Here is a 276,952-nt window from a genome sequence, read left to right as displayed (position 1 = left end):
GGCTGAAATCGGGATTTCTCGTAATTTATTATCCATCTGAGGCTCTCTAGTCTGGATTTAGCCTGCTCTATCTGGGATAGACAATGGTCCACTGAATTCCCCACAATCAAAAAATCATCTAAGTACGGGACAATCAGCCTCCCGCAAATGAGCCATGACTTCGGCCACTATCTTCGTAAATACCCGGGGCGCTGCTGAGAGACCAAAGGAAGAGCTCTAAACTGAAAATGATTGATTAGAAACTGCCACTCTCAGGTACTACTGGAAGTCTGCGTGGATAGGCACATGATAGTACACGTCTTTCAAATCCACGACTGCCATAAAACACCCTTCAAACAACATCTTTATTGCTGAACTGATGGAATCCATCTTAAAGATGCGATTAACCAAAAACTCATTGAGGGAATGTAAATTAATAATGGCTCTAAATGATTTATCTGGCTTTTGGATCAGGAACAGGGGAGAGTAGAAACCTCTACCTCTCTCAGATTCTGGAACCTCCACCAGGACCTTTTTCAGGCACAGACTCAAGATTTCTGCTTCTAAAGCAGTTTGTTCAAGTGGCGAAGATCTTAAGAGAGTTGGTTTAAAGGTATCCCGTGAAATATAACTAAACTCCAGCTTGAGACCGGTGGATATTACGTTCCGCACCCAGTCACTGTTGGTGATCTGCAACCAGGCTGGGAGGAAGGCTAACAGTCTACTCCCCACGGGAATTGCTAGTCATTGGCCCGTTTTCTTTCGTTCTCTTGACGAACGCCTGAACATGAAGCCCGTACCTCTTCTCCTTCTATCGTCCCATCTGGGACGGTCTCTATTAGGTGAAGGATTGCGCCTTCTCCCCTGACCGAATCGCCTTCAATTGAACGGACGTCTGTAGGATGCGGACCACAGATTAGGGAACTTTTTCTTATCGTCCCCGGCTTTCTCAAGCAACTCATCCAGGACTGCTCCGAACAAATATTCCTCTTCGCACGGGATAGTGCAGAGCTTTGACCTGGATTGAATGTCTCCCTGCCAGCACTTTAGCCACAGGGCTCTACGAGCCGCATTAGAGAGTCCTGCTGCCCTGGCGGCCATTCTCACCGCATCAGCAGAGGCGTCCACTAGGAAGGCTGCGGCCTCCTGTGTTAGGGGTGGCGGAACGCACCAAATTATAAATAATAGTAGGTGCTTTCGCAGCCCGGGGTCCACCGTGCAGAGGTGGTACACTGCTGCTAGGTAATGGTGGAAGAATAGAGCGGCGTGAAAACAGTCACACGTGGGTTGCGTCACCCAGTGTGAACAGGAGCGAACTCTGTTGACTCACAGATCCGCACAACCGCTGAACGCAAATACCGGAGCCTGTTTAGCTCACAGATCCCAGCCAAAAAGCGCACAGAAAGCGGCCACAGAACTCTACCCCAAGGACACGGGGTTAGAGTTCCTCTAGGCCCTCTGAGCGCACGGCGTCGCTGCCTCGAACGCCGCTATAGACGCTGGCTACGGAGTGTGGAGCACGTGCACTGTGGCGTGCCGAGTCACTGATGGGGACTAGTGCCTGACTCCGACTCTGCCCTACCTACACCTAAGCCTGGGCGCTAGCAGGCTATGCTGCAGAACACATGCGTACCAAGGGTAGGGGTTTCATAATGAGTCAGTCACCAGAGACATTCATACATCACTCACTCCTCATGGTCTGAAAATACAGAGTATCCTAGCGCATGGCCGAGCGGCCATGCAAACTTTTTATAGCCGCGAGCGTCCGGGACCTTCCTGGCTTCTCAGATGGGCCAATCCGAACAGGAACAGGACCTGAGCACGTGACTGTAATACTATTGTAGGAACTCGAGGATTCTGATAGCGTGGGGCAATGATCAGACAGAAGTGGGTTACTTTAGTGCAAATAGTGTATTTTTATAACAGCAGTGACACCCAAAAACAATATGCTGATAACCTGAAATGAGACAAGTCCTAAAGCTATATAGCCATTCAGTAAAGTTCCTAAGACAGAGTCCTCATAAACATGTGATCCAAAGGTGAGTGTAACACTCAGGTGACGTGGCGCAGTTCACACAGTAGTGATGCAGAGAGAGTCCAATCCAGGTATGTAGCAAGCACAGGGAAGTCCAGAACAAGTCTATAGGTAAGTCCCAGACGAGCAAAAGCACAGGACAGTCCAAAAGCTGATTTACAAGTTGATCCCAGGAGCGGCGTGAACACAGGTGAGTCCAGGAACAGGTTCACATTAAAGCATACGGTTGGTGACAGTTCCGACTGCTCTCACTGGGGAGAGTGAAGGGTTAAGAATAACACATAGTTCGGGAACACAGTTCTTACCAGATAAAGTGAACCAAGGGTTAAGTTCCAAAGATGAGTGCAGCTTTCCCTACAGAGAACAGGGAATGTCCAGAGCCACAGCAGAAGCACACTAAGAACCAAACAGCACAGCTAAAGGAAGCAGAATACTCCAGCAAGGAAAGCAGCACCTGAGCCGGGTTTTATACACATGAACAGGAAGTAGGGCACACAAGAACAGCAACCTCCATCTTGACAAAGGGCAAATTCATTCACAAGGTGATTTAGAAAACCCGGAATACTGACATTACTCCCCCCTAGAAACGGCCTCAGGACGATCCCGGACCAGGTTTGTCTGGGTATCTCCGATGAAACTGAGCAACCTTCAGGGGAGCATTGATGTTACTTACTGGTTCCCAGGAATCGTCTTCAGGAGAGTAACCCTGCCATCTAACTAGATACTGAAGCCAGTTTCGATGAAGTCTTGAATCAATAATGTCCTGGACCACAAATTGTTCTTCGCCATTAACCAACACTGGTGGAGGAGGAGGTTCCATACGTCCCTGAAACTTGTTAGGAGAAACCGGTTTTAATAAAGAAACATGAAATACTGGGTGTACCTTTAGAGTTCGTGGTAGCTTCAGCCGACAAGCGACGGAGCTCACAATCCCGGTAATTTTGAATGGACCGATCAACTTCTGTCCCAGTTTCTGCGAAGGAACACCCAACCTTAGATTCTTGGTAGACAACCAAACCGAGTCTCCTACCTTATACAAAGGTGCTGGTTTCCGGAACCTATCAGCTGACTTCTTGTAACGCTCCTGTGCTACAGTCAGGAAGTCCTTCAAAACTTCAAGATTACGTTGCAACAGTTCCACTCTGTCTTGAACCGCCGGTACCGAAGAGACAACCGGAGACCTAGGGAGAATATTTGGATGATATCCCAGATTGGCAAAAAAAGGAGTTACCTTCGTGGAACTGTTCTGTGAGTTGTTGTACGAAAACTCCGCTAAAGGAAGTAACTTCAGCCAGTCATCCTGCAAATGACTGACGTAGCAGCGTAGATATTGCTACAAGGTTTGATTGGTACGTTCGGTCTGCCCATTGGTTTGAGGATTGTATGCAGAAGACAAGCAAACATTAATGTGGAGCGCAGAGCAAAATTCTTTCCAAAACCTAGAGGTAAACTGTATTCCCCTGTCAGAGATGATCTCATCTGGTACCCCATGCAGCCGGAAAACATTTTGGATAACCAGATCCACTGTCTCTGTAGCCGAGGGGGGACCGGTACAAGGAATAAAATGGGCCGCCTTCATTAAACGGTCCACTACCACCAAAACAGTGTTTTTACCGCCAGAGGTAGGTAACTCCACAATAAAGTCCATCGAAATAGACCCCCAAGGGCGAGATGGTACGGGTAGTGGTTTGAGAAGACCAGTAGGTGAAACACGAGGAACTTTGTACCGGGCACAAACCTCACAAGAGCGGACATACTCATTCACATCTTTTAAGCAGGTAGGCCACCAGAAAAAACGACTTAAAAATTCCTGAGTCTTCTGTACCCCCTATGAACAGCCAATACGGAGTCATGGACCAATTTGAGGATTCGAAGTCTCACAGCCTCTGGGACGTAAATACGACGATCTCTAAGCCACACACCATTCTGAAAGACAAGATTCACGTTGTCAGTTGGAGCAGCAAGAAATACATCACAGTCATAGGCCAGCTTGATCTCCTCCCACAAGTCACGGTCCTGGAGCACTCCTATGAAATTGGCATCAGACAAGATGGTCTTAGACGGGGTCCCAGGCACAGAGTCCACCGTGTGGATTCGGGATAATGCTTCGGCCTTCCCATTACGTGAACCTGGGTGGTACGAGATAATAAAATCAAACTGGTTCAAGAACAAACTCCACCTAGCTTGTCGAGGAGAAAGACACCTGGCGGATTTAAGAAATTCCAAATTACGATGATCTGTAAGTACTACTACTTGTTGAGTAGCTCCCTGCAAATGGTGTCTCCATTCTTTAAAGGCGGAAATGATTGCCAAAAGTTCCTTATCTGCAATGTCATAATTTAGTTCAGCAGAAGATAACCTGCGTGAAAAGAAGGCACACGGGTGCAGCAAACCTTTGTCTCCGGTTCGTTGTGAGAGGATAGCTCCCAGTGCACAGTCAGAAGCGTCCACCTCCACGATGAAAGGCAGTGCAGGATCCGGATGCATTAATATCGGAGCCGTGGTAAAACAAACCTTGAGGCGGTCAAAGGCATCCTGGGCTTGCGAAGACCATACAAACTTCTTCCCCTTCTTAGTAAGGAGAGTGATGGGACGGACAATTTCCGAAAAATTCCGGATAAAACGTCTATAAAAATTAGCAAAACCAATAAATCGTTGTACCTCTTTGATGTTTCCTGGTACCGGCCAGTCTATGATCGCCTAGATCTTGTTCAATCCCTGGGGAGATATAACAAAGCCCAGAAATTGAATTTCGGAGCAATGAAACTCACATTTTTCGAGTTTAATGTATAAATGATTATCTCTTAAGCGTCTGAGCACGGTCTTTACATGTTCCTGATGTTCCTGTAAAGAATCAGAGAAAATTAAGATATCATCCAGGTAAATTACCACATAATGGTCCAATAAATCCCTGAAGATATCATTGGCCAAGTGTTGAAAAGCAGCAGGAGCGTTACACAGTCCGAATGGCATCACTAAATATTCAAAATGTCCATACCGGCATCTAAAAGCTGTATTCCATTCGTCTCCGGGACGTATACGGAGTAAATTATATGCCCCACGAAGGTCTAATTTGGTAAACACCTTGGCTTGACGAACTCTTTCCAACATTTCAGGAATTAGCGGCAACGGGTACCTGTTATGAATGGTTACCTTATTTAGCTCCCGGTAGTCAATGCAAGGTCTTAGAGTCCCATCTTTCTTCTTTACAAAGAATATGGGGGCTCCCGCTGGTGAAGAGGCTGGTCGGATAAACCCCTTGGCTAGGTTTTCATCTATATACTCTCGTAATGTTTTTAGTTCTGGAGCTGCCAGCGGGTAAACATGGCCGAAAGGGATCGCTGCCCCTGAAAGCAATTCTATGGGGCAGTCATATGGTCTATGTGGTGGGAGTTGGTCTGCCTTCCTTTTGTCACAAACATCCGCAAATTCCTGGTAAACCAGAGGGAGAGTAGGTACCTGTATTGCCTCTTCCACGTCCCGGGTAACTGGAACCGTGACCGTTGGACAGATGGTAGGACTACCCTTCGAGGAGAAGGATATCTCCTTGGTTTCCCAATTGATGTTTGGATTTTGCGACCGTAGCCAGGGAATTCCTAAAATTATAGGAAAATGAGGAGAAGATATTAGCATAAATGAAAGGGTTTCCTGATGGTCTGGTTCCATCTTACACTCCAGGAGCACCGTTTCCCGGTCTACTGGTCCAGAAGTTAATGGGGAACCATCCACAGTTTCCATGGTGACTGGCGAAGCTCTTAGTTGTGTCCTTATACCATGTTTCCTGGCAAAAGAAGAATCCATGAAATTCCCACCTGCTCCAGAGTCTATCATGGCAGAACTTGGTATCCATTGACCTTCCCACAGAATCTGAATAGGAAGAGAACAATGTGAATTTTTTTCCCCTTGATCTTTAGGGGAAGTCGACATCAATGATGGGGGAAACACAGCGTCTAGGTGTAGACTGGTCTCTGAAACCTCAGACTCAGCGTCCGTATTGTCATAATCCCCTACTGCCGCTAACACCTTGTTAGGTCGCCTGGGACATTTAGGACAATTAATGAGGAAATGGTCTGATTGACTGCAATAAAAACATAATCGTTCACGGAAACGGTATTCCCGGCGTTCATTATTCTCACGTCTTTGTAGCGAGTCCACTTGCATAGGCACCTCCTCGGTCTCCCGCGGGTTTTTGCCTGTAGTTTCCCTAGATGGAAGAGAAAAATTAGCAATGCGATTTAAAGCTGCCCATTTCTCTTGTCTGCGTTCAGTTAGGCGAATGTCAATACGCACACAGTGTTGTAAAAACAACTCGAACTCCTGTGGGGACTCGGAACGAGCTAGCTCATCCTTGATTGCACTGGATAAACCTTTCCTAAAAATTGGCAATAAAGCAATGTTGTCCCAGTTGGTTTCCACCACTAACCTCTTAAATTCGGTAACATATTCTATGACTGAGCGCTTCCCCTGGCGTAATGACAGCAGGGCAGATTCAGCGGTGGCACGGCGGTTGTGATCGTCGAACATTTGCGCCATAGATGTCAGAAAATCATCCAAATTATTCAGACGGGTATCATGACTTTCAACCATAGGATTTGCCCAAGCCAAAGCCCGTGATGTCAACAACATAATAATACATAAAACCTTAGATCTATCAGACCGGTAGTAAGAGGCATGTACATCAAAAAATAATATGCATTGATTAACAAACCCACAAATTTGACTTCGGTCACCATTAAACCAGAATGGGGGCAACTTGGGCATACTGGGGGACGGTATATGCTCAGTGGGTAAGGCCTCCTGGACCTCCGTCCTGGTACGTAGATCTTGAAGAGCCTGACCAAACACCTGTGCATTTTGGTCCACCCGGGACTCCAAGTCTCTGAGCTTATTTTGTATAGCCCCTACCTCCTGCTGCAAGGAGTTAGTCATAGAAAACATCTTATCTGCTTGTAACTGTGACATTGCCCCAGCAGAATCCTCTTTAGTGCTGGAGTATCCTGTAATACTATTGTAGGAACTCGAGGATTCTGATAGCGTGGGGCAATGATCAGACAGAAGCGGGTTACTTTAGTGCAAATAGTGTATTTTTATAACAGCAGTGACACCCAAAAACAATATGCTGATAACCTGAAATGAGACAAGTCCTAAAGCTATATAGCCATTCAGTAAAGTTCATAAGACAGAGTCCTCATAAACATGTGATCCAAAGGTGAGTGTAACACTCAGGTGACGTGGTGCAGTTCACACAGTAGTGATGCAGAGAGAGTCCAATCCAGGTATGTAGCAAGCACAGGGAAGTCCAGAACAAGTCTATAGGTAAGTCCCAGACGAGCAAAAGCACAGGACAGTCCAAAAGCTGATTTACAAGTTGATCCCAGGAGCGGCGTGAACACAGGTGAGTCCAGGAACAGGTTCACATTAAAGCATACGGTTGGTGACAGTTCCGACTGCTCTCACTGAGGAGAGTGAAGGGTTAAGAATAATACATAGTTCGGGAACACAGTTCTTACCAGATAAAGTGAACCAAGGGTTAAGTTCCAAAGATGAGTGCAGCTTTCCCTACAGAGAACAGGGAATGTCCAGAGCCACAGCAGAAGCACACTAAGAAACAAACAGCACAGCTAAAGGAAGCAGAATACTCCAGCAAGGAAAGCAGCACCTGAGCCGGGTTTTATACACATGAACAGGAAGTAGGGCACACAAGAACAGCAACCTCCATCTTGACAAAGGGCAAATTCATTCACAATGCGATTTAGAAAACCCGGAATACTGACAGTGACCTTCGATCTCCAATGGGAGATCACGCCACGGGTATGCTCAGTGGCCCGACATGTGGACTTAGTCCCTGGAGAATCTCGCTGCTGAGCAGCCTGCATTGCCATAGCTGTGCCAGAGGTGGCAGCAGCAAGCAAACCCACGGAGGTGGTCTGGGCAGAGTGTCGGGACTCACGAGTTTGCTGAGCAACCTCCTCTGCAGCTGGGGAGGAATGGGAGACCGCTGGGAGCAGGGCTCAGGATTCCTGCTGTGCAGCAACAGGAACCCGACACCTAACATCCTGGATTACTGGTAGGGAACTAAGAATTGTCTGTCTAGGCGTCCCTTGCTTCAACTGAGACTCCAACTGGTCTAACCAGATCATCATGGACCTGGCAGTACATGTTGAGGCTATTGCTGGTCTTAAAGAACTGGCTGCCATCTCCCAGGTACCTTTAAGGAAGGTATCTGCCTTCCTATCTAGAGGATCTTTAAGGGTCCTCATGTCCTCAAAAGGTAGTGAGGATCTTTTTGATGCCTTTGCGATTGCCGCATCTAATTTAGGGGCCTTGTCCCAAGTGTTCACTGCCAGATCAAGGGGTATCTACGTTTGAGGGCTGGTGGTAGCGAACCCCTCTTATCTGTTTTTTTCCATTCTCTACGGATTAGATCTTGAATCTTTTCGTTCAAGGGGAAGATCCTTCGCTTTCTCTGCTCCAGCCCCTCGAACATGATATCCTGCATGGATAATTGAGGTTTAGGCTCCTCCACTTCCATTGTTCCTCTCACCGCCTTTACCAGCTTGTCCACCCGGTCTAGCGGCAGACAAAACCGGCCAGAATCCTCTTCCTCCGAGAAGGATGAGGAGGATGAGACAGGGGAGTCCTTACTCCTCCTCCATTCTACCGAGGAATCTGATTCCACAGAGTCCCCTCCCCTTAAGCTCTCTGGTTGGGACAGGGATTTCAGGGTTTCTCTCATCTCTGCCCTGACTATGTCCTTTAACCCCTTCACCCCGAAGGGTGGTTTGCACGTTCATGACCGGGCCAATTTTTACAATTCTGACCACTGTACCTTTATGAGGTCATAACTCTGGAACGCTTCTATGGATCCCGGTGATTCTGACATTGTTTTCTCGTGACATATTGTACTTCATGTTAGTGGTAAAATTTCATTCAAATAACTTGCGTTTATTTGTGAAAAAAACGGAAATTTGGCAAAAATTTTAAAAAATTTCGCAATTTTCCAACTTTGAATTTTTATGCCCTTAAATCAGAGATACGGCACACAATAAACTTGATAACTAACATTTCCCACATGTTTACTTTACATCAGCACAATTTTGGAACCAAAATTTTTTTTTGTTAGGAAGTTATAAGGGTTAAAAGTTGACCAGCGATTTCTCATTTTCACAACACCAGTTTATTTTTAGGACCACATCACATTTGAAGCCACTTTGAGGGGTCTATATGATAGAAAATACCCAAAAGTGACACCATTCTAAAAACTGCACCCCTTAAGGTGCTCAAAACCACATTCAAGAAGTTTATTAACCCTTTAGGTGCGTCACAGGAATTTTTTTGAATATTTAAAAAAAAATGAACATCTAACTTTTTTTCACAAAAAAAATACTTCAGGTTCAATTTTTTTTATTTTACCAAGGGTAACAGGAGAAATTGGACTGCAAGAGTTATTGTGCAATTTGTCCTGAGTACGCTGATACCTGACTTGTGGGGGGGAACGACTGTTTCGGCGCATGGCAGAGCTCAGTATGGAAGGAGCGCCGTTTGACTTTTTCAATGCAAAATTGGCTGGAATTCAGATTGGACGCCATGTCACGTTTGGAGAGTCCCTGATGTACCTAAACAGTGGAAACCCCCTACAAGTGACCCGATTTTGGAAACTAGATCCCCCAAGGATCTTATCTAGATATGTGGTGAGAACTTTGAACCCACAAGGGCTTTACAGAAGTTTATAACATTCAGCGGTACAATTAAAAAATCATATTTTTTCCACAAAAATGATCTTTTCACCCCAATTTTTATTTTCCCAAGGGTAACAGGACCCTAAAAGTTATTGTGCAATTTGTCCTGAGTATGCTGATACCCCACATGTGGGGGTAAACCACTATTTGGGCGCATGGCAGAGCTCGGAAGGGAAGCAGCGCCATTTGACGTTTTTGGCTGGAATTGAGATCGGACACCATGTCGCGATTTGAAAACCCCTGATGTACCTAAACAGTGGAAACCCCCCACAAATGACACCATTTTGGAAACTAGACCCCCTAAGGAACTTATCTAGATGTGTGGTGAGAACTTTGAACCCCCAAGGGCTTCACAGAAGTTTATAACATAAAGCCGTACAATTAAAAAATCATATTTTTTCCACAAAAATGATCTTTTCACCCTCAATTCTTATTTTTCCAAGGGTAACAGCACCCTAAAAGTTATTGTGCAATTTGTCCTGAGTACGCTGATACCCCACATGTGGGGGTAAACCACTATTTGGGCGCATGGCAGAGCTCGGAAGGGAAGCAGCGCCATTTGACGTTTTTGGCTGGAATTGAGATCGGACACCATGTCGCGATTGGAAAACCCCTGATGTACCTAAACAGTGGAAACCCCCCACAAATGACACCATTTTGTAAACTAGACCCCCCAAGGAACTTATCTAGATGTGTGGTGAGCACTTTGAACCCCCCAGTGCTTCACAGAAGTTTATAATGCCCGGGCGTGAAAATAAAAAATTCGTATTTTTTCCACAAACATGATCTTTTAGTCACCATTTTTTTTATTTTCCCAAGGGTAACAGGAGAAATTGGACCCCAAAAGTTGTTGTCCAATTTGTCCTGAGTATGCTGATACCCCATATGTGGGAGAAAACTACTGTATGGGCACACATCGGGGATCGGAAGGGAAGTAGAGACGTTTTGGAATGCAGACTTTGATGGAATGGTCTGCGGGTGTCATGTGCGTTTGGAAAGCCCCTGATGTACCTAAACTAATGAAACTCCCCACAAGTGACCCCATTTTGGACACTAGACCCCCCCACGGAACTTATCTAGATGTGTGGTGAGCACTTTGAACCCCCAAGTGCTTTACAGAAGTTTATAACGCTCGGACGTGAAAATAAAAAAATCATTTTTTTTCCACAAAAATGATATTTTTGCCCCCAATTTTTTATTTTCCTAAGGGTAACAGGAGAAATTGGACCCCAAAAATTGTTTTGCAATTTGTCCTGAGTAGGCTGATACCCTACATGTGGGGGTAAAACACTGTTTGGGCGCATGGCAGAGCTTGGAAGGGAAGGAGCACCATATGACTTTTTCAACTCAGAATTGGCTGGAATTGAGATCAGACGTAATGTTGCATTTGGAGAGCCCCTGATGTGCCCAAACAGTGGAAACCCCCAATTCTAACTCCAACCCGAACCCCAACACACCCCTAACTCTAATCTCAGCCCTATCCCTAGCCCTAACCCTAGCCCTAACCCTAACCCTAGCCCTAACGGAAATAAATACATTTTTTTAATTTTATTATTTTTCCCTAACTATGGGGGTGATAACGGGGGGGGTTTGATTTACTATTTATGGCGGTTTTTATTTTTGGCAGCTGTCGCACGCTAAAAGACGCTTTTTATTGTAAAAATAGTTTTTGCATCACCACATATTGAGAGCTATAATTTTTCCGTATTTTGACCCACCGAGTCATGTGAGGTCTTATTTTTTGCGGGACGAGTTGATGTTTTTATTGGTACCTTTTCGGGCACGTGACATTTTTTGATCGCTTTTTATTCCGATTTTTGGGACGCAGAATGAACAAAAACCAGCGTTTCATGAATTTCTTTTGGGGGAGTGCGTTTACACCGTTCCGCGTGTGGTAAAATTGATAAAGCAGTTTTATTCTTCGGGTCAGTACGGTTACAGCGATACCTCATTTAGGTCGTTTTTTTATGTTTTGTCGGTTTTATGCAATGAAAACTATTTTATATAAAAAATAATTATTTTTGCATCGCTTTATTCTGCGAGCTATAACTTTTTTATTTTTTCGCTGATGATGCTGTGTCGTGGCTCGTTTTTTGCGGGACAAGATTACGTTTTCAGCGGTACCATGGATATTTACATGCGTCTTTTTGATCGCGCGTTATTTCACTTTTTGTTTGGCGGTATGATAATAAATCATTATTTTTTGCTTCGTTTTTTATTTTTATTTTTTAAGGGGTTCGCTAAAGGGGTTAACTAATGGGAGAGTTTTATAGGGCGGGTCGTTACGGACGCGGCGATACCTAATATGTGTACTTTTATTGTTTTGGTTTTTTTTTTATTTTCAAAAAATGAATTTATTGGGGAATATTTTTTTTTTTTTTTTTACTAATTTATTTGGCGATTTTTTTAAAATTATTTTTACACTTTTTTTTATTTTTTTTTTACTTTATTACATAGTCCCAGGTGGGACATCACTGTCCTGTGACAGATCGCTGATCTGTCACATCACAGATCACTGTGACAGATCAGCAATCTGTCACAGGCATTGAAGAAGACTTCCTCTTGCCTGCGCTTTGCTGGCACTGAGGAAGCCAGCTTCCTCCAGGCCCCCGAAGGCCCCCGTCGCCATCTTGGATTCGGGGGCCTGGAGGAAAGGAGTCCCCTGCAGCAGCGCTGCACATTGCGCTGCGGTGGGGGGCTCAGGGAAGCACGGAGGGAGCCCCCTCCCTGCCGATGCTTCCCTTTAACTCCCGGTACACCGCGATCATGTTTGATCACGGTGTGCAAGGGGTTAACGTGTCGGGGGCGGTCCGTGACTGCCCCTGACACATTGTGCCGGGTGTCAGCTGTGATAATCAGCTGACACCCGGCCGCGATCAGCGGCGCTCACCACGTGGGCGCCGCTGATCGCGGTAGACGTACTATCCCGTCCATGGGCATAGGGGCCCGGGTCCCATGGACGGGATAGTACGTCGGATGTCAGGAAGGGGTTAAGCTTGCAGCTATTACGGGCGATTCTTCCTCCACTGTCTGCTGGATACAGGGGGGACACAACCTTTTGGGGCATGAGTCCGGTAATGGGCATGCACAATGTGCACATTCTCTGTGTTTTGTTTTACTCGTGGATTTCTTCCCCTGAAGATAAAACATAGAGGGAGGCCCCGTCACTGAGTGAACATTCACGTAGATCACTTACCATTGCAGCAATTAAGTACCGGAGAATGAGGGGGATCTTTCTCAGTCGATGCTCCTGTCTGTCTGGAGGAGCTTTTATGACTGGATTGGTCACTTTGCCCCGCACGCTCCTTACTATCCCGGGACTCTTTTTTCTTTAGTTTGACCTGCCGAAGGTCCTCTAGGGGCGGCAGTGATGATTGTCGCTACTGCCGCTCTCGTTCACTCTCCATTACTGCGTGCAATAATGTGGCCAAAAGCATGTTACCCCTTTTGGGCTCTGCTTATATACCCCTCCTCCGGACAGCAGATATGCCGCGCCCTCCCCCTTTGATTGGGCCCCCCTCCCCAGCTGGCGCCGCTATCGGCCGGTGACTCGGCGCTTACCAGCGCCTATTCCGATGGGCGCCGCCATCTTGGAGTCTTCGCGCCTGCGCAGTGGCGCCGCTGACCCGGAAGCGCCCCCAGGCTCCGCCCCCGACATCACAGCGACCCCGCAACGCTTCCTGCGTAACCGCAAGTCCCACGGGACGCTCGGGCGTTCCTTCCACATCGCTCCCCGGTCCCTGGCACCATGCAGCTGCGCCGGCCCCCAACCACAGCAACCACGCCGCCGGAGCAGGGAGACCTCCGGGGGCATACTCACCGGCAGCGGCTGATCTCTTCCCTGGAGGCGGACATCCTCCGGACACCGCTCCCTGCTGTACACGTCACCGCCGTGCAGCCCATCCAGGACCACCGTGGCGTCTTCCAGGAGCTCCGCACCTGGCCGAGGTAGGAGACTCCCCCGCTACCTGTACCGGCCGGTCAGCCTGGGATCCATCCGGATTCCATCTGTAGGATCCCGTCCCCTCAGCAGCAGGAAACCAAACTGATGCGTGGGAGAGGTGCCGCCCTTTTGTATCTGTAGGTTTCCTGTTCCTGAAGGGCGGATCCCCTCTGTCGTGGTGCTGTCATGGGAGTCCGAATAAATGTTTTTTTTTAATTAAAAAAACATGTCAGCTTTACAAAAAGACAGATAAAAAGGAGCAATTCTTGAGGTGTCTTGTGCTTTAAAAAAAAAAAAAAGAAGATTTTTGACCACCGAAAAAAAGATGCAAAGAGTCTAAGGCTAAGTTCACAAGTGTTTTCTGTCCAACAATCTTAAAAAAATCAAAACATTCAAAACCACTTGGATAACTCTTCCTATTAACTACTTCCCACTAATTTCTATGGGGAATCCACTTTGCTGTTCATTTGAGTTTTTTTTTTTTTTCCTGGAAAAACAACTGATAATAAAGCGTATGCCATTGCTTTACAGCGTATCCTGATGCAATCTGCTCCAGATGAGGCAATGTCTAATAGAAAAAATACTTTAGAATAGAAATGGCCCCCCCAAAAGCAGTGTTTCCTGCACACACCAGTCTTAATGAAGGGCTCGCTGGAGTAACAATGCACCAAAGTCATTACGAGGCATACACCACTTACCGAATTAGTCACATCTTATTAGTGGTGTTCACCTCAGGGCGCCGTGCTATAAATGCTAGCACATTTACTGAATTTGACTGGCGCGTGCTCCTCCCAGTATTCTGCTGTAAAAGGTTTGATGAATCAGGGCCAATGTGTTCAGAAAAAAACCAACATGTCCTTTTTGGTTCTGTCACGGATCAAACTTGAAGCATCCTTGGAAAACTCGAACCACACAGGGACATGGATGGTATTTTTGTTGCATGTTCGTGTTCTTTGGTTTTCACTGACTGCTAAGAGACACTTGGGATATCTACATCATTCTTTCAGTAGTTTTACTTGTATTAAACATAAAAAGAAACACTGATGGTTAAGGCTCAGTGTCAGACAACTGTGTGAAAAATCACCCAGTTTTCATCCAGAAAATTCAAACGATTTTCATCTGTATTTATAGATCATCAGTTTAGTGTACATGATCAAACACAGTTTCCCTGGTTAAATGGGTTTTCCACTACTATGACAACCCCGTCTTAAACTAAATGTTTGGCCCCGAAAAAATATTAAAGCCTATACTTTCCTCCCGTGCCAGCTCTGTTCCAGCTGTGTAGACACTCGCGGTCCCCAGGACTGTTATGCAATGAAATGACACGTGATGCCCAACGCTTAATCAGTGCTGACGTCAGTCTCCTCCTTCGGACAAACTGAACATGAAGAGGAAGTCCGGGATCAGCTGCAGCCCTGGCTTCCTCGTCATGTTCAGTTCAAAGGCACAGTGACATCAGTGCTGATTGGGTGCCGGGCATCACGTGTCACAACACCGCATCACAGTCCCGGGAAGAGCGAGTTCAGACACCGCTGGACCAGCGCCGTCATGGGAGGCGAGTATAGGCTTTATTATTTTATCAGGGCATAGTGGACAACCCCTTTAAGGTAACTGTAAAAATTGGATGCAATATGGATGTTCCTTATAGGAACTGTGTCAGATCTGCAGCATGTCAATTTTTTGCAGCGTTTTTCACCCATGCTAATGAATGAGAAAAAAAATGTATGCTTATTTTCTGCAGTGTTTTACTTGCAGAAATGTCTGCAACAAAAACTTTAGTAGTAGAGCACGACACTCCTCACAACAGGTGTACAAGTAGGAGCCCAATCTGTATTATAATATCTGTGAAGAACTTGGCACTCAGTTGACGTAGAACGAAAGGTGATTTATTTGCAATCTACAGCTAACATACATGCATTGGCAGGGCCGGTTTTAGGCAAAGTGGGGCCCTAGGCAAAGTTTAAAATGGGGCCCCAAATGCTAACATATTGCACATCACACAGAAGCATTTCGATTGTATTTACATGTGCTGAGTTCAGGCCGCTAAATGAGTGTGATCGACAATATTGAAATCATTCAACACTTGTTTCCTGGCCTCTTTCCACTGGCTGAGAAAGAATGATGGGGACAGAATCACTAATGGATCAATCTGTCCCCATACAGTATCATGTTATCAGCAGCACATCTACAGTTTACACCCCATAGTCCTCCATATAATATAATGTGCCCCATAGTCCACCATATAGTATAATACACTCCCCATATATTAAAATACACTGCTCAGTCATCCATATAGTATAATACACCGCCAGTCATCCATGTAGTACAATTCACTTTCCATAGTATAATGCACCCCATAGTTCTTCATATAGTATAATGTATTCCCCATAGTCCTTGATACAGTATAATGCAGCCCACATATAGTATAATGCAGCCACCCCATAGAGCATAATGCAGCCACCCCATACAATATAATGTATCCCCCATAGAATATAATGCAGCCCCCTCTTATAGTATAATGAAGCCACCCCACAGACTATAAGGTAACCCCCCATAGAATATAATGCAGCCCCCCTTATATAGTATAATGCAGCCCCGCCATAGAATATAATGCAGCCCCTTATATAGTATAATGTAGCCCCTCCATAGAATATAATATAGCCCTCATAAAGTATAATGAAGCCCCCATACAATATAATCTAGCCTCCTAAAGAATATAATGCTGCCCCCTAAGAATACAATGTAGCCTCCTCATATAGTATAAGATAGCCCCCTCATAGAGTATGATGCGGTCACCCCCCATAGAATATAATAAATATAATACAGCCACCCATAGAATATAATGTAGCCCCCTAATAGAATACCTAAACCCAATTGAGCATTTCTGTAGAGACCTGAATATGGCTGTCCACCAACTTTCACCATCTAACCTGACAGAACTGTAGAGAATCTGCAAAGAAGAATGGCAAAGGATCCCCAAATTCAGGTGTGAAAAACTTGTTGCATCATTCCCAAGAAGACTCATGGCTGTACTAGCTCAAAAGGGTGCTTCTTCTCAATACTGAGCAAAGGATCTGAATACTTATGACCATGTGATGTTTCAGTTTTCTTTTTTAATAAATTTGCAAAAATGTCTACATTTCTGTTTTTTTCAGTCAAGATGGGGTGCAGAGTGAACATTAATGAGAAAAAAAATGAACTTTTTTGAATTTACCAAATGACTGCAATGAAACAAAGAGTGAAAAATTTAAAGGGGTCTGAATTCTTTCCATACCCACTGTATATGACATTTCAGTCTGAGTTTAGACCATTAGATATACTGTGTAAGGCTATGTGCACACGTGCAGAATTGCCGCGGAAATTCTGCAACTTCTTGCCATGGGAAAATCGCAGGAAATTCGCATACGGAATTCCCGCAAAAAACTAGCATTTTGCAAGCGTAATTAGCATTGCTTGGAAAACTGATTGACAGGTTGGTCTCACTTATCAAACATAGTGTTTGACAAGTGTGACCAACGTTTTACTATTGATGCTGCCTATGCAGCATCAGTAGTAAAAGACAGTATGTAAAAAATACTAAAAAAAATAAAAAATAATGTTATTCTCACCTTCCGACGGCCCAAATCTGCTCTGCGGCGCTCCCGCCACCTTCCGGTCCCAGTAATACTTTGCGAGAAGGACCTGCAATGACTTCACTCTCGTGAGAGCGCGATGTCATCGAGGTCATTCGCGCAAAGCATTACTGGGACTGGAAGATCCCGGGAGCGTGGTGAGAGGCGGGCCGTCGGAAGGTGAGAATAACATGATTTTTTATTTTTTTTAACAAGGATATGGTAACCAGAGCCTGGAGGAGAATCTCCTCTCCTCCAGACCCTGGGTACCATCTGCAAATGTTTCGCTTACTTTTCGCATGGTGGGCATAGCCACATGCAAAGTAAGCGGAACAATTTTTCCCCCGATTCTGCAGAAAGAATGAATGCGCTGCTTATTTTTCCGCAATGCAATTCCACCGTGGAAAAATATGCAGCATTAGCACAGCATGTGCGGAATGCCATAAGATTGCATGGGATGCTTTTTTTGCGTTATTGCGGCAAAATAGTGTGTTTAAAAACGCAGCGAAAACGCAAAAAAAAGCTACGTGTGAACTCAGCTGCAGGGGCGCACACATCGGCGCTGGGACCGGGGAGCTTTGTCGGAGCTGTGTACGCCGTCTTACCTTTATGGCTGCGCAGCTCCGGGTCCCACCCTCTGTCTTCTGTGTACTGTGTCTTCTGTCTTCAAGTGATGGCGGCGGCGCGTACGCAATGACATTCTCGCGTAATCGTCAATATGAACCGGACGCTGGAAGCTGAGCCGCGCTGTTGAGGAACGTCTGTGAGGTAAGTATACAAAACATTTTTGTTTTCTTTTATAAAATGAATTAAATGGGTGAGGGGAGGAGGGGGAACTGCAAATGATGAAGTGGGGGGTTAAAAGGGATTGCACACGTTGAAGTAGTGGGGTTAAATGGGACTGCACATGGTGAAGTGGGTGGGTTAAAGGGGACTGCACATGATGAAGTGGAGGGTTAAATTGGACCGCACATGATGATGTGGGGGGTTAAAGGGGACCGCACATGATGATGTGGGGGGTTAAAGGGGACCGCACATGATGAAGTTGGGGGGTTAAAGGGGACCGCACATGATGAAGTTGGGGGGTTAAAGGGGACTGCACATAATGAAGTGGGGGGTTAAAGGGGACTACACATGATGAAGTTGGGGGAGGGGACGGTAGACTGCAAATGATTGAGAGTGAGGGATGGGGACAGCAATTGAATTAAAGGTCGGGGATGGTGAAGCAAATGATGATCTAGGGAGAGCAAAAAAATGAATTTTGAGGGGGGTAGTAAATGATATATTGAATATAGGGGATAGCTGTTGATAATGAATAGAGGGTGGGAGAGAGAGAAGACATGACAATGAATTGGGGTGGAAGGGGCATGTAAATATGAATCGAGGGAGCAAGAGGTACATAGTGGGGGGCATTGAGTATGCTGTCACTGGTATTGAATTGATGAACGAGTACAGGTGCTAATTAATTTATTAATCCTGTGTATAATGTTACCGGTGATCACTAGATTACCTATACACTGACACTATATACAGCACTCCTTTGATTAACCCCTTCCTGACATGAGACGTACTATCCCGTCCACGGTACCCGGGCCCGTATGACCGGGGACGGGATAGTACGTCTACCGCGATCAGCGGCGCCCACGTGGTGAGCGCCGCTGATCGCGGCCGGGTGTCAGCTGATTATCACAGCTGACACCCGGCACTACATGTCAGGGGCGGTCACGGACCGCCCCCGACACGTTAACCCCTTGCACACCGCGATCAAACATGATCGCGGTGTACCGGGGGTTAAAGGGAAGCATCGGCAGGGAGGGGGCTCCCTCCGTGCTTCCCTGAGCCCCCCACGGCAGCGCAATGTGCAGCGCTGCTGCGGGGGGCTCCTTTCCTCCAGGCCCCCGAATCCAAGATGGCGACGGGGGCCTTCGGGGGCCTGGGGAAGCTGGCTTCCTCAGTGCCTGCAAAGCGCAGGCATGAGGAAGCCTTGTGCACTGCCTGTGACAGATTGCTGATCTGTCACAGTGATCTGTGATGTGACAGATCAGCGATCTGTCACAGGACAGTGATGTCCCACCTGGGACTATGTAATAAAGTAAAAAAAAAATTAAAAAAAAGTGTAAAAATAAATTTAAAAAAAATCGCCAAATAAATTAGTAAAAAAAAAAAAAATAGTCCCCAATAAATTCATTTTTTGAAAATAATAAAAAAAAAAAACAATAAAAGCACACATATTAGGTATCGCCGCGTCCGTAACGACCCGCCCTATAAAACTGTCCCATTAGTTAACCCCTTTAGCGAACCCCTTAAAAAATAAAAATAAAAAACGAAGCAAAAAATAATGATTTATTAGCATACCGCCAAACAAAAAGTGCAATAACGCGCGATCAAAAAGACGCATATAAATATCCATGGTACCGCTGAAAACGTCATCTTGTCCCGCAAAAAACAAGCCGCCACACAGCATCATCAGCGAAAAAATAAAAAAGTTATAACTCGCAGAATAAAGCGATGCAAAAATAATTATTTTTTATATAAAATAGTTTTCATTGCATAAAACCGACAAAAACATAAAAAAAACGACCTAAATGAGGTATCGCTGTAACCGTACTGACCCGAAGAATAAAACCGCTTTATCAATTTTACCGCACGCGGAACGGTGTAAACGCACCCCCCCCAAAAGAAATTCATAAAACGCTGGTTTTTGTTCATTCTGCGTCCCAAAAATCGGAATAAAAAGCGATCAAAAAATTTCACGTGCCCGAAAATGGTACCAATAAAAACGTCAACTCGTCCCGCAAAAAATAAGACCTCACATGACTCGGTGGGTCAAAATAAGGAAAAATTATAGCTCTCAATATGTGGTGATGCAAAAACTATTTTTACAATAAAAAGCGTCTTTTAGCGTGCGACAGCCGCCAAACATAAAAACCGCCATAAATAGTAAATCAAACCCCCCGTTATCACCCCCTTAGTTAGGGAAAAATAATAAAATAAAAATTTTTTATTTATTTCCATTTTTCCATTAGGGTTAGGGCTAGGGTTAGGGCTAGGGGTGTGTTGGGGTAGGGTTGGGGTAGGGTTAGGGCTAGGGTTAGGGCTAGGGTTAGGGGCGTGTTGGGGTTCGGGTTGGAGTTAGAATTGGGGGTTTCCACTGTTTGGGCACATCAGGGGCTCTCCAAATGCAACATGGCGTCTGATCTCAATTCCAGCCAATTCTGAGTTGAAAAAGTCAAATGGTGCTCCTTCCCTTCCAAGCTCTGCTATGCGCCCAAACAGTGTTTTACCCCCACATGTAGGGTAGCAGCCTACTCAGGACAAATTGCAAAACAATTTTTGGGGTCCAATTTCTCCTGTTACCCTTAGGAAAATAAAAAATTGGGGGCAAAAATATCATTTTTGTGGAAAAAAATGATTTTTTTATTTTCACATCCGAGTGTTATAAACTTCTGTGAAGCACTTGGGGGTTCAAAGTGCTCACCACACATCTAGATAAGTTCCGTGGGGGGGTCTAGTGTCCAAAATGGGGTCACTTGTGGGGAGTTTCAATAGTTTAGGTACATCAGGGGCTCTCCAAACGCACATGACACCCGCAGACCATTCCATCAAAGTCTGCATTCCAAAACGTCACTGCTTCCCTTCCGAGCCCCGACGTGTGTCCATACAGTAGTTTTCTCCCACATATGGGGTGTCAGCGTACTCAGGACAAATTGGACAACAACTTTTGGGGTCCAATTTCTCCTGGTACCCTTGGGAAAATAAAAAAATGGTGACTAAAAGATCATGTTTGTGGAAAAAATACGAATTTTTTATTTTCACGCCCGGGAGTTGTAAACTTCTGTGAAGCACTGGGGGGTCAAAGTGCTCACCTCACATATAGATAAGTTCCTTAGGGGGTCTAGTTTACAAAATGGTGTCATTTGTGGGGGGTTTCCACTGTTTAGGTACATTAGGGGCTCTCCAAAGGCAACATGACACCCGCAGACCATTCCATCAAAGTCTGCATTCCAAAACGTCACTACTTCCCTTCCGAGCCCCGACGTGTGCCCATACAGTAGTTTTCTCCCACATATGGGGTAGCAGCGTACTCAGGACAAATTGGACAACAACTTTTGGGGTCCAATTTCTCCTGGTACCCTTGGGAAAATAAAAAAATGGTGACTAAAAGATCATGTTTGTGGAAAAAATACGAATTTTTTATTTTCACGCCCGGGCGTTGTAAACTTCTGTGAAGCACTGGGGGGGGTCAAAGTGCTCACCACACATCTAGATAAGTTCCTTGGGGGGTCTAGTTTACAAAATGGTGTCATTTGTGGGGGGTTTCCACTGTTTAGGTACATTAGGGGCTCTCCAAAGGCAACATGACACCCGCAGACCATTCCATCAAAGTCTGCATTCCAAAACGTCACTACTTCCCTTCCGAGCCCCGACGTGTGCCCATACAGTAGTTTTCTCCCACATATGGGGTATCAGCATACTCAGGACAAATTGGACCCCAAAAGTTGTTGTCCAATTTCTCCTGGTACCCTTGGGAAAATAAAAAAATGGTGACTAAAAGATCATGTTTGTGGAAAAAATACGAATTTTTTATTTTCACGCCCGGGCGTTGTAAACTTCTGTGAAGCACTGGGGGGGTCAAAGTGCTCACCACACATCTAGATAAGTTCCTTAGGGGGTCTAGTTTCCAAAATGGTGTCATTTGTGGGGGGGTTCCACTGTTTTGGTACATCAGGAGTTTTCCAAACGCGACATGGTGTCCGATCTCAATTCCAGCCAAAAACGTCAAATGGCGCTGCTTCCCTTCCGAGCTCTGCCATGCGCCCAAATAGTGGTTTACCCCCACATGTGGGGTATCAGCGTACTCAGGACAAATTGCACAATAACTTTTAGGGTCCTGTTACCCTTGGAAAAATAAGAATTGAGGGTGAAAAGATCATTTTTGTGGAAAAAATATGATTTTTTAATTGTATGGCTTTATGTTATAAACTTCTGTGAAGCCCATGGGGGTTCAAAGTTCTCACCACACATCTAGATAAGTTCCTTAGGGGGTCTAGTTTCCAAAATGGTGTCATTTGTGGGGGGTTTCCACTGTTTTGGTACATCAGGGGTTTTCCAAACGCGACATGGTGTCCGATCTCAATTCCAGCCAAAAACGTCAAATGGCGCTGCTTCCCTTCCGAGCTCTGCCATGCGCCCAAATAGTGGTTTACCCCCACATGTGGGGTATCAGCGTACTCAGGACAAATTGCACAATAACTTTTAGGGTCCTGCTACCCTTGGGAAAATAAAAATTGGGGTGAAAAGATCATTTTTGTGGAAAAAATATGATTTTTTAATTGTACCGCTGTACGTTATAAACTTCTGTAAAGCCCTTGTGGGTTCAAAGTTCTCACCACATATCTAGATAAGTTCCTTGGGGGGTCTAGTTTCCAAAATGGGGTCACTTGTAGGGGGTTTCCACTGTTTAGGTACATCAGGGACTCTCCAAACGTGACATGGCGTCCAATCTGAATTCCAGCCAATTTTGCATTGAAAAAGTCAAACGGCGCTCCTTCCATTCTGAGCTCTGCCATGCGCCGAAACAGTCGTTCCCCCCCACATATCAGGTATCTGCGTACTCAGGACAAATTGCACAATAACTTTTGCAGTTCAATTTCTCCTGTTACCCTTGGTAAAATAAAAAAAATTGAACCTGAAGTATTTTTTTTATGAAAAAAAGTTAGATGTTCATTTTTTTTTAAATATTCAAAAAAATTCCTGTGACGCACCTAAAGGGTTAATAAACTTCTTGAATGTGGTTTTGAGCACCTTAAGGGGTGCAGTTTTTAGAATGGTGTCACTTTTGGGTATTTTCTATCATATAGACCCCTCAAAGTGGCTTCAAATGTGATGTGGTCCTAAAAATAAAATGGTGTTGTAAAAATGAGAAATCGCTGGTCAACTTTTAACCCTTATAACTTCCTAACAAAAAAAAATTTTGGTTCCAAAATTGTGCTGATGTAAAGTAAACATGTGGGAAATGTTAGTTATCAAGTTTTTTGTGTGCCGTATCTCTGTGATTTAAGGGCATAAAAATTCAAAGTTGGAAAATTGCGAAATTTTCAAAATTTTCGCCAAATTTCCGTTTTTCTCACAAATAAACGCAAGTTATTTGAACGAAATGTTACCACAAACATGAAGTACAATATGTCACGAGAAAACAATGTCAGAATCACCGGTATCCATGGAAGCGTTCGAGAGTTATGACCTCATAAAGGTACAGTGGTCAGAATTGTAAAAATTGGCCCGGTCATGAACGTGCAAACCACCCTTGGGGGTGAAGGGGTTAATGTTACTGGTGATCACTGTATTACCTGTACTCAGACACTATATACAGAGCTCCTGTGTATGTCACTGTTGATCACTGTATTACCTGTACACAGACAGTAAATGCAGGGTTCCTGTGTATAATGTCCGTTAGTATTGTTGTTTTTTTAAATAATGATCTGTATTGTAGTATTCAGTCACTAGCTGGTGACAATGTGTGATTTGGTCATAGTGTGGTGGTATTTGTTCCTTGTATATGGTATTATTCAGTCACTATGTGATGGTAATATGTGGTCTGGTCATGGTGTGACAGTATTTGTCTCTTGTATGTGGTATTAATGGTCATTTTAAAAAAATGTATGTGACTCATTGCCTTAAAGAAAAATACATAAAAATGTATGTATATTTAATAGGATAGGGTAGAGTAGGGCCCGGCCAAAAGAGTCTACCGTGTCATGGTTGTGGCTTAAAAATTATTTTGGCCAGAACAAAAGCTGCTGGTTATGAATGTGATCTGGTGTTTGATGGGAACTGTTAATATCTGATTGGTGAGGACGTGATGGAGAAGTGGAGTTTTTCCAAGAGTGGGTGGTGGGACTGTGGAAGGTTCAAAGGGTGGAGGTGGAGTCGGGGTGGAGCCTGGGCAGAGTCTCAAGGGGCCTCGAAATTCCTAGTGACAGAGATGCTATACTATATATCTTACAAAAACTGCAAAAGACAAAATGAAAAAACCCTGCTGCAATTAAATAAGTAATAAGCAAAAGTGCATTTAAATCATACAGAGTTCTTAGTAATACTGTATTTGATCAAACATAGCATAAAAGCCGTCCCACCATCGACAAGGTGACTCTGTGGTCGGGGCGGTCCTACACTGTCTAATATTAAAAACCTTATCATGTGTCAAAGTTGACATCTGTGTGAATAAGGGCAGACAAGGACTGGGTCCCAACCATTGGACACCAGTCAGGGGAAGCCTTTAAATACAATTTCCAGCTCAGGAGAGGGAGGCCACACCCCAGCTTGCAAAAGAATGCAAAAATACAAAGAAAAAACACAAAAATTGAGCTTGGTTTGAGTTGGTACACATACAGCATATGATTGCATGTTCACATGGCCAAAAAGCATACAAAGCCTACAAAAGACAATATGAAAAAACCCCTGCTGTAATTAAATAAGTAAAAAGCAAAAGTGCATTTAAATCATACAGAGTTCTTAGTAATACTGTATTTGATCAAACATAGCATAAAAGCCGTCCCACCATCGACAAGGTGACTCTGTGGTCGGGGTGGTCCTACACTGTCTAATATTAAAAACCTTATCATGTGTCAAAGTTGACGTCTGTGTGAATAAGGGCAGACAAGAACCGGGTCCCAACCATTGGTTTTTAATATTAAACAGTGTAGGACCGCCCCGACCACAGAGTCACCTTGTCGATGGTGGGACGGCTTTTATGCTATGTTTGATCAAATACAGTATTACTAAGGACTCTGTATGAGTTAAATGCACTTTTGCTTTTTACTTATTTAATTACAGCAGGGTTTTTTTCATTTTGTCTTTTGTAGGTTTTGTATGCTTTTTTGGCCATGTGAACATGCAATCATATGCTGCATGTGTACCAACTCAAACCAAGCTCAATTTTTGTGTTTTTTTCTTTATATATCTTACAAGAAGCAAAATACACAGCTAAAAAAGGGAACACTCAATTAACACATCCTTGATCTGAATGATTGAAATATTCTCATTGAATACTTTGTTCTGTACAAAGTTGAATGTGCTGACAACAAAATCACACAAAAATCATCAATGGAAATCAAATTCATTAACCAATGGAGACCTGGATTTGGAGTCACACAGAATTAAAGTCGAATGTAATGCCCTTAAAACAAGTCAAAATGAAGCTCAGTATTGTGTGTGGCCTCCACGTGCTTGTATGACCTCCCTAAAACACCTGGGCATCCTCCTGATGAGGTTACGGATGGTCTCCTGGGGGGATCTCCTCCCACACCTGGACTAAAGCTTCCACCAACTCCTGCACAGTCTGTGGTGCAACGTGACGTTGGTGGATGGAGCAAGGCATGATGTCCCAGATGTGCTCAATCGGATTCAGGTTTGAGGAACGGGTGGGCCAGTCCATAGCTTCAATGGCTTCATCTTGCAGGAACTGCTGACACACGCTAGCCCCATGAGGTCTGTCATTGTCCTGCATTAGGAGGAACCCAGGGCCATCTGCACCAGCATATGGTCTCACAAGGGGTCTGAGGATCTCATCTCGGTATCTAATTGCAGTCTGGCTACCTCTGGCGAGCACATGGAGGGCTGTGTGGCCCTCCAAAGAAATGTCACCCCACACCATTACTGACCCACTGCCAAACCGGTCATGCTGAACAATGTTGCAGGCAGATCGCTCTCCACTGCGTCTCCAGACTCCGTCACGTCTGTCACATGTGCGAAGTGTGAACCTGCTTTCATCTGTGAAGAGCACAGGGCCCCAGTGGCAAATTTGCCAATCCTGGTGTTCTGTGGCAATTGCCAAGCATCCTGCATTGTGTTGGGCTGTGAGCACAACCCCCATCTGTGGATGTCAGGGTCACAAACCATGCTCATGGCGTTGGTTTCTAACCGTTTGTGCAGACACATGCACATTTGGAGGTCATTTTGCAGGGCTCTGGCAGTGCTCATCCTGTTCCTCCTTACACAAAGGCAGAGGTCCTGCTCCTGGGTTTTTGCCCTCCTATGGCCCTCTCCACATTTTCTGGTGTACTGGCCTGTCTCCTGGTAGCACCTCCAGCCTCTGGACACTATGCTGACAGACACAGCAAACCTTCTTGCTGCAGCTCACATTGATGTGCCATCCTGAATGAGCTGCACTACCTGAGCAACTTGTGTGAGTTGTAGAGTCCGTCTCATGCTACCACGAGTGTGAAAGCACAACCAACATTCAAAAAGAGACCAAAACATTAGCCATAAAGCATTGGTACTGAGATGTGGTCTGTGGTCCCTACCTGCAGAACCGCTCCTTTATTGTGTTTTGATAATTGCCAATAATTTCCATCTTTTGTCTATTCCATTTGCATAACAGCATGTGAAATTGATTGTCAATCAGTGTTGCTTCCTAAGTGGACAGTTTGATTTCACAGTAGTTTGAATTACTTGGAGTTATATTCCGTTGTTTGTGTTCCCTTTATTTTTTTGAGCAGTTTATATGCATTTACTTGAGTAAGTCTGTGCAATGATACAGCTGGAGTGATGCTAAGAAAAAAAAACAGCAGACACTTTCTAATCCATGACAGTAAGTACTCCATAATTAATAAGGAAACATATCAATCAATCAGAAATACAAGCTGAGTGATAAGAATAGCTTTTCTCTCCATGACCACCAGCATAGCTTCTAATCATAATGGAGCTATGATAAGTCAGTTTTATAAACAGATCCCATTCCCAACCAGTCCTATTTTAGACTAATGATTTATAATGAGATCTGTCAGCTTCCAGATGAGAAACATTATTTTTGACAGCAGACGTATCATAGTATGCTCCACTATCCTTGCTGTCAATACTGGAACCCCAAATTAAAAGCAAAAAGTTTATATGTGAACCTAACGCTTGTCAAATACACAATCTCTAACTTTTCAATGACAATAGAACATTTTCAGATGGTAAAAAACACCACCATCCTGATGAAGAGTTAGGTAATTATTAAAATATATTTATTAATATGTATATGTTTAAAACTCCTTTAAAGGGTTTGTCCACCCTAAAGTTAAATGTCTGTAGTCATTCTGTGTGACTGCAGACTTGTGGATCCTCCCAGGGCACAACACTATGTGCTGCCCTGCTCTGGGAATGGATGGAGGTCAGGTATGCGATATGCACACTCCTTGGCAGAACCAGTCTAGTGGGCACGAACTCGCTTCATACAAGTGTATGTAGTGAGGCCGTGCCCAGTCTAGTTGGCACGGCCGAATAGTGGGCACGACCTCGCCAATACAACTGTACTGAGCAAGGCAGCACTCATTAGACGGGTTCTGCCCAGTAGTATGCATGTCACATACCTGACTTCCGTTCCCGGGGCAGAGAATGGCGAATCCTCATAGCACACAGTGTGCGCTACTGTAGGATTGACAAGTCTTCGGTCACCCAGAGGGAGTGCAGACTTAAGCAGGACAACCCCCTTAACATGTCTCTGGTTCAGGCAGGCTTCTTCTAAAAAAAAATGAAGAAAAAAAAAAAAAAAAATCAAGAATAAAACATTTGATAGCTTTTTAAAGAGGACCTGTCAGCAGTTTAAATAGTTGCACTCATTTTATTCCCACTGCTCCCCTGAGTAATCATTTTTTTTGCTTCTTTCAGATCTGACATTTGATTTCAGAGATAGGGGCTTCTTTATTTAGTGCTACTTTTTATGGTCTTTAACCCCTTCCTGACATCCGACGTACTATCCCGTCCATGGGACCCGGGCCCCTATGCCCATGGACGGGATAGTACGTCTACCGCGATCAGCGGCGCCCAAGTGGTGAGCGCCGCTGATAGCGGCCGGGTGTCAGCTGATTATCACAGCTGACACCCGGCACAATGTGTCAGGGGCGGTCACGGACCGCCCCGACACGTTAACCCCTTGCACACCGCGATCAAACATGATCGCGGTGTACCGGGGGTTAAAGGGAAGCATCGGCAGGGAGGGGGCTCCCTCCGTGCTTCCCTGAGCCCCCCACGGCAGCGCAATGTGCAGCGCTGCTGCCGGGGGCTCCTTTCCTGCAGGCCCCCGAATCCAAGATGGCGACGGGGGCCTTCGGGGGCCTGCAGGAAGCTGGCTTCCTCAGTGCCTGCAAAGCGCAGGCATGAGGAAGCCTTCTGCACTGCCTGTGACAGATCGCTGATCTGTCACAGTGATCTGTGATGTGACAGATCAGCGATCTGTCACAGAACAGTAAGGTCCCACATGGGACTATTTAAAAAAGTAAAAAAAAAATAAAAATAAAGTGTTAAAATAATTTAAAAAAAAAAAAAAAAAAAAAAAAAAAAAAAAAAATCGCCAAATAAATTACAAAAAAAAAAAAAAAATATTCCCCCCAAATAAATCCATTTTTTGAAAATAAAAAAAAACCAAAACAATAAAAGTACACATATTAGGTATCGCCGCGTCCGTAACGACCCGCCCTATAAAACTGTCCCAGTAGTTAACCCCTTTAGCGAACCCCTTAAAAAATAAAAAACGAAGCAAAAAATAATGATTTATTATCATACCGCCAAACAAAAAGTGTAATAACGCGCGATCAAAAAGACGCATATAAATATCCATGGTACCGCTGAAAACGTCATCTTGTCCCGCAAAAAATGAGCTGCCACACAGCATCATCAGCGAAAAATTAAAAAAGTTATAGCTCGCAGAATAAAGCGATGCAAAAATAATTATTTTTTATATAAAATAGTTTTCATTGCATAAAACCGACAAAACATAAAAAAACGACCTAAATGAGGTATCGCTGTAACCGTACTGACCCTAAGAATAAAACCGCTTTATCAATTTTACCGCACGCGGAACGGTGTAAACGCACCTCCCCCAAAAGAAATTCATGAAACGCTGGTTTTTGTTCATTCTGCGTCCCAAAAATCGGAATAAAAAGCGATCAAAAAATGTCATGTGCCCGAAAATGGTACCAATAAAAACGTCAACTCGTCCCGCAAAAAATAAGACCTCACATGACTCGGTGGGTCAAAATACGGAAAAATTATAGCTCTCAATATGTGGTGATGCAGGGGGCGTGGCCTGGAAGCTCATGGTGCAGGCTGCATAGTCAGGGAGCTCCTGCAGACACTCGGCTTCAAGCGGCTCAAACAGGCTGATTTTGTCACCTTTGTCTACTAGAGGACCCAGGGAGCACATAGCATGCCGCGAGGACCCCCGAAACTGCGCAGTAACCCGGCAAAGCTTACAGATTTCTACAGCAGGGAAGGGCTGCAGCAATCCAAGATGGCACCGGCATCTCACTCAGGCTCTGCATCCTCCCATCCCTCCTCTAGGGACATCAGAGAGACAGTGGCGATGGAAACAGAAGATATTCCTCTTACCCAGGCCACAATGCAGCGCCTCTTGTCCTCCCTCAGGAAGGCTCTCCATGACGATATGAAAGGTATGATTGGGGAGCTTAGGCAAGACATTGTTTCCCTGGGTGACCGCACAGACCATATTGAGCAGAAAATGGTGGAATATGCGACTGCTCATAATGTCTTGGCTGATGATTACTCTGCCCTAGAGGAACGTTTTTCGACCCAGCAACTTAAACTATGGGATTTGGAGGACAGATCCCGCAGATGTAACATAAGACTTCGTGGTATTCCTGAGACTGTTATAGAGGCTGATCTGTCTGATCACTTTACGGCCTTTCTCAAAGAGGTTCTCCCTGATGCTCAATCCAGGCCCCTGGGAATAGAAAAGATTCACCGGGTGCCCAAACCCTCCCACATTAATCAATCTCTTCCCAGGGATGTGCTTGCCTGTCTCCACTCTTTTAGGGTAAAGGAAGATTTCATGCATGCAATGAGAGATCAGAGAACCCTTCCGGAGCCCTTTTCAAAAATTGCTGTTTTTCCGGATCTCTCGGCAGGGACCTTAGCCAGAAGAAGAGAGTTTGCGCCCCTGTGTAAGGTGTTAAGAGAAAATAGCATTCCTTATAACTGGGGTTTTCCGGTGAAGATCCGATTTGTGCATATGGAGACAAGATATGTTTTTCATTCACCTAAAAAGCTGGAACAAGCGCTTCGTGATTGGAACCTACTGGTCTCCCCAAAGAGGGGTAGTCCACAACCTGGCCGAGTACAGCCTTCGAGAAGAGTAAGAGCGGACTGGGAGACGGCAGGTTGACCTTCCTAAAACTACTCTAGGTGGCACACAGCCTTAAATTCTTCTTGTGGCCTCTGTCTGCAGATGGCTTTTCTTTCCCTGATGCAGCGTGGGAGAATGGTGTATTCAAAGGGACCTGGTTTTCCCTTTTTTCCCTCTCCTGATGCTGTTTATCTGCCCCATTGCAGTATTCATACTGCCTGTTACGTTTACATAGATGTTCTTTTTATTGTCTGTTTACTTGTTTCCCTCATTTTGATGTGTATCCCTTTTTGTCGTCCCTGGGTGTGTCTGGTGAGACGTGTTCTCCACAGTTTCGAAACCTTTTTTACACATGACAGTGAAACTTGTTTCTTTAAATGTCAGGGGGCTTAACTCGCCGTTTAAACGCTCTATGCTGTGGGAGGAGGCTCGCCGAAATAAAGCAGATGTATTGTGGAGTCCCATATGCTTGAAGGGGACAACCACCGGGTCCGTAGTCTCATGTATCCCACGGCCTTCTTTGCCAATAATACTTCAAAAAAAGCTGGTGTCTGTATCTTTGTTAAAAAGGATACTCCTTTTCAATTCCTCAATGAGATTGCGGACCCGGGAGGGAGATTTATTATTCTGAATTGTGTTATAGATGGTTCAGCATATTCTATTGTTAATGTGTATGCCCCTAACCTCTCCCCTGTGAAATTTATGAGAGAATTGTTAAAAGTTGTGGAGGTGGAGGCTAGAGGCGGAGTTATTATATGTGGTGACTTTAATGTTGTCCCTTCAAGGGCTTTAGACTGTTCACCGCGCTCAAAAGTGGGTCGAGGTGAACTGAGCTCTCTCTGTTTGGAAAAACATTTACATGATGTCTGGAGATACTTACATGCTACAGAGAGGGATTTTTCTTTCTTTTGCCATAGACACAGCTCCTACTCCAGAATTGACTACTTCCTAGTTGACAGCGGAACTCTCCCGGCATGTGTTTCGGCGGAGGTGGGAACAATCTCCTGGTCAGACCATGCTCCTGTCAGTTTGGAAATATCTGTGGGGTTTCGGCCACGGACTCCCTGGCAATGGAAACTAAATCCTGCTCTTTTAACTAGGCAGGAGGTGGGGACGGATGTGGAGGCGCAGCTGGCGGAATACTTCTCCATCAATGATAATCAGTCAGTTTCTGATGAAACTATATGGGAAGCCCACAAGGCTTTTGTTAGAGGCCTTTTTATACAAAGAGCATCCCAACTTAAAAGAGAGCACACTAGAGCGACCTTAGTGGCTGATTTGCAACAGTTGGAACGCATTAACAAGCTTAACCCGTCCCCTTTGGTCTCTAAACAACTGGCCTTAACCCGTTCACAACTCAGGTCCTTTCTATTAGATCAGCATGAGAAGTATTTGAGGAAAATGAAAACTTCTTTTTATGCAATGGGGGACAGAACGGGTTCATTACTTGCTAAACGTATCAAAAAGAGGGAAAGGTTAGCTCATATTGAGGCCTTGCGAGATCATTCCGGAACCCTTATACGTAACCCCATCGCTATAGCTGAGGTATTTGCACAATTTTATTCTAAATTATATAACTTAGAGGGAGATGTGAATACCCCGCTTCCATCACAGACAGATATCCAAACCTATCTAGATTCCATCTTTCTCTCAAAATTGTCGCAGACCCAACTTGAGGCCCTCAACTCTCCTTTCTCTTTATCTGAAATAAAGCAGGTTATAAAAACTACTAAACTTCATTCCGCCCCAGGTCCAGATGGACTTCCTAACGATTATTATAGACGTTTTTCTTCTGTTCTTGCTCCATACCTCCTCCGTACTTTCTCCTCGTGGCAAAGGTCTGGGTTGGTCTCTGCTATCTCCCTTCAGGCTACCATTGTCACTATACCCAAGCCAGGTAAATCTACAGAGGACCCGGGAAATTATCGTCCCATCTCATTACTGAACTGTGATGTAAAATTTTTCTAAATTATTGGCATCTAGATTGAATGTAATTACCCCGTCCCTGGTTCATCCAGACCAGGTGGGTTTTGTGGCCGGTAGGAGGGCTGGAGATGGCACTAGACGTATGATTGACGTTATTGATGTGGCTGAAAAGATGGGTGTCCCCGGTGTGCTTCTCTCATTGGACGCAGAGAAGGCTTTTGACAGGGTACATTGGGGATACCTTAGCTCTGTCCTTAAAAAGTTCGGTTTTGATGGCCCAATATTGTCGGCTATTCTGTCGTTATACTCTAACCCTAATGCTAGGGTGCTATCTTCAGGTTTTTTGTCCTCCCCCTTCCAGATCACTAACGGAACCCGTCAGAGTTGCCCCCTGTCACCGATTATATTTTCTTTGGCTATAGAACCCCTGGCTGAGTCCATAAGATCTAACAAAAATATTTCAGGTTATCATATAGGTTCACACCACCATTTGATTGGCTTATATGCAGATGACATTATTATCACTTGTACTGACTTGCATAAATCTTTACCGGCTGTTATGACTTCTCTGTCCTTATTCTCAGCAATTTCCTTTTATAAACTTAATGCGACTAAGTCTCTTATTTTTCCCATAGCAGTCCCTTCGCCGCTTCAAGAGAGACTGAAAACAGAACTCCCCTTTACATGGCGGGATGACGGAATTCCATACTTAGGTATAACCCTTACCCGCTCAAAATATATCGCCTCAACTAACATGGGAAACTTGGTCTCAGCTCTAAATTCCGAAATCTCTAGACACCCTTTACATGGTTTTTCGTGGATAGCCCGAGTCCAAGCCTTTAAAATGTTTCTTCTCCCTAAAATTCTTTATTATTTTAGTTCCCTCCCTATTGTAATTCCTTCCAAATTCCTCACTAAACTCCAAAATATTACTAACCGATATACCTGGGCTAATAAAAAACCTAGAGTAGCGGGTAAAATTATGTATCTTCCATATACGGAAGGTGGCATGGGAGTTCCCTACATAGCCGGGTATTATAAGGCTGCTGTTTTAGAAGCGGTGAAAAAGTGGTGGTCAACCCCGCTTGAGAATTTGGGCTGGATACAGATAGAATCGAGCTTTGTCGAAGGGTCCTCATTACGGTGCCTACTAGAGGCAGAATCGCTCCGGCCGACGCCTTATTCCCCTCCGCTAATTACAATGCAGGCCACCCTTGTAGGTTGGAGACGAGTGGTGGGAGATTGGATCTCACTGCCGCCGAGCCTGATAAATATCAAGGCCCTGTCCTTTCACATACCCTATATTGATCTCCTTCCCTGGATGAAGGCTGGTATCCACTCACTGGGAGATATGTTGTGGGAGGGTACCTTCTCGTCCTTTTCCAAATTATGCTCGAACTTCTCTGGTATAGAGAAAACGGTTTTCCAACACTTCCAAGTGAAACATTTATTATCATCAATACACCGCCTCTCCTTCCCCTTATTACCTGTATGCCCCTCTTCTTTTCAAAAATTTCTCCTATCCAACCCTCACCAGTACAAGGGCTTATCTGCTATATATAAAGCTTGTAATAACCTTTTATTTCCTATAAGACCAACTTATATGTCGCGTTGGGAGGAGGATTTATCTTTTCACGCCTCGGATGAAGAGTGGAGAGCGGGAATAAAAGCAATACAGCGGGCATCTAAATGTATCAACCACCTTGAGACACTAAAAAAAGATTCATCTTAGATGGTACTATCCCCCGATTACTTTATCTAAATTTGGAAAGAATTTCTCCCCTTTGTGCTGGAGACAGTGTGGAGGAAGAGGTACTTTGGCTCACATGTGGTGGAAATGTCCTAGTTTGACTCCCTTTTGGTTAGTTGTCTCAAACTTACTTAAATCTGTGACGGGTATTGATTTCCCTCTATCTCCTCAACTGGCAGTTCTAAACATTGGGATCGAAACACTTCCCCTAGAATTCGTACCCTTGGTCTCGAATATATTGATGGCTGCTAGGATTAGCCTTGCTGCTAAATGGAAGGCCCCGCTCCCGCCTACCCTCGCCGAGTTGGTGGTCAGACTTAACTCAACATTTCATCATGAGTACTTTCTTTCACTAGATGCAGGGGTCAGAGACAGGGTAATGAAGAACTGGGCGGGTTGGGTTTCCCACCCCTTGGCATCTCCCATAAAGTTTAGTACTTAGTCTATACATCGGATCGGATTAGGATTTCTTGAGTCTTACCGGATCCCCCCCCCCTCCCTTCCTTTTCCTACGGTCTCATTGTCTGATATTGTTATTATTGTTGTTTGCATTTTTGTCTGTCTATATTATGATCTTTGGTTTTCTTTCTGTAAGATCATTTCTGTCTTTGAAAATTTCAATAAAAATTTATTGGATAAAAAAAAAAAAAAATGTGGTGATGCAAAAACTATTTTTACAATAAAAAGCGTCTTTTAGCGTGCGACAGCCGCCAAACATAAAAACCGCCATAAATAGTAAATCAAACCCCCCCATTATCACCCCCTTAGTTAGGGAAAAATAATAAAAAAAATGTATTTATTTCCATTTTTCCATTACGGTTAGGGTTAGGGTAGGGTTAGGGCTAGGGTTAGGGATGAGATTAGGGTTAGGGGTGTGTTGGGGTTCGGGTTGGAGTTAGAATTGGGGGTTTCCACTGTTTGGGCACATCAGGGGCTCCAAATGCAACATGGCGTCTGATCTCAATTCCAGCCAATTCTGAGTTGAAAACGTCAAATGGTGCTCCTTCCCTTCCAAGCTCTGCCATGCGCCCAAAGTGTTTTACCCCCACATGTAGGGTATCAGCCTACTCAGGACAAATTGCAAAACAATTTTTGGGGTCCAATTTCTCCTGTTACCCTTAGGAAAATAAAAAAATTGGGGGCAAAAATACCATTTTTGTGGAAAAAAATGATTTTTTTATTTTCATGCCCGGGCATTATAAACTTCTGTGAAGCCCTTGGGGGTTCAAAGTGCTCACCTCACATCTAGATAAGTTCCTTAGGGGGTCTAGTTTTCAAAATGGGGTCATTTGTGGGGGGTTTCCACTGTTTAGGTACATTAGGGGCTCTCCAAAGGCAACATGACACCCGCAGACCATTCCATCAAAGTCTGCATTCCAAAACGTCACTACTTCCCTTCCGAGCCCCGACGTGTGCTCATACAGTAGTTTTCTCCCACATATGGGGTATCAGCATACTCAGGACAAATTGAACAACAACTTTCGGGGTCCAATTTCTCCTGGTACCCTTGGGAAAATAAAAAAATGGTGACTAAAAGATCATGTTTGTGGAAAAAATACGAATTTTTTATTTTCACGCCCGGGCGTTATAAACTTCTGTGAAGCGCTGGGGGGTTCAAAGTTCTCACCACACATCTAGATAAGTTCCTTGGGGGGGTCTAGTTTACAAAATGGTGTCATTTGTGGGGGGTTTCCACTGTTTTGGTACATCAGGGGTTTTCCAATCGCGACATGGTGTCCGATCTCAATTCCAGCCAAAAACGTCAAATGGCGCTGCTTCCCTTCCGAGCTCTGCCATGCGCCCAAATAGTGGTTTACCCCCACATGTGGGGTATCAGCGTACTCAGGACAAATTGCACAATAACTTTTAGGGTCCTGTTACCCTTGGAAAAATAAGAATTGAGGGTGAAACGATCATTTTTGTGGAAAAAATATGATTTTTTAATTGTACGGCTTTATGTTATAAACTTCTGTAAAGCCCTTGTGGGTTCAAAGTTCTCACCACATATCTAGATAAGTTCCTTGGGGGGTCTAGTTTCCAAAATGGGGTCACTTGTAGGGGGTTTCCACTGTTTAGGTACATCAAGGACTCTCCAAACGTGACATGGCGTCCGATCTGAATTCCAGACAATTTTGCATTGAAAAAGTCAAACGGCGCTCCTTCCATTCTGAGCTCTGCCATGCGCCGAAACAGTCGTTCCCCCCCCACATATCAGGTATCAGCGTACTCAGGACAAATTGCACAATAACTTTTGCAGTCCAATTTCTCCTGTTACCCTTGGTAAAATAAAAAAAATTTAACCTGAAGTACTTTTTTGTGAAAAAAAGTTAAATGTTCATTTTTTTTTTAAATATTCAAAAAAATTCCTGTGACGCACCTAAAGGGTTAATAAACTTCTTGAATGTGGTTTTGAGCACCTTAAGGGGTGCAGTTTTTAGAATGGTGTCACTTTTGGGTATTTTCTATCATATAGACCCCTCAAAGTGGCTTCAAATGTGATGTGGTCCGTAAAAATAAAATGGTGTTGTAAAAATGAGAAATCAATGGTCAACTTTTAACCCTTATAACTTCCGAACAAAAAAAAATTTTGGTTCCAAAATTGTGCTGATGTAAAGTAAACATGTGGGAAATGTTAGTTATCAAGTTTTTTGGGTGCCATATCTCTGTGATTTAAGGGCATAAAAATTCAAAGTTGGAAAATTGCGAAATTTTCAAAATTTTCGACAAATTTCCGTTTTTCTCACAAATAAACGCAAGTTATTTGAATGAAATTTTACCACTATCATGAAGTACAATATGTCACGAGAAAACAGTGTCAGAATCACTGGGATCCATGGAAGCGTTCCAGAGTTATGACCTCATAAAGGTACAGTGGTCAGAATTGTAAAAATTGGCCCGGTCATGAACGTGCAAACCACACTTGGGGGGTGAAGGGGTTAATAAAGAGGAAAGTAGCTCACAGGGTAATTATGTAGAAGAACCTCAAGACATGCCCCAAGAGAATCTTTTGAGTTGCATGTCCTTGCTAAGGACCTTAAAAATTAGCACTAAATAAAAAGTCCATAGCTTTAGAACCATACAGCAGAATAATAATAAAGAAAAGGAATACACAGGGGAGCAGTGGGAATAAGGAGCAAAAACTGGCCACTTTTTACCTGGTGACATCTCAGTCCATACCGGTACCTTATGGTAACCGTATCCATTAATTTTACAGTACACAGTAAATAACCAGACCATGTATTTGGATATTTTGGCTGGCCTAATGTTTCACAAATTAAAAACAGATGCATACTGTTTTGCACCACAAGAAAAAAAATAACATGTCAAAACAATAGATGACTTGTAATATTGTCAGTTTGACTTGCAAACAGTAGAAGAGTTTTACAATAACCCAACATATATACACAGAGCCACAAAAGAAAGACTGTTCGATAAACACAATGGTGAAACTATATTAAAAGAGCAAGAGCAGTGTTGGAAAAGTTGCCCTTATCCACCAAAGTCCAGTCTAATTTTTCTAAAGCTCATTGGAAAATTAAGTCATAAACCTGCCTGGCAACTGTGGGCAACTCTATTTGTGAGATTAGTTCTGCTTGTTCACGACACTGCTCCGGTGACAGATGAGACACATTTTGAGTGGTGTTTATTCAGTCTGCAACACATCATGACACGTGACTAGGATGGTTTGCAGCTTGAAATATGTGACATGTGTTATCACATTCTCTGTGAAACCCTTTAGGGTGACTTTCTGTTGTGTGTGCATATGAGTAATGTTTCTAGCAATTTCTTAAATTGAATCCTGCATTTTCATTACATTGGCACAAGAGAAAGCTATTCTACGTCTTGCATACTGATAGGACTGGTAGAAATTTTAATTGACACTTGAACACTATATAAAAGGTGCCCCAAAACACACCTTTATCTTTTTTTTGTCTTATTGAGCTCAACAGGGCAGATGGTAAGAGCAGACTAACATTTATTTTGCAGATCTTTTTACAGTAAGATGTTAGTTATAATTTAAGAATTAATAAGACTAGGTTTCCTGTAGACTGTGGCTCAGATACAACAACAGCTTTGACCTTGTTAAAGCGAGATTGGCTTCCTATACCATTAAAATTCTTTCAGCATGTTCTGGGAGCAGTGATGCAGGCTTCCCAAGAGAGTCCATGTACCTAAGGCTACTTTCACACTTGCGTTAGGAGGCGCAGCGCACGGCTGCCGTGCAGCTTCACCCCCTGCCGCGCCCCCTCCGGTCAGCTCCTCCTATGGGGGCATGACGCTGCATGCGACCTACGAACCCTATCGTTAGCATTGGGTACGCAGGCCGTGTGCTGGTATGATTTTGACGGCGCATGTGCCCTTTTGACAGTGCGCCGAGCGCACCAAAATGCAACACGGTGCGTTTGGCGGCCGTGTGCTGCGCCTCCTATCGCAAGTGTGAAAGTAGCCTTATCATTGTTTTGCAGTCAGAACTTTCTAGAATGACAGAATTTCTCTGTCTTCAACGCAGACTGCAAAGACTTAACTTTTGCTATGGCTCACGTACATGAAATATAGTGTAAGCAATGTGGAGTTCATCTGTAGCCCTTGTCTTCTAAGGTCATTGACCATTATGAATGTAATATAAATATCTGCTTAGCCTCTTTAGAGGAGCTTTACTCTGGCCTCTGACAGCAAAGTCAGAGAGTATCCACTACATCAGACTCTAGTTTCCTCTGAGCACCAGGCCGACAACTCTCAGCAAAGCTGGAGAGCACATCTGGACATCATTAATGTTCTAGGTTCATCCAAAGAACATGCAATGAGTTTCAGCCTCAATATCCGGAAGGGAATTTGGCTTATGTTCTGTCTTCTTATCCTATTGGTTTGGGACATGAAGGCATTGCATATCAAGTGCTCATAAAACTTCCCATTAATGTTAATACCATGGATTTTGTTTCCTCCAGATAATAAAGTTTGGCAGGGCCACATACCCCATCGGTATGATTATGTATTGACTGAATAATGATGAATTAGTCTCAAAGAAGCCAAACTTATCAACTTCCTAGTGCAGTTTGCACTGCTCTACTGACATCTAAGGGCGTTGTCTCAAATTTTTGAATGTGTGTGGTTCTATCTTTGAGCACTTGCGAGAAACCTCTGCAAAGACGGGAAAAATGATAATTACTTACCGGTAATTTGATTTTCCAGAGCCATGACAGCACCGCACATGAGAGAAGGTACCCGCCCCCAGGAAACAGGAAACCTGTAGCAGAGACATAAGGGGGCGGCACCTCTCCCCTCAGTTTGTTTCAGAGTATGCAAGGTAACCGCCTTATTAGTTTACATACATGTTATATGACAGCGCTACTAATATTCCCCTTTTCCTTTAAATCCATGTCTATATACATATATCTACACATCCAGATATAATTAAAAACCTCTGGTGCACCACACAACCATCACCAAGATAGGGCGGGAACAATGCGGTGCTGTCATGGCTCTGGAAAATCAAATTACCGGTAAGTAATTATCATTTTTTCCCTTCCCCATGACAGCACCGCACATGAGAGGAAAGATAGAATAGACTCCTAGGGTGGGACAACAGCAGACAACACTTTTCTCCCAAAGGCCAGATTTGAGGGCCCTAGGTCTAGTCTATAGTGTCGGAAGAAAGTAGATGGTGATGACCATACTGCTGCCTTACAGATCTGCTCAACTAAAGCATTTGCCCTTTCAGCCCAGGACGTGGCTATGGCTCTTGTAGAGTGAGCTGTTACACCTAGTGGGGGAGTCTGTTTTGAAGAAGAGTAAGCTAGTGCAATACCCATACGAAGCCATCGTGCAATCGTTGAATTTGAAGCTTTTTTACCCCTGTTTGTCCCCTGAAAGGAGACAAAAAGGGCTGAAGACTGTCACCATGGTTTTGAGGCTTCTATATATTGAAGCAGGCAACGTCTGACATCTAAACAATGGAAGGTTTCCTCTCCCTGGGATTTGGGTTTCGAACAAAACGAGGGCAAAATTATCTCACGCATGTGGGGGTGCACGCATCACAGAAGCAAAGCGTCACGAAGATAAGCGTCGGGATACAGCAGTTATTACATGGCACAGAACTAAAGTCCATCTTCTCTCTTCATACAGGTAAAAATTCCCTCTGCTTGCTGTCTTCTACAACATATTCAAATGGTACAACTTCCCACCTCTGATTGCTGTCTCATCTGCTGCAATAGACTCTAATGGTAAAAATTCCCTCTGCTTGCTGTCTTCTACAACATATTCAAATGGTACAACTTCCCACCTCTGATTGCTGTCTCATCTGCTGCAATAGACTCTAATGGTAAAAATTCCCTCTGCTTGCTGTCTTCTACAACATATTCAAATGGTACAACTTCCCACCTCTGATTGCTGTCTCATCTGCTGCAATAGACTCTAATGGTAAAAATTCCCTCTGCTTGCTGTCTGCTGTCATCTGCTGCTTTACCATCTAGAAACATATTTTAATGTGTCTGCTAATTCATTGTTATAAATCATTTGGTGCATTGTACTTAAAACTCACTGTTGCATTTCCATGACTGGGATCAGTGTAGATCTTATCTGGTGGAGGTGTTAAAATAGATGTTGCCTGGCTGAATGTCTTTGATCATCCCAAAAAAAAAAAAACAACAACCCTGGTGTGCTGAGCCCAGCTGCCAAATTATCCTCAACCAGTTCCCACAATCCATCTCTTCTGACCCAGCAGTCTGGACTATAAATGTGAACCATTCTTAGGGGTGCACGCATGTGGGGGTGCACGCATCACAGAAGCAAAGCGTCACGAAGATAAGCGTCGGGATACAGCAGTTATTACATGGCAGTTAGTCAGGACAGGAGTCAGGTAACCCTCACTCTGCTGTCCCTTTTATCCATGTGCTTTATTCCTATCCTCCTATGTTCTCTTGCAATCCACTTTCACCGACCAATCCCCCCTCCATCTCAACTCATATACATCAGCTCCTCTCTCTTTTCTTCTCCCATGTACAGCTCCCATGCACTTCTCACCTTCTTAAAAAACCTCAGCCCATCTTGCCCAAACACACTGCACAAAAAATCTTCATACAATTCCAAAAACTACTTGCTCTTTATCTTCCTGCTCCTACTGATTTCAGGGGACATCTCCCCCAACCCCGGTCCACCATCCCCCAACCTCAACCCCTACCCTACCTCACATCGAAACCTTAATAATCTTACTAATATTATTTGCACTCCTTCATCTCCTTCTTTCAATTGTGCCCTTTGGAATCCACGGTCTGTATGCAACAAGCTTCCTTTCCTACACAATTACTTTCTGAAAAACTCTCTGAATCTGTTGGCCCTCACGGAAACCTGGATTCAGGATTCTGACACTGTCTCTCCTGCTGCCATTTCCCATGGTGGCTTACAATTCTCCCATTCCCCAAGACCGACAAACAGACCTGGTGGTGGAGTCGGCATACTCCTGTCCCCACAATGCACTTTCCAGGTCATCCCCCCAGTTCCATCACTCTCATTCCCTTCTTTTGAAGTCCACACCATCAGGCTCTTTCGTCCCCTCTCCCTCAGAGTAGCGGTCATATACCGGCCCCCAGGCTCACCCACCCACTTCCTGGACCATTTCTCTGCCTGGCTGCCGCACTTCATGTCCTCAGAACTACCAACCCTTATCCTGGGAGACTTCAACATCCCCATTAACAGCCCCACTTCCACATCTGCATCCCAGCTTCTATCACTAACCACTTCTCTAGGCCTCTCTCAGCTCTCAACCTCTGAAACACACAAAGACGGTAACACCCTGGACCTGGTTTTCGCCCGGCTCTGCTCAATCTCCTACATAGATAACTCACCGCTTCCCCTCTCTGACCACAACATTCTCTCCTTTACACTCACAAATCCTCGCTCACCCCAGCACCCTCCTACCTACCATTCAGTCAGAAATCTACAAGCCATTAACCCTCATACACTTTCAGACTCCCTACACTCATCACTGTCCCCAATCTCTTCTTTGTCCTGTCCTGATCTGGCTGTACATCACTTCAATGACACTCTTAGAAGCACCCTTGACCAAGTAGCTCCCCTCACCCTCAGAACCTCCAAACACAGAGTGAAACAGCCCTGGCTCACATCGCAAACCCGATTTCTCCAGCGATGCTCTAGGTGTGCTGAACGCTTATCGAGGAAAACACGCACACCAGAAGACTTCATACACTTCAAATTTATGTTAAGGACATATAACTCTGCCCTTCACCTCGCCAAACAGACCTACTTCACCACCCTGATCTCCTCACTAGCCAACAACCCCAAGAAACTTTTTGACACCTTTCACTCCCTCCTCAGGCCAAAAGCACAAGCCCCTATCACAGACATTTGCGCTGATGACCTGGCCTCCCACTTTATAGAGAAAATAGACAATATCCATCAGGAAATCCGCTCCCAATCACCAAATTCAGTGACTCCCATCCCTCCCTGCATTCCCCCTGGCTCACTCTCCACATTCGATCCCATCACAGAAGAAGTCTCCAGGCTCCTCTCCTCTTCTCGTCCGACTACATGCACAACCGACCCCATTCCCTCACATCTCCTCCAGTCTCTCTCCCCAGTCGTCACAACTCACCTAACTACAATCTTTAATCTCTCCCTCTCCTCTGGCATTTTCCCCTCCTCCTTCAAACACTCTATCATTACTCCATTACTAAAGAAACCCACCCTCGACCCATCCTGCACAAACAACTACAGACCAGTCTCCAATCTCCCATTCATCTCTAAACTCTTGGAGCGCCTGATATACTCACGCCTTACCCGTTACCTCTCCACTCACTCCCTCCTAGACCCTTCACAGTCCGGTTTCCGCCCCCTATATTCGACAGAAACTACACTCATCAAAGTGACCAATGACCTTCTGACAGCAAAACGTAATGGTGACCACTCTCTGCTCATTCTTCTCAACCTTTCTGCAGCTTTCGACACTGTTGACCATCCTCTCCTACTCTCTAGGCTCCAGTCACTAGGCATTAAGGACACTGCTCTTTCCTGGTTCTCCTCCTATCTTTCCGACCGCTCCTTCAGTGTTCTGTTTTCTGGCTCCACTTCATCTCCTCTTCCTCTCACTGTTGGGGTACCTCAGGGCTCAGTCCTTGGCCCCCTTCTCTTCTCTCTCTATACGGCCCCAATTGGAAAGACCATCAGCAGATTTGGCTTTCAGTACCATCTTTATGCTGATGACACACAACTGTACACATCATCCCCTGACCTTACCTCCGCTGTACTACAGAACGCCACTGACTGTCTGTCTGCAGTCTCCAACATCATGTCTGCTCTCTATCTGAAACTCAACCTCTCCAAAACTGAACTTCTTCTGCTCCCACCATCTACTAACCTCCCTAAATCTGACATTTAGGTGGCACCATAATAACACCCCGACAGCAGGCACGCTGTCTGGGTGTTATGTTCGACTCCGATCTCTCCTTCACCTCCCATATACAATCTCTAGCCCGCTCATGCCGCTTACACCTAAAGAACATCTCTAGAATCCGCCCTTTTCTCACCATGGAAACAACAAAAACTCTCACTGTCGCCCTGATCCACTCCCGCCTGGACTACTGTAATGCTCTATTAATTGGCCTCCCTCTCACTCGACTCTCCCGTCTATCCTTAATGCAGCAGCCAGGGTTGTCCATCTGGCTAATCGTTACTCAGACGCGTCTGCTCTTCGCCAGTCGTTACACTGGCTGCCAATTCATTACAGGGTACAATTCAAAGTACTTGTTCTCACCCACAAAGCTCTCCACAGTGCGGCACCCCCTTACATCTCCTCCCTCATTTCTGTCTATCGGCCTAACCGACCGCTGCGCTCTGCAAATGACTTTCGACTAACCTCTGCCCTAATCCGTACCTCCCACTCCCGACTCCAAGACTTCTCCCGTGCTGCGCCAATCCTCTGGAATGCTCTACCCCAAGATATTAGGATCATCCACAATTTGCATAGTTTTAGGCGCTCGCTCAAAACGCATTTGTTCAGAGCGGCCTATCACATTCAGTAATCAAAGTCATGTTATGTTTGTGTGTGTGTGTAGCCCATTCACTATCTCCATCTAACCCCCACCCCCTGAAGATGGCTGGACCGTCATTGTAAATACATCATTGTAAATACAAACCTATGCTTTGTATCTCCCCCACCTCATTGTAGATTGTAAGCTCCACAAGCAGGGTCGTCTTATTTTGCTTTAATTATTGTATTGTTAACGTTGTTACTTATGACTGTTGTGTTTGAAACTGTTCAACTGTAAAGCGCTGCGGAATATGTTGGCGCTATATAAATAAAGATTATTATTATTATTATCTCCTGCTCCCTGTGGAATTTACCTTTGGTAGGAAGGCTGGATCAGTTTTTATGATCACTCCATCATCCAAAAAGGTGGTATATGGTGGATTTACAGATATCGCCTGCAGCTCGCAAACACGACGAGCTGAGGTTAGGGCCACCAGGAGTACTGTTTTTAGTGTCAGCGCCTTTATTGGGATGGAAGCAATCGGTTCGAATGGAGATGCTGTCAGTGCCCTTAATACTAAATTTAGATCCCAGGGAGCTACCTTAGGTGTTAATTTTGTGGGCCTGGATGTGAAGGAGGCCCGAATGAATCTATAGATCCATGGGTGATCTGCCAGTTTTTGATCAAACAATGCACCCAGGGCCGATACCTGCACTTTTAAGGTGCTTGTGGATAGTCCTTTTTCCAGCCCTTTCTGGAGGAACTCTAGGATCTCCTTTATTGGTATTTTCTGGGCTGTTCTAGTCAATTGTCGGCCCGTGAACTGTAAGAATTTTTCCCAAATTTTTTGGTATTTTTGTGAAGTTACCTCCTTCCTGCTAGCGAGCAGGGTGGTTACTAACGGGACTGAGAACCCTTTTGCTAGAAGGAGTCCCCTCTCAAGTTCCACGCAGTGAGGTGCAGCCCGTGAACTCTGGGGTGTTCCACTGGGCCCTGGTATAGCGGGGTATCTGGGAGGATCCATGGGTCCGAGATAGACATGCGTCTGAGCCATGTGAACCATGCCCTTTTCGGCCAGAAGGGCGCAATCAGGATTATTCGAGCTTTTTCCTGCCGGATCTTTTTTAAGACTACTGGAATCAATGCCAACGGGGGGGAACGCATATGCCAGGTGAAATTTCCACCGGTGTAGTAGCGAATCCACCCCCTCTGGCCGCTCTCTTGGATTTAGGGAGTAGAACCTGTCTACTTTCCGATTTTGCCTGGTGGCAAACAAGTCTACTTCTGGTGTGCCCCAGGCAGCGCAGATTTCCCCAAATATTTTTTGACTTGGGGACCATTCTCCCTGGTGTAGTACATGACGGCTTAAATAATCGGCCAGATAATTGTCTGCACCCTTTAAATGTGTACCCGATAAGGATAGAATATTGTTTTCTGCCCAAGCGAATAATTCCCTGGCCTCTGCCATAAGGGTTGCCGACCTTGTACCCCCTTGTCTGTTTATGTATGCTATGACCGTGCTGTTGTCGGATAATATGGTGACATGTTTCTCTTGTACTTTTCGCTTTACCAGGGGAAGGGCTCGCCTTACGGCTGCCAGTTCGTTTAGATTCTAGGATGCCTCCCTCATTCCGGGTTCTCACTGGCCCTGTAGGGTTTGTTTCCCTATGTGTGCCCCCCAACCACTCGGACTTGCATCCGTGGTCAATACCACCGAGTTTTGAGTCGTCCAGGGCACTGCTCTGTTTAGATTTTCGGTGCTCTACCACCATTTTAGGGACTCCTGCACTTGAGGGGAGAGGATAATCTCCCGATCTAGATTGGAAGGACTCTTCTCCTGCTCGGACAGGATCTGCCATTGTAGTTCTCTCGTATGGCTTTGTGCCCACCGGACCGCTGGAATTGTCGCTGTTAACGTGCCCAGGAGCGACATTGCCTCTCTTACTGGTATGGCTCGACCAGACTGTATCCGTTGTATTTTTTTGTGGATAGCTCCAATTTTCCTTCCTGGAAGGCTGCACTGTTGTTTTAATGAGTCCAACTGAATTCCCAGGAATTCTTGTGACTGTACTGGAGTTAATTTGGATTTTTTCAGATTGATCATCCAGCCTAACCTGGTTAATATCTCCAGGACCCTTGTAACCGCATTTTCGCAGTTTTCCCTGCTGTTTGCTATAACCAGGAAATCGTCCAGATAAGGTACTAACAGGATATTTTCCCTTCTTATAAAGGACGCTACTTCCCCGATGATTTTCGTAAATATACGCGGGGCTACTGATACCCCTAAGGGTAGGCACCGGTACTGTAGATGAGTGGGGATTTGAGCACTCTACACTACCAGTCTCAGATATTGTTGGTGTTCTTCCCATATTGGGACATGGTAATAGGCATCGGTAAAATCTATTACTGCCATGTAGCAACCTGGGTCGAGTAGTTTTACTGCTGACCCCAAGGTCTCCATTTTGAATTTTTCTGTTCTGATGTATTGGTTCAGGGCTTTGAGATTGAATATTGTTCTTAGTGACCCATCTGGTTTTGGCGTGAGGAACAGAGTACTGTAAAACCCTTTCCCTTTCTGATGAGATGGTACTTTTATAAGTACCTCTTTTTAAATGAGGAGCTGGATCTCCTTTTCTAATGTAGCCTGATTCTTCTTGGCTACCCAGGTCACTTTTAGTCTCTGAGGAGGAAGGGTTAGAAAACTGAGTCGTAGGCCCTCGGCCAACAGGTTGGTTACCCACTTTGAGGTGGGCAATGCTACCCACTGATGGACAAAGAATCGAAGCCTTCCCCCAACCGCCCTGGCGTCATTGCTTGGTATCGGGTCTCGGGGTGGTTCTACTAAAGAGGAAACCTCTCTCCTTCCTTCCCCCCCAATGTCCTCAGATAGAAAATATGGACGCCCCTTTTCCTCGTCCGAGGAGTCTAGGTCTGAATCCGAGGCCCCCATCTCCCCTTGCTCTTCCTCAGACTCAATATCAGTAGTTATCTCTGTGGGAGGCAGTGGGGGCAGGGGTGAGGCAGGCGTTATATCGGTGCTATGTGTGGCCTGCTCTTTTATTTCCTCTTTCACCGTCGACTTTACTTGATCCCGGATCATAGCTTTAATGCTTTGGAGCAGGGATGGTGACTCTTCGGCCACTGTCTTTTTAATGCACGAGCGACAGAGTCGCTTGTCATACGTTTTAGCTAGGGCCTTTTTACATAACGCACATTCTTTGTTCTTTTGTTTGGATGTGGCCTTTCCCTACAGAAAACATACACAGGGCCTTTGTTAATATATTGTGCTGCCTTACAAAGGCACTCACCCGGCCCTCTGGGTACCCCGGCAGCTGGTGGCTTTTCCTCCTGGACTTGCTCTCCAACTTCATGATCCATTTCGTTCTGCTGCTGGCTATAGTGGAGCCTGTGTGCAGCCTCTCTGGGACAAGTGGCGTCTTCCGCGACTCCCTTCTTATGGAGGAGCGGTGCGCGCTTCTGGGACTGCTCCCGCCCGGAAGTGCCCAGTACACCGCTCCCCCGGCGTGCGACGTCACTTCCGGTGCGACTCCGGAAGCCGTCGCCACTCAATCGGCGCCAGCGTCATGGTGGCCACGCCTCCCCCGGCCCTGCCTCCCTCTGGAACGGCCGCCGGGGAGTCACAGGAGGACGCCATTTGCAGCGCCCACAAGCTGGGCTGACAGGCGCGCGCGACTGCTCCCCCTGCCGCTCTCTCCCCCCGGACCTCGGCCTCCCGACCGGATCATCAGAGGGGGATCCCTCCAAGGTACCGCTCTGCCCCAGGCACCTGCCCGCAAGAAACAGGAAACCAAACTGAGGGGAGAGGTGCCGCCCCCCTTCTTATGTCTCTGCTACAGGTTTCCTGTTTCCTGGGGGCGGGTACCTTCTCTCATGTGCGGTGCTGTCATGGGGAAGGGAAAATAATCTTCCTGCTCTGGGTCATTCAGCACCTTTCATGCTATCCAGAATAGGACGTGCTGAGGTTTTATCATTGCTTAAACCAAAGATCTCTCCTGCTTATCAATATTAGTCATCTTTCTTCTCTTTTCCAGTTCACCAGCAGACTTTGCAATGACAGTACCTTTGTGTCATCTAGGGTCAATACCTTTCTAGCAAGGGAGAAAACCTCCTAAAATATCAGCCACACCAGTAAAACAAAGCTGTAGTAGGCTGCCTGTAGTAGGCAGTGGAGCAAATATGTAATGTGGTCTCTCGGCCACTCCTAATAGTTTTCCTTACTTAGGGTATGTGCACACGTAAGCGTTTTTTTTCCGCGTTTTTACCAAATAAAACGCTTAAAAAATGCTTAAAAGCATCCCATTCATTTTAATGAATTCCGCATTTTGTCCATATTGATGCGTTTTTTTCCACGAAAAAACGCATCGCGGTAAAAAACGCAGCATGCTCATTAATTTTGCAGAAAATTCCACATTTCTAACTATTTTCTATGAGACTGGGGACGCTCCGGGAAAAAAAACGCATAAAAAACGCGCAGTTTTTGCACAAAAAAAGCGCAGAAAACGCGGGGAAAAAACCTTCCTGCTGCACCGCTGCCCTGCTTAGCTCCGCCCCTACTGTTCACATGGTGCTGACGTCATCACAGGCCCTGCTGGCACCACTGCTTGCCGAGCTCCGCCCCTACTGGTCACATGGTGCTGACGTCATCACAGGTCCTGCTGCACCACTGAAAGAATATTACAGCGCAGGTGTGAGAAAAAGAAATGAACGCTGAGGAGGCGGTACCAAATTCAAAAGCTGGACATAACTGACGTATGTGAGGCTATGTGTCCAGGGGGGAAAGCCCTGCCCCCCTTACAAATATCAGGTATGTCTGACCAATTTTAAAAACGATTATTTCTGCGGTGGAAGGGACGCTAAATAAAAGAGACACCTTGACAGAATGCAGCATTAGTGTTGCACAAGGTGGCTCTTTTACTTAAAAACGCCTGGAGGGGTGACAGGTTCCCTTTAAGGAGCTGAAACTCCTAAACCCTTCATCCAATTTTAATGTGGATATCCTCAAATGAAAGCTGAAAATCTGAACTTCAACTGCATCTGAGTTGTTTTGTTTAAAATTCATTGTGGTAATGTCTAGAACCAAAATTAGAAAAATGTTGTCTCTGTCCAAATATATATGGACCTAACTGTACATAATGTTCAGTTAGAAATATTTTAATGATGCATGTCTTATCAACTCTCAGGGCAGATAATATCCCCATCTGTTTTGAGGCCAATGGCAGTAAGGGAAAACAGATTTATATACTAAATTATTGCTATTCACCAGCATTCCCTCTGCCACCTCTCACTATCATTTTCAGTTTTGAACTTCTTAATTCATGAACTAGTGGTTGGAGACTAGCTGCAAAGAAACACAGCATACACAGATGAATTCCCTTATTTTTTTCTCTGCTTAAGACATGTTCAAAACAAGCAGCGGTATGCAGATTATACAGAGTGCTGAGTTGTGTTGCTGTGATACAGCTCTATCATAAGCTAAATCACTCACTAACTTTAGCACAATTTGCCTTTACTTGTTTTTTTTTTCCACTCTGCTCCTCCTCCTCTCCATAGGGTATATCCTCAAACCTCACTGTGCTAGCTGTAGAAGGGAAGTGCCCCATAATGTATTAAATATATATTGAATGTTAGCCCATGTATGCAAATATACATCTATATATATATATTAAATCACAAAACTCAAGATAAAAAGCGGACAGCACCGCTGTTACCGTGTGACTTCAAATGATGTGCGGCATACAGAAGCCCAGCAGCTGGGAATCTCGGGTGCCAGAGAGAAGAGGTCGCACTCATCGAGATGGAAGTTTCACTGATTTATTGACATATCATGAACATGTCAAGTCGGGGGAGTGACATAAGGAGTGCAAGAAAGGCTGACAACGGCCGACTTGACATGTTTATGATATGTCAATAAATCAGTGAAACTTCCATCTCGATGAGTGCGACCTTTTCGCTTTGCATGGATTATATATATAATACCCCCTCATGTATTCCACATGCGTAATGCCCCCACTGATATTGTATAATTCCCCTCATGTATAGTGCCACAGTGCGGATGCTGAGGAGGGGAGACAAAAGGAATGTCCAGTCAATTGCTGAAAAACATGTTCAGCTAGGAATGAACCTTAGCTAGTGGGTGGGGAATAATACAATAGCCTTACATCATTTCCTTTCACCTGAAACTGGACACTTCCTCTTGGCTTCTGAACTTAAAACCCCAGCCTTGCCCACATGTTCTCTCTTATTCTACTACCATCATGAGGAGCAGATCTGGCTGAGCATCAATTTACCACCTGATCCCCTGAAATCCCTCACTTACTCAACCCTGCATACCCTTGTGTTAATCCCCCTAGATATTTATATCTGCACCGTTATTAATCCCTTGATTTATATATACGCACGTGGTCAAAATTGTTAGTACCTCTCGCTTAATGACAGAAAAACCCACAATGGTGACAGAAATAACTTGAATCTGACAAAAGTAATAAATAAAAAATCCATGAAAATTAACAAATGAAAGTCAGACATTGCTTTTCAACCATGCTTCCATAGAATGTAATTATTTCTGTCGCTATTGTGGGTTTTTCTGTCATTAAACGAGGGGTACCAACAATTTTTGACCAAGTGTGTAGGGACAGTTAGGTGGGTGGACTGCTTATTGGATGTGTGAGAGATTAGGTAAGGTGGGTGGTATATTATTAGGTAGTTGTGGGTTTGAATGTGTGATATCGTTTTGCTATTACTGTATTAGTGTTGTAGTATCAATTATATATATTTCTAGTCGTCAGTTTGGGTACAAATATATGTATGTAATAGACTGTAGACTTGTGAGTGTAATAAATATTCTTTATTGATACACGGTTTTGTCTCCGTTAGTATATAGTATAAGGAACAGATAACAGTAAGGCATAACTAATTTGTATATTAATTATTAATAGTCTAAGTTAACCTTAATATTGGACCCAAAAGAGGTTTAGAAGTCCCGTGTAATATTTTGGAGGAAAAGTGTCACCCTATTACACTAGCAGTCCTTCACCAAGACACACTTAGGTGACGTTCACATGTCCAGTAATCATCAGCTAGAACGGATCCAGCAGCAATCTGCTGGCAAAACGTTATGCTGACATGTTAAAAAAAAAAAAAAAAAAATTCAGCTTGATGAGTTTTTTTTTTTTTAATGATATTTAAGTCTTTGGATCATGGATCCAATAAACAGCCATCCGTTATCCATTTGAAACTGATCCAGTAAGCAAAAATTGATCTTTTTCAAATAAAAGAACGGATGGTAATCTAACGGATCCATTTTTCATAGACTTCAATCTTAAAAAAAAAATGGATCCAGCTGAAATCAGTTTTTTAAAAACCAGACAAAAAAGTTGTGATGATGATTACTGGATATGTGGACATAACAGTTTAAAAGGCTTTCTTTTTTTGAGTGGAGGAGGGGAATCACTGGCTTGGGTGATATATTACAAAGTTTCTTCTATTTGCTTGTACTATAGATTTATGAAAAGTTTATTGAAACCACAGTGACCATTTAAATTCATCTACCTTATTAAACATTCACAAAATGTCTCGTACAGCATGAGTTAGTTGTACGCAGGGTATATGAGTGTACGTATCATTTCATACGTTTTTTCCTAAATTCTAGAGGCTGTATTGGTATGCCTATTGGTGGGTAATAGGGGTCAGAGACCCCCTAAGTGTTCGCTAAAACCGCCACTCTGAAGTGAATAGCTGCTGCAGGAGGGCATGCGCATAGCAGTGTACAGGCGCAATAGTAAGTCTTTGGGTCCAAACACCACTGTGTTACTAAAGAGAGAAGTCAGACAAATAACTTATGAAAAGCTAGACTTATTTTTTCAGATTTGGACTGTATACAACATGGTCATCGGCTTCTTTTGAATGTCTGAACTTGTCCGTGGACTCATAAATGTGGAATAATTTTGATCCTTGCTCAAGAGGAGTCTTCGACGGTGATCATTTCTGACTTTCCAGTGTCTTTGTCAGTGCAAGTTACATGTAATGAGCCATCCCTGTAGAAATAAAAACAATATTGATGAACCAAATGGGTGTAAACCCTGCAGAACATGGAAGCAAGATCACTCAGTCTTACAGGAGGCTGAATAACTCAATCCTGAGTTTGGCAAAAAAAAAACAAAAAAACTACTATTAAAATCACAAGTTTACAAGTTATAGTAATATTTCATCTTAGACAATGAGCTTTCATACCATATGCAGGGAAGTAATGTTACTCCATACACTAATCAATCAGAAATCTGACAACAGCGCACCATGATAGTGGGTGTATTCTGCTGAAATGCAAGTCTACTGATAACCACATAGATGCTGCATTTATTGGATGAGTAACTTCAAAGGGTGTAGGAAAGTTGAGTCAATTAAATTATGTTACCTCTTCATTGTAAGTACAGTTACTATGTCATGAACACCATCTTTCTTCTGCAGATCGTTAAGTACAATCTGTGAAAACAAATGAAAAGTTATCTAGCTATTCACGTTAGCATTAGTGCCCCTGCTGGGTATTCATTCTAGTATTATTCATTCTGATTTATTAAAGGGTGTTAACTTCCAAATTTATGGCACATGTATAGCATTGAAGGAAGAAAGATGGAGGAATAGAGACAGATGGCACAATTTAATTGGCTATATAATGTATTGCAGGGTTAAGAGTCCTAAGTTGACAAGCCGAGGGTTGCTCATTAGGCCCTAGGCTAGAGAGAGAGAGACAGAGGGCTATAGAAAGAGAGACTGAGGACTAGAGAAAGAAAGACGGAGGGATAGAGAAAGAAAGACGGAGGAATAGAGAGAGACAACGGGATACAGAAAGAGAAACTAGAACTATATTAGGAAGTTGTATGTATTTATATGTAAATGTTTAATAATAATAATAATAATAATAATAATAATAATAATAATACTACTACATTTTATTTTTATAGCGCCGACATATTCCGCAGCACTTTACATTTCAGTGGGGATTTGTACAGACAATAGACATTACAGCATAACAATAATCACATACAGTAGATTATAACAAATACCAAGAGGAAAGAGGGCCCTGCTCGCAAGCTTACAGTCTATGAGGAAAGAGGTAGACACGAAAGGTGGGTGGTAACAGTTGCCCTGATTGTATTGACCAGCCATAATGTTAAGTGTGTAACAGTACAGACACAGAGGGCTAATGGATGCATAAAGCATGTGGGAACATGATGCGGGAAATCTGGTTATGGATGGAGTATAGAGAGTTAATGCCAGGGCGGTGGATGTGTGTGAATGCAGCGGCCAGGATATAAATTACACAAATGCATATGGTATATATTTGTTGTACTCCTAATGTACAGGGAGTAGATGTATATAAATGTCTTACCTGTCTCCTGCCCTGTCTAACTGCCATGTTATAACTGCCAGTAGACATTTATATACATCTACTCCCTGTACATTAGGAGTACAACAAATATATACCATATGCATTTGTGTAATTTATATCCTGGCCGCTGCATTCACACACATCCACCGCCCTGGCATTAACTCTCTACACTCCATCCATATCGGCCCCTCGCTCCTTTCCTCTCCTATGTATAGCACTCACGCTCTTTTCACATTGTTAAATTGCACAGATCCAGTCAGTCCCACCATTCAACATCAGAGACGCTCTCACAAATCACTTAACCATCTGCTCACTCTTTCTATCCTCCTTCTCCTTGTCGCAGGAGACATTGCTCCCAACCCTGGTCCCCCATGTTATAGAAAGTCAAAGTAAATGAGATAATTCATATCTTACTTGTGCAAATTTTAAGTTTTCTGGTGTGCTTGACTTTCGAACTGACTCATACAGTTCCAAGCAAACTGAGGTAAAGTAACCAGGCGCTTGTAAGGAATGCTGTCTACGGGCAGGAAGCGGGGTACCCGACGGCAGTAAAATGGAGAACTTTTCAGCGCCTGACTCATCAGCCTCCTGTAACGATACAAGTGGAAAATACAGTAAATACTAAAGTAGTCACATTTGGGCACTGACCCCTGCCACCAGTTTTATTTTTCTCAACCAAGCCTACCACCAAGAATCATAACTGTATTTTTTTATCATCACAGCCATATGAAAGCTGGGAGTTCCATTTTTTCATGGCACCATTTAATTGGCTATATAATGTATTGCAGGGCTAAGGCCTCTTTCACACATCAGGTTTTCGCCGTCAGGCGCGATCCGGCGCTTTTGACAGAAACCGGATCCGGCGAAATGCAATGCCGGATCCGGTTTCACCCCCATTGACTTGCATTTGCGCCGGATCGCGCCGGATGGCCATGCGTTTCATCCGGTTTTCGCCGGATCCGGCAATGTGTCGCAATGTGTCGCGATCCGGCGTCTGGAAAAAACGTCTACTGTAACGTTTTTTTGTCTCCGGCGAAAAAGCCGGACACTCCGGATCCGGCGCGTCCGGCTTTTTCACACAATGAAAGCCTATGAGCGCCGCAATGCGCCGGATCCGGCCAAAGCCGGATCCGGTTTTTTGGTCTGAGCATGCTCAGTAGCTCTGCCCACAAGACATATATAAAAGCAAGACAGTGGGACCCACAGCCACACCCAACATGCCACCCAAGAAAGCAACCAAGCGAAGCAGAAGGCAGGAGACCACTGCAGCACCATCAGCACCACCACCACCCCAAATGGAGCAGCAAATAGAACATGCTGAGGAGGGGAGGCCAGCAGCAGATGAGAGACGGTAATTATCAAATCCCCCATTCCTCCAAACTAGGGCCATGGAATATCAAGATATTCATTGGCCCTTTGTTTCTCTTTATTCAACAGCCGCCAAAGAGATGCAGCAGCAGCACCATCAGCACCACCCCAAATGGAGCAGCATGCTGAACGGGAGGGGAGTCCAGAAGCAGATGAGAGACGGTAATTATCAAATCCCCCATTCCTCCAAACTAGGGCCATGGAATATCAAGATATTCATTGGCCCTTTGTTTCTCTTTATTCAACAGCCGCCAAAGAGATGCAGCAGCAGCAGCAGAAATGGCATCACTGGCAGCAGCAATACCCACAGCCATGGAGTCTGGCCATCAACAGGACAGCACATCTTCTTCTGGGAGCCCTCCCTCGCATCGTCAGCGTTTGACGGTAAGTTTTTATTTCCAAAATCCATCATCTCTGTAATATATGTCTATTCATTGCCTTTTATTTCAAAACAGGAATCACAAGATGAAGAGGAGCTCCCAGAAGAAGAAGGAAGGGGTGGACAGACGCTTGGAGTGCGCTCACAATTCGTAAGTTTTTTGCATCAAACGCAGAAACACAACATCACACTACACACAACACATAGAAAACAATGTTCTGCAGACCACACACAGCAAACAAATGCCTACATCCAAACTCATAACATTTTTTGTTTTCTTCTCTAGTCTTCCCAATCTGGTGCTCGGCCAAGAGGTCCTCGCAGTGCCTCCCAGGGTCGTCGGCGACAGCAACGCGGCGGTCACCAGCGTGTAAGTATAAATATTTTTGCTTTGTTTTTTTGCACTTTTTATTTCATTTCTTTTGTGGAGGCTAATTATGTTATTTTTGTCTTTTTCTTTAACAGCCTTCACAGCGTGCTCCCGACTCTGACGGTGAGGATGGAGGGATTGATGTGGACCGCCTCATCGATCTCGTCAGAGAAAGGGAGCCGCTCTGGAATATGGATGACCGCCGCCACGCTGACCTGATCATTACCCGACGACTCTGGGAGGAAATCTGTTCTCTCCTTGTGGGCCGCTGGGAGGACCTCGAAGCTCGGGACCAGATTAAAGAGCGTAAGTATATACAGTAACGGTTGCTTGATGTAAACCAGTGTTTCCCGAACTCCAGTCCTCGTGGTCCCCACGGATCATGTGTTCAGGATTTCTATTTACTATTGAAATCCTGAAAACATGACCCCTGGGGACCATGAGGACTGGAGTTTGTGAAACACTGATGTTGTATACTAACCACTCCTTTCTCGTTTCAGGGAACAGAATTGTGAATCGGTGGCGGTCTGTGAGGGATCGTTTCAAGAAGGAGTTCAATAAAGAGATGCGGGCCCCGAGTGGATCTGGAGGACGCAGGAGCAAGTACAAGTACGCACAAGCCCTGTCGTTCCTCCGGGAAACAATGCTCACCAGAAGGTAAATATTACACACCACATGTGAAAAAAATGTTAGATGTAACTTTTTTTTTTCAGCCAGGGCCATACCATGTCAGTATTTTAATTGTTTTTTTTTCTCTTTATTCCACAGCACGGTGAGCAGCACTCGGGAGCCTGCACGATTGGACCCTTCTGAGGCGATCCCTGAGGAGACCGGCACCGAGGGACACTTCGACCGCCCCGGTACATCTGCACCTTCCCTGCCTTCCCACACATTCGACCCATCTGTCCCATCCACCAGCACAGGAGCATCGTGGCCGCCTACATTACATGAAGCTGCTGGTGAGGAGATCGCTTTCCCTTTACCCCACCCTTCTGCCCCTGCCGCCTCTAGTACACCTGCGGGTACTGGGCGACAGCGGCAGAGGGGTCAGGAAAAGAGTTATGCGCAAGAGTTATTGCATCTGAATGCATCTTTCCAGAACTGTCTCAAAGTCTTGTCAGAGCAAATCTCCGCAGGCTTTCAGCAGATCAACTCCAGCATTCTGGAGGTGAAGACACTTCTGCAAACCATGCATTCAGAAGCAAGATCTTCGCCAAACCACACCTTTTTCAGGTCTGTTGTGGAGCGCATGGAAACGCTCTCTCCTGCCCAGCAGATGCATGTAATGCATTCGTGCCACGGTGCTCTACAGCAGGTTACCTCCCAACCTCCACCTCCCACCACTGTAGTTCCTCCACCTGCACCCCCCTCCAGCCACTTTCCATCCTCCCCCTCCTATTACATCTGCACCCCCTCCAGCCACTTTTCATCCTCCCCCTCCTACTACATACCAGCAACCTGCCCAGTACCAGCAACCTCCCCAGTACCAGCAACCTCCCCAGTACCAGTCATCTCCCCACTTCCAGCAACCTGCCCCGTACCAAACTCCTTCCCCGTACCAAACTCCTTCCCCATACAACTTTCCATCAACATCATCTGCTCCTACAGTCCCTGCCCAACCCTCCACTCCACCACCCACCACCTCTTCTGCTTCCCACATGTCCACCCATTCTGTAGTTTTTTCCACACCTTCACCTCTAACTGTTCCTTCCCCACCAAGATCCCAGTCCTCTCTCCACACACCCAGTGTCGAAGTGTCCCGCAGCCCCTCCAGCAGTATTTCCACCCCACAGTACACAGAATTGTAATGTGTGTTTTTTGTAATAAAAATGCCCATTGGGTTTAAAACCTTTCTAAAAAAGTTTTTTTGCACTTTAAAAACATTTTACAAAAAAAAAAAAAATTTTTAAATAAAAGTTAAATTATCGTTTCACAATGGTTGTCTGTCATTTCTTTCTGCGGCGAACTATGTTTTAAAAAAAGGTTAAATACAGGGTATTTCAAAGGTAAAAAGGTATTCAAAACCAGGTACAACTGTGGGTAAATTTTAGCTTTTTGCCACAGTTGTGTTCCTGGTTGTGTTTGAAGCAAAGTATTTCACTTAAAAAGTTGTGTTTATTGTTGGTGATTTCCTACCAATGTACACAACTTTTGTTAAAAGGTGAAATACTTTGCATAAAACACAACCAGGTACACACCTGTGGCCTAAAGGTTAAAATAGTAAGACCATGACAAGATAGCCAACTTTGGTTGGCAAAGGTATATACTGTTGGTCCAGAAGGTACACAAGTTTAGGGCAAAAATCTCTCACACTCTGTCATCCCAGTGTACTCTGCCTTGAGGTGACATAAAGTATAGTGGAAAATTGTCCCTGAAACCGTCACAGAACTTCTAGTGGTAATATTTCCAATGACAACATCCATCTTCGCCAGTAACTTGCTCTTCTCTCCAACCTGCACTTTCTTCTCTACAACCTGTCAAAGAAGGGCTGTAGGAACATGCTATATCTAGTTTTCCAGTAGCCAATCCCGTTCGGAAGGCCACAAGGGTCAATTTTAAAAACCGGATCCGGCGTAATCCGTCGAAAAACGGATAGAAAAACGGATGAACCGGATGAGACGGATCCGGTTTTGTCTGTCAAGAAAAAGACGGATCCGGCAGAAAACCGGATCCGTCACATCCGGTTTTACTAAACATTTGCCGGATCCGGCGTTCCGGCACGACGCCGGATCGCACCTGACGCCGAAAACCTGATGTGTGAAAGTAGCCTAAGAGTCCTAAGTTGGCAAGCCAGGGGTTGCTCATTAGGCCCTAGGCAGCTTGCAGCTGCATTTTGGGTAATCCATCTGCTTCACTACTTCACTGCCGTGGCCACTATTCATCGCAGGGACGGATGTGTAAACTCCAATCCTGGAATTTGCAGGGAGGTGTCTGCTGTATAAATACGGCTGGCATCTGCTCCATAATGCCCCAACTGACATGTGACATACATGGTATAATATAGCAAGCCTTGCTTAGCTCTCTACGTCTTCTCAATATATTTATGATATTTTGGCAATTTTGCTTTGTTATATAACTACAGTCATGGCCAAAAGTTTTGAGAATGACACAAATATTAATTTTTACAAAGTCTACTGCTTCATTTTTTCTAATGGCAATTTGCATATACTCCAGAATGTTATAAAGAGTGATCAGCTTAACAGCAATTACTTGCAAAGTCAATATTTGCCTAGAAAATGAACTTTTTCCCCCAAAACACATTTCAACATCATTGCAGCCCTGCCTTAAAAGGACCAGCTAACATCGTTTCAGTGATTGCTCCATTAACACAGGCGTGCGTGTTGATGAGGACAGGGCTGGAGATCAATCTGTCATGATTAAGTAAGAATGACACCACTGGACACTTTAAAAGGAGGCTGGTGCTTGGCATCATTGTTTTTCTTCTGTTAACCATGGTTATCTTTAAAGAAACACGTGCAGTCATCATTGCACTGCACAAAAATGGCCTAACAGGGAAGAGTATCGCAGCTAGAAAGATTGCACCTCAGTCAACAATCTATCGCATCATCAAGAACTTCAAGGAGAGAGGTTCCCTTGTTGCCAAAAAGGCTCCAGGGCGCCCAAGAAAGACCAGCAAGCGCCAGGACCGTCTCTTAAAAGTGTTTCAGCTGTGGGATCGGGCTACCAGCAGTGCAGAGCTTGCTCAGGAATGGCAGCAGGCAGGTGTGAGTGCATCTGCACGCACTGTGAGGCGGAGACTCTTAGAGCAAGGCCTGGTCTCAAGGAGGGCAGCAAAGAAGCCACTTCTCTCCAGGAAAAACATCATGGACAGACTGATATTCTGCAAGAGGTACAGGGAGTGGACTGCTGAGGACTGGGGTAAAGTCATTTTCTCTGATGAATCCCCTTTTCGATTGTTTGGGACATCTGGGAAAACGGCTTATTCGGAGAAGACCAGGTGAGCGCTACCACCAGTCTTGTCTCATGCCAACTGTCAAGCATCCTGAAACCATTCATGTGTGGGGTTGCTTCTCAGCCAAGGGAAAGGGCTCTCTCTCAGTCTTGCCTAAAAACACAGCCATGAATAAAGAATGGTACCAGAATGTCCTCTAAGAGCAACTTCTCCCAACCGTCCAAGAGCAGTTTGGCGATCAACAATGCCTTTTTCAACATGATGGAGCACCTTGCCATAAAGCAAAGGTGATAACTAAATGGCTCAGGGAACAAAACATAGAGATTTTGGGACCATGGCCTAGAAACTCCCCAGATCTTAATCCCATTGAGAACTTGTGGTCAATCATCAAGAGACGGGTGGACAAACAAAAACCTTCAAATTCAGACAAAATAAAAGAATTGATTTTGCAAGAATGGACTGCTATCAGTCAGGATTTGATCCAGAAGTTGATTGAGAGCATGCCAGGGAGAATTGCTGAGGTCCTGAAGAAGAAGGGTCAACACTGCAAATATTGACTTGCTGCATTAACTCATTCTAACTGTCAATATAATCTTTTGTTACTCATAATATGATTGCAATTATATTTCTGTATGTGATAAAAACATCTGACAAACACACATAAAAACCAGAGGCCAGCAGATCATGTGAAAATATAATATTTGTGTCATTCTCAAAACTTTTGGCCATGACTGTACTATAGCAAAGACCTTCTGCTGTGAACGCGCTACACTCCTGTTTGGGAGGGTCCCCAGCGTGCACAGCTGGAAGTCAAGAAGATCTAAACAGACTACAAACCAATAAAAACAGACAGACAATTTTTATCCAACAACTAGGACAAATCTGCATGTAGAGAATTTCTCTGTGCATGTTCATATTTGATCACAAGTTTCTTTCTCATGTATCTTATTATATACCGCCATGAAAGCTTTTTTTTTTTTTATTTTCCCCATTTTCTGGAATACAAACCTTAACCATTATGTCACTGGCAGAGCACTCAATAGTAATGGTGTCTAATTCCATAGATGGATTTTCTTTGCCCAGTAGAATTCCAGCTTCTATAGCAGCTCCTATAGGAATCACCTCATCTGGTGGTATGCTATTGAGCAGTTCCACGTCATGGAATAAATCACGTATCAACTGCTGCAGTTTGGGCATGCGAGCTGACCCACCACATAAAACTACCTACGATGCCAAGGGAAAATTAGCATTTAGAAAACAGCAAAGAATGCCTCAAAAACTATCAAAATATACAATACATATTCATTTTGCTACACATTGCACTATGCAATTGTATGCAAGGTGTTGGTATGTTCTCCCCATGTTTGTGTGGGTTTCCTCTGGGTACTCCGGTTTCCTCCCAAACTCCAAAGACATACTGCTAGGGAATTTAGATTGTGAGCCCCGATGGAGACAGTGCCAATATTGTCTGTAAAGCGCTGTGGAATTAATGGTGCTATATAAATGAGTAAAATGTGTACACATCTGGCTGCAGCCAAAGCAAGTAACAGTCCATCAATGGGTGCCACAGGTGTTGGACACCCACTGATCTCATATTGATGACCTACCTTATCTAAAATTTATCTATATGGTGGTTTAAGTAGCTTGTATTATGAACTATAGAGGAAAACAAGCATAACTTTTACATTAAAGCACCATTCCAGCATTTGTTTTTTTAAGCACTGGAGTGGCACTTTAAACGTACGTCCCCTTCCTCTGGTCACACACTCACCCCCTCCGGCATCTTCACCGTTTTTCGGTGCTACTCCAATCCTGCGGTGCCATCATGTAACAGTAGCTTCTGACTGTCCAAAAGTCAGAAACTACGTCACAAGCTCTCAATACAAGTCTATGAGAGTCAGAACAAGGCTCTCATAGACTTTTATTGAAAAATGACATCTGCGCCACTGCACCAAACAGTGGAGCTGCAGGCAGGTCAGTTTTTGCCGGAGACTGACTGGAGCGGCGGTGAAAAACAGATAGAAACGTTGGAAGGTGGTATACATTTAAAGCACCACTACAGCAGTGCAACTAAAAAAAACAAACAAACGCTAGGGTGGTGCTTTAAAAAAAATGTAGAGAACTCACATTCGGAATGGTGCCGGAAATTTTTTCACTTTTATCACCTGCCAATTTGGTAAGACACATAAGATACCGATTGAGATGGTCATTGCAAACACGTTACATGTGAGCTGTACAATGGTTCAGCCAGCAGCTTTCATGCCAAACTCTCCCATACACAGAAGCACTCAATCTGCTGAGTACAACTATAGTCTCTGAGAGAGAGCTGCTGACAGACTTCTGACAGTGGTTTACCTCTTAAAGAACAAAAGCATCGGCCTACCAAGATCAGACATTCCAGATCCTAATCTACCATGACATCATGTATTGGGGGAGAGTCGGGGCCCCCCATACACAATAGGCTGTCAACCAAACTGACATCAGTCTAATGTATATAATGTCTGCAAGAAGTATATATGTTCCCCTGGTGTTTACATGGATTTCCTCCAGCTTTCCTTTCTTCATAGTTCTAGGGAATTTAGATGGGAGCCCCAGTATGGACACTGATGATAATGTATGTGAAACGTCGTGGAATATGATGGTGCCAGAGAAGTCAATTGAAAAAATATATGGGAGGCGGATAACTGCAGGTATTAGGCAGTACTCTCGCTCCTGTGCAGTGGCCACAAACCGCTGGTATGGCCAATTGAATAGGATTTATACCATCTCTAACACTGAGAAATTACAATAGTGCCACAAATTCTACGGCAGTGCTGGCAAAGAAACCAGACGTCTTTAGGAAACCAACAATACTGTGCCTCCAACGTTGTTTATTTAAAATAATAAGACATTACATAATAGTGACAAAATGCATACCTGATTCACATCTGTCGCCTTCACACCAACCTGATCAAGTAGGACTTTTATTGGATCAATGCACTGATTGAACAGAGATGAACAGATGAGCTCAAATCGAGCCCTGCAAGAAAAAGTTGCATAAATAGAAAAAAAAGGAAGGGGAGGCGGTAAGAGGGGTAAACCAGTTTTAAAGACAAAACAATTAAAACTAACATACTAAAATCATTAACTACCATATATGACATATTACTACTATATGCCAATTCTTTATAATATGCAGAATATCTCCGATCTGTCTGCTCATGGCCTAAAGAGTAAATGCGATTTCTAAAATGTCATTCACACTGAATAATAACTGTATTGAAATTGACCTGCATTATAGACGTTTTAAGTCTGAAGCATGGCAAATTATTCTACGAATTTCCACAATAGATTGTGCCCTTTGCAATGTAGAGAGTGTGGATTTTATTGCAGATTTCAATCTACAACAGATTCTTTACACCAAATGTTTATCTACCCATCGACCACAGAATCTACATTCACATTCCACAATAGAGCAAAACCCAGAGGATAAACATTACCTAGAAACATTGCACTCAAAATCAATGCCATCATACAATGAATCCACAAAGCAATTGGCACTTCCTAAATTGGACAAAGAATGCTTGGCCAGATCAGCACTATTCATTAGTTTCATCATTGCTCGGGCATTTCCATTGATGTCTTGTTTGTATGACCTAGTGAGAAAAAAAACATTATAAAACTTCCCTACCATTCACCTTCCCAGTATATTTTATTTAGTAAATGTAAAGTTCACCAAAACTAAGTGTTGGGGCAGTTTTAGTCTAGGTTTACACATATGAGGCACGTTCTTGTTATAATGTCAGCTTGTAGGATTACATCCTAACTAAATTAAATGAATTCTTACGGCGATAAGCCATGTAGAAGGACATTACTGTACATTACCCACTATAAAGTTAGCTGAATAGCAGATAATCACCTCGGCAATCACTGGAGCTGGGCAAGGTCTTATTTTTTTCATGTCGATTACTATTCTCTTTACAGCGTTTACTGTAATTAATTTTACAATACTGTGCTAAAGTTTTAGGCAGAGTAAGAATATGGGATAAAAAAGTGGATTAACTCCGCGCTGCTTGAAAGATAGAAGTCCAAATGGATATTCAGATAAAAAAGTGGCTTTATTCAACGTGTTTCGGAGTACTATGACTCCATCAGGAAAAAACAAAAGTATACTTTTGTGGTTTCCTGATGAAGGAGTCATAGTACTCCGAAAAGCATTGAATAAAGCCACTCCTGACACAGACTTAATCAGTCAGACTCTAACCTCCAAAACATGGGCAAGACCAAATAGCTATCTACAGATGTCAGGGACAAGATCATAGACCTGCACAAAGCTGGAATGTGCTACAAAACCATAAGTAAGATGCTGGGTGAGAAGGAGACAACTATTGGTGCAATAGTAAGAAAATTGAAGAAATACAAAATGACTGTCAATCGACATCGATCTGGGGCACCATGCAAAATCTCACCTGGTGGGATATCCTTGATCATGAGGAAGGTGAGAGATCAGCCTAAAACTACAAGGGGTGGGGAACTTGTTAATGATCCCAAGGCAGCTGGGACCACAGTCACCAAGAAAACCACTGGTAACACATTACACTGTGGTGTAATGACTACTGTGTCCGCTAGGGGGTGTTGTGTGGATGTCCCAAGAGAGAGGATGAGTGGCAGAATACCGAGTGGCCGTTGTGTATCTCAAAGTGGGTGGCTTTGAGATGAAGGCTTGGTTATGTGCTGATCAGCAGAGCTGATCTTTCGTGCCTATGTGTTAGGGAGAAGCCTTCAGGCAGCTGGAGAGATGGGCGGGTTCTAGCTGCCTACAAATCCACCCAGGGGTGTGTCTGATAACACCTATAGTAAAAGGCTATGTGAGTATGTGAAGGACATAGCCATGTGACCTGGTGGGCGTGGCTACAGACCATATATGGTGGCCAGGGTAGGTCACATGTTGTGAATGCTGGGACCTGATTGGTCCAGTTTGGAAGGTCCCGTGAGGAGAAGGATCTCCTGGCTAACAGCCTGTGGAGCGGCTGTGTAAGCATTGGCGATGTGTGCCTGAGCGCTCCCTGGAGGGAACTAACGTATACGATGGTGAAGCCGCATAAGGAACCCTGACGGGTGAGATAATGATGAGGCTGAATAGCCTATATAATGGACACTATGCTGATATGAACTTTGTGGTGCTTCCTTTGGTTTATGCTGAGTAATAAACCGCACGGACTGTTATAGTTATGGAAATCCTGGTGCCGGATGTGATTTATTTGCTGCCAAGCGAGTGTCCCCCAACCATGAATGACAGCGCTACCTCACAACGCCATAAATGTTTAAAATCCTGCAGTGACCGTAAGGTCCCCCTGCTCAAGAAGCCACATGTGCAGGCCCGTCTGAAGTTTGCCAATGAACACCTGGATGATTCTGTGGGTCATTGGGAGAAGGTGTTGTGGGCAGATGAGACATAGAATCGTAGAGTTGGAAGGGACCTCCTGGGCCATCTGGTCCCACCCCTGCTCAAAGCAGGATTCGCTAAATCATCCCAGACAGATGTCTGTCCAGCCTCTGTTTGAAGACTTCCATTGATGGAGAACTCACACCTCTCGTGGCAGCCTGTTCCACTCATTGATCACTCTGTTAAAAAGTTTTTTCTAATATCTAATCTGTGTCTCCTCCCATTCAGTTTCATCCCATTGCTTCTAGTCTTTCCTTGTGCAAATGAGAATAAAGATGATCCTTCTGCAATGTGACAGCCCTTGAGATATTTGTAGACAGCTATTAAGTCTCCTCTGTCTTCTCTTTTGAAAGCTAAACATTCCCAAATCATGCAATCTTTCCTCATAAGACAGGATTTGCAGACCAGTCACCATTCTGGTCGCTCTTTTCTGAACTTGCTCCAGTTTGTTGATGTCTTTTTTAAAATGTGGTGCCCAAAACTGGACACAGTATTCTAGATGAGGTCTGATCAAAGAGGAGTAGAGGGAAATAATGACTTCACGTGATCTAGACTGTATGCTTCTGTTAATACATCCTAGAATTGCATTTGCCTTTTTTCTGCTGCATCACACTGTTGACTCATATTCTGTCTGTGATCTATTAGTATACCCAAGTCTTTTTAACATGTGGTGTTGCTTAGCCCTATTCCTCCCATTGTGTATATGCTTTTTTCATTTTTATTGCCCAGATGTAGTACTTTGCATTTTCCCTGTTAAAAACCATTCTGTTAGTTGCTGTCTACTGCTCCAGTTTATTTATATCTTTTTGAATCCTCTCTCTTCTCTAGTATTAGCTATCCCTCCTAGCTTTGTGTCATCAGCAAATTTAATCAGTTTACCCTCAATTCCTTCATCTAAATCGTTGATAAAGATGTTGAACAATACAGGGCCTAGGACAGAACCCTGTGGTACCCCACTTGAGACATTCTTCCAACTGGATGTGCAGCCATTTACGACCACTCTTTCGGTCCTATCACTAAGCCAGTTATGAATCCACCTAACAGTTGCCTTGTCCATTCCATACCTAGTCATTTTTTCAATAAGGATTGTGTGAGATACTTTGTGTGGTGTAGTAACCACTGTGTCCGCTAGGGGGCGCTGTGTGGAGATCCCAGGAGAAGGGATGAATGGCAGAGTGTTGAGTGGCCGTTATGTATCTCAAAGTGGGTGGCTTTGAGATGACACTTAGTTATGCGTATTGATCAGCAATGATATTGCTGAGGTGTTGTTTTCAAGGTATAAGGGAGATGTCTCCAGGTAACTAGAGAGTTGGGTGGGCCAGTTACCTACAAACCCACCCAGGGGGTATGTTTAAAGCACGGTTGTAAAGAGTGTGAAAATGCCTGAAGGACCTGTGATGAGGTCAGAGTCATGTGACCCAGTGGGCGTGGCTATGAACGATATAATGTGGCCAGGGCGAGTCACAAGGGGTGAATGCAGGGACCTGGTTGGTCCCGTGGGGATAGTTGTCTCCTGGCTAACAGCCTGTGTGTGGCTGGGTGTAATGGCTGCCAGCATCTGAGAGTCCCAGAGGAGAGAGTGGATGTCTGCAGCGTGGAGCAACAGCCATGAGAGAACCCTGACGTGGGGGAGATAATTATGAGGCTGAAGAGCCTGTGTATGCTGGACATTGCTACCAGTGAAGTTATAATGGACGCTATGCTGCTATATGCTGTTTATGTTGTTTCTGTGGGTTTATGATGGAGGAATAAACCGCATGGACTATGCTATGATTTATGAAAACACGGTGCCGGATGTGTTTTGTTCGCTGCCTAGCGAGGATCCCCCATCTGAAAGACAGCACTGCCTCACATTTGTCAAATGCTTTGCTGAAGTCAAGATATACTATATCTACAGCATTTCCCTGATCCACCCAATCAGTGATTCAGTCATAGAAGGAAATTAAGTTAGTCTGACATGACTTATTAGTTACAAACCCATGCTGACTCTGTTTAATCACTTCATTCTTACCCAGGTTCTGACAAAACATTGAGCTTGTTGACATTAACGCAACTCGCCGTGTTTGGAGGAAGAGAAATGCAGCCTATTACACAAAGAAAACCGTCCCCACTGTCAAGTATGGAGGTGTGTTATGAATGAGTCACCGAGGAAGAAAAACAAAAACAAGCTAAGCCACAGAAAACCAGAGAGGTTGGTAACTAAGCGGATTGCAGACCCCTGATCCTATCCACACAACTAGCAGAAGCCGTGGAGCGTACCTACAATGATCCTAGATGCCTCGTCACAGTCGGAGAACTAAATAAGCCTATAGCAAGAAAAGGGGAAATCTAAACTGCCCCAGAGCAGACCCCAAAGCAATAGACAGCCCCCAAACATGTATTGTCGGTGAGACAAGATGAAAACACAAACACAGATAGAAAAATAGGCTGAGCAAACGATGGGGCCCACACTAACTAGGAAGGACAGGAAAGGAAAGATGCTGTCTGCAATCACGCATAAAAACCCTGCCAAAAAATGTCCAACACTTTCTGATAACAAAAACCCTGAAGTCGCTAGACTTCAATTCCCTATATCAGCACTCTGGTATATTCTGAATACAGAGCAAAAAGAGTCGAATCTGATCAGGGACAAAAAGCAAACTGGCATAAACAGAGACATAAGAATGGAAATTCAGCACAGCCCCAGCAGGGGCTGGCTGACCACAAAAACTGAGTAAACCAGACCAAATCTCATGTGAAAAAATAGCAGAACACACTTAGCTTGAGAAGGCAGGAACAGAACTGAAAACCAGAACCTCAGGGCAGGAAAAAAAAAAATCACCAGCACAAAATTAGGGAGTCGGCTGTCTTAAATCCAGTCAGAGACTCCTGATGTCCACTCACAGTCCTCCTCCTCAGGTGGCAGGTCTCTGCCATTTAGATCAGCTTCATTACCTGCTGTCACCACCAGAGGGAGCCCGGATGGATGGAGGACTCACGACTCCTCTGTCAACACAGCCAGCTCCACCACCCTCACCAGAAGCCAGAGGTAAACCAGAAAATGAGTTCACAACAGAGGTGTAAACATTATGTTTTGGGGGTGTTTCTCTGCTAAGGGCACAGGACTACTTCACCACAAAATAGGAGAATGGATGGAGCCATTTACTGTAAAATCCTGAGTGACAACCTCCTTCCCTCCACCAAGACATTAAAAATGACTCGTAGCTGGGTCTTCCAGCAAGACGACCCAAAACATACAGCCAAGGCAACAAAGGAGTGGCTCATAAAGAAGCACATTAACCCCTTAACGTCCAATGATGGGCAGAGTCCGATTGGACACCTCCCGTTTGGTGCGGGATCCGGCGATGAGCCCACACCTTTTCCGGCACATGACAGTTGATCTGATCAGCTGACGTGTGCCCCTAACAGCAGGAGACCCCATGGTTGTCATAGCTGGATAGCTATGAGCGCCGCCCAGCAGCCGGCACTCATAACAAGTGAGCATATCTGCTACATAGAGCTGCAGCCCTGTTCTATGTAGCACAAGCGATCGGATGATCGCAGCTTCTAGTCTCCCATTGAGGCAAGTAAAAAGTTTAAAAAATATGAAAAAAAAATAAAAGTTCAAATCACCCTCCTTTGGCCCCATTCAAAACAAAACAAAAATTCAAACATACACATATTTGATATCGCCTCGCTCAGAATCGCCATATATAGCTGGCATTTCGGTTTTTTATATATATATCGGATACTATATATATATATATATATATATATATATTTATATATATATAGTAAAAAAAAAAACCGAAATGCCAGAATTTTTGGTCGCTGCAACATTGCAAGAAAATGCAATAACAGGGGATCAAAAGACTGTATATACACCAAAATTATATCAATAAAAACGTCAAATCAGCAAGCAAAAAATAAGCCCTCACCCAACCCCAGATCCCGAAAAATGGAGACACTACAGGTCATGGAAAATGGCAACTTTTTTTTTTTTTTTTTTTTATAAACTTTGGAATTTTTTTTACCACTTAAATAAAAAAGAACCTATACAGGTTTGGTGTCCGTGAACTCGTAATGACCTGGAGAATCACAATGACAGGTCAGTTTTTGCATTTAGTGAACATGGTAAAAAAAAAAATCCAAAAAACAATTGTGGAATTGCATTTTTTTTTGCAATTTCACAGCATTTGGGATTTTTTTTTCCAGTTTTCCAGTACATGATATGGTAAAATCAATGGTGCCATTCGAAGGCACAGCTTGTCCCACAAAAAAACAATCCCTCACATGGCCATATTGAAAAATAAAATGGTTATGGCCGTAGGAAGGGGAGCAAAAAAACGGAAATGCAATAACAGAAATACCTCTGTTCCTTAAGGGGTTAATGTCCTGGAGTGGAGTCTCCAGACCTTAATCCCATAGAAAACTTATGGAGGGAGTTGAAGCTCCGAGTTGCCAAGCTACAGCCTCAAAATCTCAATGAATTAGAGATGATCTGCAAAGTGGAGTGGACCAAAATTCCTCCTGACACGTCCACAAACCTCATCATCAACTACACAAAAGTATGGCTGCTGTGCTTGCCAACAAGGGTTTTGCCACTAAGTATTAATTCTTGTTTGCCAGAGGGATCAAATATTTATTTCTCACTGCAAAATGCAAATAAATTCATATAATTTATACAATGTGAATTTCTGGATTTTGTTTTTGATATTCTATCTCTCAATGTTAAAATTAACCTACCCCTAAAATTATAGACTGTTCATGTCTTTGTCAGTGGGCAAACTTACAAAATCAGCAAGGGATCAAATACTTATTTCCCCCATTGTAATATTCATTATGTAAAATAGGGGGCAGCCATACAGATGAATACCTAACCAAAGCACCACATCAAGCCCCCCCACAGGCCGCCCTGAGGCACGGGCATATCATACAGTAACTCAAAGCTGAAAAGAAAGATTAAAGAACAACTACAAGACGTATTTCATCAACCAAGGTATCATTTTAATCAGTATAAAGACGCCAATCTGACACTGTCATTAGGTTATTGTGCACAATCCTGCTGACAGATTCCCTTTAAGTTACTGATTTTTGTAATTTAAAAAAAAACAAACAAAAAAAACAAAAACTGTCCAATTGCCTCATACTGGAAATTAACCCCTTCACCCCCAAGGGTGGTTTGCACGTTCATGACCGGGCCAATTTTTACAATTCTGACCACTGTACCTTTATGAGGTCATAACTCTCGAACGCTTCCATGGATCCCGGTGATTCTGACATTGTTTTCTCGTGACATATTGTACTTCATGTTAGTGGTAAAATTTCATTCAAATAACTTGCGTTTATTTGTGAGAAAAACGGAAATTTGGCAAAAATTTTGAAAATTTCGCAATTTTCCAACTTTGAATTTTTATGCCCTTAAATCACAGAGATAAGGCACACAAAAAACTTGATAACTAACATTTCCCACATGTTTACTTTACATCAGCACAATTTTGGAACCAAAATTTTTTTTTGTTAGGAAGTTATAAGGGTTAAAAGTTGACCAGCGATTTCTCATTTTTACAACACCATTTTATTTTTAGGACCACATCACATTTGAAGCCACTTTGAGGGGTCTATATGATAGAAAATACCCAAAAGTGACACCATTCTAAAAACTGCACCCCTTAAGGTGCTCAAAACCACATTCAAGAAGTTTATTAACCCTTTAGGTGCGTCACAGGAATTTTTTTGAATATTTAAAAAAAAATGAACATCTAACTTTTTTTCATAAAAAAAATACTTCAGGTTCAATTTTTTTTATTTTACCAAGGGTAACAGGAGAAATTGAACTGCAAAAGTTATTGTGCAATTTGTCCTGAGTACGCAGATACCTGATATGTGGGGGGGAACGACTGTTTCGGCGCATGGCAGAGCTCAGAATGGAAGGAGCGCCGTTTGACTTTTTCAATGCAAAATTGGCTGGAATTCAGATTGGACGCCATGTCACGTTTGGAGAGTCCCTGATGTACCTAAACAGTGGAAACCCCCTACAAGTGACCCCATTTTGGAAACTAGACCCCCCAAGGAACTTATCTAGATATGTGGTGAGAACTTTGAACCCACAAGGGCTTTACAGAAGTTTATAACGTACAGCGGTACAATTAAAAAATCATATTTTTTCCACAAAAATGATCTTTTCACCCCAATTTTTATTTTCCCAAGGGTAACAGGACCCTAAAAGTTATTGTGCAATTTGTCCTGAGTACGCTGATACCCCACATGTGGGGGTAAACCACTATTTGGGCGCATGGCAGAGCTCGGAAGGGAAGCAGCGCCATTTGACGTTTTTGGCTGGAATTGAGATCGGACACCATGTCGCGTTTGGAAAACCCCTGATGTACCAAAACAGTGGAAACCCCCCACAAATGACACCATTTTGGAAACTAGACCCCCTAAGGAACTTATCTAGATGTGTGGTGAGAACTTTGAACCCCCATGGGCTTCACAGAAGTTTATAACATAAAGCCATACTATTAAAAAATCATATTTTTTAAACAAAAATGATCTTTTCACCCTCAATTCTTATTTTTCCAAGGGTAACAGGACCCTAAAAGTTATTGTGCAATTTGTCCTGAGTACGCTGATACCCCACATGTGGGGGTAAACCACTATTTGGGCGCATGGCAGAGCTCGGAAGGGAAGCAGCGCCATTTGACGTTTTTGGCTGGAATTGAGATCGGACACCATGTCTCGTTTGGAAAACCCCTGATGTACCAAAACAGTGGAAACCCCCCACAAATGACACCATTTTGGAAACTAGACACCCTAAGGAACTTATCTAGATGTGTGGTGAGAACTTTGAACCCCCATGGGCTTCACAGAAGTTTATAACATAAAGCCATACAATTAAAAAATAATATTTTTTCCACAAAAATGATCTTTTCACCCTCAATTCTTATTTTTCCAAGGGTAACAGGACCCTAAAAGTTATTGTGCAATTTGTCCTGAGTACGCTGATACCCCACATGTGGGGGTAAACCACTATTTGGGGGCATGGCAGAGCTCGGAAGGGAAGCAGCGCCATTTGACGTTTTTGGCTGGAATTGAGATCGGACACCATGTCGCGTTTGGAAAACTCCTGATGTACCAAAACAGTGGAACCCCCCACAAATGACACCATTTTGGAAACTAGACCCCCTAAGGAACTTATCTAGATGTGTGGTGAGCACTTTGACCCCCCCAGTGCTTCACAGAAGTTTACAACGCCCGGGCGTGAAAATAAAAAATTCGTATTTTTTCCACAAACATGATCTTTTAGTCACCATTTTTTTATTTTCCCAAGGGTACCAGGAGAAATTGGACCCCAAAAGTTGTTGTCCAATTTGTCCTGAGTATGCTGATACCCCATATGTGGGAGAAAACTACTGTATGGGCACACGTCGGGGCTCGGAAGGGAAGTAGTGACGTTTTGGAATGCAGACTTTGATGGAATGGTCTGCGGGTGTGATATTGCCTTTGGAGAGCCCCTAATGTACCTAAACAGTGGAAACCCCCCACAAATGACACCATTTTGTAAACTAGACCCCCCAAGGAACTTATCTAGATGTGTGGTGAGCACTTTGACCCCCCCAGTGCTTCACAGAAGTTTACAACGCCCGGGCGTGAAAATAAAAAATTCGTATTTTTTCCACAAACATGATCTTTTAGTCACCATTTTTTTATTTTCCCAAGGGTACCAGGAGAAATTGGACCCCAAAAGTTGTTTTCCAATTTGTCCTGAGTACGCTGCTACCCCATATGTGGGAGAAAACTACTGTATGGGCACACGTCAGGGCTCGGAAGGGAAGTAGTGACGTTTTGGAATGCAGACTTTGATGGAATGGTCTGCGGGTGTCATGTTGCCTTTGGAGAGCCCCTAATGTACCTAAACAGTGGAAACCCCCCACAAATGACACCATTTTGTAAACTAGACCCCCCAAGGAACTTATCTAGATGTGTGGTGAGCACTTTGACCCCCCCAGTGCTTCACAGAAGTTTACAACGCCCGGGCGTGAAAATAAAAAATTCGTATTTTTTCCACAAACATGATCTTTTAGTCACCATTTTTTTTATTTTCCCAAGGGTACCAGGAGAAATTGGACCCCAAAAGTTGTTTTCCAATTTGTCCTGAGTACGCTGCTACCCCATATGTGGGAGAAAACTACTGTATGGGCACACGTCAGGGCTCGGAAGGGAAGTAGTGACGTTTTGGAATGCAGACTTTGATGGAATGGTCTGCGGGTGTCATGTTGCCTTTGGAGAGCCCCTAATGTACCTAAACAGTGGAAACCCCCCACAAATGACACCATTTTGTAAACTAGACCCCCCAAGGAACTTATCTAGATGTGTGGTGAGCACTTTGACCCCCCCAGTGCTTCACAGAAGTTTACAACGCCCGGGCGTGAAAATAAAAAATTCGTATTTTTTCCACAAACATGATCTTTTAGTCACCATTTTTTTTATTTTCCCAAGGGTACCAGGAGAAATTGGACCCCAAAAGTTGTTGTCCAATTTGTCCTGAGTACGCTGACACCCCATATGTGGGAGAAAACTACTGTATGGACACACGTCGGGGCTCGGAAGGGAAGCAGTGACGTTTTGGAACGCAGACTTTGATGGAATGGTCTGCGGTTGTCATGTGCGTTTGGAGAGCCCCTGATGTACCTAAACTATTGAAACTCCCCACAAGTGACCCCATTTTGGACAGTAGACCCCCCACGGAACTTATCTAGATGTGTGGTGAGCACTTTGAACCCCCAAGTGCTTCACAGAAGTTTATAACACTCGGACGTGAAAATAAAAAAATCATTTTTTTTCCACAAAAATGATATTTTTGCCCCCAATTTTTTATTTTCCTAAGGGTAACAGGAGAAATTGGACCCCAAAAATTGTTTTGCAATTTGTCCTGAGTAGGCTGATACCCTACATGAGGGGGTAAAACACTGTTTGGGCGCATAGCAGAGCTTGGAAGGGAAGGAGCACCATTTGACTTTTTCAACTCAGAATTGGCTGGAATTGAGATCAGACGCCATGTTGCATTTGGAGAGCCCCTGATGTGCCCAAACAGTGGAAACCCCCAATTCTAACTCCAACCCGAACCCCAACACGCCCCTAACCCTAGCCCTAACCCTAGCCCTAACCCTAGCCCTAACCCTAGCCCTAGCCCTAACCCTAGCCCTAGCCCTAACCCTAGCCCTAACCCTACCCCAACACACCCCTAGCCCTAACCCTAGCCCTAACCCTAATGGAAAAATGGAAATAAATACATTTTTTTTATTTTATTATTTTTCCCTAACTAAAGGGGTGATAACGGGGGGTTTGATTTACTATTTATGGCGGTTTTTATGTTTGGCGGCTGTCGCACGCTAAAAGACGCTTTTTATTGTAAAAATAGTTTTTGCATCACCACATATTGAGAGCTATAATTTTTCCGTATTTTGACCCACCGAGTCATGTGAGGTCTTATTTTTTGCGGGACGAGTTGACGTTTTTATTGGTACCATTTTCGGGCACGTGAAATTTTTTGATCGCTTTTTATTCCGATTTTTGGGACGCAGAATGAACAAAAACCAGCGTTTCATGAATTTCTTTTGGGGGGGGTGCGTTTACACCGTTCCGCGTGCGGTAAAATTGATAAAGCGCTTTTATTCTTCGGGTCAGTACGGTTACAGCGATACCTCATTTAGGTCTTTTTTTATGTTTTTGTCGGTTTTATGCAATGAAAACTATTTTATATAAAAAATAATTATTTTTGCATCGCTTTATTCTGCGAGTTATAACTTTTTTATTTTTTTGCTGATGATGCTGTGTGGCGGCTTGTTTTTTGCGGGACAAGATGACGTTTTCAGCGGTACCATGGATATTTATATGCGTCTTTTTGATCGCGCGTTATTGCACTTTTTGTTTGGCGGTATGATAATAAATCATTATTTTTTGCTTCGTTTTTTATTTTTATTTTTTAAGGGGTTCGCTAAAGGGGTTAACTAATGGGACAGTTTTATAGGGCAGGTCGTTACGGACGCGGCGATACCTAATATGTGTACATTTATTGTTTTTTTTTTTTTATTATTTTAAAAAAATGAATTTATTGGGGAATATTTTTTTTTTTTTTTACTAATTTATTTGGCGATTTTTTTTAATTTATTTTTACACTTTTTTTTTAATTTTTTTTTACTTTATTACATAGTCCCAGGTGGGACATCACTGTCCTGTGACAGATCGCTGATCTGTCACATCACAGATCACTGTGACAGATCAGCAATCTGTCACAGGCAGTGCACAAGGCTTCCTCATGCCTGCGCTTTGCAGGCACTGAGGAAGCCAGCTTCCCCAGGCCCCCGAAGGCCCCCGTCGCCATCTTGGATTCGGGGGCCTGGGGGATAGGAGTCCCCCGCAGCAGCGCTGCACATTGCGCTGCCGTGGGGGGCTCAGGGAAGCACGGAGGGAGCCCCCTCCCTGCCGATGCTTCCCTTTAACTCCCGGTACACCGCGATCGCGTTTGATCGCGGTGTGCAAGGGGTTAATGTGTCGGGGGCGGTCCGTGACCGCCCCTGACACATTGTGCCGGGTGTCAGCTGTGATAATCAGCTGACACCCGGCCGCGATCAGCGGCGCTCACCACGTGGGCGCCGCTGATCGCGGTAGACGTACTATCCCGTCCCCGGTCATACGGGCCCGGGTACCGTGGACGGGATAGTACGTCTCATGTCAGGAAGGGGTTAAAGCAGTGACCCAGTTTTACATAAAAACTTATCATTAGCTGGAGAATGCACAGTAAATGTACCTGGTGCCTGCTGTTGAATTCTTATATGCAGAAGCTAGTCTGAGGTCAAAAAGAGGGAATAGGAATCAATGGAATAAAAGGTGGATTTGCTATGATTTTGCCAGCTAATGTTGAATACTTATGCATAACAAGTTGGGCGCTGCAAGTACTAAAAAGCAGAGTGCCTCCCAGATTTGTCAGTGGAGTACAGAGCCTTGCTCAGCTGCTCCTGTCAAAAAAATAAATGAATTAATGCCCATTGGGGACAGTGATGGTAATATCTGTAAAGCGCCGTTGAATTAATGGCACTATATAAATGAGTAAAATAAATACCTGAAACCGTACTCATATTTATGTGAGGATATCTGAATCTGCACCAATCTGAAGCTATTTAGAAAGAGGGATGGAAGACATCTAAAAGAGAACCTTCTCCATAATTTACTTATAGTAAAAGAAAGAAAAGCTTTAGAATAAAGTATAAATAATAGAACTTACCTCTGAAATTCAGATGCAAGGTACTGAGCTAAGGCTTCTGTAAAACACACTCCTCCAATAGTATCATAAGTCTTTGTGGCAAGGACTCGGTATATTCCGCTGTTCACTTCTATCATAGTGACAGACAGGGATGTACCTCCCAGTTTGTAAACCAAAACATTGCTGGAAACAAGGAAAGCACATAGACACATGAGCACCTTACAGCCACACTTCTACAAACTAAAGCTGGGGGGCAAGAAACGCCATGGACCTCGATGGGCAGAGGTTCTGCATAGATAAGTGCACCAGGAGGAATAAAAAACAACATGTGTAATAAGTACATAAAAACATTATCACTTAAATAGCATAGTAATACCCAAATGGAATCTGGTAATATAGGGTAAGCTACTGTACCTTTTCCCCATGGGTGAATCTTGTCCAATTCCATAGGCCAACAGGGCCGCAGATGGTTCATGAACCATACGCAGTATATTAAATCCAGCAGCTGCTGCTGCTTCCCTGGATTACAGATAAAAAAAACAGTAATTAAATGGTTTTGCACTCGCATTGCTGCTGATTGGTCACAATATTGAGCTCACAGGTTGCCAGTGGGTTATTAAGTGGCCTCCGCTACTTCAGAGAACGAATATCTTCCAACTGTTCCAATGTGTGTGACCGAAGTAGTACACACTCGGATACCAGATATAGATGCGAAGAAGGAGTGTTTGTGCATGTCATGTCTGTCTGCATGACTACATGATACCGCCGTCCTCCCTTCTAACTCTGCGGGCTGAAGTACAAACTGCTGCCTCAGCTATAGAAATGTGCAGAGGACAATCAGGAGTCATGTGTAAGGCAGCATTCACATTCAGCAGCAGTGAAGCACGTGAAAAGCGCAGTAGCTCTGAATGGCTGCAGTCTTTTTATGGCTTCATGCACAATCTCGATACTACTGGAAAAGTGCTGATCCACCTGCAAACCGCACAGCCCTAAGTATCAGCCTAAGCATTCGCATCTTGTACGTACATAACATGGATCGCTGTCTTACCCAAGAGCTTTTTTCTGATTTTCACCAAAATCAAACGGTACAGTGATGACTACATCGTTGACATCAGATCCCAAAGCAGATTGGGCCGTCTCTAAGGAGCAACACCAAGTTTTGGTCAGTGTGAAACCGACGATAAGGGACATAACTGTGAAAATGGTTCATGGGTACCTTTCATTTTACTGAAGATTAATTTGGCAACATCTTCAGGACTCACAAGTTTCACAATGTCCCCTGTGTCGATTTCATATCGGAGTTTCCCTCCTTTTTCAATCACCTGCAATTATAAAATACAGATTTTTACTGCCAATGTATAGGAGGCAAACATCAGAAATTGCAACCTAAAGGGATTGTCCAGGTCTAACGCTTAACGGTTATTTTATGGAACTGTTCCTACGTCATGGTCATGTCAGAGGTTCTGATCAGTGGTGATGCAAGTGTCAAGAGCCTCACTAAAATGAAGGTATTCTTGCTACTGCAATCCAATGCATGTGATTCACGTCTGCTGGGCAATAGAATTAATTTATGCCATGAGCAGGATAGAATTTGATGCAACGTCATCTAAACAGAAGCTCTTACATGTGCCCCTAGTCCGCAGTGCCTGGTAACCTCTCAATGATGCAGTCAATTTTGTGCCCATTTTCTCCCCCCATAATACTTTTTGGCAACCTGACTGTGTGAGAGCTTGATTATTTTGAAAGACAAATCATGGTTTAACCCCTTAACGACCAAGCCATTTTGCAGGTTAAAGACCAGGCCTTAATTTTGAAATCGGACCACTGTCACTTTATGTGGTTATAACTCAGGAACGCTTCAACGTATCCTGCTGATTCTGAGACTGTTTTTTGTGACATGTTGTACTTCATGTTAGTGGTAAAATTTCTTCGATATGACTGGGCGTTTATTTATAAAAAAAATGGAGATATGGCGAAAATTTTTAAAATTTTGCAATTTTCAAACTTTTAATTTTTATGCCCTTAGATCAGAGAGATATGTCACAAAAAATAGTTAATAAATAACATTTCCCACATGTCTACTTTACATCAGCACAATTTTGGAACCAAAAGAAAATACCCAAAAGTGACACCATTCTAAAAACTGCACCCCTCAAGGTGTTCAAAACCACATTCAAGAAGTTTATTAACCCTTTAGGTACTTCACAAGAATTGAAGCAATGTGGAAGGAAAAAAACAGGATTTTTTGGTTGCTTACCGTAAAATCTGGTTCTCGGAGCCTTCATTGGGGGACACAGAGACCATGGGTGTACGCTGCTGCCACTAGGAGGCTGACACTATGCACAAAAAAAGGGTTAGCTCCTCCTCCGCAGCGTACACCCCACCGACCGGCAGGAAATTCCTCAGTTAGTGAGAAAGCAGTAGGAGAAGTAACAGAATAGATTGAAAAACAGAACAGACAACTCAACTGTAAATAACCAACAAACATAAGAACAGGAGTTGCAGAACATGGGAGGGTGCTGTGTCCCCCAATGAAGGCTCCGAGAAACAGATTTTACGGTAAGCAACCCAAAAATCCTGTTTTCTCGTTCGCCTTATTGGGGGACACAGAGACCATGGGACATCCCAAAGCAGTCCCTGGGGCGGGAAAGCAAACTCCCATCAGGCCTGCGGACTCACCACCGCTACCTGCAGAATCCTTCTACCTAGGCTGGCATCCGCCGGAGCGTAGGTATGGACCTTGTAGAATTTCACAAATGTGTGAACCGATGACCAGGTTGCAGCTTTGCAAGCTGCAGCGCGGAAGCTCTGTGGTGCACCGTCCAGGAGGTACCCACTGCCCGGGTAGAGTGAGCTCTAATTCCCGGAGGGGTCAATCGATGTTTGACCCGGTAGGCCTCCAAAATTGCCGATCTGATCCAGCGAGCAATGGTAGCCTTAGAGGACGGCTGACCTTTCCGCGCTCCATCTGGAATGATGAAGAGAGAGTCTGTCTTCCGCAAAGAAGTCGTCCTAGCTAGACCTTCATCGCCCTGACCAAGTCCAGCTTGTTCAAGGAGCGCTCCCGAGGATGAGTTGGACCCGGACAAAAGGACGGGAGAACAATATCTTCATTCATGTGGAAAGTGGACACCACTTTAGGAAAGAAAGAGGGCGGAGGCCGCAGAACTACCTTGTCCTGGTGGAGTAGTAAGAAAGGAGAGCGGCAAGAGAGGGCCGCCAATTCCGACACGCGCTGGATGGAGGTGACGGCTACTAGGAAGGCTACTTTCCATGAAAGGAGGGTTAGGGAAACTTCCCTGAGAGGTTCAAAGGGAGGACCTTGCAGAGCCTCAAGAACCAGATTAAGATCCCAAGGATCTACGGGCGCTCGGCACGGAGGAGCCGTATGAGCCACTCCTTGAAGGAAGGTCTTGACCTGAGGACGGGAGGTCAACGTCTTCTGAAATAAAATGGACAGCGCCGAAACTTGACTGTCATGGTCACGTGTGTCAGGACGCAGATGTTTCCGCAAGGCGGACCCATAACACACGTGACCCTGGATACACCGCCTCCAGTGGGGCGCATTTAAATAATAACACGTGCAGGTGGATACGCCGCCTCCACCTGGCGAATTTAGGTATTACACGTTATACATACAATATCTGGAAACACCGCCTCCAGTAAGGCGCATTTAAATAATAAAGGGGGGAACCTGGGTAACTTTAACAATGGTGGGCCCTGCAATAGGGAAAAGGGAATTGGAGACCTCCTGAGCTCCCCTGAGCCAGTGTCCCTGCACTCCTAACGTTCCCTATGCCGGTTTCGCACCGGGCGCCGCACGCGTACCTCAACGCCCTAGCTCGCCCTGACCCTAAACCCTCACTAGGGAATAGGTCGGTGCGGAAACTAATCCCACCACTGCACTAATAACACACATGAGGAAAGAGACAATACAGGGGAAACACCACTTAGCTTTGCTCTGTTGCGTGCGCTCCTAGCAACAGAGCCCTCCACCTGAGTGCATCTTCTCCTCCACCTGGATCCATCACCATAACAGGATCCTTCACCTTAGTGCAGCCTTGGAGCAGAGTCCAACACCAGTTGCAGCTGCTTAGTACCAGAGTCCCAAGGAAGTGTTCAGCTTCTGCCACGAAGTCAAGCATGCTTGAGTCCAGCTCAGCGGCCAAGTCCCACATGGTGAGTGCGACTCTCCATAGTAGCCACTCCACCAGACCATGCAGACACTTCCCGCTGACTCCATCACTGCGACCCCACCACGCCATGCCAGCCCTTCGTCCAGACACCATAGCTGCAACACGTCCCCCCTGGCTAAGCTGCGCAGGACTCCTCACCAGCTCCATCCTTCATCCAGGCTCTCCAACTCAAAGTGAACAATCTCACAATATCACAGGCAGTGATTGCACACCTCTAGCACACCTTTATAGGGTGTAACACCTGATACATGATTAAGTGCACAAAACCTAAAGTGCAATATCAAAACCACCACCGGGGACAGTCAAGACACCTTGGAACTTTCCAAAGTAAAAAAAGTTCACCCAGTGATTTAAAACTGTCAGATCACTTCAGATCATGACATTGACCTTTTAAAGAGCTGAGGGCAAGGCCTGCATCAAGCCCTGCCTGAAGAAACGCCAGGACAGAAGGGAGCGAAAAATGCATGGGCGGAATGTCGTTGGACTCGCACCAAGTGAAATAGGCCTTCCAGGTATGGCAATAAATTTTGGAAGACGATGGCTTTCTGGCCCGGATCATAGTATGAATAACTCGATCCGAAAAGCCTGATCGCTTCAAAACCTCGGTTTCAACAGCCACGCCGTTAAATTGAGTGGCCGAGAATTGGAGTGGCAAATCGGACCTTGAGACAGCAGATCTGCCCTGTCTGGAAGCTTCCAGGGGGCGTCCGCGAGAAGGTTGACGATGTCCGTGAACCAAGCCCTTCTGGGCCAATTCGGGGCGATGAGTGACTGGAATTCCATCCGCCTTGATTTTCTTCAACAGCCTGGGAAGAAGAGGCAGAGGAGGGAATAGGTAGGGGAGCTTGAACTGCGACCAAGGAATGGCCAGAGCGCTGGCGCCAACTGCGAGAGGATCTCGAGCCCTGGATACAAACTGTGGGACTTTCCTGTTGAGGCGAGAAGCTAGCAGGTCTACGTCCGGGGTTCCCCAACGACGGCAAAGCTGAAGAAATACCTCCGGACGTAGGGACCACTCTCCCGCCACGAGACCCTCGCGGCTGAGAAAATCGGCAGCCCAGTTGTCCACGCCGGGAATGTGCACAGCGGATATTGCTGGGACTGAAAGCTCTGCCCAATGAAGAATCTTGGACACTTCTGCCAGGGCTGAGACACTCCGTGTCCCCCCCTGGCGGTTGACATATGCCACCGCTGTGGCATTGTCTGTCTGAATCCGGATAGGCAGGCCCTTGAGAAGCCTCTCCCAGTGAACAAGAGACAGATAAATCGCTCGTATCTCGAGGACGTTGATCGGCAGAGCTGACTCCTGAATCAACCATCGACCGTGAACAGTGTGACTGCGGAACACTGCCCCCAGCCGAGGAGGCTGGCATCCGTTGTCACAATCTGCCAGTGAATGGGAAGGAATGACCGTCCTAGGGAGATGAGAGGAGACATCAGCCACCAATTGAGGGACTGCTTGACCCGGTATGAAAGACGAAATGGGCGGTCCAGGGAAAGAACAGACCTGTTCCCCCGAGACAGTATGGCGTTGGAGGGGTCTGGAGTGAAATTGGGCAAAGGGAACCGCCTCTGTCGCGCCACCATCTTTCCCAGGACTTTCATGGTTGTCCGGAGAGATGGAAGTCGTAAGATATGCAGCGCTCGCACATCCCGCTGCAGGGAGCAAATCTTTTCTTGTGGGAGAAAACCTTCGATAGACGAGTGCCGAACAATAGACCCAGAAACACAAGACGTTGTGTCGGAAAAAGGCAGGACTTCCTTTTGTTGATGAGCCACCCGAAATTGGACAGGGTGTCGAGGACGATGGTAAGACTTTGGCGAGCTTGATGAAAGGATGGAGCTTCGATCAGAATGTCGTCGAGGTACGGAAAAAGAACGAGACCTTTGATTCTCAACAAGGCCATCAACGCTGCCATGATCTTCGTAAATACTCTGGGTGCGGTGGCGAGATCGAACGGCAGTGCAACGAATTGGTAATGTTCCTGGCGAATCACAGGAATTTCTGATGGCCGGAGAATATGGGAACATGTAGATAGGCATCTTGAATGTCTATTTAACACATGAACTCCTGCGTCTCCATGGAAGCGATTACCGACCAAAGACTCCATTCGGAAATGACGCAGTCGGACTGTCTTGTTGAGTAACTTGAGGTCCAAGATGGGGCGAACTGTACCGTTTTTTTTTTTTTTTTTGGTACCACAAACTGGTTTGAGTAAAACCCTGTGAACCGTTCTGACTCGGGGACGGGCACGATCACTCCGGAAGTGAAGTTGTCTGCCGTATTGAAACGGTGGAATGTCCGAAAGGGCCGAAACTGACGTTTTAGCGGAGGTCTGCGAGGCTTGGACTGAGGGAGGAGGGAACTCGTGCCTCCAGTGGCGTCCTTAATAATCTGATCCATCTGGGATCCGAAGAGACGCGCTCCCTGAAAAGGCAGATTGGTAAGAGACTTATTTGAATTCAAATCCGCCTGCCAAGCCTTGAGCCAAATTGCACGTCGGATTGCCACAACGCTGCTTGACGCCTGAACTGCGCAAGACGCGGCATCCAAGGAGGCAGAGAGCAGATAATCCCCTGCATGGGAGATCTGGTTGGCCAGTTCGGCCAATTGCTCTGGTTGAGCCTTACCTAGGATGCCCTTGCAGAGATCCTCTGCCCAAGTGGTTATGGCCTTCGCTACCCAAGAGGAAGCGAAGGCTGAGCTTAGCACCGCTGCAGCCGCTTCGTATGCTTTGCTAAGGATTCTATAATCCTATCATTCGAATCCTTTAGTGACGCCACACCTGAAATCGGGAGGACCGTGCCGTTAGACAGTCTGGACACGGGTGCGTCTACAGAGGGGGAAGCAGACCAGTTGTTGGTGAGCTCCTTGGCAAACGGGTACAGCACGCCGAGGCGCTTCCCTCTTTGAAGGCGCCTGGTCGGATTTTCTCTTTCCCTGGTAAGGATCTTGCCAAACTCAGAGTGGGAGGCGAAGACCCTGGAAGGTGTTTCTGCTCGTCTGAACGAAACCTCCTGTTCTGAGGATTTCGCAGGGGAGTCTGAGATTTCGAAGGTGTGGTTAATCGCAGCAATGAGGTTCTGTGCCGTAACCTTCATGTCCGCGTCCAGCTCTAAGATCCCTTCGGATGACACATCCGAGAACGCTTCACCTGACTCGGGTCAGGAGGCACGGGAGGGCGACTGCTGGGAAGGACTATGTGGGGATGTGAGGCAAGGAGGGGATCCCGGCCGGAGATCCTGTCTGGGCCTTTTGCGGCTTTTGCTGGCTGGCTCAGATGGAGCTTCATGTGACCTGCTGGACCCTGCAGAAGTGTCCAGGGGCAACTTATCAAGGACGGCTACTATGGACTGAGACACCCTGGTGAGGCCTGCCACAGATTGTGAAAGAGACAAGGCCCAACCAGGAATGGGGGGTTCGCTTTCACGTGGCCCAATAGGCGGCTCCTGGACGGAGTCATGCTGAATGGGATTGCTGCAGTCCAGGCAGAGGGGTGGGGGCAGGCGGACGGCCACGCTCAGCCTTAGAGTTAGGATAATGAAGGAGAAAAGAAGAAACCTGCGGAAATGCTGGAAGGTTGGGGGACAGAAGGCAGAGAAGGGTGTCAGTCTGCAGTTGCAGAGCTACTCACGATGCGGTGTCCCCAACGGTGCTGATACACGGCTCGTCTGAAGATGCAGGGCCCCAGCAGAGGAGAACGTGGAATCCCTCTGTGTCCGGCTGACAGGCTGATAAAATGGCGGCAGCCTGAGGGAACCAGGATAAACGCGCGCCTTCAAACGAAGATGGGCGGAGCTAGCTGCTGAGGCAAAGAGGGTACCGCCCGCTGCCCACCGCAGGCTCTGAGAGGCGGTGGGTGGTCCTAGAACGGGCGGGAGAGAAGCCCGCCTATGAGAGAGAGAGCGGGGGGCGTGGCCGCGACGTCAGAGAAGGCCCGAAATGAAGCCGGGGACTAAATTAATGGCGACGGCCGCCTGTCAGCGCGGGGCGGCGCGGAGGTCTCGCAGCGGCCACCTCCCTACCTATCACCTGGATCCCCTGCCGAACGCCAAAGAAAGGAGGTGGAAAGGCATAGAACAAGGCCCGCGCAACAGCCGGGGCCCGTACGAATGCGGCGGCCGCCGGGAGGCGCGGGCGGCGCAGAGACTCCACAGTACTCCCTCGGCGACCGCTCCCAAGAATCCTGAAACCGCCAGGGGGCCGCGTCTTGGACTGCATACTCACCTCCGTTTGCAATAAATGTACCTGATATATCCCACGCTGTCTGCGTCTCTGTGGTATCCGCGCCTCATCCGACCGACAAGCTCTGGTAGGCGAGTGGGTGGAAGGCGGGGGGCGAGGACTCTCCTGATCGCTGGCACGCACCCGTGCTAAGCTGTGGTCCCGCCACTGAGAGCTATGAGGATACGGGGTGGCAGTACACGCCGTACTCAGTCTCTTGTGGGAGTACAGTAGTGACCATTCACACTGTATCCCTCCGGAAACCTGAAAAGGAACGACGCACATCGAGGTAGATATGGGTCTAATTAAAGACCCGTGTCTACCTCCTACTGACACTAAGCTAAACTGGGGAATTTCCTGCCGGTCGGTGGGGTGTACACTGCGGAGGAGGAGCTAACCCTTTTTTTGTGCATAGTGTCAGCCTCCTAGTGGCAGCAGCGTACACCCATGGTCTCTGTGTCCCCCAATAAGGCGAACGAGAAATGAACATTTAACTTTTTTTCCCCACAATTTTTTTTTTATTTTGTCAAGGGTATCAGGAGAAAATGAACCACAATATTTGTTGTGCAATTTCACCTGAGTACACCGATACCCCATGTGTGGAGGAAGGCCAATCTTTAGGCGCACGGCAGTGCTCAGAAGGGAAGGAGCATCATTTGAGATTTTGAATGTCAAATTGGCTGGAATCGAGAGTGGACACCATGTCGCGTTTGGAGAGCCCCTGATGTACCTAAACAGTGGAAACCCCCCACAAGTGACCCCATTTTGGAAACTAGACCCCCTAAGGAACTTATCTAAATGTGTGTTGAGCACTTTGAACCCCCAATGGCTTCACAGAAGGTTATAACGTAGAGCCGTAAAATTAAAACCTATTTTTTCCACAAAAATGATCTTCAATGAGCTTTAATTTTTCCATATTTCAGCCGACAGTCATGTGCAAGCTTGATTTTTGTGGGAAGAGCTGATGTTTTTATTTGTACCATTTTCAGGCACAAAGTTTTTTGATCGCTTTCTATTCTGATTTTTCTGTTCATTTTTTGAATGAACAAAAACCAGCACTTTAGGAATGCTTTTTTTTTTTCCCCCTCCGTTCCGCATGTGGTAAAATTAGTATGGCAGCTTTATTCTTCGGGTCACTACGATCACAGCGATACCTCATTTATATCTTTTTTTATGTTTTGGTGTTTTTTACACAATAAAAACTTTTATAGAAAAAATATTTTTGCATCACTTTATTCTGCGAGCTATAACTTTTTTTTATTTTTTTGCTGATGATGCTGTATGGCGGCTCGTTTTTTGCGGGACAAGATGACGCTTTCAGCGGTACAATGGTTATTTATATCAGTCTCTTTGATCGCGTGTTATTGCACTTTTTCCAAGCGGTATGATGATACTGCTTGGAAAAAGTATAATTTGCTTTTTTTTTTTTACGGCGTTCACTGAACGGGTTAATTAGGGTGACATTTTTATAGATGGGATTTTTACGGACGTGGCGATACCAAACGTGTATCTTTTTGTTTATTTTATTTTTTTACATAAAAATGTGTAATTTTTAGGGGATTTTTTAGGGAATTTTTTATATTATTTTATAATAATTTTTTTTTTTTAAAAATGTTGTTTTTTTTACCTTGTCCCTTTATGGGACTTTCACTTTCGCTTTAGGTATAATACATTACAATGCTGCAGCATTGTAATGCATTATACCAATGCTGAGAGCTCAATTATACCAATGCTGAGAGCTGCTGATCTCACCAGCTCTCCGTAGGTAAATGACCCGGAGGTTGTCATGACACCTCCGGGTCATCATGGCACAGGTCGGGCCCCGCGATTACATCGCAGGGACGCCGACCTAAGGCAGAGGGAGCCCCCTACCCTCTGAACGCTGCGATCATGCTCGATCGCAGCAGTGAGGGGGTTAACAGCCAGGGGCGGTGGGGGCTCCACTCCTAGCTGTCAGTGCAGGACGCTCATCCACTGCAGAGTTGGGCTCCTACACTGATCAGGCAAGCAGAAGCTCAAATTCCAGCTTCTCCTGCTGTGATTGGTCGGTCAATCTGACAGACCAATCACAGCGCTGTGGGTGTAGGGACCGAGTGCAAGGGTCCCTGCCCCCCCTTCCTGTGCCTCTCAGCTGTCATAGACAGCTGTCGGAACTGAACTGAAACTGCGTGTTTACACGCAGTGACAGTTCAAAGGCAGGACGTGCAGAGTTCGTCATGGTGCTGAAAGTTACCTCCTGCCATGACGGACTGTGCACGTCCATAGACATTAAGGGGTTAATAAAGATTTTGTGTTTTCAAGCTATGACGACGGTACCCTGAATTTCGTAGGTTTCACCTCTAATAATATCACTTGATGTTTAGAAATGAAGTTCCCTGTTTGAGTTTCTTTTCAAATTCATAATTAATGTTAAATTAGTAAGTAATTCACCACTCATGCAGGAAATGTATGCCCTAATGGTATTGGAAACCATAACGGCCATCTACTTACTGAACATTTGCTTTCAGAGATGTGTTTCTGGGCGTATGGGTCTTCAGAGCTGGAATGGTATAAAAATGGGAGTTTTACAACACAAAACAGATCATTCATATAACCAGAAAACAAATACTTTCACCCATTAAGGCCCTGTCAACTCATTACACTGTAACTCGTAACAAGATCTTCACTTTGTCTACAAGCATAAGGGTTACAAGCCCACCACTGACCACCAGTTAACAGTTTATATAGAATTTAACGAGTGGAGTACATATGGAAATACAATGCTTTTATCTGATACTGACCAGAGTCTGAACATAGGTCAGAGCTGCCATCACAATTCTGTAGTCTTTATAGCTGGACATTATTTCCAGCTCATTGCACACAGTTTGCTCCTGAGATCTTTATTGCTGCTGATGCATAATAGGAGCTCAGATAAATTGGTTGGGATAGGTCTTCGGCTAAGTTCACATGTCCAGTAATCATCTGTTAGAACGGATCCAGCAGCAATCCGACGAAAAAAAAGTTCCACAAACAACTTTGTTTGGTCAGTTTTTTTCCATTGAAGTCTGTGGAAAGTTGATCTGTTGATTAGCCATCAGTTTTTCTCCTATTTGAAAAGGATGTTTTTTTCTTACTGGATCAGTTTCAAATAAATAGAGTCATTACAAACAGCATGATCTATTTCAAGTGTTTATTTCTGTTAATGATGATTATGGCTTACAACCAATGAATACCCAAAAGTCATTATCTCAGTAAATTAGAATATTTTACAAAAAAACCCTACAAAGGTTTCCTAAGCATTTAAAAGGTCCCTTAGTCTGTTTCCATAGGCTCCACAATCATGAGGAAGACTACTGACTTGACAGATGTCCAGAAGGCATTGACACACTCCACAAGGTAGGTAAATTTTGCATTTCATTTGGAAATCAAGGTCCCAGAGTCTGGAGGAAGAGTTGAGAGACAGACAATCCAAGCTGCTTGAGGTCTAGTGTAAAGTCTCCACAATCGGTGATGGTTTGGGGAGCCATGTCATCTGCTGGTGTAGGTCCACTGTGTTTTATCAAGACCAAAGTCAGCGCAGCCATCTGCCAGGAAATTTTAGAGCACTTCATGCTTTCCTCTGTCGACAAGCTTTTTGGAGATGAACATTTAATTCTCCAGCAGGACTTTGGCACCTGTCCACACTGCCAAAAGTACCAATACCTGGTTTAAAAACAACAGTATAACTGTGCTTGATTGGCCTAGGAAACTCGCCTGAGCTTAACCTCACAGAGACCCAAAAATGCAGACGAGCTGAAGGCTGCTATCAAAGCAAACTGGGCTTCCATAACACCTCAGAAGTGCCACAGGCTGATCGCCTCCATGCCATTCCGCATTGATGCAGTAATTGAGGCAATAGGAGCCCCGACCAAGTATTGAGTGCATTTACTGAACATACATTTCAGTAGGCCAACATTTCAGATTTTAAAATAATTTTTTTCAAGCTGGTGTTATAAACTATTCTAATTTACTGAGATAATGACTTTTGGGTTTTCATTGGCTGTAAGCCATAATCATCAACATTAACAGAAATAAACACTTGAAAGAGATCACTCTGTAATGACTGTATATAATATATGAGTTTCACTTTTTGCATTGAAGAACTGAAATAAATTAACTTTTTGCTGATATTCTAATTTTGTGAGAAGCACCTGTATATGTTAAATATTTATTTTTCTATCTCCAGAAAGCAATAAACAGATGCAAATGGGAGAAAAATAGATGGCTATTTAACAGATTCAATTTACACAGACTTCAATGGTAAGTAAACACAAAAAGAAAAAAATAGATTTTTTTTATGCGGAGAAAAAAAGCTAGGTCTACACAACTCTTAAGGGCCTGTCACACCAAGCGATATCTCTAGCAATATCGCTATAACTTGTGACGTTATAGCGATATTGCTAGCGATATCGCTGTGTGTGATACTTACCTACAACCCGCTCCCCCGCTGGTTATCACTGATCGCGCGAGAACGTCCTGGACCGTTTCTCGTCGTCAGCTTCCTGCAGCGCTTTCTGCTGCGACGACGAGCGTCACGTGGAGCCGGGCGGGAGGACGCAGGATCGCCTGGTGTGACAGGTAAGTAGCGACCCCCGTCCCCAGCGATGTCGCTGGTGAGATCTGCCTGTGTGGCAGCTCACTAGCGACCACTTAGCGATGCACCAGCGATCCTGACAGCGTCATATCGCTGGTCGGGATCGCTGGTGCATCGGTAAGTGTGACAGTACCTTTAGGCTATGTGCACACGCTGCGGATTCTGCTGTGGATCCGCAGCGTTTTTGGCCCTGCGGATCCGCAGCAGAATTAGTTGCGTTGTACAGTACCATTATATCCTATGGAAAATGGAAACCACAGTGCAGACGGTGCGGAATTCTCCACGCGGTTTTTGCTGCGGTTTCCAATCAGCAGAAAGAACTGACATGTCATTCTTTTCTGCGGATTCCGCTGCGGTTTGCCATCTCCTCCATTGTAGAGATGATTAACCGCAGGGCAAAACCGCAGAGCAATCCACAGATTACCTGCAGATTTTGAAAAATCCGCAGCGAGTGTACATACCCTTAGAATGGCTCCAGCAGCAATCCATTGTTATAACGGATGATTACTGGATATGTGAACTTACCCTTAGCCGACAACTGTTTCCACTGACAACCAGGAAAACTGAACACAAGTCTGAAACACAACAGAGGCTGAAACCCTGTATAAGATAAGGGAAGCAATGTATCTGCACAGTAATTCACCTCTTAAATGGGTTCTCTCATCTTCATTAGTAGATAATATTGCTAGCATAAGAACATTTGCAATTTACTTATTAAAAATCAACTCCTTTCTCAAGAACAGAAGGATTTTTCCTGTTATACAGTACAGCTTGTTGCCTGTAATCTTAGTGTGGCTGCTTTACTATGGGGAGCTCCAGAGCAGTTATCCATGATTTAGAGCCTACTCATGTAGCCTCGGAGCTTATTTCATACTTCACAGGATAAACGTTCTCCGCAAGCAGAATGGGAGAACGCTCAGTTCAGACCAGTGGTGCCACCATGCTGCAGGACCGACCAGTCTATCGTCAGGAGCACACTACCCCCGCCAAACATGAAGCTGGGAGGCAGAGAAGCAGTGCGTTCCTGAAGAAAGAAGGCGAGTCTACGCTTTTAAGCAAAGCTTTATATGAACCTGCTTTCAGATTTCTGTACGTGAGACAATAAATGTGCACATAATTACATCTAACTCTTCTAGGGAGCAATAATAACAGTTTCCTTACCTCCTCCCCAAAATCTGTTTTACTTTTACCACAGTATTTGTTGCATTTCTTACTCGACTTTGTTTTGCTGCTAGACCGACGATCTGTAAAAATAAGAAAAATGGCATCAAACACAATAAAGAATGTCCAAAAGATGAGCCGGCAATATCCCAGAGGTGCAGCCTTACCACTTCATTCTCCAAGTACCCAACCACTGCAGGTGTAACTCTGTCACCGGCATCATTGGCCACCACGTCAGCACGGCCATCCTGGAGGAGGAGAAGAGGGCTACACGTAATACCCGTGTATTGTAAAATCCTAAATGCTCAGCTAATACATCCTGAAACTGGGGGCTCTAGTCAGGCTTCACTCACACGACAGCTGTATTAACGGAGCCAAAAAGAGAATGAAAGGCTAAACGTATGGCTTTCAGATAAGGTCACAATAGATCTGAGTGTGGGAACCTAAAAAAGGAACCAGTCACCTCAAGAAGTGCGATTAGCCTGTAGATATAGCGATAATCTTCAGTTCAATGGCATTTAAACTAATGGCTACCTGGAAGAGCAGCTACAGGGAGAAAATTCACTTATTTCTCCCCTGTAGCCACTGATAGGGGCAGCGGAGGGAACGGCTAGTCACCACTCGCTACACGGTGAGCGTGACTATAATCACTCCTCAGCACTGTGATTGACAGCCTGCTCTGCAGCGTATGTATGAAGAGCTGGCTGTGAAAGTGTCGGGGAGTGACCACGGCCATGCTCACCGAGTGGTGACTGCACCTCTCCTTGCATCGTCCCGATGACAAAGTGAGTGGCTGCAGGGAGATTAAAAGTCATTTTCTCCCTGTAACCGCTCTTCCAGTATAGAATCATAGAATGGTGGAGTGTGAAGGGACCTCCTGGGGCATCTGGTCCAACCCCCTGCTCAATGCAGGATTCACTAAATCATCCCAGACAGATGTCAGCCTCTGTTTGAAGACTTCTATTGAAAGAGAACTCACCAGCTCCAATGGAAGTCTTCAAACAGAGGCAGAACAGACATCTGTAAGCTGCTACTAAGGCTTTAAACGTGATTAACTGCAGATTAGCGAGGATGGCCACAATTTTTCATTGATGAGCTATGCTTAGGAGAGCTCATCAATGTCAGGTAGGGTGGGATCATGCAGACTGCAGAGTGAGCACAACTCCTAGTGTTAGTGACTGGGGTGGTCTCAGCACATCCTGGTCCCACAATGCAGCGATCTCCTAGAGGACAGAGCTAGCCCTGGGACACAGGCTCTGTAGATGGCACCGAGGCCAGGATCCCACACGCCTCTGCCCCGTGGGAATGGCTCCTTTGTGCAGTCAGTGCCGGCATCGGTGCGGCGGGGTCCTGGTCCTAATATTCCTATCTGCTAACAGTGACGAATGAGGGAAGATCTACTGCACCTTATACACAGCAGCACAGGCACACGTGCAGCCCAAGTGCACCCCGATCGCCGCCATGCCAGTCTCTGGCACTACAGCCAATGCGGGCACGACTGTGTGTACAACTGCCAGATGTAGCAGCCAATGGAGGATCGGATAAGGATCACATGGGTGATTACGGCTCTAGAGTCCAACCAATCAGAAGGTGACATAGAAGGGGCGGAGCGACACTCCCCGTTACTTGACGTGTTTCCATCGTGACGTCACTGTCTGTGTAGGAGGGACGCTGTGCCGGCCGGTAGTGGCTCTGAAGGCTGAACCGGAAGGAGAGCGGTCGGCCAGTATGGTGCGTGTGACACGCGTGTCTGTGAGGACTGTGTGGAGATGGCTGGGCCTGTTCTGGGCCCTGTCAGTGAGAGCGGCTCCTCAGGCTGAGTGTGAAGGTGAGGCAGGGTTGCTGCATGGCCTGCTGACCCGTGTGCTGCGTGTAGTGCCGGCATGACTGCTCAGTGAGAGACCCTCGTCCCATCAGACGTCTGGCCTGGGTCACATGACACACACTGCTAAGAAAGGACACCTGGGACCTAGGCCTGAGCATGGACGCGCGGCCCTGTGACTAGTGGCCGTGACCCACTGGCTGCCCATTAGCCCCTGCTCAGAAATGACATCAAAGACCCGCAGACTACGCTTCTATCCTGAGCTGCCCCATAAAGGGGCTCGTGCATGGGCAAGATTGCGGTGTTAGTAAAAACAAGCAGCCTCGCCGTTTGCTCCTTGTTAAAAGTTGTCAAGAAAGGAGATATTTTATATGTTCTCGTGTACCGCTTGTTGCCTAGGTTACCGACCACCCTGCACTCTCATCCTGGATGCAGTTTATGCGTTACAGCCTGCTCACCCCACTGTGAGACTGACCAGATTGCTGTGTTGGGAAGCTTTCAGATGTCCATGATCACCAGTCCGATCTAAGATCATAATATGTGGACTGGCCACTTCTCTTGTCTCTGAACGCGAAAGCCTCATAGAAACATAGGAGGCTGCCACGCTGAGGGTCAGGAGACGCGGCCAGTCTGTGCACTGCAGTCTGAGATCGGACTGATGATCACGGACATCTGACAGCAGCCCTAGAGTTGTAGTCGTCTTCTCTGAAGAGACAATTTGCATATTTCCCAGAGGAGCACTGCGGTTTAAAAGTCTCATCTTAGCAGGCTTAACATGTCGCTAAAATCCATCAGGAGAAACGTTATCCTTTGCATCCTGGTCAGATGCCTCTCACACTTTGCACTGATGAGGGGCAGTACCATGAAACATAGTGTCTGCAAATTGAGATTCTAGTTAAGTTAAATGCCAAAGTTATGTGTCAAGATTCGTTAAAGGGTTGACATTGATTTGTAGGATTGCTAGTTTCGCACTATCATCCAAAAAGAAGAATCTATGCTTAAAAGTAATAATCTTTATTGGGACATAGTTAAAACCATGAATATAAAATTCACCATAATTAGAAAAGTGAGGGCACTACAAAAAAATGCCACATCAAAGATAATGAGCACAAAAAGTACAAGATGTATATGCAAGAAATACTGAAACCAATGCTGAGGAACAAATATAAATGCATAAAAGAGGAAGTAAATATTTAAGTAGATGCCAGTGCATTCCTTATTTAGTATAAAGCAAGATAAATGTGCATATAAGGTATTTAAGGCATAATGCAATTAACATGCAGATAATAAAATCCCCTTAAGCATTGTACAGAAGTGTGTTAGTATAAACAGATCACTTAGCATGGGCAGAAGTAAATGAATAGGGAGCTACATAGCCAGTGTATGCTAATGCTAAATAAGGCGGCAGCAAACCCTGAAAGACGTGTGCAAATAAGAAATAGACAAAGGTGGTCAGTGCATATTACCTCAAGATGTGGGTGGAAGGACCCCAACGCGCGTTTCGCGGCAGCTTTTTCGAGGGGCGCCCCTTTATTTCTTATTTGCACACGTCTTTCAGGGTTTGCTGCCGCCTTATTTAGCATTAGCATACACTGGCTATGTAGCTCCCTATTCATTTACATCTGCCCATGCTAAGTGATCTGTTTATACTAACACACTTCTGTGCAATGCTTAAGGGGATTTTATTATCTGCATGTTAATTGCATTATGCCTTAAATACCTTATATGCACATTTATCTTGCTTTATACTAAATAAGGAATGCACTGGCATCTACTTAAATATTTACTTCCTCTTTTATGCATTTATATTTGTTCCTCAGCATTGGTTTCAGTATTTCTTGCATATACATCTTGTACTTTTTGTGCTCATTATCTTTGATGTGGCATTTTTTTGTAGTGCCCTCACTTTTATAATTATGGTGAATTTTATATTCATGGTTTTAACTATGTCCCAATAAAGATTACGTTTAAGCATAGCTTCTTTCTTTTTGGATGATTTTTTATTGAAGCTGTTTGCTCTCTAGGCTGACCATTTTTGAATAGTTTCACACTAGCGTTTGGAGGCGCAGCGCACGCTTGGAGTGAAGCTCCGCCCCCTGCCGTGCCTCCGGTCAGCTCCGCCTATGGGCGCATGACCCTGTATGCGACCTGCGTAACCTATCTTTAGCATTGGGTACACAGGCCGTGCGCAGGATGTCTTTGCCGGCGCATGCGTCCTTTTGAAGCTGCGCCAGGCGCACCAAATTACAAGATGGTGCGTTTGGCGCTGGTCGGCGCAGCGTCAAAACGGCGCATGCACCGGCAAAAACATCCTGCGCACGGCCTTTGTACCCAATGCTAAAGAGAGGTTACTCAGGTCGCATACAGGGTCATGCGCCCATAGGCGGAGCTGACCGGAGGAGGTGTGGCAGGGGGCGGAGCTTCACACCGAATGTGCGCTGCACCTCCAAACGCTAGTGTGAAACTAGCCTTAGATATGGCAAGATAAAGTTCATCATCTCACCTGGCATTACATAGACACATGAATGATCGCAGAGCCAGAGTTGACAAGACAGGGAAGCAAGGCCAGCTTCAAGAAGATTGTAAAATTGTTTAAACTTTTTCTTCATGGTAAATATGACACATTGGATCCATTTCACAAACAGGAGCTATGATCAAGGGCCACTAACGCCTGAAGCACGTTGGCACTACTACTGCTGCTGTATGTGGAACTGATCCATTTTGGTATTTTGGCATGTAGAAATAAAGTTTGAACACTTTACAATATACTGGACGCTGACCCCGCTTCCTTTCATATGGTAATCTTCATTTTTAGCAGCCTGAAGGCTTTAGACCTCTCTTAGACTCCACAAGACACACTGATGGGTATTTTAACTTAACTAAAAATTTTAAAGGGGTTGCCTGATCTTCTGTAAAAGTCTGCAGTGACTGCAGATCTCGGAATTCTGACAGTGTGTGCTGTGCATGCTGTCAGGATTCACAATCCTTGCTGGTGAGAGAAGGTGGTCACATGACCAAAAGTATTTAATGTCCATACATGCGGAATATGTCTGCTAGATTTGCTTAGTTCCTCTCATTCGTAGTGAGAGAAGCCACCAGGGCTGTGGGGTCGGAGTCTGTGTCCATTTTGTTGGAGTTGGTAAAAAATGGACCGATTCTGACTACTAAAATATATACAGTAGTTCACTGCAAGATGTGCTAAATGTTTTCATAAGAATTTGGGAAAGTTATGAAATGTCCTATAATTGTTCTGTTCCTGAATCTGTGCTGCACTTTATGTATATGCTTAGTAATGAGGCAATGTTGTGAAGTCTGGGGGTTGTGGTCGGAGGTTTGGCTTACCGACTCCACAGCCCTGGAAGCAGGTACGTTTATTTGTAATGTGGCCAGGAGTATGCAAATCATATACTTGGGTTAAAGGTGTTGTCTGGTCCATATTCCCAGCCAGTGGGTGAGGCCTCACTTCCATAAACTCAATACAAATGTATGGAGTGAGGCCACCCCCACTTGCTGGGAGTATGTCTAAGGCCGGGGTCGCACTGGCGAGGAATACGGCCGAGTGAGAGGCGCTAAAAGCACGCATTAGACACGGACCAATGATTCTCTATGGGGTCCCTCGCACCAGGCGTATATTTCTCATCTGTATTCTACGTTCCGTGCCAATCGCAGCATGCTGCGATTGTCAGCGTACTACGGCCGTAGTACGCCAATGCAAGTCTATGGGTGCGCAAAAAATACGGATTACACACGGACCACACGTGTGACTTGCAAGAAATACGCACCCGGTGTCTTATAGCAAAGCCGGCAATTCAGTGCGCGATACAGTAAACTCACACTGACAGGTTTAATAAAGAAACGAAAGAAATAGATATAGACACATAGAATACATATATATATATATGCGCGCATTCTATGTGTCTATATCTATTCTTTGGTTTCTGTTAGAAACCCTGTCATAGGGCTCCATTATATGTCCATTTTGCAAGCCTGCGAGAAAATCTCGCCATACGGATGCTTACATGCGCAAAATACGCGACCACACCTTGATTACGGATGACATACGGAGCACTGTTTAGGGGCCATTCATCCATATTGCGCATGTAAAATACTGACCTTATTTTGCGTCGGTTAGTGTGACCCCAGCCTTACGCATACATACCCGTCGGTTCTGACTCAGAAACCGGCGAATCCCCAAAGTGCGTGCACTAGCGGGATTCTTTGATCTGCAGTCACACTTATCAGTTTGGACCGGGCAACCCCTTTAACTTTGTATCTGCAAGCTATAACAGGTAATACCGGTGAATCCTTCTGTCATGATTCTGGAGTCTGCAGTCACATAGTAACTGCAGACTCTTATCGACCTGAGAACCCCTTTAAATCACATGTTTCCATTTTACGTATAAAGTGTGCATGTATTTATTAGATGTGAAATAAATTGCAACATGTTAAATGTTTTGAATAAACAAGTAATATATTTGTGTGTATTAATATTGTGACGCTAACATGCATTTTGCTAACAAAATATAAAAGCTCTTGTTTTTAAAATCTTTCTATACATTGTATGAGGTTAGATCAACCTTGCTCTATTAGGATGAATTCAGACATCTGTTTTTTTTTTCCTTTTTTTATTTCTTTTTAATATATGAAAACACAGATTTTTTTTTAGAGTTCTATAGCTGATATTTTGGTCTGTTTGCAAAATAATACGGATATGTGCTTGGCCTTAAAGACTATAAAGGGTATATATTCTATCCATCAGAAATGCAGCTAAGACACTTACTTAAATAATGAATGTGTGAACTGGGCATTATAGTAGAGAGACCCTAAAAATAATACTTCAAAAAGTAGGAGTAGAAATGCAGCAATCGCCCGTATCCATTGAATTAAACGTCCTTTATTCCACACACACGGACATCATTCTTTGCGGCGAGCAGGTAAAAACGGCTTAAAGCAGGGGAGAGGAAAAACCGGACTACCGGCTTAACTGACGCTTCTACGGGACGCGAAACTGCCGTAGTCCATGGTTTCTCCTCTAACATAGTAACCTTGTTAGCAAGGCCGAAAAAAGACATTTGTCCATCCAATTCAGCCTATATTCCGTCAGAATAAATCCCCAGATCTACGTCCTTGTAAACAACCCAATAACTGTAAGGCTACTTTTACACTTACCGTGTTTTCTGCGGGCCGTATCGCCGCAAAAAAGGCGGTCTGCCGCAATATCGGACCGCAGAAAACTTGCGGATCGCCGTTTTTCATGTTTCCAATACTATGGAAATGGCGTTCTACAAAACCGGAAGTAACGGTGCAACACAAAAACAAACTTCCTTTTGCTGCCCCATTGATTTTCAATGGGTTCCATGTCCGTACACTGTGAAAAAGATTGAGCAGGCTCGATCGTTTTTCACAGCCGCAAATAGGGGCCTCACGGCCGTATGGCACGCGGTGGACTGTGGCATTTTTGCGGCCCCATTGGAATCTATTGGGGCCGCAAAAACACGGTAAGTGTACATTGTGTTCCAAATTATTATGCAAAAAATATTTCCTCATATTTTCTCTAAATTACCTATATGAATTGCAGTCATTGTTATTTTCCAGTTATCTAATATTCTAGTATAATTGCAATGTTTTTGAACAAACTGCCTATGAAAACTGTATATTTTTAAAAATAAACACTCAAAATGCATGTTCCAAATTATTATGCACAGCAGAGTTCTCAACCTTTTTGAACAAAAAAGGTCAATTGTGAAATGATAAGCATTATCCGCTTATTACAAAATGAAATCAAACAGTTTTCAAGTCAAAACTTTATTGTAGGTGATGTTACATTTGCACATATGACCCCTTGTTCGAAAGAAGCTTCTGAACTCTCTCGTCCATTGAATTTGTCAGTTTTTGGATGGTTTGTGCTTCAATTGTTTTGCATGTGGACAGAATACCCTCCCAGAGCTGTTGCTTAGATGTGAACTGCCTCCCGCCATCTTGGACACTCCTTTTGATGATGCTCCAGAGGTTCTCAATGGGGTTGAGGTCAGGGGAAGATGGTGGCCACACCATAAGTTTGTCCTCTTTTTTGCCCATAGCAGCCAGAGATGCAGATGTGTTATTTGCAGCATGAGACGGTCCATTATCATGCATGAAAATGATCTTGCTGCGGAAAGCACGGTTTTTCCTCTTGAACCATGGCAGGAAGTGCTGTTTTAGAAACTCCACATAGATTATGGAGTTCATCTTTACCCCTTCAGGGATACTTAAGGGGCCGACAACCTCTCTCCCCATGATTCCAGCCCAAAACATTACTCCACCTCCTCCTTGTTGGCGCCTTAGCCGTGTTTTCATGGGGTGTCCATCAACCAGCCATCCTCCACTCTATCCATCTGGACCATCGAGCGTTGCACGGCACTCATCGGTGAACAAAACAGTTTGGAAGTCAGTCTTCATGTATCGTTTGGCCCACTGGAGCGGTTTCTGCTTGTGTGCAGTGGATAGAGGTGGTCGACAGGATGGCTTAAGCACAGCTGCAAACCTCTGAAGGACCCTGCATCTTGTTGTTCGGGGGACGTTGGAGGCACCAGCAGCTTCAAAAAACTTGTCTGCTGCTATGACAAGGCATTTTTGCAGCTGCTCTTTTAACCTGACGCAATTGCCTGTTGGAAAGAGTCCTCAATTTTTCCTTATTAGCACACACACGTGTGTGCTGGGAATCAGCTACATACTTCTTGATTGTGCGGTGGTCACGATGAAGTGTCTTGGCAATGTTGATTGTAGTCATGCCTTGACCTAAATACTCCACAATTTGTTGCTTCTCAGCAGCCGACACATCCTTTTTTCTTTCCCATTTTGGCAAAAAATGTAGGCTGCTTAATAATGTGGAACAGCCTTCTTAAGTAGTCTTGCTTTTATTTGGACACACCTGCCAAACTAATTTGCACACGTATCTGCAATTGCTTTCAGTGATATAAAGAGCCCTGACACACATCACCATCAATGAGTTTAAATGACAAACAAAAAATTCTAACCATATCACTCCTAAACTCTTTTTGCATAATTTGGAACACAGTTTAAAAGAAGCCTAAGATACAATATTGTTATGCTCCAGGAAGACATCCAGGCCTCTCTTGAACCCCTTTACTGAGTTCGCCATCAACACCCTCCTCACGCAAGGAATTCCAGATTCTCACTGCCCTACCAGTAAGGGTATGTGCACATGGTGCGGCTTCGTGTGCGGATTTGGCCCTGCGGATCCGCTGAAGATTCGCTAGTGATGTACAGTACTATGTTATCCTATGCAAAAAAAAAACAAAAACGCTGTCCACATGCTGCAGAAAAATCCGCACTGAAAAGCAGCAGTTTATTTTCTGCAGCATGTCAATTCTTTCTGCTGATTCCGCAGCGTTTTTAGACCCATTCCATTATAGGAATCTGCAGGTGTGAAAACACGACAAATCCACACAAAATTCACATTAAAAATGCGGGTATTTTGACCTGCAGATTCTGCACGGAAAAATCCACACATGAATCTGCAACGTGTGCAAATACCCTAAAGAATCCTCTTTTATGTTGGAAAAACATTCTCTCCAGACGCAGGGAATGCCCCCTTGTGACCGTCACAGTCCTTGGTATAAACAGATCCTTGGAGAGATATTTGTATTGTCCCCTTATACACTTAAACATGGTTATTAGATCGCCCCTCAGTCGTCTTTTTTTCTAGACTAAATAATCCTAATTTTGCTAATCCCTTTGGGTATTGTAGTTCCTCCATCACCTTTATTAATTTTGTTGCCCTAACTTTGTACTCGCTCTAGTTCCATTATATCCTTCCTGACACGGCTGTGGAGTCTGAGTTGGTGCTCATTTTGGTGGAGTCGGTATAAAATGGAACCGACTCCTAAAATATATAATAAATTGGGTACAGTAATTCAATGCAGAATGTGCTGAATATTTTTTTATAGGGATTTGGGAAAGTTATGAAATGTCCTATAAGTGGCTGTTCTATTCCTGATCTAAGGCTACATTCACACACAGTGCTTTTTCTGCAGTTTTTGAGGATACGTTTTTCAGCTGCAAAAGCAGATCAGCTTTTAAAAAAACCGCATCACCTGAAAGGTTTTTGAACCCATAGATAATGTTTTCAATAGCAAAAGCAGATTAGAAATCTTATCTATCTATCCCAAAAAGTATGAAAGCCGGGTCGCACACAGACTAAGGCTGTGTGCACACGCTGCGGATTTTGCTGCGGTTCCGGCCGCTGCGGACCCGCAGCAGTTTCTACTGCGGTGCACAGTACCATGATTCCCTATGGGAATCAAAAACCGCAATGCAGACGGTGCAGAATTTTCCGCGCGGATTATCTGCGGTTTTCAATCCGCAGAAAGAATTGACATGTCAATTCTTTCTGCGGATTCTCCTGCGGTTTGCCATCTCCTCCATTGAGGAGATGAAAAACCGCAGGGCAAAACCGCAGAGCAATCCGCAGGTAAAACCGCAGGTATTTTGACCTGCGGATTTTACAAAATCTGCGCGGATGAATCCGCACCTAATCCGCAGCGTGTGCACACAGCCTTACACTCGGATCCGGCATAACGGATCCGGCATAAATTTTGAAGAACTGTAGAAACGGATCCGTTTTTTTGCTGGATCTGTCTAGCAGGTTATATCTGTTCCTGGGGGCTGGCCAATTGGATCTGAGCATGCGCAGACTTAAAAAAACCGGATCCTGTGGCTGGATCCGTCTTTTTCTGGATCCGGCGCATTCCGGCGCCCATAGACTTTCATTGTAGCAAAAAGCTGGAAGCGCCGGATCCGGCGCTTCCGGCTTTTTCGCCGGAGACAAAAAACGTTACAGTAGCTGTTTTTTCCAGACGCCGGAATGAGACAAGTTGCCGGATCCGGCAAAAAACGGATGAAACGCAATGCGTCCGGCGCTAATGCAAGTCAATGGGGAAAAACTGGATCCGACATTGCATTTTGCCGGATCCGGTTTTACAAAAAAAAGCCGGATCGCGCCTGAAGGCAAAAAACTGATGTGTGAAAGAGGCCTTAACCCGTAGAATTATATAATTAACAAAAAAGTGTGAAACAACTGAAAATACTGTGTGTGTTATATTCTAGGTTCTTCAAAGTAGCCACCTTTTGCTTTGATTACTGCTTTGCTCACTCTTGGCATTCTCTTGATGAGCTTCAAGTGGTAGTCACCGGAAATGGTTTTCACTTCACAGGTGTGCCCTGTCAGGTTTAATAAGTGGGATTTCTTGCCTTATAAATGGGGTTGGGACCATCAGTTGTGTTGTGCAGAAGTCTGGTGGATACACAGCGGATAGTTCTACTGAATAGACTGTTAGTACAAATTCTATGGCAAGAAAAAAGCAGCTGAGTAAAGAAAAACAAGTGGCCATTATTACTTTAAGAAATGAAGGTCAGTCAGTTCGAAAAATTGGGAAAACTTTGAAAGTGTCCCCACGTGCAGTGGCAAAAACCAATGTGCAGCAGTCTAAGATGTGCCACATGTCCATCTCCGCAGGGAAGCCGTGACTGCACGCATAGTGGGCATGGGATTTCTTGAAATCCAATCCACTATACTGTAACATCTGGCTGCAGCGGATGTAAGCAGCATTTATCCCACAGCATTTACTGAACATGGGAACATACCCTAAGGCTCCTATACACAGTAGACTGTCAGCTGAAGCCGTCGTTATCGACAAGTTCAGTCAAGTCTTTATGTATGAGGGCACCGACTGATGGTAGTGGGCACTTGTTGATTGCATGTCTGATTTTTGACTGATCACATTGTTCTCCCAGTGATAAGCTGCTGGCCAAGGTATCAGCCTGTGACTTTTTCATGGAGCACTCAGTAGAACGAACGCTCCTGTGTATATAGGAGAATCAGCTTAAGTGGCTGTCAGCCAATCACCCTAAGCATCGTTTGACCGGCAACCATCTGTGTATGGCCTTTAGACTGCTTGAGCTTGGTGATAATAGCATTTCTGTTCGGCACAGCTCTCTTCCATTGTGAACAAAGAATAACTTGTCAACCAAAGCTGCTATTCATATATATTATATTCTCTAACTGGGTCGCTGTGACCAGTGGGGTACCGCAGGGGTCGGTGTGTTGGGACCTATTCTCTTCAAAATATTTATTAACGATCTGGTAGAAGGTTCACACAGTAAAATATCGGTTATTTGCAGATGATACGAAACTATGTAAAGCAGTCAATACAAAAGATAGTATTTTGCTACAGATGGATCTTGATAAGTTGGAAACTTGGGCTGAAATGTGGCAGATGCGGTTTAACAATGATAAATGTAAGGTTATACACGTGGGAAGAAGGAATCTATATCACCATTACACACTGAACGGGAAACCACTGGGTACATCTGACATGGAGAAGGACTTGGGGATCCTGGTTAATGATAAACTTACCTGGCGCAGCCAGTGCCAGGCAGCGGCTGCCAAGGCAAACAGGATCATGGGATGCATTAAAAGAGGTCAGGATACACATGATGAGAGCATTATACTGCCTCTGTACAAATCCCTGGTTAGACCGCACATGGAGTACTGTGTACAGTTTTGAGCACCGGTACTCAGGAAGCAGGGCTGTGGAGTCGATAAGCCAAACCTGCGACACCGACTCCATGACTCCGTGTAACAACCTTGCTGGCATCACTGCATGGCCTTCCATCCCCCGCACACCAACTTACTTTCTGCTTCAAGCCATGCTGTGAATTCTGTCTGTTGCCAGCCCTGTGTTCCGTACTCTGTGCCTCTGCTCTCCTGTATGTTTCCTGGCTATGTGTATAGGGGGGCGGCGCCAGAACTCTCTGGTTCTTATGCAGTCAGGGTGCACCTGGGTAATCTGTCCCTGACCAATCACCTTGAGCCCTTGACTATTTAGCTCCGACACACCCACTGAAACATTGCCTGTGCAATGTCTAAACTCAGTTAGCTCCTTGCTGCTGAGCCAGCCAGGCCCTGTTCTGTGTCTTCCCTTCTCTGAAGGCTCTTACTGTGTACTCTTGTGTCTTGGTACCTTGCCTACCATTTCTCTGTCTGCCTGCCAGGAGGCAGAATATCCTGGCCCTTGAGTCTTGTTCCCAGTCCCTTGTCTGTTCTCTGTCCGCCTGCCAGGAGGCTGAATATCCTGGTCCTTGTGTCTTTGTCTGTGTCTCTGTCTGAACTCAGTCTTACCTTTGTCTATCAGTCTCCCTTTCTCCTTGTCCGTGGCTCCCTTCCTTGCTGTGTCTTTCCTTGTGTCCTCCCTGTCTGTGCATCTGCACTCTCGCAGCTTTATCTGTGCATCTGCACTCTAGCCGCTCTGTTTGCTCCATTCCTGTTGCCACTGCAGAACCTCTTGCTGCAGCTTCTCTCCACAGACCTTGTGGTTCAGCTTTGCTCCATTCCTGCTGCTGCAGAACCCCTTGCTGCAGCTTCTCTCCACAGACCTTGTGGTTCTGCTTTGCTCCAGTCCTGCTGTCGCTGCAGAACCTCTCGCTGCAGCTTCTCTCCACAGACCTTGTGGTTCAGCTTTGCTCCACTCCTGCTGTCGCTGCAGAACCTCTTGCTGCAGCTTCTCTCCACAGACCTTGTGGTTCAGCTTTGCTCCACTCCTGCTGCCGCTGCAGAACCTCTTTCTGCAGCTTCTCTCTCCTCTCCTGCCTTCACCTGCACCTCCTGTGTGAACAGGTCCAAACCTGTTCCTTCATATTCCACTCTTGCCTGCCTGCATCCATACCTGCACCTCCTGTGTGAACAGGTCCAAACCCGTTCCTTCATATTCCACTCCTGCCTGCCTGCATCCATACCTGCACCTGCTGTGTGAACAGGTCCCTACCTGTTCCTTCTCAAGCCGTGCCCGCCTGTCCTGTGTCTCCAAGCCGTGCCCGCCTGTCCTGTGTCTCCAAGCCGTGCCCGCCTGTCCTGTGTCTCCAAGCCGTGCCCGCCTGCTTGCCCTGTGTCTCCAAGCCGTGCCCGCCTGCTTGCCCTGTGTCTCCAAGCTGTGCACGCCTGCTTGCCCAGTGTCTCCAAGCTGTGCACGCCTGCTTGCCCAGTGTCTCCAAGCTGTGCACGCCTGCTTGCCCTGTGTCTCCAAGCTGTGCACGCCTGCTTGCCCTGTGTCTCCAAGCTGTGCACGCCTGCTTGCCCAGTGTCTCCAAGCTGTGCACGCCTGCTTGCCCAGTGTCTGTCATACCTTCTTGCCCTGTGTCTCAGCCTGCCTGTCAGTCACACCTGTCCAAGTGACTTGTCTCCAAGTGGGATCAGCAGCCACAGCCAGACACCACCCTGGAGTGGCACCCGACAGCTATCTGCCGCACAAGCCTGACCTCACCATCAGAGGCTCCAGTGAAGACCAAGGTAGCTGTCGCAGTCACGCCCCTTCCAGGGTAGTCTGGTCTGTGGCACAGTGGGGCCACAACCCCCCGGCTTGCGCCATTCAGCCAAGGCGCGAGCGTGACAGTTTGCACAGGCCATGGTCCCCGCTGAGTCCCATGTCCTTCCGCTCTCAGAGCATAATGAACTCTCTCCCTGCCAGTGTGAGCCACTGGAAGAGTTTGTTCCGCCTTGCGTGGTTCCAATTGTTGAGACTCCTGAACCACTCATAGTCTCCAAGGCCATCTATGAGCAGCTCCTGGCCTATGAAGAGCACGACCCAGCAGATCCACCTAGGTTCTATGAGGACCCCAAAGAGTGCCAAGGGTTCCTGAAAAAGTGCCTGCACTACATCCTGCAGAATGCAGCTTGTTTCCCCTCTGACCGAGTCAAGGTGGGATACATCATGTCCTACCTAGCTGGTGATGCCTTGATATGGATCTGTCCCCTTTGAGAAGCAGGGGACCCTGTCGTCATGAGCCTGGGGGCCTTCCTGGTGGCCTTCCGTAAAGTGTTCGACATGCCTCGTCCAGCTGCTCTTGCAATGTCTTCCCCTTGAAGCTTCCACATACAGCCCAGACAAGAGGAACCTATGGGTGAATCCTCTCATCCGTCTGTGACCGTCCCTGACATTCCTGTTCCTCAGCCTGCCAAGGCGGTCTCCCGTGTAAGGTCCAAGAGGTCTAAGAAAAAGCGGCTGGCAAGCTTACAGCCGCAATCTGGTCTCGTGAAGGAACATCCTGACGGTCTCTGTCCTGTGAAGCCAATGACTTTCTCTGCCTTCAGGGAGCTTTGGTGTGTATAAACCGACAGCCATACGGAGTCAGTGTGTGGTCTCTGTCATACAGCTCCCGAAGCTGACGTGGGCGTTGTCTCGAGGTGGCCGAGCCCTGTTGGAAAACAGTCTAGTCCTGCAAGGACAACTACAGCTCCAGGTCGGAGCTTTGTATACGAAGAAGTTCGTCTTCCATTGGCTGTCTGGTATACTCATGGATCATTCTGAACCTGAGATCCTGATGCCCATTTATGTTTGGAGACCCAGCAAGGCACCACACTTGAAACAACCAAGTGACAAGAGGTGTCTGGTTCCAGTGCTTCACATTCAGTCAGCAAGGTCGTCTTCTTCACCTGGTTTGCTAGTCGCCGAGTCAAGGTGTGAGGATGCCTCTGAAGAGGGGGAGGCGGTCTCAGTCTCCTCACACGTCCCCAGCGACTATACCAGTGTTCTGTTCCCAAGAGCACCCCTGCCTCTTGATTGTCTTCCCCAGGATAAAGGGCTGAAGATGGATCCTGAGTGTATGCCTTCTGCTCCCCTTTGGCCCAGGGGTGAGGGTCCCAAGACAGAGCTTCACCCATCCTCTAACCAGGAAGATGTGGTCCAGTTTTTTCAGGGTAACAGGCTGAAGTGGCTCCCTGTATATATGCCTCCAGCTTCCATTTGGCAGGTGGGTGAAGATGTTGGAACAGTGACCTATGTATCTCCGTTTCTCACCAACCGGGAGGAGGAGGTCCAATTTTTCTGGCACATCGGGCGAAGGTCGGACTCAGTGAAGGTGTTTCTTGTTTCTAGCTGGCCGGCTGATGTAAGGGTCAAGTCTGAAGCTTCCAGGTCCCTGCCCTCTGCCAATCAGGAGGAGGAAGTCTTTGTACCCTCTGTGTTGGAAACTGACTCCCTTAGGCACCAAGAAACCGGGCAATCTGGGATTCCTGATGGCACACATACTCCACCCTACCTGAAGGATGTTGTGTCAACCTGGACTGTGTGTGGCCCCATACTCCTTCAGGTCATTCTGGCAGGCTTGAGGAAGAGGGGCCGTAAAGGGGGGGACTGTAACAACATTGCTGGCATCACTGCATGGCCTCCCATCCCCCGCACACCAACTTACTTTCTGCTTCAAACCATGCTGTGAATTCTGTCTGTTGCCAGCCCTGTGTTCCGTACTCTGTGCCTCTGCTCTCCTGTATGTTTCCTGGCTATGTGTATAGGGGGGCGGCGCCAGAACTCTCTGGTTCTTATGCAGTCAGGGTGCACCTGGGTAATCTGTCCCTGACCAATCACCTTGAGCCCTTGACTATTTAGCTCCGACACACCCACTGAAACATTGCCTGTGCAATGTCTAAACTCAGTTAGCTCCTTGCTGCTGAGCCAGCCAGGCCCTGTTCTGTGTCTTGCCTTCTCTGAAGGCTCTTACTGCGTACTCTTGTGTCTTGGTACCTTGCCTAGCATTTCTCTGTCCGCCTGCCAGGAGGCTGAATATCCTGGTCCTTGTGTCTTTGTGTCTCTGTCTGAACTCAGTCTTACCTTTGTCTATCAGTCTCCCTTTCTCCTTGTCCGTGGCTCCCTTCCTTGCTGTGTCTTTCCTTGTGTCCTCCATGTCTGTGCATCTGCACTCTAGCCGCTCTGTTTGCTCCATTCCTGCTGCCACTGCAGAACCTCTTGCTGCAGCTTCTCTCCACAGACCTTGTGGTTCAGCTTTGCTCCATTCCTGCTGCTGCAGAACCCCTTGCTGCAGCTTCTCTCCACAGACCTTGTGGTTCTGCTTTGCTCCAGTCCTGGTGCCGCTGCAGAACCTCTTGCTGCAGCTTCTCTCCACAGACCTTGTGGTTCTGCTTTGCTCCATTCCTGCTGCCGCTGCGGAACCTTTTGATGCAGCTTCTCTCCACAGACCTTGTGGTTCAGCTTTGCTCCACTCCTGCTGCCGCTGCAGAACCTCTTTCTGCAGCTTCTCTCCACTCCTGCCTTCACCTGCACCTCCTGTGTGAACAGGTCCAAACCTGTTCCTTCTTATTTCACTCTTGCCTGCCTGCATCCATACCTGCACCTCCTGTGTGAACAGGTCCAAACCTGTTCTTTCATATTCCACTCCTGCCTTCCTGCATCCATACCTGCACCTCCTGTGTGAACAGGTCCAAACCCGTTCCTTCATATTCCACTCCTGCCTGCCTGCATCCATACCTGCACCTGCTGTGTGAACAGGTCCCTACCTGTTCCTTCTCAAGCCGTGCCCGCCTAACCAGTGTCTCCAAGCCGTGCCCGCCTAACCAGTGTCTCCAAGCTGTGCCCGCCTAACCAGTGTCTCCAAGCCACGCCTGCTTGCCCAGTGTCTCCAAGCCACGCCTGCTTGCCCAGTGTCTCCAAGCCACGCCTGCTTGCCCAGTGTCTCCAAGCCACGCCTGCTTGCCCAGTGTCTCCAAGCCACGCCTGCTTGCCCAGTGTCTCCAAGCCACGCCTGCTTGCCCAGTGTCTCCAAGCCACGCCTGCTTGCCCAGTGTCTCCAAGCCACGCCTGCTTGCCCAGTGTCTCCAAGCCACGCCTGCTTGCCCAGTGTCTCAGCCTGCCTGTCAGTCACACCTGTCCAAGTGACTTGTCTCCAAGTGGGATCAGCAGCCACAGCCAGACACCACCCTGGAGTGGCACCCGACAGCTATCTGCCGCACAAGCCTGACCTCACCATCAGAGGCTCCAGTGAAGACCAAGGTAGCTGTCGCAGTCACGCCCCTTCCAGGGTAGTCTGGTCTGTGGCACAGTGGGGCCACAACCCCCCGGCTCGCGCCATTCAGCCAAGGCGCGAGCGTGACACTCCGACTCCCACATATATTGCTTATATTTAAGTGAAAAATTTATTGTAGTACAATGTGAACATCAGACATTTAATCATTTTTATGATACAATAAACAAGTTATTTAGATAGAACATAATATATATTTATTGGAATACAACTTTAGAACACAAACTGTAATAAATTGTAAATATGTAATATCGATTACATATATACAGTACAGACCAAAAGTTTGGACACACCTCATTCAAAGAATTTTCTTTATTTTCATGACTATGAAAATTGTAGATTCTCTCTGAAGGCATCAAAACTATGAATTAACACATGTGGAATTATATAATTAACAAAAAAGCGTGAAACAACTGAAAATATGTCTTATTTTCTAGGTTCTTCAAAGTAGCAACCTTTTGCTTTGATTACTGCTTTGCACACTCTTGGCATTCTCTTGAGGAGCTTCAAGAGGTAGTCACCGGATATGGTCTTCCAACAGTCTTGAAGGAGTTCCCAGACATGCTTAGCACTTGTTGGCTCTTTTGCCTTCACTGTGTGGTCCAGCTCACCCCAAACCATCTGGATTGGGTTCAGGTCTGGTGACTGTGAAGGCCAGGTCATCTGGCGTAGCCCCCCATCACTCTCCTTCTTGGTCAAATAGCCCTTACACAGCCTGGAGGTGTTTGGGGTCATTGTCCTGTTGAAAAATAAATGATGGTCCAACTAAACGCAAACCGGATGGAATAGCATGCCGCTGCAAGATGCTGTGGTAGCCATGCTGGTTCAGTATGCCTTCAATTTTGAATAAATCCCCAAGTGTCACCAACAAAGCACCCCCACACCATCACACCTCCTCCTCCATGCTTCGCGGTGGGAACCAGGCATGTAGATTCCATCCGTTCACCTTTTCTGCATCGCACAAAGACATGGTGCTTGGAACCAAACATCTCAAATTTGGATTCATGAGACCAAAGCACAGATTTCCACTGGTCTAATGTCCGTTCCTTGTGTTCTTTAGCCCGAACAAGTCTCTTCTGCTTGTTGCCTGTCCTTAGCAGTGGTTTCCTAGCAGCTATTTTACCATGAAGACCTGCTGCACAAAGTCTCCTCTTAACAGTTGTAGAGATGTCTGCTGCTAGAACTCTGTGTGGCACTGACCTGGTGTCTAATCTGAGCTGCGATTAACCTGCGATTTCTGAGGCTGTTGACTCGGATGAACTTATCCTCCGCAGCAGAGGTGACTCTTGTCTTCCTTTCCTGGGGCGGTCCTCATGTGAGCCAGTTTCTTTGTAAATCTCACCCATACAATGTTTGCAGCGTTTGCTAGATATCCGCTCTTGCTTGTAATGAAAACGTCCAGGGGGTGTGTGTTCTGGCATTGAAATGAGAACTGCAAACTGGCCACAGAAGGTAAATTACTTATTGTCAACATTCTGCAGTGCAGATATGCACTGAGATTATGTGAAAAGCCCGGACAACCCCTTTAAGTTTGCAGCGCTGAGGTCATGGTTTCAGAACCCACCAAGAACATCATCTGCAAGGAGTTTATATGGTCGCCCCGTGTTTGTGTAGGTTTCCTCTAAATACTCTGGTTGTTACCCACACTCCAAAGACATAGTGATAGGCAATAATGATGATCAGATTAATGGATATTCGTGTTCGACGAACATACAGTAAAAAGTTTGGTTTGGGTCTGAACATGAACTTGATTGTGGACCCGAATCCAACAGAAGTCAATGAGGACCCGAATGTCGATGCTTTAAAAAGGCTGTAAAATAGTCATTTTCAGGGCTAGGGGGCTGCAAAAGAAAGCTTGAACAAGTATGCGAAGGAGGACGTGGCGGTGTAGGTGGAAGAGGCAGGGGAAGAAGGATCCATCACTGCTTTTGTGAGGTTTTTTATGTTAGTGAACCGTCTTATATTAGCGTAGAATTAATAAAAATAATCTAGAACCAGGAGGCAGAGGTCCAAGTGCAGGACAAGATTGGGGTGTAGAGGAGGAGGAGGAGGTAGCCAACACTGATTTTGTGGGTTTTTGTGTGTGAAGTCGGGATTACTCTGAAATCTGCTGGCCATTGTCTCTGTATAGGCCGTGTAAAACTGCATTTTTTTGGGTTGAAAACAATGAGAAGAGTAGGGGATGTGGCTATGTTGGTGCTGGTAGTTGTGTAGCTGCTGCTGGGAGAGAGGACGTTCTTGATTTGTGCCTGCTACTCTCCCAAATGACACAACTCCCTTTGGTGCATGCACAGGACAGGACATTCTGTGTAATTTCATAGGCACAAGTACTGCTGGATAAATGGTGAGAGCATAACAAGTAGAGGTGGTTTTAGATTGGATGGCTGAGAGTACCTTCAGTTTCTTTGTCTTTCACCCAGTCCCTGGTGAAAGCGCAGATTCAACCCATGTCTTTCAACTCCTTTGCAAAATCAGCCCCAAGTCATGCAGCAGTCACTTCTGTTTTTTGATGATGGTTCAGTGGCCATCCACCTGGTCATGCTCCCCATTTCAAACAGAGTGCAATAATGCCCTTCTGTTGGAGGAGTACGTGGGAGGAGTAGTTCAAACAGTCAGTGGACCACAGCAGCACATCTCTGATGATACTGATGATGAAACACAGGTCTCTAAGAAACAGGTTTGGGCATTTTTAGGAAAGGTGGGAAACAATCAGCAGGGTATCCTGAATTTCGCCATGACAGCCGCTACCCCTGACCGACCTTAAGGTAAGGAAGACGTCAGTGGCCAAATGGTCTCTTGAAGCAGAGATGGTGTTCCAAGAGTTGAAACTCAAGGCTACGAGACTTCAAAACTTTCATGTGGCACACAGTCCTGGGAAGCTGCATGGCAATCCAGATGCTCTGTCTAGACTTCCCTGTTTGGTGAATGAAGGTGCCAAAACCCCTGGCTTTTTGCCAAAGGGGGGGCATGTGACAAAGTCACTGGCAAAGTACTAAAGGGAAGTTATGTAGCACTGAAGTTGTTAGCTTCAGTAATATAAACCTAGGAAAAATCATTCAGCACACTAAGCGATGAGAGGGGTTAATCAGCCATGTTTACTGCTAGGATGATCAAACGCTATAGAGTGGGAGGTGTCCAGAGAATAAATTAACAGCTTTCTAGAACATTTGAGTGTGGGTGGGTCTGGAGGTGCAAGTAATGGAGATGTTAAGGAAAGCTGGATGAATGGAGATTACATGTCTCCTGGATTGAATGTCCTCTGCTAAAGGACATGGAAGCTGGAATCTAAGCCAGGTGGCCTAACCAGCACTATTGTATGGACTTGCTACTTTATGTTTTACCTTCTGCTGGGCAAAGGCTGTATTTACATTTTCTGGCAATTTGATTTATGAGGATTGTGATAAGCCAGGCGGCCTACCACGGCGGATATAACCGCATGATCCATGCTGCCGGTGTTTTCTCTTATTTGTTTTACAATAATTTATTGCACACACTACTCACAAAATAATGCTGCAGAGTACAATACATTTTTACACATGCTATTCGTATAGATAAATGGTACAGTAACATTTTTGGTGTGGCCTATAAATGGCAACGAGACAGATGATGACATTAGTTTATTTCCCAGACTATAAAAAAAAATATTGGTCCACAAAAATTATTTCTTTGGCCTATAAAAGGCTACGAGATGACTGATGCCAATTATTTATTTGCCACACTACTAAAAAAGACACAGTGGTACTGAAAAATTATTTGTCTGGCTCACAAATGGCAACTAGATAGCTGATGCCAATTATTTATTTCCAGTTCACCACCTGACAGCACCATGGAGGACGTCCTTATCCTCATTGGGACAGGAATCAACAAGAGGTTAAAAGGACCCTCCCCTTAGCACCCGTCATTGTTTTTCCTGTCCCACAGATGATAGGAACGACGAGAGGAACTCCTATCCCTGACCATACCAGGCAGATCGGCTAGGATTGGGGGGCCCAGCTCTTCCCTTCCTGCCACCAAGCGATCTGCAGCTGACACCCCCCGAAGGGGTCCCTCAGCCTACCTCAGTGTAGTGCTGCTCCTGGGGTTGGAGCTGTTTCCCCCCTGCCTGGGGGCTCTCGGCTCAGGATGTGCTGCCTCCAGGTCCTTCCCGCGGTCGCGGGTGGCAAGTGTCCCAGCGGGGAACTTCCGGCCGCGTCCCCCTGGTGCTTCAGGGTTGCGTCCGGTAACCATAGGCCGCCTCCAGCATGCAGCAGCCCGGGACAATCTTTCGGCCGTCTCCCCGCGGGCGGCGTGCGTTCCAGTGTGTGCTTCAGCATGGGATCCCCACTTTCGATGATGTTCCCCCTGTACTTTCGAGTCACGGGCCGGGCAGCAGCACACCATAGCAGCGTCTCCTCTAAGGCTGGCAGAGGACTTCCGGGTCGTGGTCAGCGGTGCAGCGTTCCAGGAGGTCGGCGCTTCAGGAGGGTATCGTATAAATAGGATAATTTGCATTGTGCAGGGTGCCCTACTGTTATACATGGATTGTTCTGTTAGAATGGAGGATCCCACTAAAACAGGTGGGCTCAGAACGAAGCTAGGGGCATGTGAGTAAGCTCCTAAAAGCATTACCACCTTAACCCCTTCACTACCTTTAGAAACACATAGCGGGTACTTTGTGTTTTCTAGGGGGAAAAACCGGCTGTGACAGCTACTAAAAAGGATAGCAAGGAATTGTAGGAAAAATAAATGTCCCATCTGTACGGCCAAGCTGCCCAAGACCTGGCAGAACAACCTCTGTGAGGCCTGTACAGTGAAAATTGTCAGAGAGGAACAAGCGTCCCTAATGGCCAATATGAGGTCCATCATAAGGCAGGAAGTCCAGGCTTCTATCTCGGGCCTAGGATATCCCCAGACCTCACAGAACCTCAAGGGTCTCTGAAGAGACAAAGAGAGGGTTCTGACCAGGAAGAGGGGGAAACCCTTATTGAGCCACCTGAAGGGGGAAAATGGTACCTATTTTCATCCGAGGACACGGATGAACTCCGTGCAGTTCGAGATACGATGCAAGTAGAGGAAATCGCAAAGGCCCGCTTTATTCAGGACGAAATGTTCGGCGGCCTACGTTCTCAAAGGAGTAGAGTGCTCCCACTAAATGACCACATCCGCTCCATGATCCTGGAGTAATGAGAAGATGCCGAAAAGAGACTGGAGATCCCGAGAGACTTCAGACTGCATCTACCCTTTGATTCAGAAGATGTCAAGACCTGGGAGGATGTTCCCAAAATTGATGTTCCTGTCGCCAAGGTGGCGAAAAGGACTTCTATCCCATTTGAGGACTGCTCCAGCCTGAAAGAGCCTATGGATCGCAATGCAGATCAGTGGCCTGCTCTTTGCACCTTTGGGTGGATGACTTGGAAGTGCATTTAAGAGCCAAGACTCCCAGAGACACTATTCTTAAATCCCTGCCTCTCTTAAAGCTAGTGACCGGGTTCATGGCTGACGCTTCGGCTGAGTCAGTATGATTCGCATCCAGGAATGGGTTATCCAATGCAGCTAGGAGGGCTATCTGGCTTAAATGCTGGTCGGGGGACACCCAATCTAAGAATAAGATGTGTGCCATCCCCTTATCAGGGGGGTAAGGTGTTTGGGCCCATTCTAGACCACATCCTAGAAAAGGCTTCAGATAAAAAGAAAGGGTTTCCGGAAGAGAAGCCAAAGAACTACTAGCCCTTTCGTAGGCCCTGGCCTAGTCAGAGGTCAGACTACAAGGGAAAGGGGAAAACGGGTAGATGGAGTTACCCCAAAGGAGGGAAGGGTAGAGTCTCCATCTTTTCAGGCTCAAGCTCTCGTAGGAAATGACACCGTCAGAATAGGGTTGGCTGTGGGGTTTCCTGGGAGCCTGGGAAAAGGTAGCTCAAAATCCATGTGTCTTGCAGACCGTTTCCCAGGGTTACAAAATTGAGTTTGCCCGTCTACCTCTAGAAAGGTTTGTAATAACCAACCCCTGCCTTCCCTCAACCTCCTCAATGTGGTCGTACGTCGAGGACCTCCTGAGAATTGGAGCTATAGTCCCATTTCCCACTCAGGAGAAGGGCAGAGGCCTTTACTCAAGCCTCTTCTCGATTTAAAAAAAAGCCTTCCGGAGAAACCAGTGTTTCCCAAACTCCAGTCCTTGCGGCCCCCACGGGTCATGTTTTCAGGATTTCCTTAGTATTACACAGATGGTGGAAGTATCATCAAGTCATCAGGAATTGTCCCACCTGTGCAATACTATGGAAATCCTGAAAACATGACCCGTGGGGGCCGTGAAGACTGGAGTTTGAGAAACACTGCTCTAAACAAACACGTCATGTACAAGAGGTTCAAGATGGAGTCCAGAAGATCCACAATACCCCTAATAGACAGGGACATGGTGATGTGCACTTTGGATTTGAAAACTGCATACTATCACATCCCGATTCACGAATCCTACCAGAAATATCTGAGGTTTGCCATGAGAGGTCAGTCACTTCCAGTTTCGGTGCCTTCCCTTCAGCCTAGCCTCAGCTCCCAGAGTATTTACCAAAATAATGGTAATGGTAGAAGTGGTCACCTATCTGAGAAGTCGCGACATCACAATTATACCTTATTTAGACGACTTCTTAATAGGCCAATTCCAAAGAACAGCTCAAGGACAATTGTCAGATGTCAATCTCCACACTGCAGAACCTAGGATGGGTCATAAACTGGAAAAAGTCAAACTTGGTCCTAGAACCAAGGACAAAATTCCTGGGGTCTTGCTAGACTCCCACCTAAGAACATCCTTTTTACAAAAAGACAAACAGTGGGGGATAGTAGAAAGGATTCACTGCTTCACAAGAAGCCGCTGCTCTATCAGAGAAGCGATGAAGATTCTGGGACTGATGACATCCAGCATCCTCTGTGTGAGATGGAGTCCGTTCCTCTCTCGGGAACTGCAGAGGGAGGTCCTCGCAACATGGGACAGAAGTCAGTTCTCGCTGGACAAAGGAATGCCCCTATCCCAGCGGGTGAAGAAGTCTGAGTTGGTGGACTGTCCCGGGAAACCTCCAGACCGGCGTTTTGTGGATTCTCTCCCCGTGCATCATCATCAGCACTGAAGCAAGTCAGCTAGGCTGGGGCGGGCACGTGGAAGGGAGATACTTCCAAGGAGAATGGAGCCCAGTGATAAGAGCCAAGTCATTGAATTTCAGAGAATTATATGCAGTGTGGAAAGTGCTTCTCCAGGTTCGGTCCCTGGTCAAAGGCAAGCTCATAAAGATCTTATCGGACAACACAAAGGCGGTAGCATTTCTGCATCACCAAGGAGTTTGAAGGCATCCGGCACTTCAGCACCTGGCAAAGCGGATCTTCGCATGGGCAGAAAAATCTGTCCTATCTGTTTCGGCAGTACATCTAGAGCGAGCCAACAACCAGGTGGCGGGTTTTTCTGAGCAGGAAGAAAGTATCCGCCACAGAATGGGAATTGAACAACAAGCTGTGCCAATGCTGGGGAAGACCAGACATGGATTTGTTCGCCACCAGAGGAAATACAAGTCAGGACGTTTTTCTCTTTAGATTCTCTGGACGGGTCAGAAGGGCTCGATGCTCTGTCCTAGTCATGGGAAGAGCACCTCCTATATGCATTCCCACTTCCTGATCCCAAGCAAGTAGGAAACCAGTGACCTCCGCCATCTGTAACAAAATCTGGAAACGATTCTGCAGTTATTGTGGAGGAACATCATAGATACTGCTCATCCAAGCATCCCTAAAATTCCCTGAGTACCCTGAGAGTGCAGATCTCGGCCCTTAGCATATTCTTTGACTCGGCCTAGTCCTTACATCCCTGGATAGCTAGGATCTCCAAAGCCATACAGAGGCTGAAGCTTTTGATACGGAGGTCGGTGCCACCATGGGATCTTAATCTGGTCCTTAATACTCTGTGTAGGTTGTATGGACGCTTATCAGAGGACATGGAGATTGGCAAGCTCTCTTTGAAAACTGTATTCTTAGTGGCTATTATGTCATCAAAGAGGCTAGGCGAACTACAAGCCCTAACCATTTAGGACCCATACCTGCGAGTGTTTGAAGACCGTTTAGGTTTGAGACTCGACCCAGCTTTTCTCCCTAAGGTCGTTTCAAACTTAAATATAAATCAGGAAGTTGTTCTTCACTCATTTTGCCAATACCCTAAAAAACTGAAAGAGAGAACTTATCAGAACCTAGATGTTAGGGAGACGTTTCTCAAATACTTAAAAGCAATGGGCGGTTGGAGGCAATACAAAAATCTATTCGTACAGTGCGGGAGTCCAAATAAAGGTAGGAAGGCAGCGAAATCCACAATCGCCCGGTGGATTAGATCCACGATAAGTTTAGCCTACGAGGCCCAGGTGAGATCTCCTCTGGATATCCTCAGAGCCCACTCTACTAGAGCTATGGCCACCTCGTGGGCAGAAAAGGGGGAGCCTCAGCAGACCAAATCTGCAGGGCCACAACCTGGTCTAACTTTAGTACCTTTTCTAAACACTATAAATTGGACTTAGTCTCAGGGCAGTTAGCCTTCGGTAGGAAGGTTCTTCACGCAGTAGTCCCGCCCTAGACTGTCACTCTTTGGTACTTCTCCATGGTGCTGTCAGGTGGTGAACTGGAAAACGGTAATTAGACCTACCGGAAACTGTATTTCCAGGAATCCATCCTGACAGCACTACTAGTTCCCTCCCTACTGCAAATATTCTATACCAATGTGACGTAATGTTTCTATAAGATTGTTTAATACAATTTTGTTGCATCCAGCCAGATGTGGTACTTTGAGAAAACACTGAAGGGTGGTAAGGGGAGGGTCCTTTTAACCTCTCGTTTCCTGTCCCAATGAGGATAAGGACATCCTCCATGGTGCTGTCAGGATGGATTCCTGGAACTACAATTACCGGTAGGTCTAATTATCGTTTTCACAGACTACTAAAAAACATAAAAGTCCAGAAAAAATATTTTTGCAGCCTGGAGATGGCAACGAGATGGTTGATGTGAAAACACACAGCGGTCCTGAATAATTCTTTCTTTGGACTACTAATGGTAATGAGACGGCTGATGCTAATTATTTATTTCTTAAGCTATTAGAAAACACAGCGGATTAAAGGACAATGCTCCCACAGGTGGGGGGGGTGCAGAGTACACCCAGAAAATTAAAGGACAGTCGTCCTACAGGAAAGGGGGTGCAGAGTACACACAGTGGATTTTAGCACAGTACTCACACATGGGTGTGCAGAGTACACACAGCGGCTTAAAGGACAGTACTCCCAGAGGCAGGGTGTGCAGACTACACACTGCGGCTTAAAGGACAGTACTCCCACAAGCAATGGTTGCAGAGTGCACACAGCGACTTAAAGTACAGTACTCCAACAGACAGAGGGGTGCATAGTACACACAGTGGATTTTAGCACTATACCAGCACAGACGGGTTTGCAGAGTACACACAGCGGCTTAAAGGACAGTACGTCCACAGACAGGGTTAAAGGACTACTCCCACAGGCGGGGATTGCAGAGTACACAGCATCTTAAAGGACAGTACTCCCACAGGCAATGGTTGCCGAGTACACACAGCAACTTAAAGGACAGTACTCCTACTGGCAGAGGGGTGCAGAGTATACACAGCGGATTTTAGCACAGAGCTAGCAGACGGGTTTGCAGAGTACATACAGCGGTTTAAAGGACAGACGAGGGGTTAAAGGACTACTTTTACAGACGATAGTTGTAGAGTACACACAGAGTGTGCAGTGAGAATCTGTCCCTCACTCTAGCTGCAACCTAGCCTTACACTAATGAGAACATAATGGCGGCAGCACTCGTCATCCGCTCTTTATACAGTCCGGGTCACATGCTGGGCCAGCCGATCACACCCATGAATATATATTTGATGGCTCTAGAAGTGTTCACAGTCTAAAAGCATCTTGTTTGGTTGTGTTGAAGCCTTTCAACACGCTTTATTAGACAAGCTAACCTGAACAGGAAAATGGATGTACAGTAAAAAGTCAGTTTTTGGGGGTTTGGTAACGGACGCTATGTGTGGAATTATTGGTACTATATAAGTAAAATAAATTAAATTGAATAGGCGATAAAGTGCAGTACTCAGTCATATATGATTGCCCAATACCAAATGCCTGGCCCAATCATAGTATAAAGAAAATTTGAGATCTCTATGATGGCATACAGTTGTGGCCAAAAGTATTGACACCCCTGCAATTCTGTCAGATAATACTCAGTTTCTTCCTGAAAATGATTGCAAACACAAATTCTTTGGTATTATTATCTTCATTTAATTTGTCTTAAATGAAAAAACACAAAAAGAATTGTCCTAAAGCCAAATTGGATATAATTCCACACCAAACATAAAAAAGAGGGTGGACAAAAGTATTGGCACTGTTCGAAAAATCATGTGATGCTTCTCTAATTTGTGTAATTAACAGCATCTGTAACTTACCTGTGGCACCTAACAGGTGTTGGCAATAACTAAATCACACTTGCAGCCAGTTGACATGGATTAACGTTGACTCAACCTCTGTCCTGTGTCCTTGTGTGTAACACATTGAGCATGGAGAAAAGAAAGAAGACCTAAGAACTGTCTGAGGACTTGAGAAACCAAATTGTGAGGAAGCATGAGCAATCTCAAAGCTACAAGTCCATCTCCAAAGACCTGAATGTTCCTGTGTCTACCGTGCGCAGTGTCATCAAGAAGTTTAAAGCCCATGGCACTGTGGCTAACCTCCCTAGATGTGGCCGAAAAAGAAAAATTGACGAGATTTCAACGCTAGATTGTGCGGATGTTGGATAAAGAACATCGACTAACATCCAAACAAGTTCAAGCTGCCCTGCAGTCCAAGGGTACAACAGTGTCAACCCGTACTATCCATTGGCATCTGAATGAAAAGGGACTGTATGGTAGGAGACCCAGGAAGACCCCACTTCTTACCCCGAGACATAAAAAAGCCAAGCTGGAGTTTGCCAAAACTTACCTGAAAAAGCCTAAAATGTTTTGGAAGAATGTTCTCTGGTCAGATGAGACAAAAGTAGAGCTATTTGAGCAAAGACATCAACATAGTTTACAGGAGAAAAAAAGGCATTCAAAGAAAAGAACACGGTCCCTACAGTCAAACATGGCAGAGGTTTCCTGATGTTTTGGGGTTGCTTTGCTGCCTCTGGACTGCTTGACTGTGTGCATGGCATTATGAAGTCTGAAGACTACCAACAAATTTTGCAGCATAACGTAGGGCCCAGTGTGAGAAAGCTGGGTCTCCCTCAGAGGTCATGGGTCTTCCAGCAGGACAATGACCCAAAACACACTTCAAAAAGCACTAGAAAATTGTTTGAGAGAAAGCACTGGAGACTTCTAAGGTGGCCAGCAATGAGTCCAGACTTGAATCCCATAGAACACCCATGGAGAGATCTAAAAATGGCAGTTTGGAGAAGGCACCCTTCAAATATCATGGACTTGGAGCAGTTTGCCAAAGAAGAATGGTCTAAAATTCCAGCAGAGCATTGTAAGAAACTCATAGATGGTTACCGGAAGCAGTTGGTCAGTTATTTTGGCTAAAGGTTGTGCAACCAAGTATTAGGCTGAGAGTGCCAATACTCTTGTCTGGCCCATTTTTGGAGTTTTGTGTGAAATGATCAATGTTTTGCTTTTTGCTTCATTCTCTTTTGTGTTTTTTCATTTAAGACAAATTAAATGAAGATAATACCAAAGAATTTGTGTTTGCAATCATTTTCAGGAAGAAACTGAGTATTATCTGACAGAATTGCAGGGGTGTCAATACTTTTGGCCACAACTGTATGTATCAAGTCTTTCTCTTCTCTTAAGGACAGCTTTCATTTGCCCTCAGGTGAATTCATGTCTTATTTGCTGATTAGAGATAACCTTCAAAAGTTAATAAGCAGTAGAAAGTTAAATTTAGACGTGATTCTCTCATTAGTGGGCAACCCTGCTCTTGAAAGTAGATGGACTCTTATTCATATTTATCATTGTTTCAATAGAGATACAGTATTTTCAATGACCAGTTATATGAAAAAATGGGAGTTAGATCTTAGATCACCCTGTGATGTCATGGGTGACTGGATACTCCGTCTCCAGCAGGGCAAATTTAAACAATGTAATGTGCAGCCGGATACACCGCCTCCAGCAGGCGAATTTCAATAGTTACACGTGTATCTGGATACACCGCCTCCAGCAGGGTGAATTTACAGAGATAAGGGAAACCCCAGGGAAACCGATACAATGGAGGGCCCTGCAATAGGGAATGGTCATGCACGCTTTTCATAGCCGTGTGGGACCTTCCAGATCTCCAAGATGGACCAATGAGATCTGGAGCAGGACCTGGGCACATGACTCCTGATCTCCAATGGGAGATCGTCTCGTGAGCATGCCCAGTAGGAGCACAGAGGAACTTAGTCTCTCGAGTGGTCTGCTGCAAAGTAAACTCCTCTGCAGTAGATAGACAGCAGGAGACCGCAGAATGTGAGGCTCTGGATTCCTGCAGAGCAGACGCAGAAACCTGACGCCTAACATTACCCCCCTCCTAGGGCCCCCTCTCTGAGCCTTCCAATCCACCACCCTGTGCCCATCACAGGCATAGGCCTCAGACTCTTCCGAAGGCAAGTCTGATGTCCCGGTAGATGACACGGAAAACTGGGACACGTGGAAGGTATCAGAGGCGGTAAGATCGTCAGGTTTAAGAAGGGACACATGGGAGACAACGGGAGCGGCAAAACCGCCCGGAGCATAAGTTGAAGTGGGACGCCGCGGTGTGTCGGCGGACGTCTCCACTCTCTGTTTAAGGAAGCTTACCCGAGCACACGAGGCGCATGCCTGAATATATTTTTTAATGTTCCAAGCCCTGTGCGGCCACCAATACGACCCCGCCAGGAGTTTTGTGGTCTGCATGTAGCCACAGTGACCACCCGCCCTGGACGCGTGTGCCCACGCGAGAACCTTCGGCCGAAGGCGAGGGGGGACAAAGGTCTTGCCCGGCGGCAGAGAGTTTGGCCATTGTGGGGCCCCGTTATCCTGGTGAACAGAGCGCTGACAGTGGCAGCCGCAAGTGGAGCTTAATGAGATCTGGAGCAGGACCTGGGCACATGACTCCCGATTTCCAATGGGAGATTGTCTCGTGAGCATGCCCAGTAGGAGCACAGAGGAACTTAGTCTCTGGAGCAGTCTGCTGCAAAGTAATCTTCTCTGCAGTAGATAGCAGGAGACCGCAGAATGTGAGGCTCTGGATTCCTGCAGAGCAGACGCAGAAACCTGATGCCTAACAGGTTGCAGTAAGGTGTATAGAAGGACCTTCTAATAGCTCACAAGGTCGCTATGGACCAATAACAGCGGCACAATCGGCGTATGTGCACTGCGCCCGGCAGCTACAGTGCAGAACGTCAGGCGTCATTGCGCACCCTCGGGGAGGGGAGAAGTCCCTAGGCATGCGCAGGAGGCATAAAGCCTTCCAGCTGTGTGCGGGACTTGGAGGGCAGCAGTGTGCACACAAACGGCCACAGGGGAAAAGGTACACAATATGAGCCTTAAAACAGGACAAAAGTAGAAGAGCACATTAAATACATATCTCCAATGGTACAAAAGCAGAAGCCCAGACATAGTATAGCATATCAAAATAGAATATAGCATTATATCTCGGGCCCATTGGTAGGATGCAGTATAGAAAAGTGTATTGATGACTGTGCTGATGAAGAAGACGGAACAGAAAGTCACTGTAAACAACGTGGGTCGATAGTTGGCACTAAATAATATGAATAACAAGAACAAAAAAGTAACAATGAAACAAAAATAGACAACAATGTTAAAATCAAAGACACCCGGACGGTGGGGATATTACGATGGGCAGTACCTACATGGTGTCAGAGACACCTCACTACACGCGCTCACAGAGCCAGTGCGCGTGTCCTGAGTACAGAAACAGTGCTAAAAGATACCTGTGGAGTAGGGCAGCAGAGGTGACAATGCGTGCTTCAAACTATTAGTGTCAGGGTCCTGTCAGCGCTGGAAAGTAAAGAGGCACAGGACCTGCGGACACTGAAGTTAGCAAGCTGGCACAGGACCTATGGTCAGGTGACTGCAAGGGGGCGGGGCTTAGCGTCCTGCTTTTAAATATGACATGCCACCATACAACAACTCAGAGTCAGGCAAAAACGGAGGTCACAACAGTACGGGCAAACGAGGCACAGGAGGGACAAACAGACGGGTAGTCAGACAAAGCCAAAGGTCATACACAAGAGGGTGACGTGGTACCAAGGGGACGAGCAGAGAGAAGTCGGGTCACAAGCAGAGAGTCATACACGAGAGGTAGCGCAGTACAAGAGGGGCAAGCAGAACTCGTAACAGGGACAGAACCGGATCAAAACCAAACAAACAAGATATCAGGCACATGGCACACGTACGCACAAGGTCAACTAACTCAGCCGAGGGCAGGAGTATAACTGACACCGGACCTAGGTCCAGTGAGCATTAAATAGCCGCCCTCTGCCAGGGAGAGGCAGAACAATTTACCCCCAGTCTGATCAGGACGGGCCAAAGCGAAACCCCGTCCTGGATCATGACACATGGTACCTAACGTTGCAGGGAGGAAGGAAGTGGGGAGAGCACCCGATCGTTGCGCACGCCTGTGCAGAAGAACGCTGAAGCCAATGCCCATAGTAGGGTGGAATAGGTATTGTATAATCACGCTGTTGCAGGACGCAGGTGTGGGATTCTGGGGCCACCATTACATGTCACAGGACACTAATGCTGATGGGAGGGGGGTGGTATGATAACAAAGACACTAGGCAGCGATTTCTTCCAGGCACCGCACACCCAAGAGCCTGCAAAAAATCATTAGCATACAGAAATAAAATATGATTTCTTAACAACACCATTAATATGTGGCATTCAGGTAGGGCTAGTTTAACATTTCTATCACTTGTATGACCATGGTAATAGGTTATACACGTCTCAGGGGGGTGACATATTCCTTTTAAACTTGAAATCTTATTTTTTGTTTTATTGTTAGAATCATTCATATTGTTACAATTATTGTAGCTAGTTATTTTACATATTACATACTTCATATTAGTATGTACTCTTTCTTTTTCTAGCACACCAATTGAAATGTACAGTGAAATCTGTCCACCAGATGGCGGTGGTACATTAAAATACTTCTTGATTCCTAAAGCCGCTATCCTCGGAAAAATTCAACCTCCGTATGCTTATATAACTAATAAGCACCTAAAGACTGATATACAGTATAGGACACATGACCAGCGAATATTTTCATTACTTTTATTCTTTACCTTTAATAGTGCTATTAGAGACTAAAATCTATCTCTGTGTGCACACTCAGAAAGGGTTATACAACATGGAAAAAATAAATAAAATGACTAGGTGTAGGAGAGTAATGGGCAATTGATAGTAATGACATACCTACTGCTAACTGGGTGTAATTTACTCATTTAATGAATGGGGAGTTCTAATTAATAGCAGTGCAGAGTTTGATTAGTGAGATCATTCATTCTGTAAGTAAAGAGGTGTCACTTATGACCCTTATTGAAAAAAGGGGGGCAGCAAATGTACCTGCTGGTTTTAGCACTTGCTCATTGAGAAAAATGGGTCGTTCCAGACATTGTACCAAAAGAGAGAGAACTTTGATCAAGAAGTTGATCAGAGTGGGGAAAACGTAAAAAGAAATGCAGAAAATAATTGGCTAAAATGATTTCTAATGCTTTAAAATGGCAAACAAAATCCGAAACACGTGGTAGGAAAATAAATACTACCATCCAAATAGATCATAGAATTACAAGAATGGCAGAAAAACATCCAATGATCATCTCCAGGGAGGTCACAGAAGATCTCCAGTTACCTTTGAGTCCTGTAACCATCAGAATGTGCCCATGTGAACCCAAACTATTTGCAAGAAACCCTTGTAAAGTAAAATTGTTAAAAAAGACGTGTTGAAAAGGATACAATTTGTTCAAGAACACATTCAAGGGCCTAAAGAGAAGTGGCGCAACATTCTATGGACAGATGAGAGCAAGATGGTTCTTATTGGGCCTAAAGGCCGCAGACAGTTTGTGAGAAGACCCATAAACATTTGATTCAAGCCACAGTATACCGTGAAAAAGCAAGACGTGGTCGGCACACCATATTCCGGTGTGGTGCTTGTGGAGGAAGTATAAAGGGAAAGGCAAAAAATCCCCGCACTCACGTATTGAGTAGTAGCTGTTTTATTGCAATCAAAGCAAATTCATAGATGTTTCACTCCATTCTGGGCTTTTATCAATAATTATTATTGATGAAAGCCCGGGATAGACTGAAACGTCTATGAATTTGCTTTGATTGCAATAAAACAGCTACTACTCAATACGTGAGTGTGGGAATTCTTTGCCTTTCCACAGTATACTGTAAAGACTGTAAAACATGAAATTACAAGTATTATGCTTTGGGAATGTTTCTCATACTATGGAGTTGGGCCCATTTATCGTATGTGTGGCGCCCCTGAGGGTCCAGTCGCCACAGAGGTACTGCACCTCACCCAGAGATGTGGTACCCCATTCTCAGGTAAGGAGGGAGCACCACCCAGGACGCTATGTGCCCACGTTGCAGAAATACTGTGGAATTGTCCGCAGCATTTCCACAACTCCCCATCGTGGAATTCGCATGCGTTTTCCCGCAAAACACAAGCGTTTTGCAAGTGTTTTTACCTTGCAGAATGCTAGCGCTTTCCAAACGATTTGAAGCTTTGCTTGGAAAAGTGATTGACAGGTTGGTCACACTTTTCAAGCACAGTGCTTGACAAGTGTGACCAACTTTTTACTATTGATGCTGACTATGCAGCATCAATAGTAAAAGACAAAATGTTAAAAATAATAAAAAAATCGGGATATACTTACCCTCTGTCGGCCCCTGGAGCCCTCATTGGAGCTGGCGGCAACTTCTGTTCCCAGGGGTGCATTGCGCGGATGACTGGTGATGACGTAGTGGTCTCACGAGACTGCTACGTCATCAGCGCCAGCGCCAATGAGGACCGGGAATACTCCGGGGGGCAACAGAGGGTAAGTATATCCCTATTTTTTATTTTAATTCTATTTTTTACAGGAATATGGTACCCAGGTCATGGAGGAGAGTTTCCTCTCCTCCAGACCCTGGGTACCATCCGCACATGAAGCGCTCATTTTACGCATGGTGGGCATAGCCACATGCGTAAAGTGAGCGTTTCAATGCAATCCGCAGCATGGGCACAGCAATTGCGGAATACCATAGGATTGCATGGGAATGTGTTTTTAAGCATTTCCGCAGAGGCAAAAACACTTAAAAAATGCAATGTGGGCACACAGCCTTACACCTGCACCCAGCACACACTACAATAGCAGGGCTCCCTGGATGTACCCTAAGGGAGGATGGTCTCATCCCTGGCTGGGTAGTGAAGGGTGTTGGGGGTGGATGGAGATGGTAGGAAGAGAGAGGAGGAGTTTAGAGAGCGGGAAGGAGAGTTCAGAGTGTGGAAGGAAAGGGAGCAGATTTGCTGACAAGCAGCTCCCTGGGAGGCTTAAAGAAACAGACAAAAAGAACCTCCCGTAGTGCAGAAGGATTCTTAGGGGCACAGGATGTGCAAGAGCCACCCGTGGGGCCTGATCCAGTATTGGAGAGACCAGGTCGCAGTGGGGTACCGGCCCCCCGAGCCTAGTGAGAAATCACCAGACTCAACTACAAGCCGGAGTCAGAGGCACCTATAGGTGCTTCAGCCACAAGCCACAGTTATCTTCGCAAAAAGGCAGCCATAAGGGAGCAAGGGAATGCAAAGAGGACGTTACCCAGCAAGGTCCGCAGCTGCTGCTGGCTTGGGACACTGAATGTGAGGTGTTGGATAGGAGAGGCGGAAAGCCAGCACAGTGAGACGGCCAGGAGAGGCATATACTGAAGGGAGTCCTGGAAAGGTGTATCCTGATCTACCTGGGAGTTTGCTGGACCCCTCACCTGGAGGATATGGCACCAAGAAGGCATCTGTGCATGCCAGAACAGTGAGTAAACCTTTGGAACTGCACCCAGCTGTGTCCTCTAATTATTCCTGCATCACCTGCCCTGCACCACATCCAACAACATCACCTTTTACATCTACATTCAAGCTGCCCTGGGATACAGTTCTACCTGTGGAGAGCTAAACCATCACTGCTGCCCTGTTATCATCCCAGAGGTTCTGCATAAGCAGCGTTGGTCCCCTGACCGAATACCACATGTGGCGTCACAAACACTTTATCATAAACTTTATTCCCTTGTAAATATCCATTTTATTGGATGCCCAGGGCCACGGACAGGGTCACTGCCGCTGTGACACTTCCCCTTTAAGAAGCGTCCCGTTAACGAGTATCCCCACTGCCCTGGAGGGTGATCCACATGCCAGGCAGCATGGATCAGTTTGAATATATGCAAATACTGGAAGAGGTCAAATTTTTTGAAAGATGTTAAGCTATGAGTAAGGACCCTCTAGTCCGAAACGCGTAAGCGTCTGTCACATTGGTGAACCATATGTTTTTTATGCATCTATTCTGTTTTTAATCATTTTTTTGGAATAAAGTCTTTTGATTTTAACCATCCTTTGGTCGAAGTTGCTGGAACATCTCCCAAGTATTGTGCCTACAAGATTTTCCGGAATCCAAGTTCCCTGCACCTCCCAGGATTGATTGCATTCCTCCAGACTTCGCATTTGCTACGGTTTGGTGAGCTGACAAAAAACTTTTTCCTTTGTGGAAGAGGTCAAATGTATGTTATAAATATTTTACTGTACTAAAATAAAACTAGCGTACCACACCATGTCACGGGGTCCTTCTCTGGTATCACACAATCAACAGAGCGAGCGAAGAGTGAACAATTCCAAGACCTTTATTCAGGCAAAAATACGAAAAGGTCCATATTCAGTTCACCACACAAAGGATAAGATAGTCCAGAATAAGAATGCAGTCCAGTATCAGGATAAAATGTCCAGGGAAACGAGATTCCAAAACACTCTAGCACCAGAGGATAATAATGGATCCTTGTCTCTGAAATGCAGCCTTTTCACCATCTTGTCTCTACCGGAACTGACTTGTTGTCCAGCTGCTGTTCTTTCCCCCAGGGGTAGGTCGGCCTGGGGAGCCTATGGTTCTTCTTGTCGAGACAGTCCATCGGCGTTCTGGTGTTGGCTTCCCCGCTTGTATTGGATGGAGAAGCTGTAGGGTTGTAAGGACAAGCTCCCCCGCAGCAATCTTCCATTGTCCCCTGATACGCGATTCAGCCATGTGAGGGGGTTGTGGTCTGTAACAATCGTAAAGTCTCTGCCATAAAAGTAGGGCTGCAATTTTTTTAGCGCCCATACGATGGCAAGGCACTCCTTTTCAATAGTGGCATAGGCAACTTCCCGATCCAGTAGTTTCCGACTGGCAAAAGCAACAGGATGTTCTTCTCCGGCGGCGTTCACTTGGCTAAGTACTGCTCCAATCCCAAAGGTGGATGCATCTGTCTGCACGAGGAACCTGCGTTTATAATCCGGGGCAGCCAAGACAGGAGCAGTGACGAGTGCAGTCTTTAATGCTGAAAAGGCATCCTCGCATGCAGGCGTCCATGTCACATTTCTAGGCATGTTCTTGCGGGTCAGGTCGGTTAGGGGCTTGGCCAAGGTGCTGAAGTTAGAAACAAATTTGCGATAGTAACCAGCAGTTCCTAAAAACGCAAGTACCTGCTTTTTAGTCTGGGGTCTACACCAGTTGCTAATGGCTTCCACCTTGGCAGGCTCTGGCCTTAGTGTCCCACCCCTTACTCTATGCCCGAGGTACTGCACCTCAGCCATCCCTATTTGGCACTTATCAGGGCGAATGGTCAGTCCTGCAGTAAGGATACAGTCCAGCACTATGCCCAAGTCTTTAAGATGTTCCTCCCAGGTTGTGCTAAAAATGGCGATGTCGTCTAAGTAAGCACAGGCAAAGTCCTGACATTGTTGTAACAGTCGATCCACCAGTCTCTGGAAAGTAGCGGGGGCAGTTTTCATCCCAAAGGGCATTCCCAGGAACTCATAAAGCCCAAATGGAGTAATGAAGGCTGAGCGCTCCCGAGCGTCCTCCGTTAGGGGTATCTGCCAGTACCCCTTGCTCAAGTCTAACGTAGTCACAAATTGGGCACTGGCCAGACGATCCAATAGATCATCAATCCTGGGCATGGGATAAGCATCACTCTTGGTGGCATCATTTAGTCATCTGTAATCAACACAGAATCGTGTTGTACCATCCTTCTTGGGGACCAGGACGACAGGAGAGGCCCAAGAACTGTGAGATGGCTGAATAACTCCCAGTTGTTTCATCTCCTCCAGTTCGTTCTTTATCATGCCTTGAACAGCCTCTGGAACCCGGTAGGCAGCCTGCTGGATGGGGCATTGTCCGGGGGTTTCCACATGGTGACTGGTGAGAGTAGTCTTCCCCAGCTTTGAGGAGAAAGCAGCAGCCCTCGGCCTTAGTACGGCGACAATATCGTCCTTTTGTATATCCGATAAATGGGAACCCAGGGGCACTTGTTCCAGTGATCCTCCCGCTTGGGCAACATGGAGGAGATCTGGGAGATACTCGTCGTCGGCGGTATCACTAGGGGGGTGGCAGACAGCTAGAACAGGCAGAGATCGGTCGTGGTAGTCTTTCAGCATGTTAATGTGGACGGTTTTCTGTCGTCGACCACTAGAGTCCAGGGCAATAACATAGTTGGTGTCATTAATTTTCTTGACAACCTGATAAGGGCCTTCCCACACTGCTTGAAGCTTGTTGGCAGGGGAAGCAGTAATCATGAGCACTTGCTGTCCTTCCATAAATTCCCGGTTCCTGGCATTACGGTCATACCAGGTTTTTTGTCTGGACTGGGCCATTTGCTGATGTTCTTTAGCGAAGGTAGCTAGCTGGGCGAGACGGTCTCTGAGCTCTAGAACATAGGGAACGATGGGCATTCCGGTATCGGAGATGTCTCCCTCCAAAAGTTCTTTCAGAAGCGTGAGAGGCCCATGGACCTTCCGGCTAAACAGTAGTTCGAAGGGAGAGAACCCTGTGGACTCTTGGGGAACCTCCCGATAGGCGAAGAGGAGATGTGGCAGGTACTTTTCCCAGTCTTTTTCAACGTCAACAAAAGCCCTCAGCATATTTTTTAGGGTTCCATTAAAGCGTTCACATAGTCCGTTGGTCTGCGGGTGGTATGGGGTGGTGCGAATGGCTCGAACACCACAGGTATGCCATAGGGACTGGACCAGATCTGACATGAACTGAGTGCCTTGATCCGACAATATTTCACTAGGAAACCCTACCCGGGTAAAGATGGTAACAAGGGCCTCGGCTACCTTTACTGCTGTAATACTGGACAGGGCCACAGCTTCAGGATACCTAGTGGCATAATCCACCACGGTCAGGATATATTTTTTCCCTGACCTGCTGGGGTGGGCCAGAGGACCTATGATGTCAACAGCTACACATTGAAATGGTGGTTCAATTATGGGTAGGGATTGTAAGGGTACCTTATGTCGAGCTCCTGGATGCCGCATTCGCTGGCACACATCGCAGGTGCGGCAATAATGGGCTACCGACTGCGAGACGCCAGGCCAGTAAAAACTTTGGGTGAGTCTCTTTTCAGTCCTTTTTCTGCCTTGATGCCCAGCCAAGGGGATGTCATGGGCCAGTTGAAGTAGCTGTGCCCTGTACTTCTGAGGGACAATGAGTTGCCTGGTCGTTGCGTCAGGGTTGCCCTGGTCACTGCCCTTTGTTACACGATAATACAGTCGGTTTTCTCGAATGAAGCCATCCCCATTATCTCCCATGTGCCCAGTTTCTGCCTTTTGCCTGAGGGCTGCTAAGGTAGTGTCACCCTCTATTTCTCTCCTAAACTCCTCTCTGTCCCAAGACTCTCCCAATGTAGTAGCAGCGAAAGTATTGCTTACTGACTCTGATGCGTTTCGTGGTGGTTGCTCCCCGGTGGGGTCCGGATGACGTAGGGCTTGAAGAGCCTGTAGTCGGGTGACTGCTCCCACAAATTGGCACTGTAACTCCCCAATGTCGTTCCCAAGGAGGATATCTGCAGGAAGTCCTTCCATAACTCCAATCCAACACAGTTTTTCTCCACAACCATAATCCAAACGCACAGAAGCTCGCTGTATATATTTGCGGGCACCGCCCGCCAGGACAATGGGAATTCCCGGACCCTGGTAAATTGCCTCGGGTCGAACCACACGGGGGTCAGCGATAGTCAAGAATGCCCCAGTGTCTCTAAATCCTGACACTTTGTTCCCATCAATAAAGACATCCTGCAGGTGGCGTTGCCGTTGCTCTGAGTAGCTAAAGGACAGAGCCCGGAGTCCGTACACTCCAGGAGGGGTATCTATGGTGCTGTGGTCGGTGGTCCACTCTGGTGGGGGTGGTGGTAGCTCTTCCTCAGGTGTGGTGGAATGTACAAGATGCACTGGACGAGGTGGGGCTGCCTGGGGCTCCCTCCGAATCCTGGAGGGACAGCCAGACTGCAAATGTCCAGGTTGCCCACACCCATAACACCTCCTCTCTGTGATACCCCCAGGTCGTGGTCGGAACTGTTGGGGCCTAGGATTGTGAGGTGTGATTGTCATCGCCTTGCGACTAGGTGGAAGGGCAGATATAATTGGAGGGGGACGGGGCGTGGGAGCAGGCCGTGGTTCATTGTCCAGAAGCCTCCTCCATTGCGGCCGGATAGTAAGGGCTTCATCGGCCAGGGCTGCAGCTCTATCCACGGTACACGGCGTGCGCTCCCGGACCCATTCCCGTACCTCTGCAGGGCACTTGGCAAGAAATTGTTCTATAAGGAACGCCTGTATAGCATCTTCCACAGTAAAGGCGTTTTCTGCTTCCAGCCATCTCCGACAAGCCTCGGACATCTTATGTGCATACTTCCTAAACGATCCCCCCGTAGTGCATGGGAGGTCTCGGAACTTGGCCCTATGTGAGTCTGGGGTGATAGCATGGTAATCCAGGATAGTCCGCTTTACAATGTTATAATCCCGATTCCGCAGTGCATCAATGGTTCGGTAAGCCTCCGCCATGCTTCCGTTCAGGAGCCCCACTAACAAACGCATCCAGCTAGAGTGGGGCACCTCCATCACAGCACACTGCTGCTCAAAGTCTTTGAAGAACCCCTCCACATCTCCAGAAGCCTCATCAAACGGCTTAAACTCTGTCCGGGTGATCCGTACAGGCTCCCGGATTGTTGGGGTTACACTCCACATTGCGTAACTCCCTCTTTCAAGCTCCATTGCTTCCTGTCTCCGCTGTGCCCGGCGGGCAGCCTCCTCCTTGTACTCCTGAGAGACGCCGGGGCCCAGAACCGCCATCTCTTCTTCATACCACACCAACCACTGGCTTTTCTGGATGGGGATCCCTGTCTCCAGTGCTCGTCCTTCAGACATCTGGGAGGAGGTGGCCAGGCTAGCGCCCACCAGTAGGTCAATTAAGGCCTCTTTAGTCAGTCCCTGGTAGTTCAGGCCCAGGTCTCTGGCTCTCTCCTGTAAACTGCATACAGTCCAATTTCTGTACTCACTCTGTGGGTGGTTCTCCATTGGGTGATGCTCTGTTGGTCCCACCGCTGCCACCAGTTGTCACGGGGTCCTTCTCTGGTATCACACAATCAACAGAGCGAGCGAAGAGTGAACAATTCCAAGACCTTTATTCAGGCAAAAATACGAAAAGGTCCATATTCAGTCCACCACACAAAGGATAAGATAGTCCAGAATAAGAATGCAGTCCAGTATCAGGATAAAATGTCCAGGGAAACGAGATTCCAAAACACTCTAGCACCAGAGGATAATAATGGATCCTTGTCTCTGAAATGCAGCCTTTTCACCATCTTGTCTCTACCGGAACTGACTTGTTGTCCAGCTGCTGTTCTTTCCCCCACCCCCTTCCTTGTCCAGGGGTAGTCAAACAAGTTACCTCCCAGAGGAGAACAAAAGGCCTTAGGGATTAATGCACTACAGGGGGTCATCAAGAGACAGATACAGTGAGGCTGTAGACTTACAATGTAATAAGAAAAACACTATGAAAATAACTGGAATTGTTAAAAATAGGAATATACAAAAAATGACATCCACATAACATATCACACCATCACACACCACATGGGGTGTATTTCTATAATGATGGGCAGCCCGCCTAATCTATTAGTATGGGCATCACTAATTGGCTGTAAGCCGGACACTGCGCTACATCTGTGTGACTGGCGCCCTATACGAGCCTTATCCATGTGCAATTCTAATACTAGGTGACCGCGGCACCGCCCCCTCCATGAATTGGTAGGTGAGTGAGTGGTTGTTTCATCAGTATTTTGCACCTATGTTGCCTCTGCCTTTATCATGGGGGCTGCTGCTTTAGTATTGTCACATGTGTTGGTGAATACGGCTGCCTTTTTTCTGTGTTATTGAATTTTTTATGTCCTTTTGCTGTGTTTTTGCTTTAGTGAAAATCTAACATTTAGGCCAGTGAGTTGAGAAACCTATGGTAGCAACCACTGCACCATTCTAATATTAGACTACAAAGAATATATAGTAAATCACTGAAGAGTTTTCACAACTCAGTTTTCACATCTTGCAAAGTGGATGTTCCTCTGAAGCTCTGCAGATGTCCGTGATAAACTCTCAGTGCCAGCTCTTATGTGTATAACAGATCGCTGCCATCTTTGATTAGAGGAAAGTCTATTACAAATCTTTGCTGTGATGTCACAATGTCATGTGAAAAGGGTTTGGGCATCCATCAGCGTGATCCAGTGACACACAGTGGGAACTGGAAAATAGTTTGCTGGTCACATGTGAGTTTGCAGCTGTGGGAAAGCTGCACACATGATGTGCTATGGGGTTTCCTGTATAACAAGGATCACATTTCTACAAACTTCATACTCTGATATTGTTAGATCTGTCATGTCGTGTGACATCAACTTTTTGGTCTCGACTAAATTGCAGCAAATTGTCAAGCCATTTATTCCATCAACCTCCGATGCATTTTCTATAGATTTTAAAGATACATATAAAACCAGAAATAAGTGATTTCAGATATAGTGATGTGATCTATTGAAATGAAACATATACTCATAGCTCCTTATTAGGGCTTGCTCACACTGGCGAATAGCAGCCGTTGGTTCTTTCATGTGAGAGAATCGGGTGCTATGTGCAATGACCTTTGACTCAACTCTGCTGCAAAAATAAGACATGAGTCATTTTACTGTGACCCGATTTATCTTGCATGGGAGAATTTGGAGAAGATGGAGAACGTAATTTCTCTGTCTTCTCCTGTTCTGTTAATCGGCATACATTGGCATAGATTGGCATGCACTTGGATGACATTGGAGTGCAGTCCGATGTGACACAACCCAATGGGAGGTCGGTCAGCAGACAGCGCAACACACACACAACGGAATGGAAATGGGGAGAGGAAGGCCCTACTGATAGGGAAATGTGGGATGGTCACCACCTGAGCTCAAACCTGAGCCTGTCTATGCACTCCCCTAATGCCCTAAGTGGGTCCTTCACCCCCACCGCCATCAGGAACCTCGTCCCTCCCTGTCACCTAGTACTGCCCTGGCTAGTGCACTGCCCAGAAAGGGGCGATAGCCTCACCACTGCAGTTAGTACCAGACGGGGATAGTGACAAACATGAATGGGACGAGGAAAATACACCACACTTAGCTTTCAGACACCGCTGCCAAGTTCCATACCGCAGATGACACAGAAACACGACTCTAAACACCAGAAGTAGCTGATGCGAGAGAGCTGCAACGGCACAGCTGTTCTCCATAGAGAAACTATCACCAACAGTCAGCTGATGCATCAGGTGACCATTTAAAGGATGGTGGGAGTGGTCACCACCCACATCAGCTGACTCAGCAACACTGCAGTTGCAGCAGATTGCCAGCAAGGGAAAATCTGACATTAACCCTCGCTGGTCCTGAAAGGAAAAAAGCTATATTTAAAACAGAGTGGAACCAGAGCTGCCACAAACCCAAAAATGGATCGTGACATATATTGAGTGGTGCCAATCTCTCTTGGCAATTACTATGTCATGCCTTCCCTTTGATCCAAATAAGAACATAACTGCAAAGAGTGTCTTACAATTGAGTCAACCCAATTGTATTATCATTCATGAAGAATGAGTAGATCCACTGATTTTCCCCTCTCGAGAAAATCGGATTAACAGGGATTAGAAAACTCAGACCCACAGCAATTGGTTGAATCCTGAGGAAGTGGCGGTGTAACATCTAAGGGTATGTTCACACAGAGTTTTTTTATGTGTTTTTTGCAGTGAATCCCCTCAAATCCACATAAAAAAATCCACATTCTATTGCTGATCATACAGCACGATGTTTTTTTACAAGTTTAAGAAAAGCACAGTACAAAAAAACATGTAATTTCTTTGATGCAGCTTCCTTGTAAAATTCAAACAAAACCTGATATTGAATTGTAAAAGGCTGCAATAAAGCATTGAAAAAAACCTTCAAAAATGATTTTGAAAACCTCATCAGAACTAGAATTCTTGTAGAATAACCACATGGATTTCTGATGTGGATTTCTTTTCAAAACGACTTTGCATTTTTATATTTTAAAAAAAGAAAGCTTCATGGACAACCTTAGCAGATCATGTTTTCTAATTCAAAAAAGGGGGTTAAACCAGCTTCCAAAAAATTCCAAAATGTATTAGTTAACATGCTGCAGCAGGTGAGCTGTTTTTTTTTTTTTTTCATTTTGCATGCCTGTTTTCTAATCTCCTTTAAATAATTGAATAAGTTCAAATTCTGCTTGTGCTTTGGTTCGTATATTTTGCAAGTCTCAATTTATTGCCATATTATTACTTATTACCAGCCAAATTACATTTGACATGGGCTGAATTTGCACACCACTAAGTAACACAAATTCAAGTGTCAAACATAATTATTGCAATTGAAGTCAACCTAAGACCGGCTTCAGTCAAGTGCATGAAAAATAGTTTGTCCATTTTAACAATGCTACTTGGGAGCAACCTGAGATATCACAGGAACCATTTATATTTAAAGTCCAGCTGGTTTAATTCAGTCTTCGTAAACCACATCACAGGAAAGTCAAACTCAGCCATTGTCCGCCATAAAATTAAAACATAAAACAGCAATTTCATACAATAGTGCTGATTAGCCCACCTGTCTTAGAGTCCAACTTCTTAAACATTTAGCAAAGGCACTCAATCCAGGAAATGTGCACACCTTGATACACACAGCCATGTGTGAGACAAACAGCTCTCATATTACAAAGTGAACCCCTCAGAGGTGGAGATACTGTGAGCAGCTGTCTCTCCAAATTCTTCAGCTGCTCACAATCAATCTGTCATGGCCGATTAACCCCTTTTAGTCCTATATGTACTAAAGCATTACTCCAAGTCTTTCTCCCAAACACTAGGTGTCCGGCAGTCACCTTACATACCTCCCCCTTGGCCTAAAGCCGTGGGCTTGGAACCTTCTTCTACTAGACCTGGGATTCTCGAGGGCATCGGCATTACCATGTAACTCCCAGCTCTATGTTCCACATGGAAGTGGAAATTGTTCAGGGCTATAAACCAGCTGGTAGCATGTGCAAGCATATTTTGCCTTTTCCTCCCTCATTCACCTCAGTGGGGAATAGTCTGACACTAATTAAAATTTCTGCCTTAAGAGATAGTGTGGACTTTATGGCCAAGCATTCCATTTCTACAATGGAATAATTTCTCTCACATGCTGACAGTTTCCTGCCCAGGTAGAGAACAGGATGCTCCTCCCCGTGTATCTCCTGAGAAAAAATTGCTCCTAATCTGACTTCTGAGGCATCTGCTTGAAGTACAGATTTCTTCTTAAAGTTGTCAGCAACCAGGACTGGCTGTTTACACAGGGCTACATTCAGTTTTTGAAAGGCCATCTCCGCCTCCAACATCCATTTAGCCATGACTGATTTTGTCTCCTTAACCCCTTACCTACATTGGATGTACTATTCCGTCCATGTGACCTGGGACCTAATTCCCAAGGACGGAATAGTACGTCTAGTGAGATCAGCGGCGATCACGTGGTGAGCGCTGCTGATCGCGGCCGGGTGTCAGCTGATTATCACAGCTGACACCCGGCACAATGTGTCAGGGGCGGTCACGGAACGCCCCCCACCACGTTAACCCCTTGCACACCGCGATCAAACACGATCGCGGTGTACCGGGGGTTAAAGGGAAGCATCGGCAGGGAGGGGGCTCCCGTGCTTCCCTGAGCCCCCCGGAGCTGCTGCGGGGGTCTCTTCCCTTCAGGTCCCCGGATCCAAGATGGCGACGGGGACCTTCGGGGGCCTGTAGGGAGCTGACTTCCTCAGTGCCTGCACAGCGCAGGCATGAGGAAGTCTGCAGCACTGCCTGTGACAGATTGCTGATATGTCACAGTGATCTGTGTTGTGACAGATCAGTGATCTGTCACAGGATAGTGATGTCCCCCCTGGGACAACCTAATAAAGTTAAGAAAAAAAAACAAGTGTAAAATTAACTTTAAAAAAAATCGCTAAATAAATTAGAAAAAAAAAATATTCCCAAATAAATTCATTTTTTGGAAATAAAAAAAAACAAACAATAAAAGTGCGCATATTTGGTATCGCCGTGTCCGTACCGACCTGCCCTGTAAAACTGTCCCATTAGGCTACTTTCACACATCAGGTTTTCTGCGTCAGGCGCGATCCGGCGTCGTGCCGGAACGCCGGATCCGGCAAATGTTTCTGAAAACCGGATGTGACGGATCCGGTTTTCTGCCGGATCCGTCTTTTTCTGGACAGACAAAACCGGATCCGTCTCATCCGGTTCATCCGTTTTTCTATCCGTTTTTTCGACGGATTATGCCGGATCCGGTTTTTAAAATTGACCCTTGTGGCCTTCCGAACGGGATTGGCTACTGGAAAACTATATATAGCGTGTTCCTACAGCCCTTCTTTGACAGGTTGTAGAGGAGAAAGTGCAGGTTGGAGAGAAGAGCAAGTTACTGGCGAAGATGGATGTTGTGATTGGAAATATTTTGAAGAATTTGGCGGATTTTACAGCGGAGGCGAATCGTTTGAGGGTGATTGTTCTGGAGAAGGAGAGAGCGAGACAGCAGCGCATCAGGCATCGTAGACAAGGTTTGTGGATCCACCCCATCACAGCCAAGAGAATGACGCGTGGGGTCTATTCTACACTATGCATGGACCTTCGACGAAACCCGGATAAATTTTTTGGATATGTTAGGATGAAAATGGAGAATTTTGATTACTTGGTGGAGCGCATTGCACACCTCATAAGAAAAGCGGACACCTATTGCCGCTTCTCTGTTTCACCCGCAGAGCGTCTGATGGTGACTTTAAGGTAAGCCACATTTATTGGATATGATCGCATCAGAGCACACTTTCACTGCAATCTTGTTGGTGGTAATTTGTATCTCCAAGTGTTATAGGTCAGTTTTGGTATGTAATGCTGTGATTTAAAACTAATTTATTGTTTTTTAATTCCCCACAGATTTCTTGCAACTGGAGAATCCCTTTCGTCACTGCATTTCCAGTACAGACTCGGGATTTCCACCATATCTGGAATTGTGAAGTACACATGCCGTGCACTGTGGGACTCCTTAGCTGAAGAGTTTTTACCAGAGCCCACAACAGAGAGGTGGATTGAAATTGCTGACAAGTTTCAACAGATATGTCAGTTTCCAAACTGCTTGGGCGCTGTGGACGGGAAACATATCCGCATTGTAAAGCCAGCTGGATCGGGATCGGAATATTTCAATTACAAGAAATATTTTTCAATTGTCCTCATGGCCATCGCTGACGCGGAATACAAATTTATTGCGGTTGATATTGGGGCCTATGGCCGCTCCAATGACTCTCAAGTTTTCAAACTGTCTGCCATGGGGCGTAAACTGTATGGAAACACCTTCCAGTTCCCACCACCTAGACCGCTGCCGCAAACATCTGGTCCACCTATGCCATTTGTCTGTGTAGGGGATGAAGCCTTCCAGCTGTCAGAACACCTTTTGAAACTGTACTCTAGCAGAGGATTGACAAGACCAAAACGCATTTTTAATTACCGCCTCACAAGAGCAAGAAGAATGGTTGAATGTACCTTTGGTATTCTGACAGCCAAATGGCGGGTCCTATTGACTGCGATCAACCTCAAGACAGAAACTGTGGACGAGGTGATCAAAGCGTGCGTGGTACTCCACAATTTTGTTATCTGCAAGGAACCCATTTCCATTGAGGACACCTCTGAAGAAACCACCTTGCAAGATTACCATGACATTACCACTAGAAGTTCTGTGACGGTTTCAGTAATGAGGGACAATTTTGCACTATACTTTGTCACCTCAAGGCAGAGTACACTGGCAGGATGACAGAGTGTGAAAGATTTGTGCCCTAACCAAACTTGTGTACCTTCTGGACCAACAGTATATACCTTTGCCAAGGTTAGGAAATCACCAACAATAAACACAACTTTTTAGGTGAAATACTTTGCTTCAAACACAACCAGGAACACAACTGTGGCAAAAAGCTAAAATTTACCCACAGTTATATACCTAGTTTTGAATACCATTTCACCTTTTAAATACCCTGTATTTAACCTTTTTCGCCGCAGAAAGAAATGACAGACAACCAGTGTAAAATAATTTAACTTTTATTGAAAAATGTTTTTTTTAGTAAACTTTTTTAAAATTTTAATAAACTTGTTTAATAAAACTTTGAAACTATAAAACTGAAACCATAAAACTGGTCATTTTTATTTAAATACACACATTATAATTCTGTGTAGTGTGTGGTGGAAATACTGCTGTAGGGGCTGCGGGACACTTCGACACTGGGAGTGTGGAGAGAGGACTGGGATCGTGGTGGGGAAGGAACAGTTAGAGGTGAAGGTGTGGAAAAAACTACAGAATGGGTGGACATGTGGGAAGCAGAAGAGGTGGTGGGTGGTGGAGTGGAGGGTTGGGCAGGGACTGTAGGAGCAGATGATGTTGATGGCAAGTTGTATGGGGAAGGAGTTTGGTACGGGGCAGGTTGCTGGAAGTGGGGAGATGTCTGGTACGGGGCAGGTTGCTGGAAGTGGGGAGATGTCTGGTACGGGGCAGGTTGCTGGAAGTGGGGAGATGTCTGGTACTGGGGAGGTTGCTGGTACTGGGGAGTTTGCAGGTACTGTGGAGGTTGCTGGTACTGGTGAGGTTGCTGGTGCTGGTGAGGTTGCTGGTGCTGGGGAGGTTGCTGGTGCTGGGGAGGTTGCTGGTGCTGGGGAGGTGGATGGTGCTGGGGAGGTGGATGGTGCTGGGGAGGTGGATGGTGCTGGGGAGGTGGATGGTATGTAATAGGAGGGGGAGGATGGAAAGTGGCTGGAGGTGGATGGTATGTAATAGGAGGGGGAGGATGGAAAGTGGCTGGAGGGGGTGTAGATGTAATAGGAGGGGGAGGATGGAAAGTGGCTGGAGGGGGTGCAGGTGGAGGAACTACTGTGGTGGGAGGAGGAGGAGGTTGGGAGGTAACTTGCTGGAGAGCAGCGTGGCATGAATGCATTACATGCATCTGCTGGGCAGGAGAGAGCGTTTCCATGCGCTCCACAACAGACCTGAAAAAGGTGTGGTTTGGCGAAGATCTTGCTTCTGAATGCATGGTTTGCAGAAGTGTCTTCACCTCCAGAATGCTGGAGTTGATCTGCTGATAGCCTGCGGATATTTGCTCTGACAAGACTTTTAGACAGTTCTGGAAAGATGCATTCAGATGCAAGAACTCTGGCGCATAAGTCTTTTCCTGACCCCTCTGCCGCTGCCGCCCAGTACCCGCAGGTGTACTAGAGGTGGCAGGGGCAGAAGGGTGGGGTAAAGGGAAAGCGATCTCCTCACCAGCAGCTTCATGTAATGTAGGCGGCCACGATGCTCCTGTGCTGGTGGATGGGACAGATGGGTCGAATGTGTGGGAAGGCTGGGAAGGTGCAGATGTACCGGGGCGGTCGAAGTGTCCCTCGGTGCCGGTCTCCTCAGGGATCGCCTCAGAAGGGTCCAATCGTGCTGGCTCCCGAGTGCTGCTCACCGTGCTGTGGAATAAAGAGAAAAAAAAACAATTAAAATACTGACATGGTATGGCCCTGGCTGAAAAATTTTTTTACATCTAACATTTTTTTTCACATGTGGTGTGTAATATTTACCTTCTGGTGACCATTGTTTCCCGGAGGAACGACAGGGCTTCTGCGTACTTGTACTTGCTCCTGCGTCCTCCAGATCCACTCGGGGCCCGCATCTCTTTATTGAACTCCTTCTTGAAACGATCCCTCACAGACCGCCACCGATTCACAATTCTGTTCCCTGAAACGAGAAAGGAGTGGTTAGTATACAACATCAGTGTTTCCCAAACTCCAGTCCTCATGGTCCCCAGGGGTCATGTTTTCATGATTTCTATAGTAAATAGAAATCCTGAACACATGATCCGTGGGGACCACGAGGACTGGAGTTCGGGAAACACTGGTTTACATCAAGCAACCGGTACTGTATATACTTACGCTCTTTAATCTGGGCCCGAGCTTCGAGGTCCTCCCAGCGGCCCACAAGGAGAGAACAGATTTCCTCCCAGAGTCGTCGGGTAACAATCAGGTCAGCGTGGCGGCGGTCAGCCATATTCCAGAGCGGCTCCCTTTCTCTGACGAGATCGATGAGGCGGTCCACATCAATCCCTCCATCCTCACCGTCAGAGTCGGGAGCACGCTGTGAAGGCTGTTAAAGAAAAAGACAAAAATAACATAATTAGCCTCCACAAAAGAAATGAAATAAAAAGTGCAAAAAAACAAAGCAAAAATATTTATACTAACACGCTGGTGACCGCCGCGTTGCTGTCGCCGACGACCCTGGGAGGCACTGCGAGGACCTCTTGGCCAAGCACCAGATTGGCAAGACTAGAGAAGAAAACAAAAAAAGTTATGTCTTTGGATGTAGGCATTTGTTTGCTGTGTGTGGTCTGCAGAACATTGTTTTCTATGTGTTGTGTGTAGTGTGATGTTGTGTTTCTGCGTTTGATGCAAAAAACTTACGAATTGTGAGCCCACTCCAGGTGTCTGTCCACCCCTTCCTTCTTCTGGGAGCTCCTCTTCATCTTGTGATTCCTGTTTTGAAATAAAAGGCCATGAATAGACATATATTACAGAGAAGATGGATTTTGGAAATAAAAACTTACCGTCAAACGCTGACGATGCGAGGGAGGGCTCCCAGAAGATGTGCTGTCCTCTTGCTGGCCAGACTCCATGGCTGTGGGTGGTGTTACAGCTGCTGCCAGTGAAGCCAGTGCTGCTGCTGCTGCTGCTGCTGCATCTCTTGGGCGGCTGTTGAATAAAGAGAAACAAAGGGCCAATGAATATCTTGATATTCAATAGCCCTAGTTTGGAGGAATGGGGGATTTGATAATTACCGTCTCTCATCTGCTGCTGGCCTCCCCTCCTCAGCATGTTCTATTTGCTGCTCCATTTGGGGTGGTGGTGGTGCGGATGGTGCTGCAGTGGTCTCCTGCCTTCTCCTGCGCCTGGTTGCTGTCTTGGGTGGCATGTTGGGTGTGGCTGTGGGTCCCACTGTCTTGCTTTTATATATGTCTTGTGGGCAGAGCTACTGAGCATGCTCAGACCAAAAAACCGGATCCGGCCGACGGATCCGGCTTTAGCCGGATCCGGCGCATTGCGGCGCTCATAGGCTTTCGTTGTGTGAAAAAGCCGGACGCGCCGGATCCGGCGTGTCCGGCTTTTTCGACGGAGACAAAAAACGTTACAGTCACCGTTTTTTCCAGACGCCGGATCGCGACACATTGCCGGATCCGGCGAAAACCGGAGGAAACGCATGGCTATCCGGCGCGATCCGGCGCAAATGCAAGTCAATGGGGGGGAAAACGGATCCGGCATTGCATTTCGCCGGATCCGGTTTCTGTCAAAAGCGCCGGATCGCGCCTGACGGCGAAAACCTGATGTGTGAAAGAGGCCTTAGTTAACACCTTTAGCGAACCCCTTAAAAATTAAAAATAAAAAACGAAGCAAAAAATAATTTATTATCATACCGCCGAACAAAAAGTGCAATAACGCGTGATCAAAAAGACGCATATAAATATCCATGGTACCACTGAAAACATCATCTTGTCCCGCAAAAAACGAGCTGCCATACAGTGTCATCAGCGAAAAAATAAAAAAGTTATTGCTCAAAGAATAAAGCGATGCAAAAATAATTATTTTTTATATAAAATAGTTTTCATTGCATAAAACCGCCAAAACATAAAAAAAGACATAAATGAGGTATCGCTGTAACCGTACTGACCCGAAGAATAAAACTGTTTTATCAATTTTACCGCACGCGGAACGGTGTAAACGCACCGCTCAAAAGAAATTCACGAAACGCTGGTTTTCGTTCATTCTGCGTCCCAAAAATCGGAATAAAAAGCGATCAAAAAATGTCACGTGCCCGAAAATGATACCAATAAAAACATCAACTCGTCCCGCAAAAAATAAGACCTCACATGAATCAGTGGGTCAAAATACGGAAAAATTATAGCTCTCAATATGTGGTGATGCAAAAACTATTTTTACAATAAAAAGCGTCTCTTAGCCTATGACAGCTGCCAAATATAAAAACCGCCATAAATAGTAAATCAAACCCCCCGTTATCACCCCCTTAGCAAAAAATAATAAAATTAAAAGAAAATGTATTTATTTCCATTTTCCCATTAGGGTTAGGGCTTGGGTTGGGGCTAGGGTTAGGGATAGAGTTAGGGTTAGGGGTGTGTTGGGGTTAGGGTTGGAGTTATAATTGGGGAGTTTCCACTGTTTGGGCACATCAGGTGCTCTCCAAATGCAACTTGGCGTCGGATCTCAATTCCTGCCAATTCTGCGTTGAAAAAGTCAAATGATGCTCCTTCCCTTCCAAGCTCTGCCATGAGCCCAAACAGTGTTTTACCCCACATATAGGGTATCGGCCTACTCAGGACAAATTGGAACAACAACTTTTGGGGTCCAATTTCTCCTGTTACCCTTAGGAAAATAAAAAATTGGGGGCAAAAATATCATTTTTGTGGAAAAAAATGATTTTTTTATTTTCACGCCCAGGCGACATAAACTTCTGTGAATCACTTGGGGGTTCAAAGTGCTCATCATGCCTCTAGATAAGTTCCGTGGGGGGTCTAGTTTCCAAAATGGGGTCACTTGTGGGTAGTTTCAATAGTTTAGGTACATCAGGGGCTCTCCAAACGCACATGACACCCGCAGACCATTCCATCAAAGTCTGCATTCCAAAACGTCACTACTTCCCTTCCAAGCCCCGACGTGTGTCCATACAGTAGTTTTCTCCCACATATGAGGTATCAGCGTACTCAGGACAAATTGGACAACAACTTTTGGGGTCCAATTTCACCTGGTACCCTTGAGCAAATAAAAAAATGGAGACTAATTGATCATGTTTGTGGAAAAAATACGATTTTTTTATTTTCATGCCCGGGCATTATAAATTTCTGTGAAGCCCTTGGGGGTTCAAAGTGCTCACCACACATCTAGATAAGTTCCTTAGGGGGTCTAGTTTCCAAAATGGGGTCACTTGTGGGGGGTTTCCTCTGTTTAGGTACATCAGGGGCTCTCCAAAAGCAACATGACACCCGCAGACCATTCCACATTCCATCAAAGTCTGCATTTCAAAACGTCACTACTTCCTTCCGAGCCCCGACGTGTGCCCATACAGTAGTTTTCTCCCACATATGAGGTATCAGCGTACTCAGGGCAAATTGGACAACAACTTTTGGGGTCCAATTTCTCCTGGTACCCTTGGGAAAATAAAAAAATTGGTGACTAAAAGATTATGTTTGTGGAAAAAATACAATTTTTTTTATTTTCACGCCCAGGCATTATAAACTTCTGTGAAGCACTGGGGAGTTCAAAGTTCTCACCACACATCTAGATAAGTTCCTTGGGGGGTCTAGTTTCCAAAATGGTGTCATTTATGGGGGGTTTCCACTGTTTTGGTACATCAGGGGCTTTCCAAACGCGACATGGTGTCCGATCTCAATTCCAGCCAAAAACGTCAGATGGCGCTGCTTCCCTTCCGAGCTCTGCCATGCGCCCAAATAGTGGTTTACCCCCACAAGTGGGGTATCAGCGTACTCAGGACAAATTGCACAATAACTTTTAGGGTCCTGTTACCCTTGGGAAAATAAAAATTGGGGGTGAAAGATCATTTTTGTGGAAAAAATATGATTTTTTAATTGTACCGCTGTACGTTATAAACTTCTGTGAAGCCCTTGTGGTTTGAAAGTTCTCACCACATATCTAGATAAGTTCCTTGGGGGGTCTAGTTTCCAAAATGGGGTCACTTGTGGGGGGTTTCCACTGTTTAGGTACATCAGGGGCTCTCCAAACGCGACATGGCGTCCAATCTGAATTTCAGCCAATTTAGCATTGAAAAAGTCAAACGGCGCTCCTTCACTTCTGAGCTCTGCCATGCGCCGAAACAGTGGTTCCCCCCCATATATCAGGTATCAGCGTATTCAGGACAAATTGCACAATAACTTTTGCAGTCCAATTTCTCCTGTTACCCTTATTAAAATAAAAAAAATTGAACCTGAAGTATTTTTTTTGTGAAAAAAAGTTAAATGTTCATTTTTTTTTTAAATATTCAAAAAATTCCTGTGACGCACCTAAAGGGTTAATAAACTTCTTGAATGTAGTTTTGAGCACTTTAAGGGGTGCAGTTTTTAGAATGGTGTCTCTTTTGGGTATTTTCTATCATATAGACCCCGCAAAGTGGCTTCAAATGTGATGTGGTCCGTAAAAAAAAATGGTGTTGCAAAAATGAGAAATCGCTTGTCAATTTTTAACCCTTATAACTTCCTAACAAAAAAAAATTTTGGTTCCAAAATTGTGCTGATGTAAAGTAAACATGTGGGAAATGTTACTTATCAAGTTTTTTGTGTGCTGTATCTCTGTGATTTAATGTCAGAATCACCGGGATCCATGGAAGCGTTTCAGAGTTATTACCTCATAAAGGGACAGTGGTCAGAATTGTAAAAATTGGCCCGGGAGTTAACATGCAAACCACCCTTGGTAGTGAAGGGGTTAAAGGGAATCTGTCACCCTATTTTTTGCCTATCAGCTGCCAGCACCGACATCAGGGGCTTATCTACAGCATTCTGTAATGCTGTCGATAAGCCCCCCGATGTAACCTGGAAGATAAGAAAAAAAAGTTAGATTATACTCACCCAGGCGTTCGGTCCGGTCAGATGGGTGTTGCCGTCCTGTCCGGTGCCTCCCATCTTCTAACGGAGACGTCTTCTTCTTTGCTGCCTGTCGTGGCTCCTGCACAGGTGCACTGCTCTGCCCTGTTGAGAGCAGAGCAGAGTCCTGCAGTGCGCAGGCGCCAGGAGAGGTCCGGCGCCTGCGCACTGCAGTATTCTGCTCTGCCCTCAACAGCTCAGAGCAGTGCACTTGCACAGGCTCCACGACAGGCAGCAAAGAAGAAGACCGGAAGACCGGACCGCCCCCCGGTGAGTATAATCTAACTCTTTTTTTCTTATCTTTCAGGTTACATCGTGCGCTTATCTACAGCATTACAGAATGCTGTAGATAAGCCCCTGATGTCGGTGCCGGCAGCTGATAGGCGAAAAATAGGGTGACAGATTTCCTTTAAGGAGGTCAGCAAAGTTTGGAATTAACATCGTGTAGTACCCGACGATTACCAGAAAGGCCGTAACTTGTTTTTTTGAGAGTGGTTTCGGCCAATTCTGAATTGCGTCCATTTTATTCATCTAGGGTTTAATTTTGCTTTTCCCTACTACATATCCAAGGTATTTGGCCTCCTCTTTCCCCATGACATATTTTTCTGGATTTATAGAGAACCCCGCCTGCCTGAGAGCATCACACACCTCTTGGACCTTTCCTAGATAACTTCCCCAATCCGGGCTGAAGATTACGAAATAGTTCAGGTATGCCACATTGTAATTCTTATAGGGTGCCAGAATCCGGTCTGCTGCCCTCTGGAAGGTGGCCGGAGCTCCCTTCAGTCCAAACAGCATCCTGCTCTGTTGAAAGCAACCATCGGGTGTAGAGAAAGCCGTCTTTTCCTTGGCTTCTTGTGACATGGGGATTTACCAATATCATTTTGTTATACATAAGGTGGTTTTGTGCCTTGCGTGCCCAAATCTCTTGCTCAGCTCATTGACACATAATTATGCATCTAACTTGGAGACTTTGTTCAGCTTCCAATAATCATTACCAAATCTATATTCTCCATTGGGATCTGGAATAAGGACATCCGGGTTAGACCATCCTCTCTTAGCTTTTTCAATGACTCCGAGATTCAGCATATTCTTCATTTCCTGTTAGGCGTCGGATTCCTGTAGCTACACAGCAGGAGTCCAGAGCCTCGCTTACTGCTCTTCAGCAAGTCATTCCTGAGGCTAAGTCCCGCTGCCGCTCCACTGAGCATGCTCATGAGACGATCTCCGATTGGAGCTCGGGAGTCACGTGCTCAGGTCCTTCCCTTGATCTGATTGGTCCATCTCAGAGATCTGGAAGGTCCTGGCAGCGCATGGCTATAAAAGGACTGCATGGCCGTTCGGCCATGCGCTGGTATAGACATTACTTGCTAGATGTGTGAATGGTGACAGATGTATGATTCTGGTGACTGACTAATTTGAAACCCGTTCCCTCTGATATTACGCATGTGGATAGGGAATTAGTTCAGCAGTCAGCGCCAGTCAGTGGCAAGCCTTAGGCCACTGTGCACACCGTGCCTCTACACTAGCATCCGATTGTGCTACTCCTCACGACACTATCGTCTCACGGCAGTGTCCTACGCCGCGCTGCAGTTGCAGCTCTCTTTGGCGCCTGCAATAGCGACGCCACACACACGGTAGGTCTAGATGGACGCATTTCCTTCTGCCTTTGGTCCTGCACCTGTGACCTGATACCGTGTGTGCATATATCTGAGACCTGTGACGCTAATGGAGCTCCCCCAGGGATTCGCCAGTGCGGCGGAGGTACTTGGTACCGGGCCGGTGGATTTCAATGGGAGTTGTCACGGTAGCTGTGACCTGGTCCGTGGCCCTGGGCGTCCATTGTAAAAAAGGGGGAAAGGTTGAGTGTGCGGATGATGATTAAAGTTTATTAGTGAATGATTCGTGACACCACCCGTGGTGTTTGGCAATGAAGATGTTAAGCCAACACTGCAGACAGATCCTCTGGGACAGATGGTGTGGTGCAGCAATGATGGTGTAGCCCTCCACAGGCAGGGCTGTAGTCCCAGGGCAGTGTAGATGGAGAGATAGTGAGGAGAGGAGAGCAGTGTGGTGTTAAGCACAGAAATGTAGCAGTGCTGAGTGGGTTGGCGCAGGAATAAGCGGAGGACACCAGGGCATGTAGTTCCAAAGCTTTACTCACAGTGTGTTGTGCATACAGGTGCCCACCTCAGTGCCGTGTCCTCCAGGTCAGGGGCTCAGCCAACCTCCAGGCAAGATGAAGTACTCCGTTTCAACACTCCGCCAACATAGGTGCTTTTTCTGAACGTCTCCCTATTGCGCCTATAGTGAAGTACTCTCAGTACTGAGTTACATTGGAGTTCCTCTAGTCAGATGTTCTTAAGAACTCTACTTGTACAGCAGACAGCTGTAGCCTGCTTCGGGGACTCCTTCTTACTAAGTCCCGGCTCACTCTCGTTGCTGCTGTGCCCCCCAAGTCTTGTGTGGGAATAAAGTGGTGACAACTTCTATTCCTCCGGTGTCTGTCGCAGGACCATTAGTATCCATACAACCTCGGGGACCTGACCCCGGCCATGCGCTGTGAACTTGGGAAGGGTTCTGCTCTAACCCTAATCCTTAGTCCTCCTCTCCTTACATTCCGTACTAATCCTTCTTTCTTATCGAGAGAGTCAGGCTTTCCATCAATGTCTCTTTCCTGTGCCAGCGGACCCAGGTCACTGAGGTCGGCTGCAGCACTTCCTTCATCTATCCCACTCAGGGGATCTTCACTCTTCCACTGGCTCTGTCAGACTGACTAAATCCTAAACGCTTCCCGCTCCTTTGGTGCAAACTTACTCCACCCGCCTCCCAGCACGCTTCGTGTTCCAAGCAGGGAGCCACCAAAGGGTGCTTTGCTACACTATTATGTTGTGTGGGATGCAGGTGTTGGAGTGTGGTCAGGAGTCTCCACCTTACCTGAATGGTGGGGTACCACACCTCAGGAGGAGATGCAGTACCTCTGTGGCAACTGAACCCTCAGGGGTGCCACACTAACAGGCTCAGCCCTTTTGTGTTTACCCTTACTGGCATCTCTGTGATTAAACAGTGATTGCTCTGCGCACCTGGGTGACGTTTAACCCCGTGCGCATTATACCACCATATTGTGTGTCTGCCATTACTCAGCAGCAGTTATAAAACCTTCTGCATGGTGGACCCCGAGCGGCGAACACACTTTATCATTTATTTTATTTAGTGCGTTCCGCCGTTCCTAACATTATACTAGCGCCAGGGTCTGGCTGGTATTACAGAACAGCAGCAATTACTACAGTACATTCGGCAGCTGGAGGGCCGGTTGGCTACTCTTGAGAGTCCTATCTCTGCTGCGAAGTCCACTGAGGCTGCCGTTCAGGCAATCGCAGAGGCAGTTTCTCATGGGTCCACGTCCTCCCCTGCGCCGACAGTTTCCCGCCTTCCGTTGCCTGATAAATTTTCTGGTGATAGCGCCTCCTGTAGGGGTTTCGTGAGCCAGTGCTCTGTCCAGCTGGTATTACTGGCTGCGCAATTCCCTACGGAACGGGCTAAGGTGGGGTTTATTGTTTCCCTTCTGTCGGGCAGGGCGTTGGAGTGGGCCACACCGCTTTGGAAGCATGGCGACCCAGAGGTTCGGAACGCTGCTCAGTTCTTAACGCCTATCAAGCAGGTCTTCCTGGAACCACGAGTCATGCACGACACCTCTCTTCAGCTATTGGCATTAACTCAGGGATCGCACTCAGTCAGTCAGTATGCCGTACGTTTCCTGATTCTGGCTTCCGAGCTGGAGTGGTCTGATAGAGCTCTCATCCCTGTGTTTTGGAGAGGTTTAGCAGAGCATGTTAAGGATGCTCTATCTACCAGAGAGGTTCCGGTAAGTCTGGAAGAGCTGATTGCCATCTCCACCCGCACTGATCTCCGTTTTTCGGAGCGCGGGCTGGAGCGTGCTCAATCCAGACGGAAGGTTACTCTGGCTCCAAACCTCTTTGAACCTCTGGAGTCACCCAAGCCAGAGTGTTCACTTCCAGAGCCCATGGAGGTGTCTCGCGCCAGTCTTGAGGCGCGTCCGGCACTAAGCTCCACTTGCGGTTACCACTGTCAACATTCTGTTCCCCACGATAACAGGGCCCCGCAGTGGCCAACCTCTGTGCCGCCGGGCAAGACCTTTGTTCCCCCTCCCCTTCGGCCGAAGGTTCTCGCGTGGGCACATGCGTCCAGGGTGGGTGGTCACTGTGGCTACATGCAGACCACAAAACTCCTGGCAAGGTCTTATTGGTGGCCGCACAGGGCTCGGGACACTAAAAAATTAATTCGGGCATGTGCCTCTTGTGCTCGGAATGCCTCCCCTACACAGAGAGTGAAGATGCCTGCCGATACTCTGCGGCATTCTACTCCAACTTCGGTTTCTGGCCTTTGTGCCGCTCCCGTTGTCTCTCAGGTGTCCCTTCTCCAACCTGGAGATTTTGCCGCCTCTGATGCCCTCCATGTGTCCCGGTTTTCTGTGTCACCTGCCGGGATATCAGACTCGCCTTCGGACGAGTCTGAGACCTATGCCTCTGATGGGCACAGGGTTGTGGATTGGAGGGCTCAGGAGAGGGGGGCCCTAGGAGGGGGGGTAATGTTAGGCGTTGGATTCCTGTAGCTACACAGCAGGAGTCCAGAGCCTCACATACTGCTTTTCAGCAAGTCATTCCTGAGGCTAAGTCCCGCTGCCGCTCCACTGAGCATGCTCATGAGACGATCTCCCATTGGAGCTCGGGAGTCACATGCTCAGGTCCTTCCTCTGATCTGATTGGTTCATCTCAGAGATCTGGAAGGTCCCGGCAGCGCATGGCTATAAAAGGACCGCATGGCCGTTCGGCCATGTGCTAGTATAGACATTACTTGCTAGATGTGTGAATGGTGACGGATGTATGATTCTGGTGACTGACTCATTTGAAACCCTTCCCTCTGATTTTACGCATGTGGATAGGGAATTAGTTCAGCATTCAGCGCCAGTCAGTGGCAAGCCTTAGGCCACTGTGCACACCACGCCTCTACACTAGCGTCCGATTGTGCTACTCCTCACAGCACTATCGTCTTGCGGCAGTGTCCTACACCGCGTTGCAGTTGCAGCTCTTTTTGGTGCCCGCAGTAGTGACGCCGCACACACGGTAGGTCTAGACGGACTCAGTTCCTTCTGCCTTTGGTCCTGCACCTGTGACTTGATACCGTGTGTGCATATATCTGAGACCTGTGACGCTAACAGGCTCAGCCCTTTTGTGTTTACCCTTCTGCATGGTGGACCCCGAGATGTGAAGGCACTTTATTATTTATTTTATTTAGTGCGTTCTGCCGTTCCTAACACTTCCTTTGAGATCAATTCTCAGTGGGACTCTGGAATTTGGTATGGCTTTGAATTCACCTGCACTTGGGGATCCGTCACAATTTTGTGTTCTATGACATCGGTACTCTGCAGCAAATCTGAGAACAGGTACTGGTTCTGCTGCAGCAATTCCCGACATTGCTGTCTTTTGGCCTCGACAGCGTCTCAGTTATTGTGATGTCTTCAATGTCCCCTTCTGGTTTAACCTCAAGCATGGAGTTTCAATGGGGTCCCTGTCTTGCCATGCCTCAATGGATAGTGGCGCAAGGGGATTTCCGAAGTGAGAGGTGGGAGTGGTTAACTGGTGGCGGGGGATAGGACTTGCCAATAGAACTAATGCATGACCCATTCTTGAGTTTTGTTAACTCCCAGATGGCCCAAGACATGTGAATGTGCCATGTCCAACATTCTTCATCTATAGGGTCCTGTGTTGTGAGTTCATTTTCCCCTTCACCATTGAGGTCTGATGAACTCCCTCTTCTGGTGAAGGAAGGTAGTGAGGCTGATCACCAAGCACCTGAGCTGGATGATGATGACTGGGTGACAGGAATTTCTGACTGGATATAAGGCAGCCGATGCCCTTCTGCCTTGCTGGTGATCTCTCTGAGGGATTCTAGGAGACCAGTCTGATTCCTGCTCCTCAAAAGCTAAGTTCTCTGCTCTGTTTTTTGCATTTGTGTTTTGGTTTTGTTTTTCCTTGTTTTTCTGGATTTCTGCCATTCCCTGCTGGGGTGTGCTGAATTCCTTTTTTCTCTGTCTTCAGAAAATACCTGAGTACTGATATAGTCTTTTTGAAGCCTAGCGTCTTCAGGGCTTTTTTCCCTATCAGCTGTTGGCTCTTTTGATAGGGTTTTGGCGGATTACAGACAGCAGCTTTTCTATCCTGTCCTTTGTAGTTAGCTTGGGCCCCATCGTTTGCTCAGCCTATCTTTCTATCTGTGTGTTTTTTCATCTTGCTTCACCGTCATTATATGTTGGGGGCTGCCTATTGCTTTGGGGTTTGCTCTGGGGCAGTTTAGATTTTCCTTTCTGTCTTTAGGCTATGTAGTTCTCCGGATGTGATCGAGGGGTCTAGGGCACCGTAGGAACCCCCCACGGCTACTGCTAGTTGTTGTTGATAGGTTCAGGGGTCTGTAATCCGATAGCTGCCAACTTCTCTGGTTTTCTGGACTTAGCTAGTATTTCTGTTTTTGCCTCCTACGGTGACTCATTCATAACAGTCCTGGTACTAACAATTGTTCTACTATCTTCTCCCTCACCTTAGTAACCCGATACTATAAGTACCCACTCAACATGAAATAGGGAAACCTGGTATTAGCCCCCGGATTCTGCGTTATGCCATTTATAATGGTTACCTTATTGAACGCTTCTTTTTGAGTTAGTTCTCTATGTTGGGAGGACCAAAATTTTCTCTGGTCACTCCTATCTCAGGAACATCGGCATCCGGGGATACTACCTCCTCATCTCCCACCATTACAAAGAAGGGAAATCCATCAGGCTTCTTTAGGGCCAACCTGTTTCTTACCCAAGCAATCAAGGTCTCCGCCACTCCCCCATAAGTCCCAAAACAACACAAAGTCTTGGCCTATGGTAATTGGGTGCAATAAATCCTAGACCACATCGACCTCATGGGACTAAGTATCTCGGGCTGTCTCAATTACCTCTCTGGCCACCAGATAGTCTTTATCATTCCCTTGAATGCAGTGGATGCCCATCTTCTTCCCAGGAATCAATTGGAGAGAAAGTGTGGCCCTCACAATGGTCACCAAACTCTCTGAGTCTAGTAGTTCAGTCATTTGCAGAACATTCGCTTTTACTGGACAAGCTTGTGGCCCCTCGCCCGGAAGACAGTCTACATTGCAAGCCGGATATGCATAGAAAGAACACTGGCATCCCATGCTACAGTCCATTGGCTTGGTGGTCAGGGGACAATGGGCAGCTATATGACCTGGGTCGTGACATCTCCAGCAAATTACATTCCCTTATGAGACCCTCGGCCTGACCTCTGCCGCTCCCCTGGACATTGGACACCCCACCCCTCTTTTTAGCCTCTTGATGGGACCACCAGTATAGAGTGGGTTGCCTCCCCAAGGAACCGTCGACCCCATGATACCTTTCAACTATTCCAACCAAGTCATCAGCATTACAGGAATCTCCCTGAGCTTCCCAAGTCAGCATTGGGCTCAAAAAGGAGTGCAAAAATCGGTCCATTACAACTTGCTCTACCATCTACGCTGGGGTAGAAGAATCTGGCTGGAACCACTTTAGGACAAGGTGCAGCAGGTCAAACATTTGAGAGTGAGGGGGTTTGTCATGGTAATATGCCCAGAGGTGGACTCGTTGTGCCCCGACAGACATTGTCATCCCCAAACGCGCCAAAATTTCCGTTTTCAATTTTGCATATACTTTGGTGTCCTGTAAGGCTAAATTATAGTAGGCCTTTTTTGGCTCCCCCGTTAAGTGTGGTGTCAGTACTTCCGACCACTGCTCTTGTGGGAGTTTCTCCCTATCGTCGACCCTTTGCAAAAAAGGCCTCTATATTGTCACTCGGGATCATTTTCTGCAAGGCTCTCTTCACCACCTTCCAGATAAAAATTCATCCACTGACCTTGGAGTTGGAGCTGCTGCTGTGCCTCAAATCACCTGTGTGAGTAATTCATTCTTCTGCTGCTGTTGTTGGTGCTGTTGCTTCTGCTGCTTGAGCTGTTGAATAATCAGCTTACTTGTTCTCCTGTTATGCCAACTTTTGCTGCTGTAGCTGTTTCTGTTGTAGCTGTTGCTGGTACTGCAGCTGTTGCTGGGGCTGCTGCTCTGTTCTTGCACCAGGTGTTTAATCAGCTCTTCTATGCTCCCTGGCCTATAGCTGCCTTCACCTACGGACATGCAGTACTTCTGTAGCAGTCACACATGTTCCCTAGAAACCCTGCCCACACTTCTAACACCAAATGTAACAATGCTACTCATTTAGGATTGTCGAGAGGGCATCGTAATTGCCATGTAACTTCTGGCACCTTACACCATCAAGAAAAAAGTGGACAACACTTTTCACATGGTGTACATTTTCTGTTTGGTGTTTTTCATATTTGTGTGCCATCCATGTATCTGTTCATATGATCCTTTTAATATATCCACAAATGAGAAAAAATTCTGAAAGGTCCAATACAGTATCCTATATTATTGCAATGGATCCATTAAAAATGGATGTAGTATAAAACCTTGGCACTCAAAAAAAATAATAATTTGACAGTTCCTTTATTGTAAAAAGCATCCAGTTCAATATACTCCTTTGAACGTTTTCGGTCATACAATTGACCTTCATCAGAAACAGAATTTTTTCACAGTTGGTTTTAACTGAGAGGAGCTGTAATGGAAAATTCCATATATTATTACTAAAGAACCGCTGTCGTGAGTAGGCACTATTTAGTACTGGGTATATTCATTAATAATGTGGAGAAACAGACTTCTGAGAAGCACGTTCAAAGGAGTATATTGAACTGGATGCTTTTTACAATAAAGGAACTGTCAAATCATTTTTTCTTTTGAGTGCCAAGTTTTTGTACTACATTGTTAGTTGGCTGGATACCCAACTTGTGCACCTCTCTCCTCGAATTGAGTGCCGTGATTTTTCTATTTTACATTAAAAATGGATGTCATTCAGATGGTGTCTGTTTCTCATCCTTTTTTTCTTTTTTTTATGCATCTCTTAAGTTTAATGGGCAAGTCTGATTCGAAAAACTGATCAGTATTGTGTGTGATGTAGTTGTTATATGTATAGATCATTGATTAATGTGTAAAAACATGTTAGCTATCTTATTCACTTGCATTGGTTTGTTTGGCACGCAGGCATTGCATTGTCTGAAAAAGTCCTATGGTCATCTTCACAAATCCTAGTTTCACAGTCTGTATTCAAGCCACAATTGCCCAGACCAACTGCATATAGCATAATTCAGGTCAGGGGAACTACGGTTGGTCCAAGAATTGCCGTCCTACATAGGCCAGGACGCGCTGGTACGTGAATCTTCCCTAAAGCAGCTGAAAATTTCGATTTTGGAAAAATAAATGAATTTATGAATAAAGATACAGAGAAAATACATGCATGTTATAGATATATTGTGTTATTGCATATATTTCTTTTATTTCTCTCTTCAGTCTGTAAAGAATAGCTGCACAGATTTTACCAGTCTTTAATCGAAAGAAATATTGACTTTACTCCAGCTGCCATAGAGAGAGAGTTAATCGACACATGCAGAGATTCTACAGGAAAAGAAAACCGCCTGGTAAGAATCAACATGAACACATCTATCTGAGAGGCTGGAGATCAAAGCATGCTTGGCCCAGTGACAAAATTCACATAAAAAACACATTGATCAGCAGTGGAATATGCAAACTGGTATCATGCCTTGTAAAGATAGGGTAAAGGAAACTAAATATTTCTAAGAACTACCTATATGGAAAATTCAATCGCGTCACAATGGACGGGTTGTCATAATGACACAAGGAAGCAGATTTTTCATAGATTAAAAGCAATAAACATTATTCAGTCAAATATTGTCAGTAATTGCATTGAAAACATTCAATGATTATCTGTTTCACTGGATGTAATAGAATGCTGTAGATCTTCCATAATTCATGTATTGATGACATGTATGGTAATCTAGAGAAGAAAAGATCAACACCACCTAGGTGATGTGGTAATGGGCCGTATATCAAAAAACAAAATATAGAAAAAAGAATAGTGCACTAAAGCACTAGCACCCATAGACAGGTGCATCTCATAAAATTAGAATATCATCAAAAAGTTAATTTATTTCAGTTCTTCAATACAAAAAGTGAAACTCATATATTATATACAGTCATTACAGAGTGATCTCTTTCAAGTGTTTATTTCTGTTAATGTTGATGATTATGGCTTACAGCCAATAAAAACCCAAAAGTCATTATCTCAGTAAATTAGAATAGTTTATAACACCAGCTTGAAAAAATTATTTTAAAATCCGAAATGTTGGCCTACTGAAATATATATTCAGTAAATGCACTCAATACTTGGTCGGGGCTCCTTTGGCATTAATTACTGCATCAATGCGGTGTGGCATGGAGGCGATCAGCCTGTGGCACTGCTGAGGTGTTATGGAAGCCCAGGCTGGTTTGATAGCAGCTTTCAGCTCCTCTGCTTTGTTGTGTCTGATGTCTCTCATTTACCAGGAAACTTTAGAGCACTTCATGCTTTCCTCTGCCGACAAGCTTTTTGGAGATGGAAATTTAATTCTGCAGCAGGACTTGGCACCTGTACACACTGCCAAAACTACCAATACCTGGTTTAAAAACAACAGTATCACTTTGCTTGATTGACCAGCAAACTCGTCTGAACTTAACCCCATAGAGAATCTATGGGGTATTGTCAAGAGGAAGATGAGAGACACGAGACCCAACAATGCAGATGAGCTGAAGGCTGCTATCAAAGCAACCTGGGCTTCCATAACACCTCAGCGGTGCCACAGGCTGATCGCCTCCATACCACGCCGCATTGATGCAGTAACTGATGGTAAAGGAGCCCGGACCAAGTATTGAGTGCATTTACTCAATATACATTTCAGTATGTCATTTCAGAATTTAAAATCATTTTTTCAACCTGGTGTTATAAAGTATTCTAATTTAATGGGATAATGACTTTTGGGTTTTTATTGGCTATAAACCATAATCATTAACATTAGCAGAAATAAATACTTGAAATAGATCATTCTGTTTGTAATGACTATAAAATATGAATTTCACTTTTTGTATTGAAGAACCGAAATAAATGAACTTTTTGATGATATTCTAATTTTGTGAGATGCACCTGTAATATGACAAACAATCTGAATATAATAAAGTGAACAAAAAACAAACACATTAAAACCAACAAAAAGGCAAAAACAAACATTGCTGCAAAAATACAGAATTACATTTTAATTAATATACAGTATATGATTGATAGTTTTTTCTATTTTTGCACCCTAAATGGGTATACAGCTCTTCTATACAGTATTATATTATATATTCCCCCCTTTTTTGGTATTTTTGTATTTTGTGCCTTATTGAATGGCTCATTCTTCTTTAGCAATTGGTAGTATACTCCTTCCCTATGTGCACAATGTTCTTTTGATACTGTATCCATTGATTCTTCTGTATAGATTATTCACCACGACCATTTTCGATCTTGTGTTCCATTGTGACACGCATGCTATATTTTAGCATTTATGGGCATCTTCTTCCATCAGCAACATTTTTTGGCTTTGTATGTTGTTTGCGCAAGTAGGCAGGGCGGTTCACACTGACATGCAAGCCGTGACTATATCCTGTGTGGATGTATCTATACACATGTCCTTGTTATGCCATTTCTGGTTACATTGCTTGCCATTCTTGGCAATATGGTCCATACTGATGTGCTTTAGGACTGCTACGCCCTTGTATTATACTTGTCCTTGTTTATTGACATCTCTTCCAGTAGGTACGGAAAGTATTCAGACCCCTTTAAATTTTTCATTCTTTGTTTCATTGCAGTCATTTGGTAAATTCAAAAAAGTTCATTTTTTCTCATTAATGTACACTCTGCACCCCATCTTGACTAAAAAAAATAGAAATGTAGAAATGTCTGCAAATTTATTAAAGAAAAACTGAATATCATATGGTCATAATTATTCAGACCCTTTGCTCAGACACTCATATTTAAGTCAAATGCTGTCCATTTCCTTGTGATCCTCCTTGAGATGGTTCTACCCCTTCTTTGGAGTCCAGCTGTGTTTGTTTAAACTGATAGGACTTGATTTGGAAAGCACACACCTGTCTATATAAGACCTCACAGCTCACAGTGCATGTCAGACCAAATGAGAATCATGAGGTCAGAGGAACTGGCCAAGGCTCTCAGAGACAGAATTGTGGCAAGGCACAGATCTGGCCAAGGTTTTTCTGCTGTACTCAAGATTCCTAAGTGCACAGTGTCCTCAGTAATCCTTAAATGAAAGACATTTGTGAAGTCTTCCTAGACCTGGCAGTCCAGGCAAACTGAGCAATTGTGGGAGAAGAGCCTTGGTGAGAGAGGTAAAGAAGAACCCCAAGATCACTGTGGCTGAACTCAACAGATACAGTAAAGAGAAGGGAGAAAGTTCCACAAAGTCAACTATCACTGGTGCCCTCCACCAGTCGGACCTCTATGGCAGAGTGGCCCGACAGAAGCCTCTCCTCAGTGCCAGACATATGAAATCCCGCATGGAGTTTGCTAAAAAACACATGAAGGACTGCCAGACTATGAGAAATAAGATCCTGTGGTCTTATGAGTAGTGTTGAGCATTCCGATACCGCAAGTATCGGGTATCGGCCGATACTTGCTGTATCGGAATTCCGATACCGACTTCCGATATTTTTTCAATATCGGAATTCGGCATCGGAATCGGAAGTTCAAAGTTGATTGACAGACTGACGTCATCATGATGCGCGGTGTGTGCGCATCATGATGCGCCGTCATTTCGGGCCTTCCGGGGGTCTCTGCCGGCCTGCCGGGGGTCTCTGCCGGCCTGCCGGGGGGCTGTGTGGACTGCCCGGGGTCTGTACCGGCCTGCCGGGGGGCTGTGCCGGCCTGCCGGTGGTCTGTGCACCCTGTGGGGGTCTGTACCGGCCTGCCGGGGGGCTGTGCCGGCCTGCCGGTGGTCTGTGCACCCTGTGGGGGTCTGTACCGGCCTGCCGGGGGGCTGTGCCGGCCTGCCGGGGGGCTGTGCTGATGTCCGGGGGTCTGTGCAAGCATCGTCCGATGGGACTACAAGTCCCATCGGGCGATGCCTGCTACCATGACAGTGATTGACACATTAGCCAATGATGGGACAGTAGTAGTCCCATCATCCGGCTAATGTGTTAAATGTTTAAAAAAAAAAAAAAAAAAAAAAAATACTACATACATACTACATGCTACATACATACTACATATATACTACATACATACTACATACATGCTACATACATACTACATGCATGCTACATACATACTACATGCTACATGCATGCTACATACATACTACATGCTACATACATACTACATATATACTACATACATACTACATACATGCTACATACATACTGCATGCTACATACATACTACATACATACTACATACATACTACATGCATGCTACATGCATGCTACATACATACTACATGCATGCTACATGCATGCTACATACATACTACATGCTACATACATACCACATACATACTACATACATACTACATACTACATATATACTACATGCATGCTACATACATACTACATGCTACATACATACCACATACATACTACATACATGCTACATACTACATACATACTACATGCATGCTACATACATACTACATGCATACTACATACATACTACATGCCACATACATACTACATGCTACATACATACTACATATATACTACATGCATGCTACATACATACTACATGCTACATACATACCACATACATACTACATACATGCTACATACATACTACATGCATGCTACATACATACTACATATATACTACATGCATGCTACATACATACTACATGCTACATGCATGCTACATACATACTACATACATACTACATGCTACATACATACCACATATATACTACATACATACAATACATTCATACAATACATACATAGACATACAGTACATATAACATAGAGTAACATACTTACCAATACTTGTCACATTGTTCCCCGAAGCCATTGTCTTTTCCGGAATAAATATTAACATAACAAACCACAAAAATACTCACCCACGATCCGAAGCAGTCCACGAGTGTGTCCCACGACGATCTTGGGTAGAGAACTGCAGCATCAGCTGTTGCTGCCATTCTCTACGGGCTGCAGGAATCCAATGACGGAAGGTAGGTATCCTTCCGCACTGTATTCCTCCGCCACTTAAAAAAAAAAAAAGTCCCTAGTCTCACTTTATGCCATTGCTGCGTGGGAAATTCCCACACAGCAATGGCATAAAGTGAGACTAGGGACTTTTTTTTTTTTTAAGTGGCGGAGGAATACAGTGCGGAAGGATACCTACCTTCCGTCATTGGATTCCTGCAGCCCGTAGAGAACGGCAGCAACAGCTGATGCTGCAGTTCTCTACCCAAGATCGTCGTGGGACACACTCGTGGACTGCTTCGGATCGTGGGTGAGTATTTTTGTGGTTTGTTATGTTAATATTTATTCCGGAAAAGACAATGGCTTCGGGGAACAATGTGACAAGTATTGGTAAGTATGTTACTCTATGTTATATGTACTGTATGTCTATGTATGTATTGTATGAATGTATTGTATGTATGTAGTATATATGTGGTATGTATGTAGCATGTGGTATGTATGTAGTATGTATGTAGTATATATGTAGTATGTATGTAGCATGCATGTAGTATATATGTAGTATGTATGTAGCATGTAGTATGTATGTAGCATGCATGTAGTATATATGTAGTATGTATGTAGCATGTAGTATGTATGTAGCATGCATGTAGTATGTATGTAGCATGCATGTAGTATGTATATGGTATGTATGTAGCATGTAGTATGTATGTAGCATGCATGTAGTATATATGTGTTATGTATGTGGTATGTATGTAGCATGTAGTATGTATGTAGTATATATGTAGTATGTATGTAGCATGTAGTATGTATGTAGCATGCATGTAGTATATATGTAGTATGTATGTAGTATATATGTAGTATGTAGCATGTAGTATGTATGTAGCATGCATGTAGTATATATGTAGTATGTAGCATGTAGTATGTATGTAGCATGCATGTAGTATATATGTTATGTATGTAGCATGTAGCATGCATGTAGCATGCATGTATGTAGCATGCATGTAGTATGTATGTAGTATATATGTGGTATGTATGTAGCATGCAGTATGTATGTAGCATGCATGTAGTATATATGTAGTATGTATGTTGCATGTAGTATTTATGTAGTATGAATGTAGCATGTATGTAGTATGTAGTATGAATGTAGCATGTATGTAGTATGCATGTTGTATGTATGTAGCATGTAATTTTTTTTTTTTTTTTTTACATTTAACACATTAGCCGGATGATGGGACTACTACTGTCCCATCATTGGCTAATGTGTCAATCACTGTCATGGTAGCAGGCATCGCCCGATGGGACTTGTAGTCCCATCGGACGATGCCTGCACAGATCCCCGGAGCCGGCACAGACCACCGGCAGGCCGGCACAGACCACCGGCAGGCCGGCACAGCCCCCCGGAGCCTGCACAGACCACCGGCAGGCCGGCACAGACCACCGGAGCCTGCACAGACCCCCTGGCAGGCCGGCACAGCCCCCCGAAAGGCCCGTACAGACCCCAGAGAGGCTGTACAAGGGCAGGAAAGGGTTTTTCTTATTCCGATACCGGAAGTCCCATAGACTTGAATGGGACTTCCGGTATTGGAATCGGCGATACCGATACTTTTTTTAAAGATCGGCCGATACCATCCGATACGATACTTTGAAGTATCGGACGGTATCGCTCAACTCTACTTATGAGACCAAGATAGAACTTTTTGGTGATAATCTTAACAGTATGTGTGGAGAAAACCAGGCACTGCTCATCACCTGCCCAATACAATCCCAACAGTGAAACATGGTGGTGGCAGCATCATGCTATGGGGGTGTTTTTCAGCTGCAGGGACAGGATGACTGGTTGCAATTGAAGGAAACTTGAATGCAGCCAAGTACACAGATATCCTGAATGAAAATCTCTTCCAGAGTGCTGTGGACCTCAGACTTGGCCAAAGGTTCACCTTCCAACAAGACAATGACCCTAAGTACACAGCAAAAATAACAAAGGAGTGGCTTCAGAACAACTCTGTGACCATTCTTGACTGGCCCAGCCAGAGCCCTGACCTAAACCCAATTGAGCATTTCTGGAGAGACCTGAAAATGGCTGTCCACCAACGTTCACCATCCAACCTAATGGAACTGGAAAGGATCTGCAAGGAAGAATGGCAGAGGATCCCCAAATCCAGGTGTGAAAAACTTGTTGCATCAATCCCAAGAAGACTCATGGCTGTATTGGCTCAAAAGAGTGCTTCTACTCAATACTAAGCAAAGGGTCTGAATACTTATGACCATGTGATATTTCAATTTTTCTTTTTTAATAAATTTGCAAAAATTTCTACATTTCTGTTTTTTTCAGTCAAGATGGGGTGCAGAGTATACATTAATGAGAAAAAAATTTACTTTTTTGAATTTACCAAATGGCTGCAATGAAACAAGGAGTGAAAAATTTAAAGGGGTCTGAATTCTTTCTGTACCCTCTGTAGCCTCCTATATACAGTATGAGCCTGCACATAGCTGCCTATATACAGTATTAGTCTGCAAATAGCTCCCTAGATGCTGTATGAGCCCCCACATAACCTATATACAGTATTAGCCTGCACATAGCTCGATAGATACAGTATGAGCCCCCATACAGCCTCTTATTTACAGTATGAACGCACACATAGCATCCTACATAAAGTAAGAGCTCGCACAGAACTCCCTAGATACTGTATGAGCACCCACATAGCCTCCTATATATTCAGTATGAGCTTGCACATAGCTCGTTAGATACAGTATGAGCCCCCATACAGCCTCTTATATACAGTATGAACCCACACATAGCTCATTATATAAAGTATGAACTCGCACATAGCTCCCTAGATACAGTATGAGCCCCCACATAGCCTCCTATATACAGTATGAGCCCTCACATAGCCTCCTATATACAGTACGAGCCCGCACATAACTCACTAGATCCAGTATGAGCCCCCATACAGCCCTCACTTAGCCTCCTATATACAGTATGAGCCCGCACATAACTCACTAGATGTAGTATGAGCCCCCATACAGTCTCTTATATACTGTATGAACCCACACATAGCTCCCTATATAAAATATGAGCTCGCACATAGCTCCCTAGATACAATCTGAGCCCCCACATAGCCACCTATATACAGTATGAACCCCATATAGCCTCCTATATACAATACGGACCAGCACATAGCCTCCTATATACAGTATAAGCCCCACATAGCTCCTTATATACAGTATGAGCCCTACATAGCCTCCATATATGCAGTACGAGCCCCAGATAGCATCCTATATACAGTATGATCCCTTATATAGGCTCCTATATACATTACGAGCTTTCACATAGCCAAATACATATGCATATTATTAAAAAAAACACCACATATGCACCTGGCTTCTGTTTCCCTGGTACTGTGCTCTGGTCCCTGAGGCTCCACTTGTACTTGTGATGCGTACATGCTGGTGTGCGTCGTTATAAAACATTAGTAAGGGCAATCTGGGTATGGGTCCCCCTGGAGCCTTGGCCCCTAAGCAGTAGCCCAAATTGCCCTTATTATAATCCGCCTATGTGTGCATGTGTTTTAAGTTCACTGTGATCACTTAATTAAGTTTTCTATTTTTCAGTATTCAGATTGTATGTTACATTATATGGGTGCTAGTGCCTTTGCACAACATTTTTCCTCTTTTTTTCTGCATATAGTAATCTGGCACACATTATTTTAGTTCCAATAATTCCTGTGTCTGATTTGTGACTGCACATGATTGTGTTGGTCTATCATGATAACCATGCGGCTTGCCAGAAATATGAGTGTAGGTCTAAACAATGATATGTGTTGAGCAAAACTGAGATTGCATTTATCATTTTCTATATTGTCACATGGCAACAACACAGAGTCACAAATGTTTCCAAATGTGTTGGATCTTTGTCGCTTGTTGTCACTTGTCAGTCATTCACAAGTCACTTGCCATAGGTTTCAATGTACAGCGAATGCAACTTTGACTTGCATGCAGCTTGTTGGCGATTTTACTTTGTATTCCTTTACTTCACAATCTGCTCAAGTTCTCAAAACCCTGCCAATCACTAGAAGAAAGTAGATAGTAAATGTGGCTGAGTTGAAGTTCTCTATGCATTGTTGTCTAGGAAGGTCTAAGTAGGAACCTCAGCGATTATCTAGCATTCCTCCATACACTCAGAGGATTGGTAGGGGTCCTTCAGTCATAATTTCACTGATCAGAAAACAATTATATATGATAAAGACCACTTGGCTTATATATCTTGGTTTTCTTAGTTTTGAATTTCAGAATTTCCAATATCCACAGTTTTCCATTATTTTATAAGTACACAGTTAATAGTAACTGAAAAAATAAGCAACCAAATATTTCTTAAAATGTTTATTTTATCACATTGCTCAGACCAATGTTCCTAAAGTAGTTAATTACATACTTGTTACTTAAAGTAAAGATTATTTCTTCACAATGTTTTATCTCATTGCACAGCTTTTAGTGCCATATATTATACTAGAGGGATAAGTACAGACTTAGGTAAAAATTAGTTTATGAGTTTAATGAGCGTAATCTTGTCCTATAACAACTTACATATTATAGCGGTTGAAATAAGTATTAAACACGTCTCCAATTTTCTAAATATTTCTAAAGGTGCTATTGACATGAAATTCTCACCAGATTGTCTGTAACAGCCCATCCAAGTCACACAGGCAAAGAAATCAAACCATAGATGTCCATAAATTAAGTTATGTCTAATAATTAGAAATGACACAGGGAAAAAGTTTTGAACACGTGAAGAAAGAGAGGTGCAAAAAGCCACGAGAAGTCATGACACCAGTTGAAATCTATCAGTAATTAAAAAGCAGTCCTGCCACTTAGTGAAAAATATCAGCTGGTTCAATTGATGGCCTATAAAAAGGTGTCTCATTACCAAGGTGTCACACAAGAAACATCTCATGATGGATAGAACCAGTGAGCTGTCTCTAGATCTCCGCAACCTTTTAAAACCTTCACACTATATATAATAAATTTAATTTATTATACAAGATATTTAATTAGAAATGTTTTAAATATATTTATTTTTGTATCTTTCAGGAAATTTCCAATCATTACAGTGAACATAAACTTATTTGCAAAAGGAGTACAATATTAGACTTGTATCTTTACTATGCTCCATTTATAACTTACTTTTTTATTGCCCTATTGTAAAATGTCCTGTTTCTATATTTAGTGCAATATATTGCCTCTGCTGAGCCACCTTTATCTGTATAAGCCTTCACGCTGTGGTTCTTGAACTTTGGCTTCTTTTAATAGACCATGCAACTTATCAATTTCCATGTCTTATTTGAAAGTATTACTCTTATCTAAGGATTATAAAGATAATCGCACATATAAGAATTCTCGATAATTGTCGGTAATGAGGTGTTTGACTCGAAAAAGTTCCGACATATCATTTTGTATTCATAATATACATATTTGTTTACATATGTAATTATGTGAATAATACAAGTTTTGTTTTCCAAGTGTTATTATTTAGGGGCCACAAGCGATGCAGCTACAAAAATTCTCGGTGAAGTTACTCGTCCGATGAGTGCCCATGTTCCGACACACAAAATTTGTGACAAGCTAAAGAAAATCGACATTCAGATTTGTGAACTAAAATATGGTATGTATCAGGTCAAGCACTCAATGCAATGTGTCTTAGCACTTTCTTGATACGTGTTGGTACATTTATAAAGCAAATATTTAAAATTATTGCAAAATTGTAGAGAAGAATGCAAAAGCATTTGCAATGAAAGTAATTAACCAATGTTTTAGCTTTGGATCCAGATTTCGATCACGATTTGACATTAAAGAGGTTGTCCACTACCATAACTCAATCACTGATTTTGCCATAAATTCTTAAAGAATAATGTCCTTAAATATCCCCATATACTTCACGTAGTATCTTGACTGCGGTATTGTAGAAGCTTCCTTCCAACTGGCCCCGCTCCCATGGATCACCCCTGTCCCCAAATGAACACTCGTAACAAATTTTTCTTACAAACTTATCAAGAAGGCAAGCGCGGCTGTTGGCCTCCATCTTGACTCTTTTGAGAAGGTAGTGGAAGATAGGATTCAGAAGAAGTGTAGAGCTATAATGAACAATAATACACACCCACTATACGAGCTGTTCTTGAAGCAGAAGAGCACATTCAGCAGCCATCTAATCCTTCTTGGGTGCAAGAAGGAGACATTCAGGAAATCGATTGTGCCTACTGCTATGGGGATATATAACAATTTACTAAGGGTGAAAGACAACAATGACCTATGGCTGGTGCACTAGTAGCAATGATCAGAGATTTAAGATTTAAGTACCTGCTCTTACCACATTACGTAACAAATTTGTGTAAGTCATGTGGAAGATCTATGTCTAGGAATTACCTTATGTAATGCTGTTTGTAATGTTGTAATGTTTTAAATGCTGTTTGTAACGCTGCTGTAATACCATAATTTCCCTTGGGATCAATAAAGTGTATCGTATATTGGCCAAATCAGCCTTTTATTAACAAACACTACAATAAATAACTTTCAGAAAGGAGAGTCTTGGAGCTCCAAAACCTGGAGGCAACCAGTAAATAATAATTAAGCATCTAGCATTTCCCCCAGCCACGACTAGAAGTTCAGGGGCACCTTTGTCACCGGAAAACTTTTTCTATATCACCGACTCCCAGGGACCCCACCCCAAAATCCGCCAGGTAATTAATTAAAATCCAAACATAAAGGGGAGGATACCATCCAACTGAAGTAAAGCCCCCACCGCCATAATTTTGCCACCAACTCCAAGAACTCCCCACAACACCCCTCACCGAAATGACCCAATGACATCACCATCCAACATTTTGATATTTTACCCTACTTGAACCCCTAAATTAAAGGACGGGTGAATGGGACCTTTGCTCTTGGTGCCTCGTGCCGATTGCTTGCCCCCACCCCTTCTCAGACAGATAAACCCTGCTCAAATGTAAACATCTCCCCTTACTGTCCAACCCCTCTAATCTTTTGACCCCATGCTTCTACCCATATTTATTTCCTAACCCCTGATTGGCCTACAAACTAAGTTATGGGTTACTTCGCCCATAGCTTTGCTGAGGGTTTCGTTTTTCCGTTCTGTTTTGCTTCATATGCCCTGGCATCAGCTCTGCTATCACAGCCATTACTTCCTCTTCAGGTTTCTCTTCTCCTTTACTACATTTCCCAGCATTCTTTGAGTTGGGTTGCTAGCATGTAGGCCTTAGCCTGAATGGTACCCTGTGCAAATATGACGCCGGTGTGTTTGTGCCTTGTTTCCCCGGCGTTACTCTGCACGTCTGTGCTTTTACCCTTTGCTCCTTTCCCCCTAATCAGCTGGGATACTGTTGTCTGTTTCCTGTATGGATGCTGCTCAGTTCCCTGCTCTGCTGTAGCCGTACATGTGTTGTAGTCTTTGCTCCACTGCAAGAACATCTGTGTGTGGTCCCTGGCTGCCGCTGTGGAAGCTATCCACGGGTTGCGAGGCCCTCTGAAGCTGGTGCATGACTTTCCACGTGTGTCCAGGCTTGCTGCCGCTGCCAGGTACCTTAAGCCTCAGTTCCTATGCTGGCTATGCTGTACTGGTTTCTGTCTGTGCTTAGGGTGCATGCGGCCACACTTTCCCTGCTTTTATTAAGGGTAGTGTGTGCGCTTGAATTGCTGTCCCCAGCCTATTGTTGAGTGGCAGCTCATATTTAAAGTACCTCTTCCCTGTTGGGCATGGCCAGAGCTTGTCATTAGGTTCTTGAACCTAGTCATGTGTGTTTGGTCCTCCATGTTTCTCCTGGTCTGCCTTGTCTTCAGCTCCTGTTCTGCCTGCTATCAGTTCTGGCAAAGCTGATGTCTTTCTCCCTGGACCTGTCCTGTCTCTGTGTTGTTACCAAAACCCTTGCCCTGATTCCTGCTGTGTGATGTTCCCGAAGTCCTTCTGTGTCTAAAACCACATACCCAGTGACTGTGAATTTCCTGTAACCTGTGGCCTGTGAATAAACCTGTGTTCGTCTTTTGAAGATGGAGTCCGGTGTTTCTGCTGAGTGTCTACTACGCTGTGGTCAGCTTGTGATGCGGTGCTAGCTCCATCCAGCTCTGGTCCAATCCTGCGGTGCTTGCACCATACCGCTTGAGTTCCTTTCTAGGTCGTATCCGATGTCTGGAGCCTGGCGACTGGTGCCTTGAGCCTGACGACCACTGTCTGGTGCCGGGAGGTCGTGTCCGGAGTCCGATGACCACTGCCTTGTGCCTGGAGCCTGACGACCGCTGCCTTGTGCCTGGAGCCTGACGTTCACTGCCTGGAGCCTGACGACCACTACCTGGTGTCTGGAGCCTGACAACCGCTGCCTGGTGCCTGGAGCTTTACGATCGCTGCCTGGTGCCTGGAGCCGGACGTCCGCTGTCTGGTGTCTGGAGGTCATGTCCAATGTCCGAAGCTTGACGAATGCTGCCCAATATTCTGCCGCTGTCTCTGATGTCCTGCCTGGGTGCTGATGTTCTCTGCCTAGAGCCGTGTCCATTGTCTGGAGTCCAGAGGTTCTGTCTTTGTCCTAGATGTCCTGTCCATGGTCCTGGTGGTCAAGCCCGTGTTCCACAGTCGGTCCCGCTCGTGTTCCTGGATGGGCTCCTCCTTTGTGTTCCAGGGGAGTCTCCAGTTTTGTTTCCTGGTGACGGCTCTGCCTGTGTGTCCTGGATGTGACCAGCCGATGTCCTGAGCTGCCATGCTGATGTTCCTGGACCTGTGCTGTCCGTGTCTTGCCTGTGTCCCGATGTCCTGCCGGGTTCCCGCCCTGTGATGACGTCTGACCGAGGTCGGTGTCTGATGTTCTCCTGCTGTGCCTGTGCTACGCCAGAAGCCTGAGAGAGAGGTTCTCCTGGTAGGCCCGTGCCAGATGACCCTGGACTGCATCTACCCATGATGACCTCCTGCCATCGTCTGCTAACCTGGGATGTGTGTCCTACCATGATGTGTGGAATCGGATGCCTGGCAATGTTATGTCTTGTGTTCTGTCTGTGACTTTGTCTTAGTAAACTTTATGTTCTTTATACCTGAAGTTGTGCAATGTCATCTAGTCCTGCATGTCGCCACCTTGCCCACATGCTCAGCTGCCACAGACCCAGGTTGCTGCCCTTCCCTAGTCCGGGTAGGCCCGGGTCCCCCTCTGTGGTCCAGTGGGTCCACATTCCATTACCAATTGGGATGCACGTGTAATAACGTGCAGGAGAGGTATATGTCACCACGGATCAGGCAGACCAACAGAAAAAGGAGAGGTTTATTTACAGGGGATAATACTGGTAAAACATACAGTATAACAGAGAATATGATGTGATAAGATTATATCAACAGCAGAGAGACATATGCAGGGTTCAAACAGTAGAAAAGTTATTCTCCTATGAGACAAACTTATCAGTCCTCAGGGGTCTTTATTGGAGGGATCACTCTTGTCCAACGTTGGCACCGAGGCACCAGCGGTGCTTGCTGTCCTCTGTCTCTGGGGTCCTTAATGTAGTCCAGCTGGAGTATGAGGGGTTAAAGCGGGAGCCAAAGGGGTATGAGGCTGACGATATCCCCCTGTGCTCCAAGTCCTTCTCTCTGATAAGACAGCGGTGTTCTCCCACCGAGGTCAGGGGCTCTGCCTTACACAGTCTCTCTTTACAGGTCACTGTCCCGTCACTGAACGCCCCTTGGTCACAGGGGAGCGTCTCAGCACATAACCCGGTCTCTCTGTGGGGCAAAGTCTCATCATACGAGGGGAGTCAGCAGCCTTCCTGGCAGTGCAGTGACAGGGGTCTCGTACTCACTGCCCATCGCCGGTGTCCGCGGTCTCTCTGACTCCAGTGGCTGTACCTGTTTCCTCTCCCCTCCTGCGTCAGCGTCCTCTCTCCTGTGGTCTCTGTGCTGCTCTCCAGAAAGCGCGCGCAGTTTTCCCGCTCCCAGTCCTGCCCCCTTCCTGTTCCCGGTTACAGTCCAGTCCCCTAAGGCGTTCCCCAGGGAAACTAACGCCTTGCTCAATGGTTCCGGGCACGGAGCTGGGAAGGCAACTCCCCCTCTGCTCCTTCGGTGCTTCACCCCCTTACACACGCCCCACGTTGTCATGGCCTGGCGGCGTGGGAGCGTAAGCTAGGCTAACCAAGCTAAGCCGCGTTCCGTCCCTCTGGATTGTGACAGCAAAACTGCCCCAACCCTATTGATTTTTAACCCAGTTTCCTATGACACATACTCAGACAGAAGCCTATTTTTTTTTTTTTTTATATCCTAAGAAAATTGATTTCTTCACATATATTGTACAATAAACTGTGAAATTGTGGGGAGGAATCTGCACCTCAAATTAGCATTAATTCTAGTATGTCTAAACTAACCCTTTCAGGGGTATTCTTATCTTGTGTATTTATGCCATGGATAGTACATAACTGATATTATATGCAGATCTCACAAATGGGACCCACATGTATATCGAGAATGAGTCGTTGCTGCTTTTTGTGGACAGGTGGTATAAATTCCTATACGCATGAATGGGAATTCTGCCATCTCTTGGCTGATTGCAGCGCATGTCATGGCCCAGTTTGTGGGATCCGCATCATATACATTACTACTATACAAGATGAAGCATGATGGAGATTATGCATAATGTGGATGACGCATAATGTAGCTGGCGCCCTACTCTGCATGTACTCAGGGCCAAAATACAAATGTTAAAGGGGATTGTGCAAAATTAGATCTCTGCTTTCCTGCATAATAAAGTGTCCTTTGTTTACATCTGGCATTGCCTCTCGGCTCCACTGACCTGAACAGGCCGAGAGGCAACACCACACACACATGAAGACAGGGGGCGCTGTTTATGGCAGAACACCACCATATTTATCCCAAATAACTCCCTTATTAACCTGTCTGGGCTCACACCAGTTGACAATGTTGCAAATAATTTTGAGAGAAATCTGTGATGCAAATCTACACTGAACCATGTGGATATTGCTGCAGATTTGCATCTGATTTTCTTGTATGTTATGGAAAGAAAAAAAAAATCAATTATTTTGAAATCCACAGAAAAAGATGCAACACATTGCTCATAATACACCTCAGGTGCTGCAGAACCTCATAATATACACCTGGTGCTTCAGAACATTATAATATACCCTCTAGCTGCTGCAGAACCTCATAATAATCTCAGCTGCTGCAGAACCTCATAATAATAATCTCAGTTGATGCACAACCTGATAATACACACCTCAGTTGTTGCAAAACCTCATAATATACACCTCTGCTGCTGCAGATCAACATAATACACATCTCAGCTGATGCAGAACATCATAATACACACCTTATCATCTATCCTTACCTCTAAACATTCTTCAGCCACTGCAAAAACCTTATAATACACACTTCAACAGCTGCAGAACATGCATCAAAACACCTTCATATACACCTCAACTGCTACAGAACTTCACAACACATACGTCAGTTGCTGCAGAACATACCTCAGCTACTGCAGAACATCAAAATACACTTGTCACCTGCTGGAGAACCTCATAATACACATCTCAGTTGCTGCTCAACCACATAATACACATCAATTTAAAGGGACTCTGTCACCACTTTTTGGCATTTCATGTAAAAATATCATTCAATTCAGTGTCGCCTATGCATTATACCAGTACTTTTGATACCCCCTTGACTCTCCACCTTTGACCCATAAATACTGTTTATATTCCTCCCGCGGTGTATGTAAATCTGCTTGGTCCGGTCCAATGGGCGGGGCTTATTGTCCGTCTCTCCCCCCCTCCTGGCTTGCTGTACGTATTATTTTCTGTGAATATCACAGCTTGCTTAGAGTTACCGCTCATGCGCATTCAAATGTCCTCTCGCACGTGAAACAATTTCATGGCTGTCAACACTTTCAGCCATGACTGTGCATATGTGTGTGTATGTGTGTGTGTGTGTATGTATGTGTATATATATATATATATATATATATATATATTTTCTCCACAACAGTATCACGGACCCGCCTGTTGTGTTCCTTGGTCTTCATGATGCTCACTGTGCAGCAAACAGAACCCTGAGACTATCACATAGCAGGTGCATTTATAAGGAGACTTGATTACACACAGGTGGATTATATTTATCATGATTAGTCATTTAGGACAACGTTGGATCATTCAGAGATCCACAATGAACTTCTGGAGTGAGTTTGCTGCACTGAAAGTAAAGGGACCGAATAATATTGTACGCCCCAATTTTCAGTTTTTGAATTTCCACAAAAATTTAAAATAACCAATAAATTTCGGTCAGCTTCACAATTGTGTTCCACTTGTTGTTGATTCTTCACCAAAAATTTACATTTGGTATCTTTATGCTTGAAGCATGATATGTGTGAAAAGTTTGAAAAGTTCCAGGGGGCCGAATACTTTCGCAAGGCACTGTATATATACACATGTATACTGTGTATATACAGCTCTGGCAAAAATTAAGAGACCATCTCCAAATGTTCAGTTTGTCTGATTTTTTTCATTATAGGTATATTTTTGAGTAAAGCATTTTGGTTAAAATTAAGGTATTACATGATGACAACTTCATGCACTTTCAATTCATCACCAGTAAAATGGCATCACAACAACCAGACAGAAGTAATCATACTTTTAAAAAATGCAAAACTTTTGGTCATCGCTGTAGTAGCTTTCTCCTCTGGCTGATGTATTGCAATCATTAGCAAGGCTGCACATACATTAAAGTGAACCTGTCATCAGAATTTTGCAAAGTAAACACAGGCTTTGTCATGTTGGCGATGTTACACTGACTAAAATGATACTGGGTTGAAGAAATCCATCTTGTGGTTGTTGTTTATCTTTGTTTGCAGTTTTCAGTTAATGAGATTTTTGTGCTTCGGGGAGAGCCTGTGGGAGGGGGTCTTGGTGCTTTGGATCATTGTCATACTTGTGGGCTTAAATGACAGGTCACTGAACCTTCAGTGACCTGACTCCTATTTTAAATACTGCGCTTGCGCAGTTAATATTGTTGTCTTTCAAAAAAAAAAAAATTACAGAAATGTGGTGCTGGCATTTGCCGATAGATGCTACTGTGCATGTGCCGCCGCCGGTGACAGGCTCGCCCCGAAGCATAAGAATCTCATTAACTGAAAACTGCAAACAACCACAAGATGGTTTTCTTCAACTTAGGTATCATTTTAATCAGTGTAACAGTGTCAACCTGACAATGCCTGTAGTTTACTAAGCAAAATCCTGATCACAGGTTCACGTTAAACAATTTTGCTGTTAAATGACCATACAATGGTAAATATCGTCAGCCTATTTACATGATTATCGTCAAATGAGTATTCCTAGCAACGCTTCTTTTATGATAATGGTGCAGTGTAAACTTTCTTTATCTCTGAATGATCTAATGAGGAGGCATTCGTAGAGGGGTTGTCTTGAGACAAAAAATTGACTACTTGATGTTCATTTCAGAAATATTTTATAGATAATTTACATGTGGCATATGATAGAATTTATAAATATGTTTTACACTTATATATTTTGTTACTTAGAGAAGGAGATAGATCTAAACTCTGTGGATCTGGCTAAGATGAAGGTGGCAGACTTAAAGAAGATACTAGACCGATGGGGAGAAGCATGCATAGCCTGCATAGAGAAAACTGACTATATACAACTTGTAAAGGAGCTGACTCCAAAGTATGCTGTGAAAAGCCAAAAGGCAGATCTATGAAACCTACATCAGGAAATATGCCTTTCTAACACAAGATCTGGACTGGTTAATGTTTCTATACCTAAATTAAATCAATTCACACTGACATTTTATGTATAATTGTTTTTATTTGAGTAGTTGTGGTTATTAAGATTTGGTTTCTTTATTTTAATAGTAAAGACCTTAGGCTGAATTACTTATTAAATCGAAAATGACCTGGCATTTCCGATTATGTATTCTTCCTTCAGTCTCCTAAAAGAGAACATTGAGTCTTGCTCATTCTAGATTACCTATAGTTGCTGCGTGGTTGTTGAACTCAAAGAATAAACAAATTACATAATTGTTTTACTAGAGGGTATAAATACAAGAGCAACACTTGCTTTGAAGGCTGCAATAGCTGATGGCTGGAACCAGGGTCACCTTCCTCAATATGGAGGGGCAACATTGCTGGTATGCTGTGGGTGTGATCCAAGAAGGAACAGAGCATGATGAACTCTTCTTGAGGAAGTACAGGCCCGGAAGAGGGTCCTCAAGGTGACTTGAGATGGGGCTACTACCACCCCTGAGAGATAGGACTGTCCTTGGGGTTCCTCACCTCTTATGCAGGAGCAGGTGATGATGCAGTTGCCACAGGGTGCTGTCGCCTATTTCTACATGTCAGGGGCACCATCACTACCTGAAGGTGGATCACTTACAGCCCAGGCATCTGGAAATTGCGCTCCAGGAAGCAGGTGGAGGCAGTCCCCCCAACCTCTCAAGGAAGGAGAAAAAGAAGCGGAGACCTGAAGAGGATTATTGTATTTTTTCCTGGCTTTGCACTTTGTGTAAAGCCTTTAAGTGTATGAGTACAGTAACTACACTTTAAAAATATTTGAATGAGGTCCGCCAATTGTTTCCTTTGTGGAGGTCTGTGGGTGATTGGATGACCCTCCTTATATTTTTTTCCTGGCTTTGCACTTTCTGCAAAGCCTTTGAGTGTAGGAGTAGAGCAACTAAACTATCAATTAGTCAATCACCTGCAAGCAAGGGGTCGGTAATGGATCGGTGAGATGAAGCGTGGTCGTGGCCATATTGTCTCTGTCCAGGCAAAGTCACTGTCAATAAAGTCGATTAAGGTCCAAACTGCGCATGCCCAAAGTTCAGTCAGTCACGCACCCGCAGCTTGTACTGCAGGATCCAACTGCTATCGCGCAAGCGCCGCAAACTATTCTCGTGCTGTCTTTAGTGTTTTTATCCATTGCTATGTTTTGTCTTTTGTGTACTTTGATACGTGTTAATAAAGCAAAATCCTTTTATATATAAAAAATTTTTGGTGTTCCCGTTTATGTGGGCATGACCTTTCTTTCTTTCCCCTTTTGAAATTTCAATGGAACATAACACTTCAAAAAAGCATTGAACTATTTTTCTGTATTCAGTAAGTCATCCATAGAGTATTAGGTGCTTTTGTGACATTAGGGTGGTAGATAACACTCCAAAAAAGCATTGAAATATTTGCCTGTATTCAATTACTCATTCATACAATGCTAAATGCTTTTTGTTAAATTTCTGTAGTATGTAAAACTCCAAAAAAGAGTTGAAATATTTGTATAAATTCAATTAATCATCCAAGCAGTATTATGTGCTTTCTGTGACATTAGAGTGGTATATAACACTTCAAAAAAGCATTGAAATTTCTTTCTGATTCAATTACTCACCCATACAGTATTACGTGCTTTGTGTTAAATTTCTGTGGTATATAACACTTTACCGTGGGTCTTGTTATATTATGATGGTATATAAAACTCAAAAAGAACGTTCCTAAAAGTTTTATGGAATCAATAATTCATCCATACAGTCCAACGCGGTTCTTGTTACATTACAGTGGTATATAAAACTTCAGAAAAATTTTCAAAACTATTTATGAAATCAATTATTCATCTATACAGTTAAACGCTGTTCTTGTTATATTACAGTGGAACTCCAAAAAAACCTTCAAAAAAATGTTATGGATTCAGTTATTCATCCATACAGTTTAATGCAGTTCTTTTTAGACTATGTTTATATAAATCTCTCAAAAAAAATCTTCCAAAATTTTTATTGATTCAATTACCGTATATACTCGTGTATATACGAGTATATAAGCCAAGTTTTTCAGCACTTTTTTTGTACTGAAAATGCCCCCCTCGGCTTATACACGAGTCAACTGTCCAAGAAAGCCAGCAGGGGAGGGGGAGCGGTAAAGCAGTGGGTCACAGAGGCAGGAGTCAGTGGCTTTCAGCACACATCATACTTGCCTACCTGCGCACCCTTGCTGCTAGCACTGCATCTCATTTGTTACGGCACCAACAGCTCTTCTGGCCGATCAATCACATGGCCCTGCTCATTAAGGTAATGAATATGCACGCCTCTCCACTCCCATAGGCGTGGGGTGCATATTCATTACCTTAATGAGCGAGGCTACGTGATCACTTGGCAGGAAGAACTGCAGGTGCCGGTGGCAGAATTAGATGCAGTGTGTCACATCGCCATCAGACTTGGGGCCTGCTGTTCCGGTCGCGGCCACTAGGAGGCGCCGGAACGCCACTTCGCCGTCAGACTCAGGGACGGCTGTTCCTGCCTCGGCCACTGGGAGGTGCCGTGGTTCTGTTACGTCGCCGTCAGACTCAGGGCCTTTTGTCCCAGCTTTATCCACTAGGAGGCGCTGGTCTGTCATGTCGCCGTTAGATTCGGGGGCTGCTGTTCCGGTCCCGGCCACTAGGAGGCGCCGGACCGCCACTTCACCGTCAGACTCGGGGACGGCTGTTCCTGCCTCGGCCACTGGGAGGCGCCGTGGTTCGCCTGTGAGTTATGGTGGTGACAGAGAAGGGGCTCCTGCACAGGCATCTGGTGGGTGCAGGCTCCGCCCCTCTGTCAGTTGTCAGGGGGTTACTGCATCACCATCTGGTCTGGTCCTGGGGGCGGTCCTAATGACATCATCAGTCCAGGAACCTGTGAGGGATGACCTGATCCATCAAATACCGTGGGACTGGTCTTGCAAGCCGCTGGATATATTCTTGGTTCCCCTGCGTGCTACTGTGTGAATTGCTATAGTTAACTTTGACCTCAGCCTGGATTTCTGACCATTCAATTGCCTGCCGTTTTTGTACTTCTGCCGCCCTCCTGGTTTTTGACTCTGACCTTGGCCTGGATTTCTGACTCTGCTTCTGCCTAATGATTTTGTACCTCTGCCGCCCTCCTGGTTTATGACTCTGACCTCGGCCCGAATCTGACTCTGCTACTGTCTGCTGTTTTTGTACCGTTGCTGCCCGACTGGTTTAGACTCGGATCCCACTACGTTTTTGGTCCCGTATTGGAACACCTCTCTGGCGACCGCCCTGCTCTGGTCCACTGCTCTTATTCAGAGAGCTACCTCCTGGGCTCTGCTATAAATCCAGATACCTGTATAGGAGCAAAGGGTATCAGGGTTGCTCGGGGTGTTGCCTTACTGCAGCCAAGACTCGCAGACGGATGTCACACAGTGCCAGTGAGGGTGCGCAGGTAGGTAAATAGGATGTTTTTTTTATAGGAATCATGCATACAAGGATAGGGAATAAAGAGCCATACATACAAGGATAGGGGATAAGGAGCCATGCATACCAGGACAGCGACTGGGGAACCATGCATACAATGACAGGGATGGAAGAGCCATGCATACCAGGACAGCGACTGGGAAACCATGCATACAATGACAGGGATGGAAGAGCAATGCATACCAGGACAGCGATGGGGGAGCCATGCATACAATGACAGGGACAGGGGAGCCATGCATACAATGACATGGACGGGGAGCCATGCATACCACAATAGGGATGAGGGAACAATACATACCCGGCTTATATGCGAGTCAATAAGATTACCCAGTTTTTCGTGGCATAATTAGGTGCCTCAGCTTATACTCGGGTCAGTTATACATGAGTATATATGGTAGTCATCTATACAGTATAAAGCAGCTCTTGTTACAGTATAGTGGTATATAAAACTCCAAAAAAAATTCAAAACATTTTTATGGATTCAATTATTCATCCATACAAATTATTACATTACGGTGGCATATAAAACTTATAAAAAACCTTTAAAATTTTTTTTATGGATTCAGTTGTTCATCCATATGGTTTAACGTGGTTATTGTTACATTACAATGGTATATAAAACTCCACAAAACCTTCCAAAATGTATAATGGATTCAATTAGTCATTCATACAATTTAACGTGTTTTGTGTAAAATTATGGTGGGTTCAAATGTTGAAAAGCCGCTTAGCCTGGTACAGTTCACAAAATATTTTTATTAAAAAAACTTGACTATTGTAGTACACTGAAAAAACACAAAAATTGAGCTTGGTTTGAGATGATACACATGCAGCGTATAAATGCATGTTGACATTGGCCATAAAACATAAAACCTGCAAAAAACAAAGTGAGCAAAAACCCTGCTGTAACTAAATAAGTAAAAGCAAAAGTGCATCTAAATAATACAGAGTTTTTAGTAATACTGTTTTTGATCAAAAGTAGCATGAAAGCCATCCCACCACGACAAGGTAACTCTGTTCGGGATAGTCCTACACGGTCTAATATTAAAAACCTTGCTTTGTGTCAAAGTTGACCTCAATGTGTGAACAAGGGCAGACAAAAGGACTGGGTCCCAAACAGTAGACACCAGTCTGGGGAAGCCTTTTATACAATTTCCAGCTCAGGAGAGGGAGGCCACACCCCAGCTTGCACAGAATGCAAAAAATACAAAGAAAAAACACAAAAATAGAGCTTGGTTTGAGATGATACACATGCAGCGTATAAATGCATGTTGACATTGGCCATAAAACATAAAACCTGCAAAAAACAAAGTGAGCAAAAACCCTGCTGTAACTAAATAAGTAAAAGCAAAAGTGCATCTAAATAATACAGAGTTTTTAGTAATACTGTTTTTGATCAAAAGTAGCATGAAAGCCATCCCACCACGACAAGGTAACTCTGTTCGGAATAGTCCTACACTGTCTAATATTAAAAACCTTGCTTTGTGTCAAAGTTGACCTCAATGTGTGAACAAGGGCAGACAAAAGGACTGGGTCCCAAACAGTAGACACCAGTCTGGGGAAGCCTTATATACAATTTCCAGCTCAGGGGAGGGAGGCCACACCCCAGCTTGCACAGAATGCAAAAAATACAAAGAAAAAACACAAAAATTGAGCTTGGTTTGAGATGATACACATGCAGCGTATAAATGCATGTTGACATTGGCCATAAAACATAAAACCTGCAAAAAACAAAGTGAGCAAAAACCCTGCTGTAACTAAATAAGTAAAAGCAAAAGTGCATCTAAATAATACAGAGTTTTTAGTAATACTGTTTTTGATCAAAAGTAGCATGAAAGCCATCCCACCACGACAAGGTAACTCTGTTCGGAATAGTCCTACACTGTCTAATATTAAAAACCTTGCTTTGTGTCAAAGTTGACCTCAATGTGTGAACAAGGGCAGACAAAAGGACTGGGTCCCAAACAGTAGACACCAGTCTGGGGAAGCCTTATATACAATTTCCAGCTCAGGAGAGGGAGGCCACACCCCAGCTTGCACAGAATGCAAAAAATACAAAGAAAAAACACAAAAATTGAGCTTGGTTTGAGATGATACACATGCAGCGTATAAATGCATTTTGACATTGGCCATAAAACATAAAACCTGCAAAAAACAAAGTGAGCAAAAACCCTGCTGTAACTAAATAAGTAAAAGCAAAAGTGCATCTAAATAATACAGAGTTTTTAGTAATACTGTTTTTGATCAAAAGTAGCATGAAAGCCATCCCACCACGACAAGGTAACTATGTTCGGGATAGTCCTACACTGTCTAATATTAAAAACCTTGCTTTGTGTCAAAGTTGACCTCAATGTGTGAACAAGGGCAGACAAAAGGACTGGGTCCCAAACAGTAGACACCAGTCTGGGGAAGCCTTATATACAATTTCCAGCTCAGGAGAGGGAGGCCACACCCCAGCTTGCACAGAATGCAAAAAATACAAAGAAAAAACACAAAAATTGAGCTTGGTTTGAGATGATACACATGCAGCGAATAAATGCATGTTGACATTGGCCATAAAACATAAAAACTGCAAAAAACAAAGTGAGCAAAAACCCTGCTGTAACTAAATAAGTAAATAAATATTGTAGTACACTGCTCAAAAAAAGGGAACACTAAAATACCACATCCTAGATATCTCTGAATGAAATATTCCAGTTGCAAATTTTTATTCATTGCATAGTGGAATGTGTTCAGAACAATAAAACATACCAATTATCAATGTAAATCAAAATGAATATCCCATGGAGGTCTGGATTTGAAATGATACTCAAAATCAAAGTGGAAAATCAAATTACAGGCTGATCCAACTTCAGTGGAAATGCCTCATGACAAGGAAAAGATGCTCAGTAGTGTGTGCGGTCTCCACTTGCCTGTATGACCTCCCTACAACGCATGGGCATGCTCCTGATGAGGCGGCGGATGGTCTCCTGAGGGATCTCCTCCCAGACCTGGACTAAAGCATCCGCCAACTCCTGGACAGTCTGTGGTACATCATGACGTTGGTAGATGGAGAAAGACATGATGTCCCAGATGTGGTCAATCGGATTCAGGTCTGGGGAACGGGCGGGCCAGTCCATAGCTTCAATGCCTTCATCTTGCAGGAACTGCTGACACACTCCAGCCACATGAGGTCTGGCATTGTCCTGCATTAGGAGAAACCCAGGGCCAACTGCACCAGCATATGGTCTCACAAGAGGTCTGAGGATCTCATCTCAGTACCTAATGTCAGTCAGGCTACCTCTGGCGAGCACATGGAGGGCTGTGGCCCTCCAAAGAAATGCCACCCCACACCATTACTGACCCACTGCCAAACCGGTCATGCTGAAGGATGTTTCAGGCAGCAGATCGCTCTCCATGGTGTCTCCAGACTCTGTCACATGTGCTCAGTGTGAACCTGCTTTCATCTGTGAAGAACACAGGGTGCCAGTGGCAAATTGGCCAATCCGGGTGTTCTGTGGCAAATGCCAAGCGTCCTGCGTGGTGTTGGGCTATGAGCACAACACCCATCTGTGGACGTCGGGCACTCAAACCATCCTCATGGAGTCAGTAATGGCAGTGGGTCAGTAATGGTGTGGGGTGGCAATTCTTTGGAGGGCCGCACGGTGTTGGGCTGTGAGCACAACCTCCATCTGTGGGTGTTGGGCACTCAGGCCATCCTCATGGAGTCGGTTTCTAACCATTTGCGCAGACACATGCACATTTGTGGCCTGTTGGAGGTCATTTTGCAGGGCACTGGCAGTGCTCCTCCTGTTCCTCCTTGCACAAAGGCTGAGATAGCGGTCCTGCTGCTGGGTTGCTGCCCTCCTACTGCCCCCCTCCACATCTCCTGGTGTACTGGCCTGTCTCCTGGTAGCGCCTCCAGCCTCTGGACACTACGCTGACAGACACAGCAAACCTTCTTGCCTCAGCTCGCATTGATGTGCCATCCTGGATGAGCTGCACTACTTGAGCCACTTGTGTGGGTTGTAGAGTCCATATCATGCTACCGCAAGTGTGAAAGCACAACCAACATTCAAAAGTGACCAAAACATCAGCCAGAAAGCATTGGTACTGAGATGTGGTCTGTGGTCCCCACCTGCAGATCCACTCCGTTATTGAGTGTGTCTTGATAATTGCCAATAATTTCCATCTGTTGTCTATTCCATTTGCACAACAGCATGTGAAATTGATTGTCAATCAGTGTTGCTTCATAAGTGGACAGTTTGATATCACAGAAGTTTGATTTACTTGGAGTTATATTCTGTTGTTTGTGTTTCCTTTATTATTTTTGAGCAGTGTACATACTATAGATCCTGCTTTGCATGAAATTGTATTGGTTTGAATTAAAAATAAAATTGGCCTGCTACAAGTGTACAAATTTGATCCCTTGGTATGTACTCAGTCCCCAGCCACCACTCTTTCTCCTGGTGTGGCATCCCCGCCTTAGAATCATAGAATCGTAGAGTTGGAAGGGACCTCCTGGGCCATCTGGTCCAACCCCCTGCTCAAAGCAGGATTCGCTAAATCATCCCAGTTAGATGTCTGTCCAGCCTCTGTTTGAAGACTTCCATTGAAGGAGAACTCACCACTTCTCGTGGCAGCCTGTTCCACTCATTGATCACTCTAACTGTCAAAAAGTTTTTTCTAATATCTAATCTGTGTCTCCTCCCATTCAGCTTCATCCCATTGCTTCTAGTCTTTCCTTGTGCAAATGAGAATAAAGTTGATCCTTCTACAATGTGACAGCCCTTTAGATATTTGTAGACAGCTATTAAGTCTCCTCTCAGTCTTCTCTTTTGCAAACTAAACATTCCCAAATCCTGCAACCTTTCCTCATAAGACAGGGTTTGCAGACCGGTCACCAGCATATGTCCAGGAACATCACCAATGTCCTTACCAACACTGTTACTCAGATTGTTCACTGGACATTTCACTGACGACACATTGGGAGAACATTGTGGAGCCTGGGTAACAATGACAATGTGAAGGCTTAGGAATAGGTAGAACAGGAGCTGGCTGATAGCACAACAGAGGATAGTATCCACACAAGCTTCGTCCCGTCTCTCCTACATGGATGGGCTGAGGAGTTGAATGAGGTGAAAGAGATGGAGAAGGAGGAGGAGACAGCGAGTAGTCATCATGGTGGAGACAGGGAAGTGTTGGCTTGGAACATATGGAACACTTTATGTACCGCTGCCTTTCCCGTAACCCTCTTGTTACATTCATCTTGGCCAAAAAAAAGTAAGGGTTAGTCACCCTGCTAGACCAATGCTACAAGGAGAACCTTGCTTCTCTCCTTCATGAGGCGGAGAGGTCTACTAAAATGGTGCAATAGCAGAAGGCCATTGTGGAAAATATGTTGGAAAAATTCTCATCAAAGAATGCCAGCAACAGGGGGCAAGCTTCATTTAGCAACCAAAGAGGAGAGGCTAGGGATACACACAACTGAGGCAGGAGTATACTGTCAAAGGCCTGGGCCAATTTCATGACACCATCCCAGCGTTCAGTCCCTGATGACCGGGTAATTTTGACATGGGAGGAAACATTTTTAAAGATGGTCAAGCAATACCTGGCCAAACAAAACAATGTACTCCCTCATTCCTCTTCAGCTATTCGGTTTCATGCCAAGCTGGACACTTTGCATGAGCTGTCCCTCTATGCCTTGGAGGTGTTGTGCTGTCCAGCCGCTAGCATCTTACCTGAAAGGGTTTTTAGTGCTGCCGGGGAGGTCAAAACAGACAGGCGCTTTCGCATGTCAAGAGAAAGTGCTGACAGACTCACTCTGTTTAATATGAACAAAGCTTTGTTTAGCCCCAACTTTTCCACATCACCAGATGACAGCAGCACATAAAGTGTTTTTAATGTTCAATATTTGAATGAGGCCCACAAGTTGTTGTCTTCAAGGGTCTATGTATGACTGGATGACCCTACTTCTAATTTTTTACTGGCTTTACACTTCATGCAACGCCTTTATGAGTGTCGGAGTACATCAACTACACTTTCAATGTGTTTTAATGAGGCCCTCCAGTTTTGTACCACAGGTGGTGCCTTCAAGGGTGTATGGATGACCCTGCTTATCATTTTTGACAGGCTTTGCACTGTGCAGAACTTTTATGAGTGTAATAGTACTACAACTATCATTTGTTCACAATACTTGAATGAGGTACTACAGTTAATGCCTTCAAGTTTGTATGGATCACCCTGCTTGTAATTTTTGGCAGACTTTGCACTTAGTGCATAGCCTTTATGAGTCTAGGAGTACCACTACATGACAATTTGAGCAAAATGTGTATGAGACCCCCTTTATGTCCAGTACGGGGTGTATCTGAGTCCCTCTTCCATCACATTTTGGCAGTTCTTGATTCCTTTATAAATTACACTGAAATTTCCAATTTTTTTAAATAAAAAATTCAATTTTGGCTTACCTTTATCTAAATCATTATTTTTATTAAATACTTTTAAAATTTTGTCTTACATAAAGTCAGTATATAGGAAAGAATGTTTCTTAACATTTTTTCTGGTATACTCCAATTTCTCGTTGATTTTGGATATTTTATTGTCAGTCCTTAAAGTGGAGTAAAAGTCTGACACCATTGTTCTCAGTGATCTGGGAGTCAGAGATGCTTCCAGGGGTCTTCCCAATGCTGTTCTCCTTTCATTCAGCACTTTTTCCATCCATTCAAACATTTTCAATCCCACCAGACCTCTTTTGTAGGATATATTTTGGAAAAGTGGTTGGATTTACCACTGACTCCCGAAACGAGCATCCGAGCATTAGGAATTGCTCAGTTCAAGTAACGAGCATCGGACCATTTTAGTAGAAGGTTAATTAGGAGACCGTGACAGATAGACCAGCATAACTCCATAACATACTTGATGCCTGTGTGTCCTATGGATGGCAGAGCTGGGTTATATAGCCAATCCAATCCTGTCCAATAAGTATCAAAATGATAGAGGGATAGAAGAAAAGAGGCCTAAATGTCTTCAAAATGTCTACTGCACATGTCCGCTCTGTGAAGCACTACAGGGTAGTCAGTAGAGATGAATTGTTCTGAAAGCGTTCACCAATTTCAAATTCGGATTCGTGTTCTGTTTCACGAGCATATTTATTCAAAGTCAGCGTTTCCTCTAGTGCTTTTGTAATTACTTTGGCTAGGATAGTACTACTGTATGATGAGCAGGTGGGACAGGGGACGTGTTTGATGAGGGTAGGGTGTGTGGAAAGGTTAGAGGGGCGGCGCACTTTTTTTTTGCAATTTAATTTTATGTGTGTGAAAGAAAATGTGTGTCCATCCACAACATCATGACACAAAGTCTTCTGTGATTGACTGCCGAAGTCACAAATCCCTGGCCATATACAAGTAAAAAGCAGACATCTTGTTTTGCTGGCACCATTTTCTCAGTGTCACAGTGCAGAGAAGCCTCTCCTGATAGTGCTGCAAATGAACTTGTCAGTTAACTAGATAGGAACCTGTCTTGTGTGAAATTGATCTTCCAGTATCTAACTAGATTGTGCAAAAACTGTGTTGCAGTCTCTGGAGGCACCATTTGCTAATCCAAATAGTTTGTGATAAAACTCTGTTTCAGTGACAAATCAGAAGGCTAGATTTCCGCTTAAAAATCATTAGGCTTAATATTAGGGTACAGTCAGGAGGTACAATTAGCTAATCCAAATAGTTTGTGATAAAACTGTGTTTCAGAGACAAGTCAGAAGGCCAAATTTCCCCTTAAAAATTGTTAGACCTAATATTGGGGTGCAGCGAGGAGGCCCAATTAGCTAATTGAAATCGTTTGTGATAAAACTGTGTTTCAGTGACAAATCCTTGTAGATGAGGGCATGTGCTCCTGGGATGGCAAGTGCTGCAGCAAGGGGCTTCTCGTCCTCTTCCTCCACCTTAACATCACACACAGTATAATCCTCAGATGTGGCACCCCAATCACCCTTGTTTCCCCCCTCGTCACAAATTTCCAAATGCCTAACTCACTGTGGGGAACCACAGATATGCCATTCTGCAGAGCTGTTCACATATTGTATTCCATGGGCATCAAAGGTCTGCTCCGAAGATTCACAGAATCCAGAGGCGGAAATCATCTGCACAATGTCCCAAATGTTTTCATGTTGGATCTGGGGCGAGCCGAAGTAGGGTCCGAGTAGAATCCACTCGTCACCAGACGTTAATCACCGGGGGTGGACGTGATTCTGATGAGACTCAGACACCAGAGGCGCATGTGGACTGTACTGTGGTGTCAGGGCAGGAAGAGGAGGAGGGTGACACTCAAGGTGAGGAGTGTGAGAACAGAGAGGATGACAATGAGGTTGTAGATCCTGCATGGTGTGAACCCAGAGGTACGCTAAGTAGCTCAGCAGAGGAGGTGGAGGAGGAGGAAGATAAGGGGGATACAGAGAGGCTTCCCACACAGACACAAAGTGATGCCACCACGACAAGCACTAATTGTCACACAGGTCTTTGGCCGCAGAAACTACAATTGTTTACCTACCATAGAGTGAGAGTAGGTCAACTGTAATGGAAATAGACATGACTGCTGCTTTTGTGATGAGCAAACAAGCACAGGGGGTTACATCTCACTGACTGGGCACTGGATGATTCTGGTGGCTGTAGGGCCAGGCGGTCAAGGATATATTCCACAAGTCTTTGAATCCTCAAGGCTTGCGGGACAAACCGCTGTATCTAACAGTTTCTCAACTGCTTCTGGCACAGTTTGAAAATGGCTACAAAGCTGGTTAGCGTTGATGATGCCATTATCAGTATCACTATTCCGATCAGCTACATGCTGGAGCACACTTTGAATAGTCTGCATGAAGAGGTGGTGGTCCCAGAGGAAGAGGTGGAAACAGAGGAGGATGCGGAAGGGATAACAATATGTAAAATTTTCAGACTGTTGTTGCACAGGTGTGTGCCATGGGAGAGTTGCTTACAGCGATCGAGGGAGGTTCTTGGTACCAGACAAACTAGTAGTGAAGGTGCAGGAGCCAAAGAAAAAAATGGAGGAGGATGAGGTGATGGATGCTCAACAGTCAGGAGATGAAAATGATAATGATCCCCTGTCATGGGGCAGTTGTGGGGAAATAGGAGACGTGGAACCAGGGCCCCTGAACTGCCCCTAAGACTAAGGGGGCGCCCTGACTTTTCTTAGCTTGGGGGTTACACTTAAAGGTAGAGAGGCCCAAGTCTCTGATCTGTCCCTATCTCATGTTCAGCCCTGAGCTAAACACCCAACCCCCTCCCCAGGGGGTAAGACAGGGAATAAAGTAAACTGCACCAAAAACCAGAGAAAGGGTAATACAGACACCTCAGGGTTAAATAAACTGAAAGACAAGACTTAGCTTGCTCTGCGGCAATGCTCCAAGATAGCAGCGTTAGCCACTTGAAAACAGCAGACAACTGAAGATCCACAGAACTCTGTCAGCTCCTGAACTTTAGCTTGGTTGGTCTCCAAAGAGAAACAATATCACCAACAGTTAGTTGGTGCACCTGGTGAGCTTATGTAGGAATGTGGGAGTGGTTTCCGCCTGCGTAGATAATTAATCACAATGCAGTAACACTAGCGGCCACCGGTTGGAAAAACTCACCAGAAGACCAACTAATGATGCAGTAACACCAGCGGCCACCGAGGGCAATAACTAATATTTACCCCCTATTGCCTTAAAGGAATAAAGTTTAAATATGATAGCTCGGATCTGCCACAGATCCAAAAATGGATCGTGACATCCCCTCTCTGTTGTCTGTGGTTGGCGGGAGGGGACAGAGGAAGCAACCTTGAGTATTACCCTGCCAACAAAATACTATGGACTTGGACCTCATGGAAGTACCCAACATATAAGCGCCTTCTTGCTGCGCTATCTTCAACACGTATACTTAGGGTTAGAAATAGTGCTGACTACTGGGTTGCCACTCTGTTAGATACCAGGTACAAGAGTAGATTAGCCAAGTTCCCCCCGGAAACGGACGTGTGCATGATTGAGTGTCGAAACACGCTTATAGACAATTTTAAGTGTGTGTATCCCAGTTGTAGACATCCAACCCCGGGAATGTCATGGTGTCATTGCAAACACATTAGCAGCAGTGTAAGTGGTGTAACCAATTTCTGTGAGTCGTTTCACGCATTTTTTAAACCAGCCTGTGCACCAGCAGAACAGAGTACTAGTCTGACGTGTTGTGAACACCTGGAAAGGATGCTGCAAGAGAATCTGGGCCTCAGTATCAATGCCATCCAGGGGGGGGTTGTACCTTTTTGCATTTTGGTCTTCAAAAATGGAAGAGTGGCTTGCGCTTGCCTGTCACACCTTGTAGGTTGTGTCATGCCTGGCAGCCAGCATTCAGGTGATGCCATGAATGATAAGTGCATCCAGCTGTGCCCTGAAAGTGTAGACCACCTAAATTTTATCAAAATCAACACATCATGGATCTCCAATTATTTTTGCCTCCAGTCTTAGACTTGGTAGACTAGGCGATGGTTTAGTTGGATCTGAGTTGGATCTCCATTTGGTGGATTGCCTGTAGTGGAAGCTGTGTCAGAGGCCTATTATATTGTTTCTACTCTGTGGAAATTGTTGCCACTTTAGTGGTATTTGACAATTATTTTTGAAATGTGGAAACTCCAAGTCGGGTCTCCATCTAGTAGGTTGCGTGTAGTAGAAGGTGTGTCAGAGGCCTATTATATTGTTTATACTCTGTGGAAATTGATGCCACTTTAGTGGTATGTGACAACTTTTTTATGAAATGTTGAAACTCCAAGTTGGGTCTCTATCTGGTGGGTTGACAGTAGTAGAAGGTGTGTCAGAAGCCTATTGTACTGTTTCTACTCTGTGGAAATTCATGCTATTTTAGTGGTGTGTGACCATTATTTTTTGAAATGTGCAAACTCTAAGTTGGGTCTCCATCTGGTGGGTTGCCTGTATGAGAAGGTGTGTCCAGGCCTATTATACTGCTTCTATTCTGTGGAGATTGATGCCACTTTAGTGAAGTGTGACAAATATTTTTTTTAAATGTGGAGACTCCAAGTTGGATCTCCATCTGGTGGGTTGCCTGTAGTAGAAGGTGTGTCAGAGGCCTATTATACTGTTTCTACTCTGTGGAAATTGATGCCTGAAATCTAGACCTATTATTTCAGGGATCAATAGCCTCACATAAAATCTGTGGATTTATATTGACAGAGTTCTAAGACCTTTTGTATTGGCTCTCAATTTGAATCTGATATGGTCCTAGATAGTACTGACGAGGAGGCTCTATATCCGTCAATCCCCCCCAAAAACAGGGGTAGAGGCTGTGGACCATTACCTTGCTACTTCAACAGACATGATGCATTTATCATAAAAGCTTGTGAGTTCTGTTTAAGAAAGAATGTCTTTCTATTTGACAACATGGACTTCCACCAGCTCAGAGGCATGGTTGAACCTCTGAGCTCCCTCGTACACTAATCTGCTCCTGTGCTGGTGGGAGGAAACAATTTTATTTAATGAATCACTCACAATTTTCAGTGACAAAATGATGATGTGGCTACGCTACATAGATGACATTTTTGTTATCTGGAAAGGAACTGAGACGGATTTTGGCATTTTTGTAGAAGGGCTTAAAAAACCCCCAATGATATTGTACTTTTTTCACATATGAGGTCAACTCATTTAAGCTGGCATTCCTGGACATCTGCATCCAGAGGAATGAGGGGGAACTCATTACGAGCAATTACAGAAAACCAACTGCAACAAATTTCCTCTTGAGGTGGAAAAGTAATCATCCCGTCCCGTCCAACTCAAGAGGGGCATTCCAAAAGGACAGTATTCAAGGATATGTATGAACTATTTGGATGTAAACAAATGTAAAGAACAAGCGAATGACCTACAGCAACTTTTCTGGAAAGGGGATAGCCTAGAAATATTTTGAGGAGTGCATAAAGGGAATCCCTATCGAGAGATCGCAAACATCTCCTTGCCCCGGTTTTGCAAGAGAAACAATGTAATAGCTCTCATTTCATAACAAGGTTTGATAGAACTGAGGAAGTGAGGGATATCCTTAAACGTCATTGGCCTGTTCTTCTAATGGGTGCATTCTCTCACCCGTAGCACAAAGTTATTACCCACTGTTCTAATATTCTCAATGAGGATAGAACAGGCAGGCATTTGGGGAATAATATTAATTAATGTGATGATTTTCTGTAAAAATCATTCTACTTCTCGGGAATAATACCACAATTGCGTTACATGACCCAGCAAAGTTCTAAAGCAAAAGTCTCTTGAATGTGTTTCACTTAATGTCCAACTCATATAAACACAGCACACGATATCCTCTGGATCACAGCCGGGCACATATCCTCTGGATTGCACATTCACTAAACACACCGATCCACCTTCATGACCTGTTGCCGTGGGCAACTGCACCGCCGTGTTAATGTCTCTTTACTCACAGCTTTCCACAGTACACAATATCCTTCAGTTTACAGTCACTAAACACGTAAGTCCTCTGACCAGTTACCGTGGGCGACTGCACCGCTGTGTATGCTGTGGATGCCAGACCGCTAAGCTCCCTTTGCTGTTTGGCTCCGCTTGCCAGGGTTGACTCACACATATGGAGCTCTGCAAAGCCTTCTGCTCTGAACTCTTACAAACACCAGACTGACACTGGCCCTGACACACCCAAACTCTTTACTTCAGGGCTTTTAACTTGAATCTGTGGCCTTCAGCCACATGGAAAACCCGGGTCCAGAATGAAATGGACTGCACCACTACCATACTGCAGTCTGTTTCAAACAAAAACCCAGAGTAGGTTTTCCCTACATCTGCCTTGTACAACTAGCATGTCCAAGACCTATACTCACTTTAGTACTCACTGCAACCACAGCTGTGCCTGCAATGCCCTCTCATGGCCTCAATATACCTCTTGGCGCATCCTGGGAGGTTAAGATACAGCGACCCCTACATGTTACATCAGTCACTGCCTCACATCACCATACACTTTATTTGTACGTTTGTCCTTGTACATTCTACTTTGGCTTTCATAATGGTCTATATTTTAAACAGATTTATTAAAAGTTAATTTTTTAACCCTAACTGCTACATCAAAATACAGCATCAATTTCTCAATTTTCCAACAAAATTTACAAAACCATTTTTTAGGGATCCCATTACATTTGAAGTGACTGAGTCTATTTGACAGAAAATACCCAAAAGTGACACCATTCTCAAAACTACACACCTCAAAGTCCTCAAAACCACATTCAATAATTCATTAACCCTTCAGGTTCTTCACAGGAATTAATTGAATATGGAAGGAAAAAAATTTGCATTTTACATTTTTTTTGCAAAAATTTTGCTTTAGCCCGAAATTATTTTACATTCACAAGGATACCAGAAAAAAATGGACGCTAAAGCTTGTTGTGCAATTTTTCGTGAGTACGCCGATACCCCATACATGGGGGAAAACTACAATTTGGGGACACAGCAGGCCTGGGAAGGGAAGCAGTACCATTTGACTTTCTGAATGCAAAATTGGCTGGAATCGAGAGTGGAACCTGATGGCCTAAACAGTAGAAACCCCCCACAAGTGACCCCATTTTAGAAACTGCACCCCTCAAGAATTTTATCCAGTGGTATAGTGAGGATTTTTAACCCAAAGGTACTAAACAGAATTTGATGACATTTGATGACAATTCGTCCCTAATCGTGTTTTCCAGGGTCTCAGCTACCCCTGGCAGCTGAAATCCTGGAGATTTTCTTAAGCTGGGGGGCGCTATACTCTTATTCTTGATTGCTATTTTAAACAGCAATGAGGGAATAAGGCCCCTAAACGGCTGCCATTTTAAGGCGTATCGACATTCTTTAAGGGGTTAAATTTACTAAATTTGTCTCTGGGCTGGGATAAAACACTAACTCACCCAGTGACCCAGATTGCTGCAGATTGGGACAGAAATGACAACACACTGCAACTGACTGCTGGTCTGGAGCTGATTAGGAGGCCACCAGGGGTATACATAGAAATCATGGGGTCCCATAGCAACAGTCCTAATAGCTCTAGAAGCAGAAATAAACTCAAAGGGAGTATTTAAGTTTCAAAAAGAGGGTGGGAACATATTTTACATTATATTTTGGGGTGTTCCTCCACATAGTCATGCAACAAATGGAAAGTAAATTGTAAACTCCAATGATATAAATTCCAAAATAATGAAGTACTCTGCAATAGATTAAATATGTATCAAAAAGTTTATTTGCGTAATCACACACAATGTAAAACACTGATTAAAAGTTACAAGGACAAATAACCTAAAAAAGAAATGAGGATCTGAGGGAAACACATGCTCACTGTCAAGTCACAATGAATGGTGGGTGAGATTAAAGAATTTAGGGTCAAATCAAGTAACCACACTGACAGAAAAGAGATTCTCACTAGTGTTTTCCTCAGTCTGTCAAATGGACAGTATAGATATATTATCCGTCATATAAACCACCTTTTCATATGTATGGTGCACAATGTGTGCTGAAAAAGTACCTTTTCATTAGTAATGCTTACCAATGGTATGAGTGGTGTCCCACCAGAGTACGGTGCAATCCCGACGCGCGTTTCGCGGCAGCTTTTTCACAGGGAAAATAGCAGATAGTATGATGGTCCCACAAATAGTCCTAAACATAGTGTGTTGGCCCCACAAATGATCTTGCACATAATATGATGGGCACACAAATAGTCCTGCACATAGTATGATGAGACTTTTAACTCCTTAGTGACAGAGCCATTTTGCAGCTTAATGACCAGGCTAATTTTTACAATTCTGATCACTGTCACTTTATATGGTTATAGAATCCTAGAATCATAGAATCGTAGAGCTGGAAGGAACCTCCTGGGCCATCTGGTCCAACCACCTGCTCAAAGCAGGATTCGCTAAATCAACCCAGACAGATGTCTGTCCAGCCTCTGTTTGAAGACTTCTGTTGAAGGAGAACTCACCACCTCTCGTGGCAGCCTGTTCCACTCATTTATCACTCTAATTGTCAAAAAGTTTTTTCTAATATCTAATCTGTGTCTCCTCCCATTCAGTTTCATCCCATTGCTTCTAGTCTTTCCTTGTGCAAATGAGAATAAAGGTGAACCTTCTACAATGTGACAGCCCTTTAGATATTTGTAGACAGCTATTAAGTCTCCTCTCAGTCTTCTCATCTGCAAGCTAAACATTCTAAATCCTGCAACCTTTCCTCATAAGACAGGGTTTGCTGACTGGTCACCATTCTGGTCGCTCTTTTCTGAACTTGTTCCAGTTTGTTGATGTCTTTTTTAAAATGTGGCACCCAAAACTGGACACAGTATTCCAGATGAGGTCTGATCAAAGAGGAGTAGAGGGCAATAATGACTTCATGTGATCTAGACTGTATGCTCCTGTTAATACATCCTAGAATTGCATTTTTTGCTGCTGCATCACACTGTTGACTCATATTCAGTCTGTGATCTATTAGTATACCCAAGTCTTTTTCACATGTGCTGTTGCTTAGCCCTATTCCTCCCATTCTGTATATGCTTTTTTCATTTTTATTGCCCAGATGTAGTACTTTGCATTTTTCCTTGTTAAAAACCATTCTGTTAGTTGCTGCCCACTGCTCCAGCTTATTTATATCTTTTGAATCCTCTCTCTCTCTTCTCTAGTATTAGCTATCCCTCCTAGCTTTGTGTCATCAGCAAATTTAATCAGTTTACCCTCAATTCCTTCATCTAAATCGTTGATAAAGATGTTGAACAATACAGGGCCCAGGACAGAGCCCTGTGGTACCCCACTTGAGACATTCTTCCAACTGGATGTGCAGCCATTTACGACCACTCTTTGGGTCCAATCACTAAGCCAGTTATGAATCCACCTAACAGTTGCCTTGTCCATTCCATACTTAGCCATTTTTTCAGTAAGGATTGTGTGAGATACTTTGTCAAATGCTTTGCTGAAGTCAATATATACTATATCTACAGCATTTTCCTGATCCACCCAATCTGTGATTCTGTCATAGAAGGAAATTAAGTTAGTCTGACATGATTTATTAGTTATTAACCCATGCTGACTCTGTTTAATCACTTCATTCTTGTCCAGATACTTACATACATGTTGTTTAATAATTTGTTTAAAGATCTTTCCTGGTATAGAAGTCAGACACACCAGCCTATAGTTGCCTGGGTCCACCTTCTTCCCCTTTTTGAAGATAGGAACAACATTTGCGCTTCTCCAGTCTTCTGGGACTCCAAGAATTTTCAAAGATTATGGAGAGGGGTTCAAAAATTTCTTCTGCTATCTCCTTCAGTACTCTGGGGTGTAATTCATCTAGGCCTGGAGACTTGAATTCATTTAGGTTAGCTAAGTGTTTCCTCACTATCTTTCTGTTTATAGATATCCTGGATTCTTCTATTCCCTTAATAGGACAGTGAAGAACAGTTGATGTTACATTTCCTTTCTGAGAGAAAGCAGATGCAAAATAGGAATTTAAAGGTTCGGCCTTCTTAACATCCTGTCTTACCATTTCATCCTTTTCATCCTTAAATATCCTATAGCATATTTGATTTTTCTTTTACTTTTGACATATCCCCAAAATCCTTTATTATTGCTTGTTATAACTCTGGAACGCTTTTACAGATCCCGCTAATTCTAAGATTGTTTTTACGTGACATATTTTACTTCATGTTAGTGGTAAAATTTCTTCCATATGACTTGTGTTTAGTTATAAAAAAATGGAAATATGGAGAAAATTTCGAAAATTTTGCAATTTTCAAACTTTAAATTTTTATGCCCTTAAATCAGAGCGATGTGTCACACAAATTTCCTAATAAATAACATTTCCACATGTTTACTTTACATCGGCACAATTTTGAAAACAAATTTTTTTTGTTAGGAAGTTATAAGGGTTAAAAGTTGACCAGGAATTTCTCATTTTTACTACAAAATTTACAAAAGCATTTTTTTAGGGACCACATCATATTTAAAGTTATTTTGAGGGGTGTACATGACAGAAAATACCCAAAAGTGACACCATTCGAAAAATTAGACCTCTCAAGGTGCTCAAAACCACATTCAAGAAGTTTTATTAACCCTTTGCGTGCTTCACTGAACTGAAGCAATGTGGAAGGAAAAAATTAACATTTAACTTTTTTTTGCAAAAATTTATTTCAGAACCAATTTTTTTTATTTTCACAAGTGTTAAAAGAGAAAATGAACCACAAAATTTGTTGTGCAATTTCTCCTGAATACGCCAATACCCCATATGTGGGGGTAAACCACTTTTTGGGCGCACGGCAGAGCTCGCAAGGGAAGGAGTACCGCTTGACTTTTTCAACGCAGAATTAGCTGGAATTGAGATCGGACGCAACGTTGCATTGGGAGAGCCCCTGATGTACCTAACAGTGGAAACCCCCAACAAATGACCCCATTTTGGAAACTAGACCCCTTAAGGAACTTATCTAGATGTGTGGTGAGCACTTTGAACTTCCAAGTGCTTCACAGAAGTTTATAACGTAGAGCCGTGAAAATAAATAATCATTTTTTTTCCGCAAAAATGATTTTTTCGCCCCCAAATTTTTATTTTTACAAGGGTAGCAGGAGAAATTAGACCCCCAAAGTTGTTGTGCAATTTGTCCTGAGTACGTCCATACCTCATATGTGGGAGTAAACCACTGTTTGGGCGCATGGCAGAGCTCAGAAGGGAAGGAGCTCCGTTTGACTTTTTCAATTTAGAATTGGCTGGAATTGAGATTGGATGCAATGTCGCATTTGGAGAGCCCCTGATGTGCCTAAACAGTGAAAAACCCCCAGAAGTGACCCCATTTTGGAAACTAGACCCCTTAAGAAACTTATCTAGATGTGTAGTGAGCACTTTAAACCCCTAAGTGCTTCACAGAAATTTATAACGCAGAGCAGTGAAAATATAAAATCATTTTTTTCCCTCAAAAATGATTTTTTAACCCACTATGTTTTATTTTCCCAAGGGTAACAGGAGAAATTGGAAGACAAAAGTTGTTGTGCAATTTGTCCTGAGTACACCAATACCCCATATGTGGGGGAACCACTGTTTGGGAGCATGGGAGAGCTCAGAAGGGAAGGAGTGCCATTTTGGAATGCAGACTTTGATGGAATGATCTGCGGGCATCATGTTGCGTTTACAGAACCCCTGATGTGCCTAAACAGTAGAAACCCCCACAAGTGACCCCATTTTGGAAACTAGACCCCCCAAGGAGCTAATCTAGATGTGTGGTGAGCAATTTGAACCACCAAGTGCTTCACAGAAGTTTATAATGCAGAGCTGTGAAGATAAAAAATCTTTTTTTTTCCTCAAAAATGATTTTTTAGCCCGCTACATTTTATTTTCCCAAGGGTAACAGGAGAAATTAGACCCCAAAGTTGGAAAATAGTGGAAACCCCTCAATTCTTGCTCCAACCCTAACCCCAACACACCCCTAACCCTAATCCCAACCCTAACCCCAACCCTAACCCTAATGCTAATCCCTAACTCTAATCCTAACCCTAATTCCAACTCTAACCCTAATTCTATCCCTAACCCTAATTCTAACCCTAATTCTAACCCTAATTCTAACGCTAACCCTAATTCCAACCCTAACCATAATTCCAACCCTAACCCTAATTCTATCCCTAACCCTAATTCTATCCCTAACCCTAATTCTAACCCTAACCCTAATTCTAACCCTAACCCTAATGGAAAATTTAAAATAAATTTATTTTCTTTATTTCATTATATGTACCTAACTAAGAGGGTGATAAAGGGGTTTTTTTTTACTATTTTTTTATTTTGATCACTGTGATAGAGTTTATCACAGTGACCAAAATGAATTAATGGAATCTGCTAGCCAGCAGACTCGGCGGACACACTGCACATTCACCCGCCATTTTCTTCCGGGACCATAATGGTGGCGCCCTCCAGAGGAGGCAAGAGGGCCCGAGGACCACGAGGACCACCGGGAGGTACCGGGGGGATCGGGACCCTATTTCTCTTTCCTCTGATGTGCGATCACATCAGAGGAGAGAGAAATTAAAGGCAAGATTGCGGCTTTTTTTTCGATCGCCGTTATAGGGTTAATAATGGTGATCGCAAAAGCGGGGTTTGTAAATACGACCCGATTCATGCGCTATTTACATTTTCCACAGCGCCATGAAGCTCCTCTGGGAAATATACAAATTTTCTCTTCCGATAGAAAGCAGACTAGAACCTGATGAGGGGCAGTACCCTGAAACACAGTGTCTGCAAATTGAGGTTTTAGTTCTGGTTTTTATACTAAGTCATGTGACAAGGCTCATTGGAGAGTCGATATTGACTTTTAAGATTGCTACTTCCTATAAGTGGCCCTAGAGTTCTAGTCCAAGAGAAGAGACAATTTGCATATTTCTCAGAGGAGCATTGCAGCTTAAAAGTCTCCTTACTAGAGTTGAGCGACTTTTGTTTTTTTAGGGTCGCGTTTCGTTTCGTGAAACCCGACTTTTCCAAAAGTCGGGTCGAGCAAGATCGTCCGATTATAGGGAAAAGTCGGGGTCGTCCCGAAACACGAAACCCAATGTAAGTCAATGGGGAATAAAAGTCGGCAGTGAGAGGAGGACAGGAAACACACCTACAGTGCCCATTTGAATGCCAAAAGCATCAATTCTTCTTACTTAAGCTTGTCAACCTTAATTAACTTCATAATACAAGTTACGCACTGAAAAATGGGGGTTATTTGGCTAAAGTTGTGGGGGGGGAGGGCTGGCTGCAGGTTTTCATTTGCCCTGGGCGAAAGAGCGCCCCTTTAACACATGCCACAACTCATCATGCTCCGATACGGCAGAGAAATAGCGGTATAGTACAATGAAAAATACTTCACTTTTTACATCTCATGACGAGGCCCATCTATTTCTCTATACAGAATCATTGGTCCCATATAATGTTTGAAACAGTATATGATGAGCTCCACATAATGCTACAGTATATGTTGGTCCCCATGGATGAAGCTCCACTGTCTTATGGGCCCACATAATGCTCCAAACATAATGGGCCCCATTTCTAATGCTCTAGTGTATAATGGGCCCTGTAAATGCTGCTCCAGTGTCTGATGTCCACCTTTGGAATGTTCCAGTGTATGGTGGGCCCCATCTATCATTCTCCAGAGTATAGTGCTCCCCAAAAATTGCTGTCCCAACATTGAAAACAATCAAATAAGTCTCCTCGCAAGGGAATCCCTGTACTAGTCTAGACTCCTCGTCGTCCCCATCTTCCATCTCACTGCACAGTATTTCAACTTTGCAAGTGCTGTGATCCTGGGCAAGCAGGGGGGGCCCACTCGTTGGCGACGGCACTGGCACAGGGCCCCTGATAGTACGGTGGTGTGTCTGATGGCGGGTGGGCCGAACCTGCACTTTCATCTGCAGCTTCCTCTTTGTCACCGTGTAAGATGGAACTGTATATGGGAAGGGTAACCTGAGTTTCATCAGGGTCAGATTCAGGCCGGGTAGCGTGCTAGGGTAATGTAGTGGTCTGGGTCAATGTACCAGCAGATTCATCGAGCAGTGGCTGGGCATCAGTGCACTTGTGTCGCCCCCAGGAGTACGGTCGCCACAGTGGCATTACCTTCTTCCTAGGGAGTGTGATGTCATGCTTGGGAGCAACGAAGGATCTCTCTAGCAGGTTAACTGATTGGGCGGCGTTATTCCCACGAGTCATGACCCTCCAAACAGCGTTCATGAAGGCAAAGTGTTTGTTTTACGTGGGCAGTATGGTTGCAAAGCTGAACCTTAAAGGAATGTCCAGAAGGGCACCACCAGGAGTGGAGCCTACGGTTAAATTCGACTCCACCTGGGAAACCTCAACCATGCCAGCTACAGAACAGATGCACACATTGCAAGCTTAATTCCGTTAACGAACGAGACTCCGTCATGCCCCGCGGTCCGAGTCCGGCTTACTAGAGGGACACGTGAGGCTCTGGCACATGAGATTGGCCAATAACTGGTGTGTCATGCCCTTACATGTCCGTGGCTGCATGTGCGCTACACTGAAAAGGCCAGCGTTTGTCGCTTACAGGTGCAGATAACCCGCTGAACAACGTTAGTGATGGGGATCACTGATTACAATTATTACCCGCGAACAATGATTTCCCAGTAAGTGCAGGTCAACCGCAGTTCCGGAATTAGGCCTAACCGTCATTCCTGAAAAAATGAAAAACTTACGTGTGCAAACCACAGGTGCTGTAGCTTGCTTAACAGCTCGCCAGCCGTTCTCACGCCCAGTATGGATTACACGTGATTGCACAAAGGTTAGAAAGGGTACCGTTTCCCCGGATAACATGTATGGATAGCGTACACATTCAAAATATATGTCTCAGGAGGCAGGCTCAGACGGTGTTAGGCCCAGTATGGATTGCACGTGATTGCACAAAGGTTAGAAAGGGTACCGTTTCCCCGGATAACATGTATGGATAGCGTACACATTCAAAATATATGTCTCAGGAGGCAGGCTCAGACGGTGTTAGGCCCAGTATGGATTGCACGTGATTGCACAAAGGTTAGAAAGGGTACCGTATCCCCGGATAACATGTATGGATAGCGTACACATTCAAAATATATGTCTCAGGAGGCAGGCTCAGACGGTGTTAGGCCCAGTATGGATTGCACGTGATTGCACAAAGGTTAGAAAGGGTACCGTATCCCCAGATAACATGTATGGATAGCGTACACATTCAAAATATATGTCTATACATCAGGAGGCAGGCTCAGACGGTGTCAGGCACAGTATGGATTTGACAGCCCAGATTACACAGCGGAGGAGCAGGGAGAGGTAAAGATTGCAAATGCTGGGGCCCTGCCCAAGCAAGGGGGGCCCACTCGTGGGCGTCGGTACTGGCACTGGGCCCCTCATAGTACAGCGGTGTGTCTGACGGCGGGTGTGCACCACCACCGTCAGAGACACTTGATTGCACTATGAGGGACCCTGTGCCAGTGCCCGCGCCCAAGAGTCAGCCTACCCACCTGTCCAGGGCAACGGCACTCGCACGGTGTCGTGCGCTAGGTGGTTACCCCGGCCATGGGGGGGGAGGCAGCACAGTTAGGGAGTTTTAGAAAGTGGCATATGTTGATGTTGGACATTCAGCTGATGCAAAAGGCGAAATAGGTGAAGTCCAAGGAAGAGGTGGACCAAAGCAAGCCATTTTTCTGTCACCCTATGTGTCATCAGGGGAAGGTGGGACAAAATCCTTGGAAACCCATGCATGGTTCATTTTAATGAAGGTTAGATCATCCACATTTTGGGTTGACAGACGGGTCCTTTTTTCTGTCAGGATTGATCCAGCTGCACTGAAGACTCTTTCTGATAGCACACTTGCAGCTGGGCAAGCGAGCTCCTGTAAGGCATATTGGGCCAATTCAGGCCAGGTGTCCAGTTTAGCGGCCCAATAGTCAAAGGGGAATGACCTGTGTGGGAGAACATCGATATGGGAGGAAAAGTAGTTTGTAACCATAGTTGACAACTGCTGTCTCCTGTCACTTTCCATCGATGCAGTATTACCAGTTGTGTGAGCGGTATTTGAAAAATCAGTCCACAACATTGTCATGAAACCCCTGTCCCCAACGCCACTCCTGCTGTGTGCACCACAAACACCTCTGCCAAGCTGCCCCCGGCCCGTACGGCTCGTGTGAGAACCATCACCGCTGCTGTGTGCTGGGAATGCCTCAAGCAACCGATTTACCAGAGTTGCTTGTTTATTAGCCAATATTAGGTCAAGGTTCTCCTGTGGCATGATGTTTTGTAATTTGCCTTTATAGCGTGGATCCAGGATGCTGGCCAACCAGTAGTCGTCATCGTTCATCATTTTGGCAATGCGTGGGTCCCTTTTTAGGATCTGCAAGGCATAATCTGACATGTGGGCCAATGTTCCAGGTGTCAATGATGCACTGCGAGTGCTGGGTGGAGGAGCACTTTCTGGCAAATCCACATCCCTCCAGTCACGCACAAACCCTGTACCAGACCTTGCCACGCCAACATTTTCACTTGCCCCACGAGATGCATCCTCCTCCCCTAAGTAATCATCCCCATCATCCTCCTCCTCCTCCTCCTCTTCTTCCTCCACCTCGTCCAGGAGAGGTCCCTGAGCAGACAATGGCTGAATGTCATCAAGGATTCCCTCCTCCTCTTCCTCCTCATCAACATTGGCTGCAGACGCCTGCTCCTTAAGGTGCGTCAAAGTTTGCATGGGCAGACGCATAAGTGGGATGCTCATGCTTAGGATGGCGTCGTCTGCGCTTACCAGCCGTGTGCATTCCTCAAAACACTGAAGGACTTTACAGAGGTCTTTCAGCTTCGACCACTGCACACCTGTCAACTCCATGTCTGCTCTCAAAGTGCCTGGCCGTGTATCCTCCCACAAATGCATTATGGCCTGCCTCTGCTCGCACAGCCGCTCCACCATGTGCAGGGTGGAGTTCCACCTTGTTGCAATGTCGATAATGAGGCGGTGGTTGGGAAGGTGGAGCAATCACTGCAGCTTCTGCATACGAACGGAGTGTACAGGCGACCGGCGGATGTGCGCGCACAGTCTTCGCACCTTCTGGAGCAGGGCTGTTAACTCCGGATAATTTTTGAGGAAGCACTGCACCACCAGGTTCAAGGTGTGAGCCAAGCAAGGTATGTGGCTGAGTTTTGAAAGGGCTATGGCTGCCACAAAATTACGGCCGTTATCACTAACTACCTTGCCTGCCTCAAGATATACACTGCCCAGCCATGACTCAGTTTGTCGCTTCAAGTACTCGGCCAGCACCTTGGCGGTGTGTCTGTTGCCCAAACACATCATCTGCAACACAGCCTGCTGACGCTTTCCACTAGCTGCTCGATAGGGGGACACATCGTGTGCAACAGTGGCAGCTGCAGATGGAGTGCTCGTACGACTGCGCTCTGTGGACGAGCTTTCGCTTCTGGAGGAGGAGGAGGAGGAGGGTCGAAAGCCTACAGCCAACTGTTTCCTATACCGTGGGCTAGGCAGCACTGTCCCACCACCGCTGTCCCCTGTGGACCCTGCATCCACCACATTAACCCAGTGCGCAGTGATGGACACGTAACGGCCCTGGCCATGCCGACTGGACCATGCATCAGTTGTGAGGTGCACCTTTCCGCTCACTGACTGCTTGAGTGCATGGACAATGCGGTCTTTCACATGATGGTGGAGGGCTGGGATGGCTTTGCGAGAGAAGAAGTGGCGACTGGGTAGGTCATAGCGTGGTACTGCATAGGCCATGAGTTCGCGGAAAGCTGTGCTTTCCACCAACCGAAAGGGCATCATCTCAAACGAGATTAGTTTGGCAATGTTGGCGTTCAAACCCAGTGTACGCGGATGAGAGACTGAGTACTTTCTTGACCTACTCATAGTGCCTGGGAGGGTGAGCTGGACTTGAGAGCTGCATATGGTGGAAGTAGCGGTGGACAGGGCGGACTGAGAGAGGGTTGATGATGGTGATGGAGTTGGTGTTCTTTCTGATGGCCTAGAATCAGTCTTTCATTGATATAACAGTGGGATTCCCTGACTGCTGTGGCCTTGCAACGACACCTCAACATTTGCTGCTGTGCTAACCGGTGGGCTTACAGTGGGGGAAACAATGTAGCGTTGCTGACTACCTTCGTTGTGATCAGTTGCACATGTGGCACTTGAGGTTTGGTGTTGTGTCCACGCTTGCAAGTGCATGCTGGTTAAATGTCTAAGCATGCAACTGGTATTCAAATTTTTCAGATTTTTCCCTCGGCTAAAGGTCTTTGCGCACTTCTTACAGATAACCTTGGCCTGATCATGAGGATTTTGGTCAAAAAAGTGCCACACTGCACTCTTCCTACTTTGGCAGACATTTTGCGGCCTAGCACGCTGTGATCTTTTGACCCTCTGGACAAGCTGTCCAGCAACTCTTTTGATGTTTGGAACCTGTCTTTGGAGTGCTCCGGGCCTGCCAGATAACAGCTGTTGCGATGTCGATGTCTGCTGTGGATGCTCCTCATCTGAGCTATTGGAAGCAGCACCCTCTTCCCCCAATGGATGCCAATCTGGGTCAACAACTGGGTCATCCATCACCTCCTCTTCTATGTCATATGCACCTTCCTCTGTGTCACCGTGTATGGTGGTATAGTGTGCGGGAAGGGGCACCTGAGTCTCATCAGGGTCAGAATCTGGCTCTGTACACTGCGAGGACAATGTAGTGCTCTGAGTGAATGTACCAGCAGAATCATCCATCAGCGGCTGTGCATCAGTGCACTCCATGTCAGATTCATCTTGGCCTGGGTAATTCACCATTTGACTTGATAATCCAGGCATGGTATGTGAAAACAGCTCCATGGAGTAATCAGTAGTATGGCCTGCGTCATCCTTCAATCTTGGTTGGGGTGAAGGACACAAGGAAAGGTGTGGTTCATGAACATGAGCCTCCAATGACGACTCAGTGCTTTTACTTTTTACAACTGAAGAAGAGGAGGCGATAGAGCTGGAGGCTGAGTCAGCAATGTAAGACAAAACTTTTTCCTGATGCTCTGGCTTTAAAAGCGGTTTGCCAACTCCTAGAAAACTAAGCGTTCGAGGCCTTATGTAGCCAGACGATGACGCAGGCTCAACACCTCCTGCATTCGGTCCTATTTTGCTCTTGCCACTACCATCAGATCCACCACCAACACCATCATTACCAGCTGCCAACCCCCGCCCAATTCCACGGCCTCTTCCACCAGCCTTCCTCATTTTTGGTAGAAATGTAGACAAAATCCAACAAACTATATAGTAATGTAAAACAAGGTACAAGGTGTCTATAGGACAGGGGAGATTTTGAATTTCTGCAGACACTTGTGGACACTGGACACTTTTGGATTGTGTGAGGCCCAATGAATATCTGAGCGCTATGTGACAGGCTCGATGGCACAGCTGTGACCAAAGTGACTAGAGGATAAGGGAGATTTTGAATCTCTGCACACACTTTTGGACACTGGACACTTTTGGATTGTGTGAGGCCCAATGAATATCTGAGCGCTATGTGACAGGCTCGATGGCACAGCTGTGACAAAAGTGACTAGAGGATAAGGGAGATTTTGAATCTCTGCACACACTTTTGGACACTGGACACTTTTGGATTGTGTGAGGCCCAATGAATATCTGAGCGCTATGTGACAGTCTCGATGGCACAGCTGTGACAAAAGTGACTAGAGGATAAGGGAGATTTTGAATCTCTGCACAAACTTTTGGACACTGGACACTTTTGGATTGTGTGAGGCCCAATGAATATCTGAGCGCTATGTGACAGGCTCGATGGCACAGCTGTGACAAAAGTGACTAGAGGATAAGGGAGATTTTGAATCTCTGCACACACTTTTGGACACTGGACACTTTTGGATTGTGTGAGGCCCAATGAATATCTGAGCGCTATGTGACAGGCTCGATGGCACAGCTGTGACAAAAGTGACTAGAGGATAAGGGAGATTTTGAATCTCTGCACACACTTTTGGACACTGGACACTTTTGGATTGTGTGAGGCCCAATGAATATCTGAGCGCTATGTGACAGGCTCGATGGCACAGCTGTGACCAAAGTGACTAGAGGATAAGGGAGATTTTGAATCTCTGCACACACTTTTGGACACTGGACACTTTTGGATTGTGTGAGGCCCAATGAATATCTGAGCGCTATGTGACAGGCTCGATGGCACAGCTGTGACCAAAGTGACTAGAGGATAAGGGAGATTTTGAATCTCTGCACACACTTTTGGACACTGGACACTTTTGGATTGTGTGAGGCCCAATGAATATCTGAGCGCTATGTGACAGTCTCGATGGCACAGCTGTGACAAAAGTGACTAGAGGATAAGGGAGATTTTGAATCTCTGCACACACTTTTGGACACTGGACACTTTTGGATTGTGTGAGGCCCAATGAATATCTGAGCGCTATGTGACAGGCTCGATGGCACAGCTGTGACAAAAGTGACTAGAGGATAAGGGAGATTTTGAATCTCTGCACACACTTTTGGACACTGGACACTTTTGGATTGTGTGAGGCCCAATGAATATCTGAGCGCTATGTGACAGGCTCGATGGCACAGCTGTGACAAAAGTGACTAGAGGATAAGGGAGATTTTGAATCTCTGCACACACTTTTGGACACTGGACACTTTTGGATTGTGTGAGGCCCAATGAATATCTGAGCGCTATGTGACAGTCTCGATGGCACAGCTGTGACAAAAGTGACTAGAGGATAAGGGAGATTTTGAATCTCTGCACACACTTTTGGACACGGGACACTTTTGGATTGTGTGAGGCCCAATGAATATCTGAGCGCTATGTGACAGGCTCGATGGCACAGCTGTGACAAAAGTGACTAGAGGATAAGGGAGATTTTGAATCTCTGCACACACTTTTGGACACTGGACACTTTTGGATTGTGTGAGGCCCAATGAATATCTGAGCGCTATGTGACAGGCTCGATGGCACAGCTGTGACAAAAGTGACTAGAGGATAAGGGAGATTTTGAATCTCTGCACACACTTTTGGACACTGGACACTTTTGGATTGTGTGAGGCCCAATGAATATCTGAGTGCTATGTGACAGGCTCGATGGCACAGCTGTGACCAAAGTGACTAGAGGATAAGGGAGATTTTGAATCTCTGCACACACTTTTGGACACTGGACACTTTTGGATTGTGTGAGGCCCAATGAATATCTGAGCGCTATGTGACAGGCTCGATGGCACAGCTGTGACAAAAGTGACTAGAGGATAAGGGAGATTTTGAATCTCTGCACACACTTTTGGACACTGGACACTTTTGGATTGTGTGAGGCCCAATGAATATCTGAGCGCTATGTGACAGGCTCGATGGCACAGCTGTGACAAAAGTGACTAGAGGATAAGGGAGATTTTGAATCTCTGCACACACTTTTGGACACTGGACACTTTTGGATTGTGTGAGGCCCAATGAATATCTGAGCGCTATGTGACAGGCTCGATGGCACAGCTGTGACAAAAGTGACTAGAGGATAAGGGAGATTTTGAATCTCTGCACACACTTTTGGACACTGGACACTTTTGGATTGTGTGAGGCCCAATGAATATCTGAGCGCTATGTGACAGGCTCGATGGCACAGCTGTGACCAAAGTGACTAGAGGATAAGGGAGATTTTGAATCTCTGCACACACTTTTGGACACTGGACACTTTTGGATTGTGTGAGGCCCAATGAATATCTGAGCGCTATGTGACAGGCTCGATGGCACAGCTGTGACAAAAGTGACTAGAGGATAAGGGAGATTTTGAATCTCTGCACACACTTTTGGACACTGGACTCTTTTGGATTGTGTGAGGCCCAATGAATATCTGAGCGCTATGTGACAGGCTCGATGGCACAGCTGTGACAAAAGTGACTAGAGGATAAGGGAGATTTTGAATCTCTGCACACACTTTTGGACACTGGACACTTTTGGATTGTGTGAGGCCCAATGAATATCTGAGCGCTATGTGACAGGCTCGATGGCACAGCTGTGACAAAAGTGACTAGAGGATAAGGGAGATTTTGAATCTCTGCACACACTTTTGGACACTGGACACTTTTGGATTGTGTGAGGCCCAATGAATATCTGAGCGCTATGTGACAGGCTCGATGGCACAGCTGTGACAAAAGTGACTAGAGGATAAGGGAGATTTTGAATCTCTGCACACACTTTTGGACACTGGACACTTTTGGATTGTGTGAGGCCCAATGAATATCTGAGCGCTATGTGACAGGCTCGATGGCACAGCTGTGACAAAAGTGACTAGAGGATAAGGGAGATTTTGAATCTCTGCACACACTTTTGGACACTGGACACTTTTGGATTGTGTGAGGCCCAATGAATATCTGAGCGCTATGTGACAGGCTCGATGGCACAGCTGTGACAAAAGTGACTAGAGGATAAGGGAGATTTTGAATCTCTGCACACACTTTTGGACACTGGACTCTTTTGGATTGTGTGAGGCCCAATGAATATCTGAGCGCTATGTGACAGGCTCGATGGCACAGCTGTGACAAAAGTGACTAGAGGATAAGGTAGATTTTGAATCTCTGCACACACTTTTGGACACTGGACACTTTTGGATTGTGTGAGGCCCAATGAATATCTGAGCGCTATGTGACAGGCTCGATGGCACAGCTGTGACAAAAGTGACTAGAGGATAAGGGAGATTTTGAATCTCTGCACACACTTTTGGACACTGGACACTTTTGGATTGTGTGAGGCCCAATGAATATCTGAGCGCTATGTGACAGGCTCGATGGCACAGCTGTGACCAAAGTGACTAGAGGATAAGGGAGATTTTGAATCTCTGCACACACTTTTGGACACTGGACACTTTTGGATTGTGTGAGGCCCAATGAATATCTGAGCGCTATGTGACAGGCTCGATGGCACAGCTGTGACAAAAGTGACTAGAGGATAAGGGAGATTTTGAATCTCTGCACACACTTTTGGACACTGGACACTTTTGGATTGTTTGAGGCCCAATGAATATCTGAGCGCTATGTGACAGGCTCGATGGCACAGCTGTGACAAAAGTGACTAGAGGATAAGGGAGATTTTGAATCTCTGCACACACTTTTGGACACTGGACACTTTTGGATTGTGTGAGGCCCAATGAATATCTGAGCGCTATGTGACAGGCTCGATGGCACAGCTGTGACAAAAGTGACTAGAGGATAAGGGAGATTTTGAATCTCTGCACACACTTTTGGACACTGGACACTTTTGGATTGTGTGAGGCCCAATGAATATCTGAGCGCTATGTGACAGGCTCGATGGCACAGCTGTGACAAAAGTGACTAGAGGATAAGGGATATTTTGAATCTCTGCACACACTTTTGGACACTGGACACTTTTGGATTGTGTGAGGCCCAATGAATATCTGAGCGCTATGTGACAGGCTTGATGGCACAGCTGTGACCAAAGTGACTAGAGGATAAGGGAGATTTTGAATCTCTGCACACACTTTTTGACACTGGACTCTTTTGGATTGTGTGAGGCCCAATGAATATCTGAGCGCTATGTGACAGGCTCGATGGCACAGCTGTGACAAAAGTGACTAGAGGATAAGGGAGATTGGATTGCTTTTAAAAAAGCAGTTTGCAGAGCAGTGGGTAAACAGCAATGCCAGCCTGTCAGGAAGCCTTAAAAGGCAGCCCAACAACCAACACCACTGATACACCACAATATAGCCTCCCCTTGCACTGCACACACAGTGACTGGTGTGTTGTGCAGGCCAAATTGCTAGCAGCAGAAGCAGTTTTTTTTTCTTCTCAGCAGGACAAAAAAAAAAAATTGGGATTGCTTTTAAAAAAGCAGTTTGCGGAGCAGTGGGTAAACAGCAATGCAGGAATGTCAGGAAGTCTTAGAAGGCAGCCCAACAACCAACACCACTGATACACCACTATATAGCCTCCCCTTGCACTGCACACACAGTGACTGGTGTGTTGTGCAGGCCAAATCGCTAGCAGCAGAAGCAGTTTTTTTGTCTTCTTCCCTGCCTAACGCTCTCCCTACAGAATCAGCAGCAACCTCTCCCTATACTGAGATCGGCAGAAGTAAGATGGCGGTCGGCGTGCACGCCCTTTTATACCCCCTGTGACGCCCACCAAAGCAAGCCAATCACTTGCATGCCCTTCTGAAAGATGGTGGTGACCCCTGCCTATGTCATCACGTTGCCCACAGTGTCCGTGGATCCTGATTGGCTGAAAAAGAGCGCAAAACAAACTTTTGAAACGCGACTTTGGCGCGTAAGTCGCCGACCTTGTGGCCGACCTCATCCTAGGGTCGGGTTACGTTTCATGAAACCCGACTTTGCCAAAAGTCGATGACTTTTGAAATTTTTCGACCCGTTTCGCTCAACTCTACTCCTTACCTCTGCATGCTTGACATGTCACTTTTTGCATGGAGAAATGTTACCCCATTGTTACCATGATACCATGATTAAGACCTGAAAGGTTGAAACGTATCGGTTGATTACCAGGGACCCCATTTCTTTCTTGTACAAGTCTGTGTTTTAAAAAAATGTTCTGAACAAACATGAAATTTTAACTGCATGAACCTCTGCGCTGGAGACAACTCCTTTCTTCTCCTTGATCCCGGTCAGTCGCCCCTCACCCAGCCAAAACACATCCCCACACTTTTCACTGATGAGAGGCAGTACCCCAAAACACAGTGTCTGTAAATTGAGATTTTGGTTCTGTTTTTTATCCTAAGTCATGTGACAAGGCTCGTTGTAGAGTCGATATTGACTTTTAGGATTGCTACTTCCTATAGGTGGCTCTAGAGTTCTAGTTTTCTTCCTCTCTGAAGAGACAATTCGCAAAGGGGTACTTCATCATAGTATTAGTTTAAGGGTGTGCATACTGTGAGGCAGTGACCCCTGTCACAGGTAGGGGTCACTATATGTTATCCCCAGGATATGCATAGAGGCGTATTGAGGCCATGAGGGGGCATTGCAGTCGCAGGCGTAGCTATGATTGCAATGGGGAAGTAGTGACCGATGTCACAAGTAGGGGTCACAGTGTCTTCTCCCCAGGATGTGCATGGAGGCGTATGAAGGCCATAGGAGTGCATGGCAGTCATGGGCATAGCTGTGACTGCAATGAAGACTAAAATAATGAAAATAAGTCCTAGCCTTGGACATGCTAGTGTCCAAGGCAGATGTAGGGAAAAACTGCTCTGGGATGTCATATTGTGAAACAGACTGTAGGATGATAGTCGTGCAGTCCATTTCATTCCAGGCCCGGGTTTTCCACGTGGCTGAAGGCCACAGGTTCCTTTGTTAAAAGCCCTGTAGGAAAGGGTTTGGGTGTGTCAGGTATAATGTCAGTGTCAGTCTGGTGAGTGCTGTTGTGTAGAGCAGTCAGCTTTGCAGAGCTATACCTGTGTGAGGCAATGCAGTCCAGCGAAGTCAGCAGCAAGGGTAGCTGAATAGCCTGGCACCTGCAGTGTATACAGCAGTGCTGTCATCCACAGTAACTGGTCAGAAGAGGACTGGCGTGTTTAACAACTGCAAACAGGAGGATATGGTTCGCAGCTGTAATCCGGAGGATATCATAGACTATGTACGGCTGTGAGTAAGAGACATTGACATGGAGATGCAGTCACCCATGGAAACTGGACAAAGGGAGGTCCAGCGTGCTTAGTGACTGTGTAAGCTGAAGGAGATCATGTCCTGTGAAAAGCTGTAGGTAAAGAGACTTTAATACGGCGCTGCAGTTGCCCATGATTACTGGACAAAGGGAGGTTCAGCGTGTTTAGTGACTGTGTAATCTAAAGGATGCCATGTATTATGTAGTGCTATAAACTGAACATTAATGCTATGCACTTCTGTGAACTGAACACTAATACTATGCACTTGCGTTTATATGAGTTGGACATTTAATGCTGTGAAGGAAACACATTAAAGAGACTTTTTTGTGTTTGAACTTTGTGGGTCACTGCCTCTTCACTGCATACGGTGTTATCGGTGCACTACAATACTTATGCCAACACATTATTTTTCTTTCTCCCCTTGAAAAGATTTAAGTTCATATTTCAATTGAATTGTAAAGATAGAAGGTGACATGAAAGGTGGAAAAAGTTCTGAAATTATTAGTCTTGGTGTGATTTTTTTTAAATGACATAAACCTGGCAGTTTAACAGGTGTGTAGATTATTTATAAACACTGTATCATGACTGCTACTATCAACCAATGTCTCCATGGCTTGGGAGAGCTTGGAGAGATAAGTCCCCGTCCCCAATAGTAATCCAAGGAAATAGAGCCAAGAGAAAGCAGAATGCTGGGCATAGCTCCAGCGCTCATCTCCTGGTTCTGGAGTCAGCCTTTAAAGGATATATCAGGGACTGTATGAAAAATAAAAATGTGCATAAGCATGAATAGGCAGGTAGTTGCTACTTACCCACTGTTGTGCACTGCGCCGTTCATCTGTGACTGCTCTTGCTGGGGATTCAGCTTCTTCTGCTGACGTTTCGTCAACAGATTGGTAGATTCTTTTCCACTCCACAACAGGGGTATGACCCAATCCTGCTGAGGGGATCTCTAAGACTGGGATGAGAGATGTGATCTGATGGCGGTGTCACAATCCCGGGCACGTAGCCGCCCAGTCCAATATACTTCCTGAACCTGGGGACTGCAGTCTCTGCAGACGGTGCTTGTATTATGCTTACCCGGTCTGTGGGGTGGACTAAAAACCCAGCGACAGCCCCCAGTCATGTGCCGTCTCCGTAAAAGTGGTGAAGGTCCTCGAGTTGCTGGACTCTGAAAGTCTTGTGCGCTCCTGGACTCTGAAAGTCTGGTGACACTAATCAGCGCTGCACTACCCCACAAGTTCATCCCCAATAATTTGGTGGGTGTCTGATGCATACATGGAGATGCCAAGGACTACCCTGTTGCCAGAGTAACTATGGGAACAGACTGTGGTAATAAGACCCTTGAGTTTGGGGTAGTGAAAGACTTGATCCATCCCGTCATACTGGGTCGTGACTTCCCTATTCTGGGATTTGTGGCAGAAGGGGGCTGTACCGAGTGTCCCGGTGCAAAGCCAGGCCCCTATGAAGGTAACTCTGTTGGGGATGGAGGTTATGGAATTTACTATTTGTGTCCTCGCTGAAGAGGGGAACGAGACTGTACCAGAGGAGCCCAGCCTCCTTGACTTAGGCTAGTTTCATACTTGCTTTTTTTGCAGCGCGTTTTTCCCGCAAAAAAACGCATTGAAAAAACGCATACAAAAGCATACAACTGCTGCGTTTTTTTCAAGCATTTTTATGAGCATGCATGAAAAAAACGCAGCGTTTTTATGCGTTTGTATGCGTTTTTAGTGCGTTTTTACCGCGTTTGCGTTTTTTTCCAACATTAGGTGGCCCCTCACACTAACCCAAACCATGACTTTACTAACCCTAACCCTGACCCTAACCCTTAACCCTAACCCTGACCCTAACCCTAACCCTAACCCTGACCCTAAACCTTAACCAAACCATACTTAACCCTAACCCAAACCCTAAACCCTAACTAACCCTAACCCTAACCCTGACCCTAACCCTAACCCTAACCCTAACCCTGACCCTAACCCTAACCCTGACCCTAACCCTTAACCAAACCATACTTAACCCTAACCCAAACCCTAAACCCTAACTAACCCTAACCCTAACCCTAACCCTGACCGTAACCCTAACCCTAACCCTAACCCTAACCCTGACCCTAACCCTAACCCTGACCCTAACCCTTAACCAAACCATACTTAACCCTAACCCTGACCCTAACCCTTAACCAAACCATACTTAACCCTAACCCAAACCCTAACTAACCCTAACCCTGACCTTAACCCTAACCCTAACCCTAACCCTGACCCTAACCCTAACCCTGACCCTAACCCTAACCCTGACCCTAACCCTTAACCAAACCATACTTAACCCTAACCCTGACCCTAACCCTTAACCAAACCATACTTAACCCTAACCCTGACCCTAACCCTAACCCTAACCCTGACCCTGACCCTAACCCTAACCCTAAACCCCCTTAACTAACCCTAACTCTAACCCAAACCCCTAAATTCCATGGTTAACAAAAAAAACGCATGTGCAAAAAAACGCATACATGAGCATGCCAGTGCGCACGTATGCGCATCCATAGGCTATAATGGCCATTTTTAGCGCAAAACGTGCGCATACGTGCGCATGCGCTTTTTTGCAGGGCCAAAAAATGCAACATGCTGCGTCTGGAAAATACAAACGCACACCCCAAAAAAACGCAGCGCATGAAAATCGCATACGTGCGCTTACCAGCGCGCAGGTATGCGCACCCATGTTAAATATAGGGGAAAAAACGCATGCGCAGGTATGCGTTTTTTTCCAGCGCTAAAAATCGCAAATGTGAAACCAGCCTTAGAGGTGCTCGGAGAGTCCTTCAGTACTGCTTAGCATCGAGACCTCACATTGAAATATGCTTTCGAAAATGTCACTGTTTGTAATGGGGTTGCTCAAAAGCTGGGGGCTGACACCAGGTTCCCTCATTTTGCTGTGACTAGAGAGCTACTGTATTGGATGATCAAATTGAGGGGTGGAGAAATTGTGGAACAGCTGTTATTTTCGACATCGCATCAGCGTAGGGTTCTAGGTATGGACCATGCACTTATACTGGATATACGTCCTTTGGAATGCACTTCCCAGGTCAATACGATTAGTCCCCAATCCCCACAATTTTAAGCGTGCCCTGAAAACTCTTTTATTTAGACTGGCCTACCGCCTCAACACAATAACCTAATCTATCCCTGTGTGGCACAGCCAAAAGTTTTTACCATAACCAGGTTCCCTGCATCATGTTCCCACATGCTTTATACATCCATTAGCCCTCTGTGTCTGTACTGTTACACACTTAACATTATGGCTGGTCCATACAATCAGGGCAACTGTTACCACCCACCTTTCGTCTCTCCCTTTTTTTCCTCATAGATTGTAAGCTTGCGAGCAGGGCCCTCATTCCTCTTGGTATCTGTTATGATCTATGTGATTATTGTTTTGCTGTAATGTCTATTGTCTCTACAGGTCCCCTCTGAAATGTAAAGTGCTGCGTAATATGTCGGCGCTATAGAAATAAAATGTATTATTATTATTATTAGTCACCTAGGGGTAGAAAAACCCAGGAGAGAATATAGCAGTGATTCTATTGGCCAGATTGTTACAATGAGATTCTAGATTATTGTAGGTCTTGCCTCACCTGCCAGATAACTGCCCCTGTGTTTCAGTTCAGAAGCACCTTAGTGCCATTGCCGGTGATAGAAATTCCCTTCGAGAGAATCACTATGGACCTGGTGTGTCCTCTTGTTAAGTCAGCACACGGCCACCAATACATCTTGGTTGTGATGGATTGTGCGACCTGATACCCCAAAGCAGTGCCATTGAGGAACTCGTCAGCTTAGAATATCGCCCGGGAGCTGGTACATATCTTTGCCAGGACTGGTTTGCCCAAGGAAATCTTGGCGAATCAGGGAATGCTGTTTATGAGCAAGGCGATGAGGGAGCTGTGTAGAGTCCTCCAGATCGCTCAGCTGTGAACCTCCTTGTACCATATGCAGAGCGATGGCATGGTGGAGTGCTTCAGCAAGACCTTGAAGGCTATGCTCAAAAGGGTTGTTGAGAAGGACGGTCGAGACTGGGACTATCTGCTCCCATTCTTGCTTTTCTCAATTAGGGAAGTTCCACAGGCATCCACTCGGTTCTCGCCGTTTGAGCTTCTGTACGGCCGACATCCATGAGGGCTCCTGGACATCGCCAAAGAAACCTGGGAAGCCAAGGTCACACCACACACCGAACCGTGATAGAGCATGTTACCCAGCTGCAGGAGAAGATGGCACATGTAATGCCTATCATGAAGGAAAATCTGCTCCAGGCGCAGGAGGCCCAAGCTAGGGTGTACAACTGATCAGCCAGGCTGAGGCAGTTCCAGCCTGGTGACCGCATGCTAGTACTCATACCAACGCTGGAGAGCAAGTTCCTGGCCAAGTGACAAGGCCCAAATAAGGTCGTGGAGAAACTTGGGGACGTGAATTATAATGTACACCAGCCTGGTCGCAGTAGGCCGTACCAGGTGTACCATGTGAACCTGTTCAAACCCTGGCGGGACCGTGAACTGCTGGAAGCTGCTTGCCTGGTGGCCATGTAGTCCTCGGAGGTACGGGGGATGCAGTGACGAGGCGTGAGACGGTTTGAACTTTAAGGTGTAACTTTTATATCTATAGATGCCTTTGGGGCTGTCTTGAGCAACCAATAAACAAGCTAACAATAATTGTCCTCGCAGGGACCAATCACAAAAATACACTGTTAATGCGAACACAACTACCCGGCAAAGGCCGGTCACTATAGGGCTGCGGTATGGCCGACTACGGGTCCTTAGTTCCAATGTGTCACTTATCTTTCTAACGTCCGGCGGAGTGCTGTTCGGCGATGCTCCGGTGTTGCAGCCGCTGGGCCCAGTCGCCGCGGATCACCCAACCGGCGAGGATCTGATGAAGTCTTCGGGCGTTCCTACACCCAGATAAGGTGGGGGCACAACAGGCCCCTGGGGAGTTCCTCTGTGCAGCACCTCCCGTCGGAGATGATATGGTGTAGCTCGGGGATGGGCCGCGGGCTGGAGTGGAGCGACGGGGCCCACGGGCGGCAGTGGACAGGCCGCAGCCACGGGCTGAAGTGAAGCAACGGTACCCGCTGGCGGTAGCGGGCAGGCCGCAACCCTGGACTGGAGTGGGGTGGCGGCGGCCGCGGGTAGCAGCAGACAGGCCACGGGTGGCAGCGGACAGGCTGCAGCCACGGGCCGGAGCGAGGCGGTGGAGGCCTTGGGCGGCAGTGGACAGGCCACAGCCGCGGGCTGGAGGTAGGCGATGGCGGCCGCAGGCGGCAGTGGACAGGCTGCAGCCGTGGGCTGGAGGCAGGTGGTGGCGGCCACTAGGAGCGTGGCTGAATGGTAGGCGTCTCCCTTCTGCCTGTGGTGAGTCCCTGCAGTCTCTCTGGTCGCTGCTCTCCCCGCTCTGCTCTGGCTCTGGTTTTTGCTCTGGCTCTCTGGCGCTTCTTGGCTTCCTTCCTCCTCCTCTCCTGTTCTGCTGACTCACTCCTCCTGGCGTACTCAGTCCTTTTTATAGTGGCTCCTCCCCCAACCTCTCTGGAACTCTCTATGTCCCGTCCTCTAATTCTGTCCCCAGCAGCAGGCACAAGCCCCCGGCAGGCCCGTACAGACCCCCGGCAGTCGGCACAGGCCCCCGGCAGGCCCGTACAGATCCCCGGCTGTCGGCACAGACCTCGCATCATGATGCGCACAGACCGCGCATCATGATGACATCATTTCAGCAGCCAATCACAGCCACAACAGTGGCTCATTGCATTATGGGGACTTCCGATTCCGGTATCTGATATTGAAAAAATATCGGTACTCGGTATCGGAATTTCAATACAGCGAATATCGGCCGATACCTGATATTTGCAGTGTCGGAATGCTCAACACTAGTGACCACATCAAAATTGTTGCTTGCTTTAAGAGTTGCCCATTAATGTTGGCTAGAGATTTTTTTTTACTATTTAGTAGAGTTGAGCGAAACGGGTCGAAAAATTTCAAAAGTCGCCGACTTTTGGCAAAGTCGGGTTTCATGAAACGAAACCCGACCCTAGGATGAGGTCGGCCACGAGGTCAGCGACTTACGCGCCAAAGTCGCGTTTCAAAAGTTTGTTTTGCGCTCTTTTTCAGCCAATCAGGATCCACGGACACTGTGAGAAACGTGATGACATAGGCAGGGGTCACCACCATCTTTCAGAAGGGCATGCAAGTGATTGGCTTGCTTTGGTGGGCGTCACAGGGGGTATAAAAGGGCGTGCACGCCGACCGCCATCTTACTTCTGCCGATCTCAGTATAGGGAGAGGTTGCTGCTGATTCTGTAGGGAGAGCGTTAGGCAGGGAAGAAGACAAAAAAACTGCTTCTGCTGCTAGCGATTTGGCCTGCACAACACACCAGTCACTGTGTGTGCAGTGCAAGGGGAGGCTATATAGTGGTGTATCAGTGGTGTTGGTTGTTGGGCTGCCTTCTAAGGCTTCCTGACATTCCTGCATTGCTGTTTACCCACTGCTCCGCAAACTGCTTTTTTAAAAGCAATCCCATTTTTTTTTTTTTCTCCTGCTGAGAAGAAAAAAAAACTGCTTCTGCTGCTAGCAATTTGGCCTGCACAACACACCAGTCACTGTGTGTGCAGTGCAAGGGGAGGCTATATTGTGGTGTATCAGTGGTGTTGGTTGTTGGGCTGCCTTTTAAGGCTTCCTGACAGGCTGGCATTGCTGTTTACCCACTGATCTGCAAACTGCTTTTTTAAAAGCAATCCAATCTCCCTTATCCTCTAGTCACTTTTGTCACAGCTGTGCCATCGAGCCTGTCACATAGCGCTCAGATATTCATTGGGCCTCACACAATCCAAAAGTGTCCAGTGTCCAAAAGTGTGTGCAGAGATTCAAAATCTCCCTTATCCTCTAGTCACTTTTGTCACAGCTGTGCCATCGAGCCTGTCACATAGCGCTCAGATATTCATTGGGCCTCACACAATCCAAAAGTGTCCAGTGTCCAAAAGTGTGTGCAGAGATTCAAAATCTCCCTTATCCTCTAGTCACTTTTGTCACAGCTGTGCCATCGAGCCTGTCACATAGCGCTCAGATATTCATTGGGCCTCACACAATCCAAAAGTGTCCAGTGTCCAAAAGTGTGTGCAGAGATTCAAAATCTCCCTTATCCTCTAGTCACTTTTGTCACAGCTGTGCCATCGAGCCTGTCACATAGCGCTCAGTTATTCATTGGGCCTCACACAATCCAAAAGTGTCCAGTGTCCAAAAGTGTGTGCAGAGATTCAAAATCTCCCTTATCCTCTAGTCACTTTTGTCACAGCTGTGCCATCGAGCCTGTCACATAGCGCTCAGATATTCATTGGGCCTCACACAATCCAAAAGTGTCCAGTGTCCAAAAGTGTGTGCAGAGATTCAAAATCTCCCTTATCCTCTAGTCACTTTTGTCACAGCTGTGCCATCGAGCCTGTCACATAGCGCTCAGATATTCATTGGGCCTCACACAATCCAAAAGTGTCCAGTGTCCAAAAGTGTGTGCAGAGATTCAAAATCTCCCTTATCCTCTAGTCACTTTTGGTCACAACTGTGCCATCGAGCCTGTCACATAGCGCTCAGATATTCATTGGGCCTCACACAATCCAAAAGTGTCCAGTGTCCAAAAGTGTGTGCAGAGATTCAAAATCTCCCTTATCCTCTAGTCACTTTTGTCACAGCTGTGCCATCGAGCCTGTCACATAGCGCTCAGATATTCATTGGGCCTCACACAATCCAAAAGTGTCCAGTGTCCAAAAGTGTGTGCAGAGATTCAAAATCTCCCTTATCCTCTAGTCACTTTTGTCACAGCTGTGCCATCGAGCCTGTCACATAGCGCTCAGATATTCATTGGGCCTCACACAATCCAAAAGTGTCCAGTGTCCAAAAGTGTGTGCAGAGATTCAAAATCTCCCTTATCCTCTAGTCACTTTTGTCACAGCTGTGCCATCGAGCCTGTCACATAGCGCTCAGATATTCATTGGGCCTCACACAATCCAAAAGTGTCCAGTGTCCAAAAGTGTGTGCAGAGATTCAAAATCTCCCTTATCCTCTAGTCACTTTTGTCACAGCTGTGCCACCGAGCCTGTCACATAGCGCTCAGATATTCATTGGGCCTCACACAATCCAAAAGTGTCCAGTGTCCAAAAGTGTGTGCAGAGATTCAAAATCTCCCTTATCCTCTAGTCACTTTGGTCACAGCTGTGCCATCGAGCCTGTCACATAGCGTTCAGATATTCATTGGGCCTCACACAATCCAAAAGTGTCCAGTGTCCAAAAGTGTGTGCAGAGATTCAAAATCTCCCTTATCCTCTAGTCACTTTTGTCACAGCTGTGCCATCGAGCCTGTCACATAGCGCTCAGATATTCATTGGGCCTCACACAATCCAAAAGTGTCCAGTGTCCAAAAGTGTGTGCAGAGATTCAAAATCTCCCTTATCCTCTAGTCACTTTTGTCACAGCTGTGCCATCGAGCCTGTCACATAGCGCTCAGATATTCATTGGGCCTCACACAATCCAAAAGTGTCCAGTGTCCAAAAGTGTGTGCAGAGATTCAAAATCTCCCTTATCCTCTAGTCACTTTTGTCACAGCTGTGCCATCGAGCCTGTCACATAGCGCTCAGATATTCATTGGGCCTCACACAATCCAAAAGTGTCCAGTGTCCAAAAGTGTGTGCAGAGATTCAAAATCTCCCTTATCCTCTAGTCACTTTTGTCACAGCTGTGCCATCGATCCTGTCACATAGCGCTCAGATATTCATTGGGCCTCACACAATCCAAAAGTGTCCAGTGTCCAAAAGTGTGTGCAGAGATTCAAAATCTCCCTTATCCTCTAGTCACTTTTGTCACAGCTGTGCCATCGAGCCTGTCACATAGCGCTCAGATATTCATTGGGCCTCACACAATCCAAAAGTGTCCAGTGTCCAAAGGTGTGTGCAGAGATTCAAAATCTCCCTTATCCTCTAGTCACTTTTGTTACAGCTGTGCCATCGAGCCTGTCACATAGCGCTCAAATATTCATTGGGCCTCACACAATCCAAAAGTGTCCAGTGTCCAAAAGTGTGTGCAGAGATTCAAAATCTCCCTTATCCTCTAGTCACTTTTGTCACAGCTGTGCCATCGATCCTGTCACATAGCGCTCAGATATTCATTGGGCCTCACACAATCCAAAAGTGTCCAGTGTCCAAAAGTGTGTGCAGAGATTCAAAATCTCCCTTATCCTCTAGTCACTTTTGTCACAGCTGTGCCATCGAGCCTGTCACATAGCGCTCAGATATTCATTGGGCCTCACACAATCCAAAAGTGTCCAGTGTCCAAAGGTGTGTGCAGAGATTCAAAATCTCCCTTATCCTCTAGTCACTTTTGTCACAGCTGTGCCATCGAGCCTGTCACATAGCGCTCAGATATTCATTGGGCCTCACACAATCCAAAAGTGTCCAGTGTCCAAAAGTGTGTGCAGAGATTCAAAATCTCCCTTATCCTCTAGTCACTTTTGTCACAGCTGTGCCATCGAGCCTGTCACATAGCGCTCAGATATTCATTGGGCCTCACACAATCCAAAAGTGTCCAGTGTCCAAAAGTGTGTGCAGAGATTCAAAATCTCCCTTATCCTCTAGTCACTTTTGTCACAGCTGTGCCATCGAGCCTGTCACATAGCGCTCAGATATTCATTGGGCCTCACACAATCCAAAAGTGTCCAGTGTCCAAAAGTGTGTGCAGAGATTCAAAATCTCCCTTATCCTCTAGTCACTTTTGTCACAGCTGTGCCATCGATCCTGTCACATAGCGCTCAGATATTCATTGGGCCTCACACAATCCAAAAGTGTCCAGTGTCCAAAAGTGTGTGCAGAGATTCAAAATCTCCCTTATCCTCTAGTCACTTTTGTCACAGCTGTGCCATCGAGCCTGTCGCATAGCGCTCAGATATTCATTGGGCCTCACACAATCCAAAAGTGTCCAGTGTCCAAAGGTGTGTGCAGAGATTCAAAATCTCCCTTATCCTCTAGTCACTTTTGTCACAGCTGTGCCATCGAGCCTGTCACATAGCGCTCAGATATTCATTGGGCCTCACACAATCCAAAAGTGTCCAGTGTCCAAAAGTGTGTGCAGAGATTCAAAATCTCCCTTATCCTCTAGTCACTTTTGTCACAGCTGTGCCATCGAGCCTGTCACATAGCGCTCATATATTCATTGGGCCTAACACAATCCAAAAGTGTCCAGTGTCCAAAAGTGTGTGCAGAGATTCAAAATCTCCCTTATCCTCTAGTCACTTTTGTCACAGCTGTGCCATCGAGCCTGTCACATAGCGCTCAGATATTCATTGGGCCTCATACAATCCAAAAGTGTCCAGTGTCCAAAAGTGTGTGCAGAGATTCAAAATCTCCCTTATCCTCTAGTCACTTTTGTCACAGCTGTGCCATCGAGCCTGTCACATAGCGCTCAGATATTCATTGGGCCTCACACAATCCAAAAGTGTCCAGTGTCCAAAAGTGTGTGCAGAGATTCAAAATCTCCCTTATCCTCTAGTCACTTTTGTCACAGCTGTGCCATCGATCCTGTCACATAGCGCTCAGATATTCATTGGGCCTCACACAATCCAAAAGTGTCCAGTGTCCAAAAGTGTGTGCAGAGATTCAAAATCTCCCTTATCCTCTAGTCACTTTTGTCACAGCTGTGCCATCGAGCCTGTCACATAGCGCTCAGATATTCATTGGGCCTCACACAATCCAAAAGTGTCCAGTGTCCAAAGGTGTGTGCAGAGATTCAAAATCTCCCTTATCCTCTAGTCACTTTTGTCACAGCTGTGCCATCGAGCCTGTCACATAGCGCTCAGATATTCATTGGGTCTCACACAATACAAAAGTGTCCAGTGTCCAAAAGTGTGTGCAGAGATTCAAAATCTCCCTTATCCTCTAGTCACTTTTGTCACAGCTGTGCCATCGAGCCTGTCACATAGCGCTCATATATTCATTGGGCCTAACACAATCCAAAAGTGTCCAGTGTCCAAAAGTGTGTGCAGAGATTCAAAATCTCCCTTATCCTCTAGTCACTTTTGTCACAGCTGTGCCATCGAGCCTGTCACATAGCGCTCAGATATTCATTGGGCCTCACACAATCCAAAAGTGTCCAGTGTCCAAAAGTGTGTGCAGAGATTCAAAATCTCCCTTATCCTCTAGTCACTTTTGTCACAGCTGTGCCATCGAGCCTGTCACATAGCGCTCAGATATTCATTGGGCCTCACACAATCCAAAAGTGTCCAGTGTCCAAAAGTGTGTGCAGAGATTCAAAATCTCCCTTATCCTCTAGTCACTTTTGTCACAGCTGTGCCATCGAGCCTGTCACATAGCGCTCAGATATTCATTGGGCCTCACACAATCCAAAAGTGTCCAGTGTCCAAAAGTGTGTGCAGAGATTCAAAATCTCCCTTATCCTCTAGTCACTTTTGTCACAGCTGTGCCATCGAGCCTGTCACATAGCGCTCAGATATTCATTGGGCCTCACACAATCCAAAAGTGTCCAGTGTCCAAAAGTGTGTGCAGAGATTCAAAATCTCCCTTATCCTCTAGTCACTTTTGTCACAGCTGTGCCATCGAGCCTGTCACATAGCGCTCAGATATTCATTGGGCCTCACACAATCCAAAAGTGTCCAGTGTCCACAAGTGTCTGCAGAAATTCAAAATCTCCCCTGTCCTATAGACACCTTGTACCTTGTTTTACATTACCATATAGTTTGTTGGATTTTGTCTACATTTCTACCAAAAATGAGGAAGGCTGGTGGAAGAGGCCGTGGAATTGGGCGGGGGTTGGCAGCTGGTAATGATGGTGTTGGTGGTGGATCTGATGGTAGTGGCAAGAGCAAAATAGGACCGAATGCAGGAGGTGTTGAGCCTGCGTCATCGTCTGGCTACATAAGGCCTCGAACGCTTAGTTTTCTAGGAGTTGGCAAACCGCTTTTAAAGCCAGAGCATCAGGAAAAAGTTTTGTCTTACATTGCAGACTCAGCCTCCAGCTCTATCGCCTCCTCTTCTTCAGTTGTAAAAAGTAAAAGCACTGAGTCGTCATTGGAGGCTCATGTTCATGAACCACACCTTTCCTTGTGTCCTTCACCCCAACCAAGATTGAAGGATGACGCAGGCCATACTACTGATTACTCCATGGAGCTGTTTTCACATACCATGCCTGGATTATCAAGTCAAATGGTGAATTACCCAGGCCAAGATGAATCTGACATGGAGTGCACTGATGCACAGCCGCTGATGGATGATTCTGCTGGTACATTCACTCAGAGCACTACATTGTCCTCGCAGTGTACAGAGTCAGATTCTGACCCTGATGAGACTCAGGTGCCCCTTCCCGCACACTATACCACCATACACGGTGACACAGAGGAAGGTGCACATGACATAGAAGAGGAGGTGATGGATGACCCAGTTGTTGACCCAGATTGGCATCCATTGGGGGAAGAGGGTGCTGCTTCCAATAGCTCAGATGAGGAGCATCCACAGCAGACATCGACATCGCAACAGCTGTTATCTGGCAGGCCCGGAGCGCTCCAAAGACAGGTTCCAAACATCAAAAGAGTTGCTGGACAGCTTGTCCAGAGGGTCAAAAGATCACAGCGTGCTAGGCCGCAAAATGTCTGCCAAAGTAGGAAGAGTGCAGTGTGGCACTTTTTTGACCAAAATCCTCATGATCAGGCCAAGGTTATCTGTAAGAAGTGCGCAAAGACCTTTAGCCGAGGGAAAAATCTGAAAAATTTGAATACCAGTTGCATGCTTAGACATTTAACCAGCATGCACTTGCAAGCGTGGACACAACACCAATCCTCAAGTGCCACATGTGCAACTGATCACAACGAAGGTAGTCAGTAACGCTACATTGTTTCCCCCACTGTAAGCCCACCGGTTAGCACAGCAGCAAATGTTGAGGTGTTGTTGCAAGGCCACAGCAGTCAGGGAATCCCACTGGTATATCAATGAAAGACTGATTCTAGGCCATCAGAAAGAACACCAACTCAATCACCATCATCAACCCTCTCTCAGTCCGCCCTGTCCACCGCTACTTCCACCATATGCAGCTCTCAAGTCCAGCTCACCCTCCCAGACACTATGAGTAGGTCAAGAAAGTACTCAGTCTCTCATCCGCGTACACTGGGTTTGAACGCCCACATTGCCAAACTAATCTCATTTGAGATGATGCCCTTTCGGTTGGTGGAAAGCACAGCTTTCTGCAAACTCATGGCCTATGCAGTACCACGCTATGACCTACCCAGTCGCCACTTCTTCTCTCGCAAAGCCATCCCAGCCCTCCACCATCATGTGAAAGACCGCATTGTCCATGCACTCAAGCAGTCAGTGAGCGGAAAGGTGCACCTCACAACTGATGCATGGTCCAGTCGGCATGGCCAGGGCCGTTACGTGTCCATCACTGCGCACTGGGTTAATGTGATGAATGCAGGGTCCACAGGGGACAGCGGTGGTGGGACAGTGCTGCCTAGCCCACGGTATAGGAAACAGTTGGCTGTAGGCGTTCGACCCTCCTCCTCCTCCAGAAGCGAAAGCTCGTCCACAGAGCGCAGTCGTACGAGCACTCCATCTGCAGCTGCCACTGTTGCACACGATGTGTCCCCCTATCGAGCAGCTAGTGGAAAGCGTCAGCAGGCTGTGTTGCAGATGATGTGTTTGGGCAACAGACACACCGCCGAGGTGCTGGCCGAGTACTTGAAGCGACAAACTGAGTCATGGCTGGGCAGTGTACATCTTGAGGCAGGCAAGGTAGTTAGTGATAACAGCCGTAATTTTGTGGCAGCCATAGCCCTTTCAAAACTCAGCCACATACCTTGCTTGGCTCACACCTTGAACCTGGTGGTGCAGTGCTTCCTCAAAAATTATCCGGAGTTAACAGCCCTGCTCCAGAAGGTGCGAAGACTGTGCGCGCACATCCGCCGGTCGCCTGTACACTCCGTTCGTATGCAGAAGCTGCAGCGATTGCTCCACCTTCCCAACCACCGCCTCATTATCGACATTGCAACAAGGTGGAACTCCACCCTGCACATGGTGGAGCGGCTGTGCGAGCAGAGGCAGGCCATAATGCATTTGTGGGAGGATACACGGCCAGGCACTTTGAGAGCAGACATGGAGTTGACAGGTGTGCAGTGGTCGAAGCTGAAAGACCTCTGTAAAGTCCTTCAGTGTTTTGAGGAATGCACACGGCTGGTAAGCGCAGACGACGCCATCCTAAGCATGAGCATCCCACTTATGCGTCTGCTCATGCAAACTTTGACGCACCTTAAGGAGCAGGCGTCTGCAGCCAATGTTGATGAGGAGGAAGAGGAGGAGGGAATCCTTGATGACATTCAGCCATTGTCTGCTCAGGGACCTCTCCTGGACGAGGTGGAGGAAGAAGAGGAGGAGGAGGATGATGGGGATGATTACTTAGGGGAGGAGGATGCATCTCGTGGGGCAAGAGAAAATGTTGGCTTGGCAAGGTCTGGTACAGGGTTTGTGCATGACTGGAGGGATGTGGATTTGCCAGAAAGTGCTCCTCCACCCAGCACTCGCAGTGCATCATTGACACCGGGAACATTGGCCCACATGTCAGATTATGCCTTGCAGATCCTAAAAAGGGACCCACGCATTGCCAAAATGATGAACGATGACGACTACTGGTTGGCCAGCATCCTGGATCCACGCTATAAAGGCAAATTACAAAACATCATGCCACAGGAGAACCTTGACCTAATATTGGCTAATAAACAAGCAACTCTGGTAAATCGGTTGCTTGAGGCATTCCCAGCACACAGCAGCGGTGATGGTTCTCACACGAGCCGTACGGGCCGGGGGCAGCTTGGCAGAGGTGTTCGTGGTGCACACAGCAGAAGTGGCGTTGGAGACAGGGGTTTCATGACAATGTTGTGGACTGATTTTTCAAATACCGCTCACACAACTGGTAATACTGCATCGATGGAAAGTGACAGGAGACAGCAGTTGTCAACTATGGTTACAAACTACTTTTCCTCCCATATCGATGTTCTCCCACACAGGTCATTCCCCTTTGACTATTGGGCCACTAAACTGGACACCTGGCCTGAATTGGCCCAATATGCCTTACAGGAGCTCACTTGCCCAGCTGCAAGTGTGCTATCAGAAAGAGTCTTCAGTGCAGCTGGATCAATCCTGACAGAAAAAAGGACCCGTCTGTCAACCCAAAATGTGGATGATCTAACCTTCATTAAAATGAACCATGCATGGGTTTCCAAGGATTTTGTCCCACCTTCCCCTGATGACACATAGGGTGACAGAAAAATGGCTTGCTTTGGTCCACCTCTTCCTAGGACTTCACCTATTTCGCCTTTTGCATCAGCTGAATGTCCAACATCAACATATGCCACTTTCTAAAACTCCCTAACTGTGCTGCCTCCCCCCCCATGGCCGGGGTCACCACCTAGCGCACGACACCGTGCGAGTGCCGTTGCCCTGGACAGGTGGGTAGGCTGACTCTTGGGCACGGGCACTGGCACAGGGTCCCTCATAGTGCAATCAAGTGTCTCTGACGGTGGTGGTGCACACCCGCCGTCAGACACACCGCTGTACTATGAGGGGCCCAGTGCCAGTACCGACGCCCACGAGAGGGCCCCCCTTGCTTGGGCAGGGCCCCAGCATTTGCAATCTTTACCTCTCCCTGCTCCTCCGCTGTGTAATCTGGGCCGTCAAATCCATACTGTGCCTGACACCGTCTGAGCCTGCCTCCTGATGTATAGACATATATTTTGAATGTGTACGCTATCCATACATGTTATCTGGGGATACGGTACCCTTTCTAACCTTTGTGCAATCACGTGCAATCCATACTGGGCCTAACACCGTCTGAGCCTGCCTCCTGAGACATATATTTTGAATGTGTACGCTATCCATACATGTTATCCGGGGAAACGGTACCCTTTCTAACCTTTGTGCAATCACGTGCAATCCATACTGGGCCTAACACCGTCTGAGCCTGCCTCCTGAGACATATATTTTGAATGTGTACGCTATCCATACATGTTATCCGGGGATACGGTACCCTTTCTAACCTTTGTGCAATCACGTGCAATCCATACTGGGCCTAACACCGTCTGAGCCTGCCTCCTGAGACATATATTTTGAATGTGTACGCTATCCATACATGTTATCCGGGGATACGGTACCCTTTCTCACCTTTGTGCAATCACGTGTAATCCATACTGGGCGTGAGAACGGCTGGCGAGCTGTTAAGCAAGCTACAGCACCTGTGGTTTGCACACGTAAGTTTTTCATTTTTTCAGGAATGACGGTTAGGCCTAATTCCGGAACTGCGGTTGACCTGCACTTACTGGGAAATCATTGTTCGCGGGTAATAATTGTAATCAGTGATCCCCATCACTAACGTTGTTCAGCGGGTTATCTGCACCTGTAAGCGACAAACGCTGGCCTTTTCAGTGTAGCGCACATGCAGCCACGGACATGTAAGGGCATGACACACCAGTTATTGGCCAATCTCATGTGCCAGAGCCTCACGTGTCCCTCTAGTAAGCCGGACTCGGACCGCGGGGCATGACGGAGTCTCGTTCGTTAACGGAATTAAGCTTGCAATGTGTGCATCTGTTCTGTAGCTGGCATGGTTGAGGTTTCCCAGGTGGAGTCGAATTTAACCGTAGGCTCCACTCCTGGTGGTGCCCTTCTGGACATTCCTTTAAGGTTCAGCTTTGCAACCATACTGCCCACGTAAAACAAACACTTTGCCTTCATGAACGCTGTTTGGAGGGTCATGACTCGTGGGAATAACGCCGCCCAATCAGTTAACCTGCTAGAGAGATCCTTCGTTGCTCCCAAGCATGACATCACACTCCCTAGGAAGAAGGTAATGCCACTGTGGCGACCATACTCCTGGGGGCGACACAAGTGCACTGATGCCCAGCCACTGCTCGATGAATCTGCTGGTACATTGACCCAGACCACTACATTACCCTCGCACGCTACCCGGCCTGAATCTGACCCTGATGAAACTCAGGTTACCCTTCCCATATACAGTTCCATCTTACACGGTGACAAAGAGGAAGCTGCAGATGAAAGTGCAGGTTCGGCCCACCCGCCATCAGACACACCACCGTACTATCAGGGGCCCTGTGCCAGTGCCGTCGCCAACGAGTGGGCCCCCCCTGCTTGCCCAGGATCACAGCACTTGCAAAGTTGAAATACTGTGCAGTGAGATGGAAGATGGGGACGACGAGGAGTCTAGACTAGTACAGGGATTCCCTAGCGAGGAGACTTATTTGATTGTTTTCAATGTTGGGACAGCAATTTTTGGGGAGCACTATACTCTGGAGAATGATAGATGGGGCCCACCATACACTGGAACATTCCAAAGGTGGACATCAGACACTGGAGCAGCATTTACAGGGCCCATTATACACTAGAGCATTAGAAATGGGGCCCATTATGTTTGGAGCATTATTTGGGCCCATAAGACAGTGGAGCTTCATCCATGGGGACCAACATATACTGTAGCATTATGTGGAGCTCATCATATACTGTTTCAAACATTATATGGGACCAATGATTCTGTATGGAGAAATAGATGGGCCTCGTCATGAGATGTAAAAAGTGAAGTATTTTTCATTGTACTATACCGCTATTTCTCTGCCGTATCGGAGCATGATGAGTTGTGGCATGTGTTAAAGGGGCGCTCTTTCGCCCAGGGCACATAAAAACCTGCAGCCAGCCCTCCCCCCCCACAACTTTAGCCAAATAACCCCCATTTTTCAGTGCGTAACTTGTATTATGAAGTTAATTAAGGTTGACAAGCTTAAGTAAGAAGAATTGATGCTTTTGGCATTCAAATGGGCACTGTAGGTGTGTTTCCTGTCCTCCTCTCACTGCCGACTTTTATTCCCCATTGACTTACATTGGGTTTCGTGTTTCGGGACGACCCCGACTTTTCCCTATAATCGGACGATCTTGCTCGACCCGACTTTTTGAAAAGTCGGGTTTCACGAAACGAAACGCGACCCTAAAAAAACAAAAGTCGCTCAACTCTACTATTTAGTTCTGACAACTACTTAATTCAAAATTATATGTTTGCACTGACCTAATATAAATAACTGTTTAAAGGGAATCTGTCAGAAGGATTTGCTCCCGACTATTTATATGTGCATGTTGCTCTTTCAAGACAAGTCCAGCAATACCTTTACATGGAAATTCCATTCCTCTGTTACTGAGAAATCACCGCTTGTATTTATATTCACATAAGGCTGAATAGCAACTTGTAGTTCTGAAGCCTCTGTCACTCCAGTTCTATTACTCACCCAGCGCTGCCTCCTCCTACTTCTCTCGCTGGATGACTTAAAGCAAAGGAACCATCTGTCAAGCAGGAGGAGTCATCACTGGGCAAGGAATAGAGTTGGTGAGACAAAGGCTTCAGAAGATCTGCAAGTAGCTCTTTAGCCTCATTTGCATATACATTGAAACGCTGATTTCTCAGTAATGGAAGAACGGGCTGGTCATATAAAGGTATTGCTGGATTTGTCTTTGAAAGAGCAACATGCACATATAAATAGTTTGGGGTGTGAAATCCTGCTGACTGATTTCCTTTAAACTGCCATATTTCTGCTATGTTTTCTGTCTGCATATTTCTTGCAAGAAACAGGAACAGATCACAGCAGGGAAATTTCAGAAAATGTTTCTCATGTTTTGACAAGAATATCTGGACTTGATATTTTGTTTATGTAAAATATTTTGTGTCCCCCCCCCTCGTTCAGTCTATGGCACCATGTAATTCAGCACTTCTGAAAAGCTTCAGTATTGGTGCAGCCAGCAAGGTAGTACTGACAGAAGCCATACCTTGGCATACTTTTAACATAATATCAAGACATGGCCTTGACCTCTGGTAGGCCAAATGATCACCATTTTCTAGTTGTCTATGTAACTATGACAAATGATATCCCCGCTAGCTTCGTCATTTAAGATACTTTCAATTTCATATTACAAACACTGTCTTACTAAATCTGCATAGCAAATGTTTGCCAGATAGCAGACATTTTCATGCCCCATATGGGGCTTAATGTTTTTGTTTTCAGTGTGAGTGGCTAATCTTTATGATAATGCAGCCATCGATATGAATCATGTCTAATCCTTATTTTATGCTGTCTGCCAGGCAAATGTTTTCTGCTGAGTTAGACTCAGAAAGAAATTACACTGCATGCTTGAGCACGGTGTCTGGGACTCTAGTCTACTACTAGACGCTATTATTTCACACACTAATATTTCACATGCCATTGGAAAGTACGCTCTGGAAGTGGTTAAAAGCAGATATGAAGGTTCTCCAGCCCAAAATTAAATATGGCTAAAATTACTATGTGGTATACTTATTGTAGACTTTCTGCACTTGATCACTGAATTTGGGAAAAGTGTTTATTATTATTCATATTGGTTGGATAAATATAGTCATGGGAAAAACTAAGTACACCCTCTTTTAATTCTATGGTTTTGCATATCCACACACAATTAAAAAAATCCAGCCATTAGGAGTTCTTAAAATTAGGTAAATATCAGATGAACAACACATGAAATATTACACTGTGTATTATTTAGTTCTTAAACCTCTGTAAATGTTAGTGTAGTCAGGGGTCTCTGTCTTGCTCGGCCCTTATTCAGATTTACATCATTTGACATATGGTAATGTTTTAATTCTAAAGGTTAGGACCATCCCGAATAGGGTCTCCTTGATGTGGTGGAATGGCTTTTATGTTATTTTTTTTTAGTTAAAATCATGCTAACTAAGAACGCTATGTAATTTTCATGCACTGTTTCTATTTATTTATTTACTGCAGGGTATTTGCTGATTTTGTCTTTATGTTAGGTTTTGTATGTGCACATGCTGCGGTTTTGCTGCGGTTTTGGCCCTGCAGAACTGCAGCAGTTCCGCAGACATGGTACTTTACCATGTTAGCCTATGGGTTTTCAAAATCGCAGTGCTCACGCTGCGGTTTTTTACCTGCGGAAAGGCTGCGTTTTTTTTTCCGCAGCATGTCAATTGTTTCTGCGGATTCTGCTGCGGTTTGCCACCTATTCCATTGTCCAGGTGTCAAACCGCAGGGCAAAACCGCAGGCCAAACCACAGCAAAACCGCAGGTCACTTTACCTGCGGTTTTACCTGCGGTTCCGCGGGAAAAAACCCGCAGGTGAATCTGCAGTGTGTGCACATACCCTTAGCGTAGTATTGTATCAGAGCTCGCTCACACCACTGTATTAATCGGACGAGTGCTATCCAATTTTTTCTCAGATAGGACTGTGAGGCAGTGAGGGGGATCATACGCGAGGGTCGATGTGTGTCAGCCAGGATGCTGACAGAGTCCTATTAAACCTGCTGGAGTGCCTTGTGTTCACAGCAAGACGCCTATGAATCACAAGGCAAAATAAAAGAAATAGTGGATTGGGTCCAAGTAGTGACTCAGTCAGTTTGTTAGGAAAACCCGTTAAGGGATTTGCAGGTTTGGTAGTGGGGCAAATTCCTCTCTCCAGCCCGAGTTTTGGAAGTAGCTCTATGGTCACAATTCCATTTAATTCTGTCAGTTTTTGCCTTGGATGGTCAGTTTGGAGTTTGCAAGTTGCAGAGCAGGTGTCTCTGTGCAACCCAGGTCTGTGTGAAGCTAGCCCAGAGCCAGGGAACTCAAGATGGCTGGCACACCCAAAAGACACGGCGATTCTATTGTCCACGGCAACAGGTTCTGAATTCTGGACTATGTTTACGGAAACCCAGCTGCGATCCGGAGGACATCACTCCTGTGTGTGATTGTTTTGGACATTAAAGATATTTTGCTTTGAACTTTTCTGTGGTCCCTGACTATCTGTCACATTGCACAAACTCCGCTGCACTACAGCACTCAGCCCAATAATATGTAATGGGGCAGTGCTGATCAACTTTTTTTTTCTCATGCCGATTCGACATGAGAAAAAATTTACAACATGCTTTGATTTGATGTGTAAATTAGACGAGACTTATTAATTCAACACCGTCGGGTGGAAATCATTGGACTGCACTCAGATTACATCTGTCCGATTTCCGCTGACTCACAGAATGAAGAAAATAGAGAAATTTTGTGCTCCATCTTCTCTTCAGAGTGTACTCAGATTCATGCATCCTTGAGCATCTGATCACACTATGCTGACACTCTGACCAAACTCTGGTCAGAGTTTCATTAGTATAATAAATCCAATTATCTCGGATGAGAGAATCTATGGTCGTGTGACCCTAGCCTCAGTGTACTAATATACTCTCCAATCGCCAACTTCTTCAGTAACCAGCGCCATTCCGCTCCTCTTCTGAGTCATGTGACATCAATTCATATACTCTGGATCGCACTGCGCTCAGTATGACTTGGAAGTAGCTTTTCCAGTGTACGTCTACAGAGTGTCAGAATGAGGCTTCATTGACTTACATTGTAAAAGAGACTTCCGACTCACATATAGAGTGCAATGTGTTCTGGAGAGTCTCAATTACTGTCACGTGATTGAGGTGAGGAGCAAACTGGTGCCAGATACTGGAGAAGACAGAATCGGTGAGTATATTAACACACTACCACTCCACTACACTAACATTTACACGTGTTCGTGGAACTAAAAATTGAATGGGAATGGAGAAGCAGTGTGTGAAACCTAAATTACACCCTTACTGCTCCTGTAGAACAAAAGAGGGTAAGTAGAAGCCTACCAATGCGAATCACATGCCCTTGATTAATTGTTCACCCGCAAGTGTGCCCAGCTGTATAATGGCATGGAGCAATTATACTTGCTGATCTGTAGATAGAGTTTTAAACTTCCTAGGTTATTTGAACTCTGTGCAAGTCTAGTCAAAGGATAAGAAATGTGTTTTACATTAGTTGAATAGAGGAACAATATAACTTTCCTGTGATGACAAGTTAGAAAAGCTTGAAGGAAAGGCAAGGATGTGAAATACGTCAGTGGACTCAGCACAGGATATCTGATGATACTCCAGAACTGGCTTGTGAACAATAGATAAAATAAATTGGATTCACAATACATTTATTCTGCTACTTGACAGCAATGCTTTGGAGATTCATGATGTGTCGGAGCATGTGTGAGTCAAAACACCTGCATAAATATTCCAACTTTAATCTAAGGTAGACGAAAAGCACCACTAAATAGCTGAAAAATATCAGAAGTCACCCACTTATTATATATCACAGGGCTTAGGTTACTGACACACTGTATAACAGTCTATTAGTGATGGCAATTGCATTGCAATAATCAACAATATGCAGTTTTTTTACTTGTCAGAAAAATGTATGCAAATTGCCTCTTCATAGAAAAAGAGGACATGAACTCTATAGCGCCACCTGCTGGTAGTAGCGATTCTACAAGTCACAATCAACCCTTTAACAAGTCTTGTAATATGACTTAGGATCAGGGCTGTGGAGTCGGAGTCGGAGTCGTGGAGTCGGAGTCGGTGCTCATTTTGGTGGAGTCGGAGTCGGTATAAAATGGACCGACTCCGACTCCTAAAATATATAATAAATTGGGTACAGTAATTCAATGCAGGATGTGCTGAATATTTTTTCATAGGAGTTTGGGAAAGTTATGAAATGTCCTATAAATGGCTGTTCTATTCCTGATCTAAGGCTACATTCACACACAGCGTTTTTCCTGTGTTTTTTGAGGATACGTTTTTCAGCTGCAAAAGCTGATCATCTTTTTAAAAAACCGCATCACCTGAAAGGTTTTTGAGCTCATAGATAATGTTTTCAATAGCAAAAGCAGATTAGAAATCTGCTCTATCTATCCATTTATCCATATCTGTCTATCCATATCGTATCTGTACCAAAAAGAATGAAAACCGGGTAGTACACCAATATATATTCTGTTCTATCTAAATATCTTGATTATTGGATCATAGAAATGATTAAATGTCTGAGGTTCACATTGTACTACAATAAATTTTTCACTTAAATATAAGCAATATGTGTGGGAGTCGGAGTCTGAGTCGTGGAGTCGGAGTTGGAGTTGGAGTCGGAGTCGGTGTAAGGGAAATTGAGGAGTCGGAGTCGGAGTCGCAGGTTTGGCTTACCGACTCCACAGCCCTCCTTAGGATAAAAGCCAAATCAGAATCTCAGTTTGCAGACACGGTGTTTCGAGCTATTGGCTCTCGTCAGTGCAAAGTAGGAAAACTCATTTGGCTAGGTGGGAGGCTCTGGACTGAGGTCTAAGGGGTAAGGTTTCTCCTTGTGGAGAGTGACATGCCAGCTCTGGCTTGTCAAGCTAAGGAGGCTTATTCGCCGTGCAATGCTCCTCTGGGAAAATAATATGCAAATTGCCTCTTCAGAGAAAAAGAGGACTTGATAGCGCCACCTGTTGGTAGTGGCGATCCTACAAGTCACAATCAACCCTTTAACGAGTCTTGTAAGGGTATGTGCACACGTAGTTTTTTGGGTGTGCGGATTTTGGAGAGAAAACCACAGGTAAATCCGCAGGACAAAAGTCCTGCGGCTTATCTGCGGTTTTGCCTGCGGTTTATCTGCGGTTTTACACCTCATAATGAATGAGGTGTAAAACTGCAGTGTTTCTGCACCAAACAATTGACATGCTGCGGATTGTAAACCGCAGCAAAACCGTGCGGAAAAATCTGCAGCATGTGCACTGCGTTTTTTTTTCCATTGAAAATAAAGGTACTGTACAACGCAGGAGAATCTGCTGCGCTTCCGCAGAGCCAAAACCGCTGTAGAAACGCAACAGATTTCACTACGTGTGCATATAACCTAATATGACTTAGGATAAAAGCCAAATCACAATCTCAATTTGCAGACACGGTGTTTTGAGCTATTGGCTCTCGTCAGTGCAAAGTATGAGAACTGATTTGGCAAGGCGAGAGGCTCTGGACTGAGGTCTAAGGGGTAAGGTTTCTCCTTGTGGAGAGTGACATGCCAGCTCTGGCTTGTCAAGGTGTGGGAGAGAGGGTCCCCGTCGAGTGTCCGGGTCGGCGGTTGGTGCACTAGGGATGGAGATTGTCAGGGACAGAAGGGTAATAGCTGGGAAAGATAGACAAGAGGATGCAGTACCTAGAAATAACCACAAGATGGCAGGGGGAGTAGTTCAGGACTCAACAGCAACTTAGAGATAGGAACCCAGAAGGGGAATTCCCGGGACAATGAGTCAGCAGACAGACATGGAGGCAGCTGGAGACGGTGGGAGCGACTGTCAGCAAGTGTAGATTACCAGGGCGAGACGAGACACTTACCGAGGACTTCAGGGGACGGCACCAAGACAAGCAGCCGAGACCTGCCTCCACGCTCCAGCCCGTGGCCGCTGCCGCCTCCCCACTTCAGCCAGCGGTTGCAGCCTACCCGCGGTCACCCGCGGCCGCTGCCTCCACGCTCCAGCCCACCGCAGCCGCCCCGCTCCCACCAGTGGCCGCAGCTGGTACAGTGCTGTTGGCGGCCACAGCCCCGCCCCGGTCCACACCAGGGGTCGGTCGTCTGCTGGTTGCGAACTCCCCGTCGCAGCCGTTAGCTGCGCAGGTGGCCTGCCATTTGCCACCCCTCACCGCCGCCGCTTGCCCCAGTCCGGGGACTGCGGCCTATCCAGCCAAGGACTCCGCCGAGGCCCACGGGGCCCCCGTGTCATCAACGCGCCGGAACATGCGAAGCTTTCGTCAACGCCTCAACAACTGGGCCCAGCAACTCTTCCGTCGAAAGGTCAGCAGAACGGCGAGGGATGTTGGGACAGCTAAGTAGACTTTAGACTTAAGGACCCGTAGTCGGCCACACCGCGGCCCTATAGTGACCGGCCGTTGCCGGAAGTAGTCGTGTTCTACATTATCGTGTTTGCTTGTTTAGAGCCCCTGCGTGGGCAACCTGTGTTACCCCTGTTTTGGTGATCAGGCTGTGACTGAGGGAAGTCCCCTCAAGTCCCATAAACGAATCTTTAAAAAGCACCGTAGTTGTCTCGTGACTCGACGCTGCATCCTCCGTACCTGCTAGTACCACAAAGGTAAGAAAAATGTAATAATGCAAAGGCGTGTGCTAACAAGATGCATCAGAAACATGTTAATGATCTGAAACATCATTACTTCTAGTAATCAACTATATAGTTCAGCGCAAGCTTTCAGATGGTTAAATATCCACAGCATAATGTCATGTGCAGTCTTTTAATCAGTATTTATAAGGCAAAATAAGGATTGGATCCAAAACAAAGAAGAGTTGTGAATATTTATATTACAATTTTTCTCTGTTTATGTTCTACTTCTGTTTTTGGCTTATAAATACTGATGTAAAATTATCCCCCTGGGAGGTCGGTGAATGGCGAGATCGACCCAGAGCTTTGCTCCGTTGTTTATACGTCATTCGATGAGACGCGCGCTGGGTTCGTAATTGTGGCAGGGGTGCACTTTTGGCAAAAATTGATATTGAATCTACTTTTCGTTTGTTACCTGTTCATCCTGAGAATGTGAGCTTGTTGGGTTGTTATTGGGGAGGAAGTTTTTTTGTTGACAGATGTTTGCCAATGGGTTGCTCTCTGTCTTGTGCTTTTTTTGAGGCTTTCAGTTCCTTTATTGAATGGGTTGTTTGTAATGTGTCAGGTTTTGCTTCCCTGATTCATTACTTGGATGATTTTTTGTGTATTGGGCCTGGTCAGTTCAGGTGCTGTGAGGTGATTTTGAGGACAGTCGTATGGGTGGCAGAGCGTTTCGGTGTGCCGCTGGCTCCGGGAAAAACAGAGGGGCCCTGTATGAGTCTTTCCTTCTTGGGTATCATGATTGACTCGGTCATTGGGAATCCAGGTTGCCAGAGGAGTAGGTGGTAGCTTTGCGGGAAGAAGTGGTGCGGGCGAGGCATTTAAAAAGCTGTCGTTACGGAAAGTTAAATCGCTCCTCGGGAAGTTGAGTTTTGCCTGTCACATTATCACGATGGTGAGAGTTTTTCTCATCAGTTGGCCAGCGCCACGGCTGGAGTTCGGGCTCCACATCATTTTATTCATCTATCTAGCGAGCACAAGACTGATTTGGAGGTTTGTGATAGGTTTTTGGCGCATTACAATGGCTGTTCTTTGCTCATGGAAGAGGTGGTTGGCAATGTTGATTTGGATTTGTTTACAGATGCTTCCGGTGGTGTTTGTTTCAGGGCATATTTTAGAGGTCAGTGGTGTAATGCTAGGCGGCCTGAAGAATGGTTTGCGTCGGGTTTAGTCAAGAATGTAGCATTGCTGGAGATATTTCCTATTTTGGTAGCTGTTCATTTGTAGAGGGATGATTTTCAAGACAGGAGAGTATGCTCAATTGTTATAACATGGGCATAATGTGCGCTATAATGGTTTGACGGCATCTTCACCTCCGGTAATCCGGGTTCTTCGGAAATTGGTTTTGTCTTGCTCGTCCATAAATTCGTACGTTACTGCCTCACATGTGCCAGATGTGAAGAATTTCATCGCTGATTCCTTGTCTCATTTGCAGTGGGATCATTTCCAGTTGCTGGCCCCGGATGCGGAGGAACAGGGTTTGGAGTGCCCTTCGGAGCTTTGGAGTCTGGTCTCCGGGTTGCAGAACCTTTGATTCAGCCTTCTTTGGCTCCCAGCATGTGGGCTGCTTATCAATTGGTATGGTGTTCGTGGGAGGTTTTGTTGGTGTCGTGTGTGGGTAACAGTGCCGGTGAGGATCAGGTGGGAGCATTATTATTGTGGTTGAGTCGTGGGGCCTCTGAGGGTTGGTCAGCAGCGAAAGTTTTGTGGAGTATTGGTCTTTGGTTTCAAGCTTCAGGGTCAGAGAGACTTGACGAAAATATTCTTGGTAAAGCAAGCAATTAAATAATAATAATAAATAATCTTTATACAGCGCTAACATATTCTGCAGTGCTTTACAGTTTGCACACATTATCATTGCTGTCCCCAATGGGGCTCACAATCTAAATTCCCTATCAGTATGTCTTTGGAGTGTGGCAGGAAACCGGAGTACCTGGAAGAAACCCATGCAAACACAGGGAGAACATACAAACTCCTTGCAGATGTTGTCCTTGGTGGGATTTGAACCCAGGACTCCAATGCTGAATGGCTGCAGTGCTAACCACTGAGCCACAGTGCTGCCCCAGGGTTTAGATGAAGTGGTAGTCAAGGGGACAGGAGAAACCCGGTTTCTTTTAAGTGTGTTGGAACAGCTAGGTGTGTGTATGGACGAGATTTGTGTTTCTAATTTTGAGGCTTCACTTTTTCGTCTGGCTTTTTCTCTTGCTTTCTTTGGGGCGTTAAGGGTTGGGGAAATTGTGTCTCCCAGTAGGAGTAGGGAGGGAGGCTTTTTGGCCAAAGATGTGGTGATTACTGACGGTTGGTTGGAGTTTTGGACCAGACGGTCAAAAACGGAGCAGGAGGGGTAAGTGGGTAGTGTTAGGTGTAGTGCCGGGATCTTTGATGTGAGATGGGATTCCAGGCGTTACAGGAGTTGCATTAGGCCTCAATGGGTGGGAGTGGTTCCGTAAGGTTGGGGTGGACTATTGTTACTTTGTTTATTAGAGTTGGTGGTAAGATGTTTATATTTTGTTATAGGTTCCAATCCTCTGTTGGTCTGGATCTTCATCTGATATTCTGGTGCTGCACGTCGGGGGGGAATGACCTAAGGGTTCGCCCGTTTTGAAAGTTGGTGAGGGACCTTAAACATGATTTGCTCAGGTTATGGATATCTTTATTGGTCTAACTGTGGTGTGGTCAGATATTGTTCCGCGGAAATGCTTGTGTCACGCTAGATCAGTTGAAAAGATTAATAAGGTGAGAATTAAGGTGAATCGGCCGGTGTCCAGTTTTGTAGTTAGAAATGGAGGTGTGGCGGTGCATAATTTTGAGTTGGAGGAAGGTGATGAGGAATTCTTGCTGGGAGATGGGGGTGCATTTGAATGCTGTGATCATTGATTTGTGGGAACTTGGCTTACAGAGCGGTATTGAGAGGGCGATAGCTGTTCGGTGTGGGGGTCTCGGGCATTTGAGGTAGTCAAATTCCCTCGTGGTGGCGGTTGGGGCGGTCCTTGAAGTTGGTGCAAAATTGGTCTGGGGATCCATGGGTATATGGATTTCTCAGTTGGTGTTATATTTTGGTTTTCTGGTCTGGTGATTTTGGTGGGATTTCGGCAATGCTTGGCCGGATTCCCGGGGTTAAGCGGACAATGGAACCCTTCAGAGTATTTGGTGCTTCCGAGCCGGTGGAGTAACGGCTGGGAGTAAGTTATTGTCGGTTATTTTGTCCACAGTTCAGTATGTTAATCACCAGATTTTGGAGCTTCAAGGACCCTTCCCGTGTTATTTATTTACTGTTAAATACTTGTATGTTTTTATAATAAAGGCTGCTGTGGCCAATCATTATCCAATATATGGTGTTAACATCTTCATTTGGGGGCGCTGGGTTTTGGGGAAGGGATTGATTACTTAGGGGAAAGGCAAGTAAAGTAGGCCGCCCCAACGGAACATCGACAATACAAATGTCAAGTACAGGCTGAAGCAAGCCGCCACTCCCTCCCCGCGACATAGGCAAAGGCCGGCATGACAGGGGGTTGGAGGGGGTGGGAATAGGGTTAGTGGGGTGGGGTATGCAAAAAAGGGTTTTTTATAGGGTGAGCTAAGAGAGGGGTTTAGGCAGTTCCCACTCTGGAGTCATCGTGAGAAGTCCCACCCGCCCTAAGTTCATATTTGTCTGGTTGGTTGGCTTTGGGAAATTTTTTGTTTGTGGGTCATGGTGGCTGTGCTGCAGTGGAAGGGGTCCTTGAAGTTGGTGCTAATTTGGTCTGGGGGATCCGTGGATATATGGATTCATCAGTTGGTGTTATGTTATGGTTTTCTGGTCTGGTAATTTTGGGGGGATTTCAGCAATGTTTGGCCGGATCCCCGGGGTTAAGTGGACAATGGAACCCCTCAGGGTATTTGGTGCTCCCGAGCCAGTGGATTAACGTCTGGGAGTAAGTTATGGTTGGTTATTTTGTCCACAGGTCAGTATGGTTAATCACCAGATTTTGGAACTTCAAGGACCATTCCCGTGTTATTTATTTACTGTTAAATATTTGTGTCAGGGTCCTGACAGCGCCGGTGTACAGCCTCCGCTAAGCAGGGACTCACCCGCACCGTAGGGACCCCTGGGGACAAGAACAGCCAGAAAATAAAGATGCACAGGACCTGAATGTAGAAGTTTAGCAAGCCGGCATAGGACCTATGGTCATGTGAACGGTCATGTGACTGCAAGGGGCGGGGCTTAGCGTCCTGCTTTCAAAGAAGGTAGAAAACTCAGAGTCAGGCAAAGCAGAGGTCAAGCACAATACAGGCAAGCGAGGTACAGGAGGGATAAACAGACGGAAGGTCAGACAAAGCCAAAGGTCATACACAAGATATCAGTACAGTACCAGGGATGAGACAGAACGGATAGTCAGGGCCAAGCAGAGATCAAAAACCAAATGGACGTAGAAGGTACCAAGCAGAATCCAAAGCGATATCCAGAGAACAGACCGAGTCATACATAGGGAATCATGCAACCAGAACACAGCACTAACACACTCAGGGGTCACCACACAATGCCAAGGGCGAAAGTATAACTAACGGGGATGGGAGCTTCCTGAGGCTATAAGAAGCCTCCCCAGAACCAATGAGAGGCCACCATAATAGGTTCCAGGTGTGCAGGAGAGAGTCTGCACTGAGATCAGAACATTAACCCCAGAAGTGCCGGTCACCCAGCACTGGTATCATGACAATTTGTATGTTTTATAATAAAGGCTGCTGTGGCCAATCATTATCAAATATATGGTGTTAGCGTCTTCATTTGGGGATGCTGGGTTTTGGGGAAGGGATTGATTATTTAGGCTGGAGTCAGACACAACGTATAAAAATACGGACCATATTTTACGGTCGTAATACACAGAAATGTTCCCTGAACAGTGATCCGTATGTTATCCGTTGTCAAGGTGTGGCTGTGTTTTTTGTGCATGTAAACATCCGTATTGCATCTGTATGCCGAGATTTTCTCGCCGGCTTGCAAATTGGACATATAATGGTGCCCAATGACAGGTTAAAACACAAATGAAAGAATAGATATAGACACATAGAATACATACATATATACATGTCATTGAGACATATATATATATTTATTTTTCATAGAGTTCTACATAGCAGAATAGCTACTAAATCAATTGCCGGGTTCTGTAAAATCAATACCAAACCCTATATGAAATGACACGTGGTTTACATACATAAACCACTTAATTTCATTTAGTTCTTTATATGTCTTTGACTAATAATTAGATTAAGGTATGTGTGTAAAATTTGGGACATCTAGGTGTTAAATTAAGGCGTTAATTCGTTGAAAAAAATTGCGCGGGCTCCCGCAGTAAAGTCTCAACCAGAGAGGGAAAGCCAGTGAGTGAGGGCAGATATTAATAGCCCTGAGAGGGATCATTGCTTTTGGCCCCCACGTGACTACAAAAATCTGCCCCCAGATATCCCAGAAGAGGTGCATCTATAAGATGCGCCTTTTCTGGCACTTAGGCTAGTTTCACACTTGCTTTTTTTTGCAGCGCGTTTTTCCCGCAAAAAAACGCATTGAAAAAACGCATACAAAAGCATACAACTGCTGCGTTTTTTTCAAGCATTTTTATGAGCATGCATGAAAAAAACGCAGCGTTTTTATGCATTTGTATGCGTTTTTAGTGCGTTTTTACCGCGTTTGCGTTTTTTTCCAACATTTTTAGGTGGCCCCTCACACTACCCAAACCATGACTTTACTAACCCTAACCCTGACCCTAACCCTAACCCTGACCCTAACCCTAACCCTAACCCTAACCCTGACCCTAACCCTTAACCAAATCATACTTAACCCTAACCCAAACCCTAAACCCTAACAAACCCTAACCCTAACCCTAACCCTGACCCTAACCCTAACCCTAACCCTGACCCTAACCCTAACCCTAACCCTGACCCTAACCCTAACCCTAACCCTGACCCTAACCCTTAACAAAACCATACTTAACCCTAACCCTGACCCTAACCCTAACCCTAACCCTAACCCTGACCCTAACCCTTAACCAAACCATACTTAACCCTAATCCTGACCCTAACCCTGACCCTGACCCTAACCCTTAACCAAACCATACTTAACCCTAATCCTGACCCTAACCCTGACCCTAATCCTTAACAAAACCATACTTAACCCTAACCCTGACCCTAACCCTAACCCTGACCCTAACCCTAACCCTGACCCTAACCCTAACCCTAACCCTAACCCTGACCCTAACCCTTAACCAAACCATACTTAACCCTAATCCTGACCCTAACCCTGACCCTAATCCTTAACAAAACCATACTTAACCCTAACCCTGACCCTAACCCTAACCCTGACCCTAACCCTAACCCTAACCCTGACCCTAACCCTAACCCTAGCCCTAACCCTGACCCTAACCCTTAACCAAACCATACTTAACCCTAATCCTGACCCTAACCCTGACCCTAACCCTTAACCAAACCATACTTAACCCTAACCCTGACCCAAACCCCAACCCTAACCCTGACCCTGACCCTAACCCTAACCCTAAACCCCCTTAACTAACCCTAACTCTAACCCAAACCCCTAAATTCCATGGTTAAAAAAAAAAAACGCATATGCAAAAAAACGCATACATGAGCATGCCAGTGCGCACATATGCGCATCCATAGGCTATAATGGCCATTTTTAGCGCAAAACGTGCGCATATGTGCGCATGCGCTTTTTTGCAGGGCCAAAAAATGCAACATGCTGCTTCTGGAAAATACAAACGCACACCCCAAAAAAACGCAGCGCATGAAAATCGCATACATGCGCTTACAAGCGCGCAGGTATGCGCACCCATGTTAAATATAGGGGAAAAAACGCATGCGCACATGTGCATTTTTTTCCAGCGTTAAAAAACGCAAATGTGAAACCAGCCTTAGCCTCTCTATTCCCATTGCCCTGTAGCGGTGGCTAATGGGTTAATAAGAATGGGTTAATGTCACCTTGCTATTGAAATGTGACATTAATCCAGATTAATAATAGAGAGGTGTCAATAAGACACCTATCCATTATTAACCCCTACAATAGTATAGGGTTAAAAAAACACACACAGACATTAATTAAAAATTCTTTTAATGAAATAAACACACCAAGTTTTTGACCAAATTTATTCATCTGCTAATCCAAAAAAAGCCATGGATCTGTAAAAAAAAAATAAAACAAAAAAGCAACAATATACATACCTCTCCACTGTTTTGTTAGGTGTCCCGCTGCAATCCATCAGAAGGGGGTTAACTGGTTTACAGCGGGACCGGTGCTATTGCGACTGGCCCTGCTGTTAACCACTGAATTAGTTAATCTCTGCGCAGCCTCCCCGGCTGACCGGAGATGAACTAATGAGCGTGGGAAAGTTTCTGAACTTTTTCCCATGCTCATCAGTTCACCTCAGGTCAGCCAGGGACTCCGTGCAGCCTCAGTGATGTCAGCGGTAGTCAGTGAGTCCCCTGTCCCCTGGCTGACCTGAGGTGAACTGATGAGCGTGGGAAAAAGTTCAGAAACTTTCCACACTTACCACACGCTGCTGCGATGGTGGATTATCATCGCCAGTGTTGTTGTTTTTATTTTCACTCTGTCTGCCCCATGTCCTATCTTTGCCAACTCAATGTACACCTCAACATCCATTTGCTGCTTTTCCTCTTTATCATACTCTTCCCTTTCTGCCACATTCTGTTGGATCAAACATGGACCTTACTGGTCCTGAACAGCCTAATGTTGTCAATGAACATGAACAAGTTGCTGTTTTTCCTCCATTCATTGTAACATTCTGGTGTTATTTTTTTTCCCAGGATAAAGATTAGAGAGATGACACCATTGATGCACACTTGTCCCTACTGACAAATATTGTAGCCTTTTCAAAGTTCTTTAGTAGGCAACGCGCATTCCTCATTAACTGCCAATGGTGGATCTCAAAGAAACCCACACTCCAGTTTAGCTGCTGAATGATACTGTTCATCATTACTTTACACTTCTTGTTTATACCCCAGCATATTTAGTGTTGAATTCCAGCAAGTTGTGATGTCAAAAATAAGTGGTGCTCTGGCAGACGGTTCTGTTTTTACAAAACCAAGAAAGCATATTTTGCCAGCTTGCTTAGTAAAGGAATGCTTTTGTCATGATAATGTAAATATGATCTATGGTTTTCCTTATTAACACACCTTCTGGAATCTTCCATTCACTACACTTTTCTAGAATGATCCATGGCTTGCGCGCGCACACACACACACACACACACACACACACATATGCTGCAGCTGTGACCCCCCTGCTCTAGGGGAGATCTCTTCACTCACAGCCTGTAACACTATACTCCCTCCTCCCTCCTCCTCCCTCAGGAATGTAGTAATTAGCAAGCTACAATCCTTTGCCTTCCAACATGTGCTTTGGATTTCAGATAGCATAGATTTAGAATCTAAGCATTTGGCATAACTCGGGTCCAATCAGTGACAGAAATATGAAAATTACATATCTGGGATGTGCTTCGACAGAGCCTCTTAGCCTGTGTTTTTCCAGACTCCAGCGCCAGCAGAATCCAAGAAATGGATTTCTCCTGAACCGAGTTGAATAGACAGTCCGTGTTTAGAGTCGATAGGAAGCTAATTCCAAGACAAGATGAGTGATGGCTCTGCCGTTATTCTGCTAGATTCTCCAGCCCAGTTATGTAGCCAAGAAGCTTTCTTAACAAAAGCTGTAACTCAGAGAAAAGGGGAGGACACCGGTAACTCAGCCCCTTTAGTGATGTCATGAGCCTAGAAGTATAAGTTACTGTCACTCAGGCTGCAGTCAGTCTTGCCTGGGGAAACTGAGATACAGAGCCACTCTGTAATGCATTGTGATGTATGGCTCCTCCTACCAGCCTGGTCTGCCTGAGATGATCTAAGCAATTGTAAGTGTTTTTCTTCTTCTTTAATCCCCATTATTTTGTAATTGCCTTGTACATACTTTAATTGCCTCATATTGTAAAATCTTTTTATTCCTTCTGTAAACACTGCCTACCTTTTCGGAGTAAAATATAAAATTACTAGTTTCATTTTCTCCTTGCTCTATAATGGATTTGCACGTGCCTGAAGTGAATTACGCTACTAATTTGGGTTGGCTTTGGACCCCCTTTATTAATTTAGAAATATTAATAGAGAAATCGGAGCTGGTGGCAGCGAAGTGTGTTCTGGGCTAGTTGGGTAATGCTGGCAGTGACGGAACGGGTTTTATAAGCTGATTGTCTGACTGCAGCCAAAGCATTTAGAATTCCCTCACTGCAGCGTACCTAATAGCCAGTACACATCCAAGTGGCCCGACCAGCGACTAATTATCCCAGGTGCAGTTCCCGAACTGACCTGAGGGTAAGGGGCTCGCTAGAGAGCTGCAAGTTCCAAAGCGGAACTAGAAAGTGGGATATACATAAATCCCTGCAGTTCATGACATATTGCTGGTAGCAGTGGGATAATTAAAATAAGCCCCTGCGGTAAATTGATAGGTTATTAGCCTTGTTTTCTGTTTTTTATCACATTGCCACATTGGTGGCAGCGGTGGGATAATTAAGATAAGCCCCCCTGCGCATGTGATAGCCGTGTGCCGGCCAAAGGTCCCTTCTCTCCTCTCCTTCCTTTCTCTCGTTTTCCTTACAGCTTTGTAAAAACAGTTGAACTGAAGCAGTTACTTTCCTGACAAAAGTCACCACCTTCCTTAATATTTCTGAAAGACACGTTAGTGTCATGCTCCTGGATTCTATCCCTTGAGTTTGTGTTCTGTGGTTATCGTCTCTTTCTGCCGAGCCACAGGAGACAAACTTTTTCTGTGGGTGTATGGGTTTTTGTTTTCTGGCTGCATTCTGTCTAGCTAACACAGGTGTTTCATTTGTCTGCCTATTACCTTTTGGGTGCAGCTTTATATTCTGTCCCCCTGCTGGCATTTCCTGCTGGTGATAGAGTCATTTGGATGTTCTGACTTTCTGTTGATGTTTGGAGCTAATCTGTTAGATTCCAGCTAAGGATTTTCACTTTGCTGTTTCTTTGCACCTATCTTCTGTTTATCATTAGGAAGAAGGCAGTATATTTGTTAACTCGCTTTATTCTTTGTTTGGTATTTCGTTATTTACTTTACTCATTCTGAAATCTTTCATTTGTTCAGCACACTTCTCCTCTTGTAGGTAATTCACACTCTGATCTGCCCTCCCATTCTCTAGGAGGAATGTGAAAAAACTCATTAGCCCTTATGACAGTTTAGGTCAGAGTTGCTATCTCCTAGTCTGTGGTTAGGTCTACCGCTGCACCTGCAGGCACCACTAGGGATTGCAGAGTCAGGATATCTAGTCTGTGCAGGAACCCAGCAGGGTCAGTTGCAGGTTTTGGTGTATAACCTATTTTCCCAAGTGAGCTGCTACACAGGTATAGCAATTCTAGGAACTGTCAAGGACATTAAGAGTGGACCGCCGTCAAGTGGGGGCTCCATTGCATCAACTTAGGGTGCCAGACTCTGCGATTAGGTAGGGACAGACTGTGGTCATAGTAGGGATTTTTCCAGTCTGAACAGGAATCTGTCTGATTTAGGTATTAGTCTCCCTGGGTTGTACGTTACCTGTGTATATGTGCTTGCACAGTCATAACAGTTAGACAATTAAATACAGGATGTGTGTTATGCAGGGTGCCTGAATTACTTTGCCAAGCCAGCAAAATAGAATGTTCTAGACTTTGTCGTTCAGGGCAGCTCCAAGCTACAGTTGGTAAGCCATCCAGCATGATATTTATTATTTGATGCATAATGGCAACTTGTTCGCTGAGTGGCTTTTGTACTTGATGCTTATAAAGCTATAAAACCACTTGACAGTGCTTTACTTTGCAAGAATGAAAAAAATGAGATCAATGTATGGAATCAACACCGTGGTCTGTGGCCGCAGAGGATGGGGACAAGTATTTTAAGTAGGATGTGAAGGAGGTGTAGGAGGCACAACCTTCTCTACAGTATAAGTCTCCTTTATCTTGCATCATAGTAATTGTGCTTATACATGCTTTATATGGTGGGCTATTCTGAACCTATTAGTATTGCTATAGGCTAACAATACCATAGGCAGGGGAGAGAACATCTTCCTTTGCATTTAGGAGCTGTCTTAGGGTTGGATACATATTTTATTTATATTCAGGATGTTCATTGCTATTGTATCTATTTAATTCACAGAGTATGTACAGGGGATTATTTTCTATGTGCATAGGACATTAATTGTTTGCTTTGGGATTTTTTTAATTTCTTATCTATTATCTATATGTTTTCTGACCTGCTTATCATAAGGGATATTTAGGGAAGACAGGGATATTCTTCGTTGAGTGGGGGCTCCAAAAAAATCATACTCTAAGGGTGCCAACCTCCACTGTAAGGCAGGAGTTATTTAGGACTATTGTAGGGCCTTGTAGATACTATGTGTTTATATCTTTTTAGGTCCATGCTTATATTGTCATGGTTTTTTTTTTAACCATTTTTAGCTACACTGGGTAGGTGTTTTTTAATATTTAAAAAATAAAGGGTATATATGTTCACATGAGGTGTAGGAGGCGACGATAACCACCACATGGCATCAGACTGATAACTATCAATCTACCAGAAATGCCCAGACATTTGATGGCCAAAAAGGCTAATGCAACAGCATTCACGTAATATGGGTGAAGCGTGCTTGTGTCTTCAATTTGACAGCTCAGACAGGTGTGCCAAAACAGGCCAGCACAGTTAAATGTCTCGATTTAGTGTAATCCTTTCTGTCCAGGTTTCTGGATCAACAGACTAATTCCCCCTGCCTAAAAGATGATGTAACAATAAATGCCAAGAGGTAGGTAAATGGCTTCCAAATGTGTCAGCAGCCCGAAGTATTGCTGCGGGTTGTACAGTTGCCAAATTGAACTAGCAAAACAGTTATATAAAATGATAACTTTGTATATGAATATTTATTTGTTTTAATTCTCTTCTCCCCTTGATAAAAATTATGTAATGCTAAGTTACATTGCTAGGTAGGTACACAAGTGAAAAGAAAGATGCAACAACAGTCAGCAGAATTGTTGTTAAAGATGAAAAAAGATAAAAACAAATGTAAAATAACATCCCCCAGGTCTCTTACACTTTCCTTACTGTCACATCCATGTCTGAACAAGCTGCTGTAACCCCTGTCCTGGTTACTAGGCAGCGATAATTTCCCCTTTGTTGCTTACTTTTCTGCAGTAAGGCTAGGTTCACATTTGCGTTCGTCAGAGATGCGGAGGGCTGTGTAGTTCCTCTTTGAAGCTCTGCCCACTGCCGCACCTCCTCCGGTCAGCTCCGCCTACGTCTGCATGTTGCCTGCGTACCTATCTTTAACATTGGGTATGCAGGCTGTGCGGATATATGTGGATGCGCTGCATGCGTCGTTTTGATGATGCGGTGAACAAAACAAATTGCAACACGGTACGTTCGACGCGGGTCGCCGCATCATCAAAACGACGCATGCGGAGGCATCCGCATACATCCGCACAGCCTGTGTACCCAATGTTAAAGATAGGCACGCAGGCCGCATACAGACGTAGGCGGAGCTGACAGAAGGAGGTGCGACAGTGGGCGGAGCTTCACAGAGGAACTACGCAGTCCTCTGCAGCTCTGACGAAAGCAAATGTGAAGCCGGCCTAAGCTGGCAGATAAGCAGCTTTCTGCTGGGAGCCATGGGCAGTGCTCCCTTCTAGACTGACACTACCTGCCAGTTTTTAGTTAGATTATGGCAGAGTTATCTTCCAGGCCACATCCTCCCAGAACCTGAAAGAGGCCATTTACATAAAGTGATAAAAAATAATTTCTCGACAAGGCATCTGATATGAGGCATATAGGAGGACTTTTTTTCAGCATTCTGTAACCTGTATGTCCATATTAATTGTTTAGATAGGTCAAAGATTCCCTTTAATCTTTAAAATGGCCACTGCTTTCCTTGCCTACATCTTTTATATATCTTTTAGTCCCCCCTGATTTGCTGAGCTAGACCATGTGTTGTGATAGTTGCATTAAGGGGAAGCCCTCATGTCAGTGCCTGACATCATGTGTGCCCACTCTATGATGAAATCTTCAGCAATATGTGAACTGGTGTTGAGCATTTTTCTATGCAATTGTAAATTGTTCATATTCGCTGGGACCTGCAAATTTGATTTGAAGTCGCTTCAATCATCTGTAATATTTCTATCCATCTATTTTTATTATCATTTACATAGTTCCTGTAATCAATTTGTAAAAGGATTTTCCTAGACTTTAATATTGATGGATAACTCTCAGCAACGTCACCCATCAGTTGATAAAAAGTGGACTGTTTAGTAGACACAGCTCATTACTTGTTTTAGTGGCTAAAGTCCCCTTCAATCAACTGACAAGTGTGCATGGCAGAAGGAGACTTCCACCAATCTGATGTCGATGTTGACCGATTGTTCAGCCAGCCATCGTTGGCCAGCTTTCCCATATTGAGGACTGCTCATTTGATTGAGCTCTTGTGTGTACTTTATGGGAGAGCTATTGACAGACATATCTGGCGGTGTCATATCTCATTGAGAACAAAGCAATTGACAGTCCGAAATCAGACATGCCCAAGTGACATTATCCCTAACAATGACTTGTCTAGTGCCCCTATACACATTTGACTTGTTGCCCAACCTGTCAATATTGGCTGGTTCGCCCAACATTAATCTAATATATATGGGGAAACTAAGGCTAGAACATTAATAAAAAAGTCCTAGAAAACTATTTGTGGAGATGCCATCCCATCCCTTCTTCATAGCAGTAGGAGGATGCTTTGAAGTTGAGTGAAGAGACTCTGGATCTTTAGATGGCTGGTGCCATTAACAAACCTCAACAGATATACTCATACTTTTTTCTGATCTGTGACTGATGTTAACACTTTTCCTTGCTTTCCTGAGGCAATAAAATTAATTGGACTGGTAATCACATGTACCAAAGTGCAGGAGGTTCTAAGAAGATAATTAAAACTGACGCTGTAAAAATGTATTTTAAGGATTATAGCTATTAGACATTTCTTAACTGCAAGTTTGATAAGAATGATGTTTACATTTGTTTTAAAGAAATTTTTGTAAACGTAATACTTTATATTGCAATGAGAAGTACCTGCATTTTATATGCTGGTTCCTGTAAACTCTTATGCATAGTAACACGGTCATTATTAAATAACCCAATATTTTGCAACCGTCATAGTTACAGCAAGCCATGTATTACCCCTAAGTCCTCATCTTGTGACATAATAGGACTGACTTCTTTCCTGCAATGGTTGTCTGTTCTGATTCACCCATAGTAATGACTCACTCTTACTGGAAGTAATTACAGCTTATGCAATCTGTATATTTTACATCTTTTTTTGTGTTAACCTTCACCTTAAAAAATTGAAGTTTTCGTTTACAATTTTCATGTTCTGACTTTTTACATAATAGATAATGTGAAAAACATTTTGGAATATTGAAAGAAATTGTAAAACACGTGATTCAGTGAAAGTGTGCAAAAACAAGCAACAGAGAATGGTGCAACCTGATGCAAGCTCTAAAAAAAAAATAAAAAACAAATCTGAACTGAGAAAAGTAAGTTAATGTGTATGCACAATGTAAGTGCATATTAACACATGACCATTAACCAGAGAAAACAAAAAGCAAAAAACACAAATATCCTGAACTAAAAGTAAAAAATATACTGCAAATAATGCATAAGGGTAATAATAATAAGGGTATTTAGTAAACATAATTTTGATCAAAATAATATACAAGCCATCCCGCCACGTCACGGCAACCCTTGTGGGACAGTCCCTACTCTAGTATTTAAATCCTTTTCACTTGCCAAGTGGCGTGAATGTGAATAAGGGTCGAGCGGCTGAACCACTTGTAACAGCTTAGGCCATCCAGTCTGGCCTAAGCTGTTACAAGTGGTTCAGCCGCTCGACCCTTATTCACATTCACGCCACTTGGCAAGTGATAAGGTTTTAAATACTAGAGTAGGGACTGTCCCACAAGGGTTGCCGTGACGTGGCGGGATGGCTTGTATATTATTTTGATCAAAATTATGTTTACTAAATACCCTTATTATTATTACCGTTATGCATTATTTGCAGTATATTTTTTACTTTTAGTTCAGGATATTTGTGTTTTTTGCTTTTTGTTTTCTCTGGTTAATGGTCATGTGTTAATATGCACTTACATTGTGCATACACATTAACTTACTTTTCTCAGTTCAGATTTGTTTTTTATTCATTTCATTGTGCATTCAGTGCATATATGGGCGTGACCGCCCTCTTTCTGAGCTGGGATAGCCATCCAGTCTGGCCTAAGCTGTTACAAGTGGTTCAGCCGCTCGACCCTTATTCACATTCACGCCACTTGGCAAGTGATAAGGTTTTAAATACTAGAGTAGGGACTGTCCCACAAGGGTTGCCGTGACGTGGCGGGATGGCTTGTATATTATTTTGATCAAAATTATGTTTACTAAATACCCTTATTATTATTACCCTTATGCATTATTTGCAGTATATTTTTTACTTTTAGTTCAGGATATTTGTGTTTTTTGCTTTTTGTTTTCTCTGGTTAATGGTCATGTGTTAATATGCACTTACATTGTGCATACACATTAACTTACTTTTCTCAGTTCAGATTTGTTTTTTATTCATTTCATTGTGCATTCAGTGCATATATGGGCGTGACCGCCCTCTTTCTGAGCTGGGAGAGCCATCCAGTCTGGCCTAAGCTGTTACAAGTTGTTCAGCCGCTCGACCCTTATTCACATTCACGCCACTTGGCAAGTGATAAGGTTTTAAATACTAGAGTAGGGACTGCCCCACAAGGGTTGCCGTGACGTGGCGGGATGGCTTGTATATTATTTTGATCAAAATTATGTTTACTAAATACCCTTATTATTATTACCCTTATGCATTATTTGCAGTATATTTTTTACTTTTAGTTCAGGATATTTGTGTTTTTTGCTTTTTGTTTTCTCTGGTTAATGGTCATGTGTTAATATGCACTTACATTGTGCATACACATTAACTTACTTTTCTCAGTTCAGATTTGTTTTTTATTCATTTCATTGTGCATTCAGTGCATATATGGGCGTGACCGCCCTCTTTCTGAGCTGGGATAGCCATCCAGTCTGGCCTAAGCTGTTACAAGTTGTTCAGCCGCTCGACCCTTATTCACATTCACGCCACTTGGCAAGTGATAAGGTTTTAAATACTAGAGTAGGGACTGTCCCACAAGGGTTGCCGTGACGTGGCGGGATGGCTTGTATATTATTTTGATCAAAATTATGTTTACTAAATACCCTTATTATTATTACCCTTATGCATTATTTGCAGTATATTTTTTACTTTTAGTTCAGGATATTTGTGTTTTTTGCTTTTTGTTTTCTCTGGTTAATGGTCATGTGTTAATATGCACTTACATTGTGCATACACATTAACTTACTTTTCTCAGTTCAGATTTGTTTTTTATTCATTTCATTGTGCATTCAGTGCATATATGGGCGTGACCGCCCTCTTTCTGAGCTGGGATAGCCATCCAGTCTGGCCTAAGCTGTTACAAGTTGTTCAGCCGCTCGACCCTTATTCACATTCACGCCACTTGGCAAGTGATAAGGTTTTAAATACTAGAGTAGGGACTGCCCCACAAGGGTTGCCGTGACGTGGCGGGATGGCTTGTATATTATTTTGATCAAAATTATGTTTACTAAATACCCTTATTATTATTACCCTTATGCATTATTTGCAGTATATTTTTTACTTTTAGTTCAGGATATTTGTGTTTTTTGCTTTTTGTTTTCTCTGGTTAATGGTCATGTGTTAATATGCACTTACATTGTGCATACACATTAACTTACTTTTCTCAGTTCAGATTTGTTTTTTATTCATTTCATTGTGCATTCAGTGCATATATGGGCGTGACCGCCCTCTTTCTGAGCTGGGATAGCCATCCAGTCTGGCCTAAGCTGTTACAAGTTGTTCAGCCGCTCGACCCTTATTCACATTCACGCCACTTGGCAAGTGATAAGGTTTTAAATACTAGAGTAGGGACTGCCCCACAAGGGTTGCCGTGACGTGGCGGGATGGCTTGTATATTATTTTGATCAAAATTATGTTTACTAAATACCCTTATTATTATTACCCTTATGCATTATTTGCAGTATATTTTTTACTTTTAGGTCAGGATATTTGTGTTTTTTGCTTTTTGTTTTCTCTGGTTAATGGTCATGTGTTAATATGCACTTACATTGTGCATACACATTAACTTACTTTTCTCAGTTCAGATTTGTTTTTTATTCATTTCATTGTGCATTCAGTGCATATATGGGCGTGACCGCCCTCTTTCTGAGCTGGGATAGCCATCCAGTCTGGCCTAAGCTGTTACAAGTTGTTCAGCCGCTCGACCCTTATTCACATTCACGCCACTTGGCAAGTGATAAGGTTTTAAATACTAGAGTAGGGACTGTCCCACAAGGGTTGCCGTGACGTGGCGGGATGGCTTGTATATTATTTTGATCAAAATTATGTTTACTAAATACCCTTATTATTATTACCCTTATGCATTATTTGCAGTATATTTTTTACTTTTAGTTCAGGATATTTGTGTTTTTTGCTTTTTGTTTTCTCTGGTTAATGGTCATGTGTTAATATGCACTTACATTGTGCATACACATTAACTTACTTTTCTCAGTTCAGATTTGTTTTTTATTCATTTCATTGTGCATTCAGGGCATATATGGGTGTGACCGCCCTCTTTCTGAGCTGGGAAAGCCATCCAGTCTGGCCTAAGCTGTTACAAGTGGTTCAGCCGCTCGACCCTTATTCACATTCACGCCACTTGGCAAGTGATAAGGTTTTAAATACTAGAGTAGGGACTGTCCCACAAGGGTTGCCGTGACGTGGCGGGATGGCTTGTATATTATTTTGATCAAAATTATGTTTACTAAATACCCTTATTATTATTACCCTTATGCATTATTTGCAGTATATTTTTTACTTTTAGTTCAGGATATTTGTGTTTTTTGCTTTTTGTTTTCTCTGGTTAATGGTCATGTGTTAATATGCACTTACATTGTGCATACACATTAACTTACTTTTCTCAGTTCAGATTTGTTTTTTATTCATTTCATTGTGCATTCAGTGCATATATGGGCGTGACCGCCCTCTTTCTGAGCTGGGATAGCCATCCAGTCTGGCCTAAGCTGTTACAAGTTGTTCAGCCGCTCGACCCTTATTCACATTCACGCCACTTGGCAAGTGATAAGGTTTTAAATACTAGAGTAGGGACTGTCCCACAAGGGTTGCCGTGACGTGGCGGGATGGCTTGTATATTATTTTGATCAAAATTCTGTTTACTCAATACCCTTATTATTATTACCCTTATGCATTATTTGCAGTATATTTTTTACTTTTAGTTCAGGATATTTGTGTTTTTTGCTTTTTGTTTTCTCTGGTTAATGGTCATGTGTTAATATGCACTTACATTGTGCATACACATTAACTTACTTTTCTCAGTTCAGATTTGTTTTTTATTCATTTCATTGTGCATTCAGGGCATATATGGGTGTGACCGCCCTCTTTCTGAGCTGGGAAAGCCATCCAGTCTGGCCTAAGCTGTTACAAGTGGTTCAGCCGCTCGACCCTTATTCACATTCACACCATTTGGCAAGTGATAAGGTTTTAAATACTAGAGTAGGGACTGTCCCACAAGGGTTGCCGTGACGTGGCGGGATGGCTTGTATATTATTTTGATCAAAATTATGTTTACTAAATACCCTTATTATTATTACCCTTATGCATTATTTGCAGTATATTTTTTACTTTTAGTTCAGGATATTTGTGTTTTTTGCTTTTTGTTTTCTCTGATGCAAGCTCTGCAGTTTAGGGGTTAATTATTCAGAGCCACAACAGATCTTAAACGGGTAATCTTGATCTTCATTACCAACATCATTTTCAATATATTTTTGTTCATGCATATTTTAAGGGGGTAACTGGAGAAGGTTATTCTTTTGTTATGATGTCACTGATACACACTTGGATACTGGTACCTAGAACGATCAGGCTACACTGCCTATTCGCATGGAGCAAGGTAACTCCATATGCAGTCACTTGTTCCCTGACCTACCATTGTAGTGGTAGATAATTTTCAAGCGCCTTACTGGATATTTTCCTAGCTGCTAAAAGCATGGATCATGGTGAAAGGAATTTTCAGTACTTTTCCCTCCAGTTGTCTCAATGGTAGCACTGTTGTGCTTGGAGAAAGTGAATAAGGAGACACAAAGTAGCTGTTTGTTTCAGGATCTCAGGGGATTGCAGAAAGTCAGTAGATGTTCTCAGCTTTCTTCTTTAATTTGGAATCCTAATAATCTCCAGTCCTGGATGTTAACATGACGGAAGTTGTTAATAGAGAGAAGATGAAATGGTGATATCCCACCCCCAGGCGATCCGTGAGCAGCGACACTTGCAGAACACAGTCAGGTGAAGATACGGTATTTTGCATACAAAAATGCATGCATTTCCCTGTTCTGGGCTTCTTACCTGTTTTAGACATGAAAGAGAGAATGTTCCGTTTGATCCATCTGGCAACAATGCACATGAGGTACAAAAGTCAGATGCGGGCGCTGTTGTCATTAAGCAGCCATGTGCAAATTTATCCAGTGGGCAAAACAGAAAGATGGGCTGTGTTTCGGAGGACAACCTTAGTCAATGTTGCCATTACGAGAAAAATGGCATCAAGAATTGCGCTTCATATTACGACTCCAAGGTATCGGGATCTGAAGTAGACACCATCCACACTCACATTCCGAGGCCTACAATAATCACCGTGCCAATGGTAAGTGCTATCACGATTACATTTGTTAATCGATTACTTAAAAAGAGCAACATATCCTCGATCTTAAATCAATTAAGTGTAAATGAGATTGTATGATGGCTGGAATATCTATTGATGCAAAATACAAAAAAGGAAGTTCAGCCAAAGTCAGATCTGTAGATGAAATTGACAGCTAGGATAGCTAGGAAGGACTTTGCCACTTCATCTTTAGATGGCTTTTCTCAAGAAGAAGAATTATATTTTACTGTTATTCTTTTCCAATATTGAGATTTAAACAAAATCTGTCACTTTGGAAACACCACAAAAACGCCACTAAATAATGAATGCTGTAAGGGTACGTGCCCATGATCAGGAACTACTGCTGGTTTGATGTTGTGTCTTTATGCAGCGTGAAACCTGCAGCAGCCAGATGTAACAGCATAGTGGATGGGATTTCTAGGATTCCAATGCCTACACTCCCTGACAGAATTATGTCGCTTATCCATGTTATGTAAATAAAAGCTTATAACCTGACGTTAAATTCATCCATTGGTTGTATAAATTATTCTTTTGAAAGCTGAAATCCTCCGAAATGTGGTTTAGGTTAAGAAAATAAATTGGCATCAATGCAGAAATATTGATCATTTAATGGACACAGAATGGTCAGATTTTGGCAAGACAAAAGTTTTGTCGGCCACAGAAAGTAATGTGATATTCAAACAAATAATTAACTTAAAATACAAATATACACTCACTGGCCACTTTATTAGGTACACCATGCTAGTAAGGGGTTGGACCCCCTTTTGCCTTCAGAACTGCCTCAATTCTTCGTGGCAGAGATTCAACAAGGTGCTGGAAGCATTCCTCAGAGATTTTGGACCATATTGACATGATGGCATCACACAGTTGGCGCAGATTTGTCGGCTGCACATCCCTGATGCGAATCTCCCGTTCCACCACATCCCAAAGATGCTCTATTGGATTGAGATCTGGTGACTGAGGAGGCCATTTGAGTACAGTAAACTCATTGTCATGTTCAAGAAACCAATCTGAGATGATTCGAGCTTTATGACATGGCGCATTATCCTGCTGAAAGTAGCCATCAGATGTTGGGTACATTGTGGTCATAAAGGGATGGACATGGTCAGCAACAATACTCAGGTAGGCTGTGGCGTTGCAACGATGCTCAATTGGTACCAAGGGGCCCAAAGAGTGCCCAGAAAAAATTCCCCACACCATGACACCACCACCACCAGCCTGAACCGTTGATACAAGGCAGGATGGATCCATGCTTTCATGTTGTTTACGCCAATTTCTGACCCTACCATCCGAATGTCGCAGCAGAAATCGAGACTCATCAGACCAGGCAACGTTTTTCCAATCTTCTACTGTCCAATTTCGATGAGCTTGTGCAAATTGTAGCCTCAGTTTCCTGTTCTTAGCTGAGAGGAGTGGTACCCAGTGTGGTCTTCTGCTGCTGTAGCCCATCTGCCTCAAAGTTCGACGCACTGTGCATTCAGAGATGCTCTTCTGCCTACCTTGGTTGTAACGGGTGGCAATTTGAGTCACTGTTGCCTTTCTATCAGCTCGAACCAGTCTGCCCATTCTCCTCTGACCTCTGGCATCAACATGGCATTTCCGGCCACAGAACTGCCGCTCACTGGATTTTTTTTCTTTTTCGGACCATTCTCTGTAAACCCTAGAGATGGTTGTGCGTGAAAATCCCAGTAGATCAGCAGTTTCTGAAATTCTCAGACCAGCCCTTCTGGCACCAACAATCATGCCACGTTCAAAGGCACTCAAATCACCTTTCTTCCCCATACTGATGCTCGGTTTGAACTGCAGGAGATTGTTTTGACCATGTCTACATGCCTAAATGCACTGAGTTGCCGCCATGTGATTGGCTGATTAGAAATTAAGTCTTAACACACTGTTGGACAGGTGTACCTAATAAAGTGGCCAGTGAGTGTATGTTGCATAACATTGGTGAATGAAGTTGTGGTGCTATTAGAGTCATATTTAATATTTTGTGTGACTTCCATGAGCTTGAAGGACTGCATCCATGCGGTTCAACAATGATTCATACAATTTATTAAGTCATCAGGAATAGCAAAGAATGCAGTCTTACGTGCCTCCCAGAGTTCATCTAGATTCTTTGGTTTTGTCTTCCAAGCTTCCTCTTTCATCCTACCCCAAACATACTGTTAGGTGTTGGGTTCCTGCCACTGCACAGCAGGAATCCAGAGCCTTGCACTCGGCGGTCTCCCATTCTCCTTCAGCCGCTGAGGAGCCTGCTCAGCAGACTCGTCGTTCCCAGCGCTCTGCTCAGGCCAGCACTATGGGCTTGCTGGCTGCTGCCACCTCTGGTCCACATATAGCAATGCAGGCTGGCCAGCAGCGAGTCTCTCCAGGGGCTAAGTCCTCCTTTCGGTCCACTGAGCATGCCCGTGGAGTGATCTCCCATTGGAGACCGAAGGTCACGTGCTCAGGTCCTTCTCCAGCTTGGATTGGTCCATCCGAAAGGCCAGGAAGGTCCCGAAAGCACGCGGGTATAAATGGTTCGCATGGCCGCTCGGCCATGCGCTAGTATAGACTGCATTATCAGACTATGAGGAGTGAGTGTTGTATGCATGTATGAATGTCTCTGGTGAATGACTCATTAAGAAACCCCTACCCTTGGTACGAATGTGTTGTGCAGCCTAGCCTGTTAAGCGCCCAGGCTTAGGTGTAGGTAGGACAGAGTCTGAGACAAGCATCAGTCTCCACCAGTGGCTCGGCACGCCTCAGTGCACGTGCTCTACACTCCGTAGTCAGCATATATAGCGGCATCCGCAGTTGCGACGCCACGCGCTCAGAAGGTCAAGAGGGACCCTGACCCCGTGTCCTTGGGGCAGAGTTCTGTGACCGCTTTCTGTGTGCTCCTTGGCTGAGCTCTGTGAGCTAAACAGGCTCCGGCATTTATGTTCCGCGGTAGTGCGGCTCTGTGAGTTAACAGAGTTTGCTTCTGTTCACACTGGGTGACGTTAACCCACGTGTGACCTTTCCACACCGCTTTATACTCTCGCCATTACCTAGCAGCAGTGTACCACCTCTGCACGGTGGACCCCGGGCTGCGAACGCACCTACTATTATTTTATAATTTGGTGCGTTCCGCCAGCCCTAACACATGCTCAATGATGTTCATGTCTGGTGACTGGGCTGTCCAGTCCTTGAGCACCTTGATCTTTTTTGCCTGGAGGAACTTTGTAGTAGAGATGTATGTATGAGATGGAGCACCATCCTGCTGCACAATTTGACCCCTTTTATGATTTAGAATATAAGAGGTAGCTAATACTTCTTGATATTTTAGGCTATTGATATTGCCTTCCACCTTGCAAATGTTTCGCACACCCCCATACTGAATGTAACCCCAGACCATGATCTTTCCACCACCAAATTTAACTGTTTTCTGGTTGTATTTTGGATCCATATGGGCTCCAGTAGGTCTCCTGCAGTATTTGCGGCGGCTGTGGTGTAATTCTACTGAAGATTCATCAGAGAAATCCACCTTCTGCCACTTTTCCAGTGTCCATCTGTTTAGCAGATTGTGGGACTTTGCAAATGCCACATGGTTTTTTATTTGCCTTTTGTTTAGTGCTGGCTTCTGGGCACTGATTCGACAAATGGAGGCCATTTCGAGACAGAATCCTTCAAACTGTTCTAGTTGACACAGGGACTTGAGGTGACCAGGCCTGTTGGAGCTCTGCTGCAGTGGAAGAGGGGCTTGCTTTGAATTTTCTAACCAACAAACGTTCCTCCTGAGCAGTTGTCTTGTGGGGTCTGCTGGACCTGGGCTTGTCAAACCCATCTGCAGTTTCTTCAATTCTTTTTTTAATTCTATGTACTTGACGTTGAGACACATTAAAGTGCCAGCCACCTCTGCAGTGGATCTGGTCTTCAGCCTCTTGATTATCCAGGCTTTGGTCGCAGGGTGGATTTTTGGCATGTTGTCAGAGCTCAAGTTGCCGCTCAAGTGAAGGTCTGGGGTGCTGGGTTTCTTTTCATACACACCCACTAATTAACCAATCATTTATTGAGCACAGGTGAGGATGTAAAGTAGGATTGGGTGCATTATATGACCAGGCGACAAAACTTTTGTCTTGCCAAAATCTGACCATTCTGTGTCCATTAAATGATCAATATTTCTGCATTGATGCCAATTTATTTTCGTAACCTAAACCACATTTTGGAGGGTTTCAGCTTTCAGAAGAATAATTTATACAACCAATGGATGAATTTAACGTCAGGTTATAAGCTTTTATTTACATAAAATAGATAAGCGACATAACTTCTGTCAAGGCAGTTACTGTGCATCCACAGACGCCTGTGGATCACCCAGGGAGACGGATATGCGGCACATCTCTCCAGACAGCAGCATGTCAATTTCTAGTCTCTACAAGAGAAATTACATCAATAGAAATGTATTGAATGTGGTAAATCTGCACGGTTCAGTGAACACATGCGGATTTACCTGCGTTCAATAGACGGCATCGCTTTGGATGCAGCGAACATGCGCTGCGTACATAGCGCTGCTAGTTCCCGATAGTGTGCACACGGCCTACAGAATGCCGATAATCCATAACTTCCATCTTTACACTCAGTTGCATTATGACTCTGTACCTGTAAACAGACAGGGCGATGCATGCTGAAAACGAGCCTGGGAACCCCCCCCATTATGTGGGCTCTTTCAGGAGTCCTGCTTGTGTATTGCAGATCCTGGGCACACCGGGGGTATAAAGATAAAAATTACAGGTCAACTGGTCAATGATATTGCCCATCAGTACATTTTCAATAATAATTTAATGAAAGTTTCCTTTACATATACTTGTGAATATATATTTTATAGCCATACTGTGACATTTAATACAATCAGTTCTACCATCTAAGGGCTCGCTCACACTAGCGTATAAATTAGATGAGTGCCGTCCGATGAAGTGCACTCGGACCAATGTTATTCGATGAGGCAGTATAGATCAGAGCTGTATTCGGCATGAGAAAAAAATTGCAGCATGCTATGATTTCACTCCAAAATTGGGCACTGCAAGAAATAATTTGCATGCTACTTTAACCATCAGTATGGCATCCAATTTTTATGGATACATTACAATTTTATAACATAGGAAACTGTAAATGGTCCTGTAAAAGATTAATAGCTGCTGAGTAAAAAAATCAATTGGATATGGATCACAAATGAGGACAAAAATCGTCCAACTCTCCTGGATGAGAATGGGACCAATTATTTACACGCCAGTGTGAGCAAAACCTAAGGGCTCACTCACACAAGTGTATGTCACAGCCTAGTGCCATCCCATGTTATACTGGAAAACACTGTGCCCAGCATTATTCTATGGAGCAGCTTAGATCTGCAATCTTTTTCTTGTGCCGATTTGACATGAGAGAACAATCACAGCATGCTGTCAGTGCATTTGATATCTGGATCCCACTCATCCATACAAGTCTATGGGTGCGTGTGAAACATCGGAATGCACTCGGATGTCATCCCAGTGCAGTCCGATTACCTCGGACCCATGAGGTGGAGGAATGGATAAATTAATTTCTTCATCTTTCTCAACACCTGTGCTGCGATTTACTCATGCGAGAGAATCACTTGGATCAAACTCTGGCAAAGCTTGATCTGAATGTCATTGGCCCAATTGTCTCGCACTAGAGAACATTCGATCGTGTGACCCCGGCCTTAGGGCTCATACTCACCTGCGAGAGACTCGCACAATTCTCGTGTAAGTCTCTCGCATGATAACCTGGCACTGCCACTGGCACTTGGACCGGAGCGTGCGGCTACATGTATTTCTATGCAGCCGCATGCTCCAGTCCAAGTGCCGGCGGCAGTGCCAGGTTTTCATGCGAGAGACTCGCACAAGAATTCAGGTGAGTATGAGCCCTTAGGTTGAGTCCACAGAAATCCACTACTGCATTTTCATTTAATAAATGCATCATGTAGAAACTGATGTAACTGATCCCATCATATGCAATGGGATCATTCCCAGCTGGCTGTCCAACGCATTAGTTAGGTGCGAGTCAGAATTTCATGTTGTGCAGTTGCACCTGTGAGTAAAGAGAGAAAAACCCTGATGGCAACTTGTACATTTTTGCATCAATTGTGATCTGGTTGAGTTGCATCAGGAAGAAACAGCTTAGCCTCATACAAAAAATATATGGTTATTGGGCCCAGCCTAACCGTAACCTCCACATACCATTAAGCTTCTGAACCTGGATATTTTTACACAATCCTTTATATTTTTGCATATAATAACATAGGAGTATAGTTCCTGTATAAATGTCGAATGCAGTGCCTAAATTAGAGCGCACCTTCCAAAGCACAAACAGTGTCACACAGCTCAGTGCACACAGTAATCTGCGCACTCTATACACTACAATTCTGAATTCACCTGCTGAAGACCTTTACCACACTGCAAGTTTGTAAGTCTGGAAGCTCCTTTTAACTTCCTGACATTGGGGGATGTGGCGTGTTGGATGTCTCTCATAGAATCATAGAATCATAGAATCATAGAATCGTAGAGTTGGAAGGGACCTCCTGGGCCATCTGGTCCAACCCCCTGCTCAAAGCAGGATTCGCTAAATCATCCCAGTTAGATGTCTGTCCAGCCTCTGTATGAAGACTTCCATTGAAGGAGAACTCACCACTTCTCGTGGCAGCCTGTTCCACTCATTGATCACTCTAACTGTCAAAAAGTTTTTTCTAATATCTAATCTGTGTCTCCTCCCATTCAGCTTCATCCCATTGCTTCTAGTCTTTCCTTGTGCAAATGAGAATAAAGTTGATCCTTCTACAATGTGACAGCCCTTTAGATATTTGTAGACAGCTATTAAGTCTCCTCTCAGTCTTCTCTTTTGCAAACTAAACATTCCCAAATCCTGCAACCTTTCCTCATAAGACAGGGTTTGCAGACCGGTCACCATTCTGGTCGCTCTTTTCTGAACTTGCTCCAGTTTGTTGATGTCTTTTTTAAAATGTGGTGCCCAAAATTGGACACAATATTCCAGATGAGGTCTGACCAAAGAGGAGTAGAGGGAAATAATTACTTCACGTGATCTAGACTGTATGCTTCTGTTAATACATCCTAGAATTGCATTTGCCTTTTTTGCTGCTGCATCACACTGTTGACTCATATTCAGTCTGTGATCTATTAGTATACCCAAGTCTTTTTCACATGTGCTGTCACTTAGCCCTATTCCTCCCATTCTATATATGCTTTTTTCATTTTTATTGCCCAGATGTAGTACTTTGCATTTCTCCCTGTTAAAAACCATTCTGTTAGTTGCTGCCCACTTCTCCAGTTTATTTAAATCTTTTTGAATCCTCTCTCTCTCTTCTCTAGTATTAGCTATCCCTCCTAGCTTTGTGTCATCAGCAAATTTAATCAGTTTACCCTCAATTCCTTCATCTAAATCGTTGATAAAGATGTTGAACAATACAGGGCCCAGGACAGAGCCCTGTGGTACCCCACTTGAGACATTCTTCCAACTGGATGTGCAGCCATTTACGACCACTCTTTGGGTCCGATCACTAAGCCAGTTATGAATCCACCTAACAGTTGCCTTGTCCATTCCATACTTAGTCATTTTTTCAATAAGGATTGTATGAGAGACTTTGTCAAATGCTTTGCTGAAGTCAAGATATACTATATCTACAGCATTTCCTTGATCCACCCAATCAGTAATACCATCATAGAAGGAAATTAAATTAGTCTGACATGACTTATTAGTTACAAACCCATGCTGACTCTGTTTAATCACTTCATTCTTATCCAGGTATTGACATACATGTTGTTTAATAATTTGTTCAAAGATCTTTCCTGGTATAGAAGTCAGACTCACCGGCCTATAGTTGCCTGGGTCCACTTTCTTCCCCTTTTTGAAGATAGGAACAACATTTGCTCTTCTCCAGTCTTCTGGCACTTCTCCTGTTCTCCAAGAATTTTCAAAGATTATGGAGAGGGGTTCAAAAATTTCTTCTGCTATCTCCTTCAGTACTCTGGGGTGTAATTCATCTGGACCTGGAGACTTGACTCCTCTTGTTATAGGAGACAGAATTTCAATGAGGACAGTGGAATATTGGATAAACCGCTGCTATACCATATTTCGGGTGTTCAATGTAATTTGGCAGTGAAAATCCAAATGACATATTCATGTATCATGAAAACAGATCATAGTGGGGAAATCTGTAATTTCCAGAAATAAAGTCTATATATTGGCACTGTGCTGTATATTTGGTTAGTGCCAGTCTGGTTAATTTTAAAGGGAATCTGTCACCCTTTTTTTGGCCTTTCAGTTGCCAGCATAGACATCGAGGGCTTATCTACAGCAGGGGCGGGCTGGGCCGGGTGGCAGGGTGGCAAGTGCCCCCCGGGCCGCTCCCCCAGCACCTCTACAGGGCCGGCTGCACAGCAAATTGTGCACGGCCGTGCCCGCTGTACTGTGACGCGGCCGGCAGCAGACACAGCGGCCGCGTCACCGTGTATCATGCCGGCCGGGTGCTGTGCACCGCCGTCACCTTGATGGGTCATGACGGAGGGGGGTGAATGGGGCCGCACATGACGGAGGGGGGTGAATGGGGCCGCACACGACGGAGGGGGTGAGTGGGGCCGCACATGACGGAGGGGGGTGAGTGGGGCCGCACATGACGGAGGGGGGTGAGTGGGGCCGCACATGACGGAGGGGGGTGAGTGGGGCCGCACATGACGGAGGGGGGTGAGTGGGGCCGCACATGACGGAGGGGGGTGAGTGGGGCCGCACATGACGGAGGGGGGTGAGTGGGGCCGCACATGACGGAGGGGGGTGAGTGGGGCCGCACATGACGGAGGGGGGTGAGTGGGGCCGCACATGACGGAGGGGGGTGAGTGGGGCCGCACATGACGGAGGGGGGTGAGTGGGGCCGCACATGACGGAGGGGGGTGAGTGGGGCCGCACATGACGGAGGGGGGTGAGTGGGGCCGCACATGACGAAGGGGGGTGAGTGGGGCCGCACATGATGAAGGGGGGTGAGTGGGGCTGCACATGATGGCGTGGGGGGAGTGGGGCTGCACATGATGAAGTGGGGGGAGTTCGACTGCACATGATAAAGTGGGGGGAGTGGGGCTGCACATGATGAAGTGGGGGTTAAGGGGACTGTACAGGTTGAATTAGGGGTAAGTGAGAATGCACATGATGAATTGGGGGTTAAGGGGAACTGCACATGGTGAATTAGGGGTAAGGGGGACTGCACATGATGAATTGGTGGGTAAGGGGGACTGCACATGATGGGGGGAGTGGGGCGGCACATGAAGTGGGGGGTCAGGGGGGCTGCTAAATTCAATGAAAAGATCCAGCTCACCAGAAACAGCATCCCAACATCGGAGCACGAGACCGCTGTGTCAGGGCGTTTGATTTAGAGCAATGAAGAAAGGAATGTCCTGCTCCACGATGTAGTGAAAATATAAATCCTTTTATTCACTTAGTCCATTCCAAGGTGAGGTTGAAAGGCCAACATAGAAAAACAAAACTTGCGTTCAACGCGTTTCTGGTGACTTTGCACCCTTAATCATGACAAAGATAAGGTAGCAGAACCGAGCTTACTACAGAGATTTGGAGCAGAACTGAGCTTACTACAGAAATATGGGAGCAGAACAGAGTTTACTACAGAGATAAGGGAGCAGAACCGAGCTTACTATAGAGATATGGGATATATATAGTATATATAATACGATGGTCCCAGTTCCCACTATAAATATAGTGCGATGGCCCCAGTTCGGTTCTGCTCCCATACTGCTGTAGTAAGCTCGGTTCTGCTCTCATATCTCTGGAGTAAGCTCTTTTTTTTGCCCATATCTCTGTAGTAAGCTCCATTCTGCTCCCATATCTCTGGAGTAAGCTCCATTCTGTTCACATATCTCTGGCGTAAGCTCGGTTCTGCTCCCATATCTCTGGAGTAAGCCCGGTTCTGCTCCCATATCTATGCAGCTAGCTCCGATCTGTTCCCATATCTACATACCAGCCTATTTTTTATCTATGCTGCTTTAATTGAGTGGCCAGAGATAAGCAGGGAAAAATAGGGCCACTGCCTTGAGGGCCACTACCTTGTGATTGCCTCCCAGGCTGAAAAGTGCCAGCCAGCCCCTGATCTACAGCATTCTGTAATGCTGTAGATAAGCCTCCGATGTAACCTGAAAGAGAAGAAAAACACGTTATATTATACTCACCGAGGTGGGCGGTCCGATGGGTTGCGGTCCGGTCCGGCGCCTCCCTTCTTCATGCGATGATGTCCTCTTCTCCCGTCCTGAAATGACTCCGGCGCAGGCGCACTACTCTGCCCTGTTGAGGGCAGAGCAGAGTCCTGCAGTGCGCAGGCATCGGAAGAGGTCTGGCGTCTGCGCACTGCAGAATTCTGCTCTGCTCTCAACAGGGCAGAGCAATGCGCCTGCGCCGGAGCCATTTCAGGACGGGAGAAGAGGACATCATCGCATGAAGAAGGGAGGCGCCAGACCGGACCGCAACATTCCAATTTCTCTTGCGGGTAGACTTCAATTAGATGCAAAAAAAATCCGCAGGTAAAAATGCACAAGGATTTTTACTGCATTTTCATGGTGGAAACACATTACAATCTCATGTACACTAAATGTATCAATAGAATTTTGTCAAAGCCAAATACCAGAAGGTATCAAAAATAAAGAAGCTTTATGTAAAGCATGACACACCAAAAAGAGACAAAAACTGCAGCATCAAAAATACAGTAAAAACATGTGTTAAAAAAACGGACACATAAAACAGTATGAAAAACTGCAAGTAACCTAATTTTAAATAAAAGGTGCAGAAATGGTGCAGGAAATAATCAGCGTCAAAAACTCACCAAAAGATGATTGTGGGAACGTAACCTAAGGCTGGTGTCACACTTGCGAGTGCAATGCGAGAAACTCGAGCGAGTTTCTCGCCTCAATACCCGGCAGTGCCGCTGGCGGTTCGGACAGGAGCGTTCAGCTGCATAGAAAGACATGCAGCCGCACACTCCAGTCCCGAGTGCCGGCGGCAGTGCCGGGTATTGAGGCGAGAGACTCGCTCGAGTGTGGGAAAAAAGTCAGAAACTTTCTCACAGTAATTAGTTCATCTACAGGTAGCCAGTGAGGCTGCGCAGAGCTGAATTAATTCATTCTGCAGTAGTTTACAGTGGGGCTGGTTGCATTAGCACCGGTCCTCATTGTGAACTATTTAACCCCTTCTGATGGATTGCAGCGTGGGACATGACTGAATGGCAGAGAGGTAAGGATGTTGTTGATTTTTTTTAAGTTTTTTTTTTTGCAATTCATGTTTTTTTTGGGATTACCAGAGTAATAAAAATCTGTCAAAAACTTTGTGTCTTAATTTCATTAAAATGCTTTTTAATTAATGTCTGTCTGTGGTTTTTAACCCTTTCATAGTATAGGGTTAATAATGGATCGGTGTCTTATTGACACCTCTCCATTATTAATCGGCTTAATGTCACCTTACAAACGAATGGTGACATTAACCCTTTGTTATATTAACCCATTAGCCACCACTACAGGGCAATGGGAATAGAGAGGATAGGTGCCAGAATTGGCACATCTTATAGATGTGCCATTTCTGGGGTGTCTGGGGGCAGATTTTTGTAGCCAGGGAGGGAAAAACAATGGTCCCTCTCATGGCTATTAAAATCTGCCCTCACTCACCTGCTTTACCACTCTGGTTGACAAATTACCACGGAGCCCACACCATTTTTTACAACCTTAATTTAACACCTACACCTCCCAAATTTTACACATCAACCCTCATCTAATTACTAGTGAAAGACATATAAAAAATGCATGAAGTGAAGTGGTTTACTGTATGTAAACCATGTGTCATTTCATGTCGGGTTGGGGAATGATTTTACAGAAGCCGGCAATTGAATTAGCGGCTAGTCTGCTATAAAGAACTCTATGAAATATATATATATATATATATATATATATATATATATATATATATATATATATACACTCACTGGCCACTTTATTAGGTACACCTGTCCAACTGTGTGTTAAGACTTAATTTCTAATCAGCCAATCACATGGCGGCAACTCAGTGCATTTAGGCATGTAGACATGGTCAAGACAATCTCCTGCAGTTCAAACCGAGCATCAGTATGGGGAAGAAAGGTGATTTGAGTGCCTTTGAACGTGGCATGATTGTTGGTGCCAGAAGGGCTGGTCTGAGTATTTCAGAAACTGCTGATCTACTGGGATTTTCACGCACAACCATCTCTAGGGTTTACAGAGAATGGTCCGAAAAAGAAAAAAAATCCAGTGAGCGGCAGTTCTGTGGCCGGAAATGCCTTGTTGATGCCAGAGGTCAGAGGAGAATGGGCATACTGGTTCGAGCTGATAGAAAGGCAACAGTGACTCAAATTGCCACCCGTTACAACCAAGGTAGGCAGAAGAGCATCTCTGAACGCACAGTGCGTCGAACTTTGAGGCAGATGGGCTACAGCAGCAGAAGACCACACTGGGTACCACTCCTCTCAGCTAAGAACAGGAAACTGAGGCTACAATTTGCACAAGCTCATCGAAATTGGACAGTAGAAGATTGGAAAAACGTTGCCTGGTCTGATGAGTCTCGATTTCTGCTGCGACATTCGGATGGTAGGGTCAGAATTTGGCGTAAACAACATGAAAGCATGGATCCATCCAGCCTTGTATCAACGGTTCAGGCTGGTGGTGGTGGTGTCATGGTGTGGGGAATTTTTTCTTGGCACTCTTTGGGCCCCTTGGTACCAATTGAGCATCGTTGCAACGCCACAGCCTACCTGAGTATTGTTGCTGACCATGTCCATCCCTTTATGACCACAATGTACCCAACATCTGATGGCTACTTTCAGCAGGATAATGCGCCATGTCATAAAGCTCGAATCATCTCAGATTGGTTTCTTGAACATGACAATGAGTTCACTGTACTCAAATGGCCTCCTCAGTCACCAGATCTCAATCCAATAGAGCATCTTTGGGATGTGGTGGAACGGGAGATTCGCATCAGGGATGTGCAGCCGACAAATCTGCGCCAACTGTGTGATGCCATCATGTCAATATGGTCCAAAATCTCTGAGGAATGCTTCCAGCACCTTGTTGAATCTCTGCCACGAAGAATTGAGGCAGTTCTGAAGGCAAAAGGGGGTCCAACCCGTTACTAGCATGGTGTACCTAATAAAGTGGCCAGCGAGCGTATATCTCAATGACGTGTGTGTGTGTATATATATATATATATATATATATAATATGTATTCTATGTGTATATATCTATTCTTTTGTTTCTTTATTAAACCTGTCAGTGTGATTTTACTGTATCGCGCACTGAATTGCCGGCTTTTCTAAAGGACACCGGGTGCGTATTTCTCGCAAGTCACACATCTGGTCCATGTGTAATGCGCTGTTTTTGCGCACCCATAGATTTGCATTGGCGTACTATGGGTGTAGTACGCTGACAATCGTAGCATGCTGCGATTGGCTCGGACCGTAGAATACGGCCGAGAAATATACGGCTGATGGGAGCTACCCCATAGAGAATCATTTGTCCGTGTGCAATGCGTGGTTTTTACGACTCTCACTCGTCCGTATTTCACTCTAGTGTGATCCCGGCCTCAGTGTGACACGCAGCAGCAACCAGGCCCCTGCTGTGAGATCGCCGATTGTGGTGGATCGTCCTGGACCATCTTTTGAACGTCGGTCTCCCGCTGGCCATATTCTAGAATAACCGATGCGTTAGAATCAGGCCACCATCTAGTACTTAATAAGGATGATGTGAATTACACAGGTTCTGTAAAATAACATAACCAAAACTGCAGTTCATCTATATTCAGACTATAAAGATATGTTCACACAATTTGTTTTTAATTTGATTTTACTCCACCAAGTATTTTATTATTTATTCTGCGTTGCTTATATAGGTCAATCACATTCAACAGTATTAGAAGTGTTTTGATGTGAAGTTTGAAGTGAATCAAAATCCTTGTCAAAACCTCAATATCACCCTAAAGTATATTCACTGAATAAAATAAGATTTGACTGAGTCTTTTGCACAATTTAATGTGTAATTTAGAAAAATATATGGCTTAAACTGACTGTATATTTTAAGGAGAATACTATGCAGGCAAAACAGAATAGCATATAATAATAGCAAACTAAAGTATAGTCTTCACTTCACACTAGAGGAAACTCTAAAGGTAGCTGTATAAGTGAGCTACCTGTCATCTTCCCACTGTATGATTAAAAACAGCAGGATTACAGTCACACGGATTATGTATAGCCATGAGAAGGAAGTCGGAAAATGCAAACAAGCTCAATAGCAAACACACCATATGATAACATGCCCAGCTAGTCTCAGACTTTGCATTGCCTCTCTGTCTAATAAGTTCTGTCATTTTTTGAATAATACTATATAAATCTGTCACTTCCTTACCTTGGTGAAGAACACACCATTTAGCTTGTTGCAAAAATGAAAAGTTATATGCAGAAGCCATAGTGTTAAATTAGTAGATTTCTCCAGTCAACTGCATTGTGTATTCTTTACTGGACTGGAGGGTATTGGAGGTTGCTTGTAAAGGGGCATTTAGATGCGGCAAAAATTGACAAGAGTGGCTAGAAGTAGTGTTGAGCAAACATCCTCGAATAAGGTGTTATCTGAGTATGCGCTAACAGAGTGTCTTCGGCGTGCTTGAATACCATGTTTGAGTCCAGGTATGGACTGGTGCTGGAATTCAGCCCTGGCATTTGAAATCACACAGGCCCATGTTGTCCCCGTCACCAATAACTGGATGGAATATATCACTAATATTACCCTAGATGAAGGAAAGCAAGATTTACTCTAAGGGTACCTACCCATTCGCGAGAAAAAAAATGGTTCGATTTCAGGACACAAAAAATCGGACGAGTGCTATGCGAGTGTCATGCGAGCGTAATGCGATTTTTCCTCAGAACATCCATATGACATGCGTATGGCACGCGTATGCAATCCGTATGCAATGCGATTTTAACATGAGATTTTACATAGAGCAGTTATCTTTATGTAAAAGCTCATGTTAAAATTGCATAGTAAAACAAAACTGTACACATCGATTTAGAAACAAATAATCCTCAAAATATATATATATATATAAATCAAGCTTGACAAAGACGGGTCACCGTTGAAACGTTGCCATCTGAGGATCAGTAAAGTATCCACTTTTTTCACATTTAATTTGAGTGCTGCCTATTTTTTTTCAATATATATATATATATATATATATATATATATATATATAGCTAGATAGATAGATTAAAAGTCGGCATATGCCAGGTACAGTATAGAATATAATAAGATAGAATAGACAGAATAAATATATACACGTAGAATAGGTGTATATATTTATATGTCGGTTTCCGTAAAATCATAGCAGAACCCGACAGGATAGGAGACATGGTTTACATACAGTAAACCATTGCAGAACAGTTTGATTTTTATATGTCAGTGACTAATAGTGTTAGTAGTACTGTATATGTGTTTAAAATTTTGGAAACTGTATGTATTTAATAAAAGAATGTATTCACGGGAAAAACTGGCGTGGGCTCCTGCACAATTATCTGGGCCAGAGAGCGAAAGCTCCCCCTGGCTAAAAACATCTGATCTGCCCCCAGCCACCCCAGAAAAGGCGCATCTGTAAGATGTGCCAATTCTGGCACTTATCCTCTCTCTTCCCATTGGCCTGTAGCTTGTGGCATATGGGGTAATAAGGTGTTAATGTCACCTTTGTATTGTAAGGTGACATTAAGCCGGGTTAATAATGGAGAGGTGTCAATAAGACACCTGTCCATTATTAATCCTATAGTAGTAAATGGTTAAAAAAATACGCACACACAATAATTAAAAATTATTTTAATGAAATAATTACACAAGTTTTTGACCAGATTTATTATGCTGTCAATCCAACAGAATCCCTTGTTTTCCTGTAAAAGAAAATAAAATAAAAAAACAACAATATCCATACCTCCCCCCAGTTCAGTCAGGTCCCCGGCTGCAATCCATCTCAAGGGGTTAACTAGTTTACAATAGGGACCGGTGCTAATGCTACCGGCCCCGCTGTAAACCACTGCAAAATGAATGAAATCATATCTGTGCAGGCTCCGTGGCTGACCGGAGATGAACTGATTAGCGTGGGAAAGTTTCTGAACTTTTTCCCATGCTCCTGAGTTCTCCTTAGGTCAGGCGGGGACTCTTCGCTGCCTCAGTGACGTCAGCGGTAGACAAAAAACGTTGCTTTGTTCGTCGTTTCCCGCCAACGGACAAAGAATTTTTGACGGATGAAACGTGAGGCCATCCGTCGCAATCTGTCGCTAATACAAGTCTATGAGAAAAATACGGATCCAGCGGCATTAGTCGCCTGATCCGGTTTTTTTTTTCAAAATTCTACAAAAATAGAAAAAATGACATTTTTGTAATTGCTGCTTATTATTTTTACTACTTTTATAGGAACAAAAAAATTTTTCTTCGCCACAGTATACAGGGATCATAGAAATACATTGTTCTATGTACAATGATATACATGTATGTGTGTGTGTGTGTGTATATATATATATATATATATATATATACTAACTGAAGAGCCCGGCGTTGCCTGGGCATAGTAACCAACTGTGGTTAGTTATAACAAATTATAATGGTTATATTGCACATAAAAACCGTGCATCTAATCCTATCCTGTGTGATACGGACTGCTGAGCCATGTATCTAATCCTATTCTGTGTGCTACTGTCTGCTGAGCCGTGTATCTAATACTATTCTGTGTGATAATGTGTGCTGAGCTGAGTATCTAATCTTATCCTGTGTGATACTGTCTGCTGAGCCGTGTATCTATTTCTGTCCTGTGTGATACTGACTGCTGAGCTATGTATCTAATCCTATCCTGTGTGATACTGACTGCTGAGCTGTGTATCTAATCCTATCCTGTGTGATACTGCCTGCTGAGCCATGTGTCTAATCCTCTCCTGTGTGATACTGACTGCTGAGCTGTGTATCTAAACCTATCCTGTGTGATACTGACTGCTGAGCTGTGTATCTAAACCTATCCTGTGTAATACTGACTGCTGAGCTGTGTATCTAAACCTATCCTGTGTGATACTGACTGCTGAGCCATGTATCTAATCCTATCCTGTGTGATACTGGGCTCCCCCTGCAGTCTGTGTCAGAGGGTGGTCTGTGTTGGCACGGTAATAAATTGTGTTATTTCCAGCTTTACAGAAGGACAATAACACCATAGAAATTATAAGAATAATAGGCCTCAGTTACTACAACTGTCTACAAAGAAAACTGTTGCTGATAGCAACCAATCACAGCTCATTTTTCATCTTTTAAACAGCTCTGGGACAGCATGGCGAGTTTTGAGTGGCGACTTTTGTGTTTCGACTTTTATGTGGCGAGGTTGGTGTATGTGTGGTGAAATGTGTGCTGAGGGTGGTATATGTGTTGAAGCACGTGGTAGTGTGTGGCGCATTTTGTGTGTGTTCATATTCCCGTGTGTGGTTAGTATCCCATGTCAGGGCCCCACCTTAGCAACTGTACGGTATACACTCTTTGGCGCCATCGCGCTCATTCTTTAAAGTCCCCCTTGTTCACATCTGGGAGCTATCAATTTGCCTCCAACACTTTTCCTTTAACTTTTTCCCCATTATGTAGATAGGTGCAAATTTGTTTGGTGAATTGGAATGTGCAGGGTTAAAATTTTGCCTTACAACATAGCCTATGACGCTCTCGGGGTCCAGACGTGTGACTGTGCAAAATTTTGTGGCTGTAGCTACGACGGTGCAGGTGCCAATACATACATACACTTTTGCCCCATTATGTAGATAGAGGCAAAATTGTTTGGTGAGTTGGAACATGCAGGGTTAAAATTTCGCCTCACAACATAGCCTATGACGCTCTCGAGGTCCAGTCGTGTGACTGTGCCAAATTTTATGGCTGTAGCTGCCACGGTGCGGATGCCAATCCCGGACATACACACACATACTGTACATACACACCCACATTGAGCTTTAGAGATATATATATATATATATATAATCTGCTCCTGGGGTCACTACCTTCAATAGAGGTCAAGATTACCAAATTCTCTTAGTGTCATCATTTTAATGTGTGACTTGTTGGTAGAGCTGCAACTTGCAAACATGGAGATGTGAGCTTAAGTTTTGGTGAAACCTGATCACAGGAGAAGTGATGAATATATAATTAAATTTATGTGGGGAGGAGCTGCCCCACCCACCTGAGGAGAAGGAGCTACAGAGTGATGAAGACGATGGAGAGAGGTATCAGAAGCAGGAACAAAAGCTCTGATGTGACGGGACAGTCCTGCTGAATCCTGGACAGTTGGGAGCTATGCAAATTAGTCAATCACTTTTCTGGCAGGCCCACAAGTGGCTATGTTTTTTGTTGAGGATTTTTCACACAAATCCACAATGTAATACAAATATATTGTATTCAAATTGTGTTTGCAATTTTGCCTGAAATTCACAACATATTGCACCCCTTCTATATCAAAAGTATCATATCTGATTCAAATGAGCGTGCCATGAAAACAGGACCGTTTGCAGTAAGAAGTGATCTATTTTGTTGGGTTCACATATTCTGCAGCTGAATATATGAACTCAGCTTAAAGGGAACCTTTCATCATGAAATTGTAGTCTAATCTGCTGACATTATGTTATAGAGCAGGAGGAGCTGAGTAGATTGATATATAGTTTAATCAAAAAAAGATTCAGCATAACCTGTGTTTTCATCATTTAACCCTTTGCTCTTTCTGGGACTTTCGGTCCAGTGGGTGGTCCTATCAGTGTCTGATTGCTATCTCTGCATACACACTTATCCTTAAAAAGCTGTCAACCACTGTAGGACCGCCCACTGGACTGAAAGTCCTCAAAAGATCCTCAAAAGTCCTCATTTTCATGGTGATAGGTTCCCTTTAAGAATTTGTACACACAGCCTTAAAGCATATATTCCCAACAACAGCTCTTCATAAAAAGTTGAATATCTTGGTTTATTGGTTTATTGCATTAGATATATTACAGATTATTATATAGGTGAATTCTGGTTTAACAATTATAAAGTCTGTCATTGAAAAATGTCAATAAAGCTGAAAACACACATCCTTAGGGCTCATGCACATGATTGATTTTATCGGATGAGTGCTACTCATTATTTTCAGAGCTAGCACTTGTACTTACAGTTGTGGCCAAAAGTATTGACACCCCTGCAATTCTGTCAGATAATACTCAGTTTCTTCCTGAAAATGATTGCAAACACAAATTCTATGTTGTTATTATCTTCATTTAATTTGTCTTAAATGAAAAAACACAAAAAGAATTGTCCTAAAGCCAAATTGGATATAATTCCACACCAAACATAAAAAAGAGGGTGGACAAAAGTATTGGCACTGTTCGAAAAATCATGTGATGCTTCTCTAATTTGTGTAATTAACAGCACCTGTAACTTACCTGTGGCACCTAACAGGTGTTGGCAATAACTAAATCACACTTGCAGCCAGTTGACATGGATTAAAGTTGACTCAACCTCTGTCCTGTGTCCTTGTGTGTACCACATTGAGCATGGAGAAAAGAAAGAAGACCAAAGAACTGTCTGAGGACTTGAGAAACCAAATTGTGAGGAAACATGAGCAATCTCAAGGCTACAAGTCCATCTCCAAAGACCTGAATGTTCCTGTGTCTACCGTGCGCAGTGTCATCAAGAAGTTTAAAGCCCATGGCACTGTGGCTAACCTCCCTAGATGTGGACGGAAAAGAAAAATTGACAAGAGATTTCAATGCTAGATTGTGCGGATGTTGGAAAAAGAACCTCGACTGACATCCAAACATGATTTTTCGAACAGTGCCAATACTTTTGTCCACCCTCTTTTTTTATGTTTGGTGTGGAATTACACAAGGACACAGGACAGAGGTTGAGTCAACTTTAATCCATGTCAACTGACTGCAACTGTGATTTAGTTATTGCCAACACCTGTTAGGTGCCACAGGTAAGTTACAGGTGCTGTTAATTACACAAATTAGAGAAGCATCACATGATTTTTTGAACAGTGCCAATACTTTTGTCCACCCTCTTTGTTATGTTTGGTGTGGAATTATATCCAATTTGGCTTTAGGACAATTCTTTTTGTGTTTTTTCATTTAAGACAAATTAAATGAAGATAATAATACCAAAGAATTTGTGTTTGCAATCATTTTCAGGAAGAAACTGAGTATTATCTGACAGAATTGCAGGGGTGTCAATACTTTTGGCCACAACTGTACTTACCATATACACCTAATCCCCAAAGCCATCGATCATCTGCAAATATTATTAAAATAATAAAGAAACATTATACTCCCTGTGTCTGACGTAATCCAATTAATACAATTGTCCCACGATGATCTCCCATGGAGAGTTGTCACATCAGCAGATGTGACAGCTCTCCAGGGGCTCCGGTCATACAGTGACAGACCATCCTCCACACTGTATCACTCCGCCGCCGACAGGTCATCTGAGTTCATCCTATCACTTGTGACACCGCAGTGTTGTGAGTTCATTTTCCCCTTCACCATTGAGGTCTGATGAACTCCCTCTTCTGGTGAAGGAAGGTAGTGAGGCTGATTACAAAGCACCTGAGCAGAATGATGATGACTGGGTGACTGGGATTGCTGACTGGATATAAGGCAGCCGACGCCCTTCTGCCTTGCGGGTGATTACTCTGAGGGATTCTTGGAGACCAGTCTGATTCCTGCTCCTCAAAAGCTAAGTTTTCTGCTCTACTTTTTGCATTTGTGTTTTGGTTTTGTTTTGCCTTGTTTTTCTGGATTTCTGCCTTTCCCTGCTGGGTGAGCTGATTTCCTTTTTGCTCTGTCTTCAGATAATACCTGAGTACTGATATAGTCTTTTTGAAGCCTAGCGTCTTCAGGGCCTTTTTCCCTATCAGTCTGTTGCTCTTGTTTTTGAGAGGGTTTTGGCGGATTGCAGACAGCAGCTTTTCTATTCTGTCCTATTTAGTTAGCTTGGGCCCCATCATTTGCTCAGCCTATCTTTCTATCTGTGTGTGTGTTTTTTCATCTTGCTTCACCGTCATTATATGTTGGGGGCTGCCTATTGCTTTGGGGTCTGCTCTGGGGCAGTTTAGATTTCCCTTTCTGTCTTTAGGCTATGTAGTTCTCCGGCTGTGATGGAGGGGTCTAGGGCACCGTAGGAACCCCCCACGGCTACTGCTAGTTGTTGTTAGGTTCAGGGGTCTGCAATCCGATAGCTGCCAACTTCTCTGGCTTTCTGGACTTAGCTAGTATTTCTGTTTTTGCCTCCTACGGTGACTCATTCATAACAGAATCACCCGCCATACCGCAGATCCTAGGGTACTCAATAGCAGGAAAGAATTGTAAAAAAAAAAAAAAAAAAAGTGTGTATATTTTTTCCTCTATATCTCTGAGGCCGTAGGGGGAATTTTTTTTTCTCTCAATGGAGATAAAGCAATTGTCTGATCGTGTGGAGCAGCTCGCTGCGGAAGTGCGGGGAATTTCCGCCTACCTTGCTCATTCACATGCTGCTGAACCAAAGATCCCTACTCCTGATGTGTTTTTTGGGGATCGGTCTAAATTTTTGAATTTCAAAAATAATTGTAAATTATTTTTTGCCTTGAAGCCTAACTCATCAGGGAGCTCCACGCAGCAGGTTAAAATTGTCATCTCTTTGCTGCGTGGCGATCCCCAGGATTGGGCGTTATCTTTGAAACCAGATGATCCTATTCTGACTAATGTGAACGCATTTTTTCAAGCCTTGGGGTTGTTGTATGATGAACCTAATGCTATTGATCAGGCTGAAAAGACCCTGTTGGCATTGAGCCAGGGTCGAGATTCTGCAGAATTGTACTGTCAAAAATTCCGAAAGTGGGCAGTCCTTACTACCTGGAATGATAATGCCTTGGCAGCTCTCTTTCGGAAGGGTTTGTCAGAAGCCGTAAAAGATACTATGGTGGGATTTCCTGTTCCCTCTGGTCTTGACGATTCTATGTCATTAGCCATTCAGGTTGATCGGCGTTTACGTGAACGCAGGACTGCACGAGAGGTGTTGCCACCTGTTGAACAAGTGTCTGAACCTATGCAATGTGATAGAGTTTTGTCCAGGGAGCAACGTCAGGAGTTCAGAAGGCGTAATAAGCTGTGTTTTTTTTGTGGAGATGCCTCGCATATTATTTCTGTCTGTCCTAAACGAGAGAAACGTTTTGCACACACGTTTTCTGTGGGTGGTGTTCAACCTAAGTTTCTTCTGGCAATTACTCTGATCTGCTCCCTGTCCACATTTTCCGCCAAGGCTTTTGTGGATTCGGGAGCAGCCCTGAATCCAATGGACTTGGATTTTGCTAAACGTTGTGGATTTCCGATGACACCTCTGCGGACGCCTATCCCTTTGAGGGGGATTGATGCTACTCCTTTGGCGAAAAATAAACCTCAGTTTTGGACCCAGGTGGTTATGCGGGTCACCCCAGACCATCAAGAAAATTGCAGATTTTTGGTGTTGCATAATTTGCATGATATCATTGTTCTGGGGTTTCCCTGGTTGCAAATTCATAATCCAGTTTTGGATTGGAAATCTGTGTCTGTGGTGAGTTGGGGTTGTCGGTGTGCCCTTAGTGAGTCTCCGTTTTTTTCCACCTCTCCTTAGTCGCATGATGTTCCTGACTATTTGGCGGACTTTTATGATGTATTTAGTAAGAATGAGTTTGCGTCTTTGCCTCCTCATAGGAGTTATGACTGTGCAATTGAACTGAGCCCGGGGTGTAAATTTCCTAAGGGTCGGCTCTTCAATTTATCTGGACCCGAGCACGAGGCTATGCGATCCTATGTTAAGGAGGAGTTGGAGAAGGGTCATATTAGACCATCCTCTTCACCCTTAGGTGCCGTTTTTTTTTTTCGTGGCCAAAAAGGATGGTTCATTAAGGCCTTGTATTGATTATCG

At 45.0% G+C, this 276,952-nt stretch overlaps 2 protein-coding genes across 2 annotated transcripts; one reads left to right on the top strand and one right to left on the bottom strand.

Moving 5' to 3' along the window:
• Positions 1-50,942: 50,942 nt before the first annotated feature.
• Positions 50,943-91,951, bottom strand: HSPA14 (heat shock protein family A (Hsp70) member 14). Its single transcript, XM_073551284.1, has 14 exons — positions 91,796-91,951; positions 90,557-90,637; positions 90,390-90,472; positions 87,107-87,155; positions 77,412-77,517; positions 77,244-77,334; positions 76,610-76,714; positions 76,217-76,378; positions 63,008-63,163; positions 62,445-62,547; positions 60,537-60,752; positions 53,913-54,086; positions 52,524-52,591; positions 50,943-52,146 (listed from the first exon to the last, which is right to left on the bottom strand). The coding sequence occupies exons 1-14, from the start codon at positions 91,850-91,852 to the stop codon at positions 52,068-52,070; spliced, it is 1,530 nt and encodes a 509-aa protein (XP_073407385.1). The 5' UTR covers positions 91,853-91,951; the 3' UTR covers positions 50,943-52,067.
• Positions 91,952-92,087: 136 nt separating this feature from the next.
• CDNF (cerebral dopamine neurotrophic factor) lies at positions 92,088-173,428 on the top strand. Its single transcript, XM_073551283.1, is given in 4 exon segments — positions 92,088-92,217; positions 154,858-154,985; positions 165,103-165,244; positions 173,163-173,428. Coding segments are annotated over 4 exon segments (549 nt in total). The 5' UTR covers positions 92,088-92,117; the 3' UTR covers positions 173,342-173,428.
• Positions 173,429-276,952: the final 103,524 nt, after the last annotated feature.

The sequence above is a fragment of the Dendrobates tinctorius genome, unplaced genomic scaffold (assembly GCF_039654945.1).
Source record: "Dendrobates tinctorius isolate UK_male_01 unplaced genomic scaffold, ASM3965494v1 ptg000174l, whole genome shotgun sequence".
NCBI classification, from domain to species: Eukaryota; Metazoa; Chordata; class Amphibia; order Anura; family Dendrobatidae; genus Dendrobates; species Dendrobates tinctorius.
This window is presented reverse-complemented; position numbering and strand designations above follow the sequence as displayed.

What these genes read in the sequence shown, in the direction of transcription:
- HSPA14 (XM_073551284.1), bottom strand. Translation starts at nt 91,852, where the DNA reads ATGGCGGCGATCGGGGTGCACTTGGGCTGCACGTGTGCCTGTGCTGCT. An exon ending in TCTCTGAAAGCAAATGTTCA is followed by an intron (nt 77,518 to 87,106) that starts GTAAGTAGATGG and finishes TTATAATTGCAG; the next exon opens with GTGATTGAAAAAGGAGGGAA. An exon ending in CCAGTGACATAATGGTTAAG is followed by an intron (nt 54,087 to 60,536) that starts GTTTGTATTCCA and finishes GTATCGTTACAG; the next exon opens with GAGGCTGATGAGTCAGGCGC.